The 288,358-nt window shown below is 45.1% G+C and overlaps 1 protein-coding gene and 1 long non-coding RNA gene across 7 annotated transcripts; both read left to right on the forward strand.

Annotated features, from left to right (window-relative positions):
* Nucleotides 1-34,125: 34,125 nt before the first annotated feature.
* On the forward strand, nt 34,126-54,216 carry LOC140203792 (uncharacterized). 2 transcript variants are annotated; one of them, XR_011887397.1, is made up of 3 exons: nt 34,126-34,278; nt 34,576-34,648; nt 54,045-54,216. It is a non-coding gene; the product is annotated as an uncharacterized lncRNA (long non-coding RNA). The 2 variants fall into 2 exon arrangements; XR_011887398.1 differs by having other exon boundaries at nt 54,005-54,046.
* A 5,762-nt stretch (nt 54,217-59,978) lies between these two features.
* On the forward strand, nt 59,979-212,210 carry ptgir (prostaglandin I2 receptor). 5 transcript variants are annotated; one of them, XM_072269866.1, is made up of 3 exons: nt 59,979-61,001; nt 211,127-211,223; nt 211,913-212,210. In XM_072269866.1, exons 1-3 carry the CDS (start codon nt 60,201-60,203, stop codon nt 212,083-212,085), a joined length of 1,071 nt encoding a protein of 356 aa, XP_072125967.1. In that variant the 5' UTR covers nt 59,979-60,200; the 3' UTR covers nt 212,086-212,210. The 5 variants fall into 5 exon arrangements, with proteins under 5 accessions (XP_072125967.1, XP_072125968.1, XP_072125970.1 ...); XM_072269867.1 differs by having other exon boundaries at nt 211,127-211,202; XM_072269869.1 differs by lacking the exon at nt 211,913-212,210 and adding an exon at nt 211,382-211,407 and having other exon boundaries at nt 59,982-61,001.
* Nucleotides 212,211-288,358: the final 76,148 nt, after the last annotated feature.

Raw genomic sequence — 288,358 nt, forward strand, 5'->3', positions numbered from 1 at the left:
GCTTTGTCTACATGCTGATAGTCTATCAGCACACCCAAATCCTTCTCATACAGGGCAGTTTCCAACTCAATACTCCCTCCCCATTGTATATTTATATCAAATATTTCTACTTCCTATATGTAATACTTTACATTTACTTACATTAAATTTCATCTGAAATTTATCTGCCCACATCTGGATTTTTTTTTCGATCTAGCTGTGTTGATTCTGCTGCCTGAATGTTATCAGCCCATCCCTCTAACTTTGCGCCATTGGCAAACTTTACTCGCACCACAGCCTCTAGAGATTACAAAGAATGGTGCGAAAGGCAAAGAAAAGCATCCGGCGGGTGGCAGTTTTCTGTGAGTGAAAATGCCTTGTTGGTGAGAGAGGTCAGGGGAGAATGGCCAAACAAGAGAAGATCTGCGGATGCTGGAAGTTGAGGTAATGCACGCAAAATGCTGGAGGAGCTCAGCAGGCCAGGCGGAACCTGTGGGGGAGAAAAGTACAGTCGACATCTCAGGCTGAGACCCTCCATCGGGGCTGGTTCAACCTGACAGGAAGGTGACAGTAGCTCAAATAACCACGCGTTAGATACAGAGGTGTGCAGAAGAGCATCTCTGAACGCACAAAACTTCGCGGGCCACACAGGAGGTGTACAAGATGATGAGAGGCATTGATCGTGTGGATAGTCAGAGGCTTTTTCCCAGGGCTGAAATAGTTGCCACAAGAGGACACAGGTTTAAGGTGCTGGGGAGGAGGTACAGCGGAGATGTCAGGGGTAAGTTTTTTACGCAGAGAGTGGCGAGTGCGTGGAATGGGCTGCCGGCAACGGTGGTGGAGGCGGATACAATAGGGTCTTTTAAGAGACTTTTGGATAGGTGCATGGAGCTTAGAAAAATAGAGGGCTATGGGTAAGCCTAGTAATTTCTAAGGTAGGGACATGCTTGGCACAACTTTGTGGGCTGATGGGCCTGTATTGTGCTGTAGCTTTTCTATGTTTCTATTATATCATATCCTCCGAGGACAATCCGATCATACCAGACCCCTTCCAGTTCATTTGAAACACATTGGATTCCAATGAATAAAGTTCCAGCCCATTCCCAGTAGGAATTCCAATTGCGTAGTTTCTTTCCATTGACTCCTGTTTGGCATCCAAATGGAACCATTTACATTTAGTAATGTTTCATGAATTGTAGCAAAGTATATATGCAGCTGATTCTAAATAGAGTTTTCTTTGTGTGTGTATAGATCTATAAATCTGGCTGGAGGACCATGCTCTGCCCTCAGGTAGGATGCCAGTGCTTTGACGACAAGATTAGTCCAGGGTATGGCAGTGACTGGAGGGAGGTTCAGGAGGGCCATCAGAGAGCTGGTGGTAGAGGCAGAAAAGGGTAGCTTTTGGCTGTGGCTGAGGAGGAAGGACAGGAATTGGGGGAGGCGGGAGGAGAAGATGGCGGCGCGACGCAGCTCGCAGCGGCCACTCCGGCGGTGATGTCTGTTATCTGTCAAGTAGGGTGCCGTGCACAATCCTGATTTGACGGAGATGGACGTGAGAATACGGAGGAACATCTGGTGAAACTTCTGAAATGCCTGCTTCGCTGCTGCTGCTACTGTGTGGTCCAGAATCTCCGGAGGAGAAGGCCCCGAGTCCTCGGCTTTGCTTGTTGCTCAGCGGCTGGGGCAGGGTCAAAGCACTCGGCAGAGGATGGTGCTCGGAGAGGCTGTGTCGGAGGGGCTGGTCGGGGGCTCAAAGTTTTCGGACGGACTCAGAATCCGCTGCGGACAGGTGCTTCCAATGGTGCTGCATCGGCAAGTTGGCGGTGCTTGGAGGTTCATGACGGGGAGAGTTTCTCCCTTCTGCCGCCTGCGTGAGATGATGAGTCTATCGGGACTTTGAGACCGTGCCCATGGTCTGCTCTTTATCAAATTACGGTATTGCTTTGCACTGTTGTAACTACATGTTATAATTATGTGGTTTTGTCAATTTTAGCCTTGGTTTGTCCTGTGTTTTCTTGTGATATCATTCTGGAGGAACATTGTATCATTTTTTAATGCATGCATTTCTAAATGACAATAAACGAGGACTGAGTGTCCTCATAATCTAATCTAACTGACTAACCCTACTGAAAGCTGCAGGGGGTGGCAGGGAGATATACCAGGCCTAGGGAACAAAACCTCAGTGAATGGTGGTCCCTGCCTGATGACCCAAGGGTGCAATTAGAGGTGCGGCTGGCAGTGATGCCAAGCAGGAAACATCTTCCTGCAAATCTTATTAAATCTCATACATAGATAGATTTATATATATGTATAGTACGTTGTGCAAAAATTCTTAGGTACATATATACAGCGAGGGTGCCTAAGGCTTTTGAGGGGTATTGTATTTGTCAATGAGGAGTACACAGTGAGTTTGTAAATCCGGCGGGAGCAAAGGTTGTTGGGAATGGCGAGGGTGGAGCACCGCAGGAGGGGTGCGGGACAGGTGGCAGAGAAGGAGTGCCAGGGGCGGGTGTAGATACGCCCAGCCCTGAGACACCAGGCAAGGTCATTGGTTTATTGATCATTACAGATCATTCCAGGCATGGAGTGATTCGGTAGGCTCATTTTGTTTACTTTGCAGTTGATGAGGGTGAGGAGGGACCTAATAAAATATGTCACCACATATAACCCTGAAATTCTTTTTCGGGCGGGCATACTGAGCAAACCTATAGAACAGTAATTGTAAACAGGATCAATGAATAACAAACTGTGCAAATGGAGATAGAAATAAATAGCAATAAATAATGAGAGCATGAAATAACAAGATAAAGTCCTTAAAGTGAGACCATCAGTTGTGGGAACACCAGAAATAGAAAGGGTGTAGTTATCCCCTTTTGTTCAAGAGTCTGATGGTTGAGGGGTCATAACTGTTCTTGAACCTGGTGGTGAGAGTCCTGAGGCTCCTGTACCTTCTACCTGATGTCAGCAGTGAGAAAAGATCAAGGCCTGGGTGGTGAGGATTTTTGGTGATGGATCCTGCATTTCTACAGTAACGTTTCATATCTATGTGCCCAATGGTTGGGCAGGTTTTGCCCTTGATGAATTGGACCAAATCTATTACCTTTTGTAAGATTTTCAGCTGTGACATCTAGTTCCAGTCTTCCCAATCTCAAGGGAAAAAGCTTGCTTGCATTCACCCTGTCTATGCCAAACATCATTTAGTACACTTCACTATGATCTCTCCTCATTCTCCTGCGATGCAGTAAATAAAATCCTAACCTAGTCAACCTTTCCCTACCATTCACATCCTTAAGTCATATGGTAGCACAGTGGTTAGCACAACGCATTACATTACAGGCGACCCGGGTTCAATTCCCACTGCTGCCTGTAAGGAGTTTGTACGTTCTCCCCGTGACCGCGTGGGTTTCCTCCGGGTGTTCCGGTTTCCTCCCACAGTCCAAAGATGTACCGGTTGGTAGGTTAGTTGGTTATTGTAAATTGTCCCATGATTAGGTTAAGGGTAAAATCAGAGAACTACTGGATGGCAGGGCGTGAAGGGCCGGAAGGGCTTTTTCCGCAAAGGGATTGTTACAGCCGGGGGATGAGATCCCATTAACTATTAAATGCTCCCAATTGCGTGCACCTCAAACAGCCTCTGACAACCAAGTCCAGCTCTTGCCTTCACATGTGGCTTAGCTACTAAGCCCGACAGGACCTTTTGTTACTGACAGGAAAAGGGGCAAAGTTTGATTACTGGTGCCATAAAGCCCGTTGCTTCGGGCAGGTGGGGCCAGCGAGCCGTGGTTGGCAGCTCATCTAGGAGAAGGAAAACTCTGATCTCAAACCTCCGCTGCCTTGCGGCTATACCCATTCATGGGGAAGGCTTTGGGAACAAACCCCAGGGAAAAATCCGGAGCTGGAGTCCCTAAAGCAGTCCCACGTTGAGTTCAGTGCTGCCGGTACCAAACTGTATCGGTCTCTGCCATTCCTTTGGGTTTATCAGATACGTGGAGAGGGGGAGCTTGCTACATAGGCATCAGCTTGCTCTCCACATTGTACTGCCCAGGCTTGCGTATCTAGACAGCTAGGTTGCATATGCATGGTCACTTATTCACTCAGTAACAAGGAACTTTAGAAGCAAATGTAGTAATTAGAAACAAGGAACACACACAAAAAAATGCTGGTGAACGCAGCAGGCCAGGCAGCATCTATAGGAAGAGGTACAGTCGACGTCACGGGCCGGGACCCTTCGTCAGGTCTAACTGCAGTTAGTCCTGCCTGGCCTGTTGCGTTCACCAGCATTTTTTGTGCGTGTTGCTTGAATTTCCAGCATCTGCAGATTTCCTCATGGCTTCGTATTAGAAACAAGGGCTCTGTTACGTATTATCTGGGCTGGAGAGTGGGCCTGCAGTGCTGACAGTGAGGGGAATGCCTTAACTGGATCCTAACTGAATGTTACAGGGTCTCCATTGAGATCGTCCTGACAAGTTGCATCTCCATCTGGTCTGGGAGCAGCCGAGCATCCAATTAGAAGTTCTTACAAGGGCCTGTGACAAAGGCTGAGAGGATCATAGGGTTCTCCCTACCATCCATCAGGGACATTTATCAGGAGCGCTGTGTACACAAGGCCCTTAGTATTATCAAGGATCCCACCCATCCATCCAGCATCCTCTTTGACTTTCTATGGCCAGGATGGGAAGCAGTTTCTTCCCTTAGGCTACTAGGCTTCTGAACTCTCAGCCGCATCACATTAGAAGTTTTTTTTATTTTGTTACTCCTGCCCTTCATGCCATGCCACCCAGCAATTAATCCTAGCCAAGTTACGGGACAATTTACAGTGACCAATTAAACTACCAGCCGGTACGTCTTTGGACTGTGGGAGGAAATGCACGCAGTCACAGGGAAAATGTACAAACTCTTTACAGGCAGCAGCGGGAATTGAACCCGGGCCGCTGGTACTGTAAACCGTTGTGCTAACCACTGTGCTACTGTGTTGTGCTGTCACTAGTTAATCTGTCCCGTACCAGACAATACACTATTTTGTTTATTTATGCTTAATTCATCTATAGATTTTTTCCTTCACTTCCTAACTCATTGCGTGGTATGTGTACTGCTGCTTTAACCTCGGTCCAGAGAAACATTGTCTCATTTGACAGCATACATGTGTATAGTTAAATGACAATAAACTTGAATCAGAGTCAGAATCAGGTTTAATTTCACCGGCATACGTCATGAGATGATTAACTTTACGGCAGCAGTACTATGCAATACATGATAAGTAAATACAGAGAGAAAGAAACTGAATTACATATATGTCTATTAAATAGTTACGCAAAAAAAACAGAAGTTAAAAAAGTAGTGAGGTGGTGTTCGTGGGTTCAATGTCCATTCAGAAATTGGATGGCAGAGGCGAAGAAGGTGTTCCTGAATCGCTGATTGTGTGCCTTCAGGCTTCTGTACCTCCTTCCTGATGGTAACAGTGAGAAAAGGGCATGACCTGGGTGATGGGGGTCCTTAATGATGGACGCCGCTTTCGTAAGGCACCACTTCTTGAAGATATCTTGGATACAACGGAGGCTAGAGCCCGTGCTGGAGCTAACTAATTTTACAACTTCCTGCAACTTACTTCGATCCTGTGCGGTAGCCCCTCCCTGCCATACCAGACAGTGATGCAGCCTGTCAGAATGCTGTAGAAGTTTTCAAGTGTTTTAGGTGCCAAACCAGATCTCCTCAAGCTCCTAATGAAATACAGTATAGCCACTGGCTTGCCTTCGCTATAACCGCATCAATATGTTGCATCAAGGTTAGGTCCTCAGAGGCTTGACTTGTGTGCCTGAGCCAAGAGAATTCATTGCTGCAAACACAGTGTGCCAAGTCCTTGCACTCGGTTCAAGTTGGCTGCAGTATCCTTAGGTTTTCATTTGGTGTTTCACCAGATCCACACTGTTGTGAATATATGGTGTTTTTCTCAGAAGCAATTGATTCAAGACCTTTCACAATCTCATAAGATCCCACAGTACTTTGCAGCCAAGTAATTTCTCTTGTAGTCATTATTTAAATGTGGGTAAATATTTGAGGTTTTCCCCCCACGGAACTATGCCTTCCCGTCTCTCCATTGTAGCTTCCACTGGCTTTATATAAATCCAATGGGTCTTGGCTTAACTTTATACTTTATACTTTATTGTCACCAAACAATTGGTACTAGAACGTACAATCATCACAGTGATATTTGATTCTGCGCTTCACACTCCCTGGATTACAAATATTAAATATTAAAAATATTTAAAATTAGTAAATATTAAAAGTTTAAATTATATATCATAAATAGAAAATAGAAAAATGGAAAGTAAGGTAGTGTAAAACAACCCGAGAGGCAGGTCCGGATATTTGGAGGGTACGACCCAGATCCGGGTCAGGATCCGTTCAGCAGTCTTATCACAGTTGGAAAGAAGCTGTTCCCAAATCTGGCCGTACAAGTCTTCAAGCTCCTGAGCCTTCTCCCAGAGGGAAGAGGGACGAAAAGTGTGTTGGCTGGGTGGGTCGTGTCCTTGATTATCCTGGCAGCACTGCTCTGACAGCGTGCAGTGTAAAGTGAGTCCACGGACGGAAGATTGGTTTGTGTGATGTGCTGCGCCGTGTTCACGATCTTCTGCAGCTTCTTCTGGTCTTGGACAGGACAACTTCCATACCAGGTTGTGATGCACCCTAGAAGAATGCTTTCTACGGTGCATCTATAAAAATTAGTGAGGGTTTTAGGGGACAGGCCAAATTTCTTTAGTTTTCTCAGGAAGTAAAGGCACTGGTGGGCCTTCTTGGCAGTGAACTCTGCTTGATTGGACAAAATCAGGTCATTTGTGATAACTCAGTAATGTCAGCTGCTTTCCTGGCCAATGCTACTTTATACTCGAGGCAAAATTATAAATGGGCTCCAAATATTGTCAGTAGACCATAAGTGGAGGAAGAATGAGGTGGCTAGGGTTATCCTGGGCAATCTCAGCAGGGTATATTAATCCTTGCCCTGTTTTAAATGCTGTCCCTTCCATTCCTCCAACCACAATATTGTAGGCTTCCACCATCAATCCATATTTTTAGGTGTCCACTGCCAAAGGATTCATCATAGTGGTAATGTTAAATGTGCTTGAACCACAAGACCATAAGACCATAAGCAGAATTAGGCCATTTGGTCCATCAACCCTGCCCTGCCATTCCATCTTGGCTGATTTATTTTCCCTCTCAACCTTTTTCTCCTGCCTTCTCCCCATAACCTTTGACACCCTTACTAATCAAGGACCCGGCAACCTCTGTTTTAGATATACCCAATGACTTGGCACCGAGAGCTGCCCGCAGCGATGAACTCCACAGGTTCACAACCCTCTGGGTAAAGAGATTCCTACTCCACTTTGTTTCCTGGCCAATGCTACTTTATACTCGATGAGGCAAAGTTGTGGATGTGCTCCAAAAATTGTTGGTAGACCAAAAGTGGAGGAAGAGTGCGGTGACTTGGGTTATCCTGGTCTAACTCAGCAGGGTTCTAAATACTGTTCCTTTCCTTCCTCCAACCACAATATCGTTGGCTTATAACATCAGCCTTTTTTTAGGTCTCCACTGCCAAAGAATCCATCCTAGTGGTAAGTTAAACGCACTTATGCAGTTACATCAGTTTGCTGTGCATTAATGCTCTGGCATTAGCTTCAAATGGCTTCCATGCAATGAATTTCTGAGAATGTCTTGATACTACAATATAACATTATCAACTGCAGATCTACAATGCAACATTACCAACTGCAGATCTACAATGTAGCATGCCAGCTACAGATCTACAATTTAGCATTATCAACCACAGATCTAAAATGTAGCTTTACCAACTGCCAATCTACAATGTAGCATTAGCATCTACAGATCTACAATGAACCATTACCAACAGCAGATAATACTCTAGAATGGAGAACATACAACGTACAACAATACAGCCCAGTATGGGCCCTGTACAATGCAACTTAACTCCAGGGAAAGCTAGATGTACACATAACGTGAAAGGATGAGGAGGAGCTCGGAAAGATGGCACCAGCGGTTTTTGCAGACCCAGGTGACTTCTTCCAACTCATCCACAAAACAGCTTCTTCCTCTTCTCTGATGTGGTTCTTTCTGTTCAAGGTGGTTGGGATTCTGTCAGAGGCCATCTACAGTTCTATATATGGTTCTTCGCAAGCAGTAGGTATTTGGGTCATCTGTGTGGCCTGGAGCTTTGCTGTCTCCAGGAGCAGCCTGGAAAACACCCGCCTTCAGGGAGCAGCCCAGAGAGTGACCTGCCCTCCTTGCCTCTTTTGCTGAATGAAGCATTTTCTTTACAAAATATCTTTATTACAAATTCAGTGCTACAACATATACAGACCAGTGAACAGCACAATTACTACTAGACAATGAATGAAGCATTGTGAGATATTGAAATATCAGGACAACCAGCAGTCCTGTACTCAAGCAATATCTATCTCTATCCCTATCTATCATTGGAAAGGGTACAGAGGAGATTTACCAGGATGCTGCCTGGTTTAGAGAGTATGCATTATGATCAGAGATTAAGGGAGCTAGGGCTTTACACTTTGGAGAGAAGGAGGATGAGAGGAGACATGATAGAGGTGTACAAGATAATAAGAGGAATAGATAGAGTGGATAGCCAGCACCTCTTCCCCAGGGCACCACTGCTCAATACAAGAGGACATGGCTTTAAGGTAAGGGGTAGAAAGTTCAAGGGGGATATTAGAGGAAGGTTTTTTACTCAGAGAGTGGTTAGTGCGTGGAATGCACTGACTGAGTCAGTGGTGGAGGCAGATACACTAGTGAAGTTTAAGAGACTACTAGACAGGTATATGGAGGAATTTAAGGTGGGGGCTTATATGGGAGGCAGGGTTTGAGGGTCGGCACAACATTGTGGGCTGAAGGGCCTGTACTGTGCTGTACTGTTCTATGTTCTATCTCTCTCCCACTCTCTCTATCTCTCCCCCACCCCTCTCTCTCTCTCTCTCTCTCTCTCTCTCCCTCTCTCTCTCAGGAACCTGTAGGACCTCAGGTCGGGGGGGGGGTGGTGTGCAGTTGGAGAAGCAACACAGAAGACTACAACATCGGAACAGCAAATGGCTGGTCACCCGCCCGCCCCCCTTGTTGCTGCAGGGACAACCTCTCTCTCTCCCTCAATGGTGGGGTTGGGGGGAAGAGCCTGTCAGAGGGGCAGTTGCTATTGCTTGCATGGTGGGAGAGGGCCGATGTTTCAGCTGTTGCTTGTGCGATGGGAGGGGGGATGGGGTCCGTTTCAGGTTCTGATGTTTCCATCGTTCATTCGGCGGGGTTTCTCGTTTCGCGGATGTCTGTGAAGAGTAAGAATTTCAGGTGGGATATTGTATACATTCTTTGATATTGAATTGAACCATTTGAGCGATTTGAACCACTTGATGGATTTGTGGTGACATAGGAGACTGCAGACGCTGGAATCTGAAGCAATGCAGAAGACAAAGCAGGGACTCAAGAGGCCAGGCAGCATCAAGGGAGGGAAGCAGAACATAGAACTTTATAGCACAGTGTGGGCTCTTCAGCCCACAATGTTGTGCTGACCTTTTAACCTTCTCCATGATCAATCCAACTCTTCCCTCTGACATAGACCCCCATGCAGACGCATGGAGAGCTCCTTACAGATAGCGGTGAGTAATGAACCTGGGTCGCTGGTACTGTAAAGCATTGTGCTAACCACCACACTATCGCGCTGCCCTTTTCTACCATCCATCTGCCTATCTAACAGCTTCTTAAAAGTCCCTAATGTATCTGCCTCAGTGCACGAAGCTCAAAAATTCAATCACATATCAATATTGACTTTAAAACAGCAACCCACTAAAAGTCTGAAAATATTTACTTTATTTGAAGCACTTTGCAGAATTTACAGAAAACAAAAATTCAATACTGACCCATTAAGCTCTCGCACCATCTCTCTTTTGCCACACAGCTATGCAATTTTTAAATTTTCAATTGCACACTTAACTGCCACTTTGTTAGGTTCACCTGTGCACCTGCTCATTAATGCAAATATAACCATATAACAATTACAGCACGGAAACAGGCCATCTCGGCCCCTCCAGTCTGTGGCGAACTCTTACTCTCACCTAGTCCCACCGACCTGCACTCAGCCCATAACCCTCCATTCCTTTCCTGTCCATATATCTATCCAATTTAACTTTAAACGACAACATCGAACCTACCTCAACCACTTCTGCTGGAAGCTCGTTCCACACAGCTACCACTCTCTGAGTAAAGAAGTTCCCCCTCATGTTACCCCTAAACTTTTGCCCTTTAACTCTCAACTCATATCCTCTTGTTTGAATCTCCCCCATTCTCAATGGAAAAAGCCTATCCATGTCAACTCTATCTATCCCCCTCATAATTTTAAATACCTCTATCAAGTCCCCCCTCAACCTTCTACGTTCCAAAGAATAAAGACCCAACTTGTTCAACCTTTCTCTGTAACTTAGGTGATGAAACCCAGGTAGCATTCTAGTAAATCTTTTCTGTACTCTCTCTATTTTGTTGATATCTTTCCTATAATTTGGTGACCAAAACTGTACACAAGACTCCAAATTTGGCTTCACCAATGCCTTGTACAATTTCAACAGTACATCCCAACTGCTATACTCAATGCTCTTTTTTATAAAGGCCAGCATACCAAAATATCTAATCAGCAACTCTATGCATAAAAGCATGCAGACATGGTCAAGAGGTTCAGTTGTTGTTCAGACCAAACATCAGAATGGTCTCAGTGACTTTGACTGTGGAATTACTGTTGGTGCCAGATGGGGTAGTTTGAGTATCTCAGAAACTGCTGATCTCCTGGGATTTTCATGCAGAACTCTCTTAAAGTTTACAAAGAATGGTGCAAAAATAGGGGCAGTACTGTGGGCGAAAACGCCTCGTTAATGAGAGAGGACAGAGGAGAATGGCCAGAAAATGGTTCAAGCTGACAGGAAGGTGACAGCAATTCAAATAATCGCACATTATCACAAAGGTGGTGTGCATCTCTGAACTCACAACATCGAACCTTCAAGTGGATGGCTGCAGGAGGAGCTTAATTAAGTGGCCACTGAGTGTATCTGGAATTCTTTTTCAAAATTATTATTGATCTACCACACGTTTCCCTAGTGGCCGTTCACAACCTCATTAAGGATCAAGAATCAAAGATCACCTTTCTTCACCATATATATATTTGCATGCATCATGAATTTGTTGTGGCGTGTTGGTGAAACATTCAACAAAACCACCACATGCAACAATTATAAAGAATAAAATATATAAAATAAAATTGAAATACAGATATGGAATAAAAAGCACATAAATACAAAAATAATATGTTAGCAAGACTGTTTGGTTACAATTATAAAGAATAAGATATATAAAAATAGAATTGAAGTACAGATATGGAATAAAATGTGCATAAATACAAAAATATCATGTTAGCAAGAGTGTTTAGTTTGGCTGTACTCATGTATGGTTGAATGATAATTACACTTGAATTTAATTTGATTTGATTTGATGTTACAACGTAAACAACAATACAAAAGGTAATAGAATAGGCAGGGCACTGGAATGACTTGGTTAATAGAGGTGGGTGGGGGCAGGCTAACTAGAATGGTTGATTGGAATTACTGCCTGAGGTAAGAAATTTTTCAGATGCCTTTGAAGTTTATTTTTAATAATCTCGTATAGAAGTTTCCAGAGGCGCATTTTTGGAAAAGGCAGATTGCTGGGGGGGTGGGCAGGTGGATAATGTCTGAATAACTTCCTGCCTGCTTCTTTCTGGGGGGGTGGGGGTGGATAATGTCTGAATAACTTCCTGCTTGCTTCTTTGACCGGGATTCAGGCAGGTGGGGCTCGTCAGCCTCAGGAGAAGGAAAACTCTGATTTTAAACCTCCGCTGCCTTGCGGCCAAACCCACCCATGGGAAAGGCTTCGGGAGTAAACCCTGAGGAAGAAATCCGGAGCCGGGGTCCCTAAGGCAGTTTGATGTTGTTTACAACTTCACTCTGGCAACCTCTGTGACGACACTGGCTCGAGCTGTATCGGCACTTGCCCGTCCCTTGGACTACATCAGTGACGTGGAGAGGGGGAGCCCACTGCGTGGGCAACAGCCGGTTCTTCAAATCTTCCCACCCAGGCTTGCACCCTGGAGAGGACACAGTCCACCAGAGGCGCAAACCCATGACCTCCCGGGATTGACGGCTGCCTGCTATTGCTACTACTACTATTACTACTACTATTACTACTATTATTACTACTATTACTACTACTACTATTATTACTACTACTACTATTACTACTACTACTACAACTACAACTACTACTTTGACCAGGAACACATGCAAGTCCTGCAGTGACGGTGGACTGCAGCCACTATCAAATGTCCCCACTGCCAATGATCTTACTCACCCTTCTCTGGTTAACCATACAGGTGCTTTTGTAAAGGGCGACAAATTTCACAACATATGCCAGTGATATTAAGCCTGACTTTGATTTGGATTCTGAAATAGACTGCCCTCTTCATTTTATCAAAGCTCAACAATTTTTTAAGTGTATTAAAAATAAACAAAACAAAGCTTTGCCACAACACACTGCCAAACGCTTCACCACAAAGTCCTGCCGAACACTCCACCACACCGTCCTGTCAGACACTCCACCGCACCGTCCTGCCGAACCTCCATCGCACCGTCCTGTCGCACACTCCACCACACCATCCTGCTGAACAATCCATCGCACCGTCCCGTCAAACACTCCATCACACCATCCTGTCAGACACAACATCACACCATCCTGTCAAATGCTCCATCACACCGTCGTGTCAAAAACTCCATCGCACCGTCCTGTCAGATGCTCCGCAATACAGTCCTGCCGACCACACCAGCACACCGTCCTGCCGAACACACACAGGAGCAAGCAAACTTTTGAATGTTCCAACTTTGTAAATAAATACTGGCCTTTCATTTAAAAAAAAGAGTTGCTAACAGAATAAAGCTCCCTCAACAACAGCATTATCAAAATCTCCCAAGGAGAACAGAGATTAGGATCAGGATAAACTGATCAAAGGATCAGGATTGAAAGAAGCTGCAGAGAGTTATAAACTCAGTCAGCTCCATCACGGGCACCAGCCTCTGTAGTATCCAGGACATCTTCAAGGAGCGATGCCTCAAAAAGGCGACGTACCTCATTAAGGACCCCCACCACCCAGGACATGTCCTCTTCTCATTGCTACCATCAGGAAGGAGGTACAGGAGGCCGAAGGCAATACACTCAATGATTCAAGTCACTACTTTTTAATTTCTTTTTTTACACTACTTATTTAATTTAACTATTACATATATGTACTTACTGTAATTACCAGGTTTTTTCCTGTTATTATATATTGCATTGTACTGCTGTCACAAAGTTAACAAATTTCACGACATGTGCTGACGATATTAAACCTGATTCTGATTCTGAAACTGTCTCTACGACACAGGTTAAATACGGAATGAGGCTCCCTCTAGGTCTTTCACATGGATGATTAACTCTATTTTTCCATTCAGATGCTGTCAGCTCTGTCGGATGCTTCCAACAATTCTGATGAATTCTTCTTTCAGGTCCTGATGCAGGTCAACTACTTACTCCCTTCCATAGCTACTGCCTGACTTGCTGAGTTCCTCCGGTATAGAAGACCATAGAAACCATAGAAAAACTACAGCACAGAAACAGGCCTTTTGGCCCCTCTTGGCTGTGCTGAACCATTTTCTGCCTAGTCCCACTGACCTGCACACAGACCATATCCCTCCATACACCTCCCATCCATGTATCTGTCCAATTTATTCTTAAATGTTAAAAAATAACCCGCATTTACCACCTCATCTGGCAGCTCATTCCACACTCCCACCACTCTCTGTGTGAAGAAGCCCCCCCCCCCTAATGTTCCCTTTAAACTTTTCCCCCCTCACCCTTAACCCATGTCCCCTGGTTTTTTTCTCCCCTTGCCTCAGTAGAAAAAGCCTGCTTGCATTCACTCTATCTATACCCATCATAATTTCATACACCTCTATCAAATCTCCCCTCATTCTTCTACACTCCAGGGAATAAAGTCCTAACCTATTCAACCTTTCTCTGTAACTGAGATTCTCAAGTCCCAGCATTTGTGAATGTGTTGCACAAGATTTGAACAGAAAATCCTATTTTTACGTCACAAGTTCTCTGGACATCCTTGATCTATTTCCTTTCCTTTTCAAGGTGGCTGCGGACCTGCTGGAGTCCGTGATCTACAGCTGTGGTTCTTCACGGTGATGATTCCCGCTCTCTGATCTCACCAAGCACCCGAGCGTCTTTGGTATTTCCAACAGCAACCTGGAAGAAGTGCACTTCGCGGTATGGCCCCATGATCGACTTGCTTCCGCACAGGTGTTGCTGACTGAAGCATCTCAGGAGATTGAAACACCAAGACGGCAGCTGAAGACTCTAACATCAAAACAGCGAGCTGTTGGCCTCCCCTCTTGCTGTGGCAGGAGCGATACCTCAATCTCCCTCGTTATGAGAGAGAGAGGGCCTTTGGAAGGTCAGATTGGTGGCATGAGTAGTGTTTTTTATGGACCCTGCGTTTCCTACTGCTTGCATGGTGGGTAGGGGGGGAGGAGATGATGGTTTTGCTGAGGCAAGCTGGGGGAGAGCTAATGCTTTTGCTGCGACTTGTGTGTGGGAGGTGGGAGGGTGGGTTTTGAGGTTCTAAAGTTTTTCCAGTTATTCATTCTTTGGGGTTTTTCTTCTGTTTCAGGGATGTCTGCCAAGAGTAAGAATTTCAGGTTGTATACAGTCTCCATTCTCTGATATTAAATTGAACCATTAAATGGATCCAGAGTGTACAATACTGCACAAAAGTCTTAGAGATATATAACTAAGCTGCCTAGGAATTTTGCACAGAATTGTAGATGAAAGAGGGACTGGATGGTGTACAAGTGAGTCACCCCAAGGTCTGTAATTAAAACCTCCATGGGTTCTGTCACTATGGGGGCTACCAAATATTGAGCAATCCCTATACGAGGAAATCTGCAGATGCTGAGATTTCAAGCAACACACATAAAAGTTGCTGGTGAACACAGCAGGGCAGGCAGCATCTCTAGGAAGAGGTTTCGGGCTGAGACCAATCCCTATAGGCTGATCACTGCCTGGCTGGCACTGCCTGTCAGTCGCATGTCTTAAGAGGACACGTTGAGTCGGCGAGGGATTTTCTCTTTAGAGTGAAGGAGGATGAGAGGAGGCTTGATAGAGGTATACAAGATGGTAAGAGGCATAGAGCGAGGGGATAGCAGGCCACTTTCTCCCAGAGCAGAAATGGCTAATACCAGGGGCCATAATTTTAAGGTGATTGGAGGAAAGGATGGGGTGGTAAGTGTTTTTACACAGAAAGTGGTGAGTGCAAGGAATGCCCTCCCAGGGGTGGGTAGAGGCAGATACACTGGGGGTATTTAAGAAACTATTAGATAGCCACATGGATGATAGAAAAATGGGGAGTGGTGTAAGAGAGAAAGGTTAGATTGATCTTAAAGTAGGTTAAAAGGTTGGCACAACATTGTGGGCCAAAGGGTCTATACTGTATGGTTGTGTTCTGTGTCTCCGGATCCTGATATCAATTCGAGTGCCAATCCCAGACAACCTGATTCAACCCTTGGAGATATCTTGTCATAACCTCACACTTGGCAGCACAGCAGTTTCGGCAATCGCACTCATGAATAGGCGCGTGCCAGCTAATTATTATTTCATTATGGCGGTATTTATCTCCCTTTTTGTCGTAGCACTTGTCGAGACTTGAGCAAAGCGCAGCAACACTGCGCTGCCTGCTTGCATTTGGCCATCCCTGAGATAGTGGACTGTCGAGTTGACTGACGCTGAAGACTAGTGGTATCTGTTTTCTACTTAGTTATTCCTCTTACTCATGGAGTTGCATCTAGTTTTCCATTTGAGAGTTTTAGTTAATGGCCTAGCGTTTATTGTTTTCCTTTCCCTTAAAACCCTGTTCGCATTAAATTCTGTGAACTATCGACCAGCTTCAGTGTTTCTCTCTCTCTGCACTTGGGCCAGATCCGAGCGTAGTGACAGCAGGTCTCGACCGCACAAAGATGCACCGAGCAGAGAGACCAGCTGGCCTTGGCACCGAGATTCATTGGTCAGGTAGGGGACAAGCTGCAGGCAATAGAGTCTGTTCTGAGTGAAGTTACAGAAGCAATGAGGCAGATAGCCTCGTGCTGACAAGCCCAATCTCATCTGGAGGAAAAGGTACTATCCTTCAACAAAACAGTTTAGCAGCTCACTGCAGACAATTGCACTAGGGTGCCTGTGGTTTCCGCTCTCATGGCCACCGTCCCCGAGCTCACTGTGGACAGACAGCGTCAGCTGACAGCCATTAATGTTTTTGCTAAAGCAATTCAGCAGCCTCTGGCTGCGTCCGCCCCACTCCTTCCATTTCACATGTCCTGATTTTCCGCCACCTTGATAACTTCAGCCACTGATGCTCCCACTCCCGCCTCCTGCGTCCGTACAATAACCGAGTATTCCACCACCAGGCAGATATTCTGGTGACTTCTGATGTTAAAAGTCTGTTGTGTTGCCTTTTCTTGAGCTCTGTGCCCAAAGAACTCGGGTCTCTGGGCACACAGCCAGCAGCCAGCTTGCTGCTTTAAATCTTCCGTGTACTCCCATGATGCACCAATTTCCTGTGGAGGCTCTGACCTCGAGTCCATCCACCTCCAGAGCCACGAAATCCCAGAACCCTGAAGGCGCGCTAGTCTTCTTGGGTGCGTCCTTGGTATTTGGAATAGCGGCCAGTCGTGAGACCCCCAATAGCGGGTCCCATTCCCATGAAGAACCGAAGCCAGCGTGTAACTCCAGGTCAGAGTCTTCACAAGAACACTGAAAGAGAAAAATAGAGATATTAAAGATAGAAATAGGGCTGTTTCCAAAGATGCAAAGGAGTTAGGTGCCATCATCCTCCTAAGCTCCACCTTGGCCTCAAGATTTCCTTGCCCTCATCTGCTCTCTGACACACTGAAGCTGACCATTCAATTGGTCTCACAGAAGAGCATGTTCTCACTGGCCTCCTTGATGTAGGTATCACGGTGGTGTAGTGGCTAGCACCACATTTCACAGCAGCAGCTATAACATTAGGGTTCAAATCTTGCCGCTGTCTGTAAGGAGTTTATACGTCTCTCCCATGATTGAGTGGGTTTCCTCTGGGTGTGTGAGTTTGAATTATGAAGACACACAGTCCTCTTTTATTGTCATTTAGTAATGCATGCATTAAGAAATGATACAACATTTCCTCCGGTGTGATATCACAAAACACAGGACAGACCAAGACTGAAAAAACTGACAAAACCACATAATTATAACATATAGTTACAACAGTGCAACAATACCGTAACTTGATGAAGTCCATGAGCACAGTAAAAGTTCAAAGTCTTTCAAATGTCCCACATCTCACGCATACAGGAGAAGGAAGAACTCTCCCTGCCATGCCGACCACAATCCGACTCTGAGTCATCCGAAAACTTCGAGCTCCGATCAGCTCTCCGACACCGAGTCCTGAGCACCATCTCTGTCCGAGCAATTCGACCTCAACCTCGGTCGCCAACAGCAGGCAAAGCCGGGGATTTTGAGGCCTACCCTCCGAAAGATTCCCGACCATGCAGTAACGACAGCAGCGATCGAGCGTTTCAGAAATTTCTCCAGATGTTCCTCTGTGCTTTCATGTCCATTCTCCATCAAATCAGAAATGTCCACGGCCCCTATTTAACAGATACGATATCATTTTTCACCGGAGGGCTGCGCACGCTGCTCTCTCTCTTCCCAAGATGCAGGGCTAGTGAGTTCTGGGCAGGCTGTTAGGCACTTTGGTAGAAGAAATAAAAACTTAGAGTATTTTCTCTCCAGTATCAGCACGTTCTTAGAAAAGGGTCCCAGAACGGCTCAGTTCTCCAGTTGAGGCCTCACCAGAGCTTTATAAAGCCTCAACATTACATCTTTGCTTTTACCTCGGACAAGAAGGGCAATATTTCAACATACGGTTATTGGACTGCTTTGGACGTTGTTATCTGAACAAGACATATGAATTGGCCCAGAACAATGTTTTGTCTAGATTATACTGCATTGACACTTGGAGTGAATAAAGAGGAAAAAAATAAGTTACAAATTTGGGTTCAGTACAGAGTAAGGCTCCCTCACACTGTTTGGTCGAGAAGTACAGCGCAAGGCCACGGAGATGCTGCCCTGATAACGGGTGGAGAGGAAATTACCTCCGAACATCTGTGAGTGCTTATGTGGAGACAGAACTAGCAGAGCGGCTGGAACAGTGGCCAGATTCCAATGTTCTCCAAGGCTTGAAATATGATCCGCTACTTTATCGTTCGGGGAAATGAGGAGTCTGATCTTCATTGCGCAATTCAGGGCTCGAAGCTGAAGATGTTACAGTGGAGGGTTTAAAGGTAAGAGAAGCTTCTGAAACCCAGTAGTATATTGACGCAAAAACTGAGAGTGAGGTCAGAATACTCTTTATTGACGACAACTCAGTATTTCACGCAATCGTTCCTACACATCGGATCGCAAAGCTCCAAAACCTGGGCCTCTGTACCTCCCTCTGCAACAGGATCCTTGACTTCCTAACTGATCTGTGTGGGTCAAAAATAACATCTCCACCTTGCTGACAATCAGCACCTCAGGGGTGTGTGCTTAGCCCACAGCTCTACTCCCCCTACAGCCACGACAGAGCGGCTAGGCATAGCTCAAATGCCATCTATACATTTGCTGATGATATGGCCATCATTGGTAGAATCTCAGACGGTGAGATACGTTAGCTAGTTGAGTGGTGTCACAGCAGTACCCTTGTACTCAATGTCAATAAGACCAGAGAACTGATTGTGGACCAGGAAGGGTAAGACGTGGGAACACACATCAGTCCTCACAGAGGGATCAGAAGAAGGAAAACTGAGCAATTTTGAGTTCCTGAGTGTCAATATCTCTGAGGATCTAACCTGGACCCAACATATTGATGCAGTTTACAAAGTAAGGCATGACAGTGGCTATATTTCATTAGGAATTTGAGAAGATTTGGTATGTCAACAAACTCACTCAAATTTCTACAAATGTACCGTGGAGAGCATTCTGACTGGCTACATCACTGTCTGGTATGTGGTTGGGGATTGCGGGGAGGTGGGGGTGGTTACTGCACAGGGTCAAAACAATCTTCTCAGTCAGCTCCATCATGGACACGAGTCTCTGTAGTATCCAGGATATCTTCAAAGAGGGATGCCTTAAAATGGCAGCGTCCATCATTAAGGACCCCATCACATAGGACATGCCTTGTTCTCATTGCTACCGTCAGGAAGGAGGTACAGGAGCCTGAAGACACACACTCAACGATTCAGGAACAGCTTCTTCCCCTCTACCATCTGATTTCTGAAAGGACATCGAACCCATAAACACTACCTCACCACTTTTTTATTTCTATTTTTTGCACTACTTGTTGAATTTAACTATTTAATATATACACTTGCGGTAATTCGCAATTTTTAATCTCTCTATTATTGTACTGCTGCTACAAAGACAACAATTTTCATGACTTACGTCGGTGATATTAAACCTGATTCTGATTCTGGAAATGAGAGGCGATGTCTTTTTAAAAAAAAGATCAAGGCAGGAAGGTCAAAGGGATAGTCCTGATGGGATCCTTTTGCCCGGACTGTCACTTGAAGAAGTTCCTGAAGCCTGGAATTGTTACAGCACGCGCCCGACTGTGCCAGCCTCCAGGGTTTCGAAGCTCTGGCTGTCTGGAGAACGACTAGCTGATCCCTTTAAAGATTCCGGCCCACTCTGCTAATTGGCACCAAGACGTGGATATTTAAAGGGCACCTGAACTCAACTTCGGTTCTGTCCGTGACTGCGTTTGGGATTTCTGTCTCACTTGGATTCTTGTCTAGTTGAGAACATTCTTGTCTCAGTCTCAAAATCATGCCTCGATTCTAGTCTCAGACACTCCAGCAGTTGGGACTTCACCAGCCTCGCCCAGGCGTCTCGCCACAGGGATGGGATCAAACCAACAGCAACAAAATGGATAATCTCCTGCCTTCCTTTGACCTTTGACAGCCTGACTAAGCTAGAGCCTAATCATTTAAATACACCCAGTGCCCTGGCCTCCAGAGCCGTCTGTGGCAATGAATTCCACACATTCCCCACACTCCAGCTAAAGAAAGTCCTCCTCTTCTCTGTTCTAAAGTATCATGCGTCAGGTAGGGGGCAGAATTGTGGGAGAAAGCGCCTTGTTAACGAGGGAGGTCGGAGGAGAACGGCCAGACTGGTTCAAGCTGACAGGAAGGCGACAGCACGTGTTACAACGGTGGTGTGTGGCAGAGTGTGTCTGAACACACAACACATGGAACCTTCAAGTAGGTGGGCTCCAGTTGCATAAGGCCACGAACATAAAGAAGCAGAATTAAACTGCTCCGCCACTCCATCACGCCTGATTTATGATCTCTCTCAACCTCAGTCTTCTGCTTTCTCCCTGTAACCTTTGACGCCCTGACTAATCAGGAGCCTATCAGCCTCCACTTTAAATGTACTCAATGACTCGGCCTCCACCGCCGTCTGCTGCAGTGAATTCCACAGATTCACCACACCCTAATTATGCCTTATGGCTTTCTGGATCGGAAGGGGAGTAACCCTGCTCTGCGCTGTCTCAGTAAACAGCGTGGGGGATCCGTTAGCCTGTAAGACATCAGAGCAGAATTAGGCTGTTCAGCCCATCGAGTCTCTGCCATTCCATCATGGCTGATTTATTTTCCCTCTCGACCCCATTCTCCAGCCTTTTATTTTTTATTACTGAGATATAGAGCAGATTAGGCTTTTCCAGCCTTTCGAGCTGCACTGCCCAGTAATCCAATTTAGTAAAGTAAAGGCATCTATCAGTCTTGCGAGACCATGGATCTGCGCCTGGAAAGTCTTCACTCTCCAGGGCGCAGGCCTGGGCAAGGTCGTATGGAAGACCAGCAGTTGCTCATGCTGCAAGTCTCCCCTCTCCACGACACCGATGTTGCCCAAGGGAAGGGCATTAGGACCCATACAGCTTGGCACCAGTGTCGTCGCAGAGCAATGTGTGGTTAAGTGCCTTGCTCAAGGACACAACACGCTGCCTCGGCTGGGGCTTGAACTCACGACCTTCAGGTCGCTAGTCCAATGCCTTAACCACTTGGCCACGTGCCCACATAAATCCAATTTAACCCTAGCCTAATCACAGGACAATTTATAATGGCAAATTAACATATCAACCGGTATGACTTTGGAGTGTGGGAGGAAACTGGAGCACCCGGAGGAAACCCACGCAGTCACAAGGTGAACGTACAAACTTCTCACAGACAGCAGCATGAAATAAACCTGGCTTGTTGGTACTACAAAGTGTTGTGGGCGCGTGGCCAAGTGGTTAAGGCATTGGACTAGTGACCTAAAGGTCGTGAGTTCGAGCCCCAGCCGAGGGAATGTGTTGTGTCATTGAGAAAGGCACTTAACCACACATTGCTCTGCGACGACACCGGTGCCAAGCTGTATGGGTCCTAATGCCCTTCCCTTGGACAACATCGGTGTCGTGGAGAGGGGAGACTTGCAGCCTGGGCAACTGCTGGTCTTCCATACAACCTTGCCCAGGCCTGCACCCTGGAGAGTGAAGACTTTCCAGGCGCAGATCCATGGTCTCGCAAGACTAACGGATGCCTTTACTGTGCTAACCCCTATGCTACTGTGCCGTCCCCTCCCCACTGCGTAACCAGTGGCCCTCACTAATCAACAAGCTATCCACGTCACATCAGCTTTAAATTTACCATATGACTTGGCCTGTGGCCATCAACTCCACAGACTCAGCAAGGGGCTTCTGATCTGACAAGGGACTGCTTGGCTTGTGGGAAGCTGAAACCCTCCTCTACACTGCCTCATCAAACACACAACCCAGCAGAGCCAACTGTCCGCTCCTTCTTGGAGATCAAAATTCCTGCTCAGATATTCCTGGGAAGGAGCACACAGTGTTTGCCAGAGGCCTTCTGGGATAACTGGGCACCGACAGCATGCAGGGCATCCTGGACCGTAAGGAGACCAGCCCAGTGGAGAAGCAACACCTCATATTCCATCTGGGGTGGCCTCCAACCTGATGGCGTGAACATCGGTTTCTCTAACTCCCGGTAACGCCCTTCCACTCCTCTCCTTCACCATCCTCCATTCCTGTTTCCCTCTCTCACCTTATCTCCTTACCTGCCCATCACCTCCCCCTGGTGTTCATCCCCCCTTCCCTTTCTTCCATGGTCCTCTGTCCTCTCCTAACAGATTCCCCCCTTCTCCAGCCCTTTATCTCTTTCACCAATCGGTTTCCCAGTTCTTTACTTCACCCCTCCTCCACTCCAGGTTCCACCTATCACCTACCGCCTTGTACTTCTTCCTCCCCTCCCCCCACCTTCTTACTCTGACTTCACCCCTCCCTTCCCAGTCCCGATGAAGGGCCTCGGCCTGAAACGTCGACCGTTTGCTCTTCTCCACAGATGCTGCCTGGCCCGCTGAGTGCCTCCTGCTTTTGGTCTGTTGCTTAAATTAACTTTTTTTTAACTGTTAAAGTTACTTTATCATTAAACAAAAAGCTCCTTGTGGAGTAATTTCAAAGAGCAGCACAACATTGTGGGCTGAAGGCACTGTGCTGTACTGTTCTGTGTTCTACTCAATTACTCCCTTTACGGGAACTGTACCAGGCACCCGCCTTGTGCTTTGCAATCATGCCTTCCGATAAATTTCACTTTCTCGGCCTGGAAAGGAGTTAAATAAAAAAAAAAGACTCCCTTTCCAATTTAAACCTCAAACCGTGCACTCTTTCACTCCTTCGCATTTCTCCCCCGACAGTTTGGAAACTGTTTTCCCTCCTGTGTCACAAGCGGGAAGTTGTGTCTACGCTAATGGCGTGGTGTAGATAATTGTTGGCTTGGCCTGCCTCCGTCAATCCAATTTGGTTCAGATTGCACTCGGGCTGTTCTGAACTTCAGTGAAACATTCTGTACCACATAAAATCAAACGGGTGGAAGCGTTCCCGTCAGTAAACTCGAAGTGACGTCACAAACGGAGCTAGACGCATTAGCTGTATGAATCACTGGCACACCTCTGCTCCTGATGTTGGAATTATAGTCACAGTACAGCTCACAGCTGCAGGGGACTTCAGGGTACTTTACCAACAAATTTCCAAACAAGTTTCTGCAACTCAGACATGAGCCCGTACTGAGGGAAACTTATCTTCCTCCATCTGCCTTTATTCAATAGAGGGGGATGATAGCATGACAGTGATCCTTCAGGAGTTTGAGAAGATTTGGTTTGTCATCTAAACCCATGTAAATTTCTGCAGACGTACCGTGGAGAGCATTCTAACATCACCGTCTGGTATGTGGGGGAGGGACCTACTGCACAGGATCAAAGTGAACTGGAGAGATTTGTAAAGTCAGCTCCTTCATGAGCACTAGTCTCCAGCCCGTTATTTCTTTCACTAGTCAACTTCCCAGGTCTTTACTTCAACCCCCTCCCCCTCTCTCTGTTCCACCTCTCGCCTACCACCTTGTACATCTTCCTCCTCTCAGGACTTCAAAAAGGCAGCATCCGTCATTAAGGACCCCCATCACCCAGGATATGCCTTGTTCTCACTGTTACCGTCAGGGAGGAGGTACAGGAGCCTGAAGGCACACACTCAACGATTCAGGAACAGCTTCTTCCCCTCTGCCATCTGATTTCTGAATGGACATTGAATCCATGAACACTCCCTCACTACTTTTCATTTCTATTTTCTATTTAGTTGAACTATTTAATATAAATATATTTACCATAATTCTCAGTTTTCATAGTCATAGTCATACTTTATTGATCCCAAGGGAAATTGGGTTTTGTTACAGTTGCACCAACCAAGAATATAGACATAGCAATATAAAAACCATAAATAGTTAAATAGTAATATGTAAATTATGCCAGGAAATAAGTCCAGGACCAGCTTATTGGCTCAGGGTGTCTCACCCTCCAAGGGAGGGGTTGTAAAGTTTGATGGCCACCGGCAGGAATGACTTCCTATGACGCTCTGTGTTGCATCTCGGTGGAATGAGTCTCTGGCTGAATGTACTCCTGTGCCCACCCAGTACATTATGTAGTGGATGGGAGACATTGTCCAAGATGGCATGCAAATTGGACAGCATCCTTTATCCCTATAATTTTTTCTCTATAATTACGGATTGCTTCGCACTGCTGCTGCACAATTAACAAATTCCACAATATTAAAGCTGATTCTGATTCCGGTGTGGCACCGCTGCCAATTTCTCCAACTCACACCCCGCACTTCTGTCACTCTTCAGGTTTGGATGTACTCAACAAATATACGTACAATAGTACAGCACAGGAACACACCCCTTGGCCTACTACGTTGTGTTGAACCAGTTAAAAAGTAAATCAAAACCCCCCCAAGAAACGAATCCCTCCTACCTACACAATGTCCACGTCCCTCCATTTTCCTCACAACCATGTGCCTAACCAAACATCTCTTAAAGGCCTCTACCACCACACCAGGCAGTGCATTCCAGGCATCCACCACTCTCTGGGTGAAAAACTTAGCCCTTGACCCTTGAACCTTACCCCTCTCACCTTCCATGCATGACCTCTGGCGTTAGACATTTTTACCCTGGGAGAAAGACACGCCCTGTCTAATCTTATCAGCCTCTCTCTCAGCCTCTGTCACCCCAGGGAAAACAACCCGAGTTTGTCTCTGATGAAAGCCCATGTCGTCAGATCCAGACATCCTGCTAAACCTCTTCTGCACCCTCTCCAAAGCCTCGACATCCTTCCTATAGTGGGGTGACCGGAACTGTACACAATACTGCAGATGTAGCGTAACTAGACTTCTCTCTAAACTTCTCTAGTTCCTGAGTCCTGACGAAGGGTCTCGGCCTGAAACGTCGACTGCACCTCTTCCTAGAGATGCTGCCTGGCCTGCTGCGTTCACCAGCAACCTTGATGTGTGTTGCTTGAATTTCCAGCATTTGCAGAATTCCTGTTGTAGACTTCTCTAAAGTTGACTTTTGAACGCAATGCAAGACTAACATGTTAATGGTTCCTTAACGTTGTTATAGCTGGGGGGGTGGTAGTGGGGATAAGCTCCCACCACCTACTAAATGCTCCCAATGGCGTGCATCTCAAATAGCCTCTGACAACCGAGTCCAGCTCCTGGCCTTCACGTGTGGCTGAGTTACTCGGGCTGGTGGAACTGTTTCTACTGACAGGAGAAGGGGGAAAGGCAGGCAACTGGCACCTGAAAGCCTGTCACTTTGGCTCATCAGCCATGGTTGGCAGCTCATCGAGGAGAAGGAAAACTCTGATCTCCAACTTCATCTGCATTGCAGTTATACCTACTCCTGGGGAAGGCTTTGGGAGTAAACCTCGAGGAAAAATCCAGAGTTAAGGTCCCTAGGGCAGCCTTACGTTAAGCGCAATGCTGACTGGCAATTGCTACGATGCTGCTGGTACCATAAGACCATAAGCCATAGGAGCTGAATTAGGCCGTATCGCATATCGAGTCTGCTCCGCCATTCAATCGTAGCTGATACTTTATTCTATCTCCTCCTCACCCCCAGTTCCCGGCCTTCTAACCCTTGATGCCACGTCCAATCAAGAACCTATCGATCTCTGCCTTAAATACACCAAACGACCTGGCCTCCGCAGCTGCCCGTGGCAACAAATTCACCAGCCTTTGGTTAAAGAAATTTCTCCGCATCTCTGTTTTGAAAGGGCGCCCCTCTACCCTAAGGCTGTGACCTCTTGTCCTGGACTGTCCCACCATGGGAAACATCCTTTCCACATCGACCCTGTCTAGGCCTTTCAACATTCGAAAGGTTTCAATGAGATCCCCCCCATCATCCTTCTGAATTCCAGCGAGTACAGACCCAGAGCCATCAAACGCTCCTCTTATGATAACCCTTTCATTCCTGGAATCATCCTTGTGAACCTCCTCTGGACCCTCTCCAATGCCAGCACATCCTTTCCAAGATGAGGGGCCCAAAACTGTTCACAACACTCGAGGTGAGGCCTCACCAGTGCCTCAGCATCACATCCTTGCTGTACTAAACTGTATCGGTCTCTGCCGTTCCTTTGGGTTCGTCAGCTGCGTGGAGAGGGGGAGCTTGCTACATGGGCATCAGCTTGCCCTCTGTATCGTACTGCCCTGACTTGCGTATCCAGACAGCCGGGACGCAACATCCATGGTCGGCCCTGACCAATGGAGGTCTCACATATTAACATAGAGTGAAATGCACCATTTGCGTTAACAAACAGCACTACCGAGGCAAGTGCTGGGGGCAGTCACCATCAGTGTCACCGTGCTCGTCAGAACGACAGAGAACACCACAGCATCAAAATAAACCCCTTTCCTCGCTCTGCCCCTCCTTCCCACCAGCCACTCATACACACGGACAGTCCTCCGGTGTCATACAGGCCCCTCTCCCTCCCGGCTCCAGGCTTCTGCCAATAGAGATCTGATCTATAACATTAGGCCTACGTTCTTTCAGGTGCATCATCGCTCAGAGAGCTGAGCTGCGTCTGTCATCACAGGAGGTGTGAAAGAAACTTGTTTTCCTGTCGCTGAAAAAGCATTTATTTTGGAGTTCTCTCTGGTGCGCTGACCAGTCGGTCTCCATTTACATCAAGGAAACAGACTGATATTGAACGGCAGAGTCTTGCCTGAAAACTTGTCCCCTGCTGTCCGTGGCTGTGTGCAAACTGGTTTCATTTCCAATGTGCCCAGCAGTGACTTCATGTCAAAGTTCAGTGCTTTCTGTCAGCCTCTCGCTCACAGCTGCCAGACGAAGGTGTCTGTGTGTGATTCTCTCTCTCTCTCTCTCTCTCTCTCTCTCTCTCTCTCTCTCTCTCTCTCTCTTTCTCTCTCGCTCACTGCACTCAAGGGAAGGCCCCTGTGTTTAAGTCATCCCTCTCTCATGTTCAAATCATCTCTCTCCCTTGATGCTGTCAGGGGATGGTGCCAGAGCAAGGTTTAATCACCGTGGATTGTAGATTTGGACTCTCATTCCAGTTTATGTTGATCACTACTTTTCCTTGTTGCCACTTTTGGGCGCTTTTCGAATCAGGCGGACCTGCAGATAATGAGCACTGAGCTGAACGGAACTGAAATGTGCCTTGTGATTTTGTGTGCTATACTCTGTGTTTTGGCTCATTATTTTTTTGCCGCCGTTTGTGTGATTTTTGTTTTGCATGTGCGGGGAGGGGATGGGGTTTGATGTTTGATGTTTTTCTTTGAACACTTTGGTTCTTGGCTTTGTGGCTGTCTGTGAAGAAGACGAATTTCAGAGTTGCATACATCCTTTGCCGATAAATGCACTTTGAGCGCTGATGAGTGGAATGGATGTGGGCTCCCATCCAAGTGGGCTTCTTTGTGCTGGGTTGGCTCGTGCTTCCCCCAGTGTCATTCCAGACTTCGATGAATAACTCAGTTCGCAAATCTTGACCAGGACGTGGAGTTTGAGGTCCTGCATTTCCTTGGACTGTGGGAGGAAACTGGAGCATCTGGAGGAACCCACGTGGTCACAGAGAGAACGTACAAACTCCTTACAGGCAGTGACAGGAATTGAACCCAGGTCGCTGGTACTGAAATAGCGTTATGATAACCGCTACGCTGCCATGCCATCCTTGTTAAACCTTTTTATTAATTTTCAAAATTATAAACACAATAACAATGTTAATACAGAGAGATTGGAATAATCTTATAATTAATAAACATATACAGAAAAAATTTCAAATAACATAGGTCTAATAAACTTCCAACCTCATGATAAAATTAGTCATAAAGAAAAAAAGAGAAATAAAAGGAAAAAAAAATATATAAGCAAAGAAACCACCCCCTCCACAAAAGGGGAAAAAAACTAAATACAAAACCCAAAAAAAAACAAACAGAACAAAACAGGGCTAGATCAATATCTTGAATTGAACACGTTCAATAATGTCGTCAACTCTGCTCCTCTATTCATATATTTTAAGTTAACAAAGAAGATTCGGAAGCTGCCATGCCATCCAAACAAAACATTTATACTTTATACTTTATTGTCACCGGACAATTGATACTAGAACGTACAATCATCACAGCGATATTTGATTCTGCACTTCCTGCTCCCTGGAGTACGTCGATTTTCTGGGAAAAACATTTTCTGGGAAATGCAAATCTTAAACACAAAAAAGCCTGCAGAATGCTGGAAATCCAAAGCAAGACACACACAGCAGGTCTGGCTCTTTCACCTACCCCCACCATTTTTATTCAGGCATCTTCTCCCTTCTTTCTCACTCCTGAAGAAAGGTCTCAGCCCGAAGCGTCCATCTCCACAGAGGCTGCCTGACCTGCTGAGTTTCATCAGCATTTTGTGTGTTGTTGTTCAGAAATACTATTTCAGTTTTCTCCATTTACTTTCCAAACTTAGTGAGAGTTTGAACTTTAAAATCAGATTTGAGCTGTAGGCGCCATTAATGTCCAAGAACCCATTCATCAGGCGGACACTCCAAATTGAAACACTGGCTTCAGGTTAAACGTATGATATCATTCTTCTTGATAGCTTTCTTTAATATCTTAGTTATTACCCCTGTCTTCTCCTGAAAGAGATAATTATAGTTGATATGTTTTCCTTCATTCAAGAGCTACTTAACCATGGGCAGCCAATCATAATCTGATGCTGCATCGGCTCACTGTTGTAGAATCAAAGAAAGTTGTGGGAAAGAAGGCTGTTCAGCCCATCGTATTGATGTTGGACAACTGTTAACCTGAATTCCAAATTTATTGAGATGGAGAGCTGAATAGGCTCTTCCGGCCCAGCAATCCCCTGATTTAACCCCAGCCTAATCACGGGACAATTTACAATGGCCAATTAACCTACCAACTGGTACGTCTTTGGACTGTGGGAGGAAACTGAAACGCCCGGAGGAAATCCACCCAGTCACGAGGGAGAGCATACAAGCCCCTTACAGTCAGCAATGGGAATTGAACCCGGGTCGCTGGAACTGTAAACCATTGTGCTAACCACTACTGTGCCAGCTTCCACAAAAATTTGCATACATCTCTTAAATGAGTTGAAGATTTCTTACCTCTGTTGAGTATTTCATATTTCAGTGACACTGTAAGGGAGTACTGTCTAAAAGTCTTTGCCGCATATATATAGCTAGGGTGCCGAAGACCTTTTCATGGTATTGTAGTAATTTTATGTGGACACGTGGCCAAGTGGTTAAGGCATTGAACTAGTGACCTGAAGGTCGTGAGTTCGAGCCCCAGCCGAGGGAACGTGTTGTGTCCTGGAACAAGGCACTTAATCACACATTGCGCTGTGACGACACCGGTGCCAAACTGTATGGGTCCTAATGCCCTTCCCTTGGACAACATTGGTGTCATGGAGAGGGGAGACTTGCAGCATGGGCAACTGCCGGTCTTCCATACAACCTTGCCCAGGCCTGCGCCCTGGAGACTGAAGACTTTCCAGGCGCAGATCCATGGTCTCACAAGACTAACGGATGCCTTTAAAGTAATTTTATGTATTGCACTGTACTGCTGTTGCTGCAAAAAAAAACAAATTTCATGCCATATGTGAGTGATGGTAAATCTGATTCTGATCTGGGTCTATTGTGGACTAAGAGTGGGAAGGGGACAGGGAGAGGGGAATCAGGGTTGGGAAAAGGGGAAGGGAGAGGGGAGGGAAGCACCGGAGAGACGTTCTGCAATGATCAATAAACCAACTGAAAAAGGAAAACATGAGGAATCTGCAGATGAGGGAAATTCAAGCAACACACACAAAATGCTGGTGGAACGCAGCAGGCCAGACAGCATCTATAGGAAGAAGTACAGTTGATGTTTCGGGTCGAGACCCTTCGTCGCGGCAAGAGGATCTAGTTCTTCCCAATGTAGAGCAGTTCCTTCTACTTTGATTAACTGTGCCAAAACTATTTTGGACCCGGAGGGTCTCCCTGAGGAAATAAGATGATTATGCATGACATTCCTACAGAATGGCTACATAGGACTGGCAGAAAAACCAGGAAACCTAAGGACGAGGAGGAACCCATTACTACCGGCCATCTTCCCTATTTTTCTATGGTTTCTGGAGGGATCACCAGGATCTTGAAGAAATAACAGATTAATACCATCCATAAACCCATAAGGAAGCTCAGATCACAGCTCATGCAGGTCAAAGATGGCCAGGGACTCAGATCGGCTGATGTTTATAGGATTCCCTGTGAATGCGGAGCAGCGTATATCAGACAGATGGGAGTCATAGTGGAAACCCGCATCAAGGAGCATAGAAGTTGTATCCCTCCCCCTTCCTTCCTCTATCCCTATGTCACTCTGCCCCCTCCCCCAGCTGCCTATCACCTCCCTCATGGTTCTGCCTCCTTCTACTACCCATTGTGTTTTCCCCTATTCCTTCTTCACCTTTCCTGCCTATCCCCTCCCTGCCTCCTCTCCCCCTCCCCTTTATCTTTCCCCTTACTGGTTTTTCACCTGGCACCTACCAGCTTTCTCCTTCCCACCCTCCCCCCACCTTCTTTATAGGGCCTCTGCCCCTTCCCTCTACAGTCCTGACGAAGGTTTCTGGCCCGAAACGTCGACCGATCTTTTCCACGGATGCTGCCCGACCTGCTGAGTTCCTCCAGCGTGTTGTGTGTGTGAAGTTGTATCCATTTGGGTTACCCAGAGAATCTGGCAGTAGCAGAAAATTGCATTCACAATGGCCATAGGATTGACTTCCACAGCACAAAACTACTGTGCCGCTTCTGGGACCATCTCGTCAAAGAAGCCATCGAAGTAAGAGAAAAAATTTTAATAAAGGATTTTAATAAAGATGAAGGTCTCACTGTAAGTAAGAACTGGAATTCGATTCTCAACAAGGTGGGAAAGCCGAAACCCAATTGGATGAAGACTAACCAATCAGAAGGGGCAGACTATGGGGGTATAAATACCACTGGTCTTTACGTGCCCAGGCATCATCCCTGACGAAGATAGCAGAGTTTGTCATCGAAGCAGCGGTTGAAATTGATACCTGTACCCGGCTGTAAACCAATTGTGTGGAATCAAATGACCTTGCCTGGCGTCTCAGGGCTGGGTGTTTCTGCACCCCTCCCTGGCTCTCCTTCTCTGTCACCTGTCCCACACCCCTCCCGTGGTGTTCCACTTTCGCCATTCCCAACATCCTTTGCTCCCGCCAGATTTACAAACTCGCTCTCCGCTCCACGTTGACAAATACAGTACTGCGCAGAAGTCTTAGGCACCCTAGCAATACTGTATACATTGTACATAGACATCTACACACACACACACATACACACACATTGCCTTGTTATTCTGCTGTCATTACACAAGTGTACACACTTCAGTGTCTTTCCCTGTATATTCTCATAGTGGGTCCTAATCCAAGTCGATATACTCAGATTGGCTTTATTTAGAATTTAGAATTTTAGAATTTAGAATTTAGAATAGTACAGCACAGTACAGGCCCTTCGGCCCACAATGTTGTGCCAACCCTCAAACCCTGCCTCCAATATAAGCCCCCACCTTAAATTCCTCCATATTCCTGTCTAGTAGTCTCTTAAACTTCACTAGTGTATCTGCCTCCACCACTGACTCAGGCAGTGCATTCCACGCACCAACCACTCTCTGAGTAAAAAACCTTTCTCTAATATCCCCCTTGAACTTCCCATCCCTTACCTTAAAGCCATGTCCTCTTGTATTGAGCAGTGGTGAGCTGGGGAAGAGGTGCTGGCTATCCACTCTATCTATTCCTCTTATTATCTTGTACACCTCTATCATGTCTCCTCTCATCCTCCTTCTCTCCAAAGAGTAAAGCCCTAGCTCCCTTAATCTCTGATCATAATGCATACTTTCTAAACCAGGCAGCACCCTGGTAAATCTCCTCTGTACGCTTTCCAATGCTTCCACATCCTTCCTATAGTGAGGTGACCAGAACTGGACACAGTACTCCAAGTGTGGCCTAACCAGAGTTTTATAGAGCTGCATCATTATATCGTGACTCTTAAACTCTATCCCTTGACTTATGAAAGCTAACACCCCATAAGCTTTCTTAACTACCCTATCCACCTGTGAGGCAACTTTCAGGGATCTGTGGACATGTAACCCCAGATCCCTCTGCTCCTCCACACTACCAAGTATCCTGCCATTTACTTTGTACTCTGCCTTGGAGTTCATCCTTCCAAAGTGTACCAAGTACACTTTATGATGTCTTTCCCTCCATACACGATTGAATATTCCATTTCTTTAGTAATGGGGATGTGTAAATGTGTATCTGTTGTTTGTATACTGTATTTAAGGTCAATACTCCTGTTTATTTTGCAATATGATTGTAACCACATTGTGGGGTGCCTGAAGGCCTCGACAGAGTGGATGTGGAGTGGAGGTTTCCCATGGTGGGGAGTCTAGGGGCATCCTTTTAGAAAAGAGGTGGGAGAAATTTCTTTAGCCAAAGGATGGTGAAGCTGTGGAGGCCAGGTCATTGGTTAAGGCGGAGGTTGATAGGTTCTAGATTAGTCAGGGCATGAAAGGTTACGGGGAGAAGGCAGGAGAATGGGGTTGGGAGGGAAATGGATCACCCATGATCAAATGGTGGAGCAGACTCAATGAGCCAAATCTGCTCCTATATATCCTCTGGAAAGGGTAACAAATACAGTGATAATTTTCCTAACTCATTAATGAACCAAATTTATTATATATACCTTTCTTCTGAATTTTATACCTCAAAATTTCTGTTTATAGCCATACTATTTTGATATGGTTATCCTCTAAGTCTGGAGAGTATAGCTTTAAGGTGAGAGGGGAAAAAATTAAAAGGGACCTGAGAGGCAACTTTCTCCACACAGAGGATGATTCGCGTGTGTGCAACGAGCTGCCAGAAGAGGCAATTGAGGCAGGTACAATATAAATTTGGACAGGTCTTGGAGAGGAAATCTCTAACATTCAAAGTGAATTCATATCAAAGTACATATATGTCACCATATATAACCCTGAAATTCATTTTCCTGCGGGCATACTCAGCAAATCTATAGAATAGTAACTGTAAACAGGATCAATGAAAGATCAACCAGAGTGCAGGAGACAACAAACTGTGCAAGTGCAAATATAAATAGATAGCAATAAATAACGAGAACGTGAGATAAAGAGTCCTTAAAGTGAGATTATTGGTTGTGAGAACATCTCAATAGATGGATAAGTGAGTGTAGTTATCCCCTTTTGTTCAAGAGCATGACGGTTGAGGGGTAATAATTGTTCCTGAGCCTAGTGGTGAGAGCCCTGAAGTTCTTGTACCTTCTACCTGATGGCAGCAGTGAGTAAAGAACATGACCTGGGTAGTGAGGATCTCTGATGTTAAATGCTGCTTTCCTCCGACAGGGTTTCATATTGATGTGCTCAATGGTGGGGAGGGCTTTACCCATGATGGACTGAGCTAAATCCACTACTTTTTGTGGGATTTTCCATTCAAGAGCATTGGTGTTTCCATACCAAGCCGTGAATCAGGCAGTTAATATGTTCTTTACACATCTATAGAAGTTTGTCAAAGTTTTAGGTGTCATGCCAAATCTCCACAAACTCCTAAGGAAGTCGAGGCACACATGGGCCAAATGCAGTCAAATGGGACTAGTTTGGCCGGCATGGGCAATTTGGTCTGATGGACCCGTTTCCATGTTGTATTGCTCTGTAATTCTATTGGCAGCGAATTCAACCACTTCAACTCTGCTTCTAATTCCCATTCAGATATGTCCATACATGGCCTCCTCTACTGCCATGATGAGGCTAAACTCAGGTTGGAGGAGCAACACCTCACATACCGCCTAGGTAGTCTCCAGCCCCTTGGTATGAACATAGAATTCTCCAACTTCTGGTAATTCCCTCCCCATCCCTTACCCTATCCCTATGTCACTCTGCCCCCTCCCCCAGCTGCCTATCTCCTCCCTCATGGTTCCGCTTCCTTCTTCTACTACCCATTGTTTTCTTGCCTATGACGTCAATGCTTCCCCTCCCCCACCCCTTTGTCTTTCAAATTACTGGTTTTTCAACTGAAACTACAAGCATTCTTCAAATGCTTCCCCCTCCTTATTTCTTCAGTCCTGACGAAGGGCTCCGGCCTGAGATGTCGACCTACCGTTTCCACTGATGCTGCCTGACCTGCTGAGTCCCTCCGACCTGCTGTGAGTGTTTCTGTAATTCTATTACTGAGTGTTATTTTGCCAATGGATTAATTTAAAGGCATTATCAAAGTGTTCTTACAAACTAGCTGCCTGAATGTTCACAACAAATTCCAACAATCACTGAATGGTTAGATTATCACTTTAATGTGGCTGATTGAGAAACAAATGCTGGCCGAGCCACCAGGGAAAACTCCCTTATTAAACATTTAGTGAGATCTTTCTTGTTATCTTGAATGGGCTGATAAGGCTTTGGTTTTGCAACAGTGAGCAGCAACATTTCCTCTGTATTTTTTACAGCTGCTCAGACCTACCCTTGCACTAAGCAGGAAATTGAAAAGGACCAGCAGAAATGGAACACACCTGGAGTCTGGTTTGCCATAAATTAAGACTATATTTATTGCTACTATGAATTAATATCATTAAACCGAATAATACAATACAAGTTATAAACTATTATATATATATATATATCTGTAAATGTGTGTGTGGATACAAAAATAATAGTCCAGGAGGTAGATATCAGTCTTACAGTGCCAGGTAAGTTTAAGCAGTTCAGTTCACTTTGTCGAGTTGAATTGATGGAAAGAGAGAGAGAGTTAATTGAGTTGATGTTCAAGTTGGCAGCTTTAGTTGTTCTTGCTTCCGAAGCCTTCAGAGTCACTCCGTGTGACCCCACACAGACACAGATGGACAGAGCCCCTTCTAGGGAATGGTCTACCAACCCACGGCACGGGTTCACCACCAGCAGACCCCCACAGGCAAACTCTTACCCGCACTGGTAATCACGGGTCGAAATTAATCGGTCCGTTGCCTCCACCCTCGTGGTGGTCTTAAACTCCACCAGTGGTTTCTGGGGTAGCTTCCACAGTTCTCTCGTGTCGTGTTTCCTCTGCCGTTATCAGACCGAAGGATGAACTTTTTATAATCCATCCAAAATTCCAGCGTCCGTTAGCTCAAGCGCTCTGAGCTGTTACCATGGTGACTTCCCAGCTCCTGTCTCAGCTCGCGCTGTACTCTCTCTCTCCCTTTTAATTGCTTCCCCGTTCATTAGCCTGCTGAACTTTCTAGCAGTTTCTCACCTGCATGACAACCTGGCCAGAAAGCTGCGTGGCACTTTATGGAAAAGGAAATTCCAGCTGCGTGGCAACGAAGGCTATGTGCGTGGGAGCATTTCAGTTAATGTGCGGTCATGCACCCGCGCAGCTTAGAGGGAACAGCGGCGAAGAGCCCGCTTGGACGCGCACAAGAACCTGGATCATCCGTTTGTGCTCTGTTTGTGAAAATTAATATTTATTGAGATACAACATGGAATATCTCTTCTGGCCCTTTGAGCCGCGCTGCCCAGCAATCCCCCAATTTAATCCCAGCCTAACCAGGAGGCAAGGAGGAAACCCACACACAAACGTGGGGAGCGTACAAACTCCTTACAGGCAGCAGCAGGAGTTGAACCTGTGCCGCCTGCACTGTAAAGCGCTGTGCTAACCACTCGGCTACCACGCCACCCAAATCTGCGTAGTTAAGTTAAAACAGAGGATACAGGAACTACTCTGCAAGTTGGACAGATATCTGGAGAGAGAATTTGTTATTTTTTAGTTTTTAAGAACAGCTTCTTCCTCCTGGCATCAGGTTTCTGTACAGTCCATGGACCCAGGAATCATAAAAAGCTGCTGAGCATCTCAAACTCAGCCAGCTGTTATGGGCACTAGCCTCCCCAGCACCGCGGACATCTTCAAAAGGTGATGCTTCAGAAAGGAGTCATCCATCGTAAGGACCTTCCCAATCTAGGACATGCCCTCTTCTCATTGCTACCACTGGGGGGAGGTAGTCTCTGTTTCTCATTGACAAATACAGTGCTGTGCAAAAGTCTTAGGCACGTACACACAGCTAAAGTACCAAAGACACTTGTACAGTATTGTGCTTGCCAATGTGCAGCGGAGAGCAAGTCTGAGAGTGACGAAGGGTCTCGGCCCGAAACGTCGACTGCACCTCTTCCTAGAGATGCTGCCTGGCCTGCACCAGCAACTTTGATGTGGGAGCAAAGGATGTAGGGAATGGCGAGGGATGAGCACTGTGGGAGGGGTGTGGGACGGGCAACAGAGAAGGAGAGCCAGTGGAGGGTGGTGGTGTAGGTGCAGACACACCCAGCCCTGAGATACCAGCCAAAGCCATTTGATTCCAAACAATTGGTCTATTGATCATTACAAAACATCTCTCTGATGATACTCACTCCCTCCCCTCTCCCTTCCCCTTTTCCCAACCATGTAGAGACCCAGATCAGAATCAGGTTTATCATCACTCACATCTGTCATGAAATTTGTTTTTTTTATGGCAGCAGTACAGTGCAATACATAAAATTGCTAGGGTACTGTGCAAAAGTCTTGGGCACCCTAGCTGTGTACTGTAGACATACACAAGTATTTTGCACAGTACTATACAATCCTGAGATTCATTTTTCAGTAAATCCAAAAACCATAATAGAATCAATGAAAAACACACCCAACAGGGCGGGCAAACACATGGTGTGCAAAAGGTTTTTAAAAAGAAACGTGCAAATGAAAAAGAGAAAAACATACCTCATAAATAACGTGCAAGATCATAACGGTGTAGATTTTGAAGGCAAGGGTAATGTTTGTGGAATAACTTGAAATATTATTTCAATGCTAATGAAGGGTCTCAGCCTGAGAGGTGGCCTGTTTATTCCTCTCCATGACTGCTGGATGGGATCTTCCAGCATCTTGTGCATGTTACCCTGGACGTTTAGCATCTGTTGCAGAAGTGACCTCTCTTCCTCCCTCGCTGGTGAGAGAGAGCCTGACTAAGATACTGACGTGTTGAGTTATAGACCGTGGTTTGTTTGTCTGTGGTGGCCAGTGCGATCATGTTTGCTGTTGTGTGCTGGGGCAGCAGGCTGAGGGTAGCAGACACCAGCAGGATCAACAGACTCATTCGTAAGGCTAGCGATGCTGTGGGGATGGAACTGGACTCTCTGACAGTGGTGTCTGAAAAGAGGATGCTGTCCAAGTTGCATGCCATCTTGGACAATGCCTCCTATCCATTACATAATGTACTGGTTGGCACAGGAGTACATTCAGCCAGAGACTCATTCCACCGAGATGCAACACAGAGTGTCATAGGAAGTCATTCCTGCCTGTGGCCATCAAACTTTACAACTCCTCCCTTGGAGAGTCAGACACCCTGAGCCAATAGGCTGGTCCTGGACTTATTCCCATCTGGCATAATTTACATATTATTATTTAATTATTTATGGCTTTATATTGCTATATTTATACTTCTTGGTTGGTGCAACTCTAACGAGACCCAATTTCCCTCGAGATCAATAAAGTATGTCTATCTATCTATCTATCTATCTATTATGGACTCTAGACCAGGGTCTATCAGGGAGCTTTTGCTTGCATAGTGTTGGGGGGAGGTGGTTGGTGCCTTTGCTGGTGCAAGTTGGGGGGAGGGTCGATGATTTTGCTGCTGTTTGTGCATGGGAGGGTTCTGACGTTTCTGTCATTTATTCTTTGGGGTTTTTCATGTTTTGTGGGTGTCTCTGGAGAGTAAGAATTTGATGTTGTATACTGTATACATTGTCTGATATTAAATTGAACCACTGAGCTATTGAAGAATTTCTTTTGTCAGTGCTAATAATCTGTGCTGTGAAAAGTCCATTAGTCTCACAACAGGCCTTCCTTGAACAGATGAGCTGAACAGATTTAATGTGAGATCATTAAATGTGGCTGTGATGCCTTGGAAGACATTAAGGTATTGGTCTTTGCACTTGAGTGATAAATTTCGGTACTGAGCATATGTTGTATCTTGTTCTGCAGTCGTTAAATTGACTTTGATGGACTCAGATTTCAGAGGTGGAATTCAATGCACAGCAGCAACTATGTCTGTGCATTTATAAACCGATGCCATATTTAGAAAAACAAACAGCTGCAGGTGCCGAAATGAATGCTTCGGTTCTCAATTTTCTGAGACCTCTGCGTTCTTCCAAGTTGGCCCACTTATCCATCATAAACTATGTGAACATTACATCACATTAGAGGCCGTTTAACCCATAATGTTGTACTGACATTTTAACCTGCTCCAAGATCACTCCAAGATTTAATACTCTAACCTCTCTAACTCTAAGCTACTCCAAGATTTTAACCATTCCCTCTTACCCCTCCGCCATGGCCCTCCGATTTTCTATCCTCCATGTGTCACTGATCTCTCTCTCCCTCCTACCCTCCATCTCTCTCTCTCTCTCTCTCTCTCTCTGTCTTTCTGTCTCTCCTTTAATAAAATGGCTTGCTAACATAGCATTTATAGTAACTATTATCAGACTAGCCTGTTACCTGACTGGCGATACACCGCTGACATTTAGGGCAGCAGTGAAGGTCCTCCATCTCTGTCTGTCCTTGGCCATCAAAACCAATTTTGGCCTTGGTCTTGGTGATGTTCAGGGCTTCCTTCATTATGCCAGTAGCTTCCACTTGGTTTTCACTACCGTCATTCTGGATGGAGACTCAGAAACACCTTCGCACTCAGACGTAGAAGGATTCCTCATTGCTGTTTCCATTACAGGTTGACTAGTCAGGGTTGTTGGCCTGAGCTGAACCCTCAAACCCTGGAGGACTGGTGGGCAACTCTTAGTCTGGTCTCTACTCTTGGACCTGTTTGTCATGGATGACCCTACCAAGAGCCAAAGCATAAAGCCCGGACTCCAGCCAGCATAGCTCTCCGGGTCATTGAGGCACACAAGCCTCCAAACCCTACGACAAGGTTGTGGTCCTCTTGGAGATACAGAACTAGCAACCCGGGTTGAATTCCCACTGCTGTCGGTAAGGAGTTCTTCCCATGACCATGTGGGTTTCCTCCAGGTGCTCTGGTTTCCTCCCACAGTCCAAAGGTGTACTGGTTGGTAGGTTGATTGGTCTCATGGGTGTAATTGGGAAGAGCATGCTCACTGGCCAAAAGGGCCTGTTGATATCAATAAAATGTACCTAAAAACTGCATAAATTCTACCTGCACGACCATGATTAAGCCAGCGATGTATAAAAAGTGCACCTTACATTCAATAATTATTAAAAATGCTATGATTCATGAAAAAAATGTTGCGTCACCACAAAAAACTACTGCTCACAGTGTAGATTAGATTAGATTATGAGAACACCCAGTCCTCTTTTATTGTCATTTAGAAATGCATACATGCGTTAAGAAATGATGCAATGTTTCTCCAGAGTGATATCACAGAAAACAGGACAAACCAAAGACTAACACTGACAGAACCACATAATTATAACATATAGTTACAGCAGTGCAAAGCAATACCATAATTTGATGAACAAACCATGGGCATGGTAAATAATGTCTCAAAAGTCCCCGAGTCGATCGATTCCTGAGTCCCCGATAGCAGGCGGCAAAAGGGAGAAACTCCCTGCCATAAACCTCAACTTGCCAATACCTTGGAAGCAGCCGACCACAGCCGACACTGAGTCCGTCCGTCCAGAAACTTCGAGCTTCCGAGCAGCCTCTCCGATACCGCCTCCCGAGCGCCATCCTCTGCCGAGCACCTTCAACCTCACCCCGGCCGCTGAAACAAGCAAAGCCGAGGATTTTGGGGCTTTCCGCTCCGGAGATTCCGGTTACCACACAGTAGCAGCGGCAGCGAAGCGGGCATTTCAGAAGTTTTCCAGATGTTCCTCCATACTCTCACGTCCGTCTCCATCAAATCAGGATTGTGCACGGTCCCCTACTTGACAGATAACAGACATCACCACCAAAGTGGCCGCGCGCACTGCCGTCGTGTCGCCATCTTCTCCTCCGAGAAGAAGCCAAAGATGAGAATTCCCAGAGTCACAGAGTTTCCATGGCTACTCCTTTAAACTGGAGAGATTTGGGTGGGGTTAAAGGTCACAGGGAAGGAGGAACAGGAGCATTAGATCCCACACCACCAGATTCAGGAACAATTATTACCATTCAACCATCAGGCTCTTGAACCAGCAAGGATAATTTCATTCACCTCAACTCCGAATGGACTCCACAACCTATCTCACTTTCAGGGACTCTACAACTCATGTTCTCAGTATTATTTGTTTATTTATTTATTTCATATATTTGCACAATTTGCCTTCTTTTGCACAATGGTTGTTTGTCAGTTTTCCTGTGCGGTTTTTCTCATTAATTCTGTTGTATTTCTCTGTCCTACTGTGAATGCCCTCAAGAAAATGGATCGAAGGGTTGTATATGGTAACGAATACATTACGTACTTTGATCATAAATTTACTTTGAACTTTGAAGCGGGAAGGGTAAGAAAAGTGGCAGTGGAATCGAATTGACTTTAATACTTATATCCTTCATATACCTGAGGAGCAAAAATCTTTATGTCTCCATCTAAATGTGCAGTGTGCAATTTATAGTAATTTATAATAAATAGAACAGTCAATGTAACATAGAAATACAATTGTGTCAGCGTGAATTAATCAGTCTGATGGCCTGGTGGAAGAAGCTGTCCCGGAGCCTGTTGGTTCTGGCTTTTATGCTGCGGTACCGTTTCCCGGATGGTAGCAGCTGGAACAGTTTGTGGTTGGGGTGACTCGGGTCCCCAATGATCCTTCAGGCCCTTTTTACACACCTGTCTTTGTAAAGGTTCTGAGTCATGGGAAGTTCACAACTACAGATGCGCTGGGCTGTCCACACCACTCTCTGCAGAGTCCTGTGATTGAGGGAAGTACAGTTCCCATACCAGGCAGTGATGCAGCCAGTCAGGATGCTCTCAATTTTGCCCCTGTAGAAAGTTCTTAGAATTTCGGGGCCCACAACAAACTTCTTCAACCGTCTGAGGTGAAAGAGGTGCTGTTGTGCCTTTTTCACTACACAGCCGGTGTGTACAGACCACGTGAGGTCCTCGGTGATGTTTATGCCGAAGAATTTAAAGCTGTTCACCCTCTCAACCGCAGATCTATTGATGTCAACAGGGGCTAGACTCCATTCCTCCTGTAGTCCACAACCAGCTCCTTTGTTTTTGTGACATTGAGGGAGAAGTTGTTTTCTTGACACCACTGTGTCAAGGTGATGACTTCCTCACTTACAGATTGGCTCATTGTTATTTGAGATTAGGCCAATCAGTGTAGTGTCGTCAGCAAATTTAATTAGCAGTTTGGAGCCGTGGGTGGCAACACAGTCATGGGTATACAGAGGGTAAAGAAGGGGTTTAGCACACAGCCCTGAGGGGCACCTGTGTTGAGGGTCAGAGGGGCAGAGGTGAGGGAGCCCACTCTTACCACCTGCCGGTGATCTGACAGGAAGTGCAGGATCTGGTGCACGAGACAGGGTGAAGGCCAAAGTCTCTGAGCTTCCTGTCGAGCCTGGAGGGAATTACGGTGTTGGATGCTGAACTGTAGTCCAAGATCAGCATTCTCACATAAGCATCCGTCTTCTCCAGATGTGCAAGGAACTGGCTGGGCCTCCAACAAGGAAAAGGTGGAGATTCTCCAATCTTCCGGTGTGTGCTGGAGGTGCAGAGGCATTGGACCTCTCTGCTGAAGGTGAGGCAGTTGGGACCAGAGGCCATCAAAGTCAAAGTCAAGTTTCTTACTATATTCATGCATGCATAGGTGCAAGGAAAAACTGACTTGCCTCAGTGTCACAGGCACAGAGCATAAGAGATGCAATCTTCACAGGAAGAAGATTCAAGATTGCTTAATGTCATTTCCAGCCCACAAGTGGAACGGAGAACAAGGTAATTGTTACTTCGGATCTGAAGCAGCACAAAAAAACACACACACACAGACAATAAGATAAAGAGCACAATAATAATTTTAAAAAACACAATAAATATAAACACATAAGATACCTTAAGTACACAGATTGACTGTGTACACAGATTGATTGTATGTCCATAAAGTGATGCAAGGCACAGGAGCGTCTGTTGGTAAGATGACTCTGACAGGAAATGATAACGTCGTGGTGGCTGGGGGTGTGGAGGGGTGGGTTAGAGGGTGGAGGTGTTGATCAGCCTTACTGCTTGGGGGAAGTAACTGATGTTGAGTGTGGTGGTCCTGGCGTGGATGCTGAGGGAGCGGGACAAACAGTCCAGGAGCAGAGAGGGTGGAATCCTTCTTGATGTTACTGGCCCATATCCAGCATCTTTCAGTTTATATGTCCTTGACGCCAGGTAGGCTGGTGACGGCGAAGCATTGGGCAGTTGTCACTACCCGTTGTCGAGCTTTCCTCTCGTCCGCAGTGCAGTTTCCGTACCGAGCAGCAATGCAGCAGGTTGGGATGCTCCCCACTGTACGTCTGTAGAATGATGTGAGTATGGATGTGCAAAGCCCAGCTCCCTTCAGCCTCCTCAGAAAGCAGAGGTGTCGGTGAGCTTTCCTGATCGTGTAGGATGTGCGCTGGCACCACGAGGGGTTGTGCGAGGCGTGCACTCCCAGGAGTTTGAAACTGCTCGCAGTTTGCACGGCTTTTCCCTCGCTGTACAGAGGGGTGCAGGTGGTGCGAGTTCTCTTGAGGCTGATAACCATCTCCTTTGTCTTGTTGACATTTAGGGAGAGGGTATTTCCCTGGCACCAGGCCTCGAGCTCTTGCACCTCGTCTCAGTGGGCTGCTTCATCGCTGTTGGTGATGGGCCCCACCGCTGTCGTGTCACCAGCAAGCTCCACCATGTGATCGCTCGGGCGTTTGGCCGTGCAGTGGTGTGTGAGCAGAGTGTGCAGCAATGGACTCAGCACACAGCCCAGGGAGGTGGGACAGGGGCGCCCATGTTGAGGATGATGGGGTGGGAGGAACTGTTCTGCACTCTGACTATCTTGAACTTAACAAACTTTTTTTTAATAAGAAAGAACACATTAATACAAAGAAACAATAAGGGTCCATTTTAGTCCATTAGGGGAATGAAGGGTTATGGGCAAAGGCAGGTAGGTGGAGATGAGTCCATGGCCAGGTCAGCCATGATCTTATTGAAGGACGGAGCAGGCTCGATGGGCCAGATGGCCGACTCCTGCTCCTGTTTCTAATGTTCTCAGTGCATGTTATTCAAAGTAGTCATAGCGTTGCTTAACCGAGGAGGAGATTAGGGTTATGCTGGATGGTTCAAGAACTGAGTGGTTGGATGGAAGCAACACACACACACACACACAAAATGCTGGAGGAACTCAGCAGGTCAGGCAGCATCTATGGAAAAGAGCAAACAGTCCACCTTTCGGGTCCCGAAATGTCGACCATTCATTCCCTTCAGTAGATGCTGCCCAACCTGCTGAGTTCCTCCAGCGTTTTGTGTGTGTTGCTCGGATTTCCAGCATCGGCAGGTTTTCTCCTGTTTGTGGTTGAAGGGAAGTAGCTGGTTTTGAACCTGGCCAGTGGACTGTGCAATGCCTGGATGGGTTATTGAAGTGAATTTTGCAGATTGCGAAAACATAAAGAATCTCTGGGATTTATCCAGAGTGATCATTTCTCCAAGTCACGACGACAAGGAGTGGAATCCCTCCCACTCCCCTTACAGCTGAATATCCCTCTGCAGCTCTGCACCATTGTTTGATCCCATATTGTTTTGTCACCTGCCCTTTTACACAGAGACTAACCCATACAACACTCTTCCTTGAGTTACTGTCTGAATGCTGCTGTCCAGACACTAACCCAGAACTGAGCTCTGTTCAGCCACTCTGTCCTAAAGAAATGTCCTTCTATTCTGAGGCTGTGCCCTCTGGACCTAAACTGCTGAGAACTCGAAAACACCAATGTTCTTCTAGGAGGTATTACCCGAGGGCATTCTTCATCAATCAGACTAGACAAACACAAGGAAGGTTAACAAAAGTTTTGCCAGGACTCGAGGACTTGAGTTATAGGATAAGGTAGGGCAGGCTTAGATTTTATTCCATAGAATTTACCAACCTGAAGTGTGACTTGAATTGACTTGACTTTATTCCTTACATCCTTCATATACATGCGGAGTGAGAAATAAAGACAATTCAATGCAATTGACTTTATGATGATGAGGAAATTATGATGGCAGAGATACTGTGAATGCACATAGCCCTGTTCCCATGGAAAATTTATCAGAAATGAGAGGACTGAAGTTTAACAGAGACATGAGGGAGATCATAGATCACGTGACCCAGATGGTGTGGGTCGGTGGGTCAGTGGGGGGGGGGGTGCTACATATTGTCTAAAGTTGACCTGCGGGCTAGCGAAGAGAAGGATCACCTTACACTTCCTTTGGTAGAGACGTATCTCCATATCTCCACCCTGCCACCCAGATGCCTTCTTGCATTTGAAATGAATTGAATTGACTTTATTACTTACATGAGGAGTAAAAATCTTTATGTTACGTCTCCATCTAAATGTGTAACGTACAATTTATAGTAATTTGTAATAAATTGCATGTACAACAGGACAGTCAATATAACATAGAAATACAATTGTATTAGCGCGAATTAATCAGTCTGATGGCCCGGTGGAAGAAGCTGTCCTGGAGACTGTTGGTCCTGGCTTTTATGCTGTGGTACCATAAAAGCCAGGATGGTAGCAGCTGGAACAGTTTCCCGGATGGTAGCAGCTGGAACAGTTTGTGGTTGGGGTGACTCGGATCCCCAATGAAACTTCGGGCCCTGCTTACACACCTGTCTTTGTAAATGTCCCGAATAGTGGGAAGTTCACATCTACAGATGCGCTGGGCTGTCCGCACCACTCTCTGCAGAGTCCTGCGATTGAGGGAGGTACAGCTCCCATACCAGGCAGTGATGCAGCCAGTCAGGATGCTCTCAATTGTGCCTCTATAGATAGTTCTTAAGATCTGGGGGCCCATACCAAACTTCTTCAACCATCTGAGGTGAAAGAGGTGATGTTGTGCTTTTTTCATCACACAGCCAATGTGTACAGACCACGTGAGATCCTCAGTGATGTTTATGCTGATGAACTTACCCTTTCAACCCCAGATTCATAAACCCCAGATTTAATAAACACAGAAGATTCTGCAGATACTGGAAATCCAGAAGAACGAGCGCAAAATGCTGAAGGAACTCATTTGGCTATGGAGGAATGAACAGTCGGTCTTTTCAGACCGAGATCCTACATTAAGACTCCTAATGGCCATGGATTGCCCGAAACCTGAAGAAGGGTCTCGTCCTGGAATGTCAACTGTTCATTGCTTTCTGGAGATGCCACCTGAACTGCCTCATTTCTCCAGCATTTTGTGCTTGTTCCTCTAGGACACTTCAATCCTGGTAAAAAAAAGTCTATCTAAACTAATCAATGTCTCTCAAAACTTTGTAAACCTCTATCAGCTCGCCCCTCAACCTTTGATATTCTAGAGAAAATATTTCAGGATTTCCCAAGAGTTCATTGCTTATCTGCTTGGTATTTAACAGTTTTTTTCAGCATACCCTACATCACTCTAATTGTCTTCAAGCATTCCCTGTGCGATCGAGCTCCATACGCTCAATAGTCTGTGTACTAAAGCTTTGAAATTCTTTATTGGATTTATTACTTGTAATGTCTGGCCATCTTCGATAATTGGATGAGGACAGTAAAGAATTACAAGTAGTACTTAAAAGCAATTACATAGAAATTGTTCCAACCTTCTGCATGAACTTCCTTCTGAACCTAACAAAGTGGCCATTGAGTGTATGCTTGTAATTTTCTAGGCTGCTGTAGCCAATCCACTTCAAGGTTTGACAAGCTATGCAGAGACGCTCTTATACACCGGGCGGACAATCCCTGAAAAGCACTGGCGATGGCTTGGGCCACCCGTCTTCTGCACGCTGCTGCTGTTACTTCAGTTTATGCCGCAGCTCTTGTCAGCTTGAACCAGTCTGGTCATTCTCCTCGGACCTCTATCATGAACATAGCGCTCTCACCCGCAGAACTGCCGCTCGCTGGATTTTTTTTGTTTTGTTTTTCACACCATTCTCTCAGGAGATCAACAGTTTCTGAGATACTCAAACCACCCTGTCTGGCACCAACAACCATTAGGTCATATTTCTTCCCCACTCTGATGTTTGGTCTGAACAACAGCTGAACCTCTTGACCATGTCTGCGTGCTCTTATGCATCCAGTTGCCGCCGCATGATGGGCTGATTGTATATTTGCGTTACCCAGCGGGAGTACAGGTGCACCGCATAGCATGGCCACTGGGCGTATCTCCCATTCCCTTACTTCTCAGCTGTTCATCTTCCTTTTAAACGCATATCTGCTGCTGGTCTGAAACGCTCCTTCTGTAGGCAAACACCTCGTCCTTGCTGCTTCGGAGCTCCATGTTGGACTTATCAATGATGTGGTTGTCCATCATGTCTGACGATGACAGGAAACCTGCGCGGGAGAGTGTTTAAAAGGGAAGGGTGTTGCACTGGGGCAGCTGCGCTCCCTGGTCCTCAGAAGTCCAGGTCCAGAGGTACGAGCAAGCGCCACAAACGGGGGTCTTCCTTGGTCGCAGTGGGTGACCATGACGTCCTCTGGGCCTCATCGCGCCCTTCGCTCTCCGCAGAACGCTGCAGAACACCGCCTTCCTGGCCACTTGGATCTCACCGTAGATCTCGTCCATTCAGTCCGCCGGAGCTGACTTTGCCTCGCTGGGCCAGGCACGAACCCTAACTCACCGGGGTGTGAGACCGCTGGCTACCCTCACCTGGTTCAGCCCGCCGGTCGAAGCAGTGTACCGGGTGTGTGGCCGCTGTCACATCCAAACAGACACTTGGAGCCACTGGAGTGACTGCAAGCAGGCTTTTCCCATTGAGGCGAGGGGAGAAAAAAACCAGAGGACATGGGTTAAGGGTTGAGGGTGAAGGGGGAAAAGTTTAATGGGAACATTGGGGGGGGGGCTTCTTCACACAGAGAGCGGTGGGAGTGTGGAATGAGCTGCCAGATGAAGTAGTAAATGTGGATTCACTTTTAACATTTAAGAAAAAATTGGACAGGTACACAGATGAGAGGTGTATGGAGGAATATGGTCCAGGTGCAGGTCAGTGGGACTAAGCAGAAAAATGGTTCCACACAGCCAAGAAGGGCCAAAAGGCCTGTTTCTGTGCTGTAATGTTCTATGCTTTTATGGTGAGAGCTGAGTGTCTGGTGGGGACCAAAGCTCAGTGAGCTGCCGCGGTAGGGACGTGACAAGCCCCCTAACCAGAGGCGCTACCCCCCCTCCCTGGACACCCCACACATTCCGGATGATCAATGAATAACATTGTAGTAAATAACAGGGCGCCACAGTATTGCAACGGCCCATGTGCCGCTGTTGCAGCTCGAGCCGTTCCAGAGTTCAGGCTTCAACACCAGTGCCGTCTGTAAGGGGTGTGTATGTTCTCCCAGTGAACCACATGGGTTTCTCCCCGGGTGCTCTGGTTTCCTCTCCCAGTCCAAAGACATACCGGGAGGTTACAAGGTCATTGCAAATTGTCCTGCGATTTAAGGCATCCGTTAGTCTTGTGAGACCATGGATCTGCGCCTGGAAAGTCTTCACTCTCCAGGGCGCAGGCCTGGGCAAGGTCGTATGGAAGACCAGCAGTTGCCCATGCTGCAAGCCTCCCCTCTCCACGACACCGATGTTGTCCAAGGGAAGGGCATTAGGGCCGATACAACTTGGCACCAGTGTCGTCACAGAGCAATGTGTGATTAAGTGCCTTGCTCAAGGACACAACACGTTCCCTCGGCTGGGGCTCGAACTCACGACCTTCAGCTCGCTAGTCGAATGCCTTAACCACTTGCCCACACAATTAGTGTCCTGCTATTAGGCTAGTGTTAAATAGGCGGGTTGCTGGGCCCTGAGACTTGTTGGGACAGAAGAGACTGTTCCACTCTTTAGCTCTAAGTAAAATTAAAAAATCGAAATAAGTAAGACGGACTTTATAAGCTCAGTGGTCTCGCCACTGCTGCTTCTCTCCACAACTGTGGGATATCCACCTGCCAATAATGTGAACGTCTTTGGTTGGTTAATCCCTGAGAGTTCAACTCTTTGAGAAGGAAAATTGGATCTGGGGCCGGCTTTCCTGTGATCATTACGCACTCTCAGTTCTGATCAAAGGTCCATCACGGGTAAAGCCCTCCCAACCACTGAGCAGATCTACACAAACTGTTGTCACAGGAAAACAGCGTCCACCATCGGGAACCCCCGCACCACCCAGGCCGTGGCTGTCTTCCCCCTGCTGCCATCAGGAAGGAGGTACAGGGGCCTTAGGATTCACACCACCAGGTTCAGGAACAGTTACTACCCCTCAACCATCACTTTCTTGAACCAAAGGGGATAACTTCACTCAACTTCACTTGCCCCAACATTGAAATATTCCTGCAACCCAGAGATTCAGTTTTAAGGGCTCTTCATCTCAAGTTCTCGATATTTTTTGCTTATTATTTAACTAATCCCTGCAGCCAGCAGAGAGGCACCGATGCACACTGGCGCCACCTTGACGGCTACGACTGGGTGGCGAAGTAGAGCCCCAACACCACACACACAAGTTTGCTGATGACACCACTGCTGTGGTTTGTGTCATATGGGGTGATGAATTAGCATGCGGGAGAGAAACGGTAAACTTGGCTGAGTGGTGTAATAGCAACAACCTCTCACTCAGAGTCGGTAGGTCCAAGGAAATGATTGTAGACTTCAGGAGAGGGAAACCAGAGGTCCATGAGCTAGTGTACGGGGTCTTTCTTTTTTTGTATGTTAAATTTAAAATGGCTTCTTTGTTATGTTATACTGGGGAGTGCTGCTTTGTTATGTTAAATGCTGAGAAAGTCTCCAGCTAGACAGTTGCTTGGGTGAATACAGATAGCAGGGTGCTATTAACCAATGGGTGGTCATGTATCGTTCTGTTTTCGGATGATAGTGCTGTATCATATGACTGTGGACGGGGTTTTGGCGGGGAGTCGGAGGAGAGACGGGGAGGACGGCGGACGTGCAGGAAGGCTCCGGTCGATCACTTCGGGTGGTCGTCAGGAATCGATTGAGCTCCAACGGTTGCGCGCGAAGAACTTGGACTTTGATAAGTCTTGGCGCCTTTTTTCATTACTTCCTTTTCTGTATCGAATTTATATTAATTTCATAGATTTAGTAATATCTATAAAGTGTACTTGGTAAAACGTACTGGGTGTGCTGGCTGATGATTGATGTTTGGGATTGATTCGGGCGGCAACCGACTCCGTGGGAAGCGTTGAGGCAGGTGCCGGATGGGATTTCCCCTAGACATATACGAGCCAATATAACTGAGCGTTACACTAGTAATCATCGGAGAATCGGAGGTGGCAAGGGTCAGCAACTTTAAATTCCTGTGTCTCTCTATCTCAGAGAACCTGTCCTGGACCTGTCATATAAATATTATTGTGAAGAAAACACGACAGTGTCTCTACTTTCTCAGGAGACTGCAGAGGTTTAGCCTATCATTGAAAACCTTGGCAAACTTCTATAATCATGTGGTGACAGGGGACATCACAGCCTGGTATGGGAACACCAATGTCTTTGAGTGGAAGATCTTACAAAAGTTAATGGATTTAGCCCAGTATATCACAGGTAACACCCTCCCAACCAGTGAGCACATCTACATGAAACCTTGCCTAGAAAAGCAGCATCCGTCATCAAAGAACCTCACCATCGAGGCCACGCTCTTTTTTTGCTGCTGCCGTCAGGAAGAAGGCACAGGAGCCTCAGGACTCTCACCACCAGGTTCAAGAACAGTCACTACCCCATAAATCAGGCTCTTGAACAAAAGGGGATAACCACACTCATTTTAGGACTCTGCTGTGTTTTTTTTATTTCATGCTCATTATCTATTGCTATTTGTTGATATCTGCATTGCAGTTTGTTTACAGTTAACAGTTCCTAATGTTTAGAACATAGAACATAGAACATAGCACATGACAGGCCCTTCGGCCCACAATGTTGTGCCGACCATGAAACCCACTCTAGAACCTGCCGGGAATTTCCCTAGCACATAGCCCTCTATTTTTCTAAGCTCTTAAAAGACTGGCAGGCAGTGCCAGTCGCATGGCTGGCAGTGCGTTCCACGCACCCACCACTCTCTGTGTGAAAAACTTACCTCTGACATCCCCTCAGTACCTACTTCCAAGCACCTTAAAATTCTGCCCCCTCGACTTAGCCATTTCAGCCCTGGGGAAAAAAGCCTTCGGCTTTCCATCACGGTTTACAGATTTGCTAAGTATGCCCGCAGAAACAGGATCTCAGGATTGTACGTGGCGACATATATGTACTCTGATAATAAATTTTACTTTGAACTTTAATTATTTAGATTATCATTTCTTCTTTTTGCATTTACACAGTTTGTTGTCTTCTGCACTCCAGCTGAACGCCCTAGTTGGGCGTTCTTTCGTTGATTCTGTTGTAGTTACTAGTCTATGGATTTATTGAGTATGCCTACAAGAAAATGAATCTCAGGATTGTCTATGGTGACATATGGTGTATACGGTGTATTCTCTGATAATAAGTTTACTTTGAACTTTGATACTGTACTTGTACTTCTTTTAACACCTTCTGCAGCGTCCTTCTCTCCCATGATATGAACGTTGTCCGGTCCAAACAAAGGATCAAGTAACAACCAAGAGAAAATCTGGAGATGCCGGATCTGCAGGAGGCTACACACTCCCGGCGTGGCCTCCCGTACAGCAGAGAGATCCAACGTAGATGGGGTGATCACTTTGCCGAGCACTTGTGCTCCATCCACCAGGAGAAGCAGGATCTCCCAGTGGCCACCCATTTTAATTCCACTTCCCATTCCCATTCCGATAAGTCCATCCATGGTCTCCTCCACTGTCGTGATGAGGCCACTCTTAGGTTGTAGGAAGAACACCTTATATTCCATCTGGGTAGCCTCCAACCTGATAGCATGAACATTGATTTCTCAGACTTCCAGTAATGCCCCCCCTTACCCCTTCTCCATTTCTCCTTTTCTCTCTCTCGCCTCATCTCAGCGATCAACTTCCCAGCTCTTTAATTCATCCCTCCCCCTCCAGGTTTCACCTATCACCTGGTGCTTCTCTCTCCCCTCCTCCCCACCTTTTAAATCCACCCCTCAGCTTTTTTACTCTCCGGTCCCGCAGAAAGGTTTTGGCCCGAAGCGTCGACTGTACTCTTTTCCAACGATGCTGCCTGGCCCGCTGAGTTCCTCCGGCATCTAGTGATTCATTGCAAAGGATCAAGCATCAACTTTTATTCGTCGAATACTTTTACATGTACTAGGAATTTGTTGGTCAGGGTGTGACATGCAAGAAAAAAACAACATTCAACAGTTATAAAGAATTACATGAAGAATGAAGTTAGAGGTTAAAGTACAGATATGGAATACAATGAGTGTAAAATATATAAACGCCACCTTGTATTTACCATATCAGCTGCATTATCAAAAGAGGTTTAAAGTCCTTTACAGTGCAGAGACTGAGGTTATAGATAGATTGAGAACGGACTAGTGAGAATTGTTGATCAGACTAACTGCCTGAGGGAAGAAACTTTGCAAATGCCATGAAGCTTTTGTTTTTATAGCCCTAGAACACTCTCCAGAAGGGAGCTTGTGGGAAAAGAATCACGCACAAAATGCTAGCGTGACTCAGCTTTCCAGGCAACATCTGTGCAAATGAATAAATCAGTCGACGTTTCGGGCCGAGACCCTTCTTCAGGGCTGGAAAGGGGAAGTGGGGGAAGGAGGATAGCTGGAGGGTGACAGGTGAAGCCAGGTGGGTGGGAAAGGTAAAGGGCTGGAAGGGAAGAGATCTGACAGGGGAGGAGAGTGGAGCACGGGAGAAAGGGAAGGAAAACTGCAGATGCTGGAAATCAAAGCTACACACCCAAAAAGCCAGAGGAACTCAGCAGGTCAGGCAACATCAATGGCAGTGAGTGAACTGTTAACATTTTGGGCTGAGGGCCGTCATCGGGGCTGGAAAGGAAGGGGAGAAGTCGGCATAAGAGAGTGGGGGAGGGGAGCAAGACATACAAGGTGGTAGGAGATAGGGGAAACCAGGAGAGGGAGAGGGTAAGAAGAGCGGGGATGTCGGTTTATGAAGGAGATAAAGAGCTGGAGAAGGGGAAATCTGATAGGAAAGGGCAGAAGACCTTGGAAGAAAGAGAAGGGGAGGAGCACTAGAGGGAAGGGATGGGCATGTAACGAGATAAGGTGAAAGAGGAAAACAGAAACGGGGAGTGGTGAAGGGAGGGGGGCATTACCGTTAGCTTGAGAAATCGATGTTCATGCCATCAGGTTGGAGGCTACCCAGGTGGGATATAAGGTGTTGCTCCTCCAACTTGAGTGTGGCCTCATCCCGGCGGTAGAGGAAGCTGTGGACTGGCACGTCAGAGTAGGGAGTAAAATTGAAATGGCTGGCCATCGTGTGAGATCCACTTTTCATGGCTTTTTGTGAAGGTGGTCGGCGAAGCGGTCTCCTAATCTGTGCTGGGTCTCGCCGATATATGGGAGGCCACTCTGAGAAGTGGCGCCTCGCCAGGAAGGACTGTTTGGGGCCCTGAATGGTAGTGATGGAGGAGGTGTAGGGGCAGGTGTGGCATCTGTTCGGCTTGCAAGTGCCCAGCGGGAGATCAGTGAGGAGGAACAAATGGACGGGGGGGGGGGGTCGTGTAGAGAGTGGGAGGGAAAGATGTGCTTGGTGGTGGGATCCCATTGGAGATGATGGAAGTTACAGAGAAGGCCAAAAGTAATGCTTTTTGGAAAAAGACAATTTGCAAGATAAAGAACTATGGATATAGATCGACAAGAACATCTCCTCCACAATCACCATCAGCACAGGGGCATCATAAGTCCATGTCATAGTCATAGTCATACTTTATTGATCCCGGGGGAAATTGGTTTTCGTTACAGTTGCTCCATAAATAATAAATAGTAATAGAACCATAAATAGTTAAATAGTAATATGTAAATTATGCCAGTAAATTATGAAGTAAGTCCAGGACCAGCCTATTGGATGTCTGACCCTCCAAGGGAGGGGTTGTAAAGGTTGATGGCCACAGGCAGGAATGACTTCCTATGACGCTCTGTGTTGCATCTCGGTGGAATGAGTCTCTGGCTGAATGTACTCCTGTGCCCAACCAGTACATTATGTAGTGGATGGGAGACATTGACCAAGGTGGCATGCAACTTAGACAGCATCCTCTTTTCAGACACACAGTGAGAGAGTCCAGTTCCATCCCCACAATATCACTGGCCTTACGAATGAGTTTGTTGATTCTGTGGGTGTCTGCTACCCTCAGCCTGCTGCCCCAGCACACAACAGCAAACATGATCGCACTGGCCACCACAGACTCGTAGAACATCCTCAGCATCGTCCGGCAGATGTTAAAGGACTTCAGTCTCCTCAGGAAATAGAGAAAATAGAGACGGCTCTGACCCTTCTTGTAGACAGCCTCAGTGCTCTTTGACCAGTCCCAGTTTATTGTCAATTCATATCCCCAGGTATTTGTAATCCTTCACCATGTCCACACTGACTGATATGCCCGAAGCGACTGGTTCTAAGGTGCCAGTAACCCACCTTTGCCCCATCTCCTGTCAGTAGAAACGGTTCTGCCAGGCTTAGTAGCTAAGTCACATGTGAAGGCCAGGAGATGGGCTTGGTTGTCAGGGACAGTTGGAGACGCACGGCATTGGGAGGATTTGATCGGTAGTGGGAACTTATCCTCACTATCACCCCCTGCTATAACAACCTTAAGGAACTAACTTATGACTGTGATGCTAATAAAATATCATTTAAATGTCTTCTAAAACTTTGATAAACTTCTATGGGTGCACAGTGGTAAATATCCTGATTGGTTGCATCATGGCCTGTTATAGAGGCACCAATGCCCAAGAACAGAAAAATGGCTCGTCACAGGAAAAGGCCTCCCCACCACTGAGCACATCTACGAGAAGCACTCCCACAACAAAGCAGCATCCATCATCACGGACCCCCACCATCCAGGCTGCTACCATCAGGAAGGAGGTACAGGAGCCTCAGGGCTCACATCACCAGGTTTGGGAGCAGTTATTACCCTTGAACCATCGGGCTGTTCGCACAGTTTGTCTTCTTGCGCACATCGGTTGCTTGTCAGTCTTTGGGTCTCGTTCTTCATCGATTCTATCGTATTTCTCTCTTCTACTGTGTGTGACCACAAGAAAAGAAATATCGCTGTAGTATTTGGTGACATGGTTTCCTAAGGTTGTCACAAAGAGCTGGGAAAAAGGCCAAATTTGAAGAAATGAGGAAGGATCTAAAAAGCATGGATTGGAACAGGTTGTTCTTTGGCAAGGATGTGATTGGTAAGTGGGAGGCCTTCAAAGGAGGAATTTTGAGAGTGCAGAGTTTGTATGTTCCTGTCAGGATTAAAGGCAAAGTGAGTAAGAATGAGGAACCTTGGTTCTCAAGGGATATTGGAACTCTGATAAAGAAGAAGAGAGAGATGTATAACATGTGTAGGAAACAGGGAGCAAATAAGGTGCTTGAGGAATATAAAAAGTCCAAAAAAATACCTAAGAAAGAAATCAGGATGGCTAAAAGAAGACATGAGGTTGCTTTGGCAGTCAAGGTGAAGGATAATCCAAAGAGCTTCTACAGGTATATTAAGAGCGAAAGGATTGTAAGGGATAAAATTGGTCCTCTTGAAGATCAGAGTGGTCGGCTATGTATGGAACCAAAAGAAATAGGGGAGATCTTAAATAGGTTTTTTGCATCGTATTTACTAAGGAAACTGGCATGGAGTCTATGGAAATAAGGCAAGCAAGTAATGAGGTCATGGAATCTATACAGATTGAAGAGGAGGAGGTGCTTGCTATCTTGAGGCAAATCAGAGTAGATAAAACCCCAGGACCTGACAGGGTATTCCCTCGGACCTTGAAGGAGACTAGTGTTGAAATTTCAGGGGCCCTGGTAGATATATTTAAAATGTCGGTATCCACGGGTGAAGTGCTGGAGGATTGGAGGATAGCTCATGTTGTTCTGTTATTTAAAAAAGGCTCTAAAAGTAATTCAGGAAATTATAGGCCAGTAAGTTTGACATCAGTGGTAGGTAAATTATTGGAAGGAGTATTAAGAGATAGGATCTACAAGTATTTGGATAGACAGAGACTTATTAGGGAGAGTCAACATGGCTTTGTGAGTGGTAGGCCATGTTTAACAAATCTATTAGAGTTTTTCAAGGAGATTACCAGGAAAGTGGATGAAGGGAATGCAGTGGATGTTGTCTAAATGGACTTCAGTAAGGCCTTTGACAAGGTCCCGCATGGGAGGTTAGTTAGGAAAATTCAGTCGCTAGGTATACATGGAGAGGTGGTAAATTGGATTAGACATTGGCTCGATGGAAGAAGCCAAAGAGAAGTGGTAGAGAATTGCTTCTCTGAGTGGAGGCCTGTGGCTAGTGGTGTGCCACAGGGATCAGTGCTGGGTCCATTGTTATTTGTCATCTGGATAATAATGATCTGGATAATAATGTAAATTGGATCAGCAAATTTGCTGATGATATAAAGATTGGAGGTGTAGTGGACAGTGAGGAAGGCTTTCAAAGCTTGCAGAGGGACTTGGACCAGCTGGAAAAATGGGCTGAAAAATGGCAGATGGAGCTTAATACAGACAAGTGTGAGGTATTGCACGTTGGAAGGACAAACCAAGGTAGAACATACAAGGTAAATTGTAGGGCACTGAGGAGTGCAGTAGAACAGAGGGATCTGGGAATACAGATACAAAATTCCCTAAAAGTGGCATCACAGGTAGATAGGTACGTAAAGAGAGCTTTTGGTACATTGGCCTTTATAAATCAAAGTATTGACTATAAGAGCTGGAATGTTATGATGAGGTTGTATAAGACATTGGTGAGGCCGAATTTGGAGTATTGTGTGCAGTTTTGGTCACCTAATTACAGGAAGGATATTAATAAGTTTGAAAGAGTGCAGAGAAGGTTTACAAGGATGTTGCCGGGACTTGAGAAACTGAATTACAGATAAAGGTTGAACAGGTTAGGACTTTATTCCCTGGAGCGTAGAAGATTGAAGGGAGATTTGATAGAGGTATATAAAATTATGATGGGTATAGAGTGAATGCAAGCAGGCTTTTTCCACTGAGGCAAGGGGAGAAAAAAACCAGAGGACATGGGTTAAGGGTGAAGGGGGAAAAGTTTAAAGGGAACATTAGAGGGGGCTGCTTCACACGGAGAGTGGTGGGAGTGTGGAATGAGCTGCCAGATGAAGTGGTAAATGTCGGCTCACTTTTAACATTTCAGACAAACTTGGACAGGTACATGGATGGGAGGTGTATGGAGGGATATGGTCCAGGTGCAGGTCAGTGGGACTAGGCAGAAAAATGGTTCGGCACAGCAGAGAAGGGCCAAAAGGCCTGTTTCTGTACTGTAATGCTTCTAGGGTTTCTAAGTTGATTGGTGAAAGAGATTAAGGACTGAAGAAGGGGGAATCTGATAGGAGAGGAAGGCCATGGAAAAAAGGGAAGAGGGAGAATCACCAGAGAGAGAGGCGATGGGTAGGTAAACAGATAAAGTGAGAGAGGGAAACAGGAATCGGGAATAGAGAAGGAGAGGGGAGCAAACACCCGCCTGCCCCCACTTTCTTACTCTGACTTCTCATCTGTTTTTTTTCCCAGTCCTGGTGGAGGGTCTCGGGCCAAAACTGTGGACTTTTCCACTGATGCTGCCTGATCTGCTGAGTTCCTCCCAGCATTTTGTGTGCACTGCTTCGACCTGAAATGTCGACTCCACTTCATTCTCCGCAGGCCTGCAGAGCATTTCCAGCAGATTATGTTTGTCATTTTAAATTACGAGCATCGGCAATTTTACTTTTGATTTTGCAATAGCTATTGTGTCAGGGCAGAGGTCTGCTCTGGGTAGATAATGACTGAACATATGCTGGGCGGTTATCCAGTGATTGGCTAATTGGTTTATTATTGTCACGTGTACCGAGATACAGTGAAAAAAAAACTTTTGTTTGCATACCATCCAGACAGATCACGCCATACATTGCAACACACACAAGGTGCTGAAAGAGCTCAGCAGGTCAGGCAGCATCTGTGGGAAAAAGTAGACGGTTGATGTTTGGACTGAGACCCTTCCTCAGGACTGAGAAGGAAGGGGGAAGATGCAAGAATAAAAAGTTGGGGGTAGGGGGAAGGAGGATAGGTAGAAGGTGATAAGTGGAGCCCAGTGGGTGGGAAAGGTAAAGGGCTAGAGAGAAAGGAATCTGATAGGAGAGGAGAGTGGACTCTAGGAGAAAGGGAAGGAGGGTGGAGACCCGGGAGAAGTAATAGGCAGGGAAGAAGTGAAAGGTCAGAGTGGGGAACAGAGGAAGGGTGGAACTTTCACCAGAAGAAGAAATGAATATTCATTCCACCGTGCCATTGGATGGAATATAAGGTGTTGCATAAGAGGAGGCCGTGGATTGACACGATGGACGAGGAATGGGAATGGGAATTAAAATGTTTGTCCACCGGGAAGTCCTACTTGTGGCGGATGGTGCGGAGGTAGACAACACGACAAAGCGGTCCTGCAATTCACGACACATAAGTAAATTGAGGCAGCAGTTTCATAGTTTCATAGCATCATATAAAAGTACAGCACAGAAACAGGCCGTCTGGCGCATCTAGCCCATGCCAAAACCATTTAAGCTGCCTACTCCCATTAACCTGCACTGGGACCACAGCCCCTCAATACCCCTACCCTCCATGTACCTATCCAAACTTCTCTTAAATGTTGAAATTGAGCTCGCACTCACCACCATCTTCTGAATTTCACCTCATGTTCCCCTTAAATATTTCACCTTTCACCCTTAACCCCTGTCCCATCCAACTTCAGTGGAAAAAGCCTGCTTGCCTTTACCCAGTCTATACCCCTCATAATTTTGTATACCTCTATCAAATCTCCTCTAAAACTTTTATGTTCCACCGAATAAAATCCTAAACTGTTCAATCTTTCTTTATAACTCAGGTCCTCCAGACCAGGCAGCTCCCTCGTAAATTTTCTCTGTACTCTTTCAACCTTGTTTACAACTTTATTCTATAAAATATTGAATATATTATATTCAGTGTTCTTACATTGCTCCAACTCTATCTAAACAATTCCTCGATACACAAAGCTATACTGAGGTGGTGGTCAGTGGTAAATATTCTTGAGATTTTATATCTCTGCCTTTCTAATGACCATAAGATATAGAGCAGAATTAGGCCATTTGGCCCATTGAGTCTGCTTTACCATTTTATCATGGCTGATCCATTTTCCCTCTCAGCCCCAATCTCCGGTCTTCTCCCTGTATCTCTTCATGCCCTGAATAATCAAGAATCTATCAACCTCTGCCTTAACTATACCCAGAGACTAGGCCTCCACAGCTGCCTGTGACAATGAATTCCACAGATTCATCACTCTCTGGTTAAATAAATTCCTCCTCTTCTCCTCTATCCTGAGGCCAAGTTCTCTGGTCTTAGACTCTCACACCATAGGAAGCATCCTCTCCACATGCACTCTATCGAGGCCTTTCAACATACAATGAAATCCCCTCTCATTCTCTGAATGAACAATCAAACGCTCTTTAAATGACAAGCCCTTCAATCTTGGAACTATCTTTGTGAATCTCCTTTGAACCCTCTCCAGTTTCAGCACATCCCCAGCAGGTGAACATAAAAGATCCCTCATGATCGTTTTGAATTTTTTTGGGGGTGTGAGGGGGCGATTCCCCCCCCCCGAATTTATTGATTAGTCAACAGCTATCATTTACCGACCTCACTGACTATCAACACTTGTGCAGCAGTAGAGTTGCCTCCACTTCCGAAGGAGAGTGGGGCAAGCAGGGGTCTCCTCCTTCCACATCTAACTGAATTTTGCAGGAGCAGCGTTGACAGGCTGCATCTCCATCTGGGATGGGAGCTGTCGAGTGGAAGTCCCTGCAGAGGACGGTGAGAGCAGCTGAGAGGATCAAAGGAGTCTCCCAACCATCCATCGGGGACACTTATCAAGAGAGCTGCGTACGCAGGGCCCTTGGTATTATCAAGAATCTCAGCATCCTTAGGGCATCTTCTTTGACGTTCTATCGTCGGGCAGGAAACTCCGATGCATAAAGACAAGAACGGTCGGGATGGGAAAGAACACCCACAAAATCCTGGGGGAACTCCGCAGGCCAGGCAGCATCCTGCTGAAGGGTCTCGGCCCGAAAAGTCGATTGTTGTCTCTTTTCTACGGACGCTGCCTGGCCTGCTGAGTTCCTCCAGCATTGTGTGTGTGTTGCTTGGATTTCCAGTACCTGCAGATTTCCTCTTGTTTGGGGATGCTTCCCTCTGGCCATTAGGGTTCTGAACTCCCTGCCGCACGGCGTCACCTGTCTTACAGTATTTAATATTAATGGACTTCAGTTTGTTATTTATGTGTGATTCATCTGTAGATTTTATCCTTACCTTCATAAGCTGGCGTGTGTTAAGTGTACTACTGTGCTTTACATCCTGGTTCGGAGAAATGTTATCTAGCTTCTATATGCATTCTAAGCTTATATATGTTAAATACATGCATATAGTTAAACGACAGTAAACTTGACTTGAGTTGATTTAAATTAAGTGGTCGAAGAAGGAGGGGAGAGGTTTCTAGCGGGGATCTGGGACTTTGGAGATGGTACAACATGGGATTCAAATTCCACTCTTCCTGACGTTAGACCGGGCTTCGCCTCGCGAAGGCGATACAGCTTTAAGAGTTTGTCTTCTCCCTCGGAACTGTCAGTGCCAGAGGTCCCGCCTCCAATTCTCAGATACAAATACTCCAGTTTCAGATCAAGTCACCAGTTCACTCCCACACACTCTCACTGTCTCTCTCTCTCTTTCTTCTCGTCCTTCAGTCGGCGTTCAGCGTCTGCCTGACTGGGAAGGTGTTAGCATGAAAGGGAAGGAGAGCGGAGGATTCGTGGCAGGGCACCGGCTCCCCAGACTTGCCAACTTTTGAGAAACTTCTATTTTTGTCGGCGCGAATCTCAGCCGCGATGAACAATACCAGCGCATGCGACGTACTGACCGAGATCCCGAATGTCGGCAAACCTCTGGTGAGCATCGTGATGTTCCTGCTGGGCGTGCTGGGGAACCTCCTGGCCTTGGTCATCCTCGGGGTGCACAGGAAGGAGCTGAGAGCCAAGTCGTCCGTCTTCCTTATCTTGGTCACCGGGCTGGTTGTAACCGACCTGTTGGGAACCTGCTTCCTAAGTCCCATCGTGTTCGTGGAGTACGCCAAGAAGAAGTCCATGATTGGTCTGGTTGGGGGCCGGACCCTGTGTAATCTCTTCTCCACTGCCATGATCTTCTTCGGGCTGGCCCCCACCCTCATCCTCTGTGCGATGGCGGTGGAGCGCTGCCTCGCCATCAGCTACCCTTATTATTACTCCCAGCACGTCAACCGAACCTACGCCAAGACTGTTCTGCCGGCGACCTACATTTTCAGCTTTCTCTTCTGCATCCTGCCCATGCTCGACTTCGGCGAACACAAGCAGTACTGCCCGGGCACCTGGTGCTTCGTCGACATGAAGTCCAAGTACCCCTCCGGGGTGGCGTTCTCCCTGCTCTACGCCAGCCTCATCGCCTTCCTGATCGTGGCCATCCTGCTGTGCAACGCCTCGGTCATCGTCAGCCTCTGCAAGATGCACAAAGGCCAGAGGTCGAGGAGGGGTTCGGTGCTGTCCTCGCAGAAGAGGAGAAAGAGCGTGTTCGGGCAGCGAGAGGAGGAGGTGGATCACCTCATTCTGCTTGCCTTGATGACCACCATATTCGGCATCTGTTCCCTGCCGCTGACGGTAAGCCAGAAACCTCCGCAATCCCGGCGTGTCCTGACACCAAACTCGCTCGCGTTGGGGCGACTCTCGCCCACTCTCTTCGCGCCGTGCGCCAGGACGCACCCGGGGGAGAGCGTCCAGGAACATTAGCCCTGGGGGGGGGGGGGTGCGTTGTTGGGGCTAAGGTGGCGAGTTCAGATCCACTGGCAGGACGGTCTGCAAAGTTACATTTAGTGAAAGGAAGCTGCGCTGGTAACCTAGTGTCCGTGTAAGATGGGTCAGTAGACTGGTTTCCTAGTTACGGGCACGCCATCCGTCCGTATAATGACAGTGCGAAACTCGGAATCAGATTTGAGTTTAATATCATTGGCATATGTCGTGAAAGTTGTTGTAATGCGGTAGCAGTGCATTATAATAAAAACTGCAAATTACAGCAAGTATACATTTTTAAAACGTAGGCAGAGCAAAAACAGAGAGGAAAAAAAGTAGCGAGGTAGCGTCAATGTCCATTCAGAAATCGGATGGCAGAGGGGAAGAAGCTGTTCCTGAATCGCTGAGTGTGTGTCTTCAGGCTCCTGTACCTCCTCCCTGACGGTAGCAATGAGAAGAGGGCGTATCTTGGGTGATGGGGGTCCTTAATGATAGATGCCGCCTTTTTGAGGCATCGCTCCTAGAGGACGTTCTTGATGCTGGGGAAGCTGGTGCCCACGAAGGAGCTAACTGAGTTTACAACTTCCTGAAGCTTCTTTTGATCATGTGAAGTGCCCCCTCCCCACCCATACCAGACGCAGCTGCAGCCGGTTAGAATGCTCTCCACCTGTAGAAATTTGCGAGTATCTTTGGTAGCATACCAAATCTCCTCACGCTCCTAATGAAAGGCCGCTGTCGTACCTTCTTCTTAACTGCATCGATATTGTTGGTCCAAGGTCTCAGAGATGCTGACACTCAGGAACTTGAAATTAGTCACCCTTTCCACCTCTTTGATAGGAGATCTGATAGAGGCATACAAAATTATGAGGGGTACAGTATAGATAGGGTAAATGCAAGCAGGCTTTTTCCACCAGAGGTCATGGGTTAAGGTGAAAAGTTTAAGGGGAACATGAGGGGGAAGCTTCTTCACTCAGAGGGTGGTGAGAGTGTGGAACGAACTGCCGGCACAAGTGGTGCAGGTGAGCTCGGTTTCAACATTTAAGAGAAGTTTGCACAGGTACGTGCTTGGTAGGGTTATGGAGGACTATGGTCCCCATGCAGGTCAATGGGAGCAGGCAATTTAAATGGTTTGGCAGGGACTCGAAGTGCCGACGGGCCTGATTCTGTGCTGTACTTTTCTATGACACTGTTTATTCTGGCTTTGTTGAGGGCTCCCTTCATCGAGTCAATAGTTTTCACTACTGTCAGTCACGCAAGTCCCGGATGGAGACTCGGGAATACCGTCGCACTGGGAGGTACACTAGAAGGACTCTTCATTGCTGGTTCCCTAACAATTTTGTTTGACCAGTCAGGGTTGTTAGCCCTGAGCTGAACCCCCGAACCTGGAGGATTGGTGGACCACTCTTAGTCTGGCCTCGCCCCTTTGACCTGTTTGGCCTGGGTGACCCCACCAACAGCCAAAGCAAAATGTCCCGACTCCAGCCGACGTCGGTCTCCGAGCCGCTGAGGCACACAAGCCTCCAAACCCGACCTCGGGGTTGCGGTTCGCTTGCAGAAATTGTGCGTGGAAGCCGGCAGTGCGACTGGGGCTGAGGAGCCCATTAAACGTCAGCCTTGCGCAAGTCGTGAGCTGCCGCCTCACCGGTCCAGACACCCCGGTTCCGTCCAGACACCCAAGTTCCACCCACACACCTCTGGCACAGTCTGTGTGGAGATTGCCGGTTCTCAGGTCTCCAGCGGGTGCTCCAGTTCCTTCCTACATGCCAAACACATACTATCCGGTAGGTAGACTAGTAGGGCGGGTCGAGGGTCGAGATAAGTCTCGACCAAAGGAGGTGTGAGGTGCTCCTTCCCTCCGCTAGCCTGCAGGTCACCCTTGGGCAAGGTGTAGCACCTGCTTAGCCCCCTTATCAGGGTCATGTGAACCCGTGGGAGTGGGTGGTGGATGGTCGTATGAGCAGCCGGTGCAGATCACAAGTCCTGGTGATGTGACCACTGACACCAGGTGGACAATCTCTGAAGGGCATAGACCATAGAAGAATATAGTACAGGAACGGGCCATTCGGCTCACAATGTCGCGCCGAAAAATCTGCTTAAAGGCAAATCAAAAATACCCAAATATTAATCCCCCTGACCTGTACTGTTTTCACATCCCTCCATCTTCCTTATCTACATCTGCCTATCCAAACATCTCTTAAAAGCGCCCAATGTTTTTGCCTCTACCACCACACCAGGCATCCACCACTCTCCAAGTAAAAATCTTACCTCTCACATCCCCTTTGAACCTCACCTCTCTCACCTTCAATGCATGCCCTCTGGTATTAAAGTATTGACAAAGGCCAGGAGTCACCCGTCTTGTGAAGACACTGCCCAGAAGAAGGTGATGGCGAACCACTTTGGTCGAAAAAAATTGCCAAGATCACTCATGGTCATGGAAAGCCCATGATCGCCCACGTCATGTGACACGGCACATAATGATGATGTCATATGACATAGTACATAATGAATGAACCGGCCACTAAATTGCTAGTCTGTAGATGAGTGGTGAGTGGTTTGTGGGGAGTTAATGGGAGATTTGGAACTTGAAAATGGATTAGTGTAAATGATGCTTAATGGTTGCATTATTCTGCAGTACGAAACTGCAAGGCATTGGACCACAATATCCTACAGAGGGGAGGAATATGAATGAATACATTGCCTCCACTGAGGTCTTGTCACTAGGATAATGAGCAGCTTACTGTACTGTTTATCTGTGCTGCGCACTACATGCATTTTGAATTGGACACTATCCACTTATCTGAGCTAATATTTTGCTTTGCACGGTACTGCATTTGTCAACGTGGAGCGGAGAGCGAGTTTGTGAATCTGGTGGGAGCAAAAGATGTTGGGAATGGAGAGGGTGGAGCACAGCAGGACAGGGTGTGGGACAGGTGGCAGAGAAGGAGTGTCATACCTGAGACATCAGGCAGGGTCATTTGATTCCAAACAATCGGTTTATTGATCATTACAGAAGGTCTCTCTGGTGCTTCCCGCTCCCTCCCCTCTCCCTTCCCCTTTTCCCAACCATGATTCCCCTCTCCCAGCCCCCTTCCCACTCTCAGTCCACAACAGAGACCCAGATCAGAATCAGGTTTACCATGACTCACAGCTGTCAGGATATTTGTTATTTTTTTGCGGAAACAGTACAGTGCAATAGATAAAATTACTACGGTTGTGTGTGTGTGTTTGTGTCTTAAGACTTTTTCACAGTACTGTATGTGTTGCGTGTGATATACGTACGTTTGTTGGGTGCACCATGGTCCGTTGGAATGTTGTTTCATTTGGTTGAATATATGTACAGTCAGGTGAACTTCAACTTCAACTTGATGGTCAGCACAAACACAGCGTCTCTGTGGCTCAGGTTAAAATTGTAGCCTCCTCACAACAGGAGATGGTTTTTCTAATACTTACAGCTATTTTCCCTAAAGTTAAATCCAAGTTTGTCTTTAGTTAAGGAAACGGGTGCTATCTTTACACTTTGATGCTTTGATAAGACCATAAGACATCGGAACAGAATTAGGCCATTCAGCCCATTGAGTCTGTTCTGACATTCCAACGTGGGTGATTTATTCCCCCCCCTCAACTCCACTCTCCTGCTTTCTCCCTGTAACCTTTGACACCCTGACTAATCACGAGCCTATCAACTTCCTCTTTAAATACACCCACTAACTTGTCCTGCTCAGCTGTCTGTGGCAACAAATTCCACAGAGCCACCACCTTTTGGTTAAAGAAGTCTCTCATCGTTGCGTTTTAAAGCAGAGGTTCCCAGTCTGAGGTCCACAGACCCCCTGGTTAATGGTAAGACTACATGACACAAAAACAATTGGGAACCCCTGTTCTAAAGGGACGTTCTTCTATTTGAGGCTGTGCCCTCTGGTCCTCGACCATATAGCCACATAACAATTACTGCACGGAAACAGGCCATCTCAGCCCTTCTAGTCTGTGCCCAACTCTTACTCTCACCTAGTCCCACCAACCTGCACTCAGCCCATAACCCCCCATTCCTTTCCTGTCCATATAGCTGTCCAATTTAACTTCAAATGACAACATCGAACCTGCCTCAACCACTTCTGCTGGAAGCTCGTTCCACACAGCTACCACTCTCTGAGTAAAGAAGTTCCCCCTCATGTTACCCCTAAACTTTTGCCCTTTAACTCTCAACTCATGTCCTCTTGTTTGAATCTCCCCCACTCTCAATGGAAAAAGCCTATCCATGTCAACTCTATCTGTCCCCCTCATAATTTTAAACACCTCTATCAAGTCCCCCCTCAACCTTCTACATTCCAAAGAACAAAGACCTAATTTCTCTGTAACTTAGGAGATGAAACCCAGGCAATATTTTAGTAAATCTCCCATGTACTCTCTCAATTTTATTGACATCTTTCTATAATTCGGTGACCAGAACTGTACACAGTACTCCAAATTTGGCCTCACCAGTGCCTTATACAATTTCAACATTATGTTACATTCGACTCCCCCACTATTGGACACATACTCTCTACGTCCACTCTTTCTAGGCCTGTCAATATCCAACATGTTTCAATGAGGTCCTCCTTATTCTTCTAAACTCCGGCAAGTACAGGCACAGAGTCTGAGTCTGATGTCTGAATGTCTTTAATAAGTTTCTGTTGTGTGAAAATGCCCTCTACAAAATCTCTTAACGTGAAAGAGCGTGGTCATTGCCCTGAAGAACTGCACTGTGAGCCTGACTTAGCATCTCAAAATAAATTTGGAACCTTTTTACCAGCCACTCCTCTGATACCACACAACAGTTTCCAGATGGTCTTCAAGGTTTGCCTGTAAGCAGTGGAGGTAAAATTCTTGACAAGCTTTCAAACAGCTTTATTACAAAGTCTAGGACTGTTTAATCTTTTCTACAGTTAGCATCTTGACAATAGCAATGTTAATTTATTAGTGGTGCCTTCCAACACAATATATTATCACTGACGGACTGCTGCTGAGAGTCCAGTGTCCAGTACATGTTACCTCTCTACTGTGCATGCGAGGAGGGCCATACTGTCTGAGGTAGTGTCTTTCAATGACATATTGAATGATGATACTGTGCAAAAGTCTCAGGCACGTATATATAGCTAGGTTGCCTAAGACCTTTGCACGGTACTGTATTTGTCAATGTGGAGTGGGGAGCGAGTTTGTAAATCTGGCGGGAGCACAAGATGTTTGGAGTGGCAAGGGTGAAACGTCATGGGAGGGGTGTGGGACAGGTGGCAGAGGAAGAGTACCAAGGCCCGGGGTGGTGCGGCTGCAGACACACCCAGCCCTGAGACACCTGGCAAGGTCATTTGAATCCAAACGATTGATTTATTGATTATTACACAATGTCTCTCTGGTGCTTCCCACTCCCTTCCCCTTTCCTAACCACGATTCCCCTCTCCCTGCCCCCATCCTACTCTCAGTCCACAATAGAGACCCATATCAGAATCAGGTTTATCATCAAATGAAACGGAGACACCTCTTTTTCCCTTATTAGGAAGAGGGAGAGCCTGTGATAGGTTGAATTACCGGGTGAACAAGTAGTCTTTGGGGTACTGCAAGTCTGTATCTTTATTGATGCTCTGCTGCACGCTTGAGTGCTCGGTGGGGGGGGGGGGGTGCCAATGCTTTTTTAGCTGGTGGGGGGAGGGAGGGATTGTTGCTTTGGTGCTGCTCACCTGTGGGAGGGGGGGGAGCTGGGGGGGGGGTGGGGTTTGGAGTTCTAACATTCATTCTTTGGGGCACTCCTCTGTTTTCATGGCTGGTTGCGAAGAAAAAGAATTTTAGGATGTATATTGCACACATTTCTCTGACATTAAATGTACCCTTGAAACCTTTGAAACTCACATATGTTAGGAAGTGTGTTTCTTTTTGCAGCCGCAGTACAGTATAATACATAAAATTACTTGCAGTACTGTGGAAAAAAGTGTTAGGCACCCTGGCGATATATTTGTGCCCTAGCCTTTCAGACAGTACTGTAAGTCTCTCTCTCTGTCTGTCGGGTAAGCAGGAAAGATGTTCTGAAACTTTAAAAAAAATGTACTAGGGTTCTGAGTCAGCATCATATTTATAGTTACTCAGTAGTTGTTCAAATCTTCGGAAATATTTTGTAAGAGCAACTTCATAGGAGAAGTTTGGATAAGTCCATGGCCAGTTATAGAGAGCTGTAGGTGGACGGGGTAGGTGAAATAACAGTCACCCTTACCATCATTGTGTGCCGTGTGGGCGATCATGGACTTTCCATGAAGATGACTGTTCTTTGGCAAATTTTCCTACAGAAGTGGTTTGCCATCGCCGCCTTCTGGGCAATGTCTTTACAAGACGGGTGACCCCCAACCACTAGCTATACTCTTCAGAGATTGTCCGCCTGGCGTCGGTGGTCACATAACCAGGACTTGTGATCGGCACCGGCTGCTCGTACTACCTGCTCCCATGACCCTAATTGGTGGCAGGTGGGGACTAAGTAGGTCGTACACCTTGCCCAAGGCTGACCTGCAGGCTAACAGCAGGAAGGGGCGCCTTTGGCAGACCTATCTCCACCCCGTTATCCATGCAGTCATGGGCTAGATGGAACCTAGGCTCTTTTTCCTGTGATGTTGTATTCAATGACTCTATGATTCTATCTGGAATGTGATGCTTAGAAAGAAAACTCTGCAGCCCAGGGGTTCCCAACCTTTTTTATGCCATGGAGCCTCACCATTAACCAAGGGGTTATGGCAGGTTGGGGAGCCCTGCCCCTGGACTCCTCCCCTTGTACATCCCAATTTTCATCAGTCCTCAAGAAGTGTCTAATCCTACAACCTGGAACTCCCTCCCTGAAATCTCCACTCGTTCACCTCTCTCCTTCAAGTTGCCAATCAAATCGTAACCCTGAAATTTTGGGGACCTGCCTTCCACATGCACTCTCCCAAGGCCCTTTCTCGTCTGTGTGTTGCTCCAGATTTCCAGCATCTGCAGAACCTCTTGCGGTTATGATCGGATTTTTTTTGCAGATGTTTGCTATTGGACAATATGGAGACGCTGGTTTCATTCTTCTCCGCTGTCCAGCTGCGTGTGTCACTCAGCACAGAGCTGATGTTTCGCATCGTCCCACTGTTAGGCAGCCGCATAATGATGACGACGACAGCAAGATTACTGGAAATAAAAGCCATGTTAGAGCTCAGTACAGGAAGGTTGAGTTGGGTGTGTGTGGACGATAGGGTGGGAGGGGAGTTATTTACCCCCATGCATCTTTTACAGCTGTTTACAAGAGAAGTTCCCAGCTGGTGCTTTCAGCAGATGGTATATATTTCAGGCTGAAGATCTTTCATCAGGGTTTCCTTACTCTCTTTACACAGATCTACGTCAATGCTAAACACTTAGATCTTTTCCCGAGTTCTCTATCAAATCAAAGATAATTCCATTGCTCTAATACATCTCTCTTTTCCCCTCTTCTTCTCACTTCTGGTGCTCTACCTTTCCTTTTCTCTTGCTTTCTCTCCCACTCTCACTACTGCCCTCTCTCTTCCCTCTCTCTCACACATACCACACACTCACTCTCTCACAAACACACACACACACCCACACACACACACACTCTCCGTCACACACTCTCTCTCTCCCTCACACACTCCCTCTCTCCCTCACACACTCCCTCTCTCCGTCACACACTCTCTCTCTCCCTCACACACTCCATCTCTCCCTCACACACACACTCTCTCTCCCTCACACACACATACTCTCCGTCACACACTCCCTCTCTCCCTCACACACACACTCCCTCTCTCCCTCACACACACACTCTCTCTCTCCCTCACACACTCCCTCTCTCCCTCACACACACACTCTCTCTCCCTCACACACACATACTCTCCGTCACACACTCTCTCTCTCCCTCACACACTCTCTCTCTCCCTCACACACTCCCTCTCTCCCTCACACACACACTCTCTCTCCCTCACACACACATACTCTCCGTCACACACTCTCTCTCTCCCTCACACACACTCTCTCTCCCTCACACACACTCTCTCTCCCTCACACACTCCCTCTCTCCCTCACACACACACTCTCTCTCTCACACACACACACCTCTCTCTCTCTCACACACACTCTCTCTCTCACACACACACTCTCTCCCTCACACTCTCTCTCATGCACACACACACTCTCTCACACACACACACTCTCTCTCTCACACACATACTCTCTCTCACACAAACACTCTCTCACACACACACACACACTCTCTCTCTCACACACACTCTCTCTCACACATACACACACACACTCTCTCTCCCTCACACACACACCTCTCTCTCTCTCACACACTCTCTCTCTCTCCCTCACACTCACTCTCTCTCACACACACACACACTCTCTCACACACACACACTCTCTCTCTCACACACATACTCTCTCTCACACAAACACTCTCTCACACACACACACACACACACTCTCTCTCTCACACACACTCTCTCTCACACATACACACACACACACACACTCTCTCCCTCACACACACACCTCTCTCTCTCTCACACACTCTCTCTCTCTCCCTCACACTCACTCTCTCTCACACACACACACCTCTCTCTCTCTCACACACACACTCTCTCTCTCACACACACTCTCTCTCTCACACACATACTCTCTCTCACACAAACACTCTCTCACACACACACACACACTCTCTCTCTCACACACACTCTCTCTCACACATACACACTCTCTCTCCCTCACACACACACCTCTCTCTCTCTCACACACTCTCTCTCTCACACACACACACACTCTCTCCCCCTCACACACTCTCTCCCCCTCACACACTCTCTCTCACACACACTCTCTCTCTCACACACACTCTCTCTCTCACATGCACACTCTCTCTCTCACACACAGACACACACTCTCTCTCACACACACACTCTCTCTCACACACACTCTCTCTCACACACTTTCTCTCTCTCACATACACTCTCTCACACACACACACACACGCTCTCTCTCTCCCTCACACACACTCTCTGTCACACACACATACTCTCTCACACACACACACATACTCTCTCACACACACACACATACTCTCTCACACACACACACTCTCTCTCTCACACACACACACTCTCTCTCTCACACACATACTCTCTCTCACACACACACACTCTCTCTCTCACACACATACTCTCTCTCTCACACACACACTCTCTCTCACACACACTCTGAGTCTCTCTCTCTCTCTCTCACACACACACACACACTCAGTGTCTCTGTCTCTCTCTCTCACACGCACACACACACTCTCAGTCTCTCGCACACACACTCCCAGTCTGTCTCTTACACATATTCTCTCTCACACACTCTCAGTCTCTCTTTCACACACTCTCTCATTCTATCACACACACTCTGCGTCTCTCTCTCTCTCTTTCACACACACACACTCTGAGTCTCTCTCTCTCTCTCTCACACACACACACACACTCTGAGTCTCTCTCTCTCTCTCTCTCTCTCTCTCTCACACACATACACTCAGTGTCTCTGTCTCTCTCTCTCACACGTACACACACACTCTCAGTCTCTCGCACACACACTCCCAGTCTGTCTCTTACACATATTCTCTCTCTCACACACTCTCAGTCTCTCTTTCACACACTCTCTCATTCAATCACACACACACTCTGAGTCTCTCTCTCTCTCTCTCACACACACACACACACACACACTCTGAGTCTCTCTCTCTCACACACACACACACACACACTCTGAGTCTCTCTCTCTCTCTCTCACACACACACACACACACACTCTGAGTCTCTCTCAGAAACAGAATCAGATTTAATATCACTCGTGTGTATTTGTGGTTTGCAGCAGCAGTAAAGTGCACTGCATGATAACAATCTATTAGTTCCAATGAAAAATACATAGATTATATAATTTAAATCAAATAAGGTAGTGAAAAAGAGGCACAGAAAATAGCGAGGTTGTGTTCAAGAGTTCATTGTTCATTCAGAAATCTGCTGGCGGAGGAGAAGAAGCTGTTCTGAAAACATCAAGTGTGTGCCTGGTGGATGCAATGAGTAGAGTGCTGGAGGTCCTGAACGATGGGTGCCACAGGGAACCTAAAACTACTCACCTCTTCCACTGCTGACCCCTCGATGAGAGCTGGTGTGCGTGCCCTTGACTTACCCTTCCTGAAGTCCACACACCGGTTGAAAATGTCCTTGGTGCTGGGGAGGGTAGTGCCCATGTTGGAGATAGCTGGTTACAACTTTCTGCAACAGTCCCTCCATACCAGATAATGATGCAATGTTCGAATGCTCTCCACAGTACGTGTAGAACTTTGCTGGAGTCTTTATTGATGTACCAAATCTCTTGAAGTTCGTAATGAAATATAGCTTCTTTGTAATTGCATCAAAGTGTTGGGCCCAGGATAGATCTTCAGAGCTGTTGATACCCAGGAGCCTGAAACTACTGACCATTTCCACTGCTGGTCCCTCCCTCGATGAGGACTAGTGTGAGCCCCTTGGACTTACCCTTCCTGAAGCCCACAATCATTTCCTTGGTCTTGCTGGCGTTGAGTGCAAGGTTGTTGCTGCGACACCACTCCACCACCAGGACTATCTCACTCATGTACGCCTCCTCGTCACCAGCTGAAATCTGGCCAACAATAGTTGTGTCATTGGCAAGTCTATAGATGGCGTTTGAGCTGTGCCTAGCTGCAGCCATGGGTGTGGAGAGAGAGTAGAGCAGTTGGTTAAGCGTGCAGTGTTGGTTGTCAGCGAGGTGTGGCAGTATTGATGGTCAACAAGGAGATGCTATTTCTGATCTGCACAGACTGTGGTGTCCTGCTGAAAAAGGTTCCGCTTCAGAGGGAGATACAGAGGCCCGGCTTGTAGACCTTGTTGATTTGTACTGAGGTTAGGATGATGAGGAACGATGAATTGTAGTCAGTAAACAATCATCTGACGTAGGTTTTGTTATTGCCCTGGTCATTCAAGGAGCCAGCGAGATCTCTTTCTTTACCTTTCTCACACTCAGTCCTTCATTCTCACTCTCTCTCTCCTTCCCCCTCTCTCTCCCTCCCCCTCCCTCCCTCCTCCCTCCCTCCTCCCTCCCCCTCTCTCCCCCTCTCTCCCCCTCTCCCCCCTCCCCCTCCCTCTCCCCTCCCTCTCCCCTCCCTCTCCCCTCCCTCTCCCCTCCCTCTCCCCTCTCCCCTCTCCCCTCTCCCCTCTCCCCTCTCCCCTCTCCCCTCTCCCCTCTCCCCCTCTCCCTTCCCCCTCTCCTCCCTCCCCCTCCCCCTCCCCCTCTCTCCCCCTCTCTTTCTCTCTCTCTCTCTTTCTTTCTCCCTTTCTCTCTCACTCTGTCTCACTCTCTCTCTCTCTGTCCTCTCGCCCAAATCACTGCCAGCCAGGTTCCACAGGCCTGTCCTGGATCCGCCCTACCCTAACATGCACCAAGAGAGTTCTTTCACAGAAATTCCATGTCAAGGGAACAGCTATGGCAGTGGCCAGTCAGCCACTTAATTACTATATATTAACGTCAATGTTTGGGATTCACCACTTCAAAAGCCTGTGGGCAATCTGCTGCTCAGTATGTTCAGAACACCCATTGTTCAGGTTTTGGTCACTAAAGACTTCAGGGAAATTGGAATTCCCAAGCACCCATGATACGACCGGTTAGAATGCGTCAGTTGTGGTTTACCGGGGCCTTTGATTACACACTGAATCTGCTTAATCTCCTAAAAAAGTGGAGATTTTGGCGTACTTTCCGCATGGTTGCATCTATGTGCTGGGCCCAGGGTTGGAACGCCGATATAGAACATGGAACAGTACAGGCCCTTCGGCCCACAATATCGTGCTGAATCAGCTCGAAAGTAAATCAAAAAGCCCCCAAACACTAATACGCTATGTCCATATCCCTCCATCTTCCTTACATTCATGTGCCTGTCCAAGGTCTCTTAACGTCCTCTAGTGTATTTGCTTCTACCACTGTATCAAGCAGCACGTTCCAGGCATCCACAACTCTCTGAGTAAAAAAACTTACCCCTCACATCCCCCTTGAACCTACCCCCTCTCACCTTCTATGCATGCCCTCTGGTATTAGACACTTCGACCCTGGGAAAACAATACCCTCTGTCTAATCTATCTATGCCTCCCGTAATCTTGTAAACTTCTATCAGATCTCCCCTCTGCCCCCGCCACTCCAAAGAAAACAACGCAAGTTTGTCTAGCCTCTCGTGATAGCACGTGCCCTCCAAACCAGGCAACTTCCTGGTGAACCTCTTCTGCACCCTCTCCAAAGCCTCAACGTCCTTTAAAAAGTGGGGCGACCATTTATGTTAAAATAAAGACCAATTCCACTGTCCTACTTTCACCCTCAGCTTTGTACTAATCCTAAGAAGTTCCTTCTGTTATATATATCCACTCCTGTTATATATCCACTGACATCACAGTGCTTTCCCATAAGGAAATATAAGATCAAAGCAGTGGTGTCATAGGTGAATTTGTAGATGGGGTTGGAGCTATATGCTTAACCACACAGCCATAGCTACAGAGAGAGTAGAGCAGGGGGCTTTTAGTTGCCCAGAAAGCAGAAAATGCTCGATGCTAGTTACAGGGCCGCAGAGTCATAGAACATCTGTGTACCCATCGAGAGTTCTCTTGAACCCCAACCCAAGTCCACCACTTCCACTGGCAGCTCATTCCACACTCTTACCAACCTCAAAGTGAAGAAGTTCTCCCCTCATGTTCCCCTTAAACATTTCACCTACTGCCCTTAACTTATGAAATCTAGTTGTAGTCTCAGTGGGAAAAGCCTGCTTGCATTTACTCCAGTTATACCCCACATATACCTCTGTCAAATCTCCTCTCATTCTCCTACGGTCTAGGGATTAAATTCCTAACGTATTCAACCTTTCCCTGGAACCCGGGTCCTCAACTCCTTGTAAGTTTTCTCCGTACTCTTCCAATCTTTCGTGTAGAAAGGTGACCAGAACTGCAGGCAACACTCCAAATTTGGCCTCGCCAATGTCTCAAACAACTTCAACCCCTCTACCCAATACTTTGATTTATAAAGGCCAGTTTGCCAAAAGCTCTCATTATGACCTTCTCTACCAGAGACACCACTTTCAGGGAATTACGGATCTGTGTTCCCAGATCCCACTGTTTTACTGTACTCCTCAGTATCCTACCACTCACTGTGTAAGAACCACCCTGGTTTGACTTCCTGAAGTGCAACACCCCACAATTGTCTGTGTTAAATGCCATCTGCCATTCTTCCAACTGGTCCAAATCACGCTGCAAGCCATGATAGTCTTCCTCGCTGTCCACTCCACCAGCAATCTTTGTGTCATCTCTAAGCTTGCTGATGCAGTTAACCACATTATCATCCAGATCCGTGGAGCCAGCACTAATCTCTGTGGCACACCACTAGTCACAGGCTTCCAGTCAGCAAAGCAACCATCTACTACAACTCTCTGGCTTCTCCTTCCAAGCCAATTTGCTACCCCATCTTGAATGCAAAGCAACAGAACCTTATTGACCAACTCCCATGCAGGACGTTGTCCAGATCCTTGTTAAATTCCATGTAGATGACATCCACAGTCTTGCCTTTATCAGAATTCCTGGTAGCTTTCTCGAAAAATTCCCTCAGTGGTTAGACAAACCCTACCACACACAAAGCCATGTTAGCTATGCGTAATTGGTCCCTGTCTATCCAAATATTTGTATATCCAGTCCCTTAGAACGCCTTCCAATAATTTAGCCACTACTGATGTTTGGCTCACCAGCCTATAATTTCACAGTTTATTCTGAGATCCTTTCTTAAACAGCAGGACAAAAAAATCCTTACGTGTGTCTTAAGGTTGTTAGCGCCCCTGCAATTTCTGCAGTAGCCTCCAGCAAGGTCCAAGAGAACATCCTGTCAGACCCTGGAGATGTATCCGCCCTAATCTGTCTCAAGACAGCGAGCTTGTAATCTGTATAGGTTCAACGAGGCCGATGCCACTTTGCCTCACTTCTATAGACCCTGAGTGAATACAGATGCAAAAGTTCCGTTAAGATCTCCTCTTCTTCCAGCTTCATGCATGAATGACCAGTCTAATTTTCAAGAGGACCAGTATTGACCCTTGCTGTCCTATTTAGTTATTTATTTAGCGATACATAGTCGTAGTCATACTTTATTGATCCCGGGGGAAATTGGTTTTTGTTACAGTTGCACCATAAATGATAAATAGTAATAAAACCATAAGTAGTTAAATAGTAATATGTAAATTGTGCCAGGAAGTAAGTCCAGGACCAGCCTATTGGCTCAGGGTGTCTGACCCTCCAAGGGAGGAGTTGTAAAGTTTGATGGCCACAGGCAGGAATGACTTCCTATGACGCTCTGTGTGGCATCTCGGTGGAATGAGTCTCTGGCTGAATGTACTCCTGTGCCCAGCCAGACCATTATGTAGTGGATGGGAGACATTGTCCAAGATGGACAGCATCCTCTTTTCAGATACCACCGTCAGAGAGGATACAGTGTGGAGTAGGCCCTTCTGGCCCTTAAAGCCACACTGCCCTAGCAACTGTCGACAAACCCGGTTGTCATCGGTGGCCGTGGATCCCAAGGGATCATGGGTTTGCGCCTCTGGTGGACTGTGTCTTCTCCGGGGCACAAGCCTGGGCAGGAAGATTTGAAGAACCGGCTGTTGCCCGTGCAGCGGGTTCCCCCTGTCCATGTCACTGATGTAGTCCAAGGGACGGGCAAGTCTAGATACAGCTTGGCACCAGGGTCGTCACTGAGGTTACCAGACTGAAGTTGTAAACAACATCAAGCCACCTTAGGGACCCCGGCTCCGGATTTCTGAAAGCTTTCCCGTGGGTGGCTATGGCCGCAAGGCAGCAGAGGTTTAAAATCAGAGTTTTCCTTCTCTTAGGCTGGCTGCTGTCCAAGGCTGACGAGCCCCACCTGTCCAAAGCAACTGGCTTTGAAGTGTCAGTTGTCTGCCTTTGCCTCTTCTCTTGTCGGTAGAAACAGTTCCACTGGGCCTAGTAGCTAAACCACACGTGAAGGCCAAGAGTTGGACTTGGTTGTCAGAGGGTGTTAGAGACGCACGCCATTTGGAGCACTTTATACGTAGGGGGAGCTTATCCCCACTACCACCCCCGTCTCTGACAACCTTAGGAACCAAATCCCAATTAACTTTGACCTAATCCTGGGACAATTTACAATGACCAATTATCCCACCCACTGTGTCTGTGGACTGTAGGAGGAAACCGGAGGACCTGGTGAAATCCCACGCATACCACGGGGAGGACATGCAAACACTCCTTACAGACTGGCACCAGAATTGACCCCTGAACTCCAGACTGTCCCGCGCTGTAATACCTCCGTGCTAACCTCTATGATACTGTGGCACTATTTCTCCGTAGAAGCCCTTGAAATAAGTCGAATGGTTTGATTATACTGTTTACTTGTGACATAGATGCACCTTATTACTTGTTAATTTACTTGCGGTGATATTACTGACTGAGTTGTGTGTGAGTTATACGCATTGTGCTGCGCACCTTGTTCTGGAGAAGCGTTGTTTTCTTTGGTGGTATACAGTTGAAGCGACAACAAATCTTGAACTTGAACTCGAATTTGATTTAAATACTTTCAGGGTATGCCAAACATGTGTGGTAGTGTCTCCTAATGACTACGCTGAGTATGAGTAGGAAATCCTCTTTACTGAAACATGTTGTCAACACAGCTGGGGTTTTGCATAAATCCGTTACAGTTCTAGTTCTTGTTAATCTTTCTCTCCACTTGAAGAGCAAGAGCATGATGATATCCAATAACATTAAAACTGATTTTCAGATTATACAGTACTTGTGATAATATTACATGATGTGTTGTGTGTGAGTTATAGTACTGTGCAAGAGTCTTCGGTGCATATATATGCAGTTAGTGTCTAAGACTTTTGCACAGTACTGTGGTAGTTTTCATGCATCGAACTGCTGCAAAAAAAACAGGTTTCAAGACGTATACAAGTTTGTACATGGAACGTCAATGCCTCGACCAAGCGATACTGTGAGACCAATAGTTTGTAAATACGTAGTGCTGTCTGCAGAGCAGACACTGCTCAGAGATGGGGGTTGCAGGCTGACATGCCCACAAGGCATTTCCCTACAGGTACATCAACCAAACGTGCAAAAACTAGAGCCTGTTCATTGGCCCATTAGCAAACCAAACCACACACATCGTAAGTTATTTTGCATCAAAGGCACTTGCAGGTTTCAACAGATGTACTGTGGAGAGCGTTCTAACTGGCTGCATCGCCGTCCTGGGATGGGGGTAGGAAGGCTACTGCACAGGATCGAGGTAAGCTGTAGAAAATTGTAAACTCGGTCAGCTCCATCATGGGCACTAACCTTCGTAGCGTCTAGGACATCTTCAAGGAGCAATGGCTCAAAAAGGCAGCGTCCATCATTAAAGACCGCCATCACCCCAGGTTGTGCCCTGTTCTGATTGCTACCATCAGGGAGGAGGTACAGGAGCCTGAAGGCACACACTCAGCGATTCAGGAACAGCTTCTTCCCCTCTGCCATCAGGTTTTAAATCCCGAGGGTTTCTACCGTTATATTAATAGCAAAAGGATAGTGAGGGATAAAATTGGTCCCTTCGAGAATCAGAGTGGACAGCTACGTGTGGAGCCAAAAGAGATGGGGGAGATTCTGAAAATTTCTTTTCTTCAATATTCACTAAGGAGAAGGATATTGAATTGTGTAAGGTAAGGGAAACAGGTAGGGAAGTTATGGAAACTATGATGATTAAAGAAGAGGAAGTACTGGAGCTTTTAAGGAATATAAAAGTGGGTAAGTCTCCGGGTCCTGACAGGATATTCCCTAGGACCTTGAGGGAAGTTAGTGTGGAAATAGTAGTGGCTCTGACAGAAATATTTCAAATGTTATTAGAAACGGGGATGGTGCCGGAGGATTGGCGTATTGCTCATGTTGTTCCATTGTTTAAAAAGGGTTCTAAGAGTAAACCTAGCAATTATCGGCCTGTGAGTTTGACGTCAGTGGTGGATAAATTGATGGAAAGTATTCTTAGACATGGTATATATGATTATCTGGATAGACAGGGTCTGATTAGGAATAGTCAACATGGATTTGTGCGTGGAAGGTCATGTTTGACAAATCTTATTGAATTTTTTGAAGAGGTTACTAGGAATGTTGACGAGGGTAAAGCGGTGGATGTTGTCTATATGGACTTCAGTAAGGCCTTGACAAGGTCCCACACGGAAGGTTGGTTAGGAAGGTTCAATCGTTAAGTATTAATATTGAAGTAGTAAAATGGATTCAGCAGTGGCTGGATGGGAGACGCCAGAGAGTAGTGGTGGATAACTGTTTGTCAGATTGGAGGCCGGTGACTAGTGGTGTGCCTCAGGGATCTGTACTGGGTCCAATGTTATTTGTCATATACATTAATGATCTGGATGATGGGGTGGCAAATTGGATTAGTAAGTATGCAGATGATACTAAGATAGGTGGCGTTGTGGATAATGAAGCAGGTTTTCAAAGCTTGCAGAGAGATTTGGGCCAGTTAGAAGAGTGGGCTGAAAGATGGCAGATGGAGTTTAATGCTGATAAATGTGAGGTGCTACATTTTGGTAGGACTAATCAAAATAGGATATACATGGTAAATGGTAGGGCATTGAAGAATGCAGTAGAACGGAGGGATCTAGGAATAATGGTGCATAGTTCCCTGAAGGTGGAATCATGTGGATAGGGTGGTGAAGAAAGCTTTTGGTATGCTGACCTTTATAAATCAGAGCATTGAGTATAGGAGTTGGGATGTGATGTTGAAATTGTACAAGGCATTGGTAAGGCCAAATTTGGGGTATTGTGTACAGTTTTGGTCACCGAATTATAGGAAAGTTGTCAACAAAACAGAGAGAGTACAGAGAAGATTTACTAGAATGTTACCTGGGTTTCATCACCTAAGTTACAGAGAAAGGTTGACAAGTTGGGTCTTTATTCTTTGGAACGTAGAAGGTTGAGGGGGGACTTGATAGAGGTATTTAAAATTATGAGGGGGATAGATAGAGGTTGACATGGATAGGCTTTTTCCATTGAGAGTGGGGGAGATTCAAACAAGAGGACATGGGTGGAGAGTTAAAGGGCAAAAGTTTAGGGGTAACATGAGGGGAAACTTCTTTACTCAGAGTAGTAGCTGTGTGGAACGAGCTTCCAGCAGAAATGGTTGAGGCAGGTTCGATGTTGTCGTTTAAAGTTAAGTTGGACAGCTACATGGACAGGAAAGGAATGGAGGGTTACGGGCTGAGTGCAGGTCGGTGGGACTAGGTGAGAGTAAGAGTTCGGCACGGACTAGAAGGGCCGAGATGGCCTGTTTCCGTGCTGTAATTGTTATCTGGTTATATGGTTATTTCTGGATGGACGATGAACACATGAACGCTACCTCACTAACAAGAGAAAATCTGCAGATGCTGGAAATCCGAGCAACACACACAAAATACTGGAGGAGCTCAGCAGGCCAGGCAGCATCTGTGGAAAAAACTACAGTCCACGTTTTGGGCCGAAACCCTTCAGCAGGACCTCACTACTTACTTAATTTAACTATTTAATAAATATATTCCTACATGGTGATAAAAAGTGTGAATTACAGTAAGTATATACATTATAATTCACAGATTTTATCATTATTTACTGCTGCTGCAAAACAACATATGCCGGTGATATTAAACCTAATTCTGATTTGATTGTGTCCAGGTTCACGGAAAGCTCCACACCAGCCACGTTGTTTTACAATTTAGCGCACCAATTATGGTCATGGGCATACTTGGTCTGTCAATTAATAATTACAACATTTGTGTACACAGAGAGCCAGGCCTCATTAATTTTGGATGTCTGGGATCTGTGTCCTCAGAGGATTTTAGACAATCTGTCTGAATGACTTTATTCCAGCGAAGATCTTTGATCATACAAAGGTCTTGTTACTGATGGTGTACTCCCATTGTAAACATCATTCAGCACAAAGCACTGAAATAACCCATCTTATTGTAGCTAATGATATTGTATTGAAACATCTGCTGCTATCTTTGTTCTTCAGAGCACAAACACTTTGAATTTAAGAGTTTGGTACTATTGTCGTTGTTCTTTTCGGCGAGCGAGGCGGTCGGGGATGCTAATTGTTGCTGGTTTTTACTGCAGGGGAGGCGATCTTTGTTTTTTTTTTGTTTCTTTTCTTCTTTGTGCCGGTGGATGGGGTAAGTTGATGTCTTTTCTATCATCAACGCCCATGGTCCTTTTGTATTCCATGACTATCTGGAGGAGACAGATATCAGAGTTCTAGTGTGCACGCATACTTTGGCAATAAAATGAACCTTTAAACCTTTGAGAGTTTGTGAAGACTCTACAAAGAGGGTCTTCGGTAGAGTATCTCAGAAACAGAATTAGAATCAGCTTTATCATCACTGACATATGTCGTGAAACCTTTTGTTTTGTACAGTTTGATTCATTAAAATACTATTTTATATATAGTTGTGTGTGTATAGTGTTGTGAAAACGTCTGAGGCACATTATATATAGCTAGACTGCCTAAATCTTTTGCACAGTACTGTAGGAATTCTATGTATTGTATTGCACTGTGCTGCTGCTGCAAAAACAAGAACAAATTTCATGACAGATGTGAGTGATGATAAACCTGATTCTGATCTGGGTCTCTGTTGTGGACTGAGAGTGGGAAGGGGGCAGGGAGAGGGGAATCATGGTTGGGGAAAAGGGGAAGGGAGATGAGCTGGTACAGGAAGTACCAGAAAGGTGTTCTGTAATGATCAGTAAATAACAGTACTATTCTATTCTATCTGCTGTGTTTTCCACAACTGGGTGCATCACCGTCTGGTATGGGGTGCTGAGGGAGGGCTACTGCAAAGGAGAGTTGTAAAATTGGACAGCACCACCTCATGGAGAGCCTCCGTACTCAGAACATCGTCAAGCAGTGATGCCTCAGAAAGGTCTCCATCATTTCCCAGGTCATGCCCTGTTCTCATTGCTACCGTCAGGGAGGAGGTACAGGAGCCTGAAGGCACAAACTCAGTGAATCAGGAACAGATTCTTCCTCTCTTCCATCCGATTTCTGAATGGAAATGGAACCCATGAACACTACCTCACATCTTTTTTACTTACGCAAACACGAGGAAATCTGCAGATGCTGGAAATTCAAGCACGCACATCAAAGTTGCTGGTGAATGCAGCAGGCCAGGCAGCATCTCTAGGAAGAGGTACAGTCGACGTTTCGGGCCGAGACCCTTCGTCAGGACTAACTGAAGGAAGAGTTAGTAAGAGATTTGAAAGTGGGAGGGGGAGGGGGAGATCCAAAATGATAGGAGAAGACAGGAGGGGGAGGGATGGAGCCAAGAGCTGGACAGGTGATTGGCAAAAGGGATATGAGAGGATCATGGGACAGGAGGCCCAGGGAGAAAGAAAGAGGGAGGGGGGGAAAACCCAGAGGATGGGCAAGGGATACGGTGAGAGGGACAGAGGGAGAAAAAGGAGAGAGAGAAAAAGAATGTGTGTGTATAAATAAATAACGGATGGAGTACGAGGGGGATATGGGCATTAGCGGAAGTTTGAGAAGTCAATGTTCATGCCATCAGGTTGGCGGACAGAGTTACTTTGTTTTTGTACTAGTTATTCAGTTTAACTATTTAACATATATAGATATGCTTACTGTAATTTTCAGTTTTTTCTCTCTGTTTTCATATCTTGCACTGTACCGTGCTGTTAGCAAATTTCATAACATATGCCGGTGATATTAAACCTGATTCCGATTAAACATTTTGTCATTTAGTGATGATATTATGGAAAATCCTTTTGGCCGACAGTTTATTCAGTGACCCCCCCCCCCCCCAATAAAGTAGCAGTGTCCCATTTCACTGTGCTGGACTGCAGGTTAATTGCAGTGGAAATGGGTTATCGTAAAAAAAAATCCTTTATGATAAGCACTAGTGATGTTCTGGCATTGAAGCTGGATTTTGTTACTTGGAGCAAGATATAAGATTTAATCTTCTTTATGAGAGTCAGTAATTTAATAGGCTCTTGCTGATTTCTGCCAAGAGTAAGACACAGGACTAGTTAAGGTCGTCAGAAGTGAACATTGATGTGTGGGGGAATGGAATGAGTTACAGATGGCACATATTGTGCATATGAGGAGTGTTTAATGGAATTCTGAAAAATGGCGGGGAGAGAGAACTCATTGAAACCTATGGAATGATGAAAGGTCACAATGGAGTGGACGTGAAGAGAATGTTTCCTATGGTGGGAGAATGTAGGACCAAAGAACACGGCCTCGGAATAGAGGTTCATCCATTTAGAATGGAGATGAGGAGGACTTTCTTTAGCCAGAGAGCGGAGAATCTGTAGAATTCATTGCCACAGGCAGCTGCAGAGGCCAAGTCATTAGATATGTTTAAGGCAGAGGTTAGAAACATAGAAAACCTACAGCACAATACAGGCCCTTCAGCCCACAAAGCTGTGCTGAACATGTCCTTACATTAGAACTAACTAGGCTTATCCATAGACCTCTATTTTTCTAAGCTCCATGTATCCATATAACCATATGACCATATAACAATTACAGCACGGAAACAGGCCATCTCAGCCCTTATAGTCCGTGGTGAACTCTTACTCTTACCTAGTCCCACCGACCTGCACTCAGCCCATAACCCTCCATTCCTTTCCTGTCCATATATCTATCCAATTTAACTTTAAACAACAACTCCAAGCCTGCCTCAACCACTTCTGCTGGAAGCTCGTTCCACACAGCTACCACTCTCTGAGTAAAGAAGATCCCCCTCCTGTTACCCCTATCCATCCAGGAGTCTCTTAAAAGACTCTGTCGCTTCTGCCTCCACCACCGGCAGCCCACTCCACACACTCACCACTCCCTGCATAAAAAAACTTACCCCTGACACCTCCTCTGTACCTGCTTCCAAGCACCTTAAAACTGTGCCCTCTCCTGTTAGCCATTTCAGCCCTGGGAAAAAGCCGCTGACTATCCACACAATCTTGTACATCGTTATCTTGTACACCTCTATCAGATCACCTTTCATCCTCCGTCGCTCCAAGGAGAAAAGGCCAAGTTCACTCAACCTATTCTCATAAGGCATGCTCCCCAATCCAGGCAACATCCTTGTAAATCTCCTCTGCACCCTTTCTATAGCTTCCACATCCTTCCTGTAGTGAGGCGACCAGAACTGAGCACAGTACTCCAAGTGGGGTCTGACCAGGGTCCTATATAGCTGCAACATTACCTCTTGACTCTTAACCTCAATCCCACGATTGATGAAGGCCAATGCACCGTATGCTTTCTTAACCACAGAGTCACCATGCACAGCAGCTTTGTGTGTCCTATGGACTCGGACCCCAAGATCCCTCTGATCCTCCACACTGCCAAGAGTCTTACCATTAATGCTATATTCTGCCATCATATTTGACCTACCAAAATGAACCACCTCACACTTCTCTGGGTTGAACTCCATCTTCCACTTCTCAGCCCAGTTTTGCATCCTATCAATGTCCCGCTGTAACCTCTGACAGCCCTCCACACTATCCACAACATCCTCAACGTTTGTGTCATCAGCAAATTTACTAACCCATCCCTCAACTTCCTCATCCAGGTCATTTATAAAAACCATGAAGAGAAAGGGTCCCAGAACAGATCCCTGAGGCACACCACTGGTCACCGGCCTCCATGCAGAACATGACCTGTCTACAACCACTCTTTGCTTTCTGTGTGCAAGCCAGTTCAGGATCCACAAAGCAATGTCCCCTTGGATCCCATGCCTCCTTACTTTCTCAATAAACCTTGCATGGTGTACCTTATTGAATACTTTGTTGAAATCCACATACACTGCATCTACGGCTCTATCTTCATCAATGTGTTTAGTCACATCCTCAAAAAATTCAATCAGGCTTGTAAGGCATGACCTGCCTTTGACAAAGCCATGCTGGCTATTCCTAATCATATTATGCCTCTCCAAATGTTCATAAATCCTGCCTCTCAGGATCTTCTCCATCAATTTATCAATGTTGATAGATTCTTGCTTGAGAAGGCAGGAAATTGGGGTTAAGCAGGAAAATGAATCAGCCATGATGAAATGGCAAAGAAGGCTTGATGAGCCAAATCTGTTCCTAAATCTTATGGTCTTAAAATAGAAACTGTTTTACATAATTCACCAACACTGTCATTGAGTTGTGTTCTCTTTAAAAAGTGGCGTCTGACGTAATGATGTCAGTGTAAGGCAACTGCTTTCAGTTTGATTGTAATGGAACTAAAGGTCTGCAGTTTTTGTTAAGCACATTAAATGACCCCGCATGTCTTATTCACAAATTTCTACATTGGTTGGATCCGCGAGGACGAGAGTGGAAGGTGAGCGGTTGTTCAGGGCTGTCGGCCGGCGTTTGACTGGCTCCTCTCTCTCACTCGCTGCCGGAGTCTTGGGCAAAGTTTGACTGATGTGATTTGTGGATTGGACTCATTTAGAGACTCCGCAGATTATGGTATGATGTGTTTCTGGTTATCTGATCACTCCTTTTTTATTGCTATTATGCAATTTTGATCGGGCTGGACTCAATCTGTGGCCCACAGAGCAAAAAACTGAACTGAACTAAATTGAATATTCCTAGATTGCTTCAAGGACTCTGTGGTTTGATGTTTGATATTTTGAGTATTATTCACTTGCTTTTTGCTGTTTGTGTGATTTGTTCTTTTTTTTTTTGCATGTTGTGGGGTTTGATTTTTCTGTTTGAACGGGTTCCATGGCGTTTCTTTGCTTTGTGGCTGCCTGCGGGAAGACAAATCTCAGGGTTGCGTACTGCATACATACAGTATTTTGATAATAAACGTACTTTGAATCTTTGGTGATCTCAAGGCTCTTGGCTGATTCCAGAGCATCCCAACCCGCCAAGACTTACACCCGCAGCTCCAAGCAGAACCATGCCCGCTTTGGCACAAACGCCAAGAAGTCCCAACCTCCACACAGCTTCAGCAGTGCCAACACATTGGGACATCAGAGGTCTGTGAACACTGTGGGCTCCAGCTGACAGGGCCGTTCATTGTTCAGTGCAGACGCCCCTCCAGGGCAATGCTTCCTGCATGACACGGGCACTCAAGTGAGTTCGCTGCCAGCCTTGCCCGTGAATTATAAGGGAGGGCGCGACGGACCCTTGCTGGAGGCTGCCAATGGTAGCAAGATCCAGTCTTATGGGAGAGGCTGTGTGATACTCTGCTTCAGTGGGTGGTGCTACACATGGGACTTTGTTTTGTCCAAAGTCACTAGACCTCTGCTTGGTGCAGCCAAAGGACTGTTAGTAGATCTAAGAACTGCTGGCTTGTGAACGCAAAAGACTTCGGGTCATTACCCTGTACCCCCAGTAACTTCCCTACAGCGAACGTCTCGCCACCACATGTGAATTCCCTCACCTGCTAAGCAAATTCCCAGACCTCGCCAAGTCCACCTTTTCACCGTGCTCCTAGACTGGACTCTGAGAATCGGACCAACACAGGGGTCGAGTCTGCTAACATGGAAATGCTTGTCTTTGTAAGCCGGTCGAATAGCCCTTGGGCTTCATCCCTCCACATGGCCACTATGATTAGTCAAGAGGCTTTTTCCCAGGGCTGAAATGGCTAACACGTCTTCTTTCTTAGGCATCCGTTAGTCTTGCGAGACCAGGGATCTGCACCTGGAAAGTCTTCACTCTCCAGGGCGCAGGCCTGGGCAGGGTTGTATGGAAGACCAGCAGTTGCCCATGCTGCAAGTCTCCCCTCTCCACGACACCAATGTTGTCCAAAGGAAGGGCATTAGGACCCATACAACTTGGCACCAGTGTCGTCGCAGAGCAATGTGTGGTTAAGTGCCTTGCTCAAGGACACAACACGTTCCCTCGGCTGGGGCTCAAACTCACGACCTTCAGGTCGCTAGTCCAAAGCCTTAACCACTTGGCCACGTGCTAACATGAGAGGGCACATTTTTAAGGTGCTTGGAAGTAGGTATAGAGGAGATATCAGGGGTAAGTTTTTTTTACACAGAGAGTGGTGAGTGCGTGGAATGGGCTGCTGGCGATGGTGATGGAGGCGGATACGATAGGGTCTTTGAAGAGACTCCTGGGTAGGTACATGGAGCTTAGAAAAGGAGGACTATGGGTAACCCTAGGTAATTTCTAAAGTACATACATGTTTGGCACAGCCTTGTGCTGTAGGTTTTCTATGATTTTATGTTAAGCCGAATGGTGATTGCTGTCCATGCGGCAATTATCACTACCTTAAGCAGGCCACCACCTCCGATTGTTACCAGGTCCTACGTATTCAAAACTTTCCGGCACATTTAGCCAGAGAGGTAATTTTTTTCTAAAGTGGACTACAGCCAGGTGCCTGTGTGTCAACATGGGCTGGTTATTAACCCCACCGAGTGCCAGTTCAGGTTGTTTACTATTGACTTTCTCAGTCACCGCATCTCTGTAGAAGGTGTGAGGCCTTCCACAGAGTCAACTCTACTACGACTTTCCACTGCCGACACTACCAAAGCACCGCAAGAGTTTCTGGATATGGTGAATTTCTATCACTGCTTTGTTCCGCGGGCTGCTGAACAACTTCTCCCCTTGTGTTGTGCTCTCAAAGAGAGTGCCCCTAATCGCACGCCTGAGCGGACAGCAGACGTGACCAGAGCATTTGATGGCATGCCTTCCGAACAGGACCGCCCCCCCAACACACCGATAACTATTGCTGTTGACACTTCAGACTGTGCTGTGGGCGCTGTGGTTTGGAGGCGTGTGGCAGCTGCTCACCCTTCTTCAGCCGGCAGCTCTGCACCACCCCCCCCTTCCCCCTCAGAGTGGAAGTATGGCGCGTTTCACCGCGAGCTTCTCAGTCTCTATCTGGCTGTCCGCCCTTTTCGTTTTCTACTGGAGGGTCAGCGTTCGTTGGCCACAAACCCTTTGTGCACCCGAAGGTCAAATTGTCAGACCCTTGCTCTGTGCGGCAGCAACACCACCTGGCCTGTATCTTGGAATTCGCCACTCTATTTCTATTTCTATAAAATACTTAAATTAAATAAGCAGTGCAATAACAGAATAATGAGGCAGCATTCATGGGTTCTGTGTCCATTTAGAAATCGGATGGCAGAGGGGAACAACCTGTTCCTGAATTGCTGAGTGTGTGGCTTCAGGCTTCTGTACCTCCTTCCTGATGGTATCAACGAGAACAAGGCACGACCTGGGTGGTGGGGGTCCTTTATGATGGATGCCGCCTTTTTGAGGCATCGCTCCCTGAAGATGTCCTGGACACTACGGAGGCTGGTGCCCATGATGGAGCTGACTGAGTTTACAACTCTCTGCAGCTTATTTCAATCCTGTGCAGTAGCCCCCCACCCCACCCTATACCAGACAGTGATGCAGCCAGTTAGAATGCTCTCCACAGTACATCTGTAGAAACTTGCAAGTTCCTGAACACTATTGCGCTATTCCTCATTTGCCCCATTTATTTATTATTCACCTAATTTATTTATTTAATGAATAGGCCCTTCTAGCTCCTCGAGCCATGTCGCCCAGCAGTCCCCAGATTTAGCCCGAGCCTAATCACGGGACAATTTACAACGACCAGTTAACACCAACCGATACATAGAAACATAGAAAATAGGTGCAGGAGTAGGCCATTCGGTCCTTCGAGCCTGCATCGCCATTCAGTATGATCATGGCTGATCATCCAACTCAGAACCCTGTACCTGCCTTCTCTCCATACCCCTCCGATCCCTTTAGCCACAAGGGCCATATCTAATTCCCTCTTAAATATAGCCAATGAACTGGCCTCAACTGTTTCCTGTGGCTGAGAATTCCACAGATACACCACTCTCTGTGTGAAGAAGTTTTTCCTCATCTCAGTCCTAAAAGGCTTCCCCTTTATCCTCAAACTGTGACCCCTCATTCAGGACTTCCCTAACATCGGGAACAATCTTCCTGCATCTAGCCGGTCCAATCCCTTTAGGATTTTATACGTTTCAATAAGATCCCCCCTCAATCTTCTAAATTCCAGCGAGTATAAGCCTAGTCGATCCAGTCTTTCATCAATGAAGGTCCTGCCATCCCAGGAATCAATCTGGTGAACCTTCTTTGTACTCCCTCTATGGCAATAATGTCTTTCCTCAGATTAGGGGACCAAAACTGCACACAATACTCCAGGTGTGGTCTCACCAAGGCCTTGTACAACTGCAGTAGCACTTCCCTGCTCCTGTACTCGAATCCTCTTGCCATGAATGCCAGAATGGTACGTCTTTGGACTGTGGGAGGAAACCAGAGCACCCGGAGGAAACCCATGCAGTCACGGGGAGAAAGTACAAACTCACTTCAGGCAGCAGCGGGTATTGAACACGAGTTGCTTGTGATGTAAGGCATTGTGGTTACATACTATAACGCCATACCACTGCTACAAAACAACAAGTTTCACAATATCAGTGACAATAAGCTTGATTCTGATTCTGAAGACGCGAGCACAAATCACAACAAGGAATGGATGCTACCTTTTAGTTTGTCACGTTTCATGAAAAACATCAAGAGCTTCTTCCTTCAAGCCACTTCTGAAGTTATTGTTCAGGCAACTTCTTAACCATATAAACATTTCCATCTTCTCACAGTGACGCATTCTCATGACTCACTTAACTTCCTGTCTAGTTATCTGCTGGCAGATAGTTTCCTGAACCTAACTTCTTGAATTACTGTATTGCTGTATGCATGTAGGTGTTGGACGAGTAACATACGTGACAGCTGTCATTCAGTCATTCAAGTGTGGCCTGCTGTCTTGCTCCGTTTTAAGAAAATTGTGGTCTTGGCCCAACATTTTGAAGCATAGAAGATTTCTCCCTGGTCTCTTGGTCATGCTTATTCCACTACTGATACCATTAAGACAAATTATTGATTCACTACCTCAGTGCCGATTGTGAGGTGTTGCTCTGGCCAAAATTACACTCTCTGTCCACTTTATTAGGTGCACTGTTATTACCTAAACTGTCCATAAGACCATAAGGTATAGGAGCAGAAGTAGGCCATTCAGCCTATCAAGTCTGCTCCACCATTCACTCATGGGCTGATCCAATTCTTCCAGTCATCCCCACTCCCCTGCCTTCTCCCCATACCCTTTGATGCCCTGGCCAATCAAGAACCTATCTAACTCTGCCTTAAATGCACCCAATGACTTGGTCGCCACAGTTTTACCACCCTCTGACTAATTTCTCTGCATCTCTATTCTAAGTCAACATCCTTCAATCCTGAAGTAATGCCCGCTTGTCCTAGATTCCCCTTCCATGGGAAATAACTTTGCCATACCTAATCTGTTCAGGCCTTTTAACATTCAGAATGTTTCAATGAGATCCTACCGCCCCCCCCCCCCCACCTAATTCTCCTGAACTCCAGGGAATACAGCCCAAGAGCTGCCAGGCATTCCTCATGTGGTAACCCTTCCATTCCTGGAATTGTTCTTACGTCCACTGGTGTGGAACCAGATGAGGTCTTCTGCTGCTGTAGCCCATCCACTTCAAGGTTCGACATGTGTGTTCAGAGATGCTCTTCTGCACACCTCTGTTGTAAGCTTAGTTATTTGAGTTGCTGTCACCTTCCTGTCAGCTTGAACCAGTCCTGGCCTTTCCCCTCTGACCTCTCACATGAATAAGTCATTTTCACCCCTGTAACTGCTTCTCATTGGGTGATTTTATTTTCTTTTGTTTCTTGCCCCATTCTCTGTAAACTCAGTTGGAGCTTATTCTGGAGTTAGGAAATACAGAAAATATTAATTTCAGCAGCAAGCAACCTTCAGATTTGAGGGAAGGGAGGGAGGGAGGGAGAGAGAGAGAGAGAGAGAGGGATGGATGAATGCTGATTAATATTAATTTTGAGTGACTGGAGTGTGGTGTGAAGAAAGAGGTGATTGAAAACCATATGCAATTTATAGGCAGCATTGTAGGTACATTGTAACTATAGAATTGTCCTGCTGTTACCTTTGATCTTTTATATATAAAAATGTCATGTAATATTGGTTCAGACAGGGTTCTTCTTCCACGAGTGTCTTGAGTATGATGCTTGGATACTCATTTTGATAGAATTATTTCTATTAGATTCAGTGCCTCTCTGGTGACCTTGTCCACAGTTACAACAAACTTCAGAGACTCATGCATGAAAATCCCAGGAAATCAGCAGTTTCTGAGATACTCAAACCACCCCATCTGGCACCAGCAGTCATTCCACAGTCAAAGCCACTTAGATCACATTTCTTCCCTCATTCTGATGTTTGGTCTGGACAACAACCGAACCTCTTGACCATGTCTGCATGCTTTTATGCATCGAGTTGCTGCCACATGATTGGCTGAGTAGATATTTGCACTAACGATCAGGTGTACCTCACATGTAACAGGTGGCCACAGTGTATATTTTCTCCAGCACAACAGTTATTTATCTTTGAAAAGTAGGCTGTACAGTTTTTGGAACAGTTTTAAGCTTTATGTTTTTTGAAGTGAAAATCTGCTTTTTTTCAGTACTGGAAGGTTATGAAAAGTTTACCAGAAGGTTAGTGTTCAAATGGCCAAGAGTTATACTGGACAGGAAAATCACAAGCTTGGGTCTTGTGAAGATCACATTAGTTGATGTCATCACTGTTAAGAGCTAAAATTGGGTAAGAGGAAGCTACCCCCGGTTTCTATTCTTGACTCACGCACTGCGCTTCACGGCAGTGTTTCTGAAAAGAAAGAATTAGAATCAGGATTAATATCAGGCACATGTACAATGCAATACATAATAATATAGAAAAATAAATATGTAAGTCAATAGTAGTAAGTGTGTGTGTGTGTGTATTAAATAGTTAAATAAAAAAAAGTCCAAACACAGAAATAATCAAAGTAAGGTAGTGTTCATGGAGTCAATGTCCATTTAGAAATCAGATGAGCAGAGGGGAAGAAGCTGTTTCTGAATCGTTGCGTGTGTGTGCCTTCAGGCTCCTGTACCTCCTTCCTGATGGTAACAATAAGAAGACCCTGTGTCCTGGTTGACGGGGGTCCTTAATAACGGACGCTGCCTTTCTGAGGCTCTGCTCCTTGAAGATGTCTTGTAACAGGGGCTAGTACCCATGATGGAGCTGAGTGATTTTACAATTTCCTCGAGCTACTTTTGGTCCTGTGCAGCGGTTCCTCCCCTCCCCCCATACCAGAAGGTGACACAGCCTGTCAGAATGTTTTCCAGCAGACAACACACAGCAATTATTGCAAAACAAAAGGACAGAGTTAACAATCAGATAAAAGATTGAAAACAAAATGACAGGAAACCTGTGCGGAGGAGTTCTTAAAGTGGTAAGGCCATGGAACCGGGGCAGTTCCCACTTTCTCGGCCTCAGATATCCAGGACCAGTGTCACAAACTGGGGTCTTCCCCGGTTGCAGTGGGCGGCCATGACGTCTTCTGTGCGTTGTCATGCCCTTCCCTCTTCACGGAGCCTTGTAGTACCTCCTTCCTGGATCTCACTGTAGATCTCATCCGCCCAGTCCGCCGGAGCTGACTTCCGATGCTAGGACAGGCAATGCCCCTATCTCACCGGGACATGAGGCCCACCAGCTACCCCACCTGGTTCAGCCCGCCTGTCGAAGCGGCTGACGGGACTGTGGCCACTGACGCATGCAGACAGGTGCTTGGGGCCTGTTAGATATGTGGGTTTTAACCGAAGGGAAAAAAATTACAAAAATCAGCGAAAATATCGAAAGCTGCCAATATTACACAGTAACAGTTCCGTACTTTGCCCAGTGTGAATTCCTAGCAGCCCGATCTCTTTCTCTCTGAAAAAGACTAAGGAGCTGGTGGTAGACCTGAGGAGAGCTAATGTACCGATGACCCCTGTTTCCATCCAGGGGGTCAGTGTGGACATGGTGGAGGATTACAAATACCTGGGGATACGAATTGATGATAAACTGGACTGGTCAAAGAACACAGGGGCTGTCTACAGGAAGGGTCAGAGCCGTCTCTATTTCCTGAGGAGACTGAGGTCCTCTAACATCTGCCAGACAATGCTGTGGATGTTCTACGAGTCTGTGGTGGCCAGTGCTATCATGTTTGCTGTTGTGTGCTGGGGCAGCAGGCTGAGGGTAGCAGACACTAAAAGAATCAACAAACTCATTCGTAAGGCCAGTGATGTTGTGGGGATGGAACTGGACTCTCTGACGGTGGTGTCTGAAAAGGGGATGCTGTCCAAGTTGCATGCCATCTTGGACAATGTCTCCCATCCACTACATAATGTACTGGGTGGGCACAGGAGTACATTCAGCCAGAGACTCATTCCACCGAGATGCAACACAGAGCGTCATAGGAAGTCATTCCTGCCTGTGGCCATCAAACTTTACAACTCCTCCCTTGGAGGGTCAGACATCCTGAGCCAATAGGCTGGTCCTGGACTTATTTCCTGGCACAATTTACATATTACTATTTAACTATTTATGGTTTTATTACTATTTATTATTTATGGTGCAACTGTAATGAAAACCAATTTCCCCTGGGATCAATAAAGTATGACTATGACTATGACTCTCTGTCCCACTGAGAGCGATCAGCCCCGTTTATCGGACACTAGGACATACCATCTTTAATAACCCACAAAGTTAGTTTAAGACTACACATGAATCAGAATCTGATGCACCCGCAACGGAGTTACAATCATTACAAGCTAAACAGAAATATCTACATTAAATACTGTATGCAAACAATATATCCGCACACTTACACATCCTCATGACTAGAGAGGTGTAATATTCCAAAGTCTATGGCAAGAAAGGCACCATAAACCTTCAGGCCCCATTGTGGGAATATATCGCGTGGAAGACGCTGAAATGTGTATCCTCAGCACATCGACAGCAGAATGACAAGGCGATGCGCGTGTGCGTAAATTCGCACGGGTGAGGAGTGCATTTACCAAGTGCTCTCTGTCACAGACTCGCAGGTGAGAGCTGAGTGTCCGGTGGGGGACCAAAGGTGTAAGAGATAAATATATGTTAAATGTCCTTAAAAATTCTGAAAATGCTGAAGGTGCCCTTAAGGGCCGAGTGTATGACAGGAGAAATGACCTCTGGTGAACGAGGAATTCTAAAGCCTTTTTATTATCTGGGAATCACATGCCTATTAATTAATGATCTCTCCCTCCCCCTCACCCTCTCCACCTCTTCCCCTCCTCCTTTCCTCCTCTCCCCTCTCCCTCTCTCCCCTCTCCCCCTCTCCCCTCTCCTCCTCTCCCCCTCCCCTCCCCTCTCACCCTCTACCCCTCCTCCTCCCCCTCCCTCTCTCTCCCCCTCACCCCTCTCTCTCCCTTTCTGTCCCCCTCTCCCCCTCTCCCCCACCCCCTCTCTCCCCTTTTCTGTCCCCCTCTCTCCTCTCTCCCTTTCTGTCCCCCCTCTCTCTTTCCCTTTCTGTCCCCCTCTCCCCCTCTCCCCCTCCCCTCCCCCTCTCCCCCTCTCCCTCACCTCCTCCTGCTCTCCTTCTTAAGGATTCGCTTGAATTTTTTAAACCCCTCAGGTACCCTCTTTGGTTCCTTCCTGCCTGTACCTGCTATGCATCTCCTTCTTCCCAACCAGGAGGTCTGTACCTCTCAAAAATCAATGTTCCTTAAAACTGTTATCCTTGATTTTATTTCTGACAGGAACATACAAGTTCTGCACTCTCAAAATTTCATGTTTGAAGACCTGCCACTTCCCAAGTACACCTTTGCCAGAAAACAACCTGTCTCAAGCAGCACCTGCCAGATCCTTTCTGATATCATCAAAATTGGCCTTTCTCCAAATCAAAATTTTAAGTGTCCCCTACTTCTGTCACCTGCCCTGTCTCATTCCCTAATAGAAGGTCTCGTATTGCACTATCTCTAGTTGGGACTTCTATGTACTGATTACGGAAAGTTTCTTGAATACTTTTGACAAACTCACATCCAGCCCCTTTACAGTTTGGGACTTCCAGTCAATATGTGGAAAGTTTAAAATCACCTACTGTCTCTACAAATTTGCTCCTCTAAGTCCTGCTTCCTATTGAGTGGCCTGTAATATAATCCCATTAACGTAGCCATCCCTTTCTGATTCCTCAGTACCATCCAGACAGCATCACCATCTGGTCTGGTGGGGGGTGGGGGGAGAGGGGACTACTGCACAGGATCAAAGTAAGATGCAGAGAGTTGTAAACTTAGTCAGTTCCATCCGCTAGCCTCCTTAGCATCAAGGATATCTTCAAAGAGCAATGGCTCCCAGGCCTGTCCTGTCTGAGGACTACCATGACATTTACCCTGCCTAATAATAACCTCCTCTCGTTCTATCACAGCGGAACCTCTGAGCACTGAGCTGCCAGTCCTGCCTCTCCTGCAACTATTTCTCATTAATGGCTGCAACGTCATAATTCGACGTGCTAATGCATGCCCTAATCTCATCCGCCTTTCCTACAGTACTCCTTCCATTCAAATATACACAACACAGAACATTATTCCCACCATGCTCAACCTGACTCCTGACTTTGTATGTAGGCTCTTTCCCCACAACCATTCCACTATCTGCTCTGTTTCCCATCCCACTGCAGCATCAGTTTATACCAACCCATGCCCCTGTTTTCCATCTTAGGAAGGATGTTGAGGTTCTGGAGAGGGCCACCAGGATGCTCGCTGGCTTAGAGGGCTTGAGTGATGAGGAGAGGATGGACAAAATTGAGTTGCTCGCTTTGGAATGACAGAGGCTGAGGGACCTTAAAGAGTTCTAAGTCATAGTCATACTTTATTGATCCCGGGGGAAACTGGTTTTCGTTACAGTTGCACCATAAATAATTAAATAGTAATAAAACCATAAATAGTTAAATAATAATATGTAAATTGTGCCAGGAAATAAGTCCAGGACCAGCCTATTGGCTCAGGGTGTCTGGCACTCTAAGGGAGGAGTTGTAAAGTTTGAGGGCCACAGGCAGGAATGACTTCCTATGACGCTCTGTGCTGCATCTCGGTGGAATGAGTCTCTGGCTGAATGTACTCCTGTGCCCACCCAGTACATTATGTAGTGGATGGGAGACATTGTCCAAGATGGCATGCAACTTAGACAGCATCCTCTTTTCAGACACTACCGTGAGAGAGTCCAGTTCCATCCCCACAATATCACTAGCCTTACGAATGAGTTTGTTGATTCTGTTGGTGTCTGCTACCCTCAGCCTGCTGCCCCAGCACACAACAGCAAACATGGTAGCACTGGCCACCACAGACTCGTAGAACATCTTCAGCATCATCCGGCAGATGTTAAAGGACCTCAGTCTCCTCAGGAAATAGATTTTGAGAGGCATAGACAGAGTAGGCAGTCAGTATCTTCCTCCAGGACTGAAATACTTAATGCCAGAGGGCATGCATTTAAGGTGAGAGGGGATAAGTTCAAAGGAGATGTTGGGGGAGAGGGTCAAGTTCTTTACACAGAAAGTGGTTGGTTCCTGGAGAACTGTGCTCTAACTCCATGACATGCTTTTTTCGGTAACAGTGCTGTCAGGAGTTTGAGGAGATTAGGTATGTTTTGAAAAATACTCAAAAATTTCTGCAGATGCACTGTATCGGAGAGAGTATTTCTGACGGGCTGCATCACTGTCTGGTATGGGAGGAGGGTGGTGCTGGAGGGGACCACTGCACAGGATCAAAGAAAGATGCAGAGAGATGCAAACTTAGCTCTATCCACTAGCCTCCGCAGTAATAAGAACATTTTCAAGGAGCCGTGCCTCAAAAAGGCGACATCCATCATTAAGGACCCCCATCACCCAGGTCATGCCCTCTTCTCATTGCTACCATCAGGTAGGAGGTACAGGAGCCTGAAGACACACACTCAGCGATTCAGGAACAGCTTCTTCCCCTCTGCCATCCAATATCTGAATGGATACTGAACCCATGAATACCACCTCACTACTTTTTATTTCTATTTTTGTACTATTTATTTAATATGTATCTCACTTACTTACTGTAATCCCCAGTTTTTTCCTCTATTGTTATGTATTTCATTGTACTGCTGCCGCAAAGTTAACAGATTTCACGACGTGTGCCGGTGATACTAAACCTGATTCTGATCCTGAGTTGAGAATCTGGAGTAACTCTCGACAGGACACCATAGAACGAGTTACTACCTGCTGAATCGACCATGCAGAATTGCCGGTCAGATGAAGGGGCAGAAAAATGCTGGTCCTGACGGAAGAAGTCTTAGCAGATGTCAACATCATCAGCAGAGCAGACGATGAGAAATGCTTTAAGGAGTCGAGTTTTGAAGTGACTCCATTTATTTCCCAGTGCTTCCACTATTCCATGTTTCTCAGTTTGTGTTGTATTACCAAGGATTAGAATTCTCATCCGTAAAAATATTTTGATACTTATACGGTCACTGTGAATAATTAATTGCATAGTAGCTTTAATGTTTGAAGACAGAAATTGCCTGAACCTTTGCCAATAACTTTGAACAGTATCTGCATCTGTCAGTGATTAGTATAAACAGAAATGCAATGGAATAAACTCTGTTCCATTCTTACCTGTTAGACATAAGCACAAAAGTCTGTTCCATTTTCCATTCACTCTTCTTGTACACAAACCCATTGGATTCTAACACAAGGAAGAGTACAGAGAGAATTTACAAGGATGTTGCCAGGTCTGGAGGATCTGTGTTAGACAGACAGATACTTTATTGATCCCAAAGGAAATTAGAACATCACAGTGGCATGACAAGTGCACAGATATACAAGCATTAAAAAAGGAATAAAAAATAAGTTACCTTAAAAATAAGACGTACAAGATTTACAAATCAAAGATAACAAGGTTCACAAGATTTCCAAGTTCACACTGATACGCTGGTAGTGCAAGAATTACAGTAGTATACAGTAATGGGTGCACATTCACACCTTTCGGATAAGAAGTGATGGTAGTATTACACACAGTGTCGGTGATAGCAGATCTAATCAGAGCTTAGGCAGAGTTCCTGTAAACAGAGGTTGATGGCAGTCTGGCAGCAGGGGGTCCTCGCTTTCCTGGCTATAGGTTGACACATTATAGAGCCTAATGGCCAAGAGTAAGAATGACTTCATATAACGCTCTTTGGAGCAGCGCAGTTGTTTAGTCTGTTGCTAAAAGTGCTCCTCTGTTCAGTCAAGGGTGGCATGCAGAGGGTGAGAAACATTGTCCACAATTGCTCGGATTTTCCAGAAGGTCCTTTGCTCTACCACAGCCTCCAGTGAGCCCAGTTGGACTCTTATAACAAAGCCAACCTCTCTAATCTGTTATAAGGAAAGATTGAATAGGTTAGGACTTTATTCCTCGGAAGGTAGAAGGTTGAGGGAAGATTTGATAGAGGTATACAAAATTATGAGAGATATAGACAGGGTTAATGCAAGCAGGCTTTTTCCACTGAGGATGGGTGGAACAGAGATCATGGGGTTAAGGGTGAAAGGTGAAAAGCTTAAGGGGAACGTGAGAGGAAACTTCTTCACTCAGAGGGTTGTAAGAAGGTGGAATGAGCTGCTAGCCAAGTTGGTGCATGCAACCTCGATTTCAATATTTAAGAGAGGTTTAGATCGGTACATGAATTTACCCAATTTCCCTCAGGATCAATAAAGTATGACTATGACTATGAATGGTAGGTGTATGGAGGGCTATGGTTCTTGTGCAGGTCAATGGGAGTAGGCAGTTTTAATGGTTTTTAGCATGGATTAGATGGGCCAAAGGGCCTGTTTCTGTGTTGTACTTTCCTATGACTCTAACAAACTTCAACACATTCACATCTCATTCCATGAAGATAATTCCCTTCCTGTTCAATCTTATTGTACAGAACCCACACAGAACTTTCCAATCACTCATCATGATCCAAACATAAGGGGAAGTTGAGGGGGGAGCTTCTTCAGTCTGAGGGTGGTGAGAGTGTGGAACAAGCAGCCAGCAGAGGTGGTGGATGTGGGTTTGTTTTGAACATTTAAGAGAAGTTTGGATAAGTACTTGGATGGGAGGTGTATGGGAGGACAATGGTCCTGGTGCAGGTCAACGTGTCTAGGCAGAATAATAAGTTGGCATGGACTAGATGGACCAAAGTTGCCTGTTTATGTGCTGTTGTGCCCTATGATTCTATAACTTCATGATTCAGAGAATTAGACCTTTCCTACCCATTAACCTGTGGTCATCATCATCATGTCCATAGGTGATCATGGTCTTTCCATGACCATGATTGTTCTTGGCAAGTTTTTTACTACAGAAGTGGTTTACCAATGCCTTCTCCTGGGTAGTATCCTTACAAGACAGGTGACCACAAGCCATTATCAATACTCTTCAGAGATTGTCTGCCTGGCGTCAGCGGTCTCATAACCAGGGCTTGTGATCTGCACCGGCTGCTCATATGACCATCCACCACCTGCTCCCATGGCTTCACTTGACCCTGATCGGGGGGCTAAGCAGGTGCTACACCTTGCCCAAGGGTGACTTGCAGGCTAGCGGAGGGAAGGACCTCCTTACACCTCCTTTGGTAGAGATGTAACTCCACCCCTCCACCCATCATGATTTGATACCCCTCTATAATACCAGACTTCAGCCTCCTACGCTCCAAGGAGCCCACCCAACCTCCCCCTGTAGCTCAGGTCCTTGAGTCCTGACAACATTCTTGTAACACACAAAATACTGGAGGAACACAGCTAGTCAGGCAGCATCTACAGAGGGAATAAACGGTTGACGTTTTCAGCCGAGACCCTTCATCGGGTCTCAGCCCAAAATGTTGGCTGTTTATTCCCCTTCGTAGATGCTGCCTGGCCTGTGTTCCTCCAGTATTTTGTGTGTTGCTCAAGATTTGCAGCATCTAAAGAGCCAATTCTGTTTAACATTCTCATGAGCCTTCTTTGACCTCTTACCAGCTTAATGTGACAGGGTCACCAAACTCTACACAATACTCTAGGAGCCACTTGACCCAATGACTTTTACAGCAGCATTGAAGGTCCCAGCTCCAATACTGAATGCCCTGACTGACGAAGATCAGTAGGCCAAAAGTCTCCTTCACCACTCTGTCTATGTGTGACATCTCTTTAAGGTATCCGTGTACCTGTACTCCTTGGTCCCGCTGTTGGTACGCTTAGCTAACAAAAGTCAGCTGACTCGTTGAAATTTTCTACTCACTGTGTCGTGGCTGATTAACTGGACTCTAAAAGCCGCAATCACTCCTGAACTATACTTCATTTACTTCATGCACAAAGGAGGACAGCATCACCCCTGTCACCACACTCTTCGGAGGTTTGACCTGCAAAATGGGGGTGGCACGGTAGCGTGGTGGTCAGCACAACGCTTTACAGTTCCAGCGACCCGGGTTCAATTCCTGCCACTGACTGTAAGGAGTTTGTACGTTCTCCCCGTGACCGTGTGGGTTTCCTCCGGGTGCTCCGGTTTCCTCCCACAGTCTGAAGACGTACCGGTCAGTAGGTTAATTGATTATTGTAAATCGTCCCGTGATTAGGCTAGGATTAAATCGGGGGATTGCTGGGCTGCATGGCTCAAAGAGCTAAAAGGACCTATTCCGTGCTGTATCTCAATAAAGTAATCATTAAAATGTCATTTTTATACAGAATTGCCTAGCAGTTACAGATATTGACCACTTGGTAAATGGTGTATGTTCAAATTCTGTACTTGCAAGATCAACCGCCATTCACGATGCTGGTGTGAAAAGTCAATAGAAACGATAAGTTAATGACTGATGATACTTTGAAGTTAGTAATTGTCCCTGAGTTAGTGTGTACCCTGCATCTTAACGTTCCATTCTTACCTCATCTCTGTACACCAAAATAGCGCCCATTCCCTGCAAAGGGAAGCTATGCTTTTATCAGACCTTTCTTGCTTGGGCTCTATCTGCAATCTATTCTTGCCTGGAAATTAAAGTTCAAAGTTCAAAGTGAACGTTATTACCAAAGTGTCACCACAAAAAAATCCCTGTGATTTATTTTCTTGTGGGCATACTCAGCAAATCTGTAGAGTAGTAACTATAACAGATTCAATGAAAGTTCAGCAAGAGTTCAGAAGGCGACAAACTGTGCAAATGAGGACATGAGACAATGCCATACAGTGAGTCCAGTGGCCATGGGAACACTTCAGTGATGGGGCGACTGAAGCTGAGTGAGGTTATCACTTCTTGTTCAAGATGGTTGAGGGGTAGTGACTGTTCCTGAACCTGGTGTTGTGAGTCCTGAGGGTCTTGTCCCTTCTTCCTGTTGGCAGCAGCGAGAAAAGAGCGTGTCCTGGCTGGCAGAGGATCCTGGTGACGGATGCTTCTTTCCTGTGCGCCGGGGTTTCATGTAGATGTGCTCGGTGCTGGGGAGGGCTTTACCTGTGACGGACTGGGTCAAATCCATTGCTTTTTGTCGGAGTTTCCATACCAGGCTGTAATGCAGTCAGCTGATATACCCTCCACTACACATCTAGAGAAGTTTGCCGAAGCTTCAGATGACATGCTGAACCTTCGCAACCTCCTGAGGAAGTAGAGGTACTGCCGTGCTTTTGTAATTCTTCCCACATCAGGTTAATCCCTGCCTTGCTGCAACTTCCACAATTACAATTTCCCGATGTAGTGCTGCTGATGTCAGACCTGAACACCACAGCTCTGACATTATTCCCCTTGGTCATGACTGCCTGCACCAGAGGAAATGGTTTCTCTAACCTGTCAAATCCTTTCAATTCACTCACCCACTCCTAGAATGTGGGCATTTTGCTGATAGGTCTGACATTTAATGTCCTCCTATTAAAAGCTGCTCACCCTTCCAGAAGTAAGTGGTTAACTAAGCTACAACAGAGAGAAGGTCAGAGTCAACCTCAACTGTGGGTCCAGGACAGGGAATTCCCCACCTTTTTTACGCCATGGACCCCCACAATTAACTGAGAAGTCTGTGCGCACCAGGTTGGGAAGCGCCGGTCTAGAGTAACATAACAACCAAACTGCGAAACCAGGTAGTTTTGCTTTCGAGCCAACAGCAAGGGTCAATGCAACATCTGGACCATACAACATCTGCATTTAACTTAAATGCAACGATTTGATTGAATGCATGAAAACTTGACACTATGAACCAATGCTAATGCCAATCTTGTTACAGTACGCTCCAGCTTCCGGGGTTTAGACGCTCCGACTCTCCGGCGTATGGGTAGTGGCGCAGTCACTTTAACTATTCTGGTCCACTCTGCTAATTGGCCGCCGTGTTTTGGCGCCGAGATTTGGATATTAAAAAAGCACCTGAACTCAGGTTCGGGGCTGAGTCGCCAGCTCAACTTTGGTTCAGACTGTGATTGCGTTTAGGACTTATGTCTCACCTGCAGTCTCATCTAGTCTCACCTAGTCTCACCTAGCATCTAGTCAAGAACCCTGTTCTCATCTCAGTAGCGAGTTTCAGATACTGCAGCATTTACCGTCTTCCCCTCGGCCTCTCGTCACAAATTTAACTAGGTTACTTTACTAGATTAACTTCTTAGCTCTTACACTTCAATGGAATGCAAGGCTAACCTGTACCATCCTCACTCGTAATTTAACTCTCTAAACCCAAGCAATGGGGGTGAAATTGCACAACTTCCGAGTCTAGTTTATAATTATGCGGTATTGTACCTTGATGTAAATTCACTCTCCTACAGGAGCTGTAACTAGATAACCTTGCAGAACCTCTGTGCCTTTGTTTGCCAACGCCCTGCCTCTCCATTACAACTGGAACTGCCCTTCAAAAAATACTTTAATGGCTGTAGCACACACAAAATTCCAGAGGAGCTCAGCAGGTGAGGCAGCTTCTATGGAAATGAACACAAAATAATCTGCGGATGCTGGGGTCAAAGCAACACACACAACACGCTGGAGGAACTCAGCAGGTCGGGCAGCATCCGTGGAAAAGATCAGTCGACGTTTCGGGCCGGAACCCTTCGTCAGGACTGTAGAGGGAAGGGGCAGAGGCCCTATAAAGAAGGTGGGGGAGGGTGGGAAGGAGAAGGCTGGTAGGTTCCAGGTGAAGGGGAAAGATAAAGGGGTGGAGGAAGGGAGGCAGGGAGGGAATAGGCAGGAAAGGGGAAGAAAGAATAAGGGAAAACACAATGGGTAGTAGAAGGAAGCGGAACCAAGAGGGAGGTGGTAGGCAGCTGGGGGAGGGGGCAGCGTGACATAGGGATAGGGGAAGGGAGGGGGTGGGAATTACCGGAAGTTGGAGGATTCTATGTTCATACCAAGGGATTGGAGACTACCTAGATGGTATATGAGGTGTTGCTCCTCCAACCTGAGTTTAGCCTCATCATGGCAGTAGAGGAGGCCATGTATGGACATATCTGAATGGGAGTGGGAAGCAAAGTTGAAGTGGGTGGCTAGATTTTTCACCTGGAACCTACCAGCCTTCTCCTTCCCACCATCCCCCCACCTTCTTTATAGGGCCTCTGCCCCTTCTCCCTACAGTCCTGATGAAGGGTTCTGGCCCGAAACGTCGACCGATCTTTTCCACGGATGCTGCCCGACCTGCTGAGTTCCTCCAGCGTGTTGTGTGTGTTGTACGGAAATGAACAAACGGTCGATTATTCGGCCAGAGACCGTTCTTCAGGACTGAGGAGGAAGGGGGAAGACGCCAGAATAAAAAGCTGAGTGGAGGGGAAGGAGGATAACTGGAAGGTGATAGATGAAGCCAGGTGGGTGGGGAAGGTCAAGAGCTGGATAGCAAAGTACCTGATAGGTGAGGAGAGCGGACTATAGGAGAAAGGGAAGAAGGAGGGGCACGAGGCAGAGGTGACAGGCAAGTGGGAAGAGGTAAAGGACCAGAGCAATAGAAGAAGAGGGGAGGAGGAAGAGATTTTTTTACTGGAAGGAGAAATCGATATTCATGCCATCAGGTTGGAGGCTACCCAGAAGGAATATTAGGTGTTGTCCCTCCACCCTGAGGGTGGCCTCACCTTGGCACAAGAGGAGACCATGGACCAACATGTCGGGATGGGAATGGGAATTAAAATGTTTGTCCGCCAGGAAGCTCCGCTTTTGGTGGATGGAGCAGAGGTGCTCGACAAAGCAGTGCCCCAACTTACGATGGGTCTCACCAATGTAGAGGAATCCATATCGGACTGCAAAGTCCTTCGAGGTGTCCTGAAAGAGATGTGAAAGGTTATGATTTACTACTGTCGCATGTGCTAAGGTATAGTGCAAAACTGTTGTTTGGCATGACATCCATATAGATTACTCTATTGCGATGTTGCACTGAGGTGAGGAGAATCATTAACAGATTGCAGATACAGAGATAGTGCAGTGTAGGCAGACGATAAAATGCAAGGCCATAACAAAGTAGACAGTGAGATGAAGGTTGAGGTTATTATGCGACAGATCCATCCATTCAGTCCTCTTGTAACAATGGGATAGAAGCTGCCTTAAGTCTGGTGGCAAGAGCTTTCAGACCTTCTTACCTTCTGCCTGTTGTGAGGAGGGAGAGGCTGGTTGCTGCCCCCTCTCTGTGACTGGCAATTTGCAGCTCTTTCCCAACAAATGAGTGAGGGTGTATAGTTCCCAATTGAGGCCTAACATTTGACAATTCTGATCCACCCTCAAGTTGAAGAGCCATTTTAAACAACGCGACCAACGGCGACGTCCCTCAGGCTGTTCACGAAGCTACTTCTTTTCCTTTTTCTTCTTCTTCTTTCAAATATGATTCTGCTGCCAAGCTTGGAACCTGTAATTTACATTCGGTGATGTGTTTTCGGGCCGATTGAGCGATCTGGTGCTTTGCCGTTTCCGAGGGAGTTTGGTGAAGTTTCGAGTGGAGGGTGAGGCCCGGAGGTCAAGAAGCCCAGGGCCGGGGTGCGGGCCCCTAGTCAACTCCATTTCTCACCTTTCTTTCTTTCTTTTTCAATCTTTTTACCAAGTTTCAAAATTAAACATAACAATAATAGTAATGGTACATAGAGATCGGGATTACAATAATAACAGTTAACATGAACAAGCACAGATTCCAAGTAACAAATATAGTTTAGCCTCCCAATGTCAAGTAACTAACCATGAAAAAGATATTTTAGAAAGAGAGAAAAACAAAGCCCCCTAAACTAAAAAAAACCTAAACTAAAAAAAAACAAAGCTCGTGCTGTCATATTACATGGGTCTTGGGCAAGGTTTAATTGCCACAGTTTGTGTATTGGACCGTAGTTCACGCTATGGTGTGTTTCTGGTTTCTGGTTACTCCTTTTTACATCGCAATTTTGCGCGATTTTGATCGGGGCGCACAGGCTCTGCGGCTTGCATTCAACGAACGACACAGCGCTAAACTGAACTGAACTGAACATTCCTAAACTGCTTCAATGATTCTTTAGTTTGTTGTTTTGTATCCCGTGTTCTGCACTCATTTTTTGCTGTAAATGCGATTTGTTCTTTTTCGCTAGTCAGGTGTTTGATATTTTCTTTGAACGGTTTCCATGGTGTTTCTTTGTTTGGTGGCTGTCTGTGGGAAGACAAATCTCAGGGTTATATACTGCATTCATACTTTGATAATACATGTGTTTCTAATCTTTGAAGTACTAGGTGATCGTTTAACAGTCCTATAGCAGCCTGATTTAGAAGATGTCCTTGAACCCAATTGAGCTGCTTTCAGAATTTGTATCTTCTGCCCAATGGGAGCAGGGTGAAGTGTGAATATTTGGGGTGGGGTGGGGGGGTGTCTTTGGTTATATTGCCAGCTTTAGTAAAGCAGGTGGACAGAGTCCACCGAGTGGAGGCTGGTTCCCGGTATGTGCCAAGCCGTGTCCACAGCTCCCCGCGGTCTCTTACTATTACGGGCTGAGCAGTTGTCATACCAAACTAGGATGCATCCAGATAGGATCCTTGCTATAATTCATCAATAAAAACTTAGTGAGGGTCAAAGGACACATGTCAAATTTCTTTAGCCTCCTGGGTAATAGAGGCACATTATTGGCCATTATGTCTGTACAATTAGAGCAGGACAGGGTATCAGCTTTCAACACCTCCTCAATATCAGCACTGTTGAAGTTTTGAATTTTCTTTTAAATCAGAATCAGAATCAGGTCTATTATCTCTAGGAGGAGGTACAGTCGACGTTTCAGACCGAGACCCTTCGTCAGGACAAAGGGTCTCGGCCTGAAACATCGACTGTACCTCCTCTTAGAGATGCTGCCTGGCCTGCTGCGTTCACCAGCAACTTTGATGTGTGTTGCTTGAATTTCCAGCATCTGCAGAATCCCTCGTGTTTGCAGGTTTATTATCACTGGCATGTGTTGTGAACTTTGTTAACTTAGCAGCAGCAGTTCAATGCAATACATAATGTAGAAGAAAAATAAATAAGTAGATCAGACACAGTATACGTATATTGAATAGATTAAAATCAAGCAAAAAACAGAAATAATATAAATTTAAAAAGTGAGATAGTGCTCATGGGTTCAATGTCCATTTAGGAATCGGACGGCAGAGGGGAAGAAGCTGTTCCTGAATCACTGAGTGTGAGCCTTCAGGCTTCTGTACCTCCTCCCTGATGGTAACAGTGAGAAAAGGGCATGCCCTGGGTGCTGGAGGTCCTTAATAACGGACGCTGCCTTTCTGAGACACCGCTCCTTGAAGATGTCCTGGGTACTTTGTAGGCTAGTACCCAAGATGGAGCTGACTAGATTTACAACCTCCTGCAGCTTCTTTCAGTCCTGTGCAGTAGCACCACCACCATCCCCCTCGTACCAGACAGTGATGCAGCCTGTCAGAATGCTTTCCATGGTACATCTACAGAAGTTTTTGAGTGTATTTGTTGACATACCAAATCCCTTCAAGCTCCTAATGAAGCATCGTAACTGTCTTGCCTTCTTTATGACTGCATTGATATGTTGGGACCAGGTTAGGTCCTCAGAGATCAGAAGTGCTGCAAATTTATTTATTTATTTAATAAGCCAATGGGAACAAGACAGTTAGATTACTGAGTGAATAGCCAGGGTTCAGGGTTGCACATGGAGGGTACTTTTGATGTTTTTTTTTGCCATTTGCACAATTTTTTTTTGTGTGTGGGTGGGTTGATGTTCTTGTTGCCATCTGTGCCATCTTTTTTTTGCACGTGGGTTGTGTTTGATGTGCTTGCATGACTGGTTTCTTTTTATGCGTTGGATCTTTTTCTTTGAATGTCATCCACGGTTTTCTTTGCTTTGTGGCTGTCTGGAGAAGACAGATCTCAGAGGTGGATATTGCTTGCATACCTTTGCTAATAAATGTACCTTGAACTGCTCCAGAGACACAAGTTTGAATCCCACCAATAAACCTGAAGTTAGAACTGGGTGTCTCAGCCCATGATTATGGTTGAAGAATAAACATCTGATTTGTTAACGGGGAGAGAAACTCTCCATCCTTATCCAGTTCGGTCCCCGTGGGACTCCAGCCCTCACCAATGTGAAAGTTATTCACGACTGCATACTCTCAGTTCAAGGACAGATCTATGATAAATGCTGGTACCGCCAGCAAAATCCACACCTCCTGGAACCCTCGACATCATCATCATGAAGTGCCGTGTCATATGACGTGCGCCATCATGGTCTTCCATCCTACCTTAATCTAATTGTTGCCTGTGGGGAAGACCCCACTTCACACTGTTCTTCTTATTCTTTTCTCTTCCCATGACCATGATTGTCCTCGGCAAATTTTTCCACAGAAGTAGTTTGCCATTTGCTTCTTCCGGGCAGTGTCTTTACGGGATGGGTGGCCATTATCAATACTCTTCAGAGATTGTCTGCCTGGTGTCAGTGGTCGCATAACCAGGACTTGTGATCTGCACCGGCGGCTCATACGACCATCCACCACCTGCCCCCATTGTTTCACGTGACCCTGATCGGGGGTCGGGGTGGCTAAGCAGGTGCTATACCTCGCCCAAGGGTGACCTGCAGGCTCGCGGAGGGAAGGAGCACCATACACTTCCTCTGGTAGAGACAAATCTCCACACTGCAGGAACAAAAGATGAAAATATCATTCTGATCCAACCCACGGGCCTCTCAGTGATTAATGTCGTCAGATTGTATAAAATCCTGAGGGGCAAAGATTGGGTGAATGTACAGAGTCTGTTTTTTCATGAAAAAGAGGTCTTTTTCCAGGGAAAATCAACTAAAACATACGTAGGTTTAAGATGAGAAGGGAAAGATTTATAAAGGAGTAAATTCTTGGCATACAGGTTTGTCTTTCTATGGAATGAGCTGTTGGATGAAGATTTTGAGGCAGGTGAAATAAAAACATTTGTACAGATACACGGATAGGAAAGGTTATTGGCCAAACATAAGCAATTGCAACATAGATTATAACCATAGACCTTAAGATATAGGAGCAGAACTTGGCAATTTGGCCCATCGAGTCTGTTCCACCATTTCATCATGCTGATCCATTTTCCCTCTCAGCGTCAATCTCCTGCCTTCTCCCTGTATCCCTTCATGCCCCGACTAATCAAGAATCTTTCAACCTCTGTCTTAAGTACACCCAGTGACTTGTGCAGTTTTGTGGCAATGAATTTCATAGATTCACCACACTCTGAATAAAGAAATTCCTCTTCATCTCCATTCTTAATGGATGTCCCTCTTTTCTGAGGCTGTGTCCTCTGGTCTTAGACTCCCCCACTGTCCTCTCCTCATACACTCTATCAAGGCCCATCAACATTTGATAGATTTCAATAAGATCCTCCTTATTCTTCTAAATTCCAGTGAATGAAGGCCCAGAGTCATTAATCGCTTCTCATACGATATCCCGGAATCATCCTCGTGAACCTCCTCTGAACTGTCTCCAGTATCAGCACATCCTTTCTTAAATAAGGGGTCCAAAACTGCACACACTGCTCCAAGTGCAGCCTCACCAATGCCTTATACAGCCTCAGCATTATATCCTTGCTTTTATATTCTAGTCCTTTCAAAATAAATGCTAAAATTGCCCTTGCTTTCCTCAACAGTTTGAAAATGATCTTTAGGGAATCCTGCACAAGCACTGCCAAGTTCCTTTGCATCTCAGGTTTTTGAATGCTCTCCCCGTAAAAGAAATAATCTATGCTTTTATTCCTTCTCCTAAAGTGCATGACCATACGCTTCCCGACACTGTACTCCATTTCCACTTCTTTGCCCATTTTCCTAATTTGTCCAAGTCCTTCTGCAGCCTTCCTGCTTCAACGTTACCTGCCTCTTCGCATGCTCCACAAACTTGAACATAAAGCCATCAAATTCCATCATCCAAACCATTGACATACAATGTGAGAAGAAGGGGTCAAAACACCGACCTCTGCAGAGCACAACTAATTCCAGGCCGTCAATCAAAAAAGGCTCCCTTTATTCCAACTTTTCCCTCCTGCCAATCAGCCAATGTTCTATCCATGCTAGTATATTTTCTATAATACCATGGGCTCTTAACTTGTCATCATAGCTTGTCACACCAGACAGCCAGCCACTCTAGTGTTGTTTGGTTGACGTTGAGCAGGTCAGTCTCAGCTAAATCAGGTGAGAGTGGACAGTTGTGCAGAACGTATTCAATGTTCTGCACCCTTTCGCCACACTCGCAGGATTCGCTGGTCTTTAAACCCCACTTCACCATATTGTCTCCCGTCCTACAAACTCCCGCTCTCGCTCTGTTGAGAGTGCACCACTTCCGTCTGTCAAGCAGTGCCCCGTCTGGCAACATTTCTGTGGGGTCTTGCACTGTTTGGTGGGGTTCTGGCTTCTGTTTGTTGCCAGAGGTTAACCCTGTATGTTTGGGGGGATGTTCCGTGCGGTAGTTCCTCCACTGTAGCAAAGCCTTTCCTCGATTTTAGGCGGTTGGAAACTGGCACACAATGATATAGTGGGTGACGTGGATCAGAGTGCTGTTTACCTTTTTCAATTTTTATTGTAGTGTGTCTTATCTTGTTAAGCAGCCTCATGTGTGGCACATTGTCAAAGGCCTTATAAAGCAATATTCACGATTTCTCCTTTGTTTGTCCTGCTTGTCATTTCCTCAATTGAGGATGTTTATGGCAGCAGGTGCAGCGAGAAGGCCTGGAAGATCATTGGGGACAGCCGTCACCCGGACCATAAACTGTTTCAGCTGCTTCCACCTGGCAAATGCAACCACAGCATTAAAGCCAGGCCCAACAGGCTATGGGACAGCTTCTTTCTACAAGCCATTAGACCTAAATTCACATGTCTGTGCATTGCATGGAGTCATAATGCAAAGATTTTTACTTCATCACATTGTGGGACGGATATAAAATTCAAATAAATTCTAAATTCTAAGAATTCCAACATATTTGGCAGGCAAGATTTTCCCTTAAGGAAACCTGGCTGACTTTGGCCTACTTTACCAAAGGCCTCTAAATACCCTGAAACCACATCCTTAACAATTGACTCCAACTTCTTCCCAACCACTGAGTGTCGGCCTAACCGACCTGTAATTTTCTTTCTACTGCCCTCCTCCCTTTTTGAAGAGATTTGCAATTTTCACAGACATTTGCAATTTTCCACTCCCCTGGAACCACTTCAGAATCAAGTGATTCTTGAGAAGTCTTTGCAAATGCCCCCACGACCTTTTCAGCTACCTCTTTCAGAACCTTGGTCCAAGTGGATTACACCTGCACCTGAGGATGACCAGTTCAACAAACCTATACATCCACCAAAGTCAATGTCAAAGATCAAATAGACTGCTTTGCAGCTAAAAACCCACACAATGGAGTGGAATCCTTAGCCTTAAGAAGTTCCCTGCTGCCTCCAGGAGAGTTCTCCGTCATTCACACTTAACATGCAGATCATAATTACCACAGGAGTGATTTTCCAAACAACACTTCAAAATGTTTCGCTTAAGTGTGGGCTGCCCTATTAATGAGTCCTGAACAGTGTCTCAGCCAGGAGCTTCAAGGATAGCTGCAAGGTTTTGTGGCAACGTTGGCAAGAATATGAAGCTAGCTCGGGACAACTGAACACCAGTTGGGAATATCATGTCAAGTTGAAGGTCACAAATCATGTCTGTCTGTACATCTGAGTCAGACATGATATAATTAAAAGCGGAGAAATGATAGGGCTGCTTATAGCCCTTTTTCCAGTAGGCATCCAGAGATCTTATCAGCCTATAAAGCATTTATGATACATGTCAAGTGCTCCCACACACACACAAAAAAAATACTAAGACAGTCAAAGTGTTAGTTGAGAATAGCTACTGGCTAGGACATCTTTGTGACAGTTACATCGGATCTTCTGGATATTCTTGAAAGAGGAGAAACTTTATTTATTTATTTGTTGCTCTCCCCGTCATTGTGGAAGTGTTTGACCCTCAATAGGCTGCAGATGGTGATCTTCGCTCCAATTTCTGTCACATACAGTATTTAGAACCTAGGCAGGCAGCTAATGTCTTTCCAGTGTTCAAGAAAGAAACCAAGGACAATCTATAGACCGGTGAGTCTCACGTCGATGGGAGAGAAGTTACTGGAGAGAATTCTTAAGGATTATGAGCATTTGGAAAAGCATGGCCTAATTAGCGAGAGCCAGCATTGCTTTGTGCGGGGCAAGTCGTGTCTAACTAACTTAATTGAGGTGATGATGAAGGTTGAGCTGTGGATGTCGTCTACATAGATTTTCATAAGGCTTTTGACAAGGTTCCTCACAAGAGGCTCATCCAGATGATTAAGATGCATGGGATCGATGGTGAATTGGTAGTATCGATTCAGACTGACTTGCCTATAGAAGACAGAGGAAAGTGGTCAACTTATTCGAGCTGGAGGTCTGTGATTTGTGGTGTTCTGCATGGATCTGTAGTGGGACCTCTGCTGTCTGTGATGTATATAAATAACCTGGATGAGAATGTAGATGGGTGGGTTAGGAAGTTTGCAGATGATATGAAGATTTGTAGTGTTGTGGATAACATAAATGGCTGGCAAAGAATACAGCAGGATATAGATCAGTTGCCGATATGGGCAGAGAAATGGCAGATGCAGTTTAACTCAGATAAATGTGAAGTGTTGCACCTTTATGATGTGTTTCACCTCAAAAGGTGTAACAGCTCAAATGAAAAGAGACAGACCCTGAAAGTGTTGACGACTGATGACCAGAGCGAACTTGGGGCCCAAGTTCAGAGCTCCATGAAAGTGGCTCTACAGGTTCACAGGGTGGTTAAGAAGGCATATGGCACGCTTGCCTATATCAGTCTTCTGCACCCTCTCCAAAGCCTCAAAATGCTTTCTGTAATGGGGCAACCAGAAACGTAGGCAATACTCCAGATGTGGCCTAACGAGTTTTATAAAGCACAGAATCAGATTTAATATCATCAGCATAGGTCGTGAAATTTATTAACTCTATGGCAGCAGTTTAAAATTATATACGACATATAAATATATAAAGAAAATGAGTTACATGAAGTATATATATGTCTATTAAATGGGCATCTCGGGATCTCCATGCCTTATGCTAAGGCTTGTGATGACGATCATCATCACCCATTGTCCTTCGAGACAGACGGATGCCAACACAAATAGTTAAGTTAAAATAAGTAGTTCAAAAACACAGAAATAAAAAAGTGGTGAGGTAGTGTTCACGGGTCCAATGCCCATTTAGAAATCGGATAGCGGAGGGGAAGAAGATTTTCCTGCATTGCTGAGTGTGTGCCTTCAGGCTTCTGCACCTCCTTCCCGGTGGGAACAATGTGAAGAGGGAGTGTCCTCTTATGAGGATCCTTAATGATGGACGCTGCCTTTTTGACGCACCGCTCCCAGAAGACGTCTTGGATACTATGGAGCTACAACTGAACTTCCTAACTTTTGAACTTAGTGCCTCAACTAATAAAGGAAAGAACGCCATATGCCTTCTTAACCGGCCTATCAACCTGTGTAGTCCTTTCAGAGAGCTATGAACTTCGGCCACAAGATCCCGCTGCTCTTCATTAAGGGCAAGACTCTTAACAGTGTGCTTTTTTTTAATAGTTGACCTACCAGGTGTAACACATCACTTTTGGCCCGGTTAAACTCCACCTGCCATTTATTCACCCATAGTGCAAAAGTCTGAGGCACATATACAGTATATAGCTAGGGTGCCTAAGACTTTTGCACAGTATTGTGTTAATTTTATGTATTGCACCGAACTGCTGCCACAAAAAAGAAACAAATTTCATGACATATGTGAGTGATGATAAACCTGATTCTGATATAGAACATAGAATAGTACAGCACGGTACAGGCCCTTTGGCCCACAATGTTGTGCCGACCCTTAAACCCTACCGCCCATATAACCCCCCAGCTTAAATTCCTCCATATACCTGTCTAACAGTCTCTTAAACTTCACTAGTGTATCTGCCTCCACCCCTGACTCAGGCAGTGCATTCCACGCACCAACCACTCTCTGAGTAAAATACCTTCCTCTAATATCCCCCTTGAACTTCCCACCCCTTACCTTAAAGCCATGTCCTCTTGTATTGAGCAGTGGTGCCCGGGGAAGAGGCGCTGGCTATCCACTCCATCTATTCCTCTTGTGGGTCGCTATTGTGGGCTGAGAGCAGGAAAGGGGCTGGGAGAGGGGAATCATGGTTGGGAAAAGGGGAAGGGAGAGGGGAGGGAGCGGGAAGCACCAGAGAGACATTCTGTAATGATCAATAAACCGATTGTTTGGAATCAAATCACCTTGCTTGTCTGCACCCACAATCACCCCTGCCGGGCACTCCTTCTCTGCCACCTGCCCCACACCCCTCCAATGATGATTCACCCTTGCCAGTCCAAACATTCTTTGCTCCCACCAGATTTACAAACTCACTTTCCACTCCATGTTGACAAGTACAGTACCGTGCAAAAGTCTTAGGCACCCTAGCTATTTGTATGTGTGCTTAAAACTTTTGTACAATACGGTATCCCAAATAATCTGTATCCACTCTATTCTTTCTGAGTCTTCTATGATATCCAAAGCATCGCCAGTCTTCCCAAACCGCCGGGCTACATTTTAATCCTTGCCCTTCTGCATTTTCCACACCTACATCCAGAGCTAAAGATTGGTATTTTAGCAGATGAACACTGCCAAGTGACCTGTAGCTACCCAATGAAAAGCCAAGCACCATGTTAGGCAAATACAAAGCACATTTCACCCAGAGGGTTATGGAGAAATTACTTGCTGGATTCCAGTTTCTGCCTAGTCTACTGCGTGGGAGCTCTGCATTCCACAGCAACTTCATCAGTTCAGAATGCCTGCAGGAGTTTTGCACCACATTTTAAGAAGAATATTCTCCCACCCATTCTGCAGCATTTGAGACATGCCCACTTATCATTGCTACCATCGGGGAGGAGATAGAGGATTGCAAACTCAGTCACCTCATTCACTCACTAACCCAGGGGTTCCCAACCTAAAGTCCATGGACCCCTTGCTTAATGGTCCATGGCACTAAAAAGATTATGAACCCCTGCACTTGCCTTTCCAGTTTTGAAGACGTTTTCAAAAAGCAATCCTTCATAAAAGTGGGATCCACACTTAAGGATCCCCATCCCAGGACGTGCTTGCTTCTGATTTCTACCAGGGAGGAGGTACAGGTACCTGAAGACACACACTCAGCAATTCAGGAACAGCTTCCTCCCCTCTGCCATCAGGTTTATGAGTGGTCCATGAACCCATGAATCAGCATCATCATCTTGTGCCATGAGCAACCATGACTGTGTCATTTCATTCAGATCGGGCCCAAGTGCAGAGAGGGAGAGAAAGAGAGACTGAAGCAGGTCAATAGTTCACAGACTTTAATGCGAACAGGGTTTAGATGGAAAGGAAAACAATAAACACTAGGGCCAAACAGGGCCGTTAACTAAAACACTCAAAGGGGAAATAATCCTGAAAGGAATAACTAAATGTAATAAGAATACCACTAGTCTTCAGTTTCATTCGACTTGACAGTCCAATTCCTCCAGCAAGGACGAATGCAAGCAGGCAATGTAACATTGCTGTGCTTTTCTCAAGTCTCGACAAGTGCTACAAGAAAAGTAGGGAGTTAAATACCTCCATAATGGAATAATAATTAGCTGACAGGTGCTTATTCACGAGCGCAATTGCCGAATCTGCCACGCTGCCAAATTCGGGGTTGTGGCAGTGATAGTTCGTGGCAAGTTTTTCAGCAGAAGTGGTTTGCCATCGCCTTCTTCTGGGCAGTGTCTTTACAAGACGGGTGACTCCAGCCATTATCAATATCCTTCAGAGATCGCCTGCCTGGAGTCAGTGGTCGCATAACCAGGACCTGTGATCTGCACTGGCTGCTCATACGACCATCCATCACTTGTTCCCATGGCTTCACGTGACCCTGAATGGGGGCTAAGCAGGTGCTACACCTTGCCCAAGGGTGACCTGCAAGCTAACAGAGGGAAGGAGCACCTTATACTTCCTTCGGTAGAGACGTATCTCAACCCTGCCACCCAGGGACAATATTGAGGGTGATTTACTCTGTCTCTAGCCAATATTTCTCTTACTTCAAATTTGTGACAAAATAATGGAGGAAGCCTTCTTCTGCTGTTCCCATATTTTCATGTTTTTCTTTTTCTTTTCTATGGCACTGAAATAGGCTGTTCGGTCTATTTAGTCCATGGTGAACTGTAATGCTGCCCACCCCCTTCAATCTGCACCTGCACCTCCATTCACCTCTCATCCATTAACTTATCCAAACTTCTCTTACATGTTGAAATCAAACTCACATCCATCATGTGTGCTGGCAGCCCATTCCACTCTCACCACTCTGAGTGAAGAAGTTCCCCCTCATGTCCCCCTTGAACATTTCACCTTTCACCCTTAACCCATGACCACTAACTCTCGTCTCACCCAGCCTCAGTGCAAAATGCAACGCACAAAAAATGCCGGGGGAGCTTAGGCAGCATCTATGGAAAAAAAAACAGTCGATGTTTCAGGCCAAGACCCTTCTTCGGGACTGAGATGGAAGGAAGAAGGTTCCAGAATAAAAAGTTTGGCGTTCGGGGGGAGGGAAAGGAGGCTAGCTGGAAGGTGATAGGTGAAGCCAGGTGGGTGGGAAAGATCAAGGGCTGAAGAAGAAGGAATCTGATTGGAGCGGACAGTGGACCATAGGAGAAAGGGAAGGAGGAAGGGACACAGGGGGATGAGGAGATGAAACTTCAGAGTGGGGAATAGAGGAAGAGTGCGGGGGGTGGGGGAGGTGGGATTATATTACCAGAAGAAGAAATCGATATTCATGCCATCCAGTTGGAGTCTACCCAGACAGAAAATTGCTCCTCCTTGCATTTACCCTATTTATACCATTCATAATTCTGTATACCTCTGTCAAATCTCCCCTTATTCTCCAACACTCCAAGGAATAAAGTTCTAACTCCTGCGTCTGCAACCTTTTTTAAGCCATGGTCCAATACCATTAAGCAAGGAGTCCGTGAACTCCAGTTTGGGAACCCTTGTTCTAACCTATTCAACCATTCCTTAGGTCTCAGGCCCTCAAATCCCAGCAGCATCCATGTGAATTGTTCAGTTTATTTTGATATCTAGTGTTGCACAATCGTTAGATACTTGAATCAAAACTGCAGTTAAAGTAAACAAGTTGTTAATTGGGAAACAGATGATAGGAAAGGCAGTTCTCATAAATTGCTCTGACTCTGCAAAATAAAATAGCTCTAGTGGCCTTACATAGCTCTGGCTTGGTGGGTCAATCTAACAGAGTTTGCATTTTGTGTCCAAGTCTTGTTGACCCTCTTCTAAAACTCTACTCTGACCTTCATCCCTCCCTCCTTCCCTTCCACTAAATAGATTCCAAACTTGTCCAAGGAAGAACTTTATGCAGCAAGAAGAAGTAAACACAGAACAGATAAAGCCAGCATTGCCAACGCTGTTTGGATATCTATGGAAGAAAGTAAACAGTCAACATTTCGGGCTGAGACCCTTTATCGGGACTAGAAAGGGAGGGGAGAAGTCCTGATGAAGGATCTCGGCCCAAAACGTCAGCCATTTACTCTTTTCCATAGATGCTGCCTGATCTGCTGGGTTCCTCCAGCAATTGCGTGTGTTTCTCTCGATTTCCAACATCTGCAGACTTCATTGTGTTGCTGTTTGGATATATTCTTGCTGAATCCATCGTATGACTAATGGCACCACACCCATGGCCATATTTTCCTGTGCCAAAATGCTTTTATAACCTATTAACTAATGGACGCAAAAATAAATTGGGTAAAGCAGGGGTTCCCGACCTTTTTTAAGCCATGGAGCCTTATCACTAACCAAGGGGTCTGTGGACCCCACATTGGGAACCCCTGCTTTAGGCTGACTGATTTTGTTTAACTGAAGATATTCTTCTTAGACAGTCTTCCAAGGTCACGTATAACTTCCTTCACTTCATTTCTGTGAGATCTGAGGTGGTTGTAGGATCCAGTGCAAGGTGGTCTCTGCATTGCTCAATATTCTTTATGGATGACATCAGCATCTTGTGCTGAGATCCGCGGTCAGCCCGCCATTTGATCAGCACTGCTGAACGAATTGATGGCTCCGTCAAGCTGCGTGCGAGACAAGAAAGAACACAAGCATCGAGTTCGACCTGTTCCGCTGTGTTGTGGTGGAAGGACTGACCCTGTTGCCACACAGCGTTCGACTCGGTTGGACCTTGATACAAGACCGGTCACTTTGCCACTTTCACGCCAAGTCCCACCAAGCAGTGCTAGTGTCCAGCAGGCCAGTGGAAGGAGGACATGAAGGATCCATTAGATAGATTCCTCAGTGGACTATCAAAATCATTTGGCAGAGCTTACCGACGGGTACTAAAACCTTGCCCGGCTGCCAGAGAGAAGGTCCACCCACATCAGATCCTTCCCACACAGTTGGAGTCTCACCCCCAAAGCATGCTGTCCTCAAGGCCCGTTGAACCTACAGAAGACCCCGACCATATGAATGAGGCAATCGTCCTACTGTTAATGGACTTTACTTTTACAGTGAAGTTCTGGAAAAGGGTGCAAGGTTCCTTGGCAAGTTTTGGTCCAGGCACCTGGGTAACAGTGGACTTTCCACTCAACAGGATGTTCCTAGGGTTATGTGCCGTGACAAGCATCAGGGGCTGCCGGAGGATTGTCAAACTCAGTCAAAGGCTCATCTTAGTCTGTCTGAAACCTTTCAGCATGGCAAGAGCTCGTGTGCGAATACTGCCAGTTGGCACACTGTAGACCAAATGAGGCTGTAGAGGCACACACACTGTATCTTCAGCACAGACAGCTCAAAGGCTACGCGGAGAAGGGTGACAAGTTAACTTTTGACAGCGCAGTTGTGTAGCGGTTATCGTAACACTCTTACATCACCGGCAACATGGGTTCAATTCCCACCGCCGTCTGTAAGGAGTGGGTACGTTCACCTCGTGACCTGCATAAATTTCCTCCGGGTGCCCTGGTTTCCTCCCACAGTCCAAAGACGTGCAGATTACTAAGTTAATTGCTCACATTGGATGGGGCGCGGGCCTGTTGGGCTGGAAAAATCTGCTACCGTGCTGTATCTCTAAATAATAGATAATAAATTAAACTAAGTTGCTGCTGCTATTAAATCATGAGGAAATCTGTCCTGTGTAGCAGCCACTCAAAAATCTAACTTATTCAAAGAGCCTCTTTTTGCATATAAAACGTGGACTGGTGTAATGTTGAATCAGGTTCGCGGGTCTGGCAAGTGAGACAGGAAATGAACTGCCTTCAAGTAGGTATATTAATCATTTATTTACAAGCAGTAAAAATTCGACCAAACATTCATGTTCCCCAAGTTACAGAAACTACAATGATTAATACTAAACAAACATGCATACATTCAACAAATATACCTTTATACTTTATACTTTATTGTTACCAAACAATTGGTACTAGAATGTACAATCATTACAGCAATATTTGATTCTGCACTTCACACTCCCTGGATTACAAATATTAAATATTATAAATATTAAAAACAGTTAAAATTAGTAAATATTAAAATTTTAAATTATAAATCATAAATAGAAAATAGAAAAACGGGAAGTAAGGTAGTGCAAAAAAAAAACCGAGAGGCAGGTCTGGATATTTGGACAGGACAACTTCCATACCAGGTTGTGATGCACCCTAGAAGAATGCTATCTACTGTGCATCTATAAAAATTAAAAGTTATACCTAATTAAAAGTTCACAAGGAGCATACCTTCTCAATCATCATGTTCACCCTTGCCTTAAACAAAGGAAGAAGAGAGCAAGCCCCTTCCACGTGCTATTTGAAACTCAGGATATTTGAAACTGGACACCAGGCAGCTATCCAATGGGAAAAGCAGCTGTAGTTTCTAAACTAGCCAATCACAACGGAAGCAACTTTCGACAATCAGAATAAGGCACACCCTGAGGACAGCTTGATACTATGAAGGTCTAGATTCTAAGGCATTATAAATGTAAAGAAAGGTGTAGGAGTTATGTATCTGTTCTCTGTCTGCTTTGTATTCTGTGTTGCACGTTTATCATGGAAACTGGTCACTTGAGTGGCGGCAGGGTAAAAGCAAAGGGAATAAGTTCCGTATTCTTGCTTATTTTGTGGCAGTTTGTGGCTTGGGACCAGCGGAGGTAATATCTCTGCTGGCCACTTAATATTGCTTCAAGACTGTACGTTTGCTCATTATGGAGGATTGGAATGAGGAATTCGACTCTTTGTAACAAACATGTCTTTGGAGCTGAGGGTGCATCAAACAAGAGCATACAACAATCCCGTGGCAGTCGCAGGCTAGTGGTAATTGTTTGGATTTTTGCTGCTACAAAGTCCATGTATAATTTTATATTTCCTGTGTATTTATTTATTAATAAAGTACTTCGTTGAAAATAGAGCAATGTTGGTTCTGGTAAAGCCCATTCCTTCTGGCGGTGAACAAGCCACCAAGCTCGGCCCATGAACGTGCATGGAAGCAAATGTGGTCTGCTTATTGTAGTTGGACAGCGAGAATGGAGGGTCCTTGGCTCTGGACAGGAGGCAACAAACTCTGTGGAAACAAAGCCATGGAAACGAGAGGCCAAGGTTCATTAGCCCCTTCATCAATCCGTCCCTGCCCTTGCTCCTTCTCACCCTGTACAGGTCGTTCTGCTGATTAAACATTAAATGCATTGTTACTTCTACGGCTCACCTGGAGTTCAAAGTGTTCCTGAATTCCCGTTTTCCTTGACGCTGAGATTAGAATCAGAATCAGGTTTAATACCACTGGCATATGTCATGAAATTTGTTGTCTTTGTGGCAGCAGTACATTGCAATACAAAATAATTTTTAGAAAACTGAATTACAGTAAGTATAATAGCTAAAATAAATGATAAATAATAAAATAATGAGGTAGTGTTCATGGTTTCAATGCCCATTCAGAAATCGGATGGCAGAGGGGAAGAAGCTGTTCCTGAGTCGCTGAGTGCGTGCCTTCAGGCTCCTGTACCTCCTCCCTGATGGTGGCAATGAGATGCACTGGGACACATCGTCAGTGGTGTGACCTGGGATCATCGAGCTTTTCGGGTCTTTCAACATTAAACATCCTCGCCCAAGCGACCCAGCCGGGGTTGATCAGGCCCTGGCTTGTGTCCCAGCAGCGTTGGTCCACGGGTCAAACCTCTTGATCCCTGGCCGTCTGGAGGCTCGCTCAGCAGCCTCTGTGACGCCCCTGGTGGCTCGTTCTTTTGCAGCCTCTGTAATGCCAAGGAGAGAGCAGGTTCTGCAGAACGAGCTGCCAGCAAAACCTCTCCACCCCTGTCTCTGGCACTTCTCTACCAGCTCCTGCTATATATGGCTCTCTTGCGTTCAGACGCCTCCTCAGCAACATAAACAGCGAGCTCAAGGCTAGGAGATCTGTATAAATCAATACTGACAGCTCCCAGAATTAGTCATATTTGCATTATTGGTAATTCAATATTGCCCAGTTCCTGTGCTCTGCCCACTTACTGGCATCCCTCACAGATCTTGTTAAACAGTGCGGCTGGAGATGACACGATCCAGAGCTTGCTGGCGTAATCCAATCAGGCAGCAGATCAGAGAGCAAGAATCTACGCAAATTCAGAAGATAATAAATATTTCTGCAGTCTGTTCAACAGAACAAGATCTGAAGGCTTTAAGTAGCCACAGCTTCAAAGGGGGGCAATGCTCTCGTGCTTCAGAACTTAGAACTTTCTATGGGGCCATGACTGAGAGCAACCTGACTGGCTGCATTACTGCCTGGCATGGGAACTGTACTTCCTTCAATCGCAGAGAGTGGTGCAGACAGCCCAGTGCATCTGTAGATGTGAACTTCCTGCTACTCAGGAGATTTACAAAGACAGGTGTGTGAAAAGGGCCCGGAGGATCACTGGGGACCCAAGTCACCCCAACCACAAACTTCATACAGCCTCCTTACAGCCGTTGGCATGGCTGGACCAATCACAGCCTCCATACAGCCGTTTCCATTCTGGACCAATCACCACTTCCATACAGCCATTACCATGGCTGGACCAATCACATCCTCCATACAGCCGTTAGCATGGCTGGACCAATCACATCCTCCATACAGCCGTTTCCATGCTGGACCAATCACCACTTCCATACAGCCATTACCATGGCTGGACCAATCACATCCTCCCTACAGCCGTTTCCATGTTGGACCGATTACCACTTCCATTCAGCCATTAGCATGGCTGGACCACTGCCTGGTGTCGATGGAACTCATTCGTTTGGGATTCGAGATGGGAACTGCATTCTGGCACGTTAACAAACAGCTGCTGGAGGAGGGGTAACTTTGGGATTGCTTCTGGGCTGAATCCATGACCACTCATTATTTGTCTTTTATGCTGTCTATTTATTTTGTAACTTCTGGTAATTTTTATGATTGACTGCTCTGACGCTGCAAAAAAAAACATATTTCATGGCACTGTCAGTTATGATAAACCCGAATCTATTTCTAATTATGGAGAAGAAAGCGAGATGCCATCCCCGCCTCCAGGATTTGCATTTTCTGTCATGAGGCGGGAGCGCAAGGTGAAATGCCTTGGGAGGGATTTGCTTGAATTGGAGTCTGAGAACTCAGCCCTGAAGCAGGTGTGTCATCGTGGTCCCAACTGAACAGTGGCAGGCACCCGGGTTTCGGCGTTAAGGTTCCCCGGAGTAAGGTTAGCTGCCTCTATCCAGTTGAGACTCGGACTGCCAATTACTGCCTGCCACGTTCCTTCATGGAAAGTCTGGACTTGGAGGCCTGGTGCTGAGCACTCTGTGCTCAATCATAGGAGTTTCATCTCTAGTGCTACTGTTCGTGATTGCACCTGGGGGTTCTGTTTGTGCCATGTTGCTTATTACGAGTCTGAGTCAGAGTCAGAGTCTGAGTCAATTCTAGACCTTACTCTGCACCGTCCATAGCTCAGTGCACTGAAGGTCTGCTTGTGGAGTCCCAAGGCACAGACCCAATAAGACTTGGATTGTGCCTCATCCTTCCTCTAATTTGGTTTCAGCAGAACGTTGTGGATCTGATGGCCACCGACACTTCTGAGTACTTTCCTATAGGGGCCTAGCACAGCTCGTAAACCAGCTGGGGGCCTGCGTCATGGTTCGCCTTGAGCAATTGCGTGACAGAGGACTCCCTGATATACGGTTTGTTCCCGGGGGGGGGGGGGAGACAAACACACACACACACACACACACACACACACGAGAGCGGGAACGGACATCAACTGCCATTGCCGTCGGCTCGGTGAAAGACGACCTTCGGCTGCCCAAAGCTTGGTCTGCCAGCATACCGAGGCGTCTGTGGAGGAAAGCTGTCGATGGACACGCTCCAGGCTGCGAGAGCACGTGCTGAGGGGATGTTTGCAGTTCTAGTCACCCCACTATAGGAAGGATGTTGAGGCTTTGGAGAGGGTGCAAAAGAGGTTTACCAGGACACTGCCTGGTTTAGAGGGCATGTGCTATCATGAGAGGCTGGATAAACTTGGGTTGTTTTGACTGGAGCAGTGGATGGTGAGGGGAGATCTGATAGAGGTTTATAAGATTATCAGAGGCATAGACAGAGTAGACAGGCAGTATCTATTTCCCAGGTTTGAAATGTCTAATACCAGAGGGCATGTATTGAAGGTGAGAGGGGGAGATGAGGGGTAAGATTTTACTCAGAGAGTGCTGGATGCCTGGAATGCGATGCCTGGTATGGTGGTGCAGATGAATACATCAGAGGCTTTGAGGAGATGTTTAGACAGGCAGATAGATGTGAGGAAGATGGAGGGATATGGACAAGGTGTAGGTTTGTGTTTGAGTTATTTTTAGCCGGTTCAGCACTGTGGGCCAAGTGGCCTGTTTCTATGATGTGTTCTCGTTTCTATGATGCACTGAAGCTCGGTGCAGCAAATGTGAGGGCTCGGTAGGGAAACACCACAGTGTCAGGTTCTTCCTCTAATGGAGAGGGAGGGGCCAGCTTGGGTGAGGAAGCCTCACCCTCAACCGTTGTAGTAGTGAACTACCTCGGGGGGGGGGGGAGCACATGAGTGGCAACAATCCTGTTATGAAAAGTAATTGAATGCTAATTAACACGTTATTTGTGAGTGTAAGTAGGAAAAGGCATTGTAAAGTTTATCATAATGTTTTTATTCTGAATAAATTGGATTAGAAAAACTGGTGGACCTCTTGCCTCAGTATGGAGCGGTCCCCCTGGTCCCAGTGACGCTTTTGCCATCAAGATCATCGATTTGCTCCAGGGCAAGGGTTATTGGCACAGATCTGAGTCTCTGATCCAAGGACGCTGGTCAGTAGTTGGTGTCTGTCCACACTCAGGTGGCAAAACTCCGTCCACAGATCCTGTCCTTGAAGGGAAATGCTCCTCAAGTTCTGGGTGCACTTCATCACCACGCCCCTCACCTTTGAGTAGAGAGGAGGTGCGCACATCAGTCAGGAGGCCCCCCTATTGGTCTTCTTCTGACCAGGCAGACTCTGGGGGCCAAGCACAGGGTAAAGATTCAAGGTACAGTTTTTAATCAAAGAATGTACAATTATACGCCTTGAGATTTGTCTGCTTACAGGCAGCCACAAAACAAGAAACCCGAATAACCCAATTTTTAAAAAAGCAAGACTATAACCACTGTGCAGAGAAAGAGGAAAACACACACACACACACACATCATGTAAACGACCACATTCCGAACCAGTTGGAGTCCTTAGATGCACTCTCTGGAGTAGGCCGAAGCCTTGATCTCAGTTCATCACACTAGAGGGGCAAAGCACCACAAAACCCTGCAGAAAGGACATCCGCCAGAGCAGTCCACAGCCTTGACGCCGCGGAGAGATGAACGGACACCACGTGAGCAAGAGCAGCCTAACCCTCGCTCCGCCTCCGGTCCCAACACTCGGGCCTTCCCGTCTCCCTGAGCCAGCTTCTAAGTTGGCCAAGTACTGGGTAGTACTTGCTCCAAGACACAGACCCTGGTGCAGCGACACACCCAGGCCGCCCAGCCCAAAGCTGTTTTCAATCTCACCAAATCAGCTCAGCGCTCGAAGCAATCCAACCTCGCATCCAGGCTAGGTGGACGGACATTGAAACTCTTCCAATTCAAGGCCTCTCCAAATCGCTCACTCTTCCTTTTTACAATTTCTTGTAGGTCCCCTGAGCACACTGCTGAGATTCCCATTGAATCATCATTCCAATGGCTATTAAGACCAATTCTTATTCCCCCTGGGTCTTGAACAGTACTGGCCAAGAATTCTCTCCATGTTTCTTTTGCTCCTTGCCGTCAATTTTTTTTGGCAGGAATTGTCCACAGCCCAAGGTGAAAGTTTCTACAGGGTATTGAATAAAATCAGAAGATAGAGACTTGGCTCAAGCCCCATCCATGTTAGGAACTGACTGGAAACATTCAGTCTGTATTGAGTGAATGACTGGAAACGTTTGATTTGTTATGACTGAAATCAGTAAACCTTGTTCCAGTTTAAGATAATGCTAGTAAAGTCGGGCAACAGCTTCTTGGTAGTTGAAAAGTCAAGAAATACGACTAAAAATATCTTTAATCACATCTTTTAATGAGGCAAGTTGTGGTAAACTATCACCGCAAACAATTAGAGGGCAAGTTGTGCTGGTGTGATGCAAAGTTCGAGGCGGCGTCGAATTCGGAGATGGTGTTGGAGCAAGCAATTCGAAGAGGAGGAGTTTCGGTGCCCATTCACCTAAAATTGGGATCTATCTAAGTTCCGAACTGATTTGGAAAGGTCGAGAACAACTTTGGGCCCAGAACGTGTCGCTGTGGCCGGACCCGGGTCCCAGTGCACGGCACAATCCGGTGCTTGGGCGACTTAAGCAGCAGCCCAGATGGACTGGGAAGGCAGGGTGTCGGAATCTGAGACTAGGGCTGACGCTGCTCGCTCTCCCTCGACGCTCACTCCTCTCTCCGCAGCGTTGAAGCTGTTTGACCGCGCCGGGCACTCTCCGCTTTTTTGTCTGTGAGCTTTTCTCCGCTGTATGATGAACTGACACCGAGGCTGTAGGCCTACTCCAGCTGCTCCGGGATTTGAGTCTAAGGACTCAATTTGGTTCAGAAAGCTGTTGCTTGCTTTTATTGTTTGCATGATTTGTGTTTTTTTCCCCTCTTTCTCTGCACATCGGGTGCTGGTCTCTTTCTAAATGGGTTCTTTCGGGCTCCTTGCTTTGTGGCTGCCTGTAAGCAGATAAATCTCAAGATTCACACATAAAAGTTGCTGGTGAATGCAGCAGCAGCAAATTATATAATTCATACATTCTTTGGTAATAAATGTACTTTGAATCCTTTGAATTCTTTAAATCCTTTAAACGTGAGCTGACTGCAGAGACAAAAGGTGACATACTAAAGCAAATCCTGCCTCGGCCAGAAACTGCGGCGTCCCTTTGCTGATGTAAATGCTGGCCAGCCTGCTGGACTTTCCCCACTGGTTTATTTCCAGCTCTGCATTCCAGTGTCAGTGTCTCTCAGGTCGGCACAAAACTCTGTCTCCAGTCAACAGGAGGCTCGGGAGCATAGCAGTCAGCACATCGCTTTACACCTTCAGGTTCCTGGTTGTCAAGATCTCTGAGGATCAAAATTGGTCCCAACATATCGATGCAGTTATAAAGAAGGCAAGACTGCGACTGTACTTCATTAGGAGTTTGAAGAGATTTGGTATGTCAACAAATGCACTCAAAAACTTCTATAGTTGTACCGTGGTGAGCATCCTGACAGGCTGTATCATTGTCTGGTATGGAGGGGCTACTGCACAGGACCAAAAGAAGCTGCAGAGGGTTGTAAATCTAGTCAGCTCCATCTTGGGTACTAGCCTACAAAGTACCCAGAACATCTTCAGGGAGCGGTGTCTCAGAAAGGCAGCGTCCATTATTAAGGACCTCCAGCACCCAGGGCATGCCCTTTTCTCACTGTTACCATCAGGTAGGAGGTACAGAAGCCTGAAGACACACACTCAGCGATTCAGGAACAGCTTCTTCCCCTCTGCCATCCGATTCATAAATGGACATTGAAGCTTTGGACACGACCTCACTTTTTTTATATACAGAATTTCCGTTTTTGCATGTTTTTCTGATCTATTTAATATACATATACTATAATTGATTTACTTATTATTATTATTTTTTATTATTTTATCTATTATTATTATTTTTGTCTCTGCTGGATTATGTATTGCGTTGAACTGCTGCTGCTAAGTTAACAAATTTCACGTCACATGCTGGTGATAATAAACCCGATTCTGATTCCGATTCTGAGTCTGATACTGATTCTGATTCTGATTGTGAGTCTGATTCTGATTCTGATTCTGATTCTGAGTTCTGATTCTGATTCTGACCGGGTTACAACGCCTGCCGCTGTCTGTAAAGAACTTGTACTTTCCCTCCACCACCACGTGGGCTTACTCCAATACCCTCCCACGTTCCAAAGATGGACAGGCTAAAGAAGAAGTTTTTGAAAAGTTACTTAGATATACAACACATTAACAGGCCCTTCCCCCTCAATGAGCCCGCACCACCCAGGTACATCCGTGTTACCAATTAAATGGACACATGGGTTTAATTGGGCTGTTTAAGTGGAAAGGCCCTGTTGCCCCGTTGTATACAGTACTGTGCTTAAGTCTAAACCCACATATATATATACAGTTAGGCTGCCTAAGACGTTTGCACAGTGCTGTAGTAATTTTATGTATTGCACTGTACTGCTGCCACACAAAAAAATGCATTTCATGACAGGTGTGAGTGATGATAAACCTGATTCTGATCTGGGTCTCTATTGTGGACTGAGAGTGGGAAGGGGACAGGGAGAGGGGAATCATGGTTGGGAAAAGGGGAAGGGAGAGGGGAGGGAGAGGGAAGCACCAGAGAGACATTCTGTAATAATCAATAAACCAATTGTTTGGAATCGCGTGTCCTTGCCTGGTGTCTCAGGGCTGGGTGTGTCTGCACCTGTGCCACCTCCCCTGACCCCTGGCACTCCTTCTCTGCCACCTGTCATGGTGCTCCATGCCCACCATTCCCAACATCGTCTGCTCCCGTCAGATTTACAAACTTTTGTCTGCTCCACATTGACCAATACGATACTGTGCAAAAGTCTCAGGCACCCTCGCTACGTACATTTGACTTTTGCACAGGACTGTACGTTGTCCAATTTGCCGGCAGCAGGTGATGCTGTTCCAGAGATCAAACTCCTTTCGTAAACAGAGTTGATGATTTTATAGAAGGAAATCAAATAAGAGACTTGGTGGGTTTGGAATTGACAGCTGTAGCATCAAAATGCAAAAGGGAGGAGAATTTACTGAGTGGATTCTGTCTTTCCAAACTCGTGCACCTGAGCACAGGTGAATCTTCGCAAAGTCACATAGATATTTGCCAATTTCATCTATTTCTCCACCCTCTGGCTAAAGAACTTCCTCCTCATCTCTGTTCTAATAGGACATCGTTCTATACTGGTTGTAGGCTCTCCCACCAATTGAATTATCCTCTCCACATCCACTCAATCTCTGTCTTCCAATATTCAGTCAGTTTTAATGAGATCTCCCCCTCATTCTTCTGAACTCCAGCGAGTACAGGCCCAGAGCCATTAAATACCTGAACTGAATTGAATTGACTTTATTTCTTACATCGTTCACATACATGAGGGGTAAAAATCTTTACGTTACGTCTCCGCCTAAATGTGCAATATGCAATCATAGTAATTTATAATAATTTATAATAAATAGAACAGTCAATGTAACATAGAATACACTCAAATCAGCGTGGGTTAATCAATCCAACGGACTGGTGGAAGAAGCTGTCCCGGAGCCTGCTGGTCCTGGCTTTTATGCTGCGGTACCGTTTCCCAGGTCGTTGAAGCTGGAGTAGATTGTGGTTGGGGTGACTCGGGTCCCCAATGATCCTACGAGCCCTTTTTACACACCTGTCTTTGTAAACGTCCTGAATCATGGGAAGTTCACATTTACAGATGCACACCACTCTCTGCAGAGTCCTGCGATTGGGAGAAGTACAGTTCCCATACCAGACAGTGATGCGGCCAGTCAGGATGCTCTCAATTGTGCCCCTGTAGAAAGTTCTTTGGATTTTGGGGCTCTTACCAAACGTCATCAACTGTCTGAGATGAAAGAGACATTTCTTCCACTCTGCCAACAGATTTCCCAATGGACAATGAGCAATGAACCCACAAACACGACCTCTCTACTTCTGTTTTCCTTTTTGTTCTCTTTTCCCACTACCTATTTATTTTAATTTTTAATATATATTCCTTATTGTAATTTGTAGTTGTTTTATTGTTGTGTTTTGCTATGTAATTCTGCCACGAAACAAGAAGTTTCATATGCCAGCGATCTTGTTGGAGACACACATCTATTTTCTGTCTGTTGCGCCTTCTACTATGGGTTACAGTAACGTGTTATGTGAACAACTGGAATTCTGCAGATGCTGGAAATTCAAGCAACACACATCAAAGTTGCTGGTGAACGCAGCAGGCCAGGCAGCATTTCTAGGAAGAGGTACAGTCGGCGTTTCAGGCCGAGACCCTTCGTCAGGACTGTCTTCCTTCAGTTAGTCCTGACGAAGGGTCTCGGCCTGAAACGCCGACTGTACCTCTTCCTAGAGATGCTGCCTGGCCTGCTGCGTTCACCAGCAACTTTGAAACGTGTTATGTGAGTTGGGTCATGGTAAAAGAATAAGTTTAGTCACCTATTCACCGTTGTGCTGTTCGTTTAGTTTAATTAGAATGGGGGTGAGCCAGGGAATCAATATTTTTTGTTGACCGCTAATGTTGGTATTGCTAACTTTGCGTATTATGCTTACGTTATTCATTTCACAACCTCTATGTTTGTTGCTCGTCTTTGCTGGTTCCGTAATAACTACTTTTTCCCACTTGATTTTTACTTGGAAGCGTGTTACACAGTGTCGAATCCCTCACTCGGCCAAGCAGTTTTGGTTTGTTTTTTAAGTAATCACGACAGATACTGAACCTTATTCTGATTCTGATTACCCTGAGCATTAACCTCCCCTATCGGATCAGTCGAACTCCACGTTCCTTAATCTATCAAAGTCTTAAAAGTTGTCACCTGCTCAGGTGCACGTCTGCACAGCTGCAGTGAGAGGCTCGCTTGCTGCAGCATCGCAGGCTCATGGCATCAAAGAAGCAGCACTCACAAGAAAGCCTCAGGCACCACAGTAGCACAGTGGTTAGCGTGATGCTATGCAGCTCCGGACGCCAGAGTTCAGAGTTTAATCCTGGTGTTCTCTGTAATGAGTATCTGTGCGTTAACCCCGTGGAATGTGTGGGTTCTCTCCGGCTCCTCCAGATACTACCCACAGTCTAAAGACATACCGGGTGGGTTAATTAGGCACTGTAAGTTGTCCCGTGATTAAGTTAGGGTTAAATCGGAGCTGTCAGGATAGTGAGGAAGGCCCTATTCCACTCCATATCACTAAATAAAAAAAAATATAAATCATACACAATTTTCAGAAGGAAACACAATTAGAACAGGAAAGAAGTCCTTTGTAGTTCAAAGTGTTCGTAGTGTGGCTATACTGTAGTTCAAAGTGTTCGTAGTGATTAGAGTTTTGCCGGTTAATTCAAGAACCGAATAGTTGAAGGGAAATAGCTCTTTCTTGAATTTAGTTGTGTGGAATTTCAGGCTTCTATACTTTCTGCCTGATGAAAGGTGGCTTGGCCCCAGGGTGGGGTCCTTGATGTTGGATCTTGCCATTTTGAGGCAGCGTCTCTTGTTGGAGGACAGGGAAGTGACCGTGATGTGCCGAGAGTCCATGACTCTTCCGCGCATTCGCATTGCCGCACCAGACCGTGGTATAACCAGTCAGGATACTTTCAGGAGTACATCCATAGAAGTTTGTAAGAGTGTTCGTGACAAGCCTAACCTTCCTTAACCTTCTAAGGAAATAAAGATACTAACGAGACTATCGCACTTCCGGTTGCGTCTGTGTGCTGTGCCCAGGTCAACTTGTAATGAGAAAAACTGGAAGAAAGGTAAAACAACTACCTGGACAGGAAACAAGCTATTATCGAGAGGTGACCCTGGCTGACGTGCTAGTCTGAGATGCTTAAGAGCTATTTGATGATTTGACTGTACAGTTGATTGGACAATGCTGATGGAATGCATTGGTATTGGTGTTGATATTAGTATTGGTACTGGTATTGATATCGCTTTTGGTATTGACGTGGGTTTTGGTATTGGTGTTGCTATTGGTATTGATATTAGTACTGGTATTGGTATGGGTATGGGTATCACTATCAGTATTGGTATTGGCATTGATATTGGTCACAACAGCACCTCTTTCACCTCAGACGGTTGAAGTTTGGTATGGGCCCCCAAATCCTAAGAACTTTCTACAGGGGAGCATTTGAGAGCATCCTGACTGGCTGCATCACTGCCTGGTACGGGAACTGTACTTCCCTCAATCGCAGGACTCTGCAGAGAGTGGTGCGGACAGCCCAGCGCATCTGTAGATGTGAACTTCCCACTATTCAGGACATTTACAAAGACAGGTGTGTAAGAAGGGCCCAAAGGATCATTGGAGACCTGAGTCACCCCAACCACAAACTGTTCCAGCTGCTACCATCCGGGAAATGGTATCGCAGCATAAAAGCCAGGACCAACAGGCTTCGGGACAGCTTCTTCCACCAGGCCATCAGACTGATTAATTCATACTGACACAATTGTATTTCTATGTTGTATTGTTGTAAATACTATTTATTATAAATTACTATAAATTGCACATTGCACATTTAGACGGAGATGTAACGTAAAGATTTTTACTCATGTATATGAAGGATGTGAGTAATAAATTCAATTCAACTCAATTCAATTTAAATTCTTGGTATTGGTATTGGTAATAGTATTGGAATTGGTATTGGTTATTGATATTGTTATAGGTATTGGTATTTGTATTGGTATCAGTATTGGTATTGATACTGGAATTTGTAATGGTATTGAAATTTATATTGATATTATTATCAGTATTAATATTGGTACTGGTGTTAATATCGGTATAGGTATTGGATTTGGTAATGTTATCAGTATTCGTATCAATATTGGTATCAGTATTACTTTCGGTTTTGACATTTATAATGGTATTGGTATTGATACTGGTATTGGCATTGGTATGGTTATCAGTATTGGTTTTGGTATCAGTATTGGTATCGGTATTGGTAAGATACATTCACATGTACCACTGAAAATCTTGTCTTTCATTCCATTTGTACGGATCAGTTCATTACACGGTGCATTTAGCTAGAACAAGGTAAAACAATAACAAAGCAGTATAAAATGTAAAAGGCATTGAAAAAGTGCAGTGCGGGTAAACAATAAAGCACACAATCAAAGCCATATATATTCTGAGGCCCGGAGTTCATCTCATTGTACAAGAGGTCTGTTCAAGGGTCCGATTACAGTGGGATAGAAGCTGTCCCTGAGCCTGGTGGTACTATGTTCCTCTTCAAGATTGTGTTTTCAGTGAGAAAAATAAATCTGTGGATGACCAGGCAGTGAGAAAAATTATGGAGTTGTTAGTATGGAAGTTCTAAGCCAGTGACATTACCCCATGGTGCATGCCCTCTGTGGGATAGCTGGATGACATGTTAAACTTTAGCGTGTCTGCCCTCTTGAGTAAGGGAAGGCGATGAGTGGAGCAATATTCACTAGTTTGATGTCTAGCCAACAGCATCTCCCTAATGCCTCATTTCATTCCTCTTTCTTATGTTTTGTTGACTGTCAGGTTTTCTACGTGACATCAATGATTTGGGGACATTGTAAGTTTGGACTGTTGCTTAGTAATGAAAATTTATTTTTACATATACTGTATGGACATTTTTTTCTTTTAGAAGTAGCATGCAGCACAGTTACTTCCATCCATGTCATTGTTAGTGAGAGAGGGTGTTTGGGGCATGTCAAAAATGTTGGAGTACCAGTTAGTTTTTGATTAGATTAGATTAGATTCAACTTTATTGTCATTGTGCCAAGTACAGATACAAAGCCAAAGAAATGCAATTCTGATTTGATAGAGAATGGACGTGAAATCACAGAGGAACATCTGGAGAAATTTCTGAAACGCCCGTCCGCTGCTGTCGTTGCTGTGTGGTCGGGAATCTTTCGGAGGGTAGGCCTCAAAATCCCCGGCCTTGCCTGCTGTTGGCGACTGAGAAGGAGGTCGAATCGCTCAGACAGAGATGGCGCTCAGTACTCGGTGTCGGAGAGCTGATCAGAGCTCGAAGTTTTTGGATGACACAGAGTCAGACTATGGTCGGATATGGCAGGGAGAGTTTCTCTTCCCTCTCCCGTCTGCATGAGATGTGGGACATTTGAGAAACTTTGAATTTTACTGTGCTCACAGACTTTCTTCATCAAGTTATGGTATTGTGCACTGTTGTAACTATATGTTATAATTATGTAGTTTTGTCAGTTTTTTCAGTCTTGGTCTGTCCTGTGTTTTGTGATATCACACCGGAGGAAATAATGTATCATTTCTTAATGCATGCATTACTAAATGACAATAAAAGGTGACTACGTGTCTTCATAATCTAATCAAATCTAATTAGCATCTGACCAGAAGTGCAAAAGAATAGTATTGTTTACAAAATAACTGCGGATAAAAAGTAAGTGCTACAGCACACAAATATAAAAGTACTGAGACAGTCCAATATGGGCGCAATACTGCTTAGCGCTGTGATGGACTGTAGACCATGGTCTCTCTTTGAGGGCTTTGTTGTTTCTGGCATGGTGGGTGGTGGGAATGCTGATCCTTACTGTTAGAATAAGTAGGGGAGGGTTTAATGCTGCTTGTGTGTGGGAGTGGGGTAGGGGGCGCTGAGGTTCTTATGTCTTTTTTCTGTCATTCATTCTTTGGGAGTTTTCTTTTGTTTTGAGGATGTCTGTGAAGAGTAAGAATTTCAGGTTTGTACAGTGTACAGTCTCCGATATTAAATTGAACTCTTGAATTATTGTTCTCTTTTATTTCAAAGGAAGACAGTCTCTAGGAAGACTATAGATGAATCTGTGCTTATTGGTCCTTTGGTGAATTCAATAGTTTGACTGTGTAGCAAAAATATTTTAATAGAGGAGTATCTTCTTGTGCTTGGAATGTATTATATTGTAGTTCTTGCAGAAAGCAAGCAAAACTGACTTATAGAACATAGAACATAGAATAGTACAGCACAGTACAGGCCCTTCGGCCCACAATGTTGTTCCAACCCTCAAACCCTGCCTCCCATATAAGCCCCCACCTTAAATTCCTCCATATACCTGCCTAGTAGTCTCTTAAACTTCACTAGTGTATCTGCCTCCACCACTGACTCAGGCAGTGCATTCCATGCACCAACCACTCTCTGAGTAAAAAACCTTCCTGTAATATCCCCCTTGACCTTCCCACCCCTTACCTTAAAGCCATGTCCTCTTGTATTGAGCGGTGGCGCCCTGGGGAAGAGGCGCTGGCTATCCACTCTATCTATTCCTCTTATTATCTTGTACACCTCCATCATGTCTCCTCTCATCCTCCTTCTCTCCAAAGAGTAAAGCCCTAGCTCCCTTAACTGACTTATGAGTACACAATGCAGAGAAAGGGAGCATGTATGAAAATTTAAAATGGCATCTTTCCAGTGTGGAAAACACTACGTGCTGCGGTGTAGTGGCTACCATACTGAACTAGTTATCCCTTAAACTAGGCTAGTATTCCAGTACCTTCATACCTCACTGTTGGCAGTGTTATAACTTAAGTTCATCTGTGGCTCTGAGTCAGTGGATTATGACCTCCACGCCCACTCTAAAGTGAGATTTTCACCAGAAAACCAGAAAAAAAAACTGTAGTGGCTGGGAATCTGAAATATAAACAGAAATAGAATCAAATAGACAAGTTGGTGAACTTATATCAGAAGTATGGAAGCTTAAAATCAAAGTGACAGACGCAAAATTCTGGAGGAACTCAGCAGGTCAGGCAGCATCTATGGAAATTGATGAACGGTTGGTGTTTTGGGCCGACGAGACCCTGCTTGAGAGCTGAGGAGGAAGGGGGTGGGGGTGAGGGAAGATCCCAGAATAAAAAGGTGGGGAGAGGGGAAGGAGGATAGCTGGAAGGTGAGAAGTGAGGCTAAGTGGGTGGGAAGGGTAAAGGGCTGGAGATGAAGGAATCTACTAGGAGAGGAGAGTGAACCATAGGAGAAAGGGAAGGAGGAGGGGACTCAGGGGGGAGGTGATAGGCAGCTGAGAAGAGGTAAGAGGCCAGAATGGGAAATAGAAGGTGAGAGGAGGAGGAAGGATTTTCTCTTTACCCTAAGGAGAAATCGATATTCATGACATCGGGTTGGAGGCTACCCAGATGGAAAATGAGGTGTTTCTCCTCCACCCTCACTTGTTATGTTGCTAAGGAAGGAGAGAAGTGCAAAGACTGAATGGGAACTCCATGAAAGAGGGGAGACAAGAGAAGCCTTACTTACTCAAGCCCAAACTGCCTACTGGGGTCATAGGCTGCCGACAACTACTTGCCAGATTTCTCTGTCCTGAATCATGGAGTGTGAGGCTTCAGGTTTCTGTGTCCCCTCCCTGATGGTAGCGATGAGAACAAGGCATGTCCTGAGTGATGGATGCCACCTTTTCAAGGCATGCTTCTTAAAGATGTCCTGGATACTATGGAGGAAACTGACTGAGTTTACAATTCTCTGTAGCTTACTTCAAACCTGTGCCGTATCCACCCCTCTCAGATGCTGTCTAAGTTGCATGGCATCTTGGACAATGTCTCCCATCCACTACATAATGTACTGGATGGGCACAGGAGTACATTCAGCCAGAGACTCATTCCACCGAGATGCAGCACAGAGCGTCATAGGAAGTCATTCCTGCCTGTGGCCATCAAACTTTACAACTCCTCCCTTGGAGAGTCAGACAGTCAGACACCCTGAGCCAATAGGCTGGTCCTGGACTTATTTCATAATTTACTGGCATAACTTATGTATTACTATTTAACTATTTATGGTTTTATTACTATTTATTATTTATGGTGCAACTGTAATGAAAATCAATTTCCCCCGAGATCAATAAAGTATGACTATGACTATGAGATACCAGACGGTGATGCAGCCAGTTAGAATGCTCTCCACAGTACATCTGTAGAAATTTGCGAGTGTTTTTGGTGACATATCAAATCTCTTCAAACTCCAAATGAAATATAGCCACTGACATAACTTCTTTGAAGCTACATCAGTATGTTGGGTCTGCAGAGATAACCCAGGAAATTGAAATTGCTCACTCTTTCCACCTCTGAGCCCTCAGTAACTAAATAGTACAACAGAAAATTGTAAAATGCAGCTGCTATTGAAAACATGAAATATGTGAGAATATTAAAAATCCCCATGAGGTCAGTCAGCATCTGGGGAGAAAGAAAAACACATTGGCATGTAATGGCACGGAATGGGAAGACTACTCGTCTACAATTGTTGAAATCTGTAACATGCCCCAAATTAGATGGTGAGAGGCTGTTCCTTGTGCTTACGCTGGGCTTGAGTGCGACAATAGATCAGACCAGAGGCAGCGAGGTCAAAATGGGTTTGGGATGAGGAACACTAATAACAGGCTGGCAGAAGTTCAGGGTCTCCTTAACAGGTGCATGTGATCGCCAGAGGTAGGGACCGCATAGTTGCGTTTTTATTGAGCGATAGTGCAGAGCTCAGACCAGAAGGCCATCATACAAGATATTTAAACAAACTTTATCGATAACCCTGCTTGTACAGGATGTGAACTCCTCCCATGTGGGAGTGGCTAACGGAGTGGCATGGAATAACACTATTAACTACTCCTACACCTATCCTTCTTGAAAAGAAATAGCCAGGTGTGTACTTCTTGCTTATAGACTACATGGAAATTATAGTCACTAAAATTAAGCGATACAATTCACTTTACCCATACCACATAACTTATGTTCCTTACATTAAAAAATTGCCAATGTTATAACTATCTTTCTCTTTGTTTTTAATGGTCTCTTAGTCGCTTTGTATAAAAATAGAATCACCAACGTTATAACTGACTTCTCTGCTGTATCTGTGTCTCTGTGCATTTTCCTAGGCTAGCAGCCCACAGATTGTTACAATGTATCCACTTTGGGGTGTAGCGTGAAAGTGTTGCCTAGCGACCCTGGCTAGGTCTCAAGCTCAGGCACATACACTAAACTGAAAATAACAATGAAATGCTGCTTCGTCTAGACCAGGGGTTCCTAACCTGGGGCTGACAGACCACTCAGTTAATGGTATAAAAAAGGTTGGAAACCCCTGGTTTAGAGGGACTATATTATAGATCTCCTAATTATTGGCTCTGCCACCCAATGTTGAGGAGCAGATGTACAGTATAGGGAAAATTGGCCGTCATGGTGGGATAGCATTAACGCAGTGCTATACTGCTCAGGGTATCCCAGAGTTCAGAGTTCAAATCCAGTGGCCATGGACTCCACGTTGAGAACCACTGATCTAGAAGGAGAGTCGGTATCCCTAGATGGTGGGAAGTGAAGAGGAACAAGGTCAGACATTCGATCTCCTGCTATCATAGGGGAAGATGCCGTGCAACATGTCTTAGAGAAGGAGATAGAACGAAGCAGTGAATCTCAGAGTCTGTGATCCCTTCAGAACGTCAAAAGAGGAGGGGATAAAATTATTTTAACCACAAAATCAATCCTAATGAATTCATAAATCGGAGAGTTGAGTACAGGAGTTGGGATGTTATGTTGAAATTGTATAGGAAGACCATGAAGCCTAATTCAGAGTATTGTGTGCAGAGCTAGTCACATACCTACAGGAAAGATGTCAATAGAATTGAAAGATCACAGAAAAAATTTACAACGATGTTGTCAGGACTTGAGGACCTGAATTATAGGAAAAGGTTAGGACTTTACTCCTTGGAGTGTAGGGGAATGAGAGGAGATTTGATAGAGGTATACAAAATTATGAGAGGTATAGATAGGGTAAATGCAAGCAGGCTTTTTCCATTGAGTTTGGGTGAGACTACAACTTGAGGTCATGGGTTAAGGGTGAAAGGTGAAATGTTTAAGGGGAACATGAGGGGGAACTTCTTCACTCAGATGGTAAGAGTGTGGAACGAGCTGCCAGCAGAAATGGTGGACGTGGGTTTGATTTTAACAGTTAAGAGTAATTTGAATAGGTACTTGGTTGGGAGGAGTAATGAGGGCTATGATCCGGGTGCAGGTTGATGGAACTAGGTAACATAATAGTTCAGAATGAACTAGATGGGCTGAAGGGCCTGTGTCAGTGATGTAGTGCTATATGACTCTATGAGGTATGGAGGCCTATGCAGGTTGACGGAACGAGGCGACATAATAGTTCAGCATAGACTGGGTGGGCCGAAGGGCCTGTTTCTGTGCTATAGCATTCTAAAATGTCTATGACGTCCAAAACTTTTAAGCTCAGTTTCTGGCTGTGGTGATAGCAACAGTGTGTACTTTGACACAAAAATCCCAAAATTTCTGTCCATGATCCAACATGGGTCTATATAGGTATGATGCCTGCACCCTTCTCCACCTGGTTCAAGTAAACTCATTTGAAATGACATAAATTACAGCTCTGCACAATTTAATTCCATTTTAAAATATTTTGAAACCCATACACTTAGATGCATGAGGCCAGAGTAAGCTTTTACTAATATTAGTAAATCACATTCCTGTTTGGGCAAAAAAGTCTTGTCCAAAATACTTACGGGTGTGTGATTGTTTAACGCAATGTTTCTCAAATTTTCCGAGATTTTGAAGATGCAAATTCTGTTGTTTTTCTATTTTATCTTTTACTTTAATCATGCTTGTTTCAATCTTTAATTAGCATGGCATGAGGTTTTTAATGGAAGTAAAACTTGCTTCCCCCTTCCTGCAATGTGATTGATTGGCTGCTCAGTTAAGCTGGGTTTTTGATCTCTCTCGTGACAACAGTCCTGATCAGCAGAAGGTAAATCGTAGGGCTTCACGGGAGCGTTGCAGTTTGCGCAACACTTCACAACGCCAAGGGGGATCACTTCACTTGCTCCATCATTGAAAGGCCCCACAACCATCATAGCTCCCACAACCAATGGACTCACTTTTAAGGACTCTTCACTTCATGTCCTCGATATTTATTGAGTCTTTCTGAGCGTGTTTGCTCAGTCCGTTGTCTTCTGCACTCTGGTTGAACGTCCAAGATGGAGCTGTCTTCCTTTAATTCTGTTATGATTATGAAGACACGCAGTCCTCTTTTATTGTCATCTAGTAATCCATGCATTAAGAAATGATACAATATTTCCTCCGGTGTGATATCACAAAACATAGGACAAAGACTGAAAAAACTGACAAAACCACATAATTATAACATATAGTTACAAACAGTGTAACAATACCATAACTTGATGAAGAAGTCCGTGAGCACAGTAAAGTTCAAGGTTTCTCAAAAGTCCCACATCTCACGCAGACGGGAGAAGGAAGAAAAACTCTCCCTGCCATGCCGACCACAGTCCGACTCTGAGTCATCTGAAAACTTCGAGCTCTGATCAGCTCTCCGACACCGAGTACTGAGCGCCGTCCCTGTCCGAACGATTCGACCTCCTTCTCGGTCGCCAAAAGCAGGCAAGGCCGAGGATTTTGAGGCCTACCCTCCGAAAGATTCCCGACCACACAGTAACGACAGCAGCGAACGGGCGTTTCAGAAATTTCTCCAGATGTTCCTCTGTGATTTCACATCCATTCTCGATTAAATCAGAATTGTCCACGGCCCCTATTTAACAGATACGATATCATTTTTCACCGGAGGGCTGCACACGTACGGCACGCTGCCATCTTCTCCTACCGCCATTATTGGTTATTGTTTATGGATTTTTTGAGTTTGCCCACAAGAAAATGAATCTCAGGGTTGTATATGGTGACATATATGTACTTTGATAATAAATTTACTCTGAACTTTGAACCGAGCAGCTGGACACTGTGCTACCAGCCCTTGACTTCATTGTTTAAGAAGGAAACACGAGTGGCTTGTCACATTGTCACTTTGCAAGAAAATGTGTTGAATTGCCGGTACAATGAAAACAGAGAAACACGGGCCCTGGTTGTATTTACTGAAAATATGCTCAGTGGCCACTTTATTTGGTGCACCTGTACACCTGCTTGGTAAAGCAAACATCTAATCAGCCAATCGTGTGGCAGCAATTCAATGCATAAAAGCATGCAGACATGGTCAAGAGGTTCAGTTGTGTAGGTTGGTGGTGAATATTTGTAGCTGCGGTTGACGTTTGCCGTGCAACAACCACACTCTGAGGATGTCCTTCAACTAGTGATGAAACGTCCACAAGCTAATTGAAAAAGCTCAGTGAATGCCTCAACATCAGAGGTCCCGTTGTTGTTCAGACCAAACATCAGAATGGGGAAGAAATCTGATCAAAGTCATATGAACTGCAGAATGGTGGTGCCAGATGGGGTGGTTTGAGTACCTCAGAAACTGCTGATCTCCTGGGATTTTCTCGCACAGTAGTCTCTAGCATTTATAGGGAATGGTGTAAGAAACAAAACAAACATCCAGTTAACGGCAGTTCTGTGAGTGAAACTCTTTATTAACGAAAGAGGTCAGAGAAGAACGGCCTGACTAGATTCAAGATGACAGGAGGGAAACAGCAACTCAGATAGCCACGCATTACAACAGTAATGCGCAGCAGAGCATCTCTGAATGCACAACATGTTGAACCTTGAAGTGGATGGGATACAGCAGCAAAATACCAAAGCATACACTCAACGGCTACTTTATTAGGTTCTATTTATGATAAATTATTATAAATTACTATGATTGCACATTGCACATTCAGACAGAGATGTAACATAAAGATTTTTACTCCTCATGTATGTGAAGGATGTAAGAAATAAAGTCAATTCAATTCAATACAGGATCATAATAATGTGGGAACAGAGTGAAAGAGCAAAGTTATATTTGAAAATTTAAAAATTCATTGCCTGCTCAGTAAGGAAGCTTAGTTTTACCACAAAACTATACAGAGATAATTGTTTGTCAGGTTTAGTTTTTGTTACACTGGAACTATGACTCTGTCGCTGCTCATTTGGCAGAGACGAGGTTAACAAAATTGGACAACAATATTTTTTCAAAAATGTTGCTTCCTTAGAATTTTTTTTTGTTTTTGATGGATGACTTGAAACTGATCAAAAAATGTAATTTCAGACTACTTGCATCACGTAGGAATTTGGAGAAACAATTAACTTTTATTGAATATAATGCAGTTAATTGCATAACGTTGCTGATGCTTTGCAATAATTCTACTAAGCTAAAAATGTTTTGTTGATGATATTCATTTGGACTCAGTGTCTGAGGCTTCTCATTTAAGTGTCCAACAATAATCAGCCAGCATTGATGAATTCCAGTTGCCCTAATACAATTGTCCATGACTGCAATGTCCTGGAGAAACCTCTCACTATGAAGATTTGTGGGGAAGAAGTCTAAATGGGAATGCAGAAAATGAGTCTTTAGTGACATGCTGCACTTCATGATTTTGTATGCTTGAAGAAGGTTGTCAACCAACGCCACGTAGTTTGGTGCGCTGTAGTTGCCAAGAAAATGTTCAATAGCACCTTTGAATGCCTTCCATACGATTTTCTCCGGTCCCACTAGAAGTTCTTCAAATTGCCCGTCATTGATGACCTGTCTGTTGATTTTTGAACCAACAAAATTGCCTTCTTTCATCTTGGCATGTTATTATAGTCATAGTCATAGTCATACTTTATTAATTCTGGGGGAAATTGTTTTTTGTTACAGTTGCTCCATAAATAATAAATAGTAATAGAACCATAATTAGTTAAATAGTAATATGTAAATTATGCCAGTAAATTATGAAATAAGTCCAGGACCAGCCTATTGGCTCAGGGTGTCTGACCCTCCAAGGGAGGAGTTGTAAAGTTTGATGGCCACAGGCAGGAATGACTTCCTATGACGCTCTGTGTTGCATCTCGGTGGAATGAGTCTCTGGCTGAATGTACTCCTGTGCCCAGCCAGTACATTATGTAGTGGATGGGAGACATTGTCCAAGATGGCATGCAACTTGGACAGCATCCTCTTTTCAGACACCACCGTCAGAGAGTCCAGTTCCATCCCCACAACATCACTGGCCTTACGGATGAGTTTGTTGATTCTGACTTGAATTAGGAATTGAAATAACAAATACAGGCAATTCCAAAAAGAATGGTGCATGACTGGGAAATTTTGTGGTGATTTCCATAATCAACAGTAAGACACACTCAGAATTACTCAGGAAGCAAAATCTTTATTGTCGAATATAATCAGTGTGTGAATGATTAACAGTTTATTAGTTTATTCAACAGATTAAGAGTTAATCTGTGTAAATATACAATGGCTGTTAAGAGGGCAGGAAATGATTACTCACATTGTAATCATAAAATCATAAATTATAAGAGCAGGATTATGCCTTTCAGCCGATCACGTCTGCATAGCCATCTGTGGCAATGATTTCCACAGATTTAGCACCCTCCGGCTAAAGAAATTCCTCCTCATCTCTGTTCCAAAGAGATGTATTTGTATAATGCCCTTGAGCTAAATTCCCCCTCATTTCTCTTCAAAAGGGGTGCCTTTTTCCTTTTTAATTCTGAGGCTGTGCCCTCTGGTCCCAGATGCTCCTCCATTGGGAATATCCTCTCCATGTCCATTCTATCCAGGCTTTTCAGCGTTTGGTAGGTTTCAATGAGATCCCTCCTTCATCTTTCCAGACTCCAATGAGTCCAGCACAGGCCCACCAAATGATCCTCCCCGGGATCATTCTCCTAAAGCCCCTCCGGGCCCTCTCCAATGCCGGCACGTCCTTCCTCGGATATGAGGTCCAAAGCTGCCCACAGTATTCCAGATATAGCCTGACCAATGCCTTTTGAAGCCTCAACGTTAATCCTCTCAAAATGAATGCCGACTCACCCTGCAAGTTAACCTGCACTCAAACTCCAAGTTCCTTTGCGCCTCAGATTTCCAAATTCTCTCTTCATTTAGAAAATAGACTATACATTTATTCCTTCTACCGAAGGGCCTGATCATACTGTGTTGTATTCCATCTGTATACTACACTGCACTCCATCTTTGCGCATTCTCCCAACCTCCCAAATCCTTCTGCATTGAGAAGGCAAATCCCAGGGTTGTCGACAGTTTACGTACTTTGATAATAAATGTACTTTCAACTTTGATACTCCCTTCTTCCTCAATACTACCTGCCCCCTCCACTTATCTTCATATCGTCCACAAAGCCATCAATTCTGTCATCCGGATCAATGGCGACCACTGTGGAAATGCAACTGGACACCTGCAGCCATCTTGGAAAGGCCCCCATTATTTCCACTGCTTACCTTCTGCCCATCCTATCCATTCTAGTATCTTTCCTGTAATATGATGGGCTCCTATTGTGATCAGCAGCACCTTAACAACTGCTTTCTGAAAATCCAGCTACAGGAGTCTAAAGGCACACACTGAACATTTTAGGCACAGCTTCTTCCCCTCCGCTATCAGATGTTATTGATTTATTGAGACACAGTGCAGAACAGGCCCTTCTGGCCCTTCATGACGCGCGGGCCAGCAGCTCTCAATTAACCCTAGCCTAATCACGGGGCCATTTACAATTAACCAACCAACTGGTACGTCTTTGGACTGTGGGAGGAAACTGGAGCACCCAGAGAAAACCCAAATGGTCACGGGGAGATCGTACAAACTCCTTACCAACAATGACAGGAATTGAACCTGGCTGCTGCTACTATAAAGCGTCGTGCCAACTATGAAGCTGTCGGAACATAGAACATTACAACAGAGCTCAGACCCCTTGGCCTACAATGTAGTGCCGAGCTTTTAACATTTCTACGATCAGTCTAACTCTTCCCTCCTACATAACTCTCCAGTTTTCTACTGACCATGCGCCTATCTAGGAGTCTCTTTAACGTCCCTAATGTATCTGCCTCCACCGCCACTACTGGCTGAGGGTTGTAAACTCGGCCAGCTTCATCATGGGCGCTCGCCTCCCCGGCATTGAGTACATCTTCAAAGGATGATGCCTCCATAAGGCTGTATCCATCCTTAGATTAGATTTAACTTTATTGTCATTGTGCCAAGTACAGATACAAAGCCAATGAAATGCATTTAGCATCTGACCAGAAATGCAAAGCATAATTTTATTTACAAAATAACTGCGAATTAAAAAAAAGTGCTACAGCACACAAATATAAAAGTACTGAGACAGCACTATATAGATACAATACTGCTTAGCGTTGTGATGAGAGGTTCAGCAGGGTCACAGCCTCAGGGAAGAAGCTCTTCCTGTGCCTGCTGATGCGGGAGCGGAGGCTCCTGTAGCGCCTACCGGATGGGAGGAGAGTAAAAAGCCCATGGTTTGGGTGAGATGCATCCCTGTTAATGCTTTTCGCCCCGCCCAGGCAGCGTTTATGGTAGATGTTCTCGATGGTGGGCAATTGGGTGCCGATAATCTGCTGGGCAGTTTTCACCACACGCTGGAGCTCTTTGCGGTCAAAGACCCCATCACCCAGGACAAGCCCTCTTCTCATTGCTAGCATCAAGGAGGAGGTACAGGAGCCTAAAGGCACACACTCAGCTTTTCAGGACCATCTGCTTCCCCTGCACCATTACATTTCTAAATGAACAATGGACCCATGAACACCACCTCATCATTTTTTGCACTGCTTATTTAATTGAATTGTTTTATATAAATATAATTGTGATCTGGAGTCTTTTTATATGACACTGTACTGTTGCTACAAATGAACCAATGTCACGGCAAGTACGAGTGATTAAACCTGATTCTGATTCTAATTCCGAGTCGCTGTTTGTCCTACAACTTAATAGTCACCCGCTGTAACTGTATACGGTCACTTCCTCCTTGGCAGGCGAAGAGTTAATCAAGATGTAACCGTACAGTGTTTGTTCAGTCTGGTGAAGGTTCATCGTGGTGTGAACACAGAGGCGTCACTTACCCCGCCAGGTTTGGATTACACTGCAGTGCCAACGTACAAAGTTGCCGCTTGTAGAGCTGGGTAGGAGTTACCACGTAACTGAACGCCGTCGGATCTCTACTTTGGCAGGATAAGGGTTAACTGGTGTGCGACTGTGCAGAAACTACAGTTTACTCAGCAGCAGAAACCTTGCCCTCTGTGTGATTCGCAATTCAGCATCAGGTTCAAATAAGGATGTAATTCAGCCTTCCAAAACTGCTCAAAGACGAGATTCTAATGAGGGCATATGTCTGACGGTATCTATAATTATACCTGTCTGTGTAACCTTCCACTCCTTTCCCATGTTAGCTGAGCTGAAGACGCTGGAACAAGATTCTTGCTCAGCAGTTCAAATGCCATACATTTCCGTCTATCATCTCCAGGTCTAAATGTACTGGCAAACTTAGCAGCTGGCAGCAGCTGAGATCCTCACTCAGTTTGTGGTCCATGAGATCATCTGAATAGATTCAATCTGTCCAAATTTCACACAACGTACACATTGCTCATTGGACAATGAACCCATTCAATGTGACTGAGGTTGGCAATGAGTGTGGCGAGAAGAGCCTGAACTTGCCCTTGCACCACCCTCTCCCTATCCTACCAGCTCAGGAATGATACAGCCAGGAGGCTGAGGTTCACAAAAATGATTCCGGGATTGAAGGGCTTGTCATAGGAAGAGCGTTTGATGGCTTTGGGCCAATCAGAAGAATAATGGGCAGCCTCATTGAACCCTACTGAATGTTGAAATGCCCGGATAGAGTGGATGTGGGCAGGATGTTCCCTAAGGAGGGGGAGTTTATAGACCAGAGGCTCAAACTAGAGGGGCATTCTTTTAGATGAGGAGGAATTTCTTTTAGCCGGAGAATGGGGAATCTGTGGAATTCGTTGCCACAGGTGGCTGTGAAGGCAAAGTCATTGGGTATATTTAAGGCAGAGTTTGATTGGACAGGGCATGAAGGGAAACAGGGAGAAGGCAGGAGATTGGGGATGAGAGGGAAAATGGATCAGCCCTGATGAAATGGCGGAGCAGACTCGATGGGCCAAATGGCCTAATTCTGCTCCTATATTTTATGGTCTTATGATACTTAATGTGGGAAATGTCGACAAGGCCAATATACAGAATATTGCCCATTGAACTTCTCGCACCACCATGATCCTTCTGGGGAAGGCGCTCACAGTTGAGTTTGGAGCCAATGGCGATAGACATGCAGTGACTACTTTATCATGCAGCTCCTGTACCTAGCAGCCTGGCCACTGAGTGTACAGTACGCTTGTGGTTTTCTGCTCTTGTAGCCCATCGACTTCAATTTCTGACATGTTGTGGTTCAGAGATACTGTTCTGTTGTAATATGTGGTTACGTGAGCTACTGTTGCCTTCCTATCAGTTTATACCAGTCTCCATTCTTATCTGACATCTCTCATTAACACCTACAGAACTGCTGCTCACTTAAAGTTTTTTTTATTTCTCGCACTGTTCTCTGTGAACTCTAGATACTGTTGTGTGTGAAAGTCCCTGGTGATCAGCAGTTTCTGAGATTCTGAGAAACCACCTCATCTGGTACCAACAATCATTCCACGGTCAGAGTAACTTTGATCACATTTCATCCCCCATTCTGATGTTTGGTCTGAACAACAGCTGAACCTCTTGACCACGCCTGCATGCTTTTGTGCATTGAGTTTGGCTGATTGGATATTTGCATTAACAAGCAAGTGCACGGGAGTATCTGATAAGTGGCCACTGATTATATATTGTCCAATGAGCTGCTCGGACCACTGCGGTCCTTCTGGTGAAGGTGGTCACAGTTCAGTTTGGACCCAAAAGCAATGAAGGAATAGCAATGCATTTCCAAGTCCGTGCGGTTTGAGACCGATGGGGGGGGGGGTGGTCCTTGAGGTTGACAGTGATTCCGTTCTCTTGCTGCCTTTTGTCCTTCTTAACTGCGGCAATCACTGTCATGGGAGATGCTGCCAGCGAGGTCTTGCCAATTTGTTGAACTCTTTTTGCACCCATGATGAAGATAACTAACACTTGTATGCTGTGCAGGTCAAGCACATCCTCTTGTTCTAGATTGAGGGTTGATGGAACTGCCTTCATGCAGGGAAGTGGAGATGAGATACCCATCTGAAGCAACACACACAAAATGCTGGAGGAACATAGAAACATAGAAAATAGGGGCAGGAGTAGGCCATTCGGCCCTTTGAGTCTGTACCTGCCTTCTCTCTATACTCCCTGATCCCTTTAGCCACAAGGGCCATATCTAACTCTCTCTTAAATATAGCCAATGAACTGGCCTCAACTGTTTCCTGTGGCAGAGAATTCCACAGATTCACTCCTCTCTGTGTGAAGAAGTTTTCCCTCATCTCGGTCCTAAAAGGCTTCCCCTTTATCCTCGAACTGCGACCCCTCGTTCTGGACTTCCCCAACATCAGGAACAATCTTTCTGCATCTAGCCTGTCCAATCCCTTCAGGATTTTATACGTTTCAATAAGATCCCCCCTCAATCTTTTAAATTCCAGTGAGTATAAGCCTGGTCGATACAGTCTTTCATCATATGAAAGTCCTGCCGTCCCAGGAATCAATCTGATGAACCTTCTTTGTACTCCCACTATGGCAAGAATGTCTTTCCTCAGATTAGGGGACCAAAACTGCACACAATACTCCAGGTGTGGTCCCACCAAGGCCTTGTACAACTGCAGTAGTACCTCCCTGCTCCTGTACTCGAATCCTCTTGAACCCAGCAAGTCAGGCAGCATCTATGGAAAGGAATAAGCAGTCAATGTTTTGGGCCGATGCCATGCTTCAGGACTGAGAAGGAAGGGAGGAGATGCCAGAATAAAAAGGTGGGGGGGGGGGGCGAGGAGAAGGAGTCTATCTGGAAGGTGACAGGTGAAGCCAGGTGGGCAGAAAAGGTCAAGGGCTGGAGAAAGAATCTGGTAGGAGAGGAGAGTGGACAATAGGAGAAAGGGAAGGAGGTCACCCAGGGGAAGTAATAGGTACGTGAGAAGAAGTAAAATGTTGGAGAGGGAAAAAGAGGATCAGAGAAATTTGTTCAGAGGAAGGAGAAATCTGTATTCACTTCTTCAGGTTGGGGGCTACCCAGATGGAATATGAGGTTTTGCTCCTCCACCCGGAGGGTGGCTTTATCTTGAGAGGAGGCCACGGACCAACTCATTGGAACAGGAATGGAATAGGAATTAAAATGTTTGACCATCGGGAAGTCACACTTGTGGCAGATGGTGGGGAGATGCTCGACGAGGCGTCCCACAGTTACATGTCTTTCCTCGTTCTAGGATATAGACTTTGAAATAGCAGGATGATCCAAAATGGAGTGAAGGGCATGAGAAATACTTCCAAAAGTTATTCCCTACCATTTCTAAACATGTTCCCTGCACCTTACTCAACCCCAGCCTGTCCCTCAAACGTTAGCCTCTTGTCCCTATTTTGTCCCTCCACTGATCATCATACCTGCATTTATTGGAGATCCAAACCTCCTCACCTCTCTCTCCTTCTCTGATCCCTGCTACTTTAAGAAATCTTTTGGTTGTGTCTACTAGTACTTTTTATACTTTATACTTTATTGTCGCCAAACAATTGATACTAGAGCGTACAATCATCACAGCAATATTTGATTCTGCTCTTCGTGCTCCCTGGAGTACAAATCGATAGTAAGTATTAAAAATTTAAATTATAAATCATAAATAGAAAAGGGAAAGTAAGGTAGTGCGAAAAAAAAGAATAGTTTCTTTGACGACATTTTCTATTATCCTGTACGGGGTTCCTGAGGATCTGTTTCTGTGTTTAGGACGAGTTCTTGCTCCTTGTTGTTAGTCAGCCCTATTATCCGTAGGCTTAGTTACACCAAACCTTTTTCACCTCCTAACCTCCTACGCAACACCTGTAATTAAAGTTCGGCTACTTTACCCAAACTAACAGAAAATCCCATTCACCATTACCCCTCATTTCTAGCTTGGCAATGTGTAGATTTTTAAAGTTTTTATTGTTTCTGAAGTCACCCATGACTTCTCTCTCTGTAACATGCCCTCCGCCTTGAGCCATGTAAGAGAACTGAATTGCTCACCGATTCCTGCCACCTGACCTTCTCTGATTTCCACCTTTCTACCTCTGGCAGCCGTCCCTTCAGCTGACAAAGGACTTTAAGCTCTGGAGATTTGCTCTGAAGCTTATTTCCTTATCCTCTGTAAGCATGTATGCACTTGTCTTAATAACATCTTATCTGGCTCCATGCTAAATTATTTTTATTTATTCAGATATTTATTATTAACTTAGAGATACAGAGCCTAATAGGCCCTTCCAGCCCAATGAGCTGCACTGCCTAGCAACTCAGCTACCCGAATCAGAATCAGCTTTAATATCACTGGCGTATTTCGTGAGATTTGTTAACTTAGCAGCAACAGTACAATGCAATACATGATAAACATAGAAAAAGTCTGTGAATTACAGTAAGTATGTATGTGTATGTTAAATAGTTAAATGGTATAAGTAGTTTTGCGAGACCATGGATCTGTGCCTGGAAAATCTTCACTCTCCAGGGCGCAGGCCTGGGCAAGGTTGTATGGAAGACCGGCAGTTGCCCATGCTGCAAGTCTCCCCTCTCCACAACACCGATGTTGTCCAAGGGAAGGGCATTAGGACCCATACAGCTTGGCACCAGTGTCGTCGCAGAGCAATGTGTGGTTAAGTGCCTTGCTCAAGAACACAACACTCTGCCTCGGCTGGGGCTCGAACTCACGACCTTCAGGTCGCTGGTCCAATGCCTTAACCACTTGGCCACGTAGCCACTATAAGTAGTGCAAAAGCAGAAATTATAAAAATTAGTGAGGTAGTGTTCACGGGGTCAATGTTCATTCAGAAATCAGATGGCAGAGGGGAGGAAGCTGTTCCTGAAATTGTTGAGTGTGTGCCTTCTGTACCTCCTCCCTGAGGTAACATTGGGAAGAGGGCATGTCCTGGGTGGTGGGGATCCTTAATGTCGGACGCCGTCTTTTTGAGGCATGGCTCCTTGAAGATGTCTTGCCCTAATCACAGGACAAATTAACCTCCTAACCAGTACGTTTTTGGAGCGTGGGAGGAAACCAGTCCGCCCAGCGGAGGAAACCCACGCACTGGCGGGGAGAAACGTACAGACTACTTACAGGCAGCGCCGGAATTGAACTCCAAACTATGGAATGCCATCAGCTGAAATAGCGTCACACGAACCACTACACTACCGTGGAGTCCTAATTCTGTCCCGTAATGCACCTGCAAGGCCACGTTGGTACGTTTGCTGTATGCGTTGTTATGCGAGGAGTAGGGTTCAGGAAGCTATGGAGAGATTATTAAAGGTCTTATCTTGAAGGAATGGTTACAAGCGATATGACACAGGAAATTGCAGGCGAACTTTGGCCTTTCCTGGCTTATGCCACAAGCTCTTAAATAAACATGTTTCTTGGACTGGGGCCACACTGAGCCTGTCTCTTCATGTGCAGAAGGTGCGGGGAAATGAGTTGCCCATGATTTCAACCAGGAAAGGTTAGGAGTAAAAAAAATCAATGAAACAGATTCAAGTGGAAAGATCAGGGGCACGCTGTGATATCAGCCATACTTGATCCTGCAAGTTATATTCATGTTGCTTTTATGACGAATAATCAAAGGGGAGCAGCCTTGAGATAGGAAGCCTTGCTACTCCTTCACTGAGTTTGACTCGGTGCTAAGCAAAATGAATTTACATTTGAGAAAAGGGAAGTTCACGTCCACATACCATTTTTATGTCCCTTTAGGGTGCAACAGTTGGATGGCTTTGAGTTGTAGTTACTGCTGCTATGCAGAAAGCAACAGTAAAGTAAAATGAAGTTCATGGTTTCACTTTTCAAGAAGGGATTTAATTTCATTCCTGCACCTCCCCGTCCTTCGTCCTGCGTGTCGAGGACTGCTTCTCTCTTGCCTAAGTCTGTTATTCGTGCATGTCATCATCATTATGTGCCGTATCATGTGACATCATCATTATGTGCTGTGTCATATGACGTGGGTGATCTATGGCCATGATTGTCCGTGGCAAATTTTTCTACAGAAGTGTTTTGCCATCGCCTTCTTCTGAGCAGCGTCTTTACAAGATGGGTGACCCCAGCCATTATCAATACTCTTCGAGGTTGTCTACCTGGCGTCAGTGGTCGCATAACCAGGACTTGTGATCTGCATCAGCTGCTCATACAGCGATCCACCACCTGCCCCCATGGCTTCATGTGACCCTGACTGGGGAGTGGGGAGGGGATACACAATAGGCTACATAATTAAAACAATTACATCATGTAGGCGTCATGCTAGTACTTAACCATGGGAAAATGAGAAAGCTGATAAACCGTTAGTTTTGCTGCTCTACCGCTTTCTGCGAGTGAGTGTGAGGAATACACGAGTACAAGTCTTATAAAAAGTATTATTCAAAAAAATAGTGGTTTCCAACAGTAGCAATAGTGAGCAACACACAAAAAACGCTGGAGGAACTCAGCAAGCCAGGCAGCGTGGATGGAAAAAAAATAAAAGGTGGACGCTTCAGGCCAAAACCCTTTGGCAGGACTAGATTTCCAGCATCTGCAGATTTTCTCTTGTTTGTTCGAAACTGGCAATATCAGAGAAGTTAGCGAAGTTAACAGAACCAGCAGAACTAGCAATCAACAACAAATATCCATCTCCTGCATAGTTTAACTCTAATCAAACTAACAAGGATGAAGGGCGAGTATGTGACTGTGCTCATTTGCTTCTACTGCACCCAAACACATGTGACAAATTACCGTAACCCATAGCAAAATACAAAACAGATGGAAAATAGATACATGGTTCCTAAGTCAGGCCGCTGGAGCTGTGAGAGCACGAGTCTGCGAGCCCGGCAACCTAATCCCACACCTCTCCAGAAAATATGTGCGGCCTCGTCCTCACAGTTCTTCAAGTTTGTTTTTATCCCCGACCTATCATATTAAGTATAATTGCAAAGAAAGCACGACAGCCCTCCTGCTTCCTCAGGAGTCTGCTGAGATTCGGCAAGGCATCAAAGACGTACCGATTGTTCGTTCAATTGGTCATTGTAAATTGTCCCGTGGGGTTAAAATCAGGGGATTGCTGGGGGGCCCTGCTCGAAGGTTCAGAAGAGCCTATTCCATGCTGTGTCTCCTTAAATAAAAAAAACAAGTAAATCTGTTTCTTAATTTAAAAGAACATAGCTTTGCTACGTTTACCATCTAGGATTAGTCTCCCACGCTTTCCTGGATGAATGTCTGCCCTTTAACACAGTAGACCTGGTCGATTTACAAAATGTAAGTTGACCCTAAACTGACCTTAAATGAACATCCAGGGTTCTCCTTGTAATGTAAGTACCTCAACAAATATATTTAACAAAGCTATGGTCCAGCATGTGGTTCTAATATGGGAAAATGGCTCCAAATTGTTTGGTTGGAATAATATTTATCAGACACCGTGGCACGTAGGTTTGCATTACAAAAGAAAAGTTATACATTCTTTTCATTAATCTATTGCCAGTGGGGATACAAGGCTCTGTACCCTGGGATCAAGGTAGTCTCCCTGTTTCACATTAAAGTTCTGGAGATAGGCCCCCTGGACTTTGATGGGGGAGATAGACCCAGGCATCCACTTCCAAGGGTTCTTTGAAACCACTGATTTCTTGTCCACCTTGTCTCTTGTGTGGCACATGGCCAAGTGGTTAAGGCATTGGACTAGCGACCTGAAGGTCGTGAGTTCGAGCCCCAGCCGAGGGAACGTGTTGTGTCCTTGAGCAAGGCACTTAATCACACATTGCTCTGCGACGACACTGCTGCCAAGCTGTATGGGTCCTAATGCCCTTCCCTTGGACAACCTTGGTGTCGTGGAGAGGGGTGACTTGCAGCCTGGGCAACTGCTGGTCTTCCATACAACCTTGCCCTGGAGAGTGAAAACTTTCCAGGCGCAGATCCATGGTCTCGCAAGACTAACAGATGCCTTTAATGTCCACCTCAGACTCAGGAGATGGATATCTTGTCTGCGTGTTAGCTACGTGATTGTTAGGTGGAATCGTACTTGGGCAGTCTTAACGCTTTGGAGAGACACAACAAGAAAGTTGGTGCGAGGAAAACTAAATGCTTCTCGTCTTTAAGGATGGGCTTGGACAATGTAGAAATGGTACCTATACATGGGTCATGCTGCACCTTGTATTGTTAGATGAGCTACTGTGTCAGAACAAAATTTGTCATCGCTGACTTACAGTGCTGTGCAAAACACTTAGGTACATATATATAGCTAGGGTGCCTGAGACATTTGCACAGCAGTATAGTAACTTTATGTCTTGCACTTTACTGCTGCCACAAAAAAAAATTTATGACATATGTGAGTGATGATAAACCAGATTCTGATCTGGGTCTCTATTGTGGACTGAGATTGGGAAGGGGGCAGGGAGAGGGGAATCATGGTTGGGAAAAGGGGAGAGGAGAGGGAAACACCACAGAGACATTCTGTAATGATCAATAAACCAATTGTTTGGAATGAAATGGCCTTGCCTGGTGTCTCAGGACTGGGTGTGTCTGCACCATGCCAACCCCACCCCTGGCACTTTCTCTGCCATCTATCCTGCACCCCTCCCGTGATGCTCCACCCTCGCCATTCCCAACATTCTTCGCTCCCGCCAGATTTACCAACTTGCTCTCCATTCCACGTTGACAAACACAGAATGTTATGGAAGTTTTAACCACCCTGGTATGTGCCTTAGACCTTTGCATAGAACTGTTATTCATTGGATTTTAACACACAATATTTAACTAATTTATATGCCTAACACAAGCTGTCTCTATTCTGGGGATTTTTGATTCCCAGGGCAGAGACTGCATGGGTTAGGCAAAGGTTACAGAGGGAGCCTTTCTCTGTATCCTATCAATAATAAATCAATTTCATGTAGAAAACGGAGACGTTATCGAAAATTTACTTCCGTTTGATGACGATAGCTGACTGTGCCTTTTCTCACTCTATTTCTGCTCCCTTCCTAACTTAATCCAACTCGACGGATCCGAAGTCTTAGTTGTGCTGTTTAAAACACTGAAGTTCAAAGTTCAAAATAAATTTATTATCAGAGTACGCATAGGTCACCATATACTACCCTGAGATTCATTTTCTTGTGGGCATTCACAGTAGAACAAAAGAATACAACAGAATCAATGAAGAACTACACATTAACAAAGACTGACAATCAGTGTGCAAAAGAAAACGAACTGTGAAATACAAAAAAAATATATATATATATTAATACTGAGAAACTGACTGGCAGAATCCTTGAAAGTGAGTCCACAGCTTATGGATTCAGATCAGCGTTGGTCCTCATTCATGGTTGAAGGGTGATAACTGTTCCTGAACCTGGTGGTGTGGGACCTAAGGCTCCTATATCTCCCTCCTGATGTTGTGAGGAGAGACCATAGCCTGGATGGTGGGGGTCCTTGATGATGGTAGCACATGTTCAGCCTGAACCTTCTGGGAACTCTTGACAGGCCAGTGCAGACGGAGCTGTTAAGTTTTGTAACTCAAAAAAAAATCGAAAGAAAAACACTGGAGTTCGGGATACAGGTCTACTTAATTTTCTTTTGGTGAGGCACACACACATGACATGGTGTGTAAATTCATGTGCCTCTTAAACATAACCCATACTGAATTATGCAAACAAAGAATGCTTCATCGAATAACATATTTACAATATTACTCAAATATTTCTGAAATATTCCGCACTCTACACTCCTGCCCGCTTAGCTATAAACTCTAGCTCAATATAGAAACATAGAAACATAGAAAATAGGTACAGGAGTAGGCCATTCAGCCCTTCGAGCCTGCACCACCATTTATTATGATCATGGCTGATCCTCCAACTCAGAACCCCGCCCCAGCCTTCCCTCCATACCCCCTGACCCCCGTACCCACGGGGGCCATATCTAACTCAATGCATTTCAACTTAAATATTCAACATTTGTTTATTATCAATGTACAACCCTGAGATTTGCTTACTCACCAAACAAGAAACCCAAAAGAACCCAATTTTAAAAAAAAGACTAGAAATAAAAATGAAAGACTAACACACAATGCACAAGAGAAAGAAAAACAAAACAAATCCTGTAAACAATTGAAGTTGAAATCATGTAAGCAGAATAATTGAAATCACGTAAGCAGTATTCTGAACCAAATCGAGTCCTCAGATCCGAACCCAAGAACAGCCCAAAGCCTTGTGTATCAGCTGTAACATATTGCTCTGTAGCCATCTATATATACATATATACAATATACTATACAACTACTATATAGACATTCACAGCACAATAAAATTTAAATTGTCCCATTCAGGTCTAAAGGTTTCTTACTCTTGTGGGATTAAGTCTTTCCTGCCAAGGGGTGGTGGAGGGAGTGGATTGTCACTCTGCCAGGGAATAGAACCCATTCCTTGGAATGGAGAGTTGCTCTCTAGACATCTTCTGAACGTGTTGCCATCCTGAGAGTGCATGATCTGCTGATCTATCCCAGGTCACCAGATGAATATTCAAACCAATGCTTTCATTTTGACCACGCCCAGACGAACGGAATGCGGCTCCTCCAACACTCGGATGGCGCAACAGCCCTCAATCCTCACATAAGGCCACTCCATCAAGGAAAAGTTGGTCCTTGTTATAGTCATAGTCATAATCATACTTTATTAATCCCGGGAGAAATTGGATTTCGTTACAGTTGCTCCATAAATAATAAATAATAATAGAACCATAAATAGTTAAATAGTAATATGTAAATTATGCCTGTAAATTATGAAATAAGTCCAGGACCAGCCTATTGGCTCAGGGTGTCTGACACTCCAAGGGAGGAGTTGTAAAGTTTGATGGCCACAGGCAGGAATGACTTCCTATGATGCTCTGTGTTGCATCTCGGTGGAATGAGTCTCTGGCTGAATGTACTCCTGTGCCCACCCAGTACATTATGTAGTGGATGGGAGACATTGTCCAAGATGGCATGCAACTTGGACAGCATCCTCTTTTCAGACACCACCGTCAGAGAGTCCAGTTCCATCCCCACAACATCACTGGCCTTACGAATGTTTGTTTTTTTTTAATATAATTTTTATTGAGTTTTCAAAAATACATGAAAAGATAATATCTACCCTCCCCCTCCCCCCCATATAAAGTCCTACCTAAACAGAAAAGAAGAGAAAAAAAGAGAGCTGCCTGGGTATTGGAAGGTTTCTACATGCTCCATGGAATTCAAAATAAAATTGGTATACTTATTCGTTACTTTCCCCAAGGGACCAAGATCTTTATCGGAGCACTTAAATATGCCATCCTATCTTTTGTAAATAAGGGCGCCAAATATTCAAAAATGTTACATATTTATCTCTTAAATTATAAGTAATTTATTTTTTGTGGTGTAATATATAATTGGTGTAAAAAGTTATATTATACTAATCTAAGTCGAACATTTATTGTATTTGTCATACTGTCAAGGCACAGTCTTGACCAATTTGTTTCATCAATATTAATATTCAGATCTGTTTCCCATTCTTGTTTTGACTTAAAAATTGCTACTCCCCGCTACAACAACACTACCCACCCAATCTCTCTTTAATTTCTGATGTTCTGTTTCTGTTAAATGCATTTCCTGTAAAAAGGCTGAATCTATCTTCATTTTCTTAATATGTGTTAAGATTCTTTTTCTTTTCACTGGTCCATTAAGCCCATTAACATTAAAACTCAAAAAATTCAATAAATTAGTTATTATTTTTAATAAAGTTACTCCAATCTAAAACATTACTTAACTTCTCAACTCTCATAGTTCCTTGGGGAATCTCTTTGAACTTCACCATGTTGCTATGCGTTCCCCCCCAAATCATCCAGGCAAAAAGAAAAAAAAAGATAGATGAGATATAAAAAAAAGAAAAAACAAAATACCCCCCCACTAATGTTGTGAATGAAAGGATACACAACACTACCCCCCTCCATTTTGCGGGTCGTGGCTAAAGCCACGCTTGCACACATGATTAGCGTAGCAATTGATCAGTGCTTCTTCCAGCTCCCCTGCAACAAAAAAAATTATATATATATAAAAAAATTAATGTTACTATTCCCAACTAGTATTCCTCAAATTTTAACCTTACTTCCCCTCCCTCATATAATTAGTAATATATTTATATATTCATCCACCTTCAAAAGTCCAACAAGTCCATTCTTTGACCCAGTCTTCTTCTTCAATCCATCTCGCTCCCCTGGTTTTGTTCTTGTATCTGGTGAATATTCAGAGAATCTCGCACAAACTGCTCCGCTTTCCAGTAATCATCAAAAAATCTTTTTTCTCCACCAGTCAAAAAAATCTTCAAGGTTGCAGGGTAACGCAATATAAAATGATAACTGTGATCCCATAGGATGTTTTTCACTGGATTAAATTTCTTCCTTCTCTTCAAAACTTCATAACTTATGTCAGGGTAGAAAAAAATTTTGTTCCCTTGAATCATCAATGGCCCTTTTCTATTCTTGGCAGCTTGGGCAGCTGCCTGTAGGATCCTTTCCTTGTCTTGAAATCTTAAGAATTTTATTAAAATTGCTCGTGGATGTTGGTCATCTTGTGGTTTTGGTCTTAGAGCTCTATGTGCCCGCTCAATTTCAATTAATCGGTCCTCCTCTTTCATTTGCAAAACTTCCGGGATCCATCTTTGAAAAAATTTTATTGGATTTCCTCCCTCCATACCTTCTTTAAGACCAACAATTTTAATATTATTACATCTACTAAAATTTTCCAACATGTCCACTTTCTCCAAGAGTGGATTTCTTTCCGTGTTCCAGACAAGCAGAACATTTTCTGTTTTTTCCGCTCTATCATTAATATGCTCCATTTTTCTTTCCATCTCCTGAAGCTTATCCATTTTATCCTGTCTTTTCATAGCTTTATTATAGCACATCTTCATGTCTCTAAGCTCTGCTCTTACTTTTCTTACTTCAGCCGTTAATTGCAATAAAGCCTCTCTTATGTCTCCATCATCTCCTTTAGTTCCAATCTCTTCCAGTTCTTCCTCCTCTTCTTCATCTGTATTCTCTGCGGTATCCGATTCTGACTCTGAGTCACTTTCAGTTGCAGTGGCTGTCGGATCGATTTGCGCATGCGTTCTTGTTTGCGCATGCGCATTTCCGGCACCTTCTTCCGAGAGACCGCTACCGCCGCTATTGCTCCCTGTTCTACGGCGGAGATAGAACGCATCTCCTCCAAAAGAGATCTAACCTGAGTCCGAGGCTCCATCGTTGCAGTAGGCCCTTTTTTCTTCCCATCTCGCAGTGGCTTCGCAACAACAGACTTCTTCTGTTGCGGTTTAGGAGGCATATCGTAAAGTATTCTTGCAAAGTTATAAATAGTTTTCGGAAAGTATTTATTAACTTCGTTTTGTTTAAACGGTACTTTGTTAATTTTTTATGGGAGAGCTGGATTTACTCGTCTCAATCCCACACTATCACGTGACGCCCCCACCAATGAGTTTGTTGATTCTGTTGGTGTCTGCCACCCTCAGCCTGCTGCCCCAGCACACAACAGCAAGCATGATAGCACTGATAGCTGATTAAAATGGGGGTACTGGAATTTGTGCTGCACAATCTAGCCAATTTGGGTGGGAGACAGTCTGGGGTCTTTTCTGCTTTCCCTTTAGATCAGCTTTGCCATAATATGGAGTCTTCCGATTTGCATTGCGGAGAGTACGTCAAGAGGAGTGTCCCCTTTTGTGAATTTTTCACACAATTGCTTTTCCAAGGGTTATCAGGACAATCCATCAGCACTTCCATGATTAGTTCTTTTCTTGAATTTGATCTCGTAATTGTGTCCTCCAAGAAACAGAGCCCATCTCTGCATTCATGGTGCTGCTGTTAGTGGAATACCCCTCCATGGATTGAAAATGGACACTCGTGGTAAACTCTTTCACATACAGGTGCGGACTGAAACATATTACACCCCAAATCAGACTCAAGGCCTTTCTGTCACGCTGTACGTAATTTTTCTCTACAGCAGTAAGTGAATGCAAGGTAAAAGCTGTGGGGTGCTCACTTACATCATTCATAACATGTGACATGATTGCGAGGCATCACAGGCAAGTTGCACTGGACGATATTGCTTATAATGTGTGAGTACAGTGTCTGACTTCACAATTTCATTGTCTTTTGGAAAGCCACCTAACACTGGTTTGTCCATTGCCATTTCTTCCCAATTTGTAGCAATGAATTCAAGGGGTAGAACACAGTAGCCAGGTTTGATAGGAACCTGTAATATTAATTAAAGTTAAAGTCCGTCCCAAGCCTTATAGGCTCATCAGGCCGGTGCTTATGCCGGTTTCCGTGGCGTGAAGCGACTGAGAGTACGAGACTCCCCCCCCCCCCCCGATAGGACGCCGGTCTATCACGAGGTTAACCCCCAGCATTTTGCTGGTACCCATTTTCAGCTGGGTGGACTGGCACATTGTGTGGTCAAGTGTCTTGCTCAAGGACACAACACTCTGCCTCAACTGAGGCTTGAACTCACGACCTTCAGATCGCCAGCCCAACGCCCTAACCACTTGGCCATGCGCCACATCTGTAATATTAATTAGCACATCCTAAAATGGACCACAAGTGTAACATGTCTTTTGACCTTGGAGCATTCACTGCTGCTTGAATAGTCTCAGCACACTTGTATAATTCTTGTGCATCAATGGTATGACCACAGTAAGTGATGCTTGGTTTAAAGAATTCACACTTGCTGCATCGTGCTTGAGCCAATATCTTCTAATCTTTTGAACACTGTCTTGAGATTTTGGAGACGATCCTTGTCAGCCTCACCAGGTAACACTGAGTCCCAGGGCAGTCTTACAACACTTGGTCCATAGCTTTCAGCCAGAGGGCAGGTGCAGATGCTACTCCAAAAATAAGCTTATTATCGTGATAAAGCCCTTTGTGAGAGTTTATGGTGAGAAACACTTTGGGCTCTTCTTCCATCTCCATCTGTAGGTCAGCCTCAGCTAAGTTCACTGTGCCAAAGTGTTGTTCTCCAGAACGGTTTAAAGAGATATCCTCTATCTTGGGCAGAGGATGTTGATTTACTTTCAGTGCTGGGTTGACGGTGACGTTAAAGTCACCACAGATTGTGACAGGCCCATCCTTCTTGGTTACTGGGACTGCTGGCGTTGCCCATGGGCTCCACTGAAACTTGGAAAGAATTCCTTCAGCCTCCATGGCTCACTAGCTGCTTTATCACAGATGTTATAAGCAATTGGAGGAACTTTGTAAAACTTGGGTGTAACATTTTCATTTAACACTGTTTTTACCTTTGATATGTTTGAGTTTACCAATGCAATTCATGAGCACTGCTGTGGTATCATCTAGTACCTTTCTTAATTCACATTCAGTTCATTCTATTGCAAGGGACGTGGCATGGAGTGGTGGGTGGATCTCCAGTCAAGCTGTGGTTGTCTCAGCTAATCACATCCTCACAATGCTGGCTCTCACTGTTTTTACCACATTTGAGCCCAATGTGGCTTGCTGGCTGTTGTATTTCACTGTTACAGATGTTTTTCCACAGGAGTTATTTTTTCTCCAGTGTAAGTTCTTAGTTGAATATCTGCCGGCTTCAGTTTAGTATCTTTGAAATGCTGTTCAAACTCGTTTTATGGAATGACTGAAACAACCGAGCCAGTATCCAATTCCATTTTAATTAATTTGCCATTCACTTCAGGTGTAAGCCATATTGCTTGTTTCTTGTTAATTTTCACATTAGAAATCTCAAGGGTACCCAGTCCTACGTCACTCTCGTTATCATATTTTTCATCAACAGCGTGCAGTTTTTTGAAACTGCAGCTTGGCCTTTTAAGCAACACACACAAAATGCTGGTGGAATGCCGCAGGCCAGGCAGCATCTATAGGAAGAAGTACAGTCGACGTTTCGGGCCGAGACCCTTCGTCAGGACAAACGAGAAAAAGAGATAGTAAGAGATTTGAAAGTTCCACCAGCATTTTGTGTGTGCTGCTTGAATTTCCAGCATCTGCAGATTTTCTCTTGCTTGACTTTTTATCTTTTTCTCTTTCCTGTCAGTCTATTTGTTTTTGTCTGCCTGTCGTGTTCTTTGTACGTGTCTTACTTTGTTGCATTTTCTGTTATTTTCACCTTTAAATTTGCTTTGGTTTGGTGTATATGAGCCCCTGCCACAATGATAACACAATTTGTTCAGGCAGGCTAGCTTCTGTTTAGACTTTTCAATTTGTTCACGCTTACTTTCATTCCTGACTGCACCTCAGTTACATCTCTGCCTACTGTTTCCATTGACACAGCAATTTCATCTGCTCTTTTGAATGTGAGTTGTGCTTCAGTTAGGAGCCATTTTTTATGCTTTCTTGTAAGATTCTGCAAACCAAACAATCTCTCAGTGCATCACTAAGCTCATCACTAAACTGGTAATGCTCAGATGATTTCTTCAATTCAACCATGCAAACTGAAATGGACTTCCCTTCCTTTTGATATGACTTAAGAAGCCTAAAGCATTCTGCAATCAACAATGGCTTTGGTTCCAAATGTTCTTGCTTTACTTTCACGATATCAGCAAAGCACATTTTTGTGGAGTTGGTTGGAGCAGTCAAACTTCCAAGCAAAGCTATTATAATCAGCAGTACTGGCACTCATTTCTTATCGTCTGTTCCACTTGCTTTGGAATATTGATCAATTTGTTCAGCATACATCATCCAGTTATCCCTTTTGCAATCAAATGCATCTATTTTTCCAATGCAGCAAGCCATTACTGATTTTTTAAAAATGTATTATTATTGTTATCAGTCAGTACTCATTGTTTATGAACCTGTGGCTATTCTCATTGTTTGTTAATTTTGTCCTTTTCATACCCTTTTTAAAAACTCAGCCATCTCTCTCCCTTTCTGAAGAAACTCAAACATCTCTCTCTCTCTCTCTCTCTCTCTCTCCTTACGAAGAAAAAAAGCACACCATTTCAACAGCTAGGTAGTCGTCTCGGTTTCAGTTTAAAAGCTTCTTGTTGTCACTGTTATATTTTGTAATTCCAAAGACTAATCAAAAGAAAACCACTAGAGCTGAGGATGTGGGTCTACTTATCTTTCGTTTAGTGAGGCACACAGATATGACATTATGGTGTAATGACGTATACTCTTCACCTGCACCTTACATATAACATGTAATGAATTATGTAAACCAATAAAGAATGCTTAATCAAACAATACATTTGCAGTACTACTCAAATAAAACTGAAATATTGAATACACTACAGGAGCTTTGCTCTATATCAAGGGTTCCCAACCTGAGACCCTCAGTTAATCGTAATGCAACATGGGATAAAAATGTTTAGATCCCCTGCTCTATCTAATTTGTGATACTCCTGCCTTATGAGTATCTCATGGCACATGAGGGTAGCAGGATGTTTTACTGGGTGGCATGGTAGCATAGTGTTGAGCATTACACCTTACAATACTGGTGATCTGGCTTCATTTCCCTCCACTGCCTGTAAGGAGTTTGTATGTTCTCCCCGTGACTGCATGGGTTTCCTCTGGGTGCTCCGGTTTCCTCCCACAGTCCAAAGACGTACCAGTTGGTAGGTTAATAGGTCATTGTAAATTGTCCCGTGATTAGGTTTGGATTAAATTGGGAGTTTGCTGGGCCGTGTGGCTCGGGAGGACCAGGAGGACTACACTGTGTCTCAGTAAATAAATGCTCCATGTCTAACCTGCGCTGTTTGGCCTCAGGATAGTTTGCAGACAGTATTTGAGATCAATCAGGGGTCTGATTTCATGAAGACTAACATTTCTCATGTGATTTGTGCTGACTTGGAGGAAAAACAAAACAAAACAAAACTAGGATTAGATTTCATCTTGTCCAAAGCAAAACGCTTTACGACATCTTAATGTTATCTTTGATTTGCAAGGGATGAACGGAGGAAATGACTTAACCACTTTTTTATGAGTGAAAACTGAACCATAAAATTCTGATTTTTGTTTACTCCCTAGTAAAGACTCAGTTGTTCCTATGAACAGCGCAATTGCTTTTAAACATTGTGAAATGGAGCCTGAAAACCTTTTAATAAAGTGTTCAAGTTACTGGTGTGTTGTAAAATTGACCAAAAAATACAAAATGTGTTCACTGGGAGATTGCTTTGAAGATTATATTGTAGGTATGTTGAAATGTTTTGGTTATGTTAAGACACATTTTTGAACATAAAGTTGGAGACTTCTACCATTGGTAGTCTTACACATCACTTTCATTTTCTTTGTCCTATCAGCAGCCATGCCTTCATAGATTCAAAGATTCAAGGATTCAAAATACATTTATTATCAAAGTGTTTTTGCAACCCTGATATCTGTCTGCTCTGCAGGCTCTCGAAACAATCTCAGCAATCCCGTTCCCCGACTTATTTCCATTCTCTCTCGCCTGCCCCTTGCAGCATGGAGGGTATTTTGAATGGCTTCATCGCCGTCTGGTATGGGGCAGGGGACACTGCACAGGGTCGAAATAAGCTGCAGAGAGTTATAAACTCAGCCAACTCCATCGTGGGCACCGGCCTCCCCAGTATCCAGGACATCTTCAAGGAGCAAAACCTCAAAAAGGCAGCATCATCATTAAGGAACCCCATCGCCTAGGACATTCCCTCTTCCCATTACTACCATCAGAAAAAGGATGTACAGGAGCCTGAAGGCACACACTCAACGTTTCAGGAACAGCTTTTTCCCCTCTGCCATCTGATTTCTGAATGGACATTAAACCCATGAACACTATCTCAATACTTTTTTAATTTCAGTTTTTTTTTGTACTACTTGTTTTAACCATTTAATGGTTATGTTTCTTTGTTATATTTATTTATCATGTATTTCATTGTACTGCTGCCGTAAAGTTAACAAATTTCACAACATATGTTGGTGATATTAAACCTGATTCTGATTCTTGCCTTGAAGCAATGTCCTCTAGTATTTGATAAAAAAGACTCTGTCTCTGTACGCTATCTTTGTCTCTCATAATTCATTGAATTTCTAGGACCTATAAGCTTCTGTCTCTCCCATGTAAACCATCCAAGTTTGCCCAAACACTCCTTATAGTTAATACTCTCTATTTCAGGCAGCGTTCTGGCGAACCCCTTCTGCCCCCTCTATACAGCCTCCAAACTCACGCCAGAATGGGACAACCAGAAATGCATGCTATATTTCAAGTATAGCTGAACCAAAATGATATATACCTTTTATAGGACCATGAGACCACAAGATGTAGGAGCAAAATTAGGCTATTTGACCCAGCGAGTGGGCTCTGCCATTTCATCATGGCTGATCCATTTTTCCTCTCTGCTTTCTTCCCATATCCCTTCATGTCCTGACTAATAATGGATCTATCAACCTTTGCCTTAAGTATACCAAATGACTTGGCCTCCACAGTCACCTGTAGCAACGAATCCCACAGATTCAGCAGTCTCTAGCTTCGGGGTTCCAATGTTTTTCTGTCATTCTTTCTCTGGGGTTTTTTCTTCTGTTTTGTGGATGTCTGCAAAGAATAAGAATTTCAGGTTGTATACTGTATACATTCTCTGATATTAAATGGAACCATTTAAACATTGAAAGAGGGATGGAACACTACAGCACTAAATCAGGCCACTCAGCCCCTCTAGTCTGTCAAATTATTATTCTGCCTAGTCCCATCAATTTTCACCAAGACCGCAGCTCCTCCCGTTCATGTACTTATCTAAATTTCTCTTAAACGTTGAAATCAAACTCAGATCCACCACTTCTACTGGCAGCGCGTTCCACACTCGCACCACCGTTATTTATGTTTTGTTTTCTTCTCTCCGTCGTTTTTAAGTAGTGGAATCATCTTTGTCACAGGGGAGATAGGTATCAGTCAGTATATGGAGAGGAAGTCCTTTGTTCTTTGAAATAGTGCTCATGTGATCTTTGCAGACAAAGGCTTACTTAACATGTAAACAAAACTTCAACTCACAACCTGCCTGCAACTGCTCCCCATGTTGAGCTGAAAGCACCAATCAGCAATAATTTGGAAATCCCGCAAGGCATAGGGCAGCACGGTAGCATAGTGGTCAGCACAACGGTTTACAGTACAGGTGATCCGGGTTCAATTCCCGCCACTGTCTGTAAGGAGTATGTTCTCCCCGTAACCACGTAGGTTTCCTCTGGGTGCTCAGGTTTCCTCCCACAATCCGAAGACGTACCGGTTGGTAGGGCAGTTGATCATTGTAAATTGTTCCGTTCAGGGGGTTGCTGGGCAGCGCCGCTCCTAGGCTCGAGAAGGCCAACTCTGCATCTCCATCAAATGATAAAAATCAGCATAGGAGCAGAACTGGGCCACTTGCCCCATTATGCCTGCTCCACTATCCAATCATGGCTGATTTATTATCCCTGGCAACCCCATTCTATTGCCTTTCCCTGTAACCTTTAGCACCCTCATTAATAATAATTCAATTGAATATTGAAAGTTCTGGATAAAGTGGATGAGGGAAGCATGTTTCCTGTAGTGGGTGAGTCTAGGACCAGAGGGCACAGCCTCAGAATTAAGGGACATTCATTTAGACAGAGATGAGGAGGAAATTCTTTATCCAGATGGTGATGAATCTGTGGAATTCATTGCCACAGGTGGCTGTTTAGGCCAAGTCATTTAAGAAAGAGGTTGATAGGCTTTTGATTAATCAGGGTGTCAAAGGCAGGAGTATGGGGTTGAGAGGAATGATAAATCAGCCATGATGGATTGGTGGAGCAGAATTGATAGGCCGAATGGCCTAATTCTGCTCCTATGTCTTATGGTCTTTCCAAAATAACTCATGATTGGTGCTTTCAGTTTAGCATGGGGAGCAGATGTTGGAAAGTAAACTTGAGAAAGTCTGCAGATGCTGGAAATCCAGAGCAACGCACACAAAATGCTGGAGGAACTCAGCAGGTCAGGCAGCGTCTATGGAAATGGACAAACAATTAACATTTCCTCAGGTAGGGGGAAGATGCAAGGAGGATAGCTAGAGAGTGATAGGTGAAATCAGGTGGGTGGGAAATGTCAAGGGCTAGAGTTGAAGGAATCTGATGCAGAGGGGAATGGATGACAGGAGAAAGGGAAAGAGGAGGAGACCCAGGGGGAGGAGAGAAGCAGTTGAGAAAAGGTAAAAGGCCAGACTGGTGAATAAGAAAAGAGGGGAGGGGAAGGGAATTTTTTTTTGCTTAAGGTAGTAATCTTGGGATTACTGCCTGTGCTACACGGCAGTGAGGATAGGAAGAGAATGAGGTGGTAGATAAATGCATGGCTGAAGAATTGGAACAGGGGGCAGGGATTCAGATTTCTGGATAACTGGGACCACCCCTGGGGCGGGTGGGACATGTACAAAAGAGACGGGTTGTACTTGAATCCGAGGGGGACCAATATTCTTGCAGGCAGGTTTACTAGAGCTGTTGGGAGTGGTTCAAACTAATATGGCAGGGGAACGGGAACCTGTGTGACAGAGCTGAGGGATGAGCCAGCAGGTTTACAAGCAGAAGATGGGTGTAACATGAATGTAAGGAAGGACAAGCCAATGACTGGGTACAAATGCAGACAGAGCAAAGATTTGAATTGTACCACAGAGGCAAAGCTTAAAAGGGTGAAGAATGCAGGACTGAAGGTGATGTATTTAAATATGCATAGCATTTGAAATGAGGTGGGCAAACTCAGGGTGTAATTAGAGATTGGCTGGTATGACATTGTGGGCATCACAGAGTTGTGGCTGAAAGAAGGCCATGGCTGAGAGCTTAACATTAAAGGATACGGTTTGTCTCAAAAGGACAGGCAGGAAGACATAGACAGTGGTGTGGCTCGGTTGGTAAGAGATAGAATTACATCTTTAGAAAGAGGTGACATAGGGTCAGAGAATGTTGAATCTTTGTGGGTAGAGTTAAGAAATTGCAAGGGTGAAAAAATCATTATGGGGATCATATATAGGCCTCCAAATAGAAGCCAAGATGTGGGGTTGAGGTTGCAAGGGGAGCTGGAAAAAGCATGTAATAAGGGTAATGACACAATTGTAATGGGGGACTTCAATATGCAGGGGGATTAGGAAAATCAGGTTGTTGTCAGATTGGAAGAGAGGGAACTTGTTGAATGGCTTATAGATGGCTTTTTAGAGCAGCTTGTTCTTGAGCCTACTCAGGGATTGGGTGTTGTGTAATAACAGCGATCTTATTAAGGAACTTAATGTAAAGGAACCCTGAGGAAGTAGTGATCATAATATGACAAAATTCATACTGTAATTTGAAAAGAAGAAGCATAACTCACATATATCAGTATCGCAAAGGAATAAAGAGAATTACAGAGGCATGAGAGAGGAACTTGCCCAGGTAGATTGGAGGACGATACTGGCAGGGATGACAACAGAGCAGAGATAGCTGAACCTTCTGGGAATAGTTTCCAAGGCACAGGATGGATATGTCCCACAGGAGAAGAAGTTCTCAGTTGGCAGGGGTAGGCAACTATGGATGATAAGGGAAGTTAAGGACTGCATAAAACCAAAAGGCATATAATAGCAAAGGTGTGCGGGAAGCTGGATGATTGTGCAGCTTTTAAAATCCATCAAAAGATAGCTAAAAAAGCTGTAAGAAGGGAAAAGATGAAATATGAGGGCAAACTAGCCAATAATATAAATTAAAATAGGATACCAAAAGTTTTTCAGCTATATAAATAGTAAAACTGAGATGAGAGTTGATATTGGACCACTGGAAAATGATGCTGGTGAGGTAGTAATGGGGGACAAAAAAATGGCAGGTGAACTTAATGGGTACTTTGCATCTTCCTTCATTGTGGAAGACACTCACAATGTGCCAGAGACCTGTGAGTGTCAGGGAGCAAGAGTGAGTGCCATTGCAAAGGAAAAAGTGCAAGGTAAACTCAAAGGGCTTAAGGTGGATAAGTCACCTGGACCAGATTGACTGCATCCCAGAGTCCTGAGAGAGGTCATGAAGAGATAACGGATGCATTGGTCATGATCTTTCAACAATCACTTGATTCTGGCATTGTCCCAGAGGAATGGAAGATTGCAAATGTCTTTCCACTCTTTAAGAAGAAAGGCAAAAGAAAGGAAATTATAGGCCAGTTTGCCTAAAAGTGGTTGGGAAAGTGTTGGAGTCTATTATTAAGGATGAGGTTTCAGGGTACTTGGAGACTATTGATAAAGTAAATCAAAGTCAGCATGGGTTTTGTAAAGGGAAATCTTGTCTAACAAATTTGTTAGAGTTCTTCAAGGAAGTAGCAAGCAAGGTGGACAAAGGAGAGGCAGTCGATGTCATTTACTTGGATTTACAGAAGGCATTTGATAAGGTGCCACATATGAGGCTGCTTAACAAGATAAAATCTTATGGCATTACAGGCGTGGATAGAGGAATGGCTGACAGGCAGGAGGCAGTGATTGGGGATAAAAGCAGCCTTTTCTGGTTGGCTGCCAGTGACTAGTTGTGTTCCTCAGGGGTCAGTATTGGGACCACTGCTTTTCACATTGATTTGGATAATGGAATTGATGGCTTTGTGGCAAAGTTTGTGGATGATGCAAAGATTAGTAGAATGTTGGGTGGTGCTGAAGGTGTGATTGCAGCACGACTTAGACAAATTGGAAGAATGGGCAAAAAAGTGGAAGAATACAAAGTTTGGGAAATATATGATAATGCATTTTGGTAAAAGGAACAATAGTGCAGACTGTTATCTAAATGGGGAGAAGGTTCAAACATCAGAGGTGCAGAGGGACTTAGGGGTCCTCATGCAAGACCCCCAGAAGGCTAGTTTACAGGTTGAGTCTGTGGCAAAGAATGCAATGTTGACTTTTATTTCAAAAGGAATAGAATATAAAAGCAGGGAGATAATGCTGAGCCTTGATAAAACAGTAGTCAGGCTGTACTTGGAGTATTATCAACAGTTTTGAGCCCCACATCTCAGAAAGGATATGTTGTCATTGGAGAGAATCCGGAGGAGGTTCATGAGGAGGATTCCAGGTATGAATGAGTTAACATATGTGGAGCATTTGGCAGCTTTGGGCCTGTACTCACTGGAACTTAGAAGAATGCGGGGGGCGGGGGGGGATCTCATTGAAACCTCTGCCATCAGATATCTGAGTGGATATTGAACCCATGAACGTTACCTCATGACTAATTTTTTAATTTCTGTTTTTGCACTACTTATTTTAAATATTTAATATATGCCCAGTGCATTTCATGGGTTCTTTTTTCTAGCTTATCGTGCGTTGCTTTGAACTGCTGCTGCAAACTTAACAAATTTAGCGACACAGGCCGGTGATGTTAAAGCTGATTCAGATTCTGACTAACTCTTCTCTTTCTCTCTAATTGCACCATCTAGATCCGAGGGTTTGCCAATGCCGTCAAACACGACAACAATGACCTGAAGGAGCTCGTGGCTTTCCGCCTCTACTCCCTCAACTCCATCTTGGATCCCTGGCTGTTCATCCTTTTCCGGAAGTCCATGTTCCGGTTGGTTCAGCAGCTACTTTGTTGCTGTTTCTCCTCCTCCATCGCCAACAACAACCTCCAAGACCCGTTAAAGCGACAGAGCATTTCCCTGTGCTGACTCATGGCGGAGGAAGGGAGGGACGGTCTGGGACAGGAGACGATCGGATGGGCCAGATGAGCGGAGGAGAGCTGCTACCGTGGGCGCCCACTTTGGGATACTACCAGAATTGTCACCGCCCAGAAGATGGAGAGCAGTGGGCTCACAGCACGGGGAGAGACTCCCACTCAAGTCAGCCCAGACTGGCTTCAATTGCTTTTAGCACACTTGATGCCTTGGCAGGAGCAAAAGTTGACACACAAAAAAATAAGCATCCCACTATCTGTTGTTCCCAGTCCCTCAGCTTCACAAGTTAGCCATGCAGCCAGATTGATCAGTGAAATCCCAGGCTTGGCTGAGTGATAAGGGGCAAAACCATAATGTTGACAGGATTGCGGGTGGGACCACTCGATGCTCTCGCACACAGCTGCACAATATTACAACGCTCGAACCCTTCGTTACTGCTCATGGTCTTAAAAAAAAACAGAGTACTTGGTGTTTTAAAGCATTAGCTTCAAACAGCATGCTGTACAAAAAGATTAATGAATATTTATAACAGTTGTGCATCTTCTTAGCGAAACTTTTAAGTTTGTACATAGTACTTATGTCAGGGTAGCAGAGCTCCTCCCTATGGTTGTAAAGGAGTACTGCAGCACACTGCTTGATTAAGAGGCTGTGTCTGATACGCATATAGCCTATAAGTGATTGTGGCCATTTTTCGTTGTTACTTGTGTCGTGTACGGTGCTCTGTGAAAGTCTTTGCCGCACATATATAGCGAGGGTGCCGAAGACTTTTGCACGGTCCTGCGTTTGTCAACGTGGAGCGGAGAGTGAGTTTTGTAACTCTGGAGGGGATGAAGAATGTTGGGAATGGTGAGAGTGGACCATCGCGGGAGAGGTGTGGGACAGATGCCGGAGAAGGACGCCAGGGGCGGGGAGCAGGTGGCGCGGGTGCAGGCACACCCAGCCCTGAGACACCAGCCAGGCAAGGTCATTTGTTTCCAAACAATTGGTTTATTGATCATTACAGAATGCCTCCCTGGTGCTTCCTGCTCCGTCTCCTCTTCCCAAACGTGATTCCCCTCTCCCTGCCCCCTTCCCACTCTCAGTCCACAATAGAGACCCAGATCAGAATCAGGTTTATCATCACTCACATCTGTCGTGAAATTTGTTTTTTTTTTGTGACAGCAGTACAGTGCAATACATAAAATTACTACAGTTCTGTGCAGAAGTCTTTTGGCACCCTAGCCATATATATATATGCCTCAAGACTTGTGCAGGATACTGAAGTTGGTTTATGGGTATCTCTCTGCTTCCAGAAGTGACTGTGCAATTTTGTAAGGTCTATAAATGACAATGCTTTATGCAGCCCATGTTGAGTGTGACTGCATGGTGTGTGTGTATGTGCATGTCGCAGACGGTTAAAGTGTGCGCAAGCTCACTATAAAAGTGTTTGTTCTATCTGTGTGTGCATGTGTATCGGATCTATATGTGACTGTTTTGCATTTTGCCTGTAAGTGATTGTATTGTACATTGTCAATGAATAATTGGAACACGTGTTCTCTGTAAGTAATTATGTTGTGTTTCTGCAGAGGATTAAAATAATATTGCCAGGAAATGCACGTGTGTTTACTACTAAGATGTCAACACTTCAAATCCTTTCTCTTGAACTAGTATCAGTGTAAAATTAAGACTTAATTTCAACCAATTATAATTAAGTCTTTGACTGCTTTCTGCCCTTGTGTTATTGAGGAAATGTGTTATGCCGAAAAGGAAATAACAGGAACATATAAACAGGAAGATGATTATGATGTTTGCTGTCATCTAGAAATTACATCCACAGATGTAACCATTGCAAACCGCCAAGTCAACAAGGTCGGGTGTCCTCGTAAACATCTGGAGCCTGGAGCAACCGGTGCAGACCGCAGCCTCCAGCACACTTCAGCGCAGAGCCGACCTGGGGCCAGCACAGAGGAGTAGTGGTTACCACCGCACTTCACAGTGCAAGCCACCAGGTTTCCATCCCTGCAACACACATCAAAGTTGCTGGTGAACGCAGCAGGCCAGGCAGCATCTCTAGGAAGAGGTACTGTCGACGTTTCGGGCCGAAACCCTGTACCTCTTCCTAGAGATGCTGCCTGGCCTGCTGTGTTCACCAGCAACCTTGATGTGTGTTGCTTGAATTTCCAGCATCTGCAGAATTCCTGTTGTTTAGGTTTCAATTCCTGCCGTTTTCTGTAAGGAATTTCCACATTCTCCCCGTGACTGTGTGGGTTTCCTCCAGGTAGCTATGGTTTCCTCCCACAGTCCAAAGACATGCTGGTTGGTAGATTAACTGGTCATTGTAAATTGTCTCATGACTAGGCTACGATTAAATTGGGGGTTGCTGGGCGACGCGCTCGAATGGCTGGAAGGGCCTATTCCATGCTGTATGTCAATAAAAAGAAGGAACTGACAGATTCTGCCCACCTTCTGTTGTACTGGGAGTGATCTGTACATATTCCGTTCTACGTGGTGTGTCCCAGTTCAATTCCTGATAAAGGGTCGCAGCCCAAAACATCAATCTACTCTTTTCCATAGATGCTGCCTGATCTGCTGGGCTCCTCCAGAACTTCATGTGTGTGTGTGTGTGTGTGTGTGTGTTATTCTGGATTTCCAGCATCTGCAGAATCTTGTATGGTTACTAATGCCACTCATTGATCTTTTTAACCTGAAAGAAAGATGGCATATCTTTTTAAAAGATCACAATGCAGCTATCCGATTCCCAACATTCGAGGTAGATTTATTATCAAAGTATGTATAGAGTATACAACCTTGAGATTTGTCTCCATGCAGGCAGCCACAAAACAAAAAAAAACGCAAAAGAACTGATTAAAATGAAGACCATCAATGTGCCGAGAGAGGAAAGAAAACAAATTGTGCAAACAAGAAAAGTAAGCAAGTAGCATTCAGAACAAAAGTAAGACCATAGACACAATGCCTGAAGTAGACCACAGCCTCAGCCTCAGTTCAGTGGTGAGCCAAGTAAACATCACAAAGCCCTCTGACATGGAGCCCACGGAAGCCGAAGCAGGCCGCAGCCTCAGACTCAGATCAGCACAGAGCCGAGTAAATGCCGCAGAGAGCAGCGAGCAGAACCGGCCCAACCTCGCCTCTTGTCCCGACACATTGCCTTTCCAATCCGTCTCGTCCAGCGTTTAAATCATCCAAACACTCTGCGGAATGATGTCGCCAAGAATCTGAAGCAAGTATTCCAAAGCCCTCAACCACAAACACTTTATCGTAGAATTACCGTAATAAAATGTCCTAAGGAGAATTAACAGATAAATCTTGGAATGAGAATATCAGAATCAGAATAACGTTTAGTATCACTGGCATATGTCATGAAATTTGCTAACTTTATAGAAGCATAGCAAGATAGAAAACCTACAGAACAATACAGGCCCTTCAACCCACAAAGTTGTGCCGAACATGTCCCTACCTTAGAAATTACTAGGGTTACCCATAGCCCTCTATTTTTCTAAGCTCCATGTACCTAAAAGTCTCTTAAAACACCCTATCCTATCCACCTCCACCATCGTTGCCAGCAGCCCATTCCACTGTGTAAAAAACTTACCCCTGAGGTCTCCTCTGTTCCTACTCCCAAGCACCTTAAACCTGTGCCCTCTTGTGGCAGCCATTTCAGCCCTGGGAAAAAGCCTCTGATTATCCACATGATCAATGCCTCTCATCGTCTTGTACACCTCTATCAGGTCACCTCTCATCCTCCATTGCTCCAAGGAGAAAAGGCCGAGTTCACTCAACCTGCTTCATAAGACATGCTCCCCAATCCAGGCAACATCCTTGTAAATCTCCTCTGCACCCTTTCTATGGTTCCCACATCCTTTCTGTAGTGAGGCGACCAGAACTGACAGCAGTACAATGCAATACATAATAACAGAAAAAAAGAATCGCAGTAAATATATACATATAATTAAAGGCATCCGTTAGTCTTGCGGGGCCATGGATCTGCGCCTGGAAAGTCTTTACTCTCCAGGGCGCAGGCCTGGGCAAGGTTGTATGGAAGACCAGCAGTTGCCCATGCTGCAAGTCTCCCCTCTCCATGACATCAGTGTTGTCCAAGGGAGGGGCATTAGGACCCGTACAGCTTGGCATCAGTGTCATCACAGAGCAATGTGTGATTAAGTGCCTTGCTCAAGGACACAACACGTTCCCTCGGCTGGGGCTCGAACTCACGACCTTCAGATCACTAGTCGAACACCTTAACCATTTGGCCACATGCCCACATATATATATATATATATATATATATATACATATATAGACATAAAATAGTTAAATTAATTAAGTAGTGCAAAACCAGAATAAAAAGTAGTGTTCATGGGTTCAATGTCTATTCAGAAATCTGATGCCAGAGGGGAAGAAACTGCTTCTGAATCATTGAGTGTGTGTCTTCAAGTTTCTGTACCTCCTTCCTGATGGTAGCAGTGAGAACAAGTTATGTCCTGGGTGAGGGCTGTCCTCAACGATGGACACTGCCTTTTTGAGGGACTGCTCCTTGAAGATGTCCTGGATGCTACAGAGGCATCTCCATAGTATTCATGTCATGCCATGACCAAGAACAAGTTTTTGAGGAGGAGTGAGGGGTAAAAAGATTAGGATGTTCAGAGAAAGAATACCGAAGCCTAAAGCCCTGGCAGTTGAAGCCACCAAAGATGAAGCTAAGGAAACTGTGGGCGACGAGTGACAATAGTTTAAGAAACCTATTCATAGTAGAGAGGTGTGAGGATAGAGTAGGAGCCAGAAGCAAGAATGGGGAAAGAGGGTTTTTCCGTACATGTCCCAACAGAGGTGAATGAACTGTGTGGTTTAATGAGTTTTGAATGACGTTAAAATAATTTACCTGCTGGGAATTCACCCTGTGGTAACTTCAGTTGACCAGCTCTTGGTCAATGTATTTCTGAAGATTGTATTCTGTGATAGCTGGCAACATGACTTCTGCTCTCAAACCTTGTTTTTGTTTGTGGTTTGGCCGGCAGTTGTCGGCGTGGACAGTGAGGGAAATGAAAGCCAGCTTGCAAGCTGGGAAGGAAAGCCCTGTGTGGGTATAAACTGCAGGCGTGGATCCCCTAAGCCGCTAGCTTGTGTTTCCCAGAAGAAATTTGCAACTCCTTTCTCACTGCGGTGTCTGGTGATTCGGTGGTTGGCCCATGAAGGGCTCGTTTCGAGAAGCTGGCCTTTCTTTCGGTGCACCTATTGCACAGAAATAGACCCTGTGTAGGCCATTCTGCCCTGCAGGCCTGCTACCCCATTCAGCCTGATGCTGGCTGATTACCCCCTTCCAGACCTTAACTGTGATGTCTATTCACATGCTTTAATCCCACGAGCATGAAGAAAACTATAGAACATAGAACATAACTGCACAGTATAGGCCCTTCAGCCCATTAAGTTGGGCCTATGCTGATCCATTTAACCCTTCCCTCCTACATAGTCCTCTACTTCCTTATCATCTACATGCCTATCTAAGAGACTCTTAAATATCCCTAATGTATCTGCCTCTACCACCAACTTTGGAAGCATGTTCCATGCATCCAAAAAACTTACCTCTGATATCCCAATATACTTTCATCCAATCACCTTTAAAGTAAAGCCCCCTCGTATTGGCGACTTCTGTCCTGGGAAAAACGTCTCCAGCTGTCCACTATCATACCTGCTTTCAAAGTTCAAAGAAAATTTTATTACCAAAGTACATGTATGTCACCATATACAACCCTTTTCTTGTGGGCATACTCAACAAATATACAGAATAGAAGTGATAAGAGAACGCATAAAAGACAGCCCAACTAGACCATTCAACCGGAGTGCAGAAGACAACGGACTGTGCAAATGCAAATACAGATGAATAGCAAATAGGTTTTGAGAACATGAGGTGAAGAGTCCTTGAAAGTGAGTTCATGCCAATGTTGGGGCAAGTGAAGTTGAGTGAAGTTATCCCCTTTTGTTCGAGAGCCTGATGGTTGAGGCGTTGCAGCTGTGCTGTGGGTACTGGGGCTCCGGTGCCCCCTACCTGATGGCAGCAGCGAGAAGAGAGCATGTCCTGGGTGGTGGGGGTCCCGAATGATAGGTGCTGCTTTCTAGGAGCGGTGTTTCTTGTAGCTGTGCTCTCTAGTGGGGAGGGTTCTACTCCTGATGAACCAAATCCACTGTTCTTTGTAGGATTTTCCATCCAAGGGCATTGGTATTTTCAGACCAGGCTGTGATGCAGCCAGTCAATATACTCCCCACTACACAGCTATAGTGGGCACGTGGCCAGGTGGTTAAGGCATTGGACTAGCGACCTGAAGGTCGTGAGTTCGAGCCCCAGCCGAGGGAACGTGTTGTGTCCTTGAGCAAGGCACTTAACCACACATTGCTCTGTGACGACACCGGTGCCAAGCTGTATGGGTCCTAGTGCCCTTCCCTTGGACAACATCAGTGTCGTGGAGAGGGGAGACTTGCAGCATGGGCAACTGCCGGTCTTCCATACAACCTTGCCCAGGCCTGCGCCCTGGAGAGTGAAGACTTTCCAGGCGCAGATCCGTGGTCTCGCAAGACTAACGGACACCTTTAATTAATTTACACAGCTACAGAATTCGCTCATTATCGAGGTCCATCACTTGTTCCAAGTACCCATCACTCTCTATGTAACAGAAAAACTTGCTTCCTTTAAATTCTCCACCTCTTACCTTAAACCTTAAACCAGGGGTTTCCCAAACTGGGGTCCATAGACCTCTTGCTTAATGGTATTGGTGCATGGCAAAAAAAAAGGTTGGGAACCCCTGCTTTAAAGCTATGTCGTCTAATACATTTCATGCACCTTGGGAAAAGACTCTGACTATCCACTCTATCTATGTCTCTTATTCTATCGTCGCCCTTCAGCATCTGAAACTTGGGATAAAGCAATCCAAGCTTGCCAAAGATGAAAGAGGAACATTATCTTTATCTGTCACGTCTACATTGGGCCAAATTGGAGAGGTCAGGTACAGGGCGAAATGAGGTGGTGTGGTCCAGGCAGCAGACCATATCGAAGCCACTTAACCCAATGTTTGGATGAAGATTTAAGCACTGTGCTGAACTGGAAAAGTCAGGGGACCAAAGTGAGGGACGGACCAATTCAGCTCGCTGCTCCACGACGTTTAATCGGCTCTGCACTGAACTATGGGCCTCGGACTCTTGTTGTGGACTTCAGTTCAGAAAGCTCAAACGAACAGGAGAAAATCTGCAGATGCTGGCAGTCCGAGCAACACACACAAAATGCCGGAGGAACTCAGCAGGCCAGGCAGCGTCTGTGGAAGAGGAATACAGCCGACGTTTTGGGCTGAGACCCTTCAGCAGGACAAGGGTCTCGGCCCGAAACGTCAACAGTACTCTTTTCCATGGATGCTGCCTGGCCTGCTGAGTTCCTCCAGCATTTTGTGTGTGTTAGTTCAAAAAGCTACTTGATTGCTGTTAGTGTTTCCATGATTTGATTTTTATTCTCCCTCCGCACGTTGGGTGTTTGACAGCCTTTATTTTAGTAGATTTTTATTGAGGTTCCAGAGGTTCAAAGGTATAATTTAACGTCAGAGAAATGTATACAATATACATCCTGAAATGCTTTTTCTTTGCAGCCACCCACGAAAACAGAGGAGTGCCCCAAAGCATGAACGACAGTAAAATGTTAGAACCCGAAAGTCACCCCCAGCTCCTCCGTCCCCCGCGTTAGCCGCAGTGAGCAACGATTCCCCCCTCCCCCACCGGCAAAAAAACAGCATTGGCACCGCCACTGGGCACTCGAGCGTGAGCAAAGCAATAGCAAAGACACAGACTTGCAGTTACCCCGAAGACTTCGCGTTTCACCCGGTATTCGACATGCCGCAGGCCCTCTCTCTCCCTAATGAGGGAGAAAGAGGTGTCTCCGTTTTCCCAACGAACGGGGAGACATAACAAACAGCTGGCTGGTTTATTTTGTTAAAAGTCTACTATGTCGCTTTTTTCGAGCTCTGTGCCTGAAGATGGAAAAGATCCCGGGTCTCCAGGCACACAGCCGAAGATATTCCGTGTCCCCTGATGACACGTGGGTCTCCTATCATGACACCAACCCTCGATCCTCCCCGTCTCCAGAGCCCCGAGACCCTAGGCTTCTGAATCCGACCCAGACTCTTAGGCCGAGCCTTTGGTGTGCCGAACAACGGCCAGTTATGGAATGCTGACAGTGGGTCCCATTCCAGCAAAAAACCGTAGTCAGCGTGTAACTCCAGGTCAGGGTCTTCAAACGAACCCTGAAAGGGAAAAATAGAGATATTAAAGATGGAAATAGAGCTGTTTTCGCAGATGGCGCCATTATCCCCCCCAGGCTCCACCTTCTATCTTTGTTTCGCGGCTGCCCGTCAGGAGATGACTCTCAAGATTGTATAACGTGTGCATACTTTCATTATAAATATACTTTTTTAACTTTTTATTCGAACATGGGAACACACAGTGAAATGCATTGTTTGCGTCAACAGTCGGAGGATGTGCGGGAGGCAGCCGGCAAGTGTCACCGTGTTTCCGGCACCAGCATAGCCTGTCCACAACCTGTACGCCTTTGGAATGCGCAAAGAAACCAGTGCATCTAGCGGAAACCTACATGGTCACAGGGAGAACATACAAACTCCTTACAGGCAGCACTAGAAATTGGACCCAAACATTGTGCCAACTGCTATGCTATTGTGCAGCCATCAGGAAAACTCCTTACAGTGAATACACTCCAGTGCAGGCAGATAGAGTTAGCTCGCCTTTCTGAAAAACTCCAAGTCACTTTTAAAACTCAATCCAAATCTTGCCCTTTCTTTTCCACTATGCTGGGGTCCGCAGCGCAAGGGGCTGTTCACTGGCACCTCCTTCATTTTGATACACTGCTCAGGACTGCGCTCATGAGAAAGATGACGTGCCAATTCATTTTCAAGTTCATGTTTGGTCATCATTCAAACATGCCCAGGAATACAGCCAAATGAAACGGTGTTCCTGTCATTCCAAGGTGCAAAGCACAGTACCAGAACAGAATCAGGTTTACTATCACCAGCGTGTGTCGTGAAATTTGTCAACTGAGCAGCAGCAGTTCAATGCAATACATAATTAAAAAAATAAATAGATCAGATACAGTATACGTATATTGAACAGTCTAAAATCATGCAAAAAAACAGAATAATATATATTAAACAACAGGAATTCTGCAGATGCTGGAAATTCAAGCAACACACATCAAAGTTGCTGGTGAACGCAGCAGGCCAGGCAGCATCTCTAGGAAGAGGTGCAGTCGACGTTTCAGGCCGAGACCCTTCGTCAGGACTGTCTTCCTTCAGTTAGTTCTGACGAAGGGTCACGGCCTGAAACGTCGACTGCACCTCTTCCTAGAGATGCTGCCTGGCCTGCTGCGTTCACCAGCAACTTTGATGTGTGTTAATATATATTAAAAATGTGAGGTAGTTTTCAAGGGTTCAATGTCCATTTAGGAATTGGATGGCAATACATAATATAGAAGGAGAAAAAATAAAATAATAATAAATAAATAAATTACAGTAGATGTATATTGAATAGATTAAAAATAGTGCAAAAAGACAGAAATAATACATATTTAAAAAATGAGATAGTGTTCATGGGTTCAATGTCCATTTAGGAATCAGATGGCAGAGGGGAAGAAGCTGTTCCTGAATCGCTGAGTGTGTGACTTCAGGCTTCTGTACCTCCTCCCTGATGGTAACAGTGAGAAAAGGGCATGCCCTGGGTGCTGGAGGTCCTTAGTAATGGACGCTGCCTTTCTGAGACACCGCTCCCTGAATATGTCCTGGGTACTTTGTAGGCTAGAACCCAAGATGGAGCCATTTAAATTCACAGCCCTCTACAGCTTCTTTTGGTCCTGTGCAGTATCCCCACCATACCAGACAGTGATGCAGCCTATCAGAATGCTCTTCACGGTACATCTATAGAGGTTTTTGAGTGTATTTGTTTGCATGCCAAATCTTTTCAATCTCCTAATGAAGTATAGTCACTGTCTTGCCTTCTTTATAACTACATTAATATGTTGGGACCAGGTTAGGTCCTTAGAGATCTTCACACCCAGGAACTCAACAGCCACACACTTCACATACAGCATATATAAATATGATGGCTAGAAAACACACCGTACAGTTACAAAAATAATCGCTTTAAGTAATGTAGTCCAAGTCCCTGGGTGTCTTGGCCTGCAGATTGATGCTTGTCTTTTGGGAGCAAACACTGGAGGGGAGAACCAACAAGAGGGGCCAGTCCCCAACCCAGTATGGAATCCAGCGCTACACAGCCAGTCTGGCGTCTCCTTCGCCGGCGATGACAACGGCGACCCCAATGCTCGAGGGCAATACTGTTGGTCCTGCCAGTGAGTCAGTGAATCAGACCTTCAGTATTCTACCTTACCAATGTCCGACAGGGTCTATCCTGCAGTCACAAGGGAAATGAAAAAGCCAAATACAGTTGCCACCCACATCAACTCTGCTTCACATTACCATTCGGATATGTCCATACATGGCCTCCTCTACTGCCATGATGAGGCTAAACTCAGGTTGGAGGAGCCACACCTCATATACCGTCTAGGTAGTCTCCAGCCCCTTGGTATGAGCATTGACTTCTCTAACTTCCAGTAATTCTCTCCCCCTCCCTTCCCCTATCCCAGTTTCACTCTGCCCCCTCCCCCAGCTGCCTATCACCTCCCTCATGGTTCCATCTCCTTCTACTACCCATTGTGTTTTCCCCTATTCCTTCTTCACCTTTCCTGCCTATTCCCTCCCTGCTTCCCCTCCCCTGCCCCTTTATCTTTCCCCTTACTGGTTTTTCATCTGGAACCTACCAGCCTTCTCCCTCCAACCCTCCCCCCACCTTCTGTATAGGGCCTCTGCCCCTTCCCCCTACAGTCCTGACAAAGGGTTCCGGCCCGAAACGTTGACTGATCGTTTCCACGGATGCTGCCCGACCTGCTGAGTTCCTCCAGCGTGTTGTAAAAATCTGCACTGTTTTGTTGGATCACACACCATCCGGGCAGCCAAAGCAGGCTGCAACCCAGTGTGCAACAAATCCAGCTCCACTGCTATCCAGCAACTTGCTAGTGGAGTACACCTGCCATACTTGATGTCCTTGATAACCAGCAGCGTCTTACCATTGTAAAAAATATATGAAGGACGAACAATTTCACCTTTGCTTGGACCCAGCGAGGCAGCTGCATTCGAGCGCATAGCCGCCTGAATATAATGGTTGGACAACTGCTTTGCAGAAAGCCACTGATCTTCCAGAAAACAAGCCCCAACCCTGCCTCTTAGTCACCTTAATTCTCCTTCGGCACTCCATCCTCTCTGCCTTCACTGGAGCAGAGCAGATAGTCTATTAATCGTGTCTTGTTTTTCCACAGGGCACTGAGCAACTTTGCAGATTAAACAACAATTTCGGATAATGGACTTGTTATTTCCAGTTATAACTGCTCTAAAACCACCCTCCTCTTAAGGATAAAGTACTTCAAACTCAAGGAAAATCTGGAGATGCTGGAAATCCAAGCAGCACACACAAAATGCTGGAGGAACTCAACAGGCCAGGCAACATCTACGGACAAGAGTGAACAGTTGACGTTTCGGGCCGAGGCCCTTCGTCAGGATTGTTCATTAGTTAGAACATATTTTGGGCTAAAGAATAATAGAAAAGATTAAGTCTTTCAGTCTTTGACTCAGTTGAACTTAACTTCCAGCAACTTCACAAGAGTTGAGCAACATATATCCTGTGTACAGTTAAAAAACTAGTACAAAAACAGAAAGAAAAAATTAGTGAGGCAGCGTTCAAAGGTTCAATATCCATTCAAAATGGCAGAGGGGAAGGAACTGTTCCTGAATTATTGATTGCGTGCTTATAGGCTCCTGTAGCTCCTCCCTGATGGCAGGAATGAGAAGAGCTGCCACCTCCCCTTCAAAGCACCAATTCTACACACTTCGACCACTATGGTTCTTGGCTTAAGGACAGAATCAGGTTTACTTTCACTGATGTCACGGAATTAGTTGTTTTACGCCAGCGGTACAGTGCAATACTTACCGCACTGGGCAAAATTCTTGGGCACATGTACACATCTAGGGTGCCTAAGGCTTTTGCGCGGTACTGTATTTGTCAGCGTGGAGCAGAGAGCGAGTTTGAAAAATTGGCAGGAGCAAAGGGTAATGGGAATGGCGAGGGTGGAGGGGTGTTAGACAGGTGACTGGGAAGGAGTGCCGGGGGCAGGGGCAGGGGTTGCACAAGTGCAGACACACCCAACCCTGAGACACCAGGCAAGGCCATTTGATTCCAAACAATTGCTGTATTGATCATTAAAGAATGTCCCACTCCCTCCCCTCCGCCTTTCCCCTTTTCCCAACCATGATTCCCCTCTCCCTGACCCCTTCCCCCTCTCAGTCCACAATAGAGACCCAGATCAGAATCAGGTTTATCATAACTCATGAAATTTGTTTTTTTTTGTGTGGCAAAAGTACAGTGCAATACATAAAGTCACTGCAGTACTGTGCAATAGTTGGTGCCCTAGCTATATATATTTTTTTCTATTAAGTGCAATCGTGAACAATAGTCAGATCAGAAATGCTGATCAAGTCAACTAGTTCCCAAAGGGAACTCTGACAGGCCAATCAGATGGTTCACTGCTGCTCAGCGATAGAACACGAAACAGGCACAAGGGTCGCTAGCCCCTGTACCCCAGAAACACACCTGAGCGGTGCGGCGGAGGTCCGTGCTATGCATGACCTGATCTGAAAGCCTCATGTTGACTCATAACAGATCATGTTCACGGTAGGTCAGCTTAGTCAAGGATGGGGCGATCAGCACCTCCACTACCCCAAAAAGCCTTGGATGTCTAAGACTTCTGCAAGTTCTGTAAAATACACTATAACTTACAATAAGAAATATATTAAAAATTAAATAAGTAGAGCGAAAAAGGGAGACAAAATAGTGAGGGAAACAAAAAAAAAGTGATGTAAAGAAACACAAGGTGTCATGGTGAGGGCTGACAACGACTGAACCCAGTTACGGGGGAAACAGCTGACTCCCACATAGAGAAGGAAACAAAAGGTTTATACCAAAGGAGCATCGGTAGCAGCACTGATCGACACGGCATGACAAATCATTCTACAGCAATCAGCACTAAACAAGAGTCCACTTTAAATAATCACAGAACGTGGAAAGCCCGCGCTAGTCACTAGTAAGTTGACAAGATTAAACAGAGAGCACGAGGGCTCAGCCCCTCTAATTAAGAGGGCCTGAGAAACCTGTAAGTCCAGCGCTCTACGGTGCATCGCAGAGCCATGCAGGGCTCAGGTTGCAAAGCAGGGACCCAGGAATGAGTTGGAAGGGAAGGAGGAATGCGTCACCGGGGAGGAAGCAGAGGGTGAAATGGAGAGAGAGTGATATGATCAAGGAAAAGAAACACAGGGAAGGGACAAGGGAGTGAGGGTAAGAAATAGAGTGGTCCGTTAAGCAGAGGAAAGAATATTTACAATACTGACGGAATGGTGACACAGTTGTGTAGCAATTAGTGTGACAATATTACAGTACCAGTGACCCTGGGTCTTTTGAACCCTGTCAAATGTTGAAAGGCCTCGATAGAGTGGATGAGGGAAGCATGTTTCCTATGGTCGGGGAGCCTAGGACCAGAGGGCACAGCCTCGGAATGGAGGGATGTCCATTTAGAACGGAGATGAGGAGGAATTTCTTTAGCCAGAGTGGTGAATCTGTGGAATTCATTGCCACAGGTGGAGGCCAGGTCACTGGGTATATTTAAGGCGGAGGTTGGTAGATTCTTGATTAGTCAGGGCACGAAGGGAGACGGGGAGAAGGCAGGAGATTGGGGCAGAGAGGGAAATTGGATCGGCCATGATGAAATGGCGGAGCAGACTCGATGGGCCAAATGGCCTAATTCTGCTCCCGTATCTTATGGTTTTAAGGTCTTATTCCACCAGTCTGTAAAGAGTCTGTACATTAACCCAGTGACCACATGGGTTTCCTCCCGTATCCAACAGGCGTACAGTTCAGTTGGTCAAATGGGTTAAGATGGTTCAATCTAATAGCAGTGAATGTATACAGTACACAACCTGGAATTCTTACTCTTCACAGACATCCACAAAACAAGAAACCCCAAAGAATGCATGATAGTAACATCAGAACCCCAAGGCTCCCCTCCCCCCTCCCATGCACAAGCATAATTGGGCAGCACAGTCCAGTTAGGTCAGAATGGCCTGTAGCTCTAAATAACATCAATTTTTAAAAGCTATTTAACTGGAGCAAGAAGGACAGACATGGAAATCAAAAGAAATGGTTGACATGACAAGGAGGAGGCAGGAAGCAATTAACCCCCGAGATACTGGTGTTCAGAATTAAAACCGCTTTATTGCCAGCCTGTGAAACATCCTGGAATTGACTGTGGTTCGGTGGTAAGCAGAAAACACAGGACAATACCATAGAAACTACAGCACAGAAACAGGCTTTTTGGCCCTTCTTGGCTGTGCCAAACTTTCTGCCTAGTCCCACTGACCTGCGCACGGACCATATCCCTCCATACACCTCTCATCCATGTATCTGTCCAATTTATTCTTAAATGTTAAAAAAGAACCCGCATTTACCACCTCGTCTGGCAGCTCTCTCACCACTCTCTGTGTGAAGAAGCCCCCCCTAATGTTCCCTTTAAACTTTTCCCCCTTCACCCTTAACCCATGTCCTCTGGTTTTTTTCTCCCCTTGCCTCAGTGGAAAAAGCCTGCTTGCATTCACTCTATCTATACCCATCATAATTTTATATACCTCTATCAAATCTCCCCTCATTCTTCTATGCTCCAGGGAATAAAGTCCTAACCTATTCAACCTTTCTCTGTACCTGAGTTTCTCAAGTCCCGGCAACATCCTTGTAAACCTTCTCTGCACTCTTTCAACCTTATTTATATCCTTCCTGTAATTTGGTGACCAAAACTGAACACAATGCTCCAGATTCGGCCTCACCAATGCCTCATACAACCTCATCATAACATTCCAGCTCTTATACTCAATATACCATAACAGACAGCACGGCAGCAGCCAACAGTTTATCAGGCAATAGTGCAAACAGTCAAGGGCAATCAACAACTAGCAGAACGGTCACATGCTGAAACGTTATAACCAAACTTAAATAAATGTGAACATAAAAACACACTCAATAATGCTCAACAGAACAAGGAGAACAGGAAAGGCCATTTAACGGACATTGTGCGGGAATTACACCTGAGCGAGTTTTGTTGAGAAGCTGGATAACTACAGGAAAGAAGCTGCAGAGGTGATGTGTAGGTCTGGTGGTGACGGATTTGTAGCATCTCCCTGATGGCAGTTTGGCAAATACATGACTGACAGGGGGGGTAGAGTCAGTCAGCAGCTGGAGCTTTCATCTTCCTGAGGAAACAGATGACAAACAGAAGCTTTCGAGACAACGCAGCTGCTCAGTGTCTCCCTAAGGTTACTGAGTTCAGTATTTCATGAGGCATCCCTTTCATATCAGCAGGGTCCCACTCTCAGCCATGCACAACACACACCAACTCTTTGCAACACACATCAAAGCCGCTGGTGAACGCAGCAGGCCCGGCAGCAACTTTGATGTGTGTTGCTTGAATTTCCAGCATCTGCAGAATTCCTCGTGTTTGCACACCAACTCTTTGCCTTATTAAATTGCAGACCTTTCTAGCATGCCATTGCGTCATGGTCAAGCAACCACAATGGAAAAAAATCAATGAAAATTTACAGAGGTGAGGCCAGAATAGATGGATCATTAATTGAGACTGTTTAACTACTAGGTTGAGAGTTACCACTGGGATGAGATGATCAAGGTTGGACTGCGAATATTGTGGAGTGTAAAGACTAGCATAGAGAGATTAGGCAGAATAGTTTCTTTGTTGTGAATTTGATGCAGAAATCCTGACTCTGAAGAGGGAATGGAGAATTTCAAGGAGAGGCCAGCATTTGGCCATAGCTCTGCAGTCTCGTCCAATGCCAGTGCCTCCCCTTCCTTACCAAAACTATGCACAGACTCAGATTAACTTAGCTGCCAGAGAACGAGACGTCATCTGATCTCCAAATCATTGGGCCATAGGCAAAGTTGGAAGTTGGAGACAAAATGGAGAAAACAATGCACACAGTACCTTGCCCCACTGGTAATTGGAGATCAGGGTGGAAGATTGGTGGGGTGGCGCTGGTAACGTGTGCAATAGGATGGGTTATGAATGTGGAGTAGTATTTACAATGGCTGTGACGAGGATAGACCAAGAGACCATAAGACATCAGAGAATTAGGACATTCAGCCCATTGAGATGATTTACTATCCCTCTCAAATCCATTCTCCTGGCCTCTCCCCGTAACCTTTGATGCCCCGGTGAATCAAAAACCCATTAGCCTCCAGTCTAAATATACTCAATGACTTGGCTTCCACAGCCGTCCATGACAATGAATTCCACAGTGTTACCACCATCGGCAAAAGAAATTCCTCCTCATCTTTGTTCTAAATGGAAATCCTTCAGTTCTGAGGCTGTGCCCTCAAGTTATAGACTCACCCTCTAGGGGAAACATCCTCTTCACATCCACTCTATTTAGGCCTTGCATAGGTGTCAATGAGACCCCTCCTCGTTCTGCTAAACTCCAGCGAGTACAGGCCCTGAGCCGTCAAGTGAACCTCCTCTGAAATCTCTCCAATGCTAGCACAACTTTTCTTAGATAAGAGGCCCAAACCTGTTCACAATGCTCCAAGTGGAGTCTGACTAATATCTTATAAAGCTTCAGAAGCACATCGTTGCTGTTACGTTCTAGTCTTTGCGAAATGAATTTCTTTAGAATGGAGTTGAGGAAAAACTTTTTCACCCAGAGAGTGGTGGATATATGGAATGCTCTGCCCCAGAAGGCTGTGGAGGCCAAGTCTCTGGATGCTTTCAAGAAAGAGATGGATAGAGCTCTTAAAGATAGCGGAATCAAAGGTTATGGGGATAAGGCAGGAACTGGATACTGATAGTGGATGATCAGCCATGATCACAGTGAATGGCTGTGCTGGCTCGAAGGGCCGAATGGCCTACTCCTGCACCTATTGTCTATTGTCTATTGAATGCTAACATTGCTTTCCTTCCTTGCCACTGACTCAGCCTGCAAGTTAACCTTTAGGGAATCTTGCACAAAGGCTCTATGATTTCTGAATTTTCACCCCATTTAGAAAATAGTGCATGCCTTTATTCCTTCTACCAAAGTGCGTAACCATACACTTCCCTTCACTAGAATCCATCTGTCACTTCTTTCCCATTCTCTCAATCTGCCTAAGTCCCTGCTTCCTCAACACTATCTGCCCCTCTAAGTATCTTTGTATCATCTGCAAACTTGGCCGCAAAGCCATTAATTCTGCCACCCAGGTCATTGACATATAAAGTGAAGAGAAGTGGTCCCAACACAGAGGCCAGAGTAACAACATTCACGGAGTTCACGGTGCTAGCCAGGTGTCGGAGAACATTTCGGGAGTGCAGCGTTATGTGCTTCACTGGAACGGGGCTGCACGAGGACATACCCGATCAAAACTTCTCCATGGACGGCTTCCAGACCGTTCGGGCTTACCAGAAGTGCACTGAGAGCAGTAAGTGTAAAGGAGTTGGGTGCTTACTGTCCTGGTTAACAACAGATGGTGCAACCCGGGTCATATTACGATTGAGGAATGTGTTTGTAGACCGGATATTGAACTTTTTACTGTTGGACTTCGGCCACATTCCACCATGATACAACACTGGGTGGCACGGGAGGTCGTTCCTGCCTGTGGCCATCGAACGTGCAGCTCCTCCCGTGGAGGGTCAGACACTCTGAGCCAATAGACTGGTCCTGGACTTATTTTCCATCTGGCATAGTTTGCATTTTGTTGTTTGATTGTTTGTGGTTTTTGTTTTGCTATATTTACGCTCTATTCTTGGTTGGTGCAGCTGTAACGAAACCCAATTTCTCTTGGGATTAATAAAGTATATCTATCTATCTATCTATTAGTCACAGGCAACCAGTCAAAGTAGGCCCCCTTGATTTCACCTCTTTGCTTAGAGCAGGGGTTCCCAGTCTTTTTTTTATATTAGCGACCCCTACCATTAGCTGAGGAGTAGGTGGACCCTGGGGTGGGAATCCCTGGCTGAGGATAATAGGAAATACGTTCTGGACGTGGAGAATGATGGGTAATGGATGCAGAGAATGATGGGTAATGGGTGTGGAGATGGACAGGTTATAGTTATGGAGAATAGGTAATGGATTTTAACTGTTCATGGTTTTTCATACTTTGTTTTATCCTAAAGGGAAGCTCAGAGAATTCCCACCAGTTACATTTTCCCATAACCTCTTCTTTCCCATGTGTCACAGTTATAATCTATTCACTATGGACTAGTATTGTGCATAGTGGATTAAATCAGGCACGTTCTGGTATCCATATAAGGAGCAAGAGGGTAACCGGGAGAAAAGCAGTAAAATAAATAAAGGAACAGGCTAATTTTCCTTAATAAGGTAATAAATGTAAGAGATGTGACGTTTTGAATTGAAATACCAAATGAATGACACAGTACTGAACACAAAATTTAATCTAGATTTATAACAAGGAAATATATATGTGAATAAAATGTAATCAATGACTGGCGGCAGGGGATTAGGGCAAGGATCTATAGGAATATTTCTTATCTGTATTTATCAGGAAGATCCTGCAAAGCAGTGAGCGTACGGAGGGGTTTGTTGATAGTTTGGAGGACATCTATATTGTGCAGAAGACATTGTTAAATGTCGTGGAATATGGCAGGGTCGATAGATTCCCAGGGCTGGATGAGGTAGTGCGGTGTTTAGCACAAAGACTTTGCGGCACCTGTGATCACCGATTGAGGTTCAAACCCTGCTGCTGAATGTAAGACGATTTGGTGTTCTTTCCATGACCACGTGGGTTTCCTCCAGGTGCTCAGGTTTCCTCCCACATTCCAAAGATGTGCGGGTTTGGGTTAGGGATCTGTGGGAATGCTATGTTGGTGGCAGATGTGTGATGACACTTGTGGGCTGCCCCCAGCATGATCAGTGGTGTACAATGACGTATTTCACAGTGTGTTTCACTATTTCAATGTTTATGTGACCAATAAAACTAATTTTTACATCTTTAATCTTTTGATCTTTCGATCTATCCCATAATGTTTTGGGGAAGCAAGGGAGGAGGTAGCTCTGGACCTGACAAAGGTCTTTACATCTTGGTTAATTAAGTGTAGTGGTGGAGATAACAGAAGGATTGCTGCTGTTGTTTCGTTATTTAAGAGGGAAGTAGAGATAAGCCAGGTAACCACAGGTCCATGGGCCTTATGTCAAAGGTAGAGAAATTACTGGGAAATATTCCAAGGGAATGGATTCATAACATTTGTAAAAGGAAAAATTGATTGGGGATAGTCCTCAACCTCTTGTGGGAGGGAAACCTCCTCACTAATTTGAATTAGATTTTTTTTGAGGAACTAACCCTCCACCTTTCCACCATTCCCGTTTCCCTCTCTCACCTTATGTCCTTACCTGCACTTCACCTCCCTCTTTTCTTCACCTACGACCTTGTACTTCTTCCTCCCCTCCCCCCATCTTCTTGCTCTGACGCCTCATCTTTTTCTTTCCAGCCCTGATGAAGGGTCTTGGCCTGAAATGTTGACTGTTCAAGCGGAATGCAAAACTGGCTTGGTGACAGATTGTTTATTCTTATTCAAAGTTCAAAGTTTAGTTCAAAGAAAATTTAATCATCAAAATACATATATGTCACCATATACAACCCTTAAATTTGTTTTCTTGTGGGCGTACTCAGTAAATCCATAAAATAATAACCATAACAGAATCAATGAAAGACTACCCAAATTGGGCATACCTCCAAAGTGCAGAAGACAACAAACTGATCAAATACTAAAAGAAGAAATAATAATCATAAATAAATAAGCAATAAATATCGAGAACAAGATGAAAAGTCCTTGAAAGTGAATCCATTGGTTGTGAGAATATTTCAGTGATGGGGCACAACGTTGAGTGAAATTATCCCCCTTTATTCAAGATCCTGATGGTTGAGAGGTAGTAACTGTTCTTGAACCTGGCAGAGTGAGTCCTGAAGCTCCTGTACCTTCTACCTGATGGCAGCAGTGAGAAAAGAGCATGGTCTGGGTGGTGGGGATCTTTGATAATGGATGCTGCTTTTCTGTGGCACTGTTTCATGTAGACGTGCTCAACGATTAGGAGGGCTTTACCTGTGGTGTACTGGGCTGAATCAACTACCTTATGTAGGATCTTCTGCCCAAAAGGCATTGGTGTTTCCATACCAGGCCGCAATGCAGCCAGGTTTTCGATGACATGCCAAACCTCCGCAGATTCCTGAGGAAGTAGAGGTGCTGTCGTGCTTTCTTCGCAATAATATTTATATGATGGGTCCAGGACAGGTCCTTTGAGATAGTGACACCCAGGAATTTAAAGTTACTGACCCTGTCCACCTCTGATCCTCTGATAAAAAGTGGCTCATGGACCTCTGGATTCCCTCTCCAGAGGTCTACAATCAGTTCCTTGGTCTTATTGACATTGAGTGAGAGGTCGTTGTTATTAAACCACTCAAGCAAGTCTTAAATCTTGCTCTTATATGCTGATTCATCACCACCTTTGATACGGCCGACAATAATGGTGTCATTAGCAAACTTGTGTATGGTGCTGGAGTTGTAGTTATCCACACAGTCACAGGTGTAAAGTGAGTAGAGCAGGAGGCTAAGCACGCATCCCTGCAGTGCTCCTGTGCTGATGGAGATTGTGGAGGAGATGTTTTTTGCCAATCCAAATAGACTGGGGTCCTACAAGTGAGGAAATGCAGGATCCAATTGCACAAGGGGGTATTGAAGCCCAGGTCTTGGAGTTCACTGATTAGTTTTTAGGGGATGGTGGTGTTCAACGCCGAGCTGCAATCGATAAAGAGCATCCTGATGTGTGCATGTTTGCTGTCCAGATGTTCCAGGGTTGTGTGAAGAGCCAATGAGATAGCAAAATAATTGTTACTCTGGATCTGATACAGCATAAAAAAACACAATACACTTAAAATACACAATAAAAACACTATAAATATGCTTCCTTCAAACAAAAGAGGTAGCCATAGGCACTCACACGGGTCCCAGCTATGCCTGCTTGTTCGTCGGCTATGTGAAATAGTCTATGTTCCAAGCCTACACTGGTGACTGGCCCACACTTTTCCAACACTACATCAATGACTGCATTGGTGCTGCTTCCTGCACCCGTACTGAACTCATCAATTTCATCCACTTTGCCTCCAACTTCTACCCTGCCCTCAAATTCAGTTGGTCCATCTCCGACACTCACGTCCCTTTCTCTATCTCACCGTCTCTACCTCTGGAGACAGCTTATCCACCGATGTCTATTATAAACCAACGGGCTCTCACAGCTACCTGGACTATACCTCGTCCCACTCTGCCACTTGTAAAGGCACCATCCCCTTCTCTCAATTCCTTTGTCTCCGCCGCATCTGCTTTCAAGATGAGGCGTTTTATTCCAGAAAGAAGGAAATGTCCTCCTTTTTAAAGAAAGGGACTTCCCTTCCTCCACCATCAACACTACCCTCAACTGCATCTCTTCCATTTCATGCACGTTTGCTCTTACTCCATCTTCTCACCATGTTACCAGGGATAGTGTTCCTCCTGTCCTCACCTACCAACCCACCAGCCTCCACATCCAGTATATAATTCTCCGAAACTTCTGCCCCCTCCAACTGGATTCCACCACCGAACACTTCCTTCCCTCTCATTTTCTGTGTTTGGCTCAGGTTTCCAACATCTGCAGATTTTCTCTTGATTCTCATATGTTTCCTGGAATCGTTCTCGTGACCCTCCTCTGAACGTCAGCACATCCTTTTTCAGATCAGGGGCCCAAAACTGCTCACAATGCTCCAAGCGAGGCCTCCCCAGTGCCTTTTGAGCCTCAGCATTACACCTCCAGTCAGAACATCTGGAATTAAAGGCCTTCACTGCTGTAATCAGTCTCCCTTGGTCTCACTATATCACAAATATTCCCTTTGTTCTCTCTGCACATCCTCTCTTCTCCGCCACAAACCATGAGCGATGCCTCCCTCTGTTCTGATAAAAGATCAGAATCTACCATCTAAACTCTGTATTTCTCTTTACAGCTACTGCCCAACTTGCTGACTATTTCCTGTTTTTATTCACAGCTCAAGATTATTTACTATCATTTTGCACAAGTGCAAAAGATAATAAAATACTCTGGATAAAGTAGGGTGTGGGGTTCATCTGAAATCGATAACCATCTTCTTTGAGATTTCCAACTTCTTTTTGCATTTCTCTTTCTTTTCCTTGTGTGCTACCTGCACCTTATTGCACAGTGACTTGTGGTCAGGATTGCAGACATACAAAGATAGTTGGAGGGGCAGAGAGTGTTAAGGATGCAGAGAGACTACAGCAGGAATTAGACAGATTAGAATAAGCAAAGTACTGGCAGATGGAACACAGTGTCAGAAGAAATAAAAAGGTAGATTACTTTCTGTACAGGGAGAATTTTCAAAAATCTGAGGTACAAAGGGACTGGGAGTTCTCTTACAGTATTACCTATAGATTAATTTGCCAGTTGAGTCAGCGGCGAGGAAAGCAAATGCAATGTTCGCATTCATTTCGAGAGGACTAGATGTAATGTTATGAATTTATAAAGCGCTGATGAGGCCTCACTTGAAGCAGCTTTTTGGCCCCTTATCGAAGAATAGATATGCTGACATTGGAGAGGCTTCAAAGGAGGTTCACCAAATTGATTCTGCGATTGAAAGGATTATCAGATGAGGAGCTTTGTGGGTCTGTAATCACTGGAATTCAAAGGAATGAGGGGGGTGCCCCTCTTTGAAACCTATCGAATGTTGAAAGGCCTCGACAGAGTGATTGCGCAGAGGATGTTTCTTATGGTGGGGGAGTCTAAGACCAGAGGACACAGCCTCAGGATAAAAGGATGTGCATTTAGAACAGAGATGAGGGGGAATTCCTTTAGCCAGTGAGTTGTGAATCTGTGGAATTTGTTGCCGCAGGTGACAGGCCAAATCCTTGGGTATACCTAAGGCAGAGATTGATAGATTCCGGGGCGCCTTGGGAATGGCGGTCTCATGCAGCACGTTTCGCTGGATGCAATTAAACATCCCCATTTCAACCGGATACAGCTTCAAAGGTCTGTGCAGTTCATATAGATGTCTTAATGCGATTGAATAAACTATGACTAAAACTGACTGAAACAACGCCGATTGCGGCCATTCTTCTCGCTGGATTCCTCGTAGGAAACGTGGCTGTAGGTCAGGGATACAGGTGCATTTAAGAAAATGGGATTTTAGGCTCCCAATATCGACGAGCTTGCTGGCAAACGTACAGACTCCAGTGAATAACACCTCAGATCTAAGGTGCTGTATCAGAGGGACGTTAGGACCATGTGTTTTGCAGAATCCTGGTTAACCCCTTCCGTACAAGATGCAGCGATTCAGAATGACTGGCTCACTATACACCGTCAGGATAGATCTATAGAGTCTCTCAAAAGCAAAGGAGAAGATGTATACCTCATGATCAACTCCTCTTGGCACACAGATCTATCAGTGTTGTCCCAACTCTCCTCTCCGAACCTGGGAACATCTCTCAATTAAGTGCCATCCATTTTACCTGCCGCAGGAGATTTCTGCGGTCATTTTGGTAGCGGTATACACTCCACATCAGGCCAGTGTCAAACAGGCTCTAGATGATCTGAGCAATGGGGTCTAAGCAACAAAACAGCATACCCTGATGTCTTCTCCATCATTTTAGGGGATTTTAACCAGGCCAGCTTGAAAACAATTACCATCTACAAATCACTTGTAGTACCAGCGGAAACAACACACTGGACCACTGTTACACCACCAGCAAGAATGCCTACCGTGCTGTTCCATGCCCACAATTCGGGATGTCTGATCACCTGGCTGTACTTCTACTCCCTGAGTATCGGCAGAGACTGAAGACTGCAGCCCCAGCAGTGAGGACCAAGAAGGTATGGACAAGGGAAGCACAGGAGTACAGCTGTAAATCGGTGGACTGGACCCTATTCAGGGATTCATCTTCAAATCTGGATGAGTATGCTGCAGTTGTTACCGAATTCATTAAAACCTTTGTGGATGAGTGTTTGCCTATGAAAACTTACTGTACATTCCCAAACCAAAAGCCATAACTGAACCAGGAGGTATATCATCTGCTGAGCGCTAGATCTGTGGCATTTAAGTCTGGGGATGCAGGTCTGTAAAAGAAAACTAGGTATGACATGTGGAGAGCTATTTCAAGAGCAAAGAAACAATTCCAAGCAAGGTTGGAGGCAACATTGAATGCACGCCAACTCTGGCAGGGTTTGAAAGACATTACATCCTACAAAGCGAAACCCAATAGCATGAATGGCAGCAATGCTCCACTACCAGATGAACTCAATGCCTTCTATGCCCGCTTCGAAAGGGAGAACACAACTACAGCTGTGAAGATCCCTGCTGCACCTGATGACCCTGTGATCTCTGTCTCAGAGGCCGACGTTATGCTGTCCTGAAAGAGGGTGAACCCTCACAAGGCAGAAGGTCCTTATGGAGTACCTGGTAAGGCTCTGAAAACCTGTGCCAACCAACTGGCAGAAGTATTCAAGGACATTTTCAACCTCTCATTGCTACAGTTGGAAGTTCCCACTTGCTTCAAAAAGGCAATAATTATACCAGTGCCTAGGAATAATGAAGTGAGCTGCCTTAATGACTATCGCCCAGTAGCACTCACATCTACGGTGATGAAATGCTTTGAGAGGTTGGTCATGGCTAGAATGAACTCTTGCTTCAGCAGGGACCTGGACCCACTGCAATTTGCCTATCGCCACAATAGGTCAACGGCAGACACAATCTCAATGGCCTTAGATCACCTGGGCAATACAACCACCTATGTCAGGATGCTGTTCATCGAAGATAGTTTAGCGTTTAACACCTTCACTCCCACGGTCCTGATTGATAACCTACTGAACCTGGGTCTCTGTACCTCCTTCTGCAATTGGATCCTTGACTTCCTAACTGGAAGACCACAATCTATGCGGAATTGTGATAATATCTCTCCTCACTGTCGATCAACGCAGGCACACCTCAGTAGTGTGAACCTAGCCCACTGCTCTACTCTCTCTATATCCATGACTGTGTGGCTAGGCATAGCTCAAGTACCATCTATAAATTTGCTGGTAAAACAATCATTGTTATTAGAATTTCAGATGGAGACGAGAGAGTGTACAGGAGTGAGATATACCAGCTAGCTGAGTGGTGCCGCCTTCAGTGTGAGTGAGACAAAAGAGCTGATTGTGCACTTCAGGAAGGGTAAGACGAAGGAACACAAAACCAATCCTCATAGAGGGATGAGAAGTGGAGAGAGTGAGCAATTTCAAGTTCCCGGGTGTCAAGAGCTCTGTGGATCTAACCCGGTTCCAACATATCGATGCAGTTATAAAGAAGCCAGGACAGTGGCTATAATTTCATTCGGAGTTTGAAGAGATTTGGTTTGGCATCTGAAACATTTGAAAACTTCTATGGATGTACCGTGGAGAGCATTCTGACAGGCTGCGTCACTGCCCAGTATTGGGGGGAGGGGGGGGAGCTGCTATTGCACAGGACCGAAAGAAGCTACAGAAAGTTGTAAAATTAGTCAGCTCCATCTTGAGTACTAGTCTCCGCAACATCCAAGACACCTTCAAGGAGTGATGCCTCAGAAAGGCGACGTCCGTCATTAAGGACCCCGGTCACCCAGGACATGCCCCCTTCTCATTGTTCCCATCAGGGAGGAGGGACAGAAGCCCGAAGACACACACTCAATGATTCAGGAACAGCTTCTTCCCCTCTGCTATCCGATTCCTAAATAGACATTGAACCCGTGAACAATACCTCACTTCTTTCCATATATATTATTTCTGATTTGCACTGTTTTTTAATCTATTGGCGGGAGGAGAAGATGGCGGTGCGCCTGCGTGTGCGCAGCCCTCCGGTGAAAAATGATATCGTATCTGTTAAGTAGGGGCCGTGGACAATTCTGATTTGATGGAGATGGACGTGAAAGCACAGAGGAACATCTGGAGAAATTTCTGAAACGCCTGTTCGCTGCTGTCGTTGCTGTGTGGTCGGGAATCTTTTGGAGGGTAGGCCTCAAAATCCCCGGCCTTGCCTGCTTTTGGCGACCGAGAAGGAGGTCGAATCATTCAGACAAAGATGGCGCTCAGTACTCGGTGTCGGAGAGCTGATCAGAGCTCGAAGTTTTCCGATGACTCAGAGTCGGATTGTGGTTGGCATGGCAGGGAGAGTTTTTCTTCCTTCTCCCGTCTGCATGAGATGTGAGACATTTGAGAGACTTTGAACTTTACTGTGCTCACGGACTTCTTCATCAAGTTATGGTATTGTTGCACTGTTGTAACTATATGTTATAATTATGTGGTTTTGTCAGTTTTTTCAGTCTTGGTCTGTCCTGTGTTTTGTGATATCACACCGGAGGAATTATTGTATCATTTCTTAATGCATGCATTACTAAGTGACAATAAAAGAGGACTGCGTGTCTTCATAATCATAATCATATATTTAATATACAATACAATATACTGTAATTGATTTACTTCTTTATTTTTTCTCTCTAGATTATCATGTGTTGCATTGTACTGCTGCTGCTAAGTTAACAAATTTCATGACACGTGCCACTAATATCAAACCTGATTCTGATTCTGATAGGTTCTTGATTAGTCAGGACATGAAGAGATATGGGTCAAAGGCAGAAGATTGGGGCTAAGAAGGAAAATGGATCAGCTGTGATGAAATGGCGGAGCAGTTCAAAAGGTCAAAAGGCCTAATCCTGCTCCTATATTTTATGGCCTTGTGATCTTATTCCTTTCTTGGCCTCATGTTCCTGGTAGTGTGACTGTGTATGTCTGCTACTCCCATGAGTTACTGCACGAATTTAAATCAGCTTACTTCAGTGACTTGTCCCACCAAACATCTTCATAATTCCCACGTTATAAATCTGGTTTAAATTTTGTGTTCAGTAAACTACAATTGCTTTTGGTATTTCCATTTAGAAAATGGCATGTCTTATATGTATTACAATCCCTGTATTTTTAATTTGTTTTTCCTTGAGGTGACGCACTGATAAAACAGTGAGAAAACCACAGTTGGATTAGATACAGAGTCAACTCCCCTTGCATTGCCCAGTCCAACTTTTCCCAAGACACAGAACAGCATGGGTTGCATTCTGAGCAAGAGTCCAAAGTTCAAAGTACATTTACCATGAAAGTACCTACAGCAAAGACGTAAATAAGGTTGAAAGAGTACGGAGAATATTTATAAGGATGTTGCCGGGTCTGGACGATCTTAATTATAAGGAAAGATTGGAACGTAGAAGATTGATAGAAGTATACAAAATTATGAGGGGTATGCATAGGGTAAATATAATCAAGTTTTTTTTTCCACTGGGGAAGACTGTGTTGTCTTTCGCTTCGACCCAATATGCTGACCTCAATCAGTCTGGATTGGGAGCAGCATCTCCAACACCATCACACTGAGCACGGGGGCCCCCCAGGGCTGTGTGCTCAGTCCACTGCTGTTCACTCTGCTGACCCACGACTGTGCAGCAATACACAGCTCGAATCACATCTCCTCCGTTGAGATCGTTAAGAGCACCAAATTTCTTGGTGTTCACCTGGTGGATAATCTCACCTGGTCCCTCAACACCAGCTCCATAGCCAAGAAAGTCCAGCAGCATCTCTACTTTCTGTGAAGGCTGAGAAAAGTCCATCTCCCAGCCCCCATCCTCACCACATTCTACAGAAGTTATATTGAGAGCATCCTGAGCAGCTGCATCACTGCCTGGTTTGGGAATTGCACTGTCTCAGATCGCAAGACCCTGCAGCAGATAGTGAGGTCAGCTGAGAAGATCATCGGGGTCTCTCTTCCCGCCATTACAGACATTTACACCACACGCTGCATCCGTAACGCAAACAGCATTGTGAAGAACCCCACACACCCCTCACCACTCTTCTCCCTCCTGCCATCTGGCAAAAGGCACCGAAGCACTTGGGCTCTCACGACCAGACTATGTAACAGTTTCTTCCCCCAAGCCATCAGACTCCTCAATACCCAGAGTCTAGACTGACATCTACATCATTTATTATTATATTGTAATTTGTCCTCTACTGTGCCTATTGTCTTATTTAGTATTTATTGTACTGCCCTGCACTGTTTTGTGCACTTTATGTAGTCCTGTGTAGGTCTGTAGTCTCGTGCAGTTTTTGTGTTGTCTTACATAGTCTAGTGTAGCCTTGTGTTGTCTCACTTAGTTTAGTGTAGGTTTGTGTTGTTTCATGAAGCACCATGGTCCTGAAGGAACGTTGTTTCGTTTTTACTGTGTACTGTACCAGCATTTTATGGTCGAAATGACAATAAAAAGCGACTTGACTTGACTTAACTTGACATGCTGATGATACCTAATCGGACAGGATCATCTCGCAGACTGACACTGAATCTTTGGTCAGTCTTGTATATGTTCGTGCAGCCTCTTTCAGGAGACTGAGATACAATTGCAACTCAATGCAGGGCAGAAGAGGTAGTGCCTGTCATTAATACTATCTCCATTTCAGTTGAAAGACAAAGTTAGGCCATAAGAAACAATATAGTGTCCCTGATATAGATGCAACTGTACCTAATGTAGTGGCAACTGAGTGTATGTTCATGGTCTTCTGCTGCTGTAGGCCGTCCACCTCAAGGTTCCACATGTTGTGTGTTCAGAGACGCTCTTCTGCACCCCACTGTTGTTACTGGAGTTACTGTCGCCTTCCTGTCAGCTTGAAGCAGTCTGGCCATTCTCCTCTGACCTCTCTCATTAAAAGGCAATTTTTTGTTTGTTTTTTTCACACCGGTCTCCGTAAAATCTAGAGACTGCTGTGCATGAAAATCCCAGAAGATCAGCAGTTTCCAGATAGATTAGATTAGATTATGAGGACACTCAGTCCTCGTTTATTGTCATTTAGAAATGCATGCATTAAAAAATGATACAACGTTCCTCCAGAATGATATCACAAGAAAACACAGGACAAACCAAGACTAAAATGGACAAAACCACATAATTATAACATATAGTTACAACAATGCAAAGCAATAACATAATTTGATAAAGAGCAGACCATGGGCACGGTAAAAAAAAGTCTCAAAGTCCCGATAGACTCATCATCTCACTAGCAGCAGTGTCCAGATTCTCTCATTAATGAGTTTCACTCACATTAATTGGATGTTTGTTTTGTTTCTCACACCATTCCCTATAAACTCTAGAGACTGCTGTGCATGAAAATCCCAGAAGATCAGCAGTTTCCAAATACTCAAACCACCCCATCTGGCACCAGCAATCATTCCACAGTCAAAGTCACTTTGATCACATTTCTTCCCCATACTGATATTTGATCTCAACAGCAATTGAGCCTCTTGACCACGTCTGCATGTTCTCATCCATTGAGTTGCTGCCACATGATTGGCTGATTAGATATTTGAATCAACAAGCCGGCGTACAGGGGTACCTAATAAAGTGGCCACTGAGTGCACATCGCGGCCAACACACATGAGCGGAGCAAAATATTCTTTCAATGGAAATGATTATCACTCGTCAAATGTCAGTGAGAAAGGTAAACTGGAGATTCAAATTCATCAGATTACTTAGGGTCTTTTGAATTTTGGAAAGAAGTATTGTTCTCAACCAAGCAGGCATGGGTTCCATTTTGAAACACTTTTCTTTCACTGGAGCTTAAGTTTCATGTTTGGCTACAAAAGTGAAGGAACTAAGCAGGTCAGGTAGCATCTATGGAGAGGAATAAAGAGAATCATAATCAAGGTTAACATCACTGGCACATGTTCCTAATGTTGTCATAGCTCGGGGGTGGTAAAGGGGATAAGCTCCTATTACCTATAAGGTGCTACAAATGGCATGTGTCTCTAACAGCTTCTGACAACCGAGTCCAACTCTCGGCCTTCACGTGTGGTTTAGCCACTAGGCCTGGTGGAACTGTTTCTACTGGCAAGAGAAGGGGCAAAGGCGGACCACTGGCGCCTCAAAAACAGCTGCTTCAGGCAGGTGGGGCTCGTCAGCCTTGGATGGCAGCCCGCCTGGGAGGAGGAAGACTCTGATTTTAAACCTCCGCTGCCTTGCGGCCATACCCACCCATGGGAACGGCTTCAGGAGTAAACCCTGAGGAAGAAATCCGGAGCCGGGGTCCCTGAGGCAGTTTGATGTTGTTTACAACCTCACTCTGGCAACCTCTGCGATGACACTGGCTCGAGCTGTATCGGCGCTTGCCCGTCCCTTGGACTACATCAGTGACATGGAGAGGGGGAGCCCACTGCACGGGCAACAGCCGGTTCTTCAAATCTTCCCGCCCAGGCTTGCGCCCTGGAGAGGACACAGTCCACCAGAGGCACAAACCCATGATCTCCTGGGATCGACGGCTGCCTACTACGTCACGAAACTTCTTGTCGTTGCTGCAGCAGCACAATGCAATACATAATAATAGAGACAAACTGTGAATTACAGTAAGTATAGATATTAAATAGTTAAATACTAGTTCAAAAATAGATACAATAAAATTAGTAAGGTATTGTTAATGGGTTCAATGTCCATTCAGAAATCGGATGGCCTAGGGGAAGAAGCTGTTCCTGAGAAGTTGAGTGTGTGCCTTCGGGCTCCTCTACCGCCTCCTGGATGGTGGCAATGAGAAGAGGGCATGTCTACGGGCAGTTTTGGGCTCCTTATTTAAGAAAGGATGTGCTGACGTTGGAGAGGGTACAGAGAAGAGTCACTAGAATGATTCCGGGAATGAGAGGGTTAACATATGAGGAACGTTTGTCTGCTCTTGGACTGTGTACTTTGGAGTTTAGAAGAATGAGGGGGGACCTCATAGAAACATTTTGAATGTTGAAAGGCATGGACAGAATGGATGTGGCAAAGTTGTTTCCCATGATGGGGGAGTCTAGTACGAGAGGGCATGACTTCAGGATTGAAGGGCGCCCATTCCGAACAGAGATGCGAAGAAATTTTTTTTAGCCAGAGGGTGGTGAATCTATGGAATTTGTTGCCACGGGCAGCAGTGGAGGCCAAGTCATTGGGTGTATTTAAGGCAGAGATTGATAGGTACCTGAGTAGCCAGGGCATCAAAGGTTATGGTGAGAAGGCGGAGGTGTGGGACTAAATGGGAGAATGGATCAGCTCATGATAAGATGGCGGAGCAGACTCGAAGGGCCGAATAGCCGACTTCTGCTCCTTTGTCTTATGGTCTTATGGTCTTATATCCTGGGTGATGGGACATCACTCCTTGAAGTTGTCCTGGATACTACGCAGTCGATGTTTCAGGCTGAACCCCTGGAAAGGGAGGAAGAAGAAGTTAGTATACGAACGTGGGGGGAGTACAAGCTAGCAGGTGATTGGTGAGACCAGGTGAGGGGGAAGGTGGGTAGGTGCGGGGAGAGGGGATGAAGTGAGAAGCTGGGAGGGGATGGGTGCGGGAGGTAAAGGGCTGAAGAAGTTGGAATCTTCTAGGTGAGGAGAGTGGGCTCTGGGAGAATGGGAAAGAGGGGGAACGCCAGAGGGAGGTGAAGAGCAGGGAAGCCAGAGTGGGGAATGGAAAAAGAGTGAAGGGGGGAGCATTAAATTTAGCAGAAGTTAGAGCAATCGATGTTTGTGCTGTCAGGTTGGAAGCTTTCCAGACGGAATATGAGATGTCAATCTTCAAGCCTGAGAATGGTCTCATCATGCCAGTTAGAGGAGGCCATGTCAGAATGGGAAGTAGAATTAAAGTGGGTGGCCTTTTGTGGCAAATGGAGTAAGGTGCTCAATGAATCGCCCCACCCCAGTCTATACTGGGGTACCGCAAGGCTCAGTGCTGGGACCCCAGTTGTTTACAATATATATTAATGACTTGGATGAGGGAATTAAATGCAGCATCTCCAAGTTTGCGGATGACACGAAGCTGGGTGGCAGTGTTAGCTGTGAGGAGGATGCTAAGAGGATGCAGAGTGACTTGGATAGGTTGGGTGAGTGGGCAAATTCATGGCAGATGCAATTTAATGTGGATAAATGTGAGGTTATCCACATTGGTAGCAAAAATAGGAAAACAGATTATTATCTGAATGGTGGCCGATTAGGAAAAGGGGAGGTGCAACGTGACCTGGGTGTCATTATACACCAGTCATTGAAAGTGGGCATGCAGGTACAGCAGACGGTGAAAAAGGCGAATGGTATGCTGGCATTTATAGCGAGAGGATTTGAGTACAGGAGCAGGGAGGTACTACTGCAGTTGTACAAGGCCTTGGTGAGACCGCACCTGGAGTATTGTGTGCAGTTTTGGTCCCCTAATCTGAGGAAAGACATCCTTGCCATAGAGGGAGTACAGAGAAGGTTCACCAGATTGATTCCTGGGATGGCAGGACTTTCATATGAAGAAAGACTGGATGAACTGGGCTTGTACTCGTTGGAATTTAGAAGATTGAGGGGGGATCTGATTGAAACGTATAAAATTCTAAAGGGATTGGACAGGCTAGATGCAGGAAGATTGTTCCTGATGTTGGGGAAGTCCAGAACGAGGGGCCACAGTTTGAGGATAGAGGGGAAGCCTTTTAGGACCGAGATGAGGAAAAACTTCTTCACCCAGAGAGTGGTGAATCTGTGGAATTCTCTGCCACAGGAAACAGTTGAGGCCAGTTCATTGGCTATATCTAAGAGGGAGTTAGATATGGCCCTTGTGGCTACGGGGGTCAGGGGGTATGGAGGGAAGGCTGGGGCGGGGTTCTGAGTTGGATGATCAGCCATGATCATAATAAATGGTGGTGCAGGCTCGAAGGGCCGGATGGCCTACTCCTGCACCTATTTTCTATGTTTCTATGTTTCTATATTGGGATTGGGTCTCACCAAAGAAGAGGATGCTGCACCTGGAAAACCATGGTTGGTGCCACGCGGACTCAAGCTTCAGTAATTACTGCTAGAACCATCACATAAATACAAGACAAACTATGCTGGTTTTATACGTTCCAAATCATGATATTTCAGGTTTCCAAATTCAGCCATCAGGTCTTCCTCATTGATCATGCATCTTCATTGGAATAAATTTAACTTGCCCCAGAATCCACCGCAACACCTCACATTCGTCATGCATCTCAAAGGCTGAGTCGGTGGTCAGGAAGGCCAACGCAATGTTAGCGTTCATTCTGAGAAAACTAATTGAATTGACTTTATTACTTATATCCTTCATATACATGAGGAGTAAAAATCTTTAAGTTGCGTCTCCATCTAAATGTGCAATGGGCAATTTATAGTAATTTAAAATAAATAGTATGTACAACAATATAACATAGAAATACAGTTGTGTCAACATAAATTAATCATTCTGATGGCCTGGTGGAAGAAGCTGTCCCAGAGCCTGTTAAGTCCTGGCTTTTATGCTGTGCTACCGTTTCCCAGATGGTAGCAGCTGGAACAGTTTGTGGCTGAAATGATTCGAGTCCCCAATGATCTTTCGGGCCCATTTTACACACCTGTCTTTGTAAATGTCCTGAATAGTGGGAAGTTCACATCTACAGATGCGCTGGGCTGTCCACACCACTCTCTGCAGAGTCCTGCGATTGAGGGAAGTACAGTTCCCATATCAGGCAGTGATGCAGCCAGTCAGGATGCTCTCAATTGTGCCCCTGTAGAAAGTCCTTAGGATTTGGGGGCCCACACCAAACTTCTTCAACCGTCTGAGGTGAAACAGGCGCTGATGTGCCTTTTTCGCCACACAGACGGCATGTACAGACCACGTGAGATCCTCAGTGATGTGTATGCCAAGGAACTTAAAGCTGTTCACCCCCTCAACCCCAGATCCACTGATGTCAATAGGGGTTAGACTGTCTCCATTCCACCTGTAGTCCACAACCAGCTCCTTTGTTTTTGCGACACTGTGTCAGGGTGATGACTTTTTCTTTGTAGGCTGCCTCATTATTATTTGAGATTAGGCCAATCAGTGTAGTATCGTCAGCAAATTTAATTAGCAGTTTGGAGCTATGGGTGGCAACACAGTCATGAGTATACAGACAGTAAAGGAGGGGGCTTAGGACATAGGCCTGAGGGACTAGAATATAAAAGCAGGACTGTAATATTGAAGTTTTATGAGGCATTGGTCAGATCACAATTGGAGTATTGTGAGCAATTTGGGCCCTTTATTTTAAAAAAAAGGTATGGTGGTATAGGAGAGGGTTCAGAGGATCAAGATTTCTGGGAATGACAGTTGTTCTCACTGGAGTTTTGAATAATGAAGAGGAATCTCATTGAAACCTCTCAAATAGTGAAAGGTTTAGATAGAGTGGATGGGGACGGGTTGTTTCCTATAATGGGTGAGTCTAGGACCAGAGGATACTATCTTAGAACATAGCAGGTTTTCCCAACCTGGGTTCCAAGGAGCCCTTGCTTAGTGATATTGGGTCTGTGGCATAAAAAGGTTGGGACCACCCCAGGAATAGAGGGACGTCCACTTAGAACAGCAATGAGGAGGTGGTAAATCTGTGGAATTCCTCACAACAGTTTGCCATGGAGGCCAAGTCATTGGGTATACTTAAAGCAGAGGTTGATAGATTTAGGGCACCACTGTGTATGGGTAGAAGGCAAGAGAATGGGGCAGAGGTTGAGAGGCTGCTGAATAGTAAGGGTATCAGAGGAGAATAGTGCTGAAAGGGGTCATCAATCAACCATGATGGAATGGTGGAACAGACTCAATGATCTGATTGTCCAATTCTGCTCTCATACGTGGTCTGCGGTCTACTAGAAAAGGTTTGAAGAATTCCCAAACTCTAAACAAATACAGTCAGTCCCAATAGATGGAAAAGGTTGTTATCCATCTCCGATATTCTAAACCTCTCTCTTGCCAATCTGTTCTCTGATCTGCACACTTTAATTAGGGACAACAATAAAAGCACGATAGCGAGGCGGTAATCGTAGTGCTATTAGCGCATCAGCGACCCCGGATCAATTCCCACTCCTGCCTGTGAAGAATCTGTACGTTCTCCCTGTAACTGCGTGGGTTCCCTCGGTGTGCTGCGGTTTCCTCCCACGTTCCGAAGATGCACGGATTAATGGGTTAATTGTTCGCATGGACGCGACTGGGTGGCGCAGCCTTGTTGCACTGGTAGAGCCTGTTACCGTGCCGTATCGCTAAAAAAAAATATAAAGAGCAAGTGAACGCCAATACAATCATCAATTATTAGTCAATGGCAGAAAAGTTAGGCGATGCCAGCTCGTTAGAACAATTTCTGCAACGCACTAATCCTTCACAAGATTTAGATCTGTTTGAAATTTGTAAGAGTAATCTATCAAACATATTTGGAAAAGACTGGCTAAACACAAGAACAGTAACAATTGCTATTCCTTCAAGACTGTTTAAGTTTCTGACATGCAGCCAAACATGAAATCGTTTAAGTGATGTCAGCAGGCAACTATTATGAGTAGGATCTTTGCCCCAATTTTCCCTTAATCAATTACCAAACTTGAAGTAGTCTACAGTCAAAGCCAACAGATTTCTAACGGATAAGCCGTAAAATGTGAACAAAAACCTTTGGAAAGGCCCGGAGCAGTCGACAAAATACCATAAGGCATATGAACAGAAGTAGGCCATTCGGCCCATTGAATCTGCTCTGCTATTTCATCATGGCTGATACATTTTCCCTCTCAACTTCATTCTCCTTCCAACCTTTGATGCCCTGATTAATCAAGGACTTATCACCCTCTGTCTGAAATATACCCAATTACTTGACCTACACGGCCGCCCGTGTCAGTGATTCAACCTATTCACCACCCACTGGCAAAAGAAATTCATCCTTATCTCTGTTCTAAAGGGACATCTGTTCTGAGCTTGTGGTCTCAGGTCCTAGACATATCTACCATAGGAAACATCCTCTCCGCATCCTTTCTATCAAGGCCTTTCAATATTCGATGGGTTTTCCCCTCATTTATTTAAACTCTTTGGGACGGCACAGTAGTGTAGTGGTTAGCACAATGCTTTACAGTACCGGTGACCCCGGTTCAATTCCCGCCACTGCCTGTAAGGAGTTTCTACACTCTCCCTGTGACCACTTGTGTTTCCTCCGGGTGCTCTGGTTTCCTCCCACAGTCCAAAGATGTGCCAGCTGGTAGTTTAACTGGTCATTGTAAATTGTCTCATGCTTAGGCTAGGATTAAATTGTGGGATTGCTGGGCTGCTCAAAGTGCCAGAGGGGCCTATTCTACGCCCTTATCTCAATAAATAAACAAATAATCAAATTCTAATGAGTACAGGCCTAGAGCTCCTCATAAGATAATCCTTTCATTCCTAGAATTTTGAACTAAGGGAGCTAACTTCACTTCTCCCATCACTGAAATGTTCTCACAACCTATGAACTCCTCATCTCGTTCTCGATATTTACTGCTTAGTTAACTTTTTTATTATTCTTTTGGGATTTGTACAGTCTGTTGTCTTTTGCAGGCTAGTTCAACACCCAAGCCGTTTCGGTGTTTCAGTGACTCTATTGTGGTTATTCTATTTATGGATTTACGGTGAAACCCGATGCAGATTGGGGGACCGCTTCATCGAGCACCTCTGCTCCATCTGCCACAACAGACAGGATCTCCCAGTAGCCACCCACTTCAACTCTGCTTCCCACTCCCATTCGGATATGTCCATACATGGCCTCCTCTACTGCCATGATGAGGCTAAACTCAGGTTGGAGGAGCAACACCTCATATAGCATCTAGGTAGTCTCCAGCCCCTTGATATGAACACAGAATTCTCCAACTTCTGGCAATTCCCTCCCTCTCCCTTCCTCTATCCCCATGTCACTCTGCCCCCTCCCCCAGCTGCCTATCACCTCCCTCATGGTTCCGCCTCCTTGTGTTTTCCCCTATTTCTTCTTCACCTTTCCTGCCTATCACCTCCCGGCTTCCCCTCCCTCACCCCTTTATCTTTCCCCTTACTGGTTTTTCACCTGGAACTTACCAGCCTTCTCCTTCCCACCCTCCCCCCACCTTCTGTATAGGGCCTCTGCCCGTTCCCCCTACAGTCCTGACGAAGGGTTCCGGTCCGAAACGTCGACTGATCTTTTCCACGGATGCTGCCCGACCTGCTGAATTCCTCCAGTGCGTTGTGAGTGTTGCTTTGACCCCAGCATCTGCAGAGTATTTTGTGTTATGGATTTAATCTGATTGCCTACAAGAAAATGAATCTCAGGGTTTAACATGATGATATATATACACTTTGATAATAATTTTCTTTTGAACTTTGAATTTTGAACTAAGCTAATCCCTTCTGCCTAGATAATGCCCATATCCTTCCATTTTCCTCATGTTCGTGTGCCTATCTCAAAGTCTCTAATGTATCTGCCTCTACCATCATCCCAGGCAGCTCATTCCAGGCTCCAGCACCCTCTGAGCAAATAAAGCTTGCCCCTCACATCTCCTTTGAACTTACCCCATTTCACCTTCAATGCATGCCTTCTGCTGTCAGACATTTCAACCCTGGCAAAAAGATACTGTCTGTCCACTCTATCTGTGCCTCCCATAATCTACTAAACCTCCATCAGATCTCCACTTACAGTCCTCCGCTGCGGAGTAAACAACTCAAGCATGCCCAGCCTCATGTTATATATAGCTCATGCCCTCTAACCCAGGCAGCATCCTGGTAAACCTCTTCTGCACCGTCACCAAAACCTCAGTGGGGTCACCAGAATTGTATACAATACTGCAGATGTGGCCTAACTAGAGTTTTGTAGAACTGCGACACAACTTACTGACCTTGGGACTCAGTGCCTTGACTTATAAAGGTAGGCATGCCATATGCCTTCTGAACCTGTGTAGACACTTTCAGGAAGGAGTGAACTTGGGCCCCAAGATCCAAAGATTGTGCAAATCCTTTGTGGCCACGTACATGCGGAATTTCAGAAATATGAAAGAGGTGTGCCATGTGCTCACAGACAGCTGGCGATGAAATGGTGGGGCTACAAATCACATCTGGTAACCAAGTCCGGATATGTACTCGAGGAGAAGGGAAGGGAAGGAATAAGACAATGGATGGTGGGGTGGAGATACGTCTCCACCAAAGGAGGTGTAAGGTGCTCCTTCCCTCCGCTAGCCTGCAGGTCACCCTTGGGCAAGGTGTAGCACCTGCTTAGCCCCCCGATCAGGGTCACGTGAAACCATGGGAGCAGGTGATGGATAGTCCATAAGACAGAAAGACCACAAGACATAGAAACAGAATTAGGTCATGCAGCCCATCAAGTCTGTTCACGGCTGATCCCAGATCCCACTCAACCCCATACACCTGCCTTCTCGCCAAATCCTTTGATGCCCTGACCGATCAGGAAAGTATCAACTACCACCTTAAATATACCCATGGACTTGGCCTGTACAGCTGTCTATGGCAGAGCATTCCACAGATTCACTACTCTCTGGCTAAAAATATTCTTACCTCTGTTCTAAAGGGTCACCCCTCAATTTTGAGGCTGCACCCTCTAGTTCTGGATACCACAACCATAGGAAACATCCTCTCCACATCTAGTCCTTTCAACATTTGGTAGATTTTAGTGAGATCCCCACGCATTCTTCTAAGTTCCAGCGAGTACAGGCCCAAAGCTGCCAAATGTTCCTCATATGTTAACCCTTCATTCCCGGAAATACTTCATATCCAGACATGGTCATATGAGCAACTGGTGCATATCACATGTCTTGGTTATGTGACCACTGACACCAGGCAGACAATCTCTGAAGAGTATTGATAATGGCTGGGGTCAGCCGTCTTGTAAAGACACTGCCCAGAAGAAGGCGATGGCAAACCACTTCTGTAGGAAAATTTGCCAAGAACAATCATGGTCATGGAAAGACGGTGATCACCCACGTCATATGACATGGCGCATAATAAGCAAACAAACGGAAATATTTTGGTGCAACAGCACACTTGGTTGTTCCAGCTATAGTTTCAGTAAATGTATTCTCTTTCCATAAAGAAACATATTCCAAACAATTCGGACAGTGTGTACCTCAAGTGGTTGATGGTTGGTTGAGTTGTTCTCCAATCTCGGCAATTTACGGGACATCATCAGTGTGCTGTTGATTGTGGGGTGTCCTCCGAATGCCTGGCCTTTATATATTTAATGATCTGCTGATTGGTCATCATTTCACAAACTCATTTGCAATGTGGGGAGGAAATCTCGTCACTGATTGGCTGTGTGGCGAGCTTCGTGTGTCATGGCCCAAGAATTTTTCCCGTATCAGCTCATAAACAGGGTCGAGGTTGGCGTGTTTGTTTACAGAGTTGTTCGGGAGAACTGCCAGTCAGCGACAGGATTTCCCCCCTGCATCACGGCTGAGCTCTCAAAGTGACGACCAATCAGATGACTGAAAAGCGTATAAATGCTGAGCATTCGGAGGACACACCATAGTCAACAGTGCACTGGCAGTGCCTCCATGCATGGCGATGAGACATTTGCAAGTAAATTGTCAGGACTGGAGAACAACTCAACTCCACCAGAAGCTTAATCATTCATGGCCTGAGCAATTTATCATGATGAACATGAGGATGGGCAAGGAGTAGAGTGAGAGGGACAGAGGGAGAAAAAGGGGGGAGAGAGAGAGAGAGAGAGAGAGAGAGAGAGAGAGAGACAGAGAGAGAGAGAGAGAGAAAGAGAGAGAGAGAGAGAGAGAGAGCCAGAGAGAGAGAATAAATAAATAGATAGATAGATAAATAACAGATGGGGTACGAAGGGGAGGTGGGGCATTAACGGAAGTTAGAGAAGTCAATGTTCATTTACTGAAGTTAGAGAAGTCAATGTTCATTCCCACCTCCCCTTCGTACCCCATCCATTATTTTTTTCTCTCTCTCTCTCTCTTTTTCTCCCCCTGTCCCCCTCACTATACTCCTTGCCCATCCTCTGGACTTCCCCCCTCCCCCTTTCTTTCTCCTAGGCCTCCTGTCCCATGATCCTCTCATATCCCTTTTCCCAACCACCTGTCCAGCTCTTGGCTCCATCTCTCCCCCTCCTGTCTTCTCCTATCATTTCAGATCTCCCTCTCCCCCTCCCACTTTCAAATCTCTTACTATCTCTTCTTTCAGTTAGTCCTGACAAAGGGTCTCGGCCCGAAACCTCAACTGTACCTCTCCCTATAGATGCTGCCTGGCCTGCTGCGTTCACCAGCAATTTTTATGTGTGTTGCTTGAAATTCCAGCCTCTGCAGATTTCCTCATGTCAGCGAGTGGCAGTTCTGTGGACAGAAGCACCTTGTTGGTGAGAGAGGTTAGAGGAGAATGGCCAGGCTGGCTCAAGCTGATGGGAAGGTGACAGGAACTCGAATAACCACACGTTACCAATGTGGTGTGCGGAACAGCATCTCTGAACGCAGAACACTAGGTTCCACTCCAGTATCTAATAAAGTGGCTACTGAATGTATTTCCACAGTTAAACCTACAGTATTACCTTAATTTCACTTTTCTGGTGGGGGGGGGGGGTGGTGGTAGTGGGGATATGCTCCCAGTACCTATTAAATGCTCCCAATAGTATGCATCTGAATAATCCTTTGACAACCAAGTCCAGCTCCTGGCCTTCATGTGTGGCTTAGCTACTAAGCCCGGTGGAACCATTTCTGCTGACAGGAGAGGGGGCAAAGGTGGGTTACTGGTGACTTAAAACCAGTCACTTCAGGCAGATGGGGCTCTCAAGCCGTAGGCAGCTCACCTTAGAAACGTAGAGAACCTACAACACAATACAGGCCCTTTGGCCCACAATACTGTGCTGAACATGTACTTACTTTAAAAATTACCTAGAGTTACACATAGCCCTCTGCACCTACTTCCAAGCACCTTAAAACTGTGCTCTCATGTGTTAGCCATTTCAGCCTTGGGAAAAAGCTTCTGACTATCCAATGATCAATGCCTCTCACCATCTTATACACCTCTATCAGGTCACCTCTCATCCTCCGTCACTCCAAAGAGAAAAGGCTGAGTTCATTCAACCTATTCTCATAAGGCATGCTCCCTGATCCAGGCAACATCCTTGTAAATCTCCTCTGCACCCTTTCTATAGTTTCCACATCCTTACTGTAGTGAGGTGACCAGAACTGAGCACAGTACTCCAAGTGGGGTCTGACCAGGGTCCCATATAGCTGTAACATTACCTCTCGGCTCTTGAACTCAATCCCCACAGTTGATGAAGGCCAATACACCGTATGCCTTCTTAACCACAGAGTCAACTTACGTAGCAGCTTTGAGTGTCCTATGGACTCGGACCCCAAGATCCCTCAAATCCTCCACACTGCCAAGAGCCTTACCGTGAATACTATATTCTGCCATCATATTTGACCTACCAAAATGAACCACCTCACACTTATCTGGGTTGAACTCCATCTGCCACTTCTCAGCCCAGTTTTGCATCCTACTGATGTCCCGCTGTAACCTCTGACAACCCTCCACACTATCCACAACACCCCCAACCTTTGTGTCATCAGCAAATTTGCTAACCCATACCTCCACTTCCTCATCCAGGTCATTTATAAACATCACGAAGAGAAGGGGTCCCAGAACAGATCCCTGAGGCACACCACTGGTCACCGACCTCCATGCAGAATATGACCCATCTGGATCCACAAAGCAAGGTCCCCTTGGATCCCATGCCTCCTTACTTTCTCAATAAGCCTTGCATGGGGTACCTTATCAAATGCCTTGCTGAAATCCGTATACACTATATCTAATATTCTAGCTTCATCAACATGTTTAGTCACATCCTCAAACAATTCAATCAGGCTCGTAAGGCATGACCTGCCTTTGACAAAGCCATGCTGACTATTCCTAATCATATTATGCCTCTCCAAATGTTCATAAATCCTGCCTCTCAGGATCTTCTCCATCAGCTTACCATCTTGGAGAAGGAAAACTCTGATCTCAACCTCCACTGTCTTGCAGCTATGCCCACTTGTGGGGAAGGCTTTGGAAATAAACCCCGGGGAAAAAATGCCAGAGCTGGAGTCCGTAAAGCAGCCCTACATTGAGTTCAGCGCTAAATGGCAACGGAACGCCGCTGATGCCAAACTGTATTGTGTCTCTGCCGCTCCTTTGGATTCATCAGATGCGTGGAGAGGGAAAGACTGCTACAGCTGGCTCTCCATGTTGTACTGCCCAGGCTTGCATATTGAATTGCATGTCACGTAGACAGCTGGGACAACAGCGGGCCTCTACTGTTCTGCAAGATGGACTATTGTGATTCTTTAACATCATCTCCTTAACATACTCTAGGAAGAAGAGGCCTGTCTGACCCAATATTATGTGACATTTTTATATGCTCAAGATGAAAGGTCTATAGTTATAACGTACCTACAATACTTCCTGTGAATTAAATATAGTTTTCACACCTCCTTCTTCGCACCCACACTCCACCTAAAATGAAGGTAATCAGCATTTGTCTGGTTTGCAATCAAATCCATTCTGCAGCACCAGAAATACATTCAGAGCTGCATTTTAAATTCAATCTACAATCCATGTTCAGGTCTGAAGGCTGGCTCCTGTCTGAAATTAGTACCTACTATATACCATAACTCTAGATTACACCCTAACAGCACAAAAAAACTCTGTTTCCAACATTTTCAATGCTATGCAATTTAATGATTACAATATAGTACAGAAAAACAATGTTTGTTTTTCTTTTGTCAGCTCACATTGGCCAGTTTGAACAAATTGTGAGTCACCATGTTATTTTTATGGAAGTTATTTCAATATTTCCATGCGTCCTGAATGGAACTGATCCAACAACCAAATTGCTTTCTGAATTACTTCCCAATAAAGGACTGGAGAGGCAGAAATCCGACAGGAGATGAGAGTGAAGCATGCAGAATAGGAAGGAGGAGGAGACTCGGGAGAGGTGAGAAGCAGATGAGAAGAGGTAAGAGGACCTCTCCAGCCTTTTACCGTTCCCACCCACCTGGTTTCACTGCCCTCCTTCCCTTTCCCCGACTTTTTGTTCAGGCATCTTCCCCCTTCCTTTCCAGTCTTGAAGTAGGGTCTCGGCCCAAAACATCGACTGTTTATTCAATTCCATAGATGCTGCCTGACCTGCTGAGGTCCTCCAGCATTTTGTGCGTGTTGCTGTCGGATTTCAAGCATCTGCATAATCTCTCAATGTTTCTGGTTAAGGTATGTGTTTGTTTCTTTTGAATGATGCTATGTACCTACCATGCTGCTGCAAGTAAGCCAGTGCAATCAAGTATTTGCGCATGTGCCAATAAACTTGACACTGGCTTTAACTCCACAAGACCTTACACTTTCAGGTTGAACAATGCAAAACCCTGTTCCAAAGGAATCAGGGTAATTTTCATCGGCATGTTTAATTTTGGTTACATTCCATCATTGTTAAAACAGGACACCAAGTGATCTAACTGCTCTGTCATCGTTGGACATAAACTGGATGACAAGCCTGGTTCTGGTCGACTACAGGTTTACAAATTCAGTTGCAGTCGACTGAAGATTTCAAAGGTCTAAAGGATCTGTACTCCTGAATAGACATACATACATATTTTGCTTGGTTGTATTTTTACTAATATTCCTTATGTTCTTTTATCTTGTATATGCAAGTACTGGGCCTCAAGCCGCGGTGTCGCCTGGTGCAGGAGCAGAATCGGGGTCGGTGCGCTCCGCCAGGGCAGTGTGGCGCAGCATCCAGGCTGGGGTCGGTGCTGTCTGCCACCCTTGAAACCCTGTGTACACTCGTCGGGAGACAGACTCTATTGTGGTCGATTGTGGATTGATGGCAAGAGTTTTGAGACTTTTATTGTTTGACTGTGACCAACGTGTGCTTTGTGCTGTGGTGTGACTGTTGGTACTATGTTTTGCACCTTGATTCCAGAGTTTTGTTGTTTTGTTTGACTGCATTCATGAGTACTCATGTATGGTTGAAATGACAATTAAACTTGAATTGAAATGTTGACTCGATTTACAACCAGATCTGAATCTCAAAGAGCTGCAAAGCTTTCAGAGACATCCTGAGATTTGAAAGTGGTGTCTTTCTCTTTACAAATAAACTAAAAGATTTGACCACAGATGTATGAAGTTTTGAACACAAAGATTGGCGAGGGGCACAAATAAGACATGAACATGCATATCCATTGTAGCATGCTTCTGGTTTTGATGGTGTTTTCTTTTTCACCCATACTTCTCCTGTGGTTAGATTTGAGATGCTTCACAAATTGGTTCCAAATGCGCACTGAAATTGCAGAGAGTTGGAAACTGTCATGGTGGTTAGAAGGTTAAGCTTCTGAGAAGATAATTGCGTTGGTAGCTGTTTTGGAACTCTGTGTGGGGAGACGAAGTATCTAGAAGATGTGTCATTAAGGGTGGTTGGGTGCTGGGGAGATGTGGGGATAGCAAAGTTACAAAAAATGATGTGATGTGGATGTAAAGTCCATAAACCACTTTATTCCACCAACCACCACACCAACCCATTAAAGAGAGACGACTTGATGGAGCGGTATTTTTTTATAAAAATAAATAAACTTTCTTCAAAATTTTAAAAATAAAAAAATAAGCCTTTTCATTCTTTACATTCATAGTCAATGCTTTCAATGCCTCCACACATGTGGCCCCCTGGAGTGGATAAAAGTGCACAAGTTTAGAAGAGGTATAGATGCCATCCGATTTCTGAATGGACACTACCCCACTAATTTTTTATTTCTATTTTTGTACTACTTATTTAATTTAACACACACACACATACATATATAGTAATCCACCCTATCTATCATTCACTCATTATGTGCTGTATCGTATGATGTAGGTGATCATGGTCCTTCAATGACCATGATTGTTCTTGGCAAATTTTCCTACAGAAGAGGTTTGCCATTGCCTTCTACTGGGCAGCGTCTTTACAAGAAGGGTGACCCCAGCCATTATCAATTCTCTTCAGAGATTTTTTTAACATTATGTATTGTATTGTACTTCTGCCACAAAGTCAATAAATTTCATGACCTGTGCTGGTGATATTAAACCTGTTTCTGATTCCAGTTGAGTTTGGGTGGCAGGCTGGAGATAGGTCTCCAACAAAGGAGGTGAAAGGTGTTCCTTCCTTTCGCTAGCCTGCAGGTCACTCTTGGGCAAGGTGTAGCACCTGCTTAGCCCCCTGATCAAGGTCATGTGAAACCATGAGAGCAGGTGGTGGATGGTCATATGAGCAGCTGGTGCAGATCATACGTTCTGTTTATATGACCACTGATGCCGGATAGCCAATCTTTGGCCTATTGTATCATGTACTTCCAAGTACTCCTAAACCTCATCCTTAATAAATGGGCTCCAACATCTTTCCATTCTTTGGTCTATTATGTCCTTTCTTTTGCCTTTCTCGCTTCTTAAAGAGTGGAGTGTCATTTGCAATCTTCCATCCTTCTGGGACCGTGCCAGATCAAGTGATTCTTGAAAGATCTTGACCAATGCATCCGTTACCTCTTCTGCAACCTCTCTAAGGACTATAGAATGTAGTCCATCTGGTCCAAGTAACTTATCTATCTTAAGATCTGTGAGTATGCCTAGCACTTTTTCTTTTGTAATAGCAATTGGACTCCCTGCTGCTCCCTAGCCTCTGACACACTGCCAGTGTCTTCCACAGTGAAGACTGATACAATGTACCCATTAAGTTCATCTGCTATTTCTTGGGCCCCCATTACTGCCTCACCAGCATCATTTTCCAGTGGTCCAATATCAACTTTCACCTCCCTTTTACTCTTTATATAACTGAAAAAAACTTATAGTATCCTGCTTTATATTATTGGCTAGTTTGTCCACATATTTAATCTTTTCCATGTTTATCACTTTTTGAGTTGCTTTTTGTTGGATTTTAAAGCTTCCCAATCATCTGACTTACCTGCTGAAGCGCAGTAAGATATTGAAGTTTTTTAAAAAGTTCAGTGAGACGCTTGATTTATGAAAAAACTATTACAGCACATGCTTCTTCGAGAAGGAATCAAATCAGTCAAATTTAAAAGTGCAGACAATGGAAGAATTAATGGATTCATTATCAGTGAGTAGTGGGTGATAATAATCACGAATGTAAAAGAAGCAGAAATGGCTGACTATGTCAGAAAGATAAGTGTGTTCGGTCGCACAAGAGATAACTGTATATTGTATGCTAAACAAATTGAACAGTATTTTAAAGAAATGGAATAGGTAATGAGTAACAAGTGCCAGTTTTGCTGAGTGCATTGGTGGAAAGGAATACAGTTAGCTTAGAACTGTGACTGCTCCAACAAAACCAGCCAAAATTAGCTTTGCTGATATCATGAAAGTAATGCACGACAATTTAGAAACAAAACTATTGTTGATTGCAGAATGCTTTAGGTTTCATAAGCAGAATCAAAAGGAAGTACAGTCCATTTCATCTTATGTGGCTGAACTGAAGAGATTGTCTGAGTATTGCCAGTTCAGTGATGGGCTTAACGGCGCACTGAGAGATCATTTAGTTTGTGGAATCTCACAAGATGGCTTCTAACTGAAGCACAGCTTACACTTAAGAGAGCAATTGAAATTGCTGTATCAATGGAAACAGCAAACAGAGACGCAACTGAGTTGCAGTCAGGAATGAAAGTAGGGGTGAACAAATTGCAACGTCTAAACAGAAACCAGCCTACCTGAACAAATTGCATTACCATTGTAGCAAGGGTTCACATACACCAGACCAATGCAGATTTAAAAGCAAAGCTTGCATAAAATGCAACTAAGTAGGACCACACAAAAGCAGGCAGACAAAAACAAATGGATTGCACAGAAAAGAAAAGAAGATAAAAAGTCAAGCTGCAGTCTCAAAAAGAACACTAATCTGTCAGGACTGGGTACCCCTGAGATTTATAACACGAAAACTAACAAGGAATGTGGCTTACACCACAAACGAGTGACAAATTAATTAGAATGGAATTGAAACCTGGTCCGGGTGCTTCGGTCATTCCACAAGACGAGTTTGAACAGCATTTCAAAGATATCTGCAGATATCCAAATAAGAATGTATGCCGGAGAAAATTTAACTCCTGTGAGAATGACATTTGTAACTGTGAAATGCAACTATCAACAAGCCACATTGGGCTTGTATATGGTGAAAACAGGAGGGCCAGCTTTGTGGGGCCATGATTGGCTGAGACAACTGAAATTTGATTGGCCATCCATCCACCATTTACATGCCACATTACCACTCAATAGAAAATACTGAAGGAAAATTAAGAGAAGTAAGAGATGCCACCAGATTGTTCAGGGATGGCAATGGAAAACTCTAACATATCAATGGTAAACCGGTGTTAAATGAAAACATCACACCAAGCTCTTCCTGTTCCTTATACCGTCCATGATAAAGTCACCAGTGAGCAAGATCGCATGGAGGCTGAAAGAATTCTTTCCAAGGTTGAATGGTGCCCATAGGAAACACCAGTGTTCCCAGTAGCCAAGAAGAATGGATCTGTCCGGATCTGTGGTGATTTTAAGGTCGATACTGGAAGTCGATCAATACCTTCTGCCCAGGATAGGGGATATCTTTGCAAACTTCTCAGCAAAGAAGATTAAGCTGAGCCCTGCCTGCAGATAAAAAAGGAAGAAGAGTCCAAAGTGTTTCTCACCATAAACGCTCACTCGCTATAAGAGGCTTCTTTTTGGAGTAGCATCTGTACCTGCACTCTGGCTGAAAGCTATGGACCAGCTTCTGCGAGGCTGCCCAGGCTCTCAGTGTTACCTGGCTGACAAGAGATATGGCATAAATCTCAAGACAATGTTAAGAAGACTATGGGCTCAGAGCACAGCCCAACAAGTGAATTATTTAAATGAAGCATCACTTACTGTGGTCACGTCATTGATGCACAGGAATTTACACGAGTGTGCTGACATTATTCAAGCAGTGGCGGGTGTCCAAAGGCCGAAGGGCGTCTCACAGTTGTGGTCCATTTTAGAATTTGTCGACCACTATAACAGGTTCCTGCCAAACCTGACAACTGTGATCCACCCCTTGAACTCATTGCTAGCCATTGGGAAACAAAGTAATGGATGAAGCAGTGTGAGGCGGGTTTCCAAATCGTGAAGGAAATAGTGACGTCAGACACTGTACTCGCACATTATGATCCACATTATCCAGTGAAGCTTGCCTGTGACGCCTCAGATTACGGTACAGGTGCAGTCATGTTAGATGCTAAGGGTGATGGAAGCGAATGCCCCAGTACCCTTTGCATCATATTTCCTTACCGTTGCAGAGAAAAATTATGCGCAGTTATCAGAGGGCATGAGTCTGGTTTGGCATGTAAGATGTTTCAACCAGTACCTCTTTGGGAGATATTTGCCCTCATTACTGATCATCAATCACTAGTGACCATTTTCAATCCACAGAAGGGTCATAATCATAGTCATAGTCATATTTATTGATCCCAGGGGAAATTGGTTTTCGTTAGTGTGCTCAACTAACAGCAGCAACATGAATGCAGAGATTGGGCTCTGCTTCTTCTACGACGCAATTAATCGAATCCCAAAAATAATGTTCAGAAGAAGACTCTCCTCTTGATATATTCTCCCTAATGCAATTTGTAAGACTCCCTATTATGGCAAAGATGATTCAAAGGGAAACCAGAAAGTACCTCACACCATCGCAGGTCTACATGACAACCCAAAATGGCTGGAATGTGCAGCAAAAATTCCAGTTCTCCCATTTTACCAGTGTTGGGATTAACATCCCCTTGATGGGGTTTGCCTTATGTGAGGATTGAGAGCTGTTGTTCCATCCAAGCTGAGGACTGAAGTGTTTGGGGAGCCACATGCTGGTCATCTAACCGTTGGCTCAGAGCTTTGTCTGGTGGCCTGGTATAGATCAACAGATCGAGAAGCTTGCCGTCCACTGTTCAGGATGACGAGACGTCCAGAAGAAAAGTGTCCAGACCTGTCACAACTATGACCTGTCAGCCACGACTTGTCAACTATGACCTGGCAGCCATGATCACAGTGAATGGCGGTGCTGGCTCAAAGGGCCGAATGGCCTACTCCTGCACCTATTGTCTATTGTCTATTGTCTATCTCCTGCAGGTCCAGAGTCAGCTTCTACAACCACCACTGAGGAACCTGAAATTGTTTCACGGCCACAAGTCTCACCTCCCTTGTCAGCGAAGACATCATCCCACAAGAGTAAGAAATCCTCCACATGGATGTCCATATTGTAGTTTTATTATATAGTATATGATATACACCGGGTGGCTGGGTGGAGATACATATCTACCAAAAGAGATGTAAGGAGCCCCGTTCCTCGGCTAGCCTGCAGGTCACCCTTGGGCAAGGTGTAGCACCTAATTAGCCCCCCACCGATCAGGGTCACATGAAGTCATGGGGACAGGTGGTGGACGGTCGCATGAGTAGCTGGTGCAGATCAGAAGCCCTGGTTATGCAGCCACTGGCGCCAGGCGGGCAATCTCTGAGGAGTATTGATAATGGCTGGGCTCACCCTTCTTGTAAAGGCACTGGCCATAAGAAGGCACAATAGCAAAACATTTTGCCAAGAAGAATTACAGTCATGGAAAGAACAAGAACACTCACCATGTCATAAGACATGGCACATAACGAATGCACTGTATATATACATTGAGATGCATTCTATATCGTGTTGGAGTTTATGGCTAAGCAGACAGGAGTGTGGTGCATTTAATATTTCAGTAATATTTATCTATTCTTGTAAATATGTATATTTTTTGATTAAATCATTCATTACAGGATATGTGTAAAAGTACATGAATGGCACATGTCATCACACTACCACATCTCATGTGTGCACCTCGCTAGGAGTGAAAATACAAGGTTTACATGCATCTCTTGAACTCCCTTGTTCTTCTTTTGATTATTTTTATGTTTTGTAGTTCTTTTGTAGTGTGCACTCGTGTACGTTTCTCAACTGCTCTTGTAGTTGTCCAGTCTCTGGCCCTTATTTAGTGTCTGAACTCAATGATGATGATAAGTCTTTTGTGTGGTTTATGTAGGGTCATCTAATTCTGGAAAGGTGGCATCATGCTTAGCCACAGCAGCCTTTCCAGGTCCGGCAAATGTTTGTTTCACGCATTTTTCTTACTATTACAAGACACTGTTGGACATTGATAATACAAAATGCTGTAAGTCCAGTTCTGCCAGACCAGCAGCAGAGGAGCGTGTAGCCTTGGGTTTTTGCGCAGACAGGGCCCTTGTACTGTGGCGTCGCCTGTTACAGCCAGGGGAGGAGGCAGTGTGAGAGAGTGCACTGGGATCCAATTTAGTTCAAAGGCTGACCCCTGCAGGCTGGATCTCCCATCAATACTCCTCTCCAATGTTCACTCTCCGGGTAACAAACTGGACTGCCTTCATCTGCAGCTGACCCAGAGTGAGATTAGGAAGTGCTGCGTCCCTGTTCTTATGGAAACGTGGCTCCAGAACATCTCATGCACCATCAATTTTCAGGACGTGCCACTCAGAGACTTGACCTAATACTATTTTGTGACTGTACTGTGCTTCATCGTAACCATATGTACTATATTTGTGCTGTACCATAGCACTATGTGTCTATATGTACTGTGCTGTGCACCTTGGCCCCAGAGGAACAATGTTTCATTTAGCTGCATGGTTGAATGACGCTATACCTGAAATTTAATTTGAACTTGATTCACTGGTGAAGGGGTTGCTTTTGAGGAGAGAATCACCTGATCGGGTGTTCGCTCTGCAATAGGGATGTGACTTTGCTCTGACGACTCTCCTCCACCAAGTAGTCCAGGACTCAGGAAGAAAGATAAGAAGCAGGACACATTATTTTTTCATTGTTTACTGCTCACTTTATTAAGACAGAGCTGCCTGATGTAATTTAGCATGGCATCCTTTTAAGGAACAATTGAATCCAGAGATTCTTTCTGGAGAAGAGCCAAAATATGCATATTTCCTTTGAAAGCTTGGCTCCGGGCTAATACAGCAAGTACAGCGAGTCTCGAAAACAAATATTGGATGCTTTCACTTCTACCATAATTTCTAGTACGTCTGTCTCATCAATAGCGGGAAGAGGGAGGAGAGTGCCAGAAAAGAGTTTCTTAGGCTTCTGCGAACATATGTTAAACAAATGTTCTGTTCTTGGACCTGCCGGTAGGAAATCTAACTGTACACCACCAAATATCGAAAGGCCTGGACTTGATGTGCGGAGGATGTTTCCTGTAGTGGGGAGAGCTGAGGACCAGATGGCACAGCCTCAGAATATAAGGATGTCCTTTTAGAATAGAGATGGGGAGAAATTTCTTTAGTCAGGAGGTGGTGAATCTGTGGAATTCATTGCCCCAGGCAGCTGTGGAAGCCAAGTCATTGGGTATTTTAAAAGCAAAGGCTGATAGGTTCTTGATTAGTAATAGTATTAAAGGTTATGGAGAGAAGGCAGGAGAATGGAAATGAGTGGGATAATAAATCAGCCATGATGGAGTGGTGGAGTAGACTCGATGTCCTAATCTGCTCCTTTGCTTTATGGTCTTCTGGTTTTTATCATGTTAAGAGTGGTGATGAATCAGAATACAGGAGGGAGATTGAAAATTTGTCTGAGTGGTGTAATAGCAACAACCTCTCACTCAATGTCAATAAGACCAAGGAACTGATTGTAGAATTCAGGAGAAAGAAACATAAGGTTCATGAGCCAGTACTCATCAGGGGTCAGTAACTTCAAATTCCTGGGTGTCTTTATCTCAGAGGACCTGTCTTGGACCCATCATATAAATATAATTGCAAAGAAAGCAGGACAGCACCTTTACTTCCTCAGGAGTCTGCGGAGGCTCACCACGTCATCAAAAACTTTGGCAAACTTGTGAGGTGGAAAGTGTGCTGATGGCTGCATTATGGTCTGGTATGGGAACTCCAATGCTCTTGAGCAGAAAATCCTACAAAGGGTAGTGGATTCAGCCCAGTACATCACAGGTAACACCCTCCCAACCATTGAGCACATCTACATGAAACATTGCTTTAAAAAGGCAGCATCCATCACTAATGATCCTCACCACCCAGGCCGTGCTCTTTTCTCACTGCTGCCATCAGGTAGAAGGTACAGGAGCCTCAGGACTCACACCACCAGGTTCAGGAACAATTACTACCCCTCAACCATCAGGCTCTTGAACAAAAAGGGATAACTGATTAACAACACTCATTCTAGTTCTAGTGTTCTCACAACTGACGGTCTCGCTTTAAGGACTCTTTATTATTTCATTCTCTCATTTTTTGTTACTATTGTATTTGCTCGGTTTTGTTGCTCATTGATCCTGTTTACATATACTTCCATCAATTTGCTAAGTATGCCCGCAGGAAAAAAGAATCTCAGGGCTGTATGTGATGACATGTACGTACACTGAGAATAAACTTTACTTTGAATTTTGAACTTATAATAAGGACAGTTAAGTGATTCTGTGGGCATGAGTTAGACTCCAAGGTGTTTCATTGCCAGTTCTAAAAAGCAACAAGGTCTGTCAGGACTTGTCTGCAGATTGGGAGATTGTTTGGGTTAATGGTAACACAGCAAGGGCCAATAAAAAGATTTGAGATTTGAGCGGGAGTGGCCATTATTGAAGCGGACAGTGTTAGAGTGGTTAGATTTTGGCTCAACAGACTTCAGCGAGAACAGCTGCAGGCGATAACTTAATCTTAAGAAGTTATAGGCACAACAAGTGCAGGCAGGATGGTAGTTCAGGCAGTAGAATGCCCCTCCTGTGAAAGGTGGAATTTTAGGGTACCGAGCGGTCTCCCTGATGACTACAACAGCAGGGAGTATGCCAAACCTTTTCCTGTCTGCAAAGGCCAAAATACTGCAGCTGCATGCTCCAGGAGGTTGAAGACAACATAGATGAAACTTTTACAGAGGTGGTCACACCCACAGTGCAGGCTTCAGATAGAAGATGCTTGACCGGCAGGAGAAGTGGTCGGTACAGGGTTCTGCTGTAGCTATGCCCCTCAGCAGGGGCAAGTATACCCCTTCGGGCACTGCTGGGGGTGGGGAATCACCTATCCGGGCCCACCAGTGCCAGACCAGTGGCACTGTGGCTGGTTCAGAGGCTCGACAGGGAAGGATGCAGTGAGGCAGAGCGACAGTGAGGGGAGGCGCGATGGGTAGGCAGATGGACAGCAGATTCTGTGCCCGTGAAAGAGAAGCCAAGATGGTGAGCTTGTGGCGCACATTGGCACCAGAGAGGGGGAAGAGGTCCTGCACAGTGAGAGTAGGGAGTTAGGGAAGAGGCCGGACATCCAATGTAGTAATCCCTGTAGCTAGTCACAGCTGGGACAGGGAGATAGTACAGATGAATGAATGGCTGAGGGAGTGGTGCAGGAGGCAGGGTTTCAGATTGGGAGCACCTGTGTGGAATTTATAACTTGTACAAAAAGGAGTGGGTTACACATGATCACAGGGAATGGGGGGTGCTATATCCTTGTGGGCAGGTTTGCTAGAGCTGTTGGGGAGGGCTTAAACGAAGTTGGCAATGGGCTGGAACCGGAGTGACAGGGCTGAGGATGGGGCAGTTGATGTACAAGTGCATGGTGGGTCCGTGAGAATGAACAGTCAGATGATAGGGCAAAATTGCAGCCAGTGGGATGAGTTGAAGTGTAACTGGAGTTGGGGGGGGGGGTGATCAAAATCATAAAGGGTGACGAATACAGGACTAAAGGTGTTATATTTTAATGCACACAGTATACAGAATAGAAACCATAGAAACCATAGAAACTACAGCACAGAAACAGGCCCTTTGGCCCTTCTTGGCTGTGCCGAACCATTTTCTGCCTAGTTCCACTGACCTGCACACGGACCATATCCCTCCATACACCTCCCATCCATGTATCTGTCCAATTTATTCTTAAATGTTAAAAAAGAACCCGCATTTACCACCTCATCTGGCAGATCATTCCATATCCCCACCACTCTCTGTGTGAAGAAGCCCCCCCTACTGTTCCCTTTAAACTTTTCCCCCCTCACCCTTAACCCATGTCCTCTGGTTTTTTTCTCCCCTTTCCTCAGTGGAAAAAGCCTGCTTGCATTCACTCTATCTATACCCATCATAATTTTATATACCTCTATCAAATCTCCCCTCATTCTTCTACGCTCCAGGGAATAAAGTCCTAACCTATTCAACCTTTCTCTGTAACTGAGTTTCTCAAGTCCTGGCAACATCCTTGTAAACCTTCTCTGCACTCTTTCAACCTTATTTATATCCTTCCTGTAACTTGGTGACCAAAACTGAACACAATGCTCCAGATTCGGCCTCACCAATGCCTTATACAACCTCATCATAACATTCCAGCTCTTTTTACTCAATACTTTGATTAATAAAGGCCAATGTACCAAAAGCTCTCTTTACGACCCTATAAGGCAGATGATCTCATAGAACACTGAGAGATTGACAGGTATGCTGTTGTGGGAAAAGGTATCTAGTGTTTTCCCAGCATATATGATGAATAAAATCTTTTTGGGCTTCCAGCTGGGACCAGGTATCGATTTTAACCGACGTTTCAATGATTGGACTCTGCCATCTTCATTACGGATGCTACCTGGACACGTCTAGTCCGGTGGTATTTATACCCCCATCGTCCATCACTTCTGATTAGTTGTTTCTCAACCAATCAGGTTTCTGCTGTCCCACCTTGTTTGCAATCGCATTCCAGCTGTTACTCAGAGCAAGACCTCTCCTCGTGGGCATGCTCAACAAATCTACAAAATAGTAACTATAGCAAGATCAGTGAATGACAGCCAATCTTGACTTTCAACCAGAGTGCTGAAGACAACAAACTGAGCAAATGTAAAAAGAAACTAAACTATAGATAAATAACCAAAAACTATTGAGTACATGAGATGAAGGGTCCTCAAAAGTTGAGTCCATTGGTTATGGGAACATTTCAATGATGGGGCAAGTGAAGTTGAGTTAAGGAGCCTGATGGTTGAGGGTTAATAACTTCCTATACCTATCAACCTCCACTTTAAATCTACACAATGACTTGGCCTCCATAGCCACTCGTGGCAATGAATTCCACAGGTTCACCACCCTCTGTCTAAAAAAATTCCTTTTCATCTCCGTTCTAAAGGATTGCTCGTGAAGTGGGAACCTGAAGTGAAAGATTGAGGGTGGATAGAGGTTTGGTCAAGTCAGGAGGTCAGGCATTGAGAGCTGATGGTCTGGAGTATATTTATTTCAATGGAAGGAGTATTATTAGTAATTCAGTTGAACTTACAGCCTAAAATAACACATGGAACTATGATATTGTAGCCAGAATCAGGTTGAATATCACTGGCATAGGTCGTGAAATTTAATAACTTTGCAACAGCAGTACAATGAAGTATATGATAATATAGAAAAACAACTGTGAATTACAGTAAGTATATATATAGTTAAATTCAATAAACAGTGAAAAATAGAAATAAAAAAGTAGTGAGGTAGTGTTCAGATATTGGATGGCAGAGGGAAAGAAGCTGTTCCTGAATCATTGAGTGAGTGCCTTCAGGCTCCTGAACCTCCTACCTGATGGTGGCAATGAGAAGAGGGCAGGTCTTGGGTGGTGGGGGTCCTTAATGATGGACGCCACCTTTCTGAGGCACCGCTGCTTGAAGATGTCCTGGGTACTGTGGGGGCTAGTGTCCATAATGGAGCTGACTAATTTTACAACTTACAGAGCCTTGGCTGAGAAAAGAGTAAGACTGACACATCAGCAATTCAGGATTCAGATTTTTCAGATGCAATGGAGAGGGATGTAAACGAGTTCGGGAAGTTGCATAAATAGAAAAGAATCTGCAGATGCTGAGCAATACTCTTCGATCATGGATTACAATCGAAGAAAAGATACCGGAGGCACTTAGCACTTTCGTGCAAGGGTGTTTATTGAATTTGGCAAAAATCAAACTTGCAAAATTTAGTGAAAATAGTAAAAAGAAAACTGCCAAAATTTACATATAGATAAAGCACTATCAGAAAACACAGTAACAGCTCTATACTTTACCCAGTGCGAACTCCAGGCAGCCCCGATCTCCCTCTCCCACTGAGAGTGATCTGCCCAATTTTAGACAACTTTTTTTTTGACATCTTTATTGACCGGCAGAGTTAACTTAAAACTACACATGAATTAGGATTTGATGCACCCCACAATGTAGTTACAGTCCTATTACAATATAAACAGAATTATCAACCTTAAATACGGTACACAAACAATATATACCCATTTACACATCCCCAGTACTAAAGAAATGGGATATTCTGTCAGGTATGGAGGGAGAAGATACTGGAAAGCCAACCCGAGCCCCTCAGCTCGGTTTCGGACCCATTATGAGAATATAAGGGGGAGGACATGGAAGTACATACACTCAGTGCAACGACAGCAGAATGACAAAGCGATGTTTGTGTGTGTGTGTTGCGCTTGTGTCTACATCTGTGTCTGTGTGTGCGGTGTGTGTGTGTGTTTACTGAGCGCTTTCCATCACACACAGACACACAAGCTAGAAGAGCTCAGCGAGTCAGGCAGCATCTGCGAGGAGAGGAATAGACAACCACGTTTCAGGCAGAGAGCCTTTTATCAGGGATAACATCACAGCGGCACTGAGGGTGTCCTGTTGGGCTCATCCACTCAGGCAACTAGTTGTGGGCATGCAATGTTGGCTGTTGGAGCACTTCAATGCTGCCCAGCACAACCCTCGCTGAACTGATTTAATGCAAACAACGCGTTTCACTTTCTGCTTCAATCTTTCAACATGCAGGGTAACAAATAAAGCTAACCTTTTTCTAGAATCAGAATCTCGGGACCCACACCACCAGATTCAGGGACAGTTATTACCCCTCAACTATCACACTGTTCAACTAAAGGGGATAAAGTCACTCAACTTCACTTGCCCCATCTTTAAAATGTTCCCATAATCATAAGACCATAAGACAAAGGAGCAGAAGTTGGCCATTCGGCCCATCGAGTCTGCTCCGCCATTTTATCATGAGTTGATCCATTCTCCCATTTAGTCCCACTCTCCCGCCTTCTCATCATAACCTTTGATGCCCTGGCTACTCAGATACCTATCAATCTCTGCCTTAAATACACCCAATGACTTGGCCTCCACTGCCACCTGTGGCAACAAATTCCAACCAATGGACTTACTTTCAAGGACTCTTAATCTCATGTTCTTATTATTTATTGCTTATTTATATTTACATATGCAAAGTTTGCTGTCTTCTGTACTCCGTTTGAACAAGGTTGGGTGGTCTTTCATTGATCCTGTTATGGTTACTATTCTATAGATTTGTTGAGTATGCTCACAAGAAAATAAATCTCAGGGTTATGTGATATACTGTATAAGTACTTTGATAATAAATTTACTCTCAACTTTGAACTCTTCACAAAGTTGCCCCTCAGCTCCATCATGGACACCGACCTCCCCAGCATCCAGGACGTCTTCAAGGAACGATGCCTCAATTAAGGCAGCGTCCATCATGAAGGACCCCCCCCCCCCCAATCACCCAAGACATTCCCTCTGCAGCTATTTCCAATCCTGTACATTGCCGTCCCTGTACCAGATGGTGACGCAGCCAATTAGAATGATCTCCACGGTTTACGTACATGCAGAAATTTTCTAGTCTTTGTTGACATCAGAATCAGGTTTAGTATCACTAGCTTATGTCAAGAAATGTGTTGGTTCAGTATGTGCCAGCAGTACAATGTAATTCATCAGAATAAACACTATAAATTACAGTGAGTATGTATACAAAGTTAAAATAGATAAGTAGTTGCAATAAGAGTAAAACAAGTAGTGCCCATGGGTTAAATGTCCATTCAGAAATCAGAAGGCAGAGAGGAAGAAGCTGTTCCTGAATCATTGAGTGTGTCCTAAATGATGATGCTGCCTTTTTGAGGCTTTGCTCCTTGAAGATGTCCTGGATGCTGGAGAGGCCAGTGCCCAGGGTGAAGCTTTATTTACCTGAGTGCATGAGCCCAGCAGGACACACACTCTAAGTGCCTCTGTGACATTCTCCCTGATCGAAGGGTCTTGGCCCGAAACGACTATGGACAGTTTTCTCCATGGACGCCACCTGACTTGTTCAGTTCCTCCAGCATTTTGCATGCATTTCTCTGGATTTACAGCATCTTTATACTTTATACTTTATTGTCGCCAAACAATTGGTACTAGAACGTACAATCATCACAGCGATATTTGATTCTGTGCATCTGCAGAATCTCTTGTGTTTATGCAACTTCCACAACTCTTTTGCGTTGCTCTCTATCTCTGCTGAAACAGCTGAATCCTGGGCTGAGCTGTCGATCCTGCCTTTTTGTTTTCAATCAAGACTCTGTAAAGGCTACAATACCATACATCTACAGTACTGTGCAAAACCCTTAAACACATATATATAGCTAGGGTGCCTCAGGCTTTGCACAATACTGTAGACGTACTGCACTGTACTGCTACCGCAACAAAAAACTAATTTCACAACATCTACTTTATACTTTACTTTATACTTTATTGTCGCCAAACAATTGATACTAGAACGTACAATCATCACAGCGATATTTGATTCTGCGCTTCCCGCTCCCTGGAGTACAAATTGATAGTAAATATTAAAATTTTAAATTATAAATCATAAATAGAAAATAGAAAAATGGAAAGTAAGGTAGTGCAAAAAAAAAAACCGAGAGTCAGGTCCGGATATTTGGAGGGTACGGCCCAGATCCGGGTCAGGATCCGTTCAGCAGTCTTATCACAGTTGGAAAGAAGCTGTTCCCAAATCTGGCCGTATGAGTCTTCAAGCTCCTGAGCCTTCTCCCGGAGGGAAGAGGGACGAAAAGTGTGTTGGCTGGGTGGGTCGTGTCCTTGATTATCCTGGCAGCACTGCTCCGACAGCGTGCGGTGTAAAGTGAGTCCAAGGACGGAAGATTGGTTTGTGTGATGTGCTGCGCCGTGTTCACGATCTTCTGCAGCTTCTTTCGTTTTTGGACAGGACAACTTCCATACCAGGTTGTGATGCACCCTAGGAGAATGCTTTTTACGGTGCATCTATAAAAATTAGCGAGAGTTTTAGGGGACAGGCCAAATTTCCTTAGCTTTCTCAGGAAGTAAAGGCGTTGGTGGGCCTTCTTGGCAGTGAACTGTGCTTGGTTGGACCAAGTCAGGTCATTTGTGATATTGACCCCGAGGAACGTAAAGCTTTTGACCTATGTGAATGTTGATAAACCTGATTCTGATCTGGGTCTCTATTGTGGACTGAGAGTGGGAAGGGGGCAGGGAGAGGGGAATCATGGTTGGGAAAAGGGGAAGGGAGAGGGGAGGGAGTGGGAAGCACCAGAGAGACATTCTGTAATGATCAATAAACCAATTGTTTGAAATCAAATGATCGTACCTGGTGTTCTAGAACTGAGTGCGTCTGCTCCTTCATCACCTGCCCTCCCCCCCAGCACTGGCACACCTTCTCTGCCCCCTGTCCCACACCCCTTCCGTGGTGCTCCTTCCTCGCCATTGCCAATGTCCTTTGTTCCTGGCAGATTTACAAACTCACTCTCTGCTCCTCATTGACAAATACAGTACTGTGCAAAAGTCTTAGCCATCCTAGCAATATATATGTATATATGTGCCTAAGAATTTTGCACAGTACTGTATGTACTATTCTAGGCCAAAAGTTCAAACTGTGATGCTCTTTGCCAGTGGTCCTCAACCACCGGGCCGCGGACCGGTACCGGGCCGCAAAGCAGGTGCTACCGGGCCATGAGGAAACGATATGAGTCAGCTGCACCTTTCCTCATTCCCTGTCACGCACTGTTGAACTTGAGCATAGGGTTGCCAACTGTCCTGTATTTGCCGGGACATCCCGTATATTGGGATAAATTGGTTTGTCCCGTATTTCCCCCGCTAAGGTAGAGCGTTCCTATGAAACCTTTCGTGCCGAAATGGTGTGAAGCAAAGAAGCAATTACCGTTAATTTATATGGGAAAACTTTTGAGCATTTCCAGACCCAAAAAGTAACCTAACAAATCATACCAAATAACACATAAAACCGAAAATAAATAACACTAACATATAGTAAAAGCGGGAATGATATGATAAATACACAGCCTATATAAAGTGGAAATAATGTATGTACAGTATAGTCGGGAAGATGAAGGCAAAACCGATTTGTGGGGAAAAAATCTGGCACATAAGCGCATGCGCACGTCACGCATGCGCGCACAGGTGCCCACGCAAGGCTTCATGGTCATCGTAGTCTATTCTGGGGTAAGGTGTCCCGGGATTTGACTGCTACTTTTGTCCCTTATTTGGGAGTGAGAAAGTTGGCAACCCTAACTGTAAAAGACATGTTGAGGTGAGTTTAACCCTACTTGAACACCCCCCCCCCCCCCCCGCCCAAAGTCAGCGGTCCGCAAGTATATTGTCAGTATTAAACCAGTCTGCGGTGTAAAAAAGGTTGGGGACCCCGGCTCTTCGCACTAAAATGAATACCCTTCAGCCCACTAGCCTCACCAAGCCTAGTACTCCTTCCAGCTTAACCTTTATCACAGGAACAGAATCAGGCTTAATACCATTGGCAGATATTGTAAAATTTGTTGTTTTTGCAGCAGCAGTACATTGCAATATGTAATAATAAAAACTGTAAGTTACTATATATATAAAATTGTTAACTAAGTTAGTTGTACAAAAAAGTAGTAAGATAGTGAACATGGTTTCAATGTCCATCAGATTCCTGAATATATATATATAAATTATGAAATAAGTCCAGGACCAGCCTATTGGCTCAGGGTGTCTGACTCTCCAAGGGAGGAGTTGTAAAGTTTGATGGCCACAGACAGGAATGACTTCCTATGACGCTCTGTGCTGCATCTCGGTGGAATGAGTCTCTGGCTGAATGTACTCCTGTGCCCAACCAGTCCATTATGTAGTGGATGGGAGACATTGTCCAAGATGGCATGCAACTTAGACAGCATCCTCTTTTCAGACACCACCGTCAGAGAGACCAGTTCCATCCCCACAACATCACTGGCCTTACGAATGAGTTTGTTGATTCTGTTGGTGTCTGCTACCCTCAGCCTGCTGCCCCAGCACACAACAGCAAACATGATAGCACCGGCCACCACAGACTCGTAGAACATCCTCAGCATTGTCCGGCAGATGTTGAAGGACCTCAGTCTCCTGAGGAAATGGAGACGGCTCTGACCCTTCTTGTAGACAGCCTTAGTGTTCTTTGACCAGTCCAGTTTATTGTCAATTCATATCCCCAGGTATTTGTAATCCTCCACCATGTCCACACTGACCCCTGGATGGAAACAGGGGTCACCGGTACCTTAGCTCTCCTCAGGTCTACCACCAGCTCCTTAGTCTTTTCCTCGTGAGTGTGTGTGTCTGTGTGTGTGTGTGTGTGTGCCTAAGACTTTTGCACAGTACTGTATATATACACAATATAACTATATATATATATAGTTACTATTATTTGCATATTTCCACAGTTCTTTTGCACATTGCCTGTTTGTCAGTAGTTTTTCATAGATCCTGGTGTACTTCTTTGTTCCACGGTGAATGCCTGCAAGTAAATGAATCTCGGGGTGGCGAGTGTATGGCGCGCAATGTCCATGAATTGACATTGAACTTTGAAAATTGGGGAATCACAGCTGATGGAGTTAAAAGCACCCTATACACATTCTGAAAGTACTCAGAGCACTTTGTGGCTATTTAAGTCCGCTGTTGTTACGTTGGCAACGTGGCAGCTAATGTGTGCACGGAGAGCTCTCACAGGCACAATAAAATGCATCTGAGAAGTTTCTAATGATTAATGCAAGGGATGTGGTAACTCGTCAATGCAGAGTCTGCTCTCGCAAACAGCAGTGGGACAATGACCCAAAATAAAAGTGCAAATGATGAGCAACATGGATAAAATGCTGGAGGAACTCAGCAGGTCAGGCAGCATCTGTGGAGCGGAGTAAACAACCATACTTCCACTCTGAGAGTCCTTCATCAGGACCTCCATAGCTACTGCCCACCTTGCTGAGCTTCTCCAGCATTTTGTGTGTGTGCTCCTCTAGATTTCCAACGTCTCTTGTGTTTAAAATTATTCCTGATGGGGGATAGATCACCCAGATCTCTCTGCAGAAGTCCCAATCATCGACAATGACATGGGCCAGTTGGGCAAGATGTCCTATCCTGGGCTGAGCACTTTGTATGGTCCCATGTACTTCCATGAAGCCCATAACAATGCAAATGGAGCTCACTGCTGTGGCAGGGGCTCGATGGTGAGATAGAGGACCTGTTGAGATGTTGAGGTGTTGTGACGGACAGCAGCTTTTGATGAAGGCTTGCAATTGCTTGCTCGGTGGGTGGTGGGGGGAGGGGCTGGTGCTTTTTGTTGGAACAAGTGGGGAGAAGGGGAGAGAGGGGGAGGGGGTCTTCGCGGTTCTCATTTTTTTCTGGCATTCATTCTCTTTTTCTCTCTGTCCTGTGGTTGTCTGTGCAGAGTAAGGATTTCAGGTTGTATAATGTATGCATTCTCTGACATTAAATTGAACCGTTTGACCTATTGAAATACTGACTTACTGAAGTGAAAATCTTTTGCTTAAACAATATTGTTGAGGACACCGACTAGGCAACAGCCTCCAGAGAATTTTGGCTCTGCTGTTCATTGTAAAGCTCAAAGTTCAAAGTAAATTTATTATCAAAGTACATATATGTCACCACATACAACCCTGGGATCGATTTACTTGTGGGCAAGCTCAATAGATTTATACGCTAATAATCATAACAGAATCAATGAAAGACCGCACAAACTTGGGCGTTCAATCAGAGTGCAAATGACAACAAACTGCAAATACAAAAAGGAATAAATAATAATAATACGTAAATAAGCAATAAATATCGAGGGCATGAGATGAAGAGTCCTTGAAAGCAAGTCCATTGGTTTTGGATACATTTCAAGTGAAGTTGAGTGAAGTTATCCCCTTTGGTTCAAGAACCTGTTGGCTGAGAGGTAATAACCCATTCCTGAACCTGGTGGTGTGGGTCCTGAGGCTCCTGATGGCAGCAGTGAGAAGAGAGCATATCCTTAGTAGTGGGGGACGTGACGATGGATGCTGCTTTCCCGCGACCACGTGAGGTCCTCGGTGATGCTTGTGCCGAGGAACGTAAAGCTGTTCACCCTCTCAACTCTGGGTCCATTGATGTCAACAGGGGTTTTGTGTAGATGTTCTCAGTGGTGGGGAGGGCTTTACCAAAGATGGACAGGGTTGTATCCACTCCTTTTTGTAGTATCTTCACTTCAAGGGTATGGGTGTTGCATGCTGGGCTGTTATGCAGCCAATCAACACACTCTCCAATGTACATCTCCAGAAGTTTGTCGAAGTTTTAAATATCATAGTGAATCTCCACAAGCTCCTAAGAAAGTAGAGCTGCTGCCTTGCTTTCTCCATAATTGCACTTACCTGCTGGGCCCAGGGCAGATCTTTAGAAATAATAACGCCGAGGAATTTGAAGTGGCTGGCCACCTCCGATCCTCTGATGAGGACTGGCTCATGGACCCGAAGTCGAGAATGGGCTCCTTGGTCTTGCTGACACTGAGCAAAGAGGTTGTTGTTACGGCACCACTCAGCTGGATCTCTAATCTCCCTCCTATATGCTGATTCCTCACCAGCTTTGATTCAACCACTCCCAGGGCAGCTGTGAAGAGTGAACGATGATTCACATTCAACTGAAACTCAAGAGGGGATCTGAAGGGGTCATTTGCTAGAGGATGACTGAAGAGAGCAGTTAGGAGCGCGTCTCGTGTTGTGTTTTATTTTATTTAGAGATACAGCACAGGAACAGGCCCTGGCGGCCCAACGAGCCCACGCCAAACAGTTTCCATCATGTCACCACTTAATCCACTAACCCATACGCCTTTGGAATGTGGGGGGATACCAGAGCCACACAGTACACCGAGGCAGCCTATAGAGAGGAAGTCATCACCCTGACACCATGCTGTCAAGAAAGCAACTTCTCCCTCAATGTCGCAGAAACAAAGGAGCTGGTTGTGGACTACAGGAGGAATGGAGACAGGCTAACCCCTATTGACATCAATGGATCTGGGGTTGAGAGGGTGAACAGCTTTAAGTTCCTCGGCATGAACATCACTGAGGATCTCACGTGGTCTGTACATACCGGCTGTGTGGTGAAAAAGGCACAACAGCACCTCTTTCACCTCAGACAGTTGAAGAAGTTTGGTATGGGCCCCCAAATCCTAAGAACGACACAATTGAGAGCATCCTGACTGGCTGCATCACTGCCTGGTACGGGAACTGTGCTTCCCTCAATCGCAGGACTCTGCAGAGAGTGGTGCGGACAGCCCAGCGCATCTGTAGATGTGCAATTCCCACTATTCAGGACATTTACAAAGACAGGTGTGTAAAAGGGGCCTGAAGGATCATTGGGGACCTGAATCATTTCAGCCACAAACTGTTCCAGCTGCTACCATCCAGAAAACGGTACCACAGCATAAAAGCCAGGACTAACAGGCTCTGGGACAGCTTCTCCCACCAGTCCATTAGACTGATTAATACATGCTGGTACAATTGTATTTCTATGTTATATTGAATGTCCTGTTGTATGTACTATTTAATATAAATTACTATAAATTGCATGTTGCACATTTAGACAGAGGTGTAATGTAAAGGTTTTTATTCCTCATGTATATGAAGGATGTAAACAATAAAATCAAGTCAAATTTATTTATAAAGCACATTTAAAAACAGCCCATGTTGACCAAAGTGCTGTACAATCCATAACAGGTAGCTAAAGTCCACAAATACAAGAAACACAGATATAAACAACAAGGCACACAGCTTATAGGCACAAAATAAACAACACATGAGCCTAGGCACAACCCCAAAATCAGCCACATCAGGAAGATTCAAATGCTGCTGAATAAAGGTAAGTTTTGATCCTGGACTTAAAAGAGTCAAGGGAGGAAACAATGCAGGGCAAAGAATAGATCAGCTGAAAAGACGGAAGCAGAAAGATATTTTCATATGTGAAAGCAGTAGTGATAATGGAACTAATATGACAGCTGTTTCAGAGAACTAGCTGGGACATAGGGTAATGAGGAGAACAAGCCAAAAGGCTGGTAAAGGACGTTCTTCCACACCATGAGCTGGTAAACAGCTGCCTAAAAGGAAGATGGAAACAGATTCAAAAATAACTTTCAAGAAGAATATAGATAAATATTTCAAGGGGAAAAACTGCAGAGGCACGTAGACACAAGAGATTCTGCAGATGCTGGGAAACCAGAGCAACTCACTGCATCTGCGGAGCGGAATTAAGATTCAACGTAACGGGTCAAGACCCTTCATCAGGACTCCCGATGAAGCAACTTGACCCAAAAGGTTGACTCCTTATTCCTCTCTATAGATGCTGTCCGACCTGCTGACCTCCTGCAGCATTTTGGGTGTGTTGCCCTGTACAGTACTGTGCAAGAGACTTCAGCACCCTAAATATTTTTTATATATGGTTTCAGATCGAATGGCCTCCACAGAGCCCTGCCTTCAACACATTCGAGGGTTCCTAGGAATACCTGGTGAGACAGAAGTAAGCCAGGCAGCCAAAGTCCGCAGAAAAATTGTGGCAAGCTTGGAACAACCTACTAACAGATTTTCTTGTAAAACTGCACAAAGTGTACCTAAGAGAATTGATGCAGTTTTAAAGGAAAAAGCTGGTCACACCAAATATTGATTAGATTTAGTTTTTTACCGTTTACTGCTCTTTATAATTTTTTTTTGATATTTAGAAACTTTTATTTCCATTCAGACCCCGGAGGATTATACAAGCCAACATTCTAAGGAGACAACACTCTCAACTGCGCACTGATAATGGCTTCTCGATTGGAGCCGAAACGCCTGTAAACATTTTGCCAAGCTCGGCATTCAACCAAACTTCCAAATAGCCAACCTTAGATACCAATATTCCGCAATATTTCAAAACTCTCATTTCATTATTTTTTGAAGCTTTACAGATTTTTTTTTGTTACATGTGCCTCAGACTTTTGGACAGTACTGTAGCTGTGTAGAGAGTCCAGAGAATTTGCCAGCCCTGCTTTTGGTTGACTGAGGAAAAGAGATTTCAAAGATTATGACCACTGGCACTGAACTTGTGGTCTACTGGACAGCAGTGACTCCTGCCCTCCAATGTCCTGCTGAAACCTGGGCTATTTATAGTAGGCGTCTCAGAGTACTTTAGAGATACCGTAAAGATGATTCCTGCTCAACCTGCAAAGTACAGGAAGAAAAAGTAAACTGACAGGTCCCTGGCCAAAAGCCCCAAGTGCTTACACTCAGATGAGCTCCAGTGAACAGACCACCTCACTTACACATTTGAGGTCAGGCTCTTGAAATAAACACTCTGTCATAACAGATTATCAGGTAGATAGAGGAAAAGATTCAAGGACTTACTCTAAAGTCTTTGTGAAAAAATACAGCACACCACTCTCCTTGAGAATCCCTGCAGAAGGAATATTTGGGATTATATTGAGAGCCCCAAGTCCATGTATGAACTAGACACAGAAAACTGTGCAAATAGCAGAGGAACACACAGTATAACAAAATGCTCAAAGTTCAAAAAAGTTCGAAGTACATACATGTCACCATACACAACCCTGAGAACGAGTTACTTGTGGGCATATTCAATAAATTTATACGCTAATAACTATAACAGAGTCAATGAAAGACCGCACAAAATTGGGTGTTCAATCAGTGTGCAAAAGACAATAAACTGCAAATACAAAAAATAAATAATAAACATAAATTATTAAGGCATCCGTTAGTCTTGCAAGACTATGGATCTGCGCCTGGAAAGTCTTCACTCTCCAGGGCACAGGCCTGGGCAAAGTTGTATGGAAGACCAGCAGTTGCCCATGCTACAAGTCTCCCCTCTCCACGACACCAATGTTGTCCAAGGGAAGGGCATTAGGACCCATACAGCTTGGCACCGGTGTCGTTGCAGAGCAATGTGTGGTTAAGTGCCTTGCTCAAGGACACAACACGTTGCCTCGGCTGGGGCTCGAACTCACAACCTTCAGGTCGCTAGTCCAATACCTTAACCACTTGGCCTCGTGCCCACTAAACATAAATAAATAAGCAATAAATATTGAGAACATAAGATGAAGAGTACGTGAAAGGGAGACTGTTGGTTATGGAAACATTTCAATGATGGGGCAAGTGAAGTTGAGTGAAGTTATCCCCTTTGGTTCAAGAGTCTGACAGTTGAGGGGTAGCAACTCTTCCTGAACCTGGTGGTGTGAGTCCCGAGGCTCCTGAACCTTCTACCTGATGGCAGCAGTGAGAGAAGAGCATGTCCTGGGTGTGAGGATCTCTGATGACGGATGCTGCTTTCCGGCGGCAGTGTTCAATGGTGGGGAGGGTTTTACCCATGGTGGACTGGGTCCGTATCCACTACTTCTGTAGGATTTTCCATTCAAGGGTATTGGTGTTTCCATATCGGACTATGACGCAGCCAGTCGATGTACTCTCCACCGGGCATCTGTCGAAGTTTGGCAGTCTTAGGTGTCACGATGAATGTCTGCAATCTTCTACGGGAGTGTAGGTGCTGCTCTGCTTTCGTCATAATTGCTGGGCCCAAAACTGGTCCTCCAAAATAATAACACCGAGGAATTTAAAGCTGCTGACCGCCTCCACCTACCCTGCCTCATCAAGAATCTCCTCACGGGAAAGGCTTGTGGTCTGCACACTGAGCTCAACACTTCTGATACGGGTCTCTATTGTGGACTGAGAGTGGGAAAGGGGCAGGGAGAGGGGAGTCATGGTTGGGAAAAGGGGAAGGGAGTGGGATGCACCAAAGAGACATTCTGTAATGATCAATAAACCAATTTTTTTTTGGAATCAAATGACCTTGCCTGGTGTCTTAGGGCTGGGTGTCTCCGCGTGTGGCACCCACGCCATCTCCCCCTCCCGCCTCTGGAACTCTTCCTCTGCCACCTGTCCCACACCCCTCCCACGGCACTCCACCCTCGCCATTCCAAACATCCTTTGCTCCCACCAGATTTACAAACTCTCTGCGGTCTACATTGACAAATACGGTGCTGTGCAGATGTCTCATGTGCCTGAACTATATACTTTATACTTATGTTTTATACTTTATTGTCGCCAAACAACTGATACTAGAACGTACAATCATCACAGCGATATTTGATTCTGCGCTTCCCGCTCTCTGGATTACAAATCGATAGTAAATATTAAAAATTTAAATTATAAATCATAAATAGAAAATAGAAAAATGGAAAGTAAGGTAGTGCAAAAAAACCGAGAGGCAAGTCCGGATATTTGCAGAGTATGGCCCAGATCCAGGTCAGGATCCATTCAGTAGTCTATATATATATGTCCCTAAGACTTTTTCACAGCACCGTATGCATGACACTGTACTGCAATGTTTGTTTATTTATTTGTTTATTTATCTTCTTGTTTATTTATTTTTCCTTTTGCACAATTAGTTCTTTTTTGTTGTCAACCTTTACTTATGTATAGTTGTTCATAAACTCTGTGATATTTCTTTATTTTCCTGTAAATACCTGCAAGATATTAAATGTGAGCATAGTGATTATGGTGATACATTCCTACTTTGCTAATAAATTTACTTTGGCTAACGTGGTTAACGAATTGTAATTTGTGGGATTTTACTGACATGAAGAGATGGAGCATCAAAGCATCCCCTTCAGCTCACATGTTGATCTTCAACCTGTCAAGGCGCTGGAGCAGGGATCCAATCGCAGACCCAGTACTGTGCACACAGTGATATTAATTGAGTAACAAATCCCGGGGTGCAAACAAAGTCAGCGTCAAATTTCAGGCAGAGATCAAAACATCCAGAGAAATCCAAAAATCAGAATTGGGAAACAGGCAGAGTCGATACTCAGACGGACAGAGTACAGATACAAATGCTGGAAAGGCTCAGGAAAATTCATTGGCACAATCTGGCCACAAACAGCTGAAAACACAGGACTAAAATACTTGAGCAATAAATAGAGAGGCAGATGATAGGTGGAACACAATGAGACACTGCTGGCAGCAAAACAGGTAATAATGAGAAACAGGTGAGAGACGGAGTCACGAGGAATTCTGCAGATGCTAGAAATTCAAGCAACACACATCAAGGTCCTCCCAGGTGAGGCGACACTTCACCTGTGAGTCGGCTGGGGTGATATACTGCGTCCGGTGCTCCCGATGTGGCCTTTTATATATTGGCGAGACCCGACGCAGACTGGGAGATTGTTTCGCTGAACACCTACGCTCTGTCCGCCAGAGAAAGCAGGATCTCCCAGTGGCCACACATTTTAATTCCACATCCCATTCCCATTCTGATATGTCTATCCATGGCCTCCTCTACTGTAAAGATGAATCCACACTCAGGTTGGAGGAACAACACCTTATATTCCGTCTGGGTAGCCTCCAACCTGATGGCATGAACATTGACTTCTCTAACTTCCACTAATGCCCCACCTCCCCCTCGTACCCCATCCATTATTTATTTATATACACACATTCTCTCTCTCTTTTTTCTCCCTCTGTCCCTCTGACTATACCCCTTGCCCATCCTCTGGGTTCCCTCCCTCCCCACCCCTTTTCCTTCTCCCTGGGCCTCCTGTCCCATGATCCTCTCGTATCCCTTTTGCCAATCACCTGTCCAGCTCTTGGCTCCATCCCTCCCCCTCCTGTCTTCTCCTATCATTTTGGATCTCCCCCTCCCCTTCCACTTTCAAATCTCTTACTAGCTCTTCCTTCAGTTAGTCCTGACGAAGGGTCTCAGCCCGAAACGTCGACTGTACCTCTTCCTAGAGATGCTACCTGGCCTGCTGCGTTCACCAGCAACTTTGATGTGTGTTGCTTGAGAGACGGAGTACTCAGTAAATACAGGGGGCCGGAGTAGAGCAGGAGCGGGGACAGGAGCACATGGCAATACAAAACCGCAGACTGACAGCTAGGGGGAAACACACGAAAAAGACAGAGTTCAACTGGAGGTACTGACACAACCACACATTGGTGCTATATTTTTTCCTCAATGCAGATCATAAGCAGTTACAGCACATGAGCAGGCCTTGCAGCTATTCTAGTCAATGTGGGACTATTAATTGCTTAGTCCCATCGACCCACACCCCTCCTATCCATATACATTTCCAAACGTTTCTTAAAAAGTCACCAGTTCAGCGAGTCGCTCTTCCACCCTCTCACTAGCTTCTGAGTGAAGTTCCTCTTAAACTTTTCACCTTTCACCCAGCCTCAGTGGAAAAAGTCTGCCTATCTATACCCCTCACAATTTTATATATCTCTACCAATCTCACCTCATTTTCCTATACTCCAGAGAATTAGGTCCAACCTTATTCAATCTTTTCCTTTAACTCAGGCAACATCCTTGTAAATTTTCCTCTGTGCGCTCTCAGTCTTAATGATATCTGTCCTGTAGGAAGGTGACACTCTCATCAATTCTCCCCAATTCTGCACCTCAGCTAATCTCTATCAGCAAGTTACAGTGCACAATTAGACTACCAACTCAGACGAAACACTGTCGTAGGAAAGCAGCATCCACCATTTGGGATCCCCACCACCCAGGCCATGCTCTCTTCTCCCTGTTGCCATCAGGTAGAAGGTACAAGAGCCTCACAAATCACACCACCAGGTTCAAGAACAACCATAAGGTTCTTGAACAAAAGGGGATAACTACACTCACTTGAATCATCTAATGGTTTCGCTTTAAGGACTTTTTTTTATCTCATTATCTCATGCTCTCATTATTTATTGCTACTTCTTTCTGTTTGCAATTGCACAGTTTGTTGTCTTCTGCACTCTGGTTGGTCTTTCATTGATCCTGTTTACAGTTACTATTCCATAGATTTGCTGAGTATGCCCGAAGAAAAATTATTGTCAGGGTTGTATATATGTACTTTCATAATAAAATTTACTTTGACCTTTGAACTTTGAACATGTGTTTGGGATGTAGAGGGGAGCCAGGTTACCCAGAATTCTCCAGTTCTCCCTGTGGTCACAAGAGAGAAGATCCAGAGTCTTAACTTTGGCACTGAGGGTCAGCGGCTCTACTAGCCATGCCACTGTTCATAAGATGGCTTTTCACTTCAGAAGTAACTCATTTCAGTTTCACATTGACCTTCAGATGGAGAGACGCAAACCTTGTGCTCCAAACAGGTCCAGAATTGTTGGAATCCCCCACACCACAAAGTGGTGAGAAAGGAGACCTTTGTGTATACTCAAGTCTGGACAGACAGAGCGCTTGACTTTTAAGGGAGTCAGGGATGAAGGGAAGAAGTAAGGTCTGGTGAACACGTTTAGTTTTAGTTTTTGCATATTCAGCAAGCAGAAATAGTTTGCCGAAAAACGTTTCGATAATATGAATTTATTATAAGATGACTGATCAAATTAGGTAACAATAGTGCTCTATTGGAAGTTTCGATAAGTACTTGGATGGGAGTGGTATGGAGAGTTCAGGTCCAGGGGCTTGGCAGGGACTGAATGGGCCAAAGGGCTTGTTTCTGTGCTATAGTGCTGTATGACTCTGGGGCTCTAGCTACTTTATATAAACTACATTAGTCACAGTGTGATGTTGAAACCCATTTAAATCCGGGCACTCTTTCAATCTCATTGATATCTTTCCCCCAGGTAGGTGACCAGCACAGCACACAATACTCCAGATTCAGCCACACCAATGACCACCATAATGTCTTATGGTCTTATGGTCTCATCTTATGACTTACTATCTTTTCATCCTGATGGGCAAACCATGAGACCGAACTATTCCCCTTCTGGTATCTTATCAAGAAACACGAATAATGAACGCCTGTCTGCTGCTGCTCGTCTCAATGCTCCCCAGGTAAAGAGACCCAGGAAGAGAAATGCAGTCAGAGGACACAGAGTGGGCATCTCAGCAGATTCTGGGGGAAGCCAGGAAATGTCCTAATGGTGTCAAGGTAGACATTGTCAAGGTGCGTTCATTTGAAGAAGGGTCACAGAATGGCATGGCAAGGGTTAAGGTCGTGTCCAAGCAAGGATAGTTTGCAGAAAATGTGGAGTCAGCCCTGGCAAGAAAGGCTAATGAAGAAAGATCTTTGAAGAGCATACCTTCAATTTTGGCTGGCGATGTGGAGATACAACCCTGCCAAAGGAGGTGTAAGGTGTTCCTTCCCTCCGCTAGCCTACAGGTCACCTTGGACAAGATGTAGCACCTGCTTAGCCCCCGATCAGGGTCATGTGAAGCCATGGGAGCGGGTGGTGGATGGTCTTATGAGTAGCTGATGCAGATCACAAGTCCTGGTTGTGCGACCACTGACGCCAGGCAGACAAACTCTGAAGAGAATTGACAATGGCTGGGGTCACTGGTCTTGTAAAGACACTGCCCAGAAGAAGGCAATGGCAAACCATTTCTGTAGAAGAATTCTTCAAGAACAATCATGGTCATGGAAAGACCAAGATCGCCCACGTCATACGATGCGGCACATAATGAATAAACCTTCCCATTGCACAGCTTGGGACTGGAACCAGTTGGTATACGGCGACAAAATAAAGATGTAACCAAAGGTTGCAAGGCACACAACAATAAGGGGGTAATTACTTTACTAACTTGAGTTGACATTTAACATCTGATGGTTATCGACTGCAGGAGATCTCCCACCACACTGTTTACATCAGGGCAAAGCAATGGAAACTGCAAGCAGTTTCGAACTCCTGGAAGTGTACATCTTACACAATCTCTCAGGGTGCCAGAACACGTTCTACACAATGAGGAAAGCTCACCAATGTCTCTACTTTTTCAGGGGACTGAAGATTATGCACATCTATATTCATCTCATTCTACAGATGTCCTAAGAAGTTGCATCACTGAGCGATACGGAAACAGAACTGTGGCAGATGGGAAGGCTCCACAATGGGTAGTCAAAGCTGCCCAGTGCTTCACCAGCCTACCTGCCATCAAAGGCATGTATACAGAAAGGTGCTGGAAGAAGCTGCAGAAGGTTGTAAATCTAGTCAGCTCCATCTTGGGCACTAGCCTACAAAGTACCCAAGACATCGCTAGGGAGCAGTATCTCAGAAAGGCAGCGTCCATTATTAAGGACCTCCTAATATACAGTTCTTCTGTTTTTGTACATTTTTAAACATTTATTCAATATACGTAATTGATTTACTTGTTTATTTATTATTATGTTTTATTATATAAACCTGATCCTGATTCTCAGGGCCAGCAACATCATGGAAGGTCCCACCCACTCCGCTCATGGACTGTTTGTCGCACTCTCATCAGGGAGGAGGCTACGTAGCATCCAAGCCAGGACCACCAGACTCAAAAAAAGTTACTTTCCTCAAGCAGTAAGGCTGATCAACACTTCCACCCATGAACTCACAACTCCACACCCCCAAACGCCACTACTTTATCATTTCCTGTCAGTTACCTCATATTTAGAAGCTCCAGTGCCTTGTATCACTGTATGGACATACAATCAATCTATGTGTATAAGCTAACTTATGTATTTATATTTATTGTGTTCTTTATCTTGTTGTGTTTTTTTGTGCAGCATTGAAGCCAAAGTAACAATTATTTCATTCTCCTTTACATTTGTGTACTGGAAATGGGAAATGACATTAAACAATCTTGAATCTTATAATGTGAATGGTTATTGATCCTGAAAGTAAGGGATTTGAACACAGACTATTATATTTGGCAACTCTACAACTTAAAAACTAATTGCAAGAAAAATAAGCGAGTCCAGGAGAGCGGGTCTTAGTTTGTACTTTAAGTGAGACGCACACATATGACGTGGTGTTGTGATGACGTATGCCATTTACGTACTTTTACAGATAACCCACAATGCATTATGCAATCAACAACAATGCTTAATCAAACAATATATTTAGAATATTACTCAAATATTAGTGAAATAGTAAATATGCAACACTCCTGGCTGCTTAGCTACAAATTCCAACTCAATATAGAAAGCATCTCACCTATATACACAATATAGGATATATACAACACAAACAGCTTACCAAATGATATACACAAGGAAGTCTACAGGTGCTGGAAATCCAAAGCAAAGTGCTGGAGGCACTCAGCAGGTCAGGCAGCATCTATGGAAATGAAATAAGCAATCGATGTTTTGGGCTGAGACCCTTCTTCAGATGCCAGAATAAAAAGGTGGTGGGAGGGGGAAAGAGGCTAGCTGGAAGGTGAGAGATGAAGACAGGTGGGTGGGAGAGGTCCAGGGCTGGAGAAGAAGGAAGCTGATAGGAGAGGGAAATGGACCATAGGAGAAAGGGAAGAAGGAGGACTCAGGAGAAGGTGAAGGGTAGGGGAGAAGAAGTAAAAGGAAGGGGGTGGAATTTGTTCATAGGAAGGAGAAATCGATATTCATGCCATCAGGTTGAAGAGCACCAAATGGCCACTATCTGTAAGTACTCATTAATTCTGTATTAAATTGCATTTCTGTGATCAAACTTCACAACAGTGCGGTGAACATCTCTGAACATGTAACAAGTTGAACTTTGAAATGGATGGGCTACAGCAGCAGGAAGCCATGAATATACACCCAGTGGCCACTTTATTAGGTAGAGGAAGTAACTATGTTATTTCAAAGAGCCCACCAAGGCATTAAGAGCTGAGAAACCTCCCTATTGTGTGGCATAGTTTTCATTTAAAATCTGTTCCAATGTCCAGTAGTTATTTAGTAGCAAGAAGAAATGTCCTAATACTGGCCACTAATCAATCTCTGAAACCGGATACTGTTATTATTGGAATCCAAGCCTGCCTTTGACAAGCCAATCTACAATCTTTATTTCTGGCATGAAAGAGAGTGGGATGCTTTATGTGATCTAATCAGTTAAAGGGCTCTTCAAGCACACACTCTCACCTTCTGTCAAAAAGACAAGAAAATATAATCTTGGGATTTATAAACATTTGTAAAATCTCTAACTTCATGCCAAGATCTATCTTTGATCCACACTTTCATCTCACCATCTATTTTGTTTTTCGGTTAAAGAATTTGTGAATGAAAGACCAGTGATTATGATGTCATTGACAAATCCTCAGTTGGCTCTCGACGCTCATGAAGCGTCATAACTTCATAACTCATAACTTGTCCTCGTCAACTGAGGGGAAATGATCTTCCCTTCTTTTCTCCATGACTACCTTCCCTCATCCCACCCCGAGCTCTCCGCCCCAGCTCACCAGAAGTTCCTGGTGAGGGAATAATGGAATCTGAAATTGGAGTGGTGGAAATCTGCTAAACTGGCTTACTGTATCACCAAACAAATTGGTCCCACCTGCAGATGTTGGGCAACACAGCCACCTTTCCCTCCCAACACTATCATGTGGAATTATTTTAGGGTCTAAGTTATTGCAATCTTTAACTTAGAATATACGGCCTGAAGATTTATCTACCTTGATGTTCTTTAGCAGACACAGCACTTCCTCCTCCTAAACAAGATGCAGTTGCTAAACAGGATAAGAGCCCAGGGCGTTACAGGAACATAGATAGAAGATTGGCAATAAGCAATTTTGAATTTTCAAATGTATCACTCTTCCTTCATCATTGTTGTCCAAAGCACTGACATCCCCAATGCATCTCCACTGTAGGACAAGTACACACGCAAAATGCAGGAGGAACCCAGCAGGCCTGGCAGCATCAATGGAAAAAAAGTGCAGTCAACGTTTCGGGCCGAAACCCTTCGTCAGAACTGGAGAAAAAATGCTGAGTAGTAGGTTTAAAATGTGGGGGGGGGGGGGGGGGCGGGGAGAGAGAAACACAAGGTGAAACCTGGAGGGGGAGGGATGAAGTGAAGAGCTGGCAAGTTGATTAGTGAAAGCCATGGAAGAATGAAAATGGGAGGGGGGAGCACCAGAGGGAGGCGATAGACGGGCAAGGAGATAAATTGATAGAGGGAAAAGGGGTTGGGAAATATTGGAGGAGGGGTGTTGGGGGGCATTACTTGAAGTTCGAGAAATCGATGTTCATGTCATCAGGTTGGAAGCTACACAAACGGACTATAAGGTGTTGTTCCTATAGGAACTATAGGAAGGATGTGGAAGCATTGGAAAGGGTACAGAGGAGATTTACCAGGATGCTGCCTGGTTTAGAAAGTATGCATTATGATCAGCGATTAAGCGATAAAAGGCTTTACTCTTTGGAGTGAAGGAGGATGAGAGGAGACATGATAGAGGTATACAAGATAATAAGAGGAATAGATAGAGTGGATAGCCAGCGCCTCTTCCCCAGGGCACCACTGCTCAATACAAGAGGACATGGCTTTAAGGTAAAGGCTGGAAAGTTCAAGGGGGATATTAGAGGAAGGTTTTTTACTCAGAGAGCGGTTGGTGCCTGGAATGCAATGCCTGAGTCAGTGGTGGAGGCAGATTCACTAGTGAAGTTTCAGAGAGTACTAGACAGGTACATGGAGGAAATTAAGGTGGGGGCTTATATGGGAGGCAGGGTTTGAGGGTCGGCACAACACTGTGGGCCGAAGGGCCTGTACTATGTTCTATATTCTACGTTCCTCCAACCTAAGTGTGGCTTCATCACAACAGTAGATGAGGCTATGGAAGGACATATCGGAATGAGAATGGGAAGTGGAATTAAAATGGGTAGCCAATAGGAGATTACGCTTGTTCTAGTGCTGGGCGCGGAGGTTTGGGGTAGGGGTCGTAGATGAGACTTCCATGTGAAGCAACACTTCACCTGTAAGTCTGTTTGGGTAATTTACTGTGTTTTAATTGCCTATAATTTTTATTTCAATTCATAATTTGTCAGAATAACTGATGTCAAGTTTAAGGTAAGTATTTTTGTTGATCCACAAATCAAACAGGTCATCAATGACAGGCAATTCGAAGAGCTTCTAGCGGGACTGAAGAAAATCGCATGGAATGCATTCGAGGGTGTTGTTGAAAACTTTCTTGGCAACTGCAGATCACCAAGCTACTGGTTGACGACATGCTTCAAGCATACAAAACCATGAAGTGCAACATGTCACTAAAGATTCATTTTCTGCATTGCCATTTAGACTTCTTCCCTGCAAATCTTGGCACTATCAGTGACGAGCATGGTGAAAGGTTTCACCAGGACATTGCGGTCATGGAGAAACGATATCAGGGCAACTGGAATGCATCAATGCTGGCTGATTATTATTGGACACTTTAACAAGAAGCCTCAGACAACGAGTCCAAATGCAAACCATCAACAAAATATTTTTAGCTTAGTTGAATTATTGCAAAACATCAGCACCATCAGGCAATTAAATACATTATATTCAATAAAAGTCTATTTCTTGTTTCTCCGAATTCCTATGTGTTACAAATAGTCTAAAATTATGTTTGTGTTCAGTTTCAAGCAGCCTATCATAAACAAAAAAAACTTCTGAGGAAGCAACAATTTTGAAAAAAATTGTTGTCCGGTGTAGTTCTCTACTTCATCGGATCTTGTTTCTATTTTAGTTGCAAACGTTATTGCCGTGTCACCTTGTACCAGAACCTCTACCAGACATTTTAAATATGGAGTATCACCTCTCACCACAGATCTTTCAGCCCAAGATGTCGTGGCTAATTTTTAATCTAATCTTAAATCAGTCTAACCTATCCCTCCTACAGAACTCTCCATTTTCCGATCATCCGTGTGGCTGTCTAAGAGTTTCTTAAATGCCCCTAATATATCTGCCTCTACCATCACCCCAGAAGGGTGTTCCACACATCCACAACTCCCTGCATGAAAAAGCTGCCTCTGACATCCTCCCTGTACTTTCCTCCAATCACCTTAAAATTACGCCCTCCCCCTCATTTTAGCCATTTCCACCCTCAGAGAAAGCCTCTGGCTATCCACTCGATCAATGCCTCTTATCATCTTACTTACTGCCTGTTACGCCGCTGGCGTTCAGGGCAACAATGAAGGTCCTCCATCTCTGGTAGTGCTCCGGGCTTCCTTTATCATGTCAGTAGCTGCATTTCAGTTTTCACTACTGTCAGTTGTCCAAGTTCCTGGGCGGAGATTCTGGAATACTATAGCAATCAGATGTACAGTAGAAGGATTTTTCATTGCTGTTTCTGCAACAATTTTGTTTGACCAGTCAGGGTTGTTAGCCCTGGGCTGAACCCCCGAACCTGGAGGACCCGTTGACCACTTTTACCTTTCGACCTGTTTGGCATGGGTGACCCTACCAAGAGCCAAAGGATGAAGCCCGGACTCCAGCCAACATAACTCTCCAGGTCTTTAAGGTACGCAAACCTCCAAATGCCAACGACAAAGTTGTGGTCCCCTTGGAGGTCTTATCGTCTTGTATACATCTAACCACTTTTCTCATCCAAAGAGAAAAGCCCTGACTCACTCAGCTTTTAAGACATGCTCTCTAATCCAGGCAGCATCCTGGTAAATCTCCTCGGCACCGTCTCTAAAGCTTCCACATCCTTCCTTTGATGAGGGAACCAGAATTGAACACAATTTTCCAAGTGCAGTCTAACCAGGGCTGCAACATTATCTCATGCCATTTATTGAAGCATCGACCTTTAAAAGAAGACCATAAGACCATGCAACATTTTAGGAGCAGAATTAGGCCATTCAGCCCTTCAAGTCTCCCCTGCCATTCAATCATAGCAGATGTATTATCCCTCTCAACTGCATTCTCCTATCTTCTCTCCATAAGCTTAGACTCCTTTATGAATGAAGAACCTATCAACTTCTGTATTAAGTATACCCAATGACTTGGTCTCCACAGCCATCTGTGGCAATGTATTTGACAGATCCACCAGCCTCTCATTAAGGGAATTCCTCCGCATCTCTGTTTAAAGCGGGATTTTCCAACCTGGAGTCCATGAACACCTTGATTAATAGTATTGGTCTATGGCTTAAAGAAGGTTGGAACAACCTGTCTGAAGGGACATCCTTCTACTCTGAGGCTATGTCCTCTGGTCCTAGTCGCCCCAACTATAAGAAACATCCTGTCTATGTTCTCTCGATCTACTTTCTTGTTTAAGCCATCACCCCCCACTGGAGCATTGGCTGCCAGGAGGAGCTCACCAAAGTCCCCTGTCCTGGGTTAATTCTTCAAGTTGCCCCCATCTTTGAAGATCCTTCCTCTCCCAGGGGTGAGGCCTTTGAAGGTTCTGTTGCTGTTTCTGTAGTACAGGTTCTTTACAGGATGAGTTTGCTTAGCCCCATGCACCCTTCCTTTCGTGGCCGGGCTTGGGACCATCCATGGTGGAGTTCAACTCTATCTAGGTCTTTCAATGTTCAAAAGGTTTCTGAGAGACCTCTCCCACCTTCTTATAAACTCCAGTGAGTAAAGCCCTAGAGCCACTGAAAGCTCCTCATATGTCAATCTTTTCACTTCCGAGGTCATTCTCACGCACCTCCACCTGACCATAAAATGGCAGCTTTTCAACCCCAACCTTCATATAGCGTGGCCGGCTCATGTCTACACTCTCCATTTGCTGAAGATTGTTTTCTGGATTTTGTGGCTATTGCTATTTAGCTTCTTCTTTCAGCAGCTCTCAAAGTTTCACCAAAGTTTGAACATATGAACCAAGGAGTAACTATTGTAGTAGTATGCCCACTCGAGCCGAGTGTGATGTTCTCCTAAGAGGTTGGCTATTGGTGAGTCCTCAGGTGGCTAAGGAGACCATCCCGAGATCTATATATACTGGTAGCGAGGATTACCTTAATGGAGAATGCCCGTGTGTGACTTTATTTAATGTGGGGAAGCTGATACATGGGCAGCCATCACATGGTCCTTGACAGATTGGGATCGGAATGCAAGGTGACCTGGGGCCATTCTTTGCCTTCGTAGCCATTGTGGTGTGTCATCAACTTCCAGCAGCTCCACCATTGAAGTTGAGCTTTTGGTTGGATCACACTTTGCCTGGAATCTCCCCCTTGTCGTTACCACCATGAGTGACACCTCGAGGAGATAAGCGCCAGATGGCTAATCTCTAGACGGCTTCTCTCTTGGGATTTCAGGAACTCAAAAACCTCTCCACCATAAAAAAGGTGATGATCCTCGACAAACTAATGTATTGACCCTATAAAGTGTAATGTACCTTTCTTTACGTCTTACAACAAAGAAAAAGAAAAAAACACATGGTGGATCTGTTTATTGTTTATTGCTTGAGAGGAGAAGCACCTCCACTCCTCAATAGATAGCAGGCAGCTTCTGATTTACAGCTTATAAAGTTTATTTTTTTACAGAAGTTTTCAGCCTATTCTTCGGCTGTTCTTTGACCTCCACTTAGCAGCTGCAGTACTCAGGGCCACACAGTGTATCAATCTCTCCTTAGTTACACAACAAACAATGATCAGGCCATTGCATGCCTCCTGCCATGGACACAGTTAGCTTATAGCAAAGCACCCTGGGATTATACAGGTTCCATTTTGTCACATTGCAAGATTAAATACATAAGGTATCTCAAAGTTTTGACTATATTTCCACAAAAGTTTCTTAGCTTTCTTGAGTTTTGGTGTTCCCATGACTTTAGTTGGCCTCGTCTACACGCCATTGGGAGTGTACAAAATTATAATTCTTTTTTATTTCAATGATTCATTTATTGGCATTCAGTCTTTCTGTTTCTTTCCATTGACTCATGGGCATAATGCTGAAATGGTATGTTACTCAATCCATTTATATGGATGTTAACTCCTCTGCCAAATGTGCCTTTTTCTCCTCTGCACTCACTGGCCACTTTATTAGGTACATCCTGTAACTAATAAACTGGCCATTCAGTGTATGTTCATGATCTTCTACTACTGTAGCCCATCCATTTCAAAGTTTTTCTTAATTGTTAAAAGATCACAAGACCATAGGATATAGGAAAACAATTGGGCCATTTGGCCGATCGAGTCTACTCCACCATTTCATCAAATGGCTGATCAATTTCCCTCTCAGCCCCAATCTCCTGCCTTCTCCCTGTATTCCTTCACACCCTGACCAATCAAGAATCCATCAACCTCTACCTTAAATATACCCAATGACCTGTCCTCCCACAGCCACCTGCGGCAATGTATTCCACAAATTCACCACTCTCAGGCTAAAGAAATCCCTCCTCATCTCCGTTTGAAAAGGATGCCCTTCTATTCTGAGGCTGTGTCCTCTGGTCTTAGACTCTCCCACCATAGGAAACACGTCCATTCTAACAAGGCCCTTCAACATTTGATAACTATCGATGAGGTCACTCCTCATTCTTCTGAATTCCAGTGAATAGAAGTCCAGAGCCATCAAATGGCCTTTATAATGTAAATCCGGAACCATTTTCGTGAGGCTCTTTTGAACCCTCTCCAATGTTAGCACATCCTTTCTTAGAGAAGGAGACCAAAGCTGCTCACAATTCTCAGTGAGGCCTCACCAGTGTTTTATAAAGCCTCAACATCTTTTCTTGCTTTTATATTGTAGTCATAGAAACCATAGAAACTACAGTACAGAAACAGGCCTTTTGGCCCTTCTTGGCTGTGCCGAACCATTTTCTGCCTAGTCCCATTGACCTGCGCATGGACCATATCCCTCCATACACCCCTCATCCATGTATCTGTCCAATTTATTCTTAAATGTTAAAAAAGAACCCACATTTACCACCTCATCTGGCAGCTCATTCCATACTCCCACCACTCTCTGTGTGAAGAAGCCCCCTCTAATGTTTCCTTTAAACTTTTCCCCCCTCACCCTTAACCCATGTCCTCTGGTTTTTTTCTCCCCTTGCCTCAGTGGAAAAAGCCTGCTTGCATTCACTCGATCTATACCCATCATAATTTTATACACCTTTATCAAATCTCCCCTCATTCTTCTACGCTCCAGGGAATAAAGTCCTAACCTATTCAACCTTTCTCTGTAACTGAGTTTCTCAAGTCCTGGCAACATCCTTGTAAACCTTCTCTGCACTCTTTCAACCTTATTTATATCCTTCCTGTAATTTGGTGACCAAAACTGAACACAATACTCCAGATTCGGCCTCACCAATGCCTTATACAACCTCATCATAACATTCCAGCTCTTATACTCAATACTTTGATTAATAAAGGCCAATGTACCAAAAGCTCTCTTTACGACCCTATCTACTTGTGACACCACTTTTAGGGAATTTTGTATCTGTATTCCCAGATCCCTCTGTTCTACTGCACTCCTCAGTGCCTTACCATTAACCCTGTATGTTCTACCTTGGTTTGTCCTTCCAACGTGCAATACCTCACACTTGTCTGTATTAAACTCCATCTGCCATTTTTCAGCCCATTTTTCCAGCTGGTCCAAGTCCCTCTGCAGGCTCTGAAAACCTTCCTCACTGTCTACTACACCTCCAATCTTTGTATCATCAACAAATTTGCTGATCCAATTTACCACATTATCATCCAGATCATTGATATAGATGACAAATAACAATGGACCCAGCACTGATCCCTGTGGCACACCACTAGTCACAGGCCTCCACTCAGAGAAGCAATTCTCTACCACCACTCTTTGGCTTCTTCCATTGAGCCAATGTCTAATTCAATTTACCACCTCTCCATGTATACCTAGCGACTGAATTTTCCTAACTAACCTCCCATGCGGGACCTTGTCAAAGGACTTACTGAAATCCATGTAGACAATATCCACTGCCTTCCCTTCATCCACTTTCCTGGTAACCTCCTCGAAAAACTCCAATAGATTGATCAAACATGACCTACCACACACAAAGCCATGTTGACTCTCCCTAATAAGTCCCTGTCTATCCAAATGCTTGTAGATTCTGTCTCTTAGTACTCCCTCCAATAACCTACCCACTACCAACGTTAAACTCACCGGCCTACATTTCCCGGATTACTTTTCGATCATTTTTTAAACAACGGAAAAACATGAGCCACTCTCCAATCCTCCGGCACCTCACCCGTAGACAGCGACATTTTAAATATTTCTGCCAGGGCCCCCACGATTTCAACATCTTGAAATGAATGCTATGAATTACATATTATGTATTACATTGTACTCTTGTCGCAAAAAAAGCATCAAGCTCCACTGATATATACTGCTGATCTTAAACCAGATTCTGATCATGTTTGACATGTTGTGCATTCAGAGATGCTCTTCTACAAACTACTGTTGTAATGTTTGATTATTTGGGTTACTGTCACCTTCCTGTCAGTTTAAACCAGTTTGTCCAGGGGTTAAGGGGAAAAGGTGGGTAGGTGGAAATGAGACCACAGCCAGATCAGCCATGATCTTACTGAATGGCGGAGCAGCCTTGACGGGCCAGTTGGCCGACGTCTGCTCCTGTTTCTTACGTTCTTATGCCCATTCTCCTCTGACATCTCTCATTAACAAGGTGTTTTTGCTCACAGAACTGGTGTTCCTAATAAAGTTTGCATATACCCTGTTTTTTTCTGCCGCAGCACAGTTTGGCTTAGTCTACCAACAGCAGCTCAAATTGGAAGTGGTTTCATGCAAACCACTTGTTGCAAGACATCATGGCATTCTAAAGGGGGAAGGGATGAACAGCCAGAAGCCGTGGTACATATTGGTACCAATGACATAGCTAGGAAAAGGAAGAAAAAATACATGGAGTCAGGAGAAAGTTGAGAGCAGGTGCTCTGGGGTAATATTCTCTCGACTTCCGCCCGTGACACGTGGCAGTGAGGGTAAGAATAGGATGATCTGGATGCATGGCTGAGGAATTGGTGCAGGAGGCCGGGTTTCACATTTCTGGAGCCTTGGGATCTCTTCCGGCAGGATTGCGAGAGGTGTGGGGGAGGGTTTAAAGAGAGGAGAGAGAGGGGTGAGAGGAAGAGAGGGAGAGAGGGAGGGGGTAAGGGTGAGGGAGAGGGAGGGGGGAGAGAGAGAGACAGAGGGGAGAGTGGGAGAGAGGGACAGAGGGAGAGAGGGAGGGGGAGAGGGGGAGAGGGAGAAGAAGCGGGGAGAGAGAGAGAATGAAAAAGAGATAATGAGAGAGAGAGAGAGACATTTGCCTTTGACCGTGCTGGAGATTTTAATGACCTGTGACCTGCCATCTTCTCTCTACTTAACTGCTGACAGCTTACTATTTGTCCGGAGATTGGTAAACACAATCTGATGATTGATCTAAGACAGCCCGTGATGATTCTGACCCAGTCCTTCAGAATTGGATCTATTTCCTTCACAAGGCGCGAGATTTTCCTCCCTGTGCAAGCACACTCAATAGTGAAATGATACACATGCAAACACATGTACACATACACACTTACACACACACACACACACACACACACACACACACACACACACACACACACACACACACATCCTCAGTAGCTGAAATCCAGAGTATCAAAATATGGAGCAGACTGTTTGCAAACTGGATTAAAACCCACTGCCTTAATGAGACAGCGGTTTCCACCTTTGCAAAATGTTTTCAGTTGAAACAAATTTCTGCACACAGCTCGAGGGAACCCGACAGAGAAGAGGAAATCAACTTGGTGGCTTTTAACTTAGTCTGCATGGCACTGACTTACTCAAACACACCAGTGAAAACTACGCCCTGCCTCTTTAGCCCTGTGGGAGATGATAGCAGCTTCTATCTGATGGTATCTGGAGTCTATTTGTGCAGAAGTAACTAATTTTATCTCTGTGCTCGCTCGCTCGTCTTGCTTCCCCGGCAGCAGCTGGGAGGTCGAGAGGGCCACTCCTGGCATGGTACTTGCAAGTGTCTGAACTCGTGCAACCTGATGCTTGCATTATCTTCAGTACATCCAGCTCACTAGTTTCAGTGCATTCAGCACTGTCTGGTGCCTTAGCTGTAAAACATTTTGCACAAGGTTGTGAGATGCAGGATCAGGCAGAAAGCATTCTGAATTCCATCCTGTTCTGCCTCTTGGTAAGCAGAGGTGACCTACCTGAGCTCCACAAATCCTTTACTTAATGGCATCGGTCCATGGCATAAAGAAGGGTAGGATTCCCTGAAGTAGGCCTTGGCTGCTATGTGCCTCAACCACACAGTAAGAGCAATTGAAAAAGGTCGGAGAGAGTTATCGCCTCTCTGCCTACTGAGTCTGTACAGACCACCTTAATCTTAAAATTTGGATACAATAGGGACTTTTAAGAGACTCTTAGAAGATGGAGCTTAGGAAAATAGAGGGCTATGCGGGAGGGAAACTCTAGACAGTTTCTATAGTAGGTTACAAGGTCAGCACAATATTGTGGGCTGAAGGGCCTGTAATGTGCTGTAGATTTCTATGTTCTGTGTTCTGTCCCATTTTAATCTTGCTACAGTCTCCTCAGCTTGACCCCTCGCCTGCATGTTAGGGATAATATACAGAGGCCAATTAACCAAATAATTTGCGCCTTTGGGGCGTGGGAGATATTGAAGCACCAAAACAAAACCTGCACAGTCACGTGGGAAATTGCAGACTCCACGCAGTGAGCACCTGATATACAGCAGGGATGACTGTTCAGAAGCAATTCATTCAGACTTTGTACAGTGAGATTGGAATGTAAATTTGTTCCTTTTTTTTTCCTTCTGTGAAATCGAATTGACTGCTGTTTGAGCCAGAAGTTTGAGTGCCCATAAACTCTGTCCCATTATGTTTTTGACTTCTGGTAAGATGGTGACGCATTCTGATGTAACGGCCTCCTGGTGGCCAACCAAAGAAGTTTCTTTACTTTGTTAAATGTCTTTTTTTACAACAGCAAGGCAATGCTCCAAGACTTCGGGTACTGCAGGTCTACCTGATCGGTGAGCTGCTCGTCTGTGGAAGTGCTGAACTGTGTGCAGACTGTGTTGCTGCCGGCCACAGGAAGGCATTGAGGGCTTTGGAATTGGTGTGTAAAGGTGGCGTGCAATGTAGCCCTGGCTGATTTGTTTGGAAGTTCCTCTTGCAACCGCAAGGCCCAGTTGGACATCGATAATGTAAGATGCTCAGGCCTGATTCCCTTGTTTGGTAGCGCAAAAGCCGCAAAAAGCAGGGAGCAGCGTGGCCTCACTAGGCCTCAAGCCACGGGCTTGCCTGCTGCTGCTGGCCAGGAGAGGAGACGGCAGAGGCGGTGGCGCGTGGTGTCCATGCTCGGTTGGGGGCTTGCCTCTCCTGTCAGTGCTGCCCTCCAGGGTCCAATCAGTAGAATGACAGGCTTGCATGCGTCTGCACATTGCCAGGAACTTGGCTCTCTGTATACATATATTTGCGAGTGTTGTTTTTTTTTGCATGACTATGTTTTTTTTGCTCGCTAATTTGAACGTGCTGTGTATGTTTTGCACCTTGGCTCCAGAGGAAACTCTGTTTCATTCGGCTGGTTGAATGCTAATAAACTTGAATTTGAATTTGAATACAAATGCTTCTAATAAAATATCATATATTTGATTACAGCTCCTTTATAATTATTGAGTCAGATCTTAGAAAGTATGTTTGCAAAAGAATTCTGTTGTGTTGGAATAATTGATGCACCTTTAAATAACGACCTACTCAAAACCTCCCTACAACAGAACAACGAAAATATGTTTCTTTATTGCACTGTCTGTTTATATTGGAAAATTAAATCCCAAACCGGTAATTATTTTTAATTATAAAACCCAGTGAATCTGGAACATGACTTAAGTTCAAGAGCTATTTGTTTTCCATTGCTTTCAAGTGCCTTTAAAAAAAAATCAAATTTTTTAAATAATCGAGAAAATATGTGCATTGTTGAGCATACAAGAATATAATTGATTTTGCATTATTTCAGTTCAGTCCAGTGCAATCAGAAAAGCAGGATTAGGAGCTGAAATATTGCACTGTGGCTGATCGTTTTTGTTGGGTGCAGATTGTTAAATGGATGAGATAGAATCTTGCTTGTCAGGATTGATAATAGTTACACTTTCAGCTAGAGATTAGAAGTGATGTTGGTGTGGTGCTCCACAGGAGTTTACAGGAGTCTGTGGTGGGAGAGTCTAAGACCAGAGGACAGAGCCTCAAAATAGCGGGGCGTCCTTTTAGAACTGAGATGAGGAGGAATTTCTTCATTTTCTCCACCTTCGAGGTACTTGGAGACTAATGATAAAATAAGTCAAAGTCAGCATGGTTTCTGCAATGGGAAATCTCGCCTGACAAATCTGTTAGAGTTCTCCGAGGAAGTAACAAGCAGTGTGGACAAAGGAGAGGTAGTGGATGTCAATTACTTGGATTTTCAGAAGCCATTTGATAAGATGCCACACATGAGGCTGCTTAGCAAGATAAAATCCTGTGGTGTTACAGAGAAGGTACTGGCATGGATAGAGGAATGGCTGATGGGTAGGAAGCAACGAGTGGGAATAAAAAGGGCCTTTTCGGGTTGGCTGCCAGTGACTGGTAGTGTTTCTCAGGGGTCAATATTAGGACCGCTACTTTTCACATTGTTTGTCAATGATTTGGATAATGGTATTGATGGCTTTATGGCAAAGTTTGTGGATGATACGAAGATAGGTAGAGGGGTAGGTCGTGCTGAGGAAGCAATGCGATTGCAGCAGGATTTAAACAAACTGGACGAATGGGCAAGGAAGTGGCGGATGGAATACAGTGTTGGAAAATGTATGAAAAGGCATGTTGATAAAAGGACCAATAGTGTGGGCTATTATCTAAATGGGGAGAAGGTTCAAACATCAGAGATCCAGAGCGACTTAGGAGTCCTTGTGCAAGATTCCCAGAAGGTTAATTTACTGGTTGAGTCTGTGGTAAAGAAGGCAAATGCAATGTTGGCATTTATTTCAAGGCGAAAAGAACATAAAAGCAAGGAGATAATGTTGAGCCTTTATAAGACACTAGTCAGGCCACACTTGGAGTATTGTCAACACTTTTGGGCCCCATATCTCAGAAGGGATGTGCTTGAATTGGAGAGTGTCCAAAGGAGGCTCACGAAGATGATTCCAGGAAAGAAGGGGTTAACATGAGGAGCGTTTGGCAGCTTTGGGCCTGTACCCACTGGAATTTAGAAGAATGCAGGGCGGGCGGTGGATTCCTACTGAATGTTGGAAGGATTAGATAGGGTGGATGTGGAGAGGATGTTTCCTATGGTGGGGACCGATCTTTTCCACAGATGCTGCCCGACCTGCTGAGTTCCTCCAGCGTGTTATGAGTGTTCCTATGGTGGGGGTATCCAGAACTAGAGGGCACAGCCTCAGAACTGAGGGGTGACCTTTTAGAACAGAGGTAAGGAGGAATTTTTTGGGCCAGAGAGTGGTGAATCTGGGGAATGGAGGCCAAATCTGTGGATATATTTAAGGTGGAAGTTGATCGCTTCCTGATCGGTCAGGGTTTCAAAGGATATGGTGAGAAAGCAGGTGTATGAGGTTGAGTGGGATCTGTGATCAGCCGTGATGGAATGGTTGAGAAGACTCAAAGGGCTGAATGGCCTAATTCTGCTCCTATTTCTAAAGGTCTATGGTCTAACCTTGATTTGGATTCTAATTCTGATCAAACTAATTGAAATAACTCATGTACATTAGTTTTGTTTTTACTTTAGCAAGACACGAGTTATCCCGGCTCTGTTTTTTTTTTGCTTTCAATTATTTTAATGTCTTGGAGATACAAAGCATAACAGTGGTGACGAGGACTGGCAAACCCAAACAGATCCGGGGTAAAACAGCATTGAATTGACAATAAACTGGACTGGTCAAAGAACACCGAGGCTGTCTACAAGAAGGGTCAGAGCTGTCTCTATTTCCTGAGGAGACTGACCTCCTTTAACATCTGCCGGACAATGCTGAGGATGTTCTACGAGTCTGTGGTGGCCAGTGCGATCATGTTTGCTGTTGTGTGCTGTGGCAGCAGGCTGAGGGTAGCAGACACCAAAAGAATCAACAAACTCATTCGTAAGGCCAGTGATGTTGTGGGGATGGAACTGGACTCTCTGACGGTGCTGTCTGAAAAGAGGATGCTGTCCAAGGTGCATGCCATCTTGGACAATGTCTCCCATCCACTACATAATGTACTGGTTGGGCACAGGAGTACATTCAGCCAGAGACTCATTCCACCGAGATGCAACACAGAGCGTCATAGGAAGTCATTCCTGCCTGTGGCCATCAAACTTCACAACTCCTCCCTCGGAGGGTCAGACACCCTGAGCTAATAGGCTGGTCCTGGACTTATTTCCTGGCATAATTTACATATTACTATTTAATTATTTATGGTTTTATATTGCTATATTTATACTGTATTCTTGGTTGGTGCAACTGTAACGAAAACCAATTTCCCTCAGGATCAATAAAGTATGACTATGACTATGACTAAATGAAAATATCACACCGGAGTTTTACAAAGCCCACCTAGTTCCTTATATCATCTGTGATAAATTACCCAGTGAGTTAGATCACATGGAGGCTGAAGGAGTTGTTTCCAAGGCTGAGTGGAGCCCATAGGCAATGCCAATAGTTCCAGCAGCCAAGAAGAATAGGTCTGTCGGGAAATGTGGTGATTTTAAGGTCACCATCCAGCCAGTACTGAAAGTAGATTAATACCCAGGATAGAGGATATGTTTATAAAGCATAGTGGCTGGCCCTTGCAGGTTGACTCTCCTGCCAGTGCTGCCCTCCAGTGTTCACTCCCTGGGTGACAAGCTGGATTGCCTTCATCTACGACTGACCCAGAGTGAGATGAGGAACTGCTGCGTGCTTGTTCTTACGGAAAGGTGGCTCCAAAACAACTTCGCATGCACCATCAATTTTCAGGCCAGGCCACTCAGGGACTTGAGCTAATGTTATTTTGTGACTGCATGTGCTATTGTAACTATATGTGCTCTGTGCTGTGTAGGATTGTATGCACTGTGTTTTTCACCTTGGCCCCGGAGGAATGCAGTATGAAAGAGAATTAAATTTGAACTTTAACTTGAAGCGTCCAGTACCAGAGGACATGTATTGAAGGTGAGAGAGGGTTGGTTCAAAGGGGATATGAGGGGTAAGTTGTTTACTCAGACAGTGGTGGATGCCTGGAATGCGCTGCCTGGTGTGGTGGGACAGGCAAATACATTAGAGGCTATTAAGAGAAGTTTGGATAGACACATGGATGCGAGGAAGATGGAGGGATATGGACATGGTGCACGTAGGAGTAATTAGTGTCTGGGTGTGTTTGATTTGCTTTTTTAGCTGGTTCAGCACAACACTGTGGGCTGAATGGCCTGCTCTTGTGCTGTACCCTTCTATGTTCCAGGTTCTATGAACTCGCTATGCCTGTTTTGCTGCCAATAAGCTGCTATCTCACAACTCACACTCATTCCTGGATCACACTTTATCTTATTTGTGCAGAAGGAGAGCATTGTGTGGTCCCGATTGTCACACTGTTCTGAAGTACTTAGAACATGGAAACGTAGAAACATAGAAAACCTACAGCACAATACAGGCCCTTCGGCCCACAATGCTGTGCTGAACATGTACTTTTCAGAAATTACTAGGGTCCCCCATAGCCCTCTGTTTTTCTAAGCTCCATGTACCTATCCAGGAGTCTCTTAAAAGTCCCTATCGTAGCCGCCTCCACCACCATCACCGGCAGCCCATTCCACGCACTCACCACTCTCTGCGTAAAAAAAACTTACCCCTGACATCTTCTCTGTACCTACTTCCAAGCACATTAAAACCGTGCCCCCTCCTGTTAGCCATTTCAGTCCTGGGAAAAAGCCTCTGACTATCCACACAATCAATGCCTCTCATCATCTTGTACACCTCTATCAGGTCACCTCTCATCCTCCGTCGCTCCAAGGGGAATAGGCAGAATTCACTCAACCTATTCTCATAAGGCATGCTCTCCAATCCACGCAACATCCTTGTAAATCTCCTCTTACACCCTTTCTATAGTTTCCCACATCCTTCCTGTAGTGAGACGGCCAGAACTGAAAGCGGTACTCCAAGTGGGGTCTAACCAGGGTCCTATATAGCTGTAACATTACCTCTCAGCTCTTAAACTCAGTCCCACGGTTGGTGAAGGCCAATGCACCGTATGCCTTTTTATTCACAGAGACAACCTGCGCAGCTGCTTTGAGCGTCCTATGGACTCGGACCCCAAGATCCCTCTGATCCTCCACACTGCCAAGAGTCTGACCATTAATACTATATTCTGCCATCATATTTGACCTACCAAAATGAACTATTTATCTGGGTTGAACTCCATCTGCCAACCCAGTCTGAACGGAGAAACCATAGAAGCCATAGAAACTACAGCACAGAAACAGGCCTTTTGGCCCTTCTTGGCTGTGCCGAACCATTTTCTGCCTAGTCCCACTGACCTGCGCACGGACCATATCCCTCCATACACCTCTCATCCATGTATCTGTCCAATTTATTCTTAAATGTTAAAAAAGAACCCACATTTACCACCTCGTCTGGCAGCTCATTCCATACTCCCACCACTTTCTGTGTGAAGAAGCCCCCTTTAATGTTCCCTTTAAACTTTTCCCCCCTCACCCTTAACCCATGTCCTCTGGTTTTTTTCTTCCCTTGCCTCAGTGGAAAAAGCCTGCTTGTATTCACTCTATCTATACCCATCATAATTTTATATACCTCTATCAAATCTCCCCTCATTCTTCTACGCTCCAGGGAATAAAGTCCTAACCTATTCAACCTTTCTCTGTAACTGAGATTCTCAAGTCCCGGCAACATCCTTGTAAACCTTCTCTGCACTCTTTCAACCTTATTTATATCCTTCCTGTAATTTGGTACCAAAACTGAACACGATACTCCAGATTCGGCCTCACCAATGCCTTATACAACCTCATCATAACATTCCAGCTCTTATACTCAATACTTCGATTAATAAAAGCCAATGTACCAAAAGCTCTCTTTACGACCCTATCTACCTGTGACGACACTTTTAGGGAATTTTGTATCTGTATTCCCAGATCCCTCTGTTCCACTGCAGTCCTCAGTGCCTTACCATTAACCCTGTATATTCTACGTTGGTTTGTCCTTCCAATGTGCAATACCTCACACTTGTCAGTATTAAACTCCATCTGCCATTTTTCAGCCCATTTTTCCAGCTGGTCCAAATCCCTCTGCAGGCTCTGAAAACCTTCCTCACTGTCTACTACACCTCCAATCTTTGTATCATCAGCAAACTTGCTGATCCAATTTACCACATTATCATCCAGATCATTGATATAGATGACAAATAACAATGGACCCAGCACTGATCCCTGTGGCACACCACTAGTCACAGGCCTCCACTCAGAGAAGCAATTCTCTACCACCACTCTCTGGCTCCTTCCATCGAGCCAATGTCTAATCCAATTTACCACCTCTCCATGTATACCTAGCGACTGAATTTTCCTAACTAACCTCCCATGCGGGACCTTGTCAAAGGCCTTACTGAAGTCCATGTAAACAATATCCACTGCCTTCCCTTCATCCACTTTCCTGGTAACCTCCTCGAAAAACTCCAACAGATTGGTCAAACATGACCTACCATGCACAAAGCCATGTTGACTCTCCCTAATAAGTCCCTGTCTATCCAAATGCTTGTAGATTCTGTCTCTTAGTACTCCCTCCAATAACTTACCTACTACTGACGTTAAACTCACCGGCCTATAATTTCCCGGATTACTTTTCGATCCTTTTTTAAACAACGGAACAACATGAGCCATTCTCCAATCCTCGGGCACTTCACCCGTAGACAGCGACATTTTAAATATTTCTGCCAGGGCCCCCGTAATTTCAACACTAGTCTCCTTCAAGGTCCGAGGGAACACTCTGTTAGGTCCCGGGGATTTATCCACTTTAATTTTCCTCAAGACAGCAAGCACCTCCTCCTTTTCAATCTGTACAGTTTCCATGGTCTCACTACTTGATTCCCTCAATTCCATAGATTTCATGCCAGCTTCCTTAGTAAATACAGACGCAAAAAACCTATTTAATATCTCCCCCATTTCCTTTGGTTCCGCACAAAGCCGACCACTCTGATCTTCAAGAGGACCAATTTTATCCCTTACAATCCTTTTGCTCTTAATATACTTGTAAAAGCTCTTTGGATTATCCTTCACTTTGACTGCCAAGGCAACCTCATGTCTTCTTTTAGCCCTCCTGATTTCTTTCTTAAATATTTTCTTGCACTTCTTATACTCCGCAAGCACCTGATTTACCCCGTGTTTCCTGTACATTTCATACAACTCCCTCTTCTTCTTTATCAGAGTTGCAATATCCCTTGAGAACCAAGGTTCCTTATTCCTATTCAATTTGCCTTTAATCCTGACAGGAACATACAAACTCTGCACTCTCAAAATTTCCCCTTTGAAGGCTTCCCACCTACCAATCACATCTTTGCCAGAGAACAACCTGTCCCAATCCACGCTTTTTAGATCCTTTCTCATTTCTTCAAATTTGGCCTTCTTCCAGTTCAGAACCTCAACCCCAGGACCAGATCTATCCTTGTCCATGATCAAATTGAAACTAATGGTGCTATGATCACTGGAAACAAAGTACTCCCCTACACAGACTTCCGTCACTTGCCCTAATTCGTTTCCTAACAGGAGATCCAATATTGCATCCCCTCTAGTTGGTCCCTCTATATATTGATTTAGAAAACTTTCCTGAACACATTTTACAAACTCTAAACCATCTAGACCCCTAACAGTATGGGAGTCCCAATCAATGTATGGAAAATTAAAATCCCCTACCACTACAACTTTATGTTTCCTGCAGTTGCCTGCTATCTCTCTGCAGATTTGTTCTTCCAAGTCTCGTTGACTATTGGGTGGTCTGTAATACAATCCCACTAATGTGGCCATACCTTTCCTGTTTCTCAGCTCCACCCACAAGGACTCAGTAGACAAGCCCTCTAATCTGTCCTGCCTGAGCACTGCTGTAATATTTTCCCTAACAAGCAATGCCACTCCCCCACCTTTCATTCCTCTGCCTCAACCACATCTGAAACATCGGAACCCTGGAATATTAAGCTGCCAGTCCTGCCCCTCCTGTAGCAGTTTCACTAATTGCTACAACATCATAATTCCACGTGTCAATCCACGCCCTCAACTCATCCGCCTTCCCCGCAATACTCCTAGCATTGAAATATATACACCTCAGAAGACTTTTACCACCACTCACAACCTTTCTATCAGCGGATTTGCTTAAACTTTCAACATCATTTATTTTCACCCCAGCCACACTGTCAGCTCTGGCACTCTGGTTCCCACCCCCCTGCAAATCTAGTTTAAAGCCTCCCCAATAGCACTAACAAACCTCCCTGAAAGAATATTGGTCCCCCTGTGGTTCAAGTGTAACCCGTCTCTCTTGTACAGGTCCCACCTGCCCCAGAAGAGGTCCCAATGATCCTGAAATCTGAAACCCTGCCCCCTACACCAGTTCCTCAGCCACTTGTTCCTCCTCCAGAGCATCCTATTCCTACCCTCACTGGCACCTAGCACAGGTAGCAATCCTGAGATTACCACCCTTGAGGTCCTGCTTTTCAACTTCCTACCAAGCTCTCTATACTCACTGTCCAGGACCTCCTCACTCTTCCTTGCTATGTCATCGGTACCGATGTGCACCACGACATCTGGCTGATCACCCTCCCACTTCAGAATGTCATGCAATCAATCAGAGACATCCTTGACCCTGGCACCTGGGAGGCAACAAACCATCCTGGATTCTCTGTCACGACCACAGAACCTTCTATCTGCACCTCTAACTATCGAGTCCCCTATCATTACCGCTCTCCTCTTTCTCCCCCCTCCCTTCTGCACTGCAGAGCCAGACTCAGTGCCAGAGATCCGGCTACTGCAGCTAGTCCCAGGTAAGTCATCCCCCTCAACAGTATCCAATGCGGTATACTTGTTGTTGAGGGGAATGGCCACAGGGGAACCCTGCTCTGCCTGCCCTTTCCTCTTCCCTCGCCTGACAGTGACCCAATTTCCTGTCCTCTGCTCCTTTGGCGTAACTACCTCCCTGTAGCTACGATCTATAATCTCCTCATTCTCACGAATGATCCCGCAGGTCATCCAGCTCCTGCTCCAGTTCCCTAACGCGGTTTGTCAGGAGCTGGATGCACTTCTTGCAGGTGTCATTGTCAAGGACACCGGAGGGCTCCCTGACTTCCCACATCCTAGAAGAGGAGCATTCCAACATCTTGACTGGCATTCTCTCTACGCTAGACAATCTGAACAAAAGACCAGAACCTACCCTGGCCTCTGCTTGTTCTTGCCGAAGCCTGTCTGAGCCAAAGCCGTCCCACTCTGACTCAGTCCACTCCGACGATGGCCGCTACAACGATGGCCGCTGTATATGGTGGTCTGCTTTTTAAACCTTGGCGCGCTACGTCACGCGCCTGCGCAGTGCAGACCCTTCTCCCCGAGCAGTTTTTAAAAAAAAAATGACTTTTTCGACCCGAATTCTCCCGCTCACTTCTTCAGCTACTTGCTTCGACTGAAACCACCTCTATATAGAACGGACCAGCAGTTACAGACTTATTTCATTTTGGCTTATTTATTTGAAGATATATTACGGTAATAGGCCCTTCCAGCCAAATGAGACTATGCTGTCCAATTACATCCGTGTGACCAATTAACTTACTAACCGTATGTCTTCAGAATGTGGGAGGGGGCCGGATCAACCGGAGGAAACCAACGCGGTCACAGGGAGAACGTACAAACTTCTTACAGGCAGCAGCGGGAATTGAACCTGGGTCACTGACACTGTAAACGCATTACTCTAACCGCTATGGTACAGCAGCCGCACAACCCCGATTAATGCTTTCCTAATCACAGGACGATTTACAATGACCGATGAACCTACCCGGTACGTCTTTGGACTGTGGGAGGAAACCGGAGCACCCGGGGGAAACCCTTGCATTCCATGGGGAGGACGTACAGGGACTCCTTACGGACCGGCACTGGGACTGAACTCCAAACTCGGGAAAGCCCCAAGCTGTAATAGCATCGCGCTAACCTTTACACTACCGCGGCACCCAAATTTCCCGATAGACCTGCTCCTCAGGTTCCTGCCCACTAAACTCTAGTAGGACTATATAACAGACCTCCTAATAGTGACTAGAGTGACCCTCCCCTTCTTGTTTCCTCATTGAATGGTCCCACAAGAGCTAATCATTTGGTATACAGCGCACATTCAAATAAACTCTTCTCGGGCCTCCAGCTGGGTACAGATATCATTTATAACTGACGTGTCGATGACAAACTCTGCTATCTTCATCTTTATCAGGGATGAAGTGTATGTTCAAATTCCTGACCTGCAAGGTCAATGGCTGCTCACAATGAAGGTGTTTGAAGTCAATAAAGATCACAAGGTAACAACTGATGATGCTTTGAAGTTAATAAGGTAACTGTCTCCCGGTTGGTGTTGACCCTTGCATCTTTCCATCACATCCTTCCTGGTCTCAGTAAGCCAAAATGACTCCAGCCCCTGCTTGATGACGAGAAGCAACATTCAACAAAGGCCTACCTTGTCTGGGCTGGCTACATAATGTCTGCAATCTATCATTGCCTGCACATTACATTAACCCTTTCCTTGCTGCAGTTTCCACACCTGGACCCAAAAGGCCTCAGTCAGGTATCACAAAGGCCCACTAGTCCACACAACACCCTCTGAAATGACAAATTGTTAATAAAGACCTGAAGCCTGGAGCGTGAGGCTCGATAACACATCTTCTCTGTTAGACCATAATGCGTAGGAACAGAATTGGGCCATTCGGCCCATCAAGCCTGCTCCACCATTCCATCATGACAGATTTCAGAATCAGAATCAGGTTTATTATCAATGGTGTGTGTCATGAAATTTGTTAACTTAGCAGCAGCAGTTCAATACTGTACATAATATAGAAGAAGAAGAAATAAATAAATAAATAAATTACAGAATAAGTAAATCAGTTACAGCAAAGAGTTATTATCCCTCTCAACCCTCTCTTGCCTTCTCCCTGTAACTTTTGACACTTTAATTATTCAAGAACATGGCAGCCTCCGCCTTCAATATACCAACGATTTGGCCTACGCAGCAGTCTGTAGCAATGAATACCACAGATTCACCACCCTCGGGGTTAAGAATTTTTCCTCATCTCTGTTCCAAATGGGCATCCCTCAATTCTGATGCTGTGACCTCTGGCTCTAGTTTCCCCCACTATAGGAAATTTCTTCTCCACATCCACTCTATCTAGGCCTTACAATAGTTCGATTGTTTTCAATGAGATCCACTCTCATTCTTCTAATCTGCAGTGAGTACTGACCCAGAGCCATCAAACACTCCTCACATGAAAACCCTTTCATTCCTGCGACCATTCCCGTGAACCTCCTCTGGATCGTCTCGAATGTTAGCACATCTTTTCTTGGATGAGGGGCCCAAAAATGCTCACAGTATTCCAAGTGCAGACTGACCAAAGCTTTATAAAGCTTCAGCATTAGATCCTTATTCCTATATTCTAGTCCTCTCGAAATGAAAGTTAACACTGCGGTTGCTTTCCTTACCGCTGACTCAATCCGCAGGTTAAACTTCAGGGAATCCTGCACAAGGATTCTCAAGTCCCTTTGCACTTCTGATTTAGAAAATAGTCTACACCTTTATCCCTTCCGCCAAAGTGCATGACCATACACTCCCCTACCCTATTTTCCATCTGCCACCTCTTCGCCAATTCCCCCAACCTTTCCAAGTCCTTCTGCGGATCCCCTGCTTCCTCAGCACTATTGGCCCCTCCACCGATCCTCGTATCATCCACCGTCTTGGCCACAAAGCCATTAATTTCCTCATCCAAATCACTGACATATGTATAACCCATGGAATTACGGGAAAGTTACATACGTGGATAGAGCGTTGGCTGATTGGCAGGAAACAGAGAGTGGGAATAAAGGGATCCTATTCTGGTTGGCTGGCGGTCACCAGTGGTTTTCCACAGGGGTCCGTGTTGGGGCCGCTTCTTCTAACATTGAACATCAACGATTTGCATTATGGAATAGATGGCTTTGTGGCTAAGTTTGCTGATGATACAAAGATAGGTGGAGGGGCCGGTAGTGCTGAGGAAACGGAGAGTCTGCAGAGAGACTTGGATAGATTGGAAGAATGGGCAGGGAAGTGGCAAATGAAGTACAATGTTGGAAAGTGTATGGTTATGCATTTTGGCAGAAGAAATAAACGGGCAGACTATTATTTAAATGGGGAGAGAATTCAAAGTTCTGAGATGCAACGGGACTTGGGAGTCCTCGTACAGGATACCCTTAAGGTTGACCTCCAGGTTGAGTCAGTGGTAAAGAAGGCGAATGCAATGTTGGCATTCATTTCGAGAGGAATAGAGTATAGGAGCAGGGATGTGATGTTGAGGCTCTATAAGGCGCTGGTGAGTCCTCACTTGGAGTACTGTGGGCAGTTTTGGTCTCCTCATTTAAGAAAGGATGTGATGACATTGGAGAGGGTACAGAGAAGATTCACTAGAATGATTCCGGGAATGAGAGGGTTAACATATGAGGAACGTTTGTCCGCTCTTGGACTGTATTCTTTGGAGTTTAGAAGAATGAGGGGCGACCTCATAGAAACATTTCGAATGTTGAAAGGCATGGACAGAGTGGATGTGGCAAAGTTGTTTCCCATGATGGGGGAGTCTAGTACGAGAGGGCATGCCTTAAGAATTGAAGAGCGCCCATTCAGAACAGAAATGCGAAGAAATTTTTTTAGTCAGAGGGTGGTGAATCTATGGAATTTGTTGCCATGGGCAGCAGTGGAGGCCAAGTCATTGGGTGTATTTAAGGCAGAGATTGATAGGTATCTGAGTAGCCAGGGCATCAAAGGTTATGGTGAGAAAGCGGGGGAGTGGGACTAAATGGGAGAATGGTTCAGTTTATGATAAAATGGCAGAGCAGACTCAAAGGGCCGAATGGCCGACTTCTGCTCCTTTGTCTTATGTCTTATAACGTGAGAAAAAGCGGTCACAACACCGACCCCTGCGGAGCAACACTAGTCACTGTCAGCCAACCAGAAAAGGTCCCCTTTATTCCCTGTCTTTGCCTCCTGCCAGTCAGCCAATCCTTTCCAGTTTTACCATGGGCTCTCATCTTGTTCAGCAGCCTCATGTGTGGCACCTTGTTAAAGGCCTTCTGAAAATCCAAGTAAGTAACATTCACTGACTCTCTTTTGTCTCTCCTGCCTGTTATTTCCTCAAAGAATTCCCAGAGATTTGTCAGAGAAGATTTCCCCTTTAGAAAACCATGCTGACTTTGGCCTATTGTATCAGGTGCCTCCCAAGTACACCAAAATCTCATCCTTAATAATGGACTCCAACATCTTTCCAACCAGTAAGTCAGGCTAACTGGCCTATAATTTCCTTTCTTCTGCCTCCCTCCCTTCTTAAAGAGTGGAATTGGATTTGCAATTTTCCAGTCCTCTGGAACAATTCCAGAATATAGTGATTCTTGCAAGATCATTAGTAATGGCTGCACAATCTCTTCAGCCACCCCTTTCAGAACACTGGCGTGTAGTCCATCTGGTCCAGGTAACTGACTGAACACTGCAGAGAGTGGTACGGACAGCCCAGCACAGCTGTGGACGTGAGCTTCCCTCCACTGAGGAAATTTACAGCAGCAGGGGCAGAAAGAAGGCCTGGAAGATCATCAGGGACACCAGTCACCCCAACCACGAACTGTTACGACTGCTTCAGCTTGGCAAACGCTACCACAGCATTAAAGCCAGGATCAACCAGGCTACAGGGCAGTTTCTTTACAAGCCACTAGACTTTTAAATTCACATGTCTGCAACAATGCAACGGAGTCATAACACAAAGATTTTTACTCCCTCACATTGTGGGATGGATGTAAGATTTAAATATATTCTAAATTCACTTATCTAGTCTTTTCAGCTTTCCAAGCACCTTCTCCATCATAATAGCAATGACGCTCACTTCTGCCCCCTGATACTCTCACATTTCTGACACTGCTGCTACTTTCTACAGTGAAAACTGATTAAAACTACTTATTAAGTTCATTTGCCATTTTCTTGTCCCCCATTACTACCGCACCAACATCAGTTTTCAGCGGGTCCAATAACCATTCTCATCTCTCTTTTACTCTTTATATAACTTCCAGTATGCTCTTTTGTATTAGCCAGTGAGATTGCATTCAATATAGACCTATTGTACTGATGGGGCAAATTGCAGTGGGTCCAGCTTTGTGCTTAGACAGGAATTGATTCTAGCCATGACCAACCTCTCAAAGCACTCTCAACATCTCAAGCCATTTCCACCACTCAAAATGGCAAAGCTGATCCACTGTCTTAACCCGTTTCTGCACATTGCATTTCTCTTGATTTCCACTGACATCCAGAATTCTATTGAATGCATTCAGTGTTTAAGGTTCAACAACTCTTGCTCCAAAGATTACATTATTAGATTATGAGGACACTCAGTCCTCGTTTATTGTCATTTAGAAATACAGGCATTAAAAAATGATACAATGTTCCTCCAGAATGATATCACAAGAAACACAGGACACACCAAGACTAAAACTGACAAAACCACATAATTATAACATATAGTTACAACAGTGCAAAGCAATACCATACTTTGATAAAGAGCAGACCATGGGCACGGCAAAAAAAAGTCTCAAAGTCCCGAAAGCCTCATCATCTCACGCAGACGGTAGAAGGGAGAAACTCTCCCTGCCATGAACCTCCAAGCACTGCAAACTTGCAGATGCAGCACCATTGGAAGCACCTGACCACAGCGGACTCTGAGTCCGTCCGAAAACTTCGAGCCTCCGACCAACTCAAAGATGTGATCAGAGATTCACATCTCTTTGAGTAATTACACTTCCCCTTACTTCAGTCCTAAAGGATCTGTGCTCTATTTTGAGATTATAATGGCTAACACGAGAGGGAACAGTTTTAAGGTGCCTGGAAGCAGATACAGAGGAGAGGTCAGGGCTAAGTTTTTTACGCAGAGAGCGGTGAGTGCATGGAATGGGCTGCTGGCGATGGTGGTGGAGGCGGATAAGATAGGGTCTTTTAAGAGACTCCTAGATAGGTACATGGAGCTTAGAAAAATAGAGGGCTATGTGTAACCTTAGGTAATTTCTAAGTACATATTCGGCACAGCACTGTGGGCCGAAGGGCCTGTATTATGCTGTAGGTTTTCTATGTTTCTATGTAAACCCTAAATTCACAACTTCTCATACAGGGGAAATATTCTCCCCCAATATTTACTCAGTGGTCCCTCCCAACAATTATTTTATATTTTAGTGAGATGGATGTATCGACTAATGCCAAGTTAATTCAGGATCCGATTGGCAGGCCACCCACCGTCAGACTCTCTGGGAATCTGCTTCTCCATCTTGACAACGAGATGAACCCCAGCCATTAGGACTTTGGGTTGCAGGTGGCACATTTCTTCACAGACTGTAATGGGACAGCAACGGCTCCCCCACCCCATCCTGAGCATTTTTTATAGGAGCACCACTGGGAGCATCCTGGCCAGCTGGTCAACCTATGGTGTAGAAATTGCAAGACCTCAGACTGCAAAAGACCTTACAACGGACTGTGGGGGCTACTGAGAGGATCACTGGGGCCTCTCCTCTACCCATCTGAGATACTTATCAGGAGCGCAGTGTACGCAGCATCCTTAGCATCGTCAAGGACCCCGACCCCCTCCATCTGTCCAACAATCTTTTTGACTCCCTACCAGGAAGTACTGTAGCATTAGGACGAGAACCGTTGGGATACGAAACCACTTCTCCCCCCACCCCCAGGCCATGAGAGGGCTGAACTCCCTGCCACCACCCAGGTCTCATCACGTATGAAATACCAGTAGCATCATACTGTTTACTTTTCAACTTCTACTGTAAATGCGCTTTGTGCTAAATGTCAATCGTCTGGAATATATTTTATTATTTGTTAATTTATGTGTTATGTAATGCGTCTGAGTAAGAGTACTGTGAAGTTTTAGGCAGAGTGCCTAAGACTTTTGCACAGTACTGTCATAATTTTATGTATTGCTTTGTGCAGATGCCGTTGAAAAAAAAACAAATTTTATGACACCTGAGAGACGATAAACCTGATTCTGATATGGGTCTCTTTTGTGGACTGAGAATGGAAAGGGGAAGGGAGAGGGAAGCACCAGAGGGACATTCTGGAATGATCAATAAACCAATTGTTTGGAATCAAATGACCTTGCCTGGTGTCTCAGGGCTGGATGTGTCTTCACCTGCGCCAACCCCCACCCTTTCAATGCCACCTGTCCCGGACCCCTCCCTCGGTGCTCCATCCTCGCCATTCCCAACATCGTTTGCTCCCGCCTGATTTACAAACTCGCTCTCCACTCTGCCTTTTCTATGCTTGACTAGTAACAGCTCTCTGTGCCTCTGTTTGCCTGAAGGCCAGCAAACACAATCTAACGTTGAGTGACCTAAGACCGTCTGTGGCAGTTCAGATGCCAGTCCTTCAGCACTGGGCCAACTTCCTTCACATGGCGTGAGATTTTCCACCCTGTGCAAGCACACTCAACAAGTGGAATAACAAAAACACATGCACACACACACATACACACACGCAAACACACACACACACATGCGGACACACACACATTCTCACACTCACACATACATATACACACACACACACGCAGACATACACGTGCAGACACACACACACACACACACACACACACACACACACACACACACATATGCACATACACACACACGCATATACACACACACACACACGCACACACACACACGCGCGCACACACACACATATGCACATACACACACACGCATATGCACACACGCAGACATACACGTGCAGACACACACACACACACACGCATATACACACACATACACACACACACACACACACACACACACACACCCACACGCAATGTCCTGAGCAACTGAGCTCCAGAGTATGATAAAAATCTGGAGCAGAATGGTTGCAATCTGGAAGAAAAGCCATTGCCTTAATAAACTGAGTATGAGATAGCAGCTTTCGTCTTTGTAAAATGTTTTCAATTGAGATAAATATCTGCCACAGCTCAAGGAAAACCGACAGAGAAGAGGAAATCAACTTAGTGGCTTTTAACTTAGCCTGCATGGCACTGACTAACTGAAATGCACCAGTGAAAAGTACGCCCTGCCTCTTTAGCCCTATGGCAAACATGTACCTTTTATGTAAAGGCATCCGTTAGTCTTGCGAGACCATGGATCTGCGCCTGGAAAGTCTTCACTCTCCAGGGCGCAGGCCTGGGCAAGGTTATATGGAAGACCAGCAGTTGCCCATGCTGCAAGTCTCCCCTCTCCACGACACCGATGTTGTCCAAGGGAAGGGCATTAGGACCCATACAGCTTGGCACCAGTGTCGTCGCAGAGCAATGTGTGGTTAAGTGCCTTGCACAAGGACACAACACGTTCCCTCGGCTGGGGCTTGAACTCACGACCTTCAGGTCGCTAGTCCAATGCCTTAACCACTTGACCATGTGCCCACACCACACACACACATATATATATATATATCAGACTTTCACACAATACTGTAGATGAAGATTGTAGCGAGACTGTGAGGAAGCACAGGCAGATAATGGGGCAAAATTGCAGTTGGTTGGATGACTTCAAGTGTAACAAAAAATGGTGAGGAATACTGGACTGAAGCTGTGTATGAAATAAGGTAGATAATCTTGTAGCACAGTTAGAGATTGACAGGTACAATGATGTAGGCGTCCCTGAGTCGCAGCTGAAAGAAAATCATAGTCGGGAGCTTAACATCCAAGGATACACATTATATTGAAAGGATGAGCAGGTAGGCAGAGAGGCTTGGATAAGCTCTGTTGGTAAAAAATAAGATTAAATCCTTAGAAGGAGGTGACATAGAATCAGAAGATGTAGAATCCTTGAGGGTAGAGTTAAGAAACTATAAGTGAAACTTAAAGACCCTGATGGGAGTTATATACAGGCCTCCGAATGGTAGCCAGGATGTAGACTAACTAATTACAGTGGGAGATAGAAAAAGCACATCAAAAGGGCAATGTTATGATAGTCATGGGGTTTTCAATATGCAGGTAGATTGGGAAAATTAGGTTGATGCTGGATCCCAAAAGAGGGAATGTGTAAAATGCTGGTGAGATGGCTTTCTAGAACAGTTAGTGGCTGAGCCCACGAGGGGAGTGGCAATTTTGGATTGGGTGTTGTGCAATGACCCAGATTTGATTGAGGAACTTAAGGTAAAGGAACCCTTGGGAGGCAGTCATCATAATATGATGGAATTCGTCCTGCAGTTTGAGAAGGAGAAGCTAAAGTTGGATGTATCAGTACTGCAGTGGAGTAAAAGGAATTACAAAGGCATGAGAGAGGAGCTGGCCAAAGTTGGTTGGAAGGGGACACTGGCAGGGTTGATGGCAGAACAGCAATGGCTGGAGTTTTAGGAGCAATTCAGAAGACACAGGATAAATTTATCACAAAGGTGAAGAAGTATTCTAAAGAGAGGATGGGGCAACCATGCCTGACAAGGGAAATCAAAGGCAGTACAGAGGCAAAAGAGGGGGCATATAATATTGCAAAAATTAGTGGGAAGTTAGTGGATTGGGGAGCATTTAAAAAACCAACACAAGGCAAATAAAAAGCCATGAAAAGAGAGAAGGTGAAATATGAAGTTAAGCTCGCCAATACTTGGGTCACCTGCACAATAACAATCCTTATGTCAGGCTGCTTTTTATTGACTACAGCTCAGCATTCAACACAATCATACCTTCAGTTCTAAACAACAAGCTCCACTGTACCTCCCTCTGCAAATGGATCCTTAATTTCCTCATCGGGAGACCACAGTCTATATGGATCAGAAATAACATCTCCTCCTTATTGACAATCAACACCTCAATGATGCGTGCTTAGCTCACTGCTCCACCCTCTCTACACCTATGTCGGCGTGGATAGGCACAGTTAAAATGTCATCTATAAATCTGCCATTGACACAACCTCTGCTGGCAGAATTTGAGATGGTGACAAGAAGGCAGACAGGAGCAAGATAGGTCAGGTGATTGAGGAACAATCTTGCACTCAACATCAGTAAGATCAAGGAACTGATTGTGGACTTCAGGAAGGGGAAGTTGAGGGAACACACACCAGTCCTCACCAAAGGATTAGAAATGGAAAGGGTGAGCATTTTCAAGTTCCTGGGTGTCAACATCTAACTGGCTGCATCACCTTCTGCTTATGGAGGTGGGGGGAGGCACTGCAAAAGATCACAAAAAGCTTCGGCAAGTTGTAAGCTCAGCCATCTCCATCATGGTCACTAGCATCCCCAGCATCCAGGAAACCTTCAAAAGCTAATCCCTCAAAAAGGCAACATCCATCATTAAGGACCCCCTTTACCTGGGATATGCCGTCTTCTCCTTGCTACCATCAGGGAGGAGGTACAGGAGCCTGAAGGCACACACTTAACGTTCCGGTAACAGCTTCTTCCCCTCTGCCATCCAATTTCAGAATGGGACATTAAACCCATCAACACTACCTCACAGCTTTACCACTCTCTTTTTGCACTACTTATTAAATTTAATTTTCAAATTTTATATATTATTATGTGCTGGCACGTGGCCAAGTGGTTAAGGTGTTCGTCTAGTGATCTGAAGGTCGCTAGTTCGAGACCTGGCTGAGGCAGCGTGTTGTGTCCTTGAGCAAGGCACTTAACCACACATTGCTCTGCGACGACACTGGTGCCAAGCTGTACGGGTCCTAATGCCCTTCCCTTGGACAACATCGGTGTCGTGGAGAGGGGAGACTTGCAGCATGGGCAACTGCTGGTCTTCCATACAATCTTGCCCAGGCCTGCGCCCTGGAAATCTTCCAAGGCGCAAATCCATGGTCTCACGAAACTAACGAATGCCTATAAATAATACATAATGCCCACCAAGGGGGGGGGCTGGTGTTCATCTCACTCTTCCACGAGGTTTACTCACCCCTGTGCTGAACTGAGGCTGTGGCCTGCAACTAATAGGCTCCTAAATCAGTTGAAGTGATGACCGGCTTCGCGGTTGTAGACTCACTTTCATGAACTTCAGTTCTGAATGTTACTTGCTTACTTTTATTGTTTGTACAATTTGTTATTTTTCCTGTACGTTGGGTGCTTGTTGTCTTCTTTTTCTAATAGGCTACATTGGCTTCCTTTGTTTTCTGGCTGCCTGTAAGGAGACGAACCTCAAGGTTTCATATAGTACACATTGGTGATTGTCCATCGTGTCCAACATTGACAGGAAGTCTGTGCACGAGAGTTTTTGAAGTGGAAAACTAGGGCAGTTCCACTCTCTCAACTTCAGAAGTCCAGGTTCAGTGGCACAAACAAGCGTGGTAAACCGAGGTCTTCCTTGGTTGCAGTGGATGACCGTGACGTCTTCTATGCCTCGTCATGTCCTTCACTCTACACAGAGTGTCGCAGAACCACACTCCTGGCCGTTGAATCTCACTGTAGATCTCAACTGCCCAATCCACCAGAGGTGACTCCTCATCTGGGACAGGCATGTCCCTGTCTCAGGGGGGTACCCTCACCTGGTTTAGCCCATCTGTCGAAGTGATGTGTACAGGGGCGTTGCTGTTGTCGCATGAAAATAGGAGAAAGGGAAGAAGGAGGCCTTCTTCTGGGCAGTGTCTTTGCAAGGCGGGTGACCTCAGCCATTATCAATACTCTTCGGAGATTGTTGGCCTGGCATCAGTGGCCGCATAACCAGGACTTGTGATCTGCACCAGCTGCTCGTACGGCCATCCACCACCTGCTCCCATAGCTTCACGTGACACTGATCGGGGGGCTAAGCAGGTGCTACACCTTGCCCAAGGGTGACCTGCAGGCTAGCGGAGGGAAGGAGTGTCTTACACCTCCTTTGGTAAGGACGCATCTCCACCCCGCCACCCAATGGTAGTAGTGAGAAGAGAGCATGGCCTGGATGCCGAAGGTCCATTGTGATGGATGCTGCCGTCTTGTAGCTGCTCCTCTTGTAGATATGTTCAATGGTTAATCATCACCAAACCCACACAATCCCTTTCTTGTTGACTTATTTTCTAACTGTCCGTTACGCCACTGGTGTTTAGGGCAGCAATGAAGGTGCTCCATCTCTGTTTGTATAGGAGGATTCTTCCTTGCTGTTTCTCTAACAATTGGTTTTTTGACCAGTCAAGGCTGTTAGCTCTGAGCTGAACCCATGAATATCGAGAACCAGTGGACCACTCTTAATCTGGCCTCTACCCTTTGACCTATTTGGTATGGGTGACCCTACCAAGAGCCAAAGCATAAAGCCCTGACTCCAGCCAGCATAGCTCTCCGGGTCATTGAGGCACACAAGCCTCCAAACCCAACGACAAGACTGCGGTCCTCTTGAAGGATTCTTGTCAAGGTTGACTTTGTTGTAATGTGAATAACGGAGAGACATTAGCTGGTAGATACAAAGTAGTCTTTTATTCGACAAAATGAGGCACAGCAGGCCTCATATTGAGACCTTTTCTGGGGAAGAGGGCTGCACAACCCAACATTACATGACATTTTATGTGCTAAAAATCAAAGGACAATTCTATGTTTACAATGAATCTACAATGCTTCCTTTGAATTACATACAATTTTCACACCTCCATCTTCGCACCCAGACTCCAGACAACCAAAATGAATGTTAATTTGCATTGTCTGGTTTTTCATTTCACAGCCCTAGGAATCTATTGTCCAGCACTCCATTTTAAATTTAATCTACAGTCCATGTTCAGTTCTAAAGATTGATGGCTGAAGTTAACATTTTATTATGCACCCTAAATCCAGAATATCTTCTAACAACTTTAAAAGCCTGCGTATTTTGTGCCGAATTGTTGATAACGGAAAATGCACCAGAAGGAAATATTCTGGTGGGGCCAGATTCCAACACCACTCATACAGCTGCCAGAGACTTGTTAAACAATACTTCATTACCTTGCATCAGAATATATTACAAAGGAGAGTTTCTACCCTGTAAAGCAGTGTTCTGTAATAAGTGCATGAGTATTGTAAATGATAGATGTAGAAATTCCCAGTACCCTCAGTAATGCATAATTTATGGAGGAATGCTTTATATCACATGAAGGACAGTCTGTACTTTGTCATAATAAATGCCGGAGGTTTCTATTATTTACAGGAATCTTTCAGCCGTGTACAGGAATTCCTTAATATAGACAAGATGTTTACATAACGTACAAAGCAATTCCTCTGTATGGTTGATCTTCGTTGCCCTCTGCTTCTTCTTGTTTCTCATCTAAATCTTCCTCCTTCCTTTCCCTAAGCCCATGAGTCTCTCTTCCTGTCTCTGACATGTGATAAACAAGCGGCTCGAATAAAGTGAGGCAAGATAAACACAAGGGAGCGAATTGTGGAGGGATTTGTTAATGGGGCTAGGAAAGGTGAGGAGAAGCAACGTGTGGTTTTTAAACACCACTAGGAATCATAAGAGCATAAGAAATAGGAGCAGGAGTCGGCCATCTGGCCCGTCATGCCTGCTCCGCCATTCAATAAGATCACTGCTGATCTAGCCGTGGACTTATCTCCACCTACCTGCCTCTTCCCCATAACCCTTAATTCCCTACTGTGCAAAAATCTATCCAACCGTGTCAAATATATTTACTGAGGTAGCCTCCACTGCTTTATTGGGCAGAGAATTCCACAGATTCACCACTCTCTGAGAAAAGCAGTTCCTCCTCATCTCCGTCCTAAATCTATTCCCTTGAATCTTGAGGTTATGTCCCTTAGTTCTCGTCTCACCTACCAGTGGAAACAACTTTCCTGCCTCTATCTGATCTATTCCTTTCATGTTTCTATAAGATCTCCTCTCATTCTTCTGAATTTCAGTGAGTTCAGTCCTAGGCGACTCAATCTCTCTTCGTAGTCTAAACCCCTCATCTCTGGAATCAACCGTGAATCTCCTCTGCACTCTCTCTGAAGCCTGTAGATCCTTCCTCAAGTAAGGAGACCAGAACTGTACGCAGTACTCCAGGTGTGGCCTTACCAATACCCTGTACAGTTGCAGCTTGACTTCCTGCTTTTAAATTCAATCCCTCTAGCAATGAAGGCCATTTGCCTTCTTGCTAGCGTACTGCACCTGCAAACCAACCTTTTGTGATTCATGCATGAAAACTCCCAGGTCCATCTGTCTAGCAGCATTCAGAAATTTTTTTACCATTTAAATAATAGTTTACTCTTTCATTTTTCCTTCCAAAGTGGATGACCTCACATTTACCAACATTCTACTCCAATTGCCAGACCCTTGCCCACTCACTTAACCTATCTATATATCTCTGCAGACTCTCTGTAGCTTCTGCACAATTTGCTTTTCCACTCAATTTAATATCCTCAGTGAACTCAGATACACTACACTCGGTCCCCTCTTCCAGATTGTTAATGTATATCATGAACAGTTACGGGCCCAGCATTGACCCCTGCAGCACACCACTCACCACTGATCGAAAAGCAGATTATCACCCATGTACCCTAACTCTCTGCTTTCTATTAGGTAACCAATTCTCTATCCATGCTAATACATCACCACCAACTAAATACATCCTTATCTTATGGATAAATCTTTTATGCAGCACCTTATCAAACGCCTTCTGGAAATCCAAGTAATGTCCATCTGTTCCCCTCTATCCACTGCACTCATTATATCCTCAAAGAACTCCAGTAAATTTGCCTTTTCTGTATCCATGTTGTGTCTGCCTGATGGATCCATTTCCTTCCAGATGCCTCGCTATTTCTTCTTTAATGATATCTTCAAGCATTTTCCTAACTACAGATGTTAAACTAACTGGACTGTAATTACCTGCCTTTTGCCTACATCCTTTTTTGAACAATTCACCGTCTTCCAATCCACCAGGACCTACCCAGAGTCCAGAGAATTTTGGTAAATCATCACCAAAGCATCTACTATATCTTCTGCCATTTCTTTCAGTACCCTGGGATACATTCCATCAGAACCAAGGGACGTATCTATCTTCAGCCCCACAAGTTTGCTCAGCATTACCTCTTCAGTGATAGCTATTAAATCGAGGTCCTCACCTCCTATTGCATCCATAACATCTCTCTTTGGCATGTTAGACGTGTCCTCCACAAAGACCAACACAAAGTAGTCATTCAAAGCATCTGCCATTTTCTCATTACCCAATATTAATTCCCCCTTCTCGTCCCTCCAAGGGACCTTTACTTTAGCCACCCTTTTCTGGTTTAAATCATTATAAAAACTTTTACGATCCATCTTTATATTTTGTGCTAGTTTTTTTTCATAATTCTAGCTTACCTTTCTTTATTGCTCACTTAGTGGTACTTTATTGCTTTTTAAAGTTTTTCCAAACTTCCAGTTCCCCACTACTCTTGGCAACTTTGTATGCATGAGCTTTTACTGTTACAGAGAACAGGCAAACCCAAACGCAGGACACTGGCACGGAGATAGAGTTAGGATGCAGACGAGGGCGTGAGCTGAATGGCAAACAGGAGGGTGAATGGAAAAGCAGGAGGCAGGCAAAACTTTTCTTGACACAGGGCGATGCTGGAGCTGAACGGTAAACAGGAGACAGGTAGCAGGCAACACTTACCTTGACACATAGCGGCAAATGGAAGGGCAAACTGCAGGCAATACGTACCTTGACACAGAGAGACAGAGTACACAGGTAAACCTCAATACTGAAGTAAAACTTAGAATATGCAATCCTAAGCGGCCGGGAACATGAATTACCACACTGACGGAAACAATGATCTGGCGATGAATGGATGCAAAGCCGGGGTTCTAATGCTGCAGGTTTAGATGAGAATCAGGTGCCTCAATCGAGGAGCCCGGAAGAACAAGGGGAAAAGGGAATTAGGAGAATATGAGGAACTAACGGTCAGGACCATGACATTTAGTTTGATACCCTCTTTTATTTCCTTAGTTATCTAAGCATGGCTCTCCTCATCTTACTGCCCTTGCTTTTAACCGTAATATACCTTTGTTGCGCACCGTGAAAAACCTCTTTGAGAGTCATCCACTCTTCCTCAACCATCCCAACATGTAAGCCTGTGTTCCCAGTTTACACCAGCCAAATCCTCCCTCATCCCATTGTAGTCTCCATTGTTTAGGCATAATGCACTGGATTTTGATCAAACTGTTGAACCCTCCATTTGTACGAGAAACTCAATCATAATGTGATCACTCTTTTCAAGAGGATCCCTAGCTATAAGATCACTAATTTTACCTGTCTCATTGCACAGGACCAGATCTAAGAAAGCACATTCCCTTCAGAAATATGCTGTTCCAGAAAGCTATGACGGATGCATTCTATGAAGTCCTCCTAGCGGGCTCAAAGACCTGCTTCTGTGTTGTAAGTTATACCGACTCTATCCCTCTCCCTGCTGATACAGGTCGTCTTCTGCGACAGTCTCCATGCTAAAAACCGCACCCAAGATGCTGGAGGAACTCAGCAGGTCAGGCAGCATCTACGGAAATTAATAAACATTCGATGTTTGGGGCCGAGATCCTTCTTCAGGACTGAGAAGGAAGGAGGGAAGATGCAAGAAGCAAAAAGGTGAGGGAAGGAGGCGAGTTGGAATGTGGTCGGTGAAGCCATGTGAGAGAGAAAGGTCAAGGGCTGGAGAAGAAGGAATCCGATAGTAGAGGAGAGTATACCATAGGAGGAAGGGAAGGAGGAACGGACCCAGGCGGAAGTAATGGGTATGTGAGAAGAGGTTTAAGGTCAGAGTGGAGAATAAGGGGCGGGGGGGTGTCATTTGTTTACTGAGGGGAGAAATCGATATTCATGCCATCATGTTGGAGGCTACCCAGAAAGAATATCAGGCTTTGCTCCTCCACCCTGAGAGTGTCCTCATCATGGCACAAGAGGAGGCCGTGGACCAACATGTCGGAAAGGGAAAGGGAATCAGTATAAAAAAGTTTGGCTACCAGGAAGTCCCGCTTGTGGCGAATGGAGCGAAGGTGCTCGAAGAAGACGTCCCGCAATTTACGATGGGTCTCATCCCATGCTAAGAAAAATTACCAGTTGGACTATTTAATTCCTAATTTCACTCACTCTGTCACAAATTGAAATTCTTGCCCCACCCATAAGCCCAAAAGTCATAGGAGCAGAATTAGGCCATTTGGCCCATCAAGTCTTCTCCGCCATTTGATGATGCCTGATTTATTTTCCCTCTCAACACCATTCTCCCACCTTCTCCCCATAACCTTTGAGACCCTTATTAACTAAGAGCCTATCAATATCCACTGCAATATACCCACAGCCGTCTGTAGCAATGAATTCTACAGATCCACCACCCTCCGGTTAGAGAAATTCCCCCTCATCTCTGTTCTGAATGGACTCCTTCTATTCTGAGGCAGTGCCCTCTGGTTCTAGATTACCTGACCAGAGGGAACATCCTGTCCTCATCTGTTCTATCCAGGCTTTTCAATATCCAGAAGGATGCTTCTAAACTCTGATGAGTACAGACCCAGGGCCATCAAACTCTTCCCATACGTTAACTCTTCATTCTTGTAAACCTCCTCAAGACCCTCTCCAACTCTAATACATCCTTTCTTAAATATGCAGACCAGAACTGCTCACAATACTCCAAATGCAGTCTGACCAGTGCCTTATAAAGCCTCAGCATCACATCTTTGCATTTATATTAATCCTTTCGAAAATAATGCTAACATTGCATTTGCCTTCCTCACCACCAACTCAACCTGCAAGTTAACCTTTAGGGAATCCTGCACAAGCACTCTCAAATCGCTTTGCACCTCTGATTTCTGAATACGCCCCCATTTAAAAAATATGTCTACCCTCCACACATATTTTGTCACCTTTTCATTTTTCTCCCAGTTCTCGACCAACTCGCCGATTAAAGCATCGAGCAAGATGGAAATCCACGAGGACGAGAGTGGAAGGTGAGTGGGTGTTCAGTGCCATCTGCTTGCGCTTGACTGGTCTCCCGCTCCCTCTCGCTCGCCGCTGCCAGAGGAAGGTGCAGGAGTCTCGGGTCTTGGGCAAAGTCTGATCTGTGCGGTTTGTGGATTGGACTCGTTTTCAGAGGACTCTGCAGTTCATGTTATGATGTGTTTCTGGTGACTAACTTTTTTATTGCTATTTTATGCGATTTTGATCAGGGTGGACTAGCTCTGCGGCCTGCATTCAGTGTTAAATTTAGATTATGAAGACATGCAGTCCTCTTTTATTGTCATTTAGTAATGCATGTGTTAAGAAATGATACAATATTTCCTCCGGTGTGATATCACATAACACAGGACAGACCAAGAGTGAAAAAACTGACAAAACCACATAATTATAACATATAGTTACAACAGTGCAACAATACCATAACTTGATGAAGTCCATGAGCACAGTAAAAGTTCAAAGTCTCTCAAATGTCCCACATCTCACGCGGACGGGAGAAGGAAGAAAAACTCTCCCTGCCATGCCGACCACAGTCCGACTCTGAGTCATCCGAAAACTTCGAGCTCTGATCAGCTCTCCGACACCGAGCACTGAGCGTCATCTCTGTCCGAACAATTCGACCTCAATCTCGGTCGCCAACAGCAGGCAAAGCCAGGGATTTTGAGGCTTACCCTCCGGAAGATTCCCAACCGCGCAGTAACAACAGCAGCAAACGAGTGTTTCAGAAATTTCTCCAGATGTTCCTCTGTGCTTTCACGTCCATTCTCCATCAAATCAGAATTGTCCACGGCCCCTATTTAACAGATACGATATCATTTTTCACCGGAGGGCTGCGCACGCTGCTCTCTCTCCTCCCGGCGAATTGAACTAAACTGAACATTCCTAGGCTGTTTCAAGGACCCTGTGGTTTGATATTTTATATTCTGTGTGTTTTTCACTCATTTTTTTTTTGCCATTTGTGCAACTTTTGCTTCTTTTGAGAGTTGGGTGTTCAATGTTTTCTTTGAATGGGTTTGAATAGTGTTTCTTTGTTTTGTGGCTGTCTGTGAGAAGATGAATTTCAGGGTTGTATACTGCATTCACACTTTGATAATAAATATACTTTTAGTTCAGATACCGTGGCAGGGAAAATTTGATGCCCATACAAATGGCCCGGTTGCAAGGTCAGATCGTTCTGGGCGCAGAGCTGATTTGAAGAGCTTCAGAGTGGCTTCCAGCCGGGCGGCAAAATCTGGACCCCGAGCGAGCCACTGGTTGGCATGGTCTAGGCCCTGAGTCCTACACTGCGGCCAGGTCCTAGTGCGAGGAATGATCCGCTGTTCAGACAATTTAAACGGCGGCCCAGATCAGAGGTGATATCCGACTTCGCTCGTTCTCTGCGATGTTCACTCTTCGCTCCAGGGCGCCAAAGCCTTTCGCTGCAGTGGTTCCTGGGTACAATGTGAGGTACAATCTGTTGTTTGGTCAAGGTCAATTTAAATGCTGGCCCAGACAGACCAAAAAGACAGGGTGTTGGGATCCAGGGTGAGAGCCGATTTCACTCTCTCTCCACGATGGTCACTCCTCTCCCCATGGCACTGAGGCTACACAGACTGCCCTGGCTGCTGTAGTCCGTGGTGGGTTGAACTAATAAGTGAGGCTTTGGGCCTACTCTGGGGCACTCTGGGGTTTGGGTCTGAGGACGCAATTTTGGCTCGGAATGTCGTTGTTCCCTTCGATTGTTTGTGTGATTTGTTTTTTTTTTCTTTCTCTTGCACATCAGGTGTTGGTCTTCTATTTTAATTTTTCTTTTAATTGGGTTCTTACGGGTTTCTTCCTCTGGGGCTACCTGTGAGCAAACAAACCTCAAGATTGTGTCATTTATATATTCTTTGATAATAAATCTTTGAATCGTTGAATCTAGTATTCCAGACTACTTATGCATATTCCTGTCTTCCACTCTTTGTGGCCTCAAGCTAATCAAAAACTTATTATCCTTTAATACATTGTATGCCCTTGTTCAAGAACCCTCACTGGCTCCCAGTTTCACCTTGTTTTTAAAGTTCATATCCTTGTTTCAAAAGCTTTACATGGCTTAATGTTCCTATCATTATAAAACCCTCTTCAGCCCTACAATCCATACCTTCAATTCCAAATTCCTGCGTAAACCTGAAATTAATTGCGATGCAATTCGATACCATCTCTTCAGCTGCTATAACCCAAATTTATGGATTGCCCTCCCGAAAATTCTCCCCCACACTGCCGTCTTACAAACCAACGGTACCGTGCAGAAGTCTCATGCACACGTATATAGCTAGATTGCCTGAGACTTTTGCACAGCACTGCATTCGTGAAGGTGGAGCGGAGAGCAAGTTTGTAAATCTGGCGGGAGCAAAGGATATCGGGAGTGGCGTGGGTGGGGTGTTGGACAGGTGGCAGAGATGGGGTGCCAGGGGCTGGGAGGGGAGTGGGTAGTGCTGCGGATGCAGACACGCCCAGTCCTGAGACACCAGGCGAGGTCACTGGATTCCAAACATTTGGTTTATTGGTCATTGCAGAATGTCTCTCTGGTGCTTCCCGCTCCCTTCCCCTCTTCCCAGCCATGATTCCCTTCTCCCTGTCCCCTTCCCACTCTCAGTACACAACAGAGACCCAGATCAGAATCAGTCACAACTGTCATGAAATTTGTTTTTATTTTTGTGGCAGCAGTACAGCGCAATTCATAGTAACTATAGTAATATGCCAGAATCTCAGGCACCCTAGCTATACATATATATATATATATATATATATATATATATATATATATATATATATATGTATGTCCCACAGACTTTTTCACAGTACTGTAGCATAAATGCAGCCCCCAAGCCAGCACAGGTTCCAGCATGCCCTCTGTGCCTCTGTTCCCTCCCACAGCACCTCACGTGCCTCCCTCCCGGGTGGCTGAGACAGGTAGCAACGTGGAAACAACCATTGTTTCCATCTCACCACGATCTTCTAGATCCAGATTTATTACCACTCTCTGCTCCATTTTTCCGTCCTCAGTTCTTCATTAAACTTTATTATCCGAACTGATCAGAATAGCTTGCCCACAATGGAGACCCATATCAGAGTCAGGTTTATCATCACTCACATATGACACAAAATTAGTTTTTTTCTATGGCAGCAGTAGAGTACTATCTATAAAATTACTACAGTACCGTGCAAAGGTGTTTGGCACATATACAGTATATACTGTAGCTATCTTTGTTACCTTTCTCATCCCACACCTCACTTCCCTATCCTAGTTCTGCTTTTGAAACTGTAAATCGTTAGTTCTCCCCACAAGTTTTGAGGAAAGTACATTGAGTCAAAACATTAACTGGCTTCTCCTTCCGTAGATGATATTTGACTGGCTGAGGGGGCCAACATTTCTGTGTTTATTTTTGAATACAGAGGTTTTTTTGACTTGAGTTGAAAGTGCTATGCTCCAAACCCACGCCGAACTGACATAACTTGGTCTGGTTTCAATAGCTTGTCTCATGGAAGTAACTCAGAAAAATGTATAGCTCGGGTGGCTGATGGCTGGGTTGAGTTGTCCTCCAAACCTTGGAAATCTATTTGTAAAATGTTTCGTCACCGTACGAGGAGACAATCAGCGGCGCACGTGACCAACTGTCCCCAATCTCTAACCATGAAGATCGGGAGGGGCACAAATTCAACTGGGCTTCAGTGAAACTCGTGGCGCAAGCAAACATGGTTTTCCGCAAGCAATTCTGTAAGCAGACACGTAGACCTTGATCTTATTTATAAGCCAATGTGGGCAAGACTATGCAAAAGTCTCCAGATGGTTGCTATACACGAATGCTCCGGATGGCTCTTGACGTGAGTTGGCAACAGCACATGACGAACATCGAGCTCTATGATGACCTACTGATGCTCACCACTAAAATCAAGGTGAGAAGACTTCAATTAGTGGGGCACTGTCTATGCCACCCCGAGCTACCTGCCAGCCTAGTCATCATATGGGAGCCCAAGCATGGGAGGATGAACCCTGGGCGCCCTCCCAAGACTATGGTCAACACGCTCCTAGAAGACAGCGGCGCGGCTGATGTAGATGAACTGAACGTTCCTCACTTATACGCTGCCCGTGTGTTATTGGCCAAAGATGTTGAGGTCTAGCTTACAGTCGCCCAGCTCTACCCCATTTTCACCACTACAAACTCAACACAGTGGTAGTAGTGGGTTCGCTGGAGTAGAGTACGATGGTCTCCTAAGGCGTTGTCTATTGGTGGGTCCTCAAGTGGCTTTTTAGGCTAATCCAGGATCCACATAAACTAGGATGCTAGTTGGAGAACGACTGTGCATGACCTTGTTTAAGGTGGGAAGGCTGTTGCATAAGCAGCCACTGCATGGTCCTCAACAAATTGGGGTCAGGGCCCAGTGTATGGAGACCAAGATCATTTTCATAGTTACATCCTCCAAAAAAATCACAGAAGACTAGTCAAGCATGATTTCTTCTTCGTAAATCCATGCTGACTCAGACTGGCCCGAGTGTATGGAGACCAAGGTGACTGGGGACTCTGTACTGTTGCAGCCTTCCTCTGCCTTCACTACTCATTGTGATGAGTCAAGATCTTCAGCCAGATCCACTGTTGTGGTCTTGGTTGGATTGGTCCTTGTCTGGAACTTCAGCCCCCCCCTTGGCCTTACCGTGATCGGGTGGCCCTACTAAGATCTAAGTCCCAGGTGGCTCAACTCCAAACTGCATCGCTCTCAAGACCTCAGGCACTCTGAAGCCTCTCCACCGCGACAAGGTGACCATCCTCGGGGAAGCTGAACTGAACATAACATCTCCCTGACCGGATGACGGTATGGGGAATGCAAATGCAGTAATTTTAAAAAATCGAAATGAAAGGCTGTTGTCACTAAGGCTGGCTTTGAGACCAACATTAAAACCCATCTAGGTTCTGATCACCTCACCTAGTCAAGCCTGATTTTGGCTGCAAGCAATGTAACTTGCTCTTAGCTAAACACTAAAATGGTCAAGTTAGTCACTCGGTTCAAGGACTTTTCTTTGGGCGCCACTGTGGTGTAGAGGCGGGTGCCACACTACCGCAGCTCAGGGCGTCGGAGTTCGGAGTTCAATTCCAGCTTCCTCTGTCAAAAGGTTGGTCGTCCTTCCCATGAGTGCGTGTGTCCTCCGGGTGTTCCGTTTCCTCCCAAAGTCCGAAGGTGTGCCAGTTGGTAGGTTAGTTGGTCATTGTAAATTGTCCCGTGGTTAGGCTAGGGTTAAATAGGTGGGTTGCTGGGCGGTGGGCCTCATTGGTTCGGAAGGGTCTACCCCGTGCTAGATCACTAAATAAATAACTCTACCTATAGACAAATAATTGATAAAATAAATATTAGTGTTCCAAAACTGGGGTCTGCATTCAAAGATTCAAAGTGTGTATACAGAAAACAACTCTGAGATTCGCCCTCCCGCAGGCAGCCCCAAAACAAAGAGACACCATGGAACCCGTTCAAGAAAGCATCAAACGCTCAATGTGTGAAAAAAGAACAAATTGTGCAAACAGCAAAAAGCAAGCGAACAGCACATCGAACATCAAAGCATACAATCTGTGATGTTCAGTTCAGTTCAGCAACGCGCTACTAGCCAATGCAGGGCCATTCTTTGTAGAAGCACCCAGTCCACATTGATCAAACCATTCAAAACCAGACCAGCAAAAAAAAACAGAATCTAGGAACATATGCAACATGAACCTCAAAGTCTCCCAAAACTAGTTCACAACATCACCAATCGATCCTGGTAAAGTGGTCCCCAAGTGTCTTGAACTTTGCTCCAACAGCAGTTAGCGAGAGGGAGAGGAAGATGCGGAGGGAGAGATCAAAAGCAGGCAGACGCCACCAACCACCCAGCCGCCCTCCGCTCTCCTCCTCGTCGATTTCAGTCTTGCTCAACGCCTCATTTGGAGAGAAGCAATGGAGTCAGTCATAGGCTCGTACCCTTTACGTCTCCTGGTTTCCAGGCCACCAGGCCACACGCTCTGCACAAAACCTAATCGGACTCCTTCCGAAACAGCAAAGTGCCGGATCTTTCACTCAGAACACAGCATCAAAATGTATCACAGGTGCCAGTCGCACACAGCTTCGGGGCAGACTCATATTTGAAAGAAGTAAAAGAAGTGGTTTTGAGAACTGTCAGCGGGGCATCGCCGTTGGTCACATTGTTTGCTGGCGCCATCTTTAACTTGAGCACATTCATCTAAGGCTGGCGTGATTTAAGTCTCAATAACATGCTTCTACTCAATGACCTCCTCATTTATACCCAGCAAATCATGAACACAAGAGATTCTGCAGATGCTGGAAATCCAGAGCAACACAGACAAATTAGAACATAGAAATCTACAGCACATTACAGGCCCTTCGGCCCACAATGTTGTGCCGACCGTGTAACCTACTCTAGAAGCTGCCTAGAATTTCCCTGCTACATAGCCCTCTATTTTTCTAAGCTCCAAGTACCTATCTAGGAGCCTTTTAAAAGACCCTATTATACCACCTCCACCACCGTCACTGGCAATGCATTCCACGCATTGAGAAAAAACCAAATTCACTCAACCTATTCTCATAAGGCATGCTCCCCAATCCAGGCAAAATCCTTGTAAATCTCCTCTGCACTCTCTCTATAACATCCACATTCTTCCTGTGAGGTGGTCAGAACTGAAAACAGTACTCCAAGTGGGGTCTAACTAAGGTCTTTTATAGCTGTAACATTACCTCATAGCTCTTGAACTCAATCCTACAGTTGATGAATGCCAACACACCATATGCCTTCTTAACAACACTGTCAACTTGAGGGTCTTATGGACATGGACCCCAAGACCTCGCTGACTCTCCACACTGCCAAGAGTCTTACCATTAATATTATATTCTGTCTTCAAATTTGACCCACCAAAATGAACAACTTCACATTTCACACTAACCTTAACCCTAACCCTAACCCTAATGCCATTTGCCACCCCACCCCCCACCTCCCTTTGCCGTGAATCCTCAATCCCAATTACCTAACTCTACCCCCGGGCATGTCCCTCCCCACGACACCCCTCAATTAGCTACCGCACAACCCCCAGGTCACAGCACATGGTCCCTATAAAACAGACCCCAAAATCCAAAACACTATCCATAGGCAATCACTCCACCATTCTAATCTAAACTCCAGAATGGAGGTTAAAGAGGAGGAAGATCCCAGTAAAGGAAAGTTGGGGACCGAGATGATGACAGCGTGGGCCAAAAACAAAGTGGCAGGGTGAAGTGATACTGCATCTCCAGTACGAGATC

Source organism: Mobula birostris, chromosome 10 (assembly GCF_030028105.1).
Source record: "Mobula birostris isolate sMobBir1 chromosome 10, sMobBir1.hap1, whole genome shotgun sequence".
Classification (NCBI taxonomy): Eukaryota; Metazoa; Chordata; class Chondrichthyes; order Myliobatiformes; family Myliobatidae; genus Mobula; species Mobula birostris.

Bases quoted from the DNA above. Each gene is read 5' to 3' on its own strand.
- ptgir (XM_072269866.1), top strand. From the start codon at position 60,201: ATGAACAATACCAGCGCATGCGACGTACTGACCGAGATCCCGAATGTC. The intron at 61,002-211,126 runs GTAAGCCAGAAA...TTCCCAATAAAG, and splicing joins TCTGTTCCCTGCCGCTGACG to GACTGGAGAGGCAGAAATCC. The intron at 211,224-211,912 runs GTAAGAGGACCT...TGTATATGCAAG, and splicing joins TGAGAAGCAGATGAGAAGAG to TACTGGGCCTCAAGCCGCGG.